General features: G+C 56.2%; 2 protein-coding genes across 3 annotated transcripts; both read right to left on the bottom strand.

Annotated features, from left to right (window-relative positions):
- Positions 1-69,673: 69,673 nt before the first annotated feature.
- On the bottom strand, positions 69,674-78,620 carry LOC308339824 (uncharacterized protein C13orf46; the record flags this gene model as incomplete). Its single annotated transcript, XM_080798797.1, has 8 exons — positions 69,674-69,740; positions 71,452-71,519; positions 73,363-73,410; positions 73,652-73,808; positions 74,222-74,352; positions 74,462-74,549; positions 75,178-75,229; positions 78,434-78,620. 8 exons carry the CDS (start codon positions 78,618-78,620, stop codon positions 69,674-69,676), a joined length of 798 nt encoding a protein of 265 aa, XP_080654923.1.
- Positions 78,621-81,442: 2,822 nt separating this feature from the next.
- On the bottom strand, positions 81,443-196,456 carry RASA3 (RAS p21 protein activator 3). 2 transcript variants are annotated; one of them, XM_080799025.1, is made up of 24 exons: positions 196,292-196,456; positions 155,013-155,130; positions 142,877-142,980; positions 127,202-127,296; positions 120,285-120,361; positions 109,815-109,895; positions 109,380-109,452; positions 106,739-106,815; positions 104,972-105,076; positions 103,334-103,490; positions 102,274-102,422; positions 101,362-101,476; positions 99,903-99,977; positions 99,073-99,196; positions 97,919-98,025; positions 97,119-97,196; positions 95,258-95,335; positions 94,144-94,217; positions 93,147-93,253; positions 92,579-92,661; positions 89,271-89,479; positions 87,521-87,624; positions 83,359-83,542; positions 81,443-82,857 (listed from the first exon to the last, which is right to left on the bottom strand). In XM_080799025.1, the coding sequence occupies exons 1-24, from the start codon at positions 196,344-196,346 to the stop codon at positions 82,782-82,784; spliced, it is 2,505 nt and encodes an 834-aa protein (XP_080655151.1). In that variant the 5' UTR covers positions 196,347-196,456; the 3' UTR covers positions 81,443-82,781. The 2 variants fall into 2 exon arrangements, with proteins under 2 accessions (XP_080655151.1, XP_080655150.1); XM_080799024.1 differs by lacking the exons at positions 81,443-82,857; positions 83,359-83,542 and having other exon boundaries at positions 86,900-87,624; positions 196,292-196,440.
- Positions 196,457-229,769: the final 33,313 nt, after the last annotated feature.

Below are 229,769 nucleotides of genomic sequence, written 5' to 3'. Positions count from 1 at the left end.
GGCGTTCCGGGGACAGAGCTGCCCCAGATCGCGGCGCGGGTCGTTGGCTCGGGGCGGGGGGCCGCGGAGCGAAGTGCGGGGGGACCGGCCGCCCTCGCCCCCAGCCCTCGCCGGCGCAGCCCGAATGCGGCGCATCGTTTCCGGGGTCTCGAGACTCAAAACCTCCGAAGAAGAGAGAAGCTGAGGTCACGCCGAGTCCCCGCGAGGTCGGGGCGTAGATGGAAGGAGCCCCTTTGGGATCTGTTTCCCGTAGCGACGACACCGAAAAGCTTGAGGTTCCCCAGCTCAAGCTCGGCCGAAAGCAGCGTCGGGCCGGGACTCGGCAGCGCCAGGGGCGACACACGCGCGCGCCCACGGGTCGGGGGCGCCGTGGGGCCCAGCGCGCAGGGAGCAGAGGCTGGACACCTCGGCTGGACACCGCCCTCCCAGGGCCCCGCTGCGCACCTGCCCCCCCCACCCATGCGGGGTCGTCGTACTTGAGGACTCAACCCTGAGAGTCCAGACCTCAGTTTGTCCTCACCTCCTGTAATGGGGGGACGAAAGGTCATCGCTGTGGAGGCTAGAGGTCAAGGTCTGAAGGTGGGGTTAATGAGCATTAATATGTTAAATTCCGGGAGGTGAACTTTGATGAGAGGCTCTCCAAAGCGCATTAACAATTTAATAGGTAGGTCGTGGGCGCCTGTGATGCGCAGCTACAAAGCTCTGCCTCCCCGGCCGCAGGGGATGAAAGGGTCCAGCGGAGCCGAGAAAGAACGCGCATTAATTTTCCTGCTTGTTGTTCTTAAGGAGAAGCGCTGGTTTCAAGAATCAGGGCGGGGCGGTACTTTCTCCGGGGCGTATTTACGCAGATCTTTGATTAGTTCATTGCAGTTCTGTTATTTCCCAGAGTTTCAGACCCCCGGCCCATGGATAGACTTCAGGAAGTGTGTGCAATTCCTTCTTCCTGGTGTGTGTTTGGTGAAGAGTTTGTAGAGTTTTTGCAATTCTCTGAGTCTGATCCCAATGAGAGTGAATGTCACGGCCTCTCTGTGTCCCTCCGGGAGGGACACTGGGTGTGGACTCACTGCTTCAGGTGACCACGCATCAGCGTGATACCTATGGGAAGGGGCCTTTACCTGTTGGCCTGGACCTCAAGCCCCCCCTGCCCCTTCCCATTCACCCCTTGTACCGAGTTGGTATCTCCAACTCCAACACCTCCCATTACGCAGAGACTTGGTTTAATAAAATGCCTTCACACTCACCCATTTTGGTCACAGCAGAAAGCAAATGCAGGGAACAAGGGAAGAGAGTCTGACCCAAGCTAACCCTGTTACTAATGTAGAAAATTCGCTCTAAGGCAGAAATAGAAAATAGGTAAGAAACAATTCGGATAATGATTTCCCAAACTGGAAGGAGCTGTCAGGCACTCTATCGCATAGCCTGAAATAACAAAGATGACGTGGCCAGCTTGCCTCCACGAGGGGCAGGTGACACACCCGGCAACAGACCTGCCGCATGGACCGTCGGCCTATCTGTGGTCAGAGATGGAAAGCCAGTGGTCCTCTAGCCAGGGATAAAGTGGGGTGAAACTGTGGTGGTGGGGTCAAAGTGGGGGTTTAGGAAACGACGTATTTGTGGGGAAATAAAAGTTCTGCCTTCCCCTTTCCACCATCACATCTGTGGGCGGCGATGACCTCAGGGCACTAAGACGGTTCACTTACGTATCCATCAATAAATTGAGTTGAGTCCTTGCCGTTTTGTCTTAAAAGGCGGCGAGCTGGCTGATGACCAAACCAATCATACTGGGTTTTCTTGGCTTTTAAATCAGCATTATTGAGGCGTACAGAAGTATACTAAGCTGCATAATAAGTTTTGACATCTGTGATGAACGTGCACACCTGTAAAACACCCCCACGACTGAGGTGAGAACAGAGCCATCGACTCAGAACATTTCCTAATTCCTCCGAGCCGAGTGCCAAGGCCGCACCTCAGCCTGTTCTAGGCATAATCACTGACCCCCTTTCTGGCGCTGCAGAGCACTTCACGGTCTCCGGACCCTCGCTCAACAGGAATCCGACAGAACGTGCTTTTTTGTCTCGCACGAGGCGTACTCGCTCGCAGACTCGCCTGCAGCGGCCCGTACCAGTAGTGTACTCTCTCTTTCCTTTCTTTGGTCGGTGGTGTTCCGTGGGACGGGTCGTGTTCCCCCGCTGCTGGCCTTTGGCTCGTTTCCAGTTATTATCGACAGAGCGGCTGCGGGCGGGCGTGCGTGTGTAAGCCGTCGTGGGCACGTACGCTTTAATTTCTCTGGTGGAAATACCGAGCACGGAACATTGGACTGTGCTGTAGGTATTTAACTTTTTAAGAAACTGTCAAACTTTTTCAAAGCGAATTACCATTTTGTGTTTCCACCAGAGTCTCGGGGGGTTTCGGGACGTCACAGCCTCACTTGCCACGGTTGGTCTTTCTAATTTTAGCCGTCCCAGCCGGTCTGCTACGGCATCCCCTCGTGACGTGAATTTGCATTTTTCTAATAACTATTAATGACCAAATTTTAATGTGCTTACTGCCGTCCAAATATATTCTTTGGTGAAATGTCCATTTTTATTCCATGATCTTTTGTCTTTTACTCGGGCTCTTTGCTTTTCCAATCATTGACTTATTTTCTGAGTTTTAAGAGTTCTTTAAATCCTCTGGACACAAGTCCTGGGTCAGGTCGAGGTTTGCAAGTGTTTATTCCAGACTGTGACTTGGTTTTTCATTCTATTAAACAATCAAGCTCTGCGCGTTCTCTCCTTAATTTTGAAGTACAGTTTATTATTATTTTTATTATTTTTAATGAGTTCTGCTCTTCAAATTAGATTTGCCTAACCCCAGGTCACAAATATTTTCTTCTGGAAGTTTTATAGATTTATATTTTACATTTAGAACTATGATCCACTTTGAATTCATTCCCACATATTTCATATCTTACATCCTATTATAAATGGAATTTTACAGTTTCCATTTCTGGTAGTTTAAGTATTTGCTTTTTCAATATTTATCTTTTATCCTACAACTTTGCTTAATTAAATGACTAGTTTCAATGTTTTTTGGTAGGTTCAATAGAATTTTTTACATAGATGATCATGTTGTCTGTAAATATAGCAAATCTACTTTCAAATCTGAGTGCCGTTCACGTCTTTTCTTGTCTTACTGACTGTCTTGCGATGTTGACTAGAAGTGGTGGCAGAGGACGCGGATGCAAACAATTCAGTCTTTCACCGTTGAGTGTGACGTTCGCTGTAGCTTTTTATAGATGCTTTTCGTCAAGATGAGGTTCTATCTGTAATTTTGAGTTTTTTTCATTAGAAATAGATATTGGGTTTTGGCAAATGGTTTTTCTGCATCTGTTGAAAAGATCATATTTTTTTTCTTTTTCCACTCATTAATATGTGAGTCACCTTGATTGATTTTCGAATGTTAAGTGTCATGATGTATTGTTTTGCTAATAGCGGAGCGTTTATGAGCGTATTTTCTCTTCCTGGGTTGTCTTTATCTGGTTTGACACCCGAGAAGTTCTGGCCCCACAGGACAAGTTAAGTGCTTCCTCCTCCTCCATTTAAGGGGAAGAGTTTTGTGGAATTTGTGTTATTTATTCCTTAAATGACTGATGAAATTCATCAGTAATGCCATGCAGACCTGGAACTTTCTTTGTGGGAAGGTACGAATTCAGCTTCTCTCACAGACTAACGGGTGTTTGGGTTACCTGTTTCTTCGCGAAGGGGTTTGTGCAAGCACTTGCTGCTCGCCCAGGTTGTTGACTGCACCGGCATAAAGTTACTCGTGATAGTCCGGCTGTATTTGTAGAGTTGCCGTGATGACACCTCTCTCGTTCTCAATAATGATAATTTGTGTCTTTTCTCTTTTTGTCTGCATCATTCTGGCTAGAGATTCGACAATTGTATTGATCTCAAATAACCAGCTTTTGGTTTAATGTTACTTCTCTATTATTTTTCTGTTTTCTATTTTATCATTATCCAATCTCATTTTTATATTTTTTCTTCTGTTTACACCGCATTTCATTTTCTTTCCTTTATCGAGTTTCTTAAGATAGAAGCTGAGGTCATCGATTTGAAACCCTATCTCTTTTCTAATACAAATCTTCTTCAGTTTACAATGGGGTTATGCCCTGATAAACCCAGCATACACTGGAAATATCATACGTTAAAAATGCTTGTAGTACACCTAAGCTACTGGCCATCATAGCTGAGTCTGGCCCGCCTTCGTCTCCTCGCGATGATCGCCGGAAGACCCGGGGGCGGGGTCTGCGCAGGCCGCTGCTCGGCCCTCTCCTTCTCGGGGGCTGGCCGCTCCACACAGGTGGTCTCCCACGCCCAGCAATCTCGCCTGTCTGTCCGGCCAGTGACCTTGGCAATCCCAGGGCGACCTCATTTACTTCCTGTTCCTCCTTCGTTGTCTTATTTCCCACTGTCCCAGGTGGGGGTCAGTCTAGTCTCTCTGACTCTATCTTGTCCAGGAGCAGAAGTCCCCAGGCATATTTTAATGAAGGGTTTTTTTAAAAATCATGTTTTGCAACCCACTGGTTTAGTGGTCTTTTGTTTTTACAGATGTTATTTATTTATTTATTTATTTATGGAGACAGCAAGGGTCAGGGGAGAGGCGGAGGGAGCGGGACAGAGTGCCCCCGGCAGACTGTCCACTGAGCGTGGAGCCCAGCGTGGGGCTCGGTCCCACGACCCTGAGACCACAACCCAAGCGGAAATACAGAGTTGGATGCCCGGCTGACTCAGCCACCCCTAGTGGCACCCCTGGTGGGTTTTTAACTTAACAGAACTTCGTGTCTTGTTAACCAGTGGTTTTCAATGAGCCGGAAGAGCACAGAGGCGCTCCCAGTGTCACTGGGTGTGAGGTCTTGACCTCTGCAACAGCTGATTTTGTGAGTGTGGACTGGATCACCACGTAAAATGTATTTATTACTGTGGACTGTGGTCAGAACGTTTGGAAAACACTGCTTCCCGAGGCGGATGAAGGTGGGCAGCCCTCATTAAGATGGAGGTCCTTTCGGGGATACGTCACTTGGGGTCTTCCTTGAAGGCGACCCGCTTGTTCTGTTTTTTCAGAGTTGTTCCCAGTTTTAAAATCAAAAGTCCTAGGTCCAGACCCCTCAGCCCGGGGCATCCCAAGGTGGTTACTGCCTCCTTGGGGATCCCTTTGCCGCCTGTGACCCACAAGGGTTTTGTGCCAAACGTTCGCACAGAAGTGGTTTTATGGATGACACAGAAACAGCGTGTGTCCAGGTAAGGTCGCCTGTTCCGGCCCGGTCACTCCTTCATCGGAAACACACAGCGTCGGGCTCGCCTGAGACCCAGGCCTGGTGCTGGTGAGTGTGCAGCTGGCCGGGCCGGGAGGAGGTGCTTGGGGGCAAGAGAGGGACCTTGGGCCCAACAGATACACTTACCTCCTCCACGAAGAGAGATCTTGGACAAGCCGCTTTTCTTCTTCACCCCAAATTTCCTTACCCGGGGCACGCTTGGCCGGCTCAGTCTGTAGAGCACGTGACTCTTGATCTCAGGGTCATGAGTTTGAGCCCCATGTTGGGTGTAGAGACGACTTAAAAAGATTTCCTTATCTACAAAATAGCTTCCTGAGTCTTGGTCCTCCCTGTGACAGTTGAGTGACGGTGGCCGGGGGCTCCCTGTCCGGGCCTCCCTGGCCTAGCTGTGGCCGCGCAGCGCGCACTCCTGACTCCCTGCGGGTCTTAGGAGAGAAGAGCGGAGCGACGGTGTCTCTGCTGGCCTGTCTGACAAAGGAGCAGGGAGCCGGAGGGCTCCCGCTAACCTGTCCCGGGACGCTCCTGCCTTCGGGCCGGCACAGAACTGCCACATTAGCAGCCCGGACGGGGGAGCCTCGTGGAGGCGGAGACCACGGTGAGAGTGTGGGTGCCGCCAGGCAGACAGGGCCGTTGTGCCCGGGACAGTCAGGTGGGGTCACCTCTGGGACCTGCAGGTCCTGAGGAAGCATCACGGGGTGACTGTCTTGCCGCGGTCACCCCGATGCACTGCCCTCTCTTGTCACTGCCCAGAGCTGCCCGGAGACTGTACCTTGCAGGGATGTGTCCCGCCTTACACAGACCCGGCAGGGGCGTGCTCGTGCTGCAGGTGGGGATGTGCTGTTTGGGTCACTGGCCAGCCTGGGCTTGCGCTGACCTCAGGGTTCTGGCTACACCAGGCCCCAGCCTCTCGCCATCCTGCAGGTCACATTGCCTGTGTGAGCGTCAGGGACGGTGCAGCCACCAACGCTGGCAACGTCCTCGCGCCCAGGGGCTCCTCCGGCAGGCCTCGGGCTGCGATGGCGGCTGAGTCCCCACTCCCGGCCCGGCCCCGTGAGCACACACCTTCGGCTGGAACAGTCCTTTAGGGCGGGACAGAGCTCCGAAAGGGAAAGTGCCGGCAACGTGTAGTGGGAGCCCCTTACCTAGAAGAAGAGCCTTCTGTGTTGGAGCTGTACGTAAGTGCACTGTAACACGAAAGTTGGCGTTTTTAGAGCTTCCAGAACAATAACTTTTTCAGAAAAATTTCTCCCCTCTGGTTGATCTAAATATTTTTTGGAAAAGTGCAGAAGTTGGCTTAATGACTGGACATGTGGGCATGATTTTGTGGGGTTTCTGCTGCTCTTTCCGGCAGAGACCGTCGGACGGAATGAGTTTATACAACTTCCTCGCCCGGCTTCAGACCTGCCCCACACAACTACGCGTGTGCTTCCCGTGTTATTATTGTGACAAAGATACACATTTGCAAAGCTCCCTCAAAAATGTTCATCTTTTTATACCCAGTTAGCGTCTGCAATAACTACGTTAGCAAGTAACTTAATACACTTCACGTAGGCCTTACATCGGAGTAACGGTCCCCACTCGGGGGGTCCTTCTCGGTCCAGCTCAGTCCCTGCTGCTGGGGGTGCTTCTCGGTCCAGCTCGGTCCCTGCTGCTGGGGTCCCTTACGGTCTGACTGTAGGAAGGGTCCAGGAAGGATCTGCTCTTGTCTCCTCGGGGATCAAGGCGGCTGGGCCTGTAGGAGAAGAGCAGGGGGGCCGGTGGCAGACCGCAGCGGGGGCCGGTAGGAAAGAAGGGGAGTCCGCATGGGGGCTCTCGGTGGCTGAGAGCCGCTGTTCACTGTGAGTTGGTGCGGGAGAGAGGAGCGAGCAGGGCTGTGGTCCCCGCCCATGGGCAAGTTCGCACACCCGTCTGCACCCGCGCTGGTCTCCCATCCCCTGCTTGTGGCTCCCAGTATTGTAGTGGGATACAACCATCCGTTCTGTTGCTATTTGTTGGAATACTGACGTTTTCAGGACTCTCCAGGCTGCTGGTGTTGGTCCTGCCCCAGGATGTCCGAGACGTGGCTGCTCCCCTCGGCTTCCTGCACTCGGCCCAACCCTCTCGTCGGTCTGGGGCAGATGCTGGGCTGCAGCGTGGGGAGGGGGTCCCCTCAGTCCTGGGAGTGGTTGGGTCCCCAGCAGAGAAGTGATGGCTTACATTTGCTCTGATGTCCACATTCCCCAAGACTGACGTATCCTGCTGTTGGCCGTGGCTCCGTGGACAGGAGGCAGGAAGATGTGGGATTCTCCCAGCGGACAGATGACAGACCCGGGGCGCCGGGGCCACACACACACTCACGGCCCTGTGTCGTTAACACCCTGGGAGCTCTGGAGCAGGCTGCCTTCTTGACCTCCGGCGACCCTGCCCTTTGTGCGGTGACCGGGACAGCTTTCTGCCGTGTGTGTCGTTTTACCTCATGGTCCCGTGACGCACGGCCAGCCTCCTTCTGCCTCGTCAAAGGCCTGTGTGCCGGTGGGCAGGTGGGACCAGCGGTCCTGTGTCTGTGGGACCCGCCTCTCCCCACCTCGGTGCCTCCGTCTGTAGAAGGGGCCAACAGTGCTGTGCTGGGAACGGGAACGGCGAATGCAGACGCAGCCCTTGGCAGAGGGCCCGAGTTCACCATTCACCGCGTTACCCGTTCCGGTGACCACTGTTCTGACCTGCTGGGCAGGCTGGTTAAAAGTGAGAGTTTTGGGGATTCTGGCCACAGTGATCATAAAGTAAGTAACGGGGAAGATAATCCAATGCCAGGTTTCCAGAGTAAACCTCAGTCTCTGGCTCCGAAAGAAAGCCTTTTTGTTTTGTTTTGTTTTGTTCTGTTTTGTTTTGAGAAGAGGAAGGCGAGCTGGGGTGGGGGGCAGGGAGGGAGGGAGGGAATCCCAGGCAGGCTCCTGGCTCAGCGCCCAGGCCCACACAGGGCCGGATCTCACGACCCCGAGATCACCAAGATCACCGCCGCGGCTAAAATCAGGAGTCGGGTGTCTAGGTAACGGAGCCCCCGGGCGCCCAGAACCCTTCCTGCAGCACAGGGTGGGTCCCCCGGGGCAACAGCGCTCTCCTCGCCCCACCCCTCCTGAGCTTGTTCTCTGCAGTGTGGGTGCAGGGATCTTGGCGGGGGGCCTGGGGACCACACGGGGGTGTCTGCAGGGGGCTTTGAGTGTCATGCCTGGGGGATGCTCCTCAAGCCGGAGGGGGGGGCAGGATACACTCCGTACCCTCTAGCCCCCGGGAGGGCCCACCCCAGAGGATGGCCCGGCGCCAGGCGGGGTGTGGGTGGGGGCGAGCGGTCTGGCCCCCAGCTTCTGGAAGAGGCCCCAGTGGCCGGTCCACACAGAGCCACGGAGGCACTCGTTCCTGGGAACTGTGGCCGAGGGGTGTGCCGTATCCTGAGAGGCTGGGACAGGATTCCTCCCTGCAGAGGAGGACGACCCTGTGGGGCAGGGCTTGGACTGTGGCGTCGGGGACCCTGGCTTGGAATCCCAGCCTTGTCTTAGAGGTGAAGGGGCTGCAGCCCCGGGGGGTGGGGGCGCAGGGGACAGGGCCATTTCCCCGTGTCTCTGCGGGTGCGGCACGGCCCCGTTCTGTTTTAATTTCTACCTTAGTTTCAGTGCGTGTCCGTGACGGTCTCTGCTTGCCCGTCGTGCGGGGTCTCCCCACGAGGGACTGGCTGGCGTCCTCTGTGCTGACGTCCGTCAGGAGTGCATCCCCCCACCTGCCTTTTCCCAGTCCGCAGCGGGAGTCCGTTCCTCTCCCTGCGCCGCACCCTGGCACGGACGGCCCGCGCTTCACCGGGCAAGGATGTGTCCGCTCCAACAAGGCAGGTGCGACACAGCAGGAGGGGCTCCGGGGCCAAGAGGACTCTGTGGGGCCACCCGAGGCCTCCCCACCACAGATGGGGTGCACTGGCTGCCTGCCTGCCTTGTTTCTCCCGGGCCAGCAGCCCGCCGGGGCCGTCCCGAGACCGGGGATGCGTCCTGGCTGGGCTCACGGCTGGGATGTGGGAGCCGCGGAACGTCGGAGAATCAGGTGTCAGGACAGGAAGCCCAGAGCGCTGCCAGCCGCACCCCCGGGTGACCCGGAGGACTCGGAGCCTGTGCTCGTGGGTGGGCTCAGGACGGTTTTGCCCGAGTCCTCCTGGCCTGAGGTGCTGGGAGGAGGACAGTGCTTGTCCCCCTAAGAGGCCACACGCCCTCATTCTGGGTGTAGACAGCACACAGGGGCTTCCTGATAATGTCCTGAGGACCAGATGCCCCACTCCTGTGGATCCTGGAGACGACGACCTCGGGATGCCCCAGACGAAAGTCGGATCACTGCTCACCCGAGTCTGTAGCCCCAGGGGATGGACTCTGAGTCCGTGCTCCTGGCTGTCCGTTAGTGTTTGGGCACGTGGCCTGCGACCCAGGCTGGGCAGACCGGAACACACACACACACACACACACACAAACGGGAGCTGGATTCGTCTTAAGCTGAGGTTTGCAGGACCTGCTGCCCCCAACCCCTGAAGCCCCCTCTTCCCTGCCCCTTTGACTGCCCGCCCTCCCTCCCCAGGTCCCCCTCCCCGTTCCACACAGTTTTCCTCTGGGGGTCGGGGCAAGACTGGGAAGAGAAGAGAGGAAGGGCATGTGTGCGGGCAGAGTCCTTGTGGAGACACCCAGAGGGGACCCCAGAGGCGTCACTTCCCTGTGGCTGCGATTCGATACTCGGAGGACAGAGGCAGGGCACCGGACACCCCGCCTGACACGGACAAGCCCACTCACAAGCCACGGAGGGCAGCCGTGTGCGTCTGCGGCTGAACTCCGACGAGGAGAAGCAGGGACGGAACGCCGAGGGGTCATGTTCCCAGTGGGGGTGTTTGGGCCTTTTGGGGGGCATGTGGGGCCCCAGCCCACCGTGGGGACCGGAAGCACCGTGGGGACCATTTTGGTTCGGACGGAAGATCCTTCCAGCCCCAGCCCCACTGGGACAGAGTTCTCCACGTGCAAAACACAGGTGTCGTCCCCGTAGGAATTTACCGGTCATGTTTCTTTGAGGCGCCACGAGGAAGGAGACAGAACTCCTCCCCGCCCAGGTGGACGGCCTGTGGGAACCAGCCCGAGGGGGCAGTGAAGGCTGGTGCAGTCCGCCAAGATGGGCCAGGGCAGGACGTGCCTGGGCTCCTGTGGGGACTCGGGCTCGCAGGCCTGAGAGAGACGCTGTATTGCAGGGAGAGACCCTCCTGGCAGCCGGCCCTGAGCAGGGAGTCCGGACTGTGGCCTCAGAACGCAGGGCCTGGGCAGAGCAGTAAGAGCCGGAGTCTGAGTCTCGGGACGCACACGTGAGCCCCGAGCGCGGGGACCGTGGTCCCCGGGGCCCGCTCGCAGGCTGCAGCCAGGCATGGGACGGGCAGCCGTGCCTGCACCTGCTACGGTGTGTGGAACGCGCACGTCACGGCCGTCGCGAGCACGGCGCGCGAGTGTCAGCCGGCCCTCCGAGGGTGAGCGCGGGCCGCGGCACGAACAGGGACGTCGGCAGACGTGGGCAGGGCACAGCCGTGAGGAGGCCCTGTCCCCTGAGCGCTGCGGTGGCTCCATGGAGCGTCTGCCCTGGGCGGTCCCTCCCGAGGTCCCTGGAAGGGAGGCTGTGTGCCCGTCCCGTGTGCGGCGCAGGTGACGTGGTGGGCGTCTCTGTCTCGAAAGGCCTAATCGCAAAGGTGATCAGGAATGGTTTCTTCGCCGGGAGAGTCACCGAGGCCTGTTCTGGTCGCCGCATCCTCGGCCGTCAGGAGCGCTGGAAGTCACGTGACTCACTTTGCTCCTCTAGAAAGTCCTGCCGGTAAGCAGCCAGCCTCGAAAGACACGGACCGCTCATTTACTTTCACAGCATCTGGCCGATTTCGGATTTTTCTGCAGAAAGCGCTGCAGCGAGTTCTGAGGCCAACCCGGGAGGCGGCCCGGGCGGCTGGGGCGCTGTCACCCTCCAGCATCTCTGGGAGAGTGGGCTCGCGGAGAGGGGCCGGCTGCTCCCCCTGGGAGAGTTAGGGGCCGCGAAACGCTCTCTCCCCGTTTCCCCAGTAGAAATGAGGGAGAGCAGCGACCACCAGAGACTTACCAAGTCCCCGATACTCTCAAAGCCGTCTTCTTCCTCCTCTTCTTTTTTCAAAGATTTTACTTATGTATTTGACAGAGAGAGAGACGGAGCGTGCGTGAGCATAAGCTAGGGAGAGGGGCGGAGGGAAAGGGAGAAGCAGGCTCTCCACTGAGCAGGGAGCTGACACGGGACTCGATCCCAGGACCTGGAGATCATGACCTGAGCTGAAGGCAGATGCTTCCCCGACGGAGCCCCCCAGGCACCCCTAAAGCTTTCTTTCTTTGATGAGGGAGGGGAATCGAGTAGGTGGGCCTGTGGCGGGATGGGGTCAGGGCCCATCTGGGAAGGAGGGGCAGGTGTCCGGTGGACTGAAATCAGCTTGGGCCTCCCTCCTGCCCATCCCTCCGGCCCGTCCTTCCGGGGGGAAGAGCCTGGCACAGCTCTGCAGGGGCAGCAGCCGTCCCCCCGCGGCTTCAGACCAGCACACAGCGGTGTGCACACTGCCCGGGAGGGTCAGAGCAGTGCCATGACCTCAGATTTGAGGACGCTTGGGACAGAAGCTGGTCACTTCGCTTCAGCGGAGACGGAGCAAACCGAGGTACGTGTCCCCACAGGGGCTGACACTCCAGAGCCCGATGAGCTTGGCTTTAATTTAAAAACTCCTCTGACTTCGGGCTTGAAAAGATCTCAAAGTATCCCTTTAGAGAGCACCCAAACACGCCGAGCAGCCGTAGGAGGCGTCACCGTGGACCGGCTGTCCCCGCTCCGTCTCTGAGGCCGGCCACCTAGCGGGGACATTCCAGGCTGCTCGGGGACCTGCACCCCTCTCCACGCGGCCAGCCGGGTCTGGAGGGTCGTGCACGCTGACCTGCCAGCACCTCGGGGCCGCCGCAGCCCAGGACCAGAGGCGGGGGCGGGAGGCGGGGTCCTAAAATGGTGGGACTGTGTGCGCTCCTGGTTCTGGAGGCCACCAGTCCAGAATCAAGGGGTTGCAGGGCCGTCTTCCCCCCGGAGGCTCGGGGGGCCCTTCCTGGCTCTTACGGCTTGCTGGAGCCCTTGGCTTGGAGGCATGTAACTTCAGTCTCCCTCCGATGTTTCTTCCTTCCTGCCGGACTCCCATCCTGTGGGATCAGAGCCCGCCCGCTCCCTGCTCCGGCGAGCAGGTCCCCTCATCCCCAAGCTTCGGGCGGACAGGACTGCAACAAGTCACATGGGGGCACTTGCAGCCAATGCCAGGGGTGGGTGGGACACAGAGCAGGGAGAGTTCATGCCTTTCCCGGGGACAGCGGAGCACGAGTGGACCCCTCTCTGGACACTGCTGCCCCAAGCTGCCTTTGGGTCATGGTCTGTCTGTCTCTCGGGTCTAGGACAAAATATCGCCCTCCATGTGTCCAAACCTGACGGTCCCACAAATGCGGAATGAAAAGTGCCAAAGATCTATTAACTCATTACTGTGGGCATCGGGAAGTCGGTCCAGCTCGTTCGAATGTGAGCTGGAGAGGCCCAGGGAGCCCTCATTTCCACAGAGGGTCTGTTTACTTGAGGCTTAACCGAAGAAAACAAGGGGATTCTTGACATCGCCCTGTGGCAGCCGAGAACAGACACGGGACTGCGGTGTCTGGGAAACAGCACCAGATGCGACCAAAGAGTCTGGTCCAGTTCTTAGAATTTACCGTGAGAGCCGTCCCTGTGACCCATGACCTTGTCATGGATGAAGGGGACACGGCCAGGGAGTCAGGGTCGGGCAGAGCTGCCGAGCCCTGAGTGGCCAGAGGACAGAGCTGGGGGGCCCTGGGGGCCTGCACCGGCGAGTCAGCGAACGACGTCCGGGGACTTCGGGCGCCGAGTGCCAGGCCGATTTGTGACCTGTGAGCTGCTCGGTGCGTGTGAGGACAGCAGAGGCCGGAGCCCAGGAGCAAACGCCAGCCTCCCCTCCTCCGGGCGCGGCCAGCTGCCCTCCCGCAGCCTCAGGGGTCCCCGGACCCGGACGCCCCTCAGGGTTGCAGGTTGACCGAGGCCGCGGGGATGCGGACGGGGGTCCTTCGAGACGCGCGCTTCGTGCCGCTGCGTCTTCCACGTGCCCCCACGTGCTCGTGTTCGTGTCTTGTTTTCAGTCCATGGTTAATTTTTTTCCAGAAGCCCATTTTGAAAATATTATGGATTTCCACTCCATTAAATCTGATAAAGTTAATCGATAATAAATTTCCTTTTTGGTATAAATAAAATATTTAAACTTAACCTCCTTTTAAGTCATTCAGTATCTTCTCAAATAATTCAGTGTCCCAGAAAAATGATTAAAAAGGTACATCACAGTGTCCATACGGGGTGCACGCTCTTCCTTTGTCTCAGGTCCCAGCATGGCCTGGCCGGCACTGGTCAGGGCGGGTGTCAGGGCCCAGGGTGGGGGCTGTCCGGTGGACCCCCCCTACAGTGAAAAGTCACCACCATCGTAGCGATGGTTGTGATCATATCGTCTGCTAAGGACGGCGGATGTTTTCTCAGCGCTCCGTAAGGAATCGGTGATGGACAGTCCTAAGGACCCTTTGCTCCTGTATTTATCTGACCGGGATGGAGCAGACGGCGTGCGAATCTCCAGACTGACCGCACACAGCTGCTGCCCTCCCCTGCGTCCTCCCTCCCTCCCAGGTGCTCAGGACTCTGTCGTCTGGGGTGGGGGACGTGGGGGCTCTTGACTCATCCTGGGTCCCGGGCCCTGAGCAGCCGCAGGGAGGAGGGACAGGGGGCGGGACCCCGGGGTTCTGACCGTCTCCAGACTTGACCCTAAGCCCACCCAGTGGTGGGGGAGGTGGGGCATCTTTGACGGCAAGGCACAGGGTCCCTCCTCTGGGCCGTGGGGACCCCCGGGCAGCCCCCAGGCCTCTCCCTTAGGCTTGTGGCCTCTGCCCAGGTCCACAGTCCAGAGGCCTCGCCAGGGAAGCTGCTGTCGGGTCACTTGAGGTCAGGCCTGCCCACCTTTGCTGCGAACTCTGGGCCACATCCTGGGCGAGACTGTTTCTGAGGCTTCCCTGGCCTGGTCCTGAGATCGGGTCCAAACGCAACAGAAGGCGGTGAATAGGGGACCCACTGCCTGGCTGACACTCGCAGGGTGCCCGGGACGAAGGCCATACCCCTGTTCTAAAGTGGGGCCTCCAGGTGCTGCCTGGAGTCTGTCTGCTGTCCCGGGTCGCCCAGGCCAAGCCTCACAGGGGGATTGCTGGCGAAGGAAAGCTTCTGTCCAGCCTCGCTTATCTGATCTCAGCAGCGGGTCCCATGATAGCAAGTCGCTTCCTCTGTCAAACAAGGCAGGGGTGTTTGCAAACACGGTGGGGGCTCCTTCCCCGGGGGTCTGCGGAAGAGGACCCTCTCTGCTCGGGAGAGGACTCTGCCGGCCGGCGGGCACCGGATCCTGTGTCGTTCTGGGGACCTGTGATTCTCTCTGGCCTTTCCCTCAAGGTCGTCTGAAGTGCACGGTGTCCTCGTGCGCTCCCTCCGGAGCTGGCCCCCGTGACGGCAGCCGGAAGAGCGACCGGCCTCCAGCACAGCGGGGAGGAGAGTCACACAGAGCGGTGGACACCGTCGAACGCTCGCGTCCCCCGAAGGCCTGCAGTCTAGACCGTGGCAGTCGCTTCTGTGACCTCCCTCCTCTCCCTGGGAGTGGAGGCTGGGCCCGGACGCCCTGCTCAGCAGTGGCCCCCGAGAGACCTCCGCAGGGAACTCACGGAGCGCCCCGGGATCCCCACGTCTGCGAGGTTCTCACGGAACCTTCAAGTCTGCAGGAAGCGGCGAGGCCGGTATAGCGGGTCCTGTCGTCCCGGGGCCCTGGCGGTGATGCCAGCCTGCACCGGCCGGGTTCGTCTACACCCCACCCATTTCCTCACTGCGTTATTTTAAGCCAGTCCCAGACGTGATATTGTTTTATCCTGAACACTTCAGAAAGTATTTATAAAAGGTAAGAGCGCAGCAGGACTCCGTATTTGCGCCGAGAGGAACTGTCAGTGACCCCTCGAGGTCACGCTCCATTTGTAAGTAGCTGGGTTTCCACGAGGGCCTCCAAGTCTGTTTTAATCTTTCCGTCTCCCTTCCCCACCCATTCTTTGTGATTTATTTGTCTGCGGTGGGAGGGGTCGGGCGGTGAGCCGGCCCCCCCTCTGCTCGGCACTCCCTCCCCCCTGGACCCAGGCTGCAGGCCTCTCCTCGCCCTCCCCCTGCGTGGCACTCCGCCCCCGCCCCCGCCCCGGATCTGGGGTTCCGGCCTCTCCGGCTGCCGGCCTGGGGCCCCCTGATCTCGCTGGAGGGGCTGTACGGGACGTCCTGAATCTCCTTCCTCCGCGTCTCATCATTACCTACTACCTCTCTGAGCACAGAGGCCCCTCCTCTGCTGTGTGGCCCCAGAGGGCAGCCCATCGGCCCGTCAGTCCGTCGGGAAGCGCGGAGACAGCTCCCTCCTTCCCCGTGCTGTCGTGCTGTACCGACTTCCAGAAGGGCTGCTGAGTGTCTTGGCATCTGCCAAGGGGACTTGGGTGGTTATTTTGAGCTTCACTGGGATCCGGGTTTACCACCGGGACGTGCTTCTGCCCGTCGCACAGGCCGGAACAGACCACGGGTGGGGCTCCCGTGCGAGCGTCCACCGCGCCCCCTGTGTCCCTCCGGGCCCAGCCTCCCTCCTCGTCTGTCCTCCATGGCATTGCTTTGATGGGCGGCTTGTCAGGTTTAGTGACTCGTCCTGGTTGGGATTTTAATGGGAGAAACGGAGTGAGCAAACGGTATTACCCGGAAAGGGCTCCTCTTCCTGCCTTAAATCCACTCCTCAAAAACGTTACTCTGAGAGCAGAGCAGAGTGCTCTGCTCTCGTGCCCACCGCCCGACCGTGGTTTCCTCTCACGGGGAAGTGTCCTTCTGCAACTCAACACACTTGCTCAGAGCAGAGGGAGCAGGGACAGAGGCTGGGCGCGTCAGCTCGGGCCCCTCCTTGCGAAGCCTCAAACGCCCGCCCCCCGGGTGCGGGCCCGGGTGGTCAGGCCTGCCCTGCCCCTGCTCTCCCGCCGTGGCTGCACCCTGGGGCCTCCCGTGCCCCAGCGTGGGCACCCAGCCCCACCCGTGCCCTACAGGCCGCCTCACAGCTGCCCTGCCGGTGAGCGTGGGACCAGGGTGGGACCAGGATGCGACGGGCAGGCCCCCGAGGCGGGCCTGCGGCTGTGGGCAGGGAGCCCGGGGTCCTCAGCAGGAGCTGTGGGAGGGTCAGAGGTGGAGCTGTTCTCCGCTCAGGACCTGTGGCACCGGGCGGGAGCTCTTGGCAGGTGGGGCGCCTGCGACGTCGTCTTCCTCTGCCGTCGCAGACCGTCGCCTTCCACCTGGGGAAGAGGCCCTCCGAGCTGTGCTCCCCAAGGCAGAGGAAGGCCCATCCCTGGGCCCCTCCCTGGGCCCTCCTGTCCTGCCCAGAGTGGCCTGGGCATAGCGAGGCAGCGGCCGGAGAGGGCTCCCCGGCCCCGTGGGACATGGGCAGGAGGGCAGGAGGGGCCCCCAGAGCCCACCGGCCGGTCCCCCGAGGGAGGTGCATGGGACAAAGAAAGGGGGAACGAGAGGGAAAGGAAAGCGCCCCCCCCCCCGGCCCGGGGAATGTGTGCAGAGGAGCGAGGCGGCCGCGTGCACCGTGCAGAGTCTGGAGACGCCCCGTGGGGCCACCGGACGCCGCTACCTGGAAGGTTTCTTCCCAAGGTCTGCGTGTTCCTGCCTCTGGCCTCGACGGCCACACCTGCTGCCTCCACCCAGTCCCCCACGGAACCCCGAGACCACACGGCTAGCTTGGAATTGAGTCCAGGACAGGGTGTCCTGTCCCCACTGAAAGGGGTCTGCCTGTGACCCACCTTCCGGGTGCAGGGACCTCTCCGGTGATGCTCACGTCTCTGGCGCGGGCTCGGCGCACCGCGGACATCCAGTCAGTGCTCCTGAAGGCGCGAACAACACAAACGCGTCATCTCGTGGTTCTGGAGGCCAGGAGGTTGAAAGAAAGTGTCAGGTGGCTGCCTCCTTCTGGGGGCTCTGGGGAGACCCGGTCCCTGCCTTTCCAGCCTGGGGGCCCCTGTGTCCCTCAGCCTCAGCCCCTTCCCTCACTCCCAGCCAGCGGCCTCTCTGACCCTCTCGCCCCCCCCCCCCGCCCCTGCCCCACAAGGACCCGGTCAGACACCCAGGAGCGTCGCCTGTCTTAGAGTCCTCAGCTCCGTCTTGCGGGAGGGCGCCGCGGTGGGGACGGGCGTGGAGGTTTCGGGGGCGTGGAGGTCTCGGGGGTGTGGCTCTGCCGACCACACAAGCCACGCAGAGGCCATCGCGTGTGTTCGCACTCTCTGCCCCTCCGAGTCCCTTTCCGGACGGAGCCCGCGTGGACCTTCGATGCAGGCCCAGAAAGTGCACGACGGTAACCGGACGGGTCTGTGCGAGAACACGGCCGTCCGGGGCGCCGGGCTGTTTCTGGCGTCCGTGGTCTGTCTGCTCAGGGCGGCGCCAGCCGGGAGCAGCCTTGCCTCAGTTCCCAGGTTCTCAGGGCCAGTCTGCTGGGGCTCCAGGCTGGGGTGGGAGGTGGAATCCGGGGTCCGGGGGTCCCAAGGAGGCTGCATCGCCTCTCCCTGAGTGTGGGGAGCACGGTCCCCGGAGAACTGGGGGCTGCCCGGCCTTGTTCCGCACACAGCCCTCAAGCCGGGACCACCAGCTCGCCGGACCCCTGAGACTGGAGGCCGCACGACCCCCCTTCCCCGCGCCCCGGACTCCCTCCACGCAGGACCAGGCAGACCCTGCCCTCAGCCTGAAATCCTTGCGGGTTCTCTGGGTCATCCGTCTGCTCAGTGAGGATCCTGAGGGAGCCGAGGACGAAGGTCAGGGTCACGGTCCCTCTGGGCTCACCCAGGTCGCGTCCCGCAGCCGTGGGGCCCTCTCTCACCAGATCCGGGACCCGGAGCCACTGTCAGTAGTTTCGGATTTTCCATCTGCCCAATCACGTCATCTGCAAACAGAGATGGTCTCACTTCTTCCTTCCCAATTTGTATAATTTTTTACTTACTTTCCTTGTCTTAATTGCAACGCCTAGGACCTCCAGTGCCACGTTAACTAGGAGTGGGGCCGGGACCTCCTTGCCTCGTTCCTGACCTTAGGACCGAAGCTCTAGTTTCCCAGCATGAAGCGTGATGTTAGCTAAAGGTTTCTGTAGGTGGCCTTCATCAAGGTGAAGAGTTCTCTTCTGGGGACACCTGGGTGGCTCAGTCGTTAAACGTCTGCCTCTGGCTCAGGTCGTGATCCTGGGGTCCTGGGATCGAGCCCCGCATCGGGCTCCCTGCTCAGCGGGAGGCCTGCTTCTCCCTCGCCCACTCCCCCTGCTTATGTTCCCTCTCTCCCCGTGTCTCTGTCAAATAAATAAATAAAATCTTTTTAAAAAAATTTCTCTTCTATTCTTAGTTTGCGGAGGCTTTTTCTCATAACTGAGAGTTGGATTTTTGTGAAACGCCTTATGTCCCTATGGTTATGATCGTATGATTTTTTTCCTGCTCAGCACACGTTGGGTAAATCCCACTTGGTCCTGGTGCGTATTCCGTGTGTGCATTGTTGAATTCAATTTGCTAATATTTTCTTGGGGATTTTTGCACCTACGTTCGTGAGAGATGGTGGTGTGTACCTTTCCCTTTCTTACGTTTGTATCAGGGTAAAGTTTGCCTGATAATCGAATGAGTTCGAATGTGCTCTGCTCCTAGTTTCTGGGATTGCAAAGTATCGGTATCATTTCTTCCTTAAACGTTTGGCACAATTTGCCAATGGACCCACCTGGGTCTGGTGTTATGCTTGAAGATTGTTAATTACTGATTCAGTTTCTCTAGTGTATACATGCACATATGCCCATCGAATCACCCGATTCTCTGCGTTCTCCGCGGGGCTGTGTTTTCCACAGAACCGGCCCGTTTCAGGTGGGCAGGCTCAGACGCGCTCGTCGTGTCCCTTCACGTGTCCTTGCTCTGGAGTTGGTGCTCATGGCCCCTGTTTCTTTTCTGGGTTAGTAATTTGTGCCCCCACCCCCCACCTTGGTCTTGCTGGAGATTTATCGATCTTACTAATCTTTCCAAAGAACCAGCTTTGGGCGTTGTTGATTTTCTCTGCTGTTTTTCTGTTTTCAATCCTTTGATTTATTATTTCCTTTTTCTTCTTACTTTGAGAGTGACTTGTTCATCCCTCTCCAGTTTCACAACGGGGGAATCGAGATCACGCCCTCGAGACCTTTCTTCTGGAACCGTTTTCAAGTCCCCCAGGCATCACCGCTGCGCTCCCCACACATGGGGTGTGATAAGGGGCATTTTCTTTTCACTTAATCAAGACAATTCCTCATTCCTCTGGAGGCTCCTTCTTGGACCCATTTGTCCAAATGTTCGGGGCCCCGCCGATCCTTCCCTCGTCGCCAGACCGAGGCCGCCTGGGCGCGCCCGATTTCCACGACCCCTCGCGTCTTCTCTTGCTTTTCTTTTCTGTTCTTTCTTGGAGTTTCCATTTCTCTGTTTACACTATTCATTTATTGTTGCGTGTTGTTGACGTTGTCCGTGAGAGCCCCTGGCCCGTTAATGTAGCGATTCTAAATGACTGGTCCGATCACTCCAGAGTCCCCACTGGGCCGGCGCAGGCTGGGGCACGTGTCGAGCTGCCTGTGGCCGCCTCGTGACTTTTCGTTGGAAGCTGGACGTGACAGATGAGGCAAAGGGAGCCGAGACACCGCGTCCCTCAGGCTTTGGTGGGAGGTTCTTGCTTATCTGATGTTCTTTCTGGCCGGGTTTCTCTGACTATTACCTCCAGCACATGCTGGAAATAGTTGCAGCCGTAATTCTCCGGTTGTTTCTTATCTCAGCTGGACGCTGGTGTCCCGCTGCTACCATCGCGCGGGCTGTGTGCTCTGAGTGACCTTTGCCAGACTGAGGCCATTCCCGCGCGTTGCCGTTCTCGTCTGGTTCTTCGAGTGGGCTGGCTTTTTAAATTATGAATATTTGCTGAATTTTGTCAACTGCTTTCTGTACATCTGTTGAGACGATCGTATGAATCCTTTATTCTGTAATCCTGTAAATTACAAAAACTGATTTTTAAAATTAATTCTTTTTTTATTTTGAGATCATTGAAGATTCACACTCAAATCAGACAGATTTCATGGGCCCTTTCCCAGTGTCCCTGCCGTGGAAACAGTTTGCAAAACCGTGAAACGGTGTCACGAGTAGGGGGCCGACGTCGCTGGGCCAAAGCACGGACGGCTGCCGCGCGGGGACCTTTGTCAGTCACACTCCTCCAGGCAGCGGGTTTCCACTCTGTCCGGAACGCGTGGCTGCTATCTGTGGGCAGGCTGGCTCGGGGGCCCTCTGCGTCCTCTCCACGTGATGAAAGCTGCCCATTTGCCGTGTGCACAGAAAGCTCCCCAGCTTCTCCTTCATGATCACGTTTACTTCCGTGAACAGTTTCGAGTGTATCAGACGCGCTTCCATCAGCCTTTCTCCCAGCGCCCCCGGATTTTGTATCCGGAAGGTCCAGATCCCCCGGCGCTGCCCTCTTCGTTCTGAGATCACAGAAGTATGTGCCTGCCTGCTTTCTTCCCGGTCCTGTCGCACGTAAGTCCTTGATCCATCTGAAATGTATTTTCTACATCTACATTCCTACTACATGGAATGGAGAGTAAGGAGAAGGAATATTATTTTACCCCAACGGACAACCGGTTGCCTTAATATCATTTCCTGGGTAATTTATCACTCGCACATTTTATTTTGAGTCTTTGGTGTTCACCCTTCAACACAAGTATTTCTGTCTTTAGTTCACAGACCAGATTGTTGAAATCAAGTTATGCAAGTGATTCCAGGTCACACAGCGAAAAACTCTGAAAAGCCGGAATCCAATCAGCGTTGCAGAGCCCGCGGCCCAGGCTCTTCCGTCCCAGTTGTAAACGCCCTTGTCTAACCTCAGGGCACCTGGGGCCGTGGGGGCCTGTCTTCGGGAAGCCCGTGTCTGGACGAGTTGCCCAGCAGCACAGTCTGTGGTTTGGGGCTAGCGACGCTTTGTAGGAACTGTTGTCTAGGGATGTCTGATCCGGGACCCTCCGTCTACACCGCATTGGCCACCGTCTACACGGCACCAAGAGTCTCCTGTTAGTCGCAGAGTCACTGCTGCTCTAGATGCACGAGCCAGACTCAGATGGAGACGCTGAAGGGGAAGATTCTGCTCCGGAGAAAGTCGGCCGGCGGCGGGTCCGTGTCCCCCCCGCATCCCTCACTTTTGTGGTGGGAAGAAGCTTTGCCGAGAGGTGAGCAGGAGGGAAAGCCCTTGGCCGGGGAAGCAGGAGAGACTCTTCCTGAGTCTCTCGCCTCATTGCCTGTCACGTTCCACAGAGGGACATCAGCAGGGGAACAGTGACATCGTGTCCACGTCTGCGAGCCGCTGAATGGTTCCACGGCCTCTGACCTGGGTGGACACGGGCACAGGTTGTCCTAATGCGGAGCCCGGGCTCCCAGGGTCACCACCACGTCACCCGTCCCTGGAGCCCCCCAGAGCCGTGCACACAAACACATATGTGAACACCTACGAGGTGCCAGAGGCCGCAGCGGGTCCTTGTCTCAGAAGTGTACACTAGTGGGGTTAAGGATGGAACACAGCCGGGGCGCGTGGGGGGCACACCGAGCTGTGGGGTCCCTGTGGTGTGGCGTTAGGAGGTCGTGCAGCATTGGCCGGGGCTTGAGGTCTCACTGAGCCGGGTTGGCCTGCACAGAGGCTGCCGGGAGCCTGTGACTGGGAGGGGGCCCTGCGCGGCCAGGCAGGGAGGTTAGTAAGCAGCAGGGGACATGTCTGGCGAGCTGAGAGGAAGCCGCAGGAGGCTAAGCGGAAACCAGCTGTCACCCAGGGTGACTGTGACCAACGAAGTGCTTGCAGACAGAGGAGAAGGCAGGATGCTGGCCGCAGGCCCCGACAGAGCTTCCCCATGGCTCCCATGGCCCTCGGGGTGGTGGGCTGGGGCCCCTCGTGTGGCCCAGGGAGGCCCCTGGCCAGCATTCCCGGCACGCGGCCGAGGAGCGCAAGGGCATGGGAGGACCAGTCGTGCTGGAGCCCTGGGGTCAGCTGGGAGAAGTTGCCCATTTGGATGGTACTAAAGCTTCTCCTTGGCTGAAGACCCCTTCCCAGGATAAACGTAAATGAAAGAAAGTATTTGCAAATCATAGTTCTAACACAGGACTTGAATCCAAAATATACTCTAAATTCAGCTGCCAGAAACAACCAAGCCAATTAGAAAATGAGCAAAAGGTCTGAACCGATGCTTCACCACCATCATTCGCCACGAGGGAAACGTCGATCAAAGCCACACGGACAGCAGGGCACACCTGTCAGAACGGTGACGAGGCCACATGCCGGCGGAGAGAGCGGGAAGCTGGTCTCCCACCGGCTGTGGGAGGGAGGTCAGGGTGCGCAGGCCACTGGACCACAGCCCCGCGGCCCCTTCTAGAGTGGAGCGCGCCCGTTGGTGTTTACCGGGGAAACGAGATCGTCCACACAAAAGCTGTAGTGGTGGCGGCTTTACTTGGTGTAACCGTGAGCCTGGAGAAGGCTCAGTATGGCCCGGAGTTTGAGCAGGGGTTCCCACTCTGGCCTGGCATGACGGCCGAGCTGGACTTCATTCTTTATGACTTCGTGGGGTGGCAGGCTTGTGGGAAACGCGAGTTCCTTGGTTGGCCCATGTAGCTCAAAGCCTGGGGACAGCGCTGGCAGGTGCCTGGACGTGGGCCTCTCCGCTCAGACCCCTCCGACCAGGTGGGCCCCCGAAAGGAAACCAGGAGCTGCCTCCCAGAGGAGGCGGTCCGTGCAGGAGCGCGGGGCGCGGGCCATACACACCCCAGTCCCGCCCGTGGCCCGCAGTCCCGTCTGCAGAGCCGGCTTCTAGAACGACACCCGACACGAGGTGAGCTCGAGAGGGGGCAGAGGTGTTGGCTCTGGGCCTTCAGGGAAGGGCCCACGGAGAGCACAGCCGCGGGGCCATGTGCACGGTGGAGCCGGGCTCTGCCGGGAGTCCGTGCAGACCCGGCCCGGCCCGGCCGCCCCACACGCTCGCTCTCCCGGCCGCGCCCTGCTTGCTCGCCGGCGGCGGAGGCGGGAGGGTCCGGCTCCACCGGCTGCGGAGGCTGTCACGCGTCTCCACTGCTAAAAGCTTGGGCCTAAGTAAATAGAGCAAAGCTGAGAAAGGGAGGTGTTTGGCGGGAGATTGTTTCCAAGGAATTCTGACGGTTTGGAGCGTTCAGCAGAATTTAGTTTTGGTTGAGAGAAGCCAACCAGGAGGAAAGCATCCCAGAAATTCTTCGCGGGCTCTGAGTCTGGGCATGTCACTTGGGCGCGGTCACAACGCGCTCTCCTGGGCTGTTCGTCCTGGAGGGCGTGGGGCTTTGCAGGTGAACGTGCACGCGGTATGACTGTGACGGACTGACCATCCCGTGGGACCCCACCTGGATGAGACACAGGGGCTCTCCATCTTGCCGAAGGTCCCCTCCTCCCTGCAGGGCCTCCGCTCCCACCAGAGGCAGCCGCGGCGCTCTCGGCTCCGTCACTGTCACCGATCGGCTTGTCCTCTTTGAGCTCCGTGCGGACGGATGCCTGCCGTTTGCCCTCCGCGTCGGCGTCTGTCCCTCAGCGGGCCGGAGCGTCACCCGCCCTGTTCTGCCCCACACCGTGGCTCTCTCCGGATGGCGCATCATCTCCTCCCCGGAAAGACAGGCTGCCCCATAGCTGTTTGGCAAAACGTAGACGAGTCCCCTCTTCCGTGGGGAGGGGGCTTGTGTCCGGGGTGAGGGGCCCCAATTTCCTGACCGCTTCTAGATGGAGAGTGTCTGCCCCCTCCTGCCCGTGACCCTGTCTGTGGCCCTGGGGTGGCCTGCGCCGAAGGCCCCACCCGGGGGGACGGGAGTCACAGACAGAGGGGGCCTGAGGGAAGAGCGGAGTCCAGGAACCTGGGGTCGCAGGGGTTTTTCCCGACGTTCCGAAGGCCCCGCCTGTAGCGGGTGCCGACCAGGGGGCGAGGTCGGTGAGCTTCTCCCCCGCGGGCCGGGGACGCGGGACCGCAGGCGGAGGGCCGGCAGGCGGGCTCCGCAGGGGCAGCTCCACCACCGAACGGCGGCGTGTGTGGCCGGCACTGGGCGCTTGCGGCTGAGGGTTAGTTTTCCCTCACGGGGAAGCAGGAATTGGGAGGCTCTGAACCGCCAACAAACTGAAGGTTGTGGCCTCGGGGCGGGGGAGGGGCTCGGGGTTCTTATTCCAAACTTCAAAGGCCTGAAATCAGACGAGATGATCACGGGTTGGACCTCCGACTCCAAGCTGGTGAAGCCCGGCTTGATCGTGGCCACCCAGGGCTGCGGCAGTGAAAGCCGGTCCTCCGGCCCGAGGGACCACAGGCCGAGTTGCCCGGGGGCGCGGCCAGCCGGACGCCGGCCCTGCAGATCACAGGGTCTCAATCTGGGGGAGCGGCGAGGTCCCACTCCGCTCCCGCCCACCTCTGCAGCCCCAGCAACCCCCTCCCTCGTCCCACTCCCTGGAGCCTGTGGGGTCGGTTCGGGAAACAGATACACGAAGCCGTCCAACCTAGAAGGAATGAAAAATGGAAGATCAGAGCCAATCATCCGGGAAAAAGATAAGGAATGTGGTCATGCCTCTGGAGAGTCCCGTTTTCCGCGCAGCATGGAGAGGGACGGAGAGAAACCTCGGTGGGCTTTCGAGGCCTTCTCGGCTGTTCTGCTGCCGAGCAGCAGACACGCTTCGAGCCTTTCCTGCCTCGGGACCCCGGGCTTGCCCATGCGTCCCACCCCGCCCCAGGCCAGCTCTGTGTGACCCGTCAGGTGGGGGCTCGGCAGCGGGGGGGTCTCCTCCAGAATGGAGCACCAGCCTTGCCACCACGGGGCCGGAACTTCCCGGAGGGCCCCGTGCCGCCCGGAGACTCGGACCCGTTCTTTCCTCACGCCGTTCCCTGAGCTGTGCTTCGGGTGCGGACAGGAGGTGCCCCTGGGTCCCGGGAGAAACGACCCTCACGGCACAGCCCTCGTGAGCACCGAGCGCGGCGCCCTTTGGCACCATTTGCGCAGCTCCTCGGAGCGCAGAGCAGACGCCTTCCCGCCGCTCTGCAACAGAGGCCGGGGGTTCTGGTGTTGGACGTGTTTTATGTAACTGAAAGCACTTGGCATGAGCTCGGCAGGTAACGTGTATCAAGAGCCTTAAAGACTTCCATATCCTGTGCCAATATCGTACTCCTGGGAAAGGAATTCCAAGGAAAAAATTCAAAAAATGGAAAAAATCAACATACCCCAAATATGCACCTTGGCTAGCCTTGTCTGTTTATTTATTTATCTAGAACAGCCTTATCTGTAAGAGCGAAAAATACCAACACCCGCGTGCCCAAGAGGGAGGCTGTCCGTGGGCCGCGGCCAGCCCTCAGGCCTCCGGTCAGGAGCCGACAGAGGCGCTGGCCTACCCAGGAGCCGCCGTCTCTGCTCCGGAGCCAGGAAGATCGCGGGCGCGCGCACACGGGTGTTTTCCTTGTGCTGCCAAGATGCTCACCGCGGTTTTCTCCGGGTAACGAGACCGAGTGATTTCTTCTCTTTTTTCCACTTGTTTTTTATTTCCCTGATTTCCGGTAACGAGACCGAGTGATTTCTTCTCTTTTTTCCACTTGTTTTTTATTTCCCTGATTTCCTGTAACGAGCATGTCATCATGGAAATTTCCCAATACGCTGCTGGCCTCCTGTGTTCGTAGCTTCTGCCCGTGTGCGTGTCGACCACCTCCCGTGTGCGTGAGTTCCTCCCACGCGGCAAATGGCTGCACAGACCAGTGAGGATCTGGGGTCCCCGGCGGGGCACAGGGCTCTGCGCGCTGTCACCTCCCCTTCCTGTCTTCAGAGCAGGACGGATGACTTACCTGAGTACTTCCCCTCTGCACAATTACACAGAAAATTATGTCAAGTTGCCAAAGTACACGGTGCGGGGGGCTGGGTCCCCCCCACATCCCACGGATGAACTTTGGCAGGGGAATTAATGTTTGGTCTGTTAATATCACTCCTGGATGGGATGCAAACCATTTCCAACACCTCCATTGTTCCTGTGCATACTTTCCCTATGAGGTCACCTGTGGTGGCCAAGGGATTTGCACGCTAACGACAGAGTCCTCCTGAATTTCCAAACAATAGTCTCTGGTGTCTGTCTCTCTGGCCGAAGGACAGACATTGCAGTTTTGGACTCCCTTTCTCCTAACACACGTACTCTTAAAGACGACAGGGCCTGTGAGTCCTCAACAGTCAGGATCTTACTGGATGGGTCCCTTTGGTAGCATCGAAGAAAAGCAGACTTTCCGGAAGATGGGCAGAAGGACGGCTTTCCTTGGGCTCAGTACTCAGGCAAAGCGAGAGTAACACCCTGAATAAAGGACAGCCAATAAAGTGCAGCGAGGGACTCTCTAAAAATAACAGGGAGATTCAGAGGAGAAAGACCGTCTCTGGTCCACTTACCCATACTTGCTCCGTGGGGAGGTGGGGAAGGGAGAGGGAGAGGACCGCGGGGCCGGGATTGGAGCACCAACTAAAAACTGTTGCCCGAGTGCGTCTGGATTGACACAAACTGTTTTAAAAAGAGCAAAAAATGTAAATGCCTGTAAAGGCAAGACAGGTCACTGGTATTCGAATACCGAGCTTGTCGTCGTACTAGGTATTCTAGAAGTTCAAGTGAAGACGCTGTGTGGATCGCAGTGCAAAAGCGAGACAGAAGCCAGAGAGGACGAGAACGCCGAAGGAGCCGGAGACTTGGGGAAAAGGGATCGCAGAGGTTCCCTTGCCGACTCAAGCCCGGGGGCCCGCAGCGACACCGATCGCGGGGGAATAACCCCGTTCGTGGTGCGTGTGCAGACATTGTCCCGTGGAATGTCACCAAGCCCAGAGAGGCAGGCGACGTGTGCCAAGTGCACAAGGAGGGAAACAGGCTTGCAGAGACGCAGTGTTCGCACAAGATCACACCATAGGCAAGCAGGGCCACGTCGCAACCCAGATGGAACTTTCGAACCCTTACAGCAATGTGGAGATGAATAATTCAAAAGCAAATTCCAGAAACTCTCCAGACCAAGAGTGAACCTTGGCGCCGATGCTGTGCAGTGAGCCTTTTGCCCAAGAGCAATTTTATTTATTTATTTATTTAATTTTTTTTTTAAGATTTTATTTATTTATTTGACAGACAGAGATCACAAGTAGGCAGAGAGGCAGAGAGAGAGAGAGGAGGAAACAGGCTCCCCACTGAGCAGAGAACCTGATGTGGGGCTCGATCCCAGGACCCTGAGATCGTGACCTGAGCTGAAGGCAGAGGCTTAACCCACCGAGCCACCCAGGTGCCCCGAAATCGTAATGTATTTTATTTTAAAAATTCCGTTGTACTTTTTACAGGAATCAAAAAAATCCTTTATTAATACTAAAACTATTTTCAAAACATATTTGCGGTCTGAAGGTTATGTGCGCTGAAGAATTCCAATGATTCTCCTTAGAAAAATTTGACAGGAACAGTTCAGAGCCACCAAATGTGACTTCATTTTCAAAGGTACGAAGATGTACTTTTTTTTCCTGCTAAAGATTTTTTTATTAACATGTAATGTATCATCAGCCCCAGGGGTACAGGTCTGTGAATCGTCAGGCTCACACCCTTCACAGCACTCACCGTAGCACACGCCCTCCCCAGTGTCCGTCCATCACGCAGCCGCGCCATCCCTCCCACCTGCCTCCATTCCAGCTTCCCTGTTTTTTTCCTAAGATGAAGAGTCTGTTATGGCTTCTCCCTCTCTGGTCACGTCTTGTTTCATTTTTCCCCTGTGATATTCCCGTTTCTTAGACTGCTCTTATCGGGGGTCACACGATAGTTGTCTTTCTCCGGTTGACTTACTGCACTCAGCATCATGCCCTCCAGTTCCATCCACGTCACTGCAAATGGCAAGATTTCATTTCTTTTGATGGCTGCGTGGTATTCCATTGTGTATATGAACCACCTCTTCTTTATCCATTCATCTGTGGATGGACATCTGGGCTCTTTCCATAGTTTGGCTATTGTAGACATTGCTGCTATGAACATTCGGGTGCACGTGCCCCTTCGGATCACTACATTTGTATCTTTGGGGTAAATACCCAGTAGTGCGACTGCTGGGTCACAGGGTAGCTCTATTTTCAACTTTCTGAGGAACCTCCATGCTGTTTTCCAGAGGGGCTGCACCAGCTTGCATCCCCACCAACAGCGTAGGAGGTTCCCCTTTCTCCGCATCCTCACCAACATCTGTCGTTTCCTGACTGGTTAATTTTAGCCATTCTGACCGGCGTGAGGTGGGATCCCATAGTGGTTTGGATTTGTATTTCCCCTGATGACGAGTGATGGGGAGCACTTTCTCATGAGTCTGTTGGCCATCTGGATGTCTTCTTTGCAGAAATGTCTGTTCATGTCTTCTTCCCATTTCTTGATTGGATTATTTGTTCTTTGGGTGTTGAGTTTGATAAGTTCTTTATAGATGTTGGATACTAGCCCTTTATCTGATATGTCATTTGCAAATATCTTCTCCCATTCTGTCAATTGTTTTTTGGTTTTGTTGACTGTTTCCTTGGCTGTGCAGAAGCTTTTGATCTTGATGAAGTCCCAATAGTTCATTTTTGCCCTTGCTTCCCTTCCTTTGGTGATGCTTCTAGGAAGAAATGGCTGTGGCTGAGGTCGAAGAGGTTGCTGCCCGTGTTCTCCTCAAGGATTTGGATGGATTCCTGTCTCACGTTGAGGTCCTTCATCCATTTTGAGTCTATCTTTGTGTGTGGTGTAAGGAAATGGTCCAGTTTCATTTTTCTGCACGTGGCTGTCCAATTTTCCCAACACCATTTGTTGAAGAGGCTGTCTTTTTTCCATTGGACATTCTTTCCTGCTTTGTCAAAGATAAGTTGACCATAGAGTTGAGGGTCCATTTCTGGGCTCTCTATTCTGTTCCATTGATCTGTGTGTCTGTTTTTGTGCTGGTACCATACTGTCTTGATGATGACAGCTTTGTAATAGAGCTTGAATTCTGCAATTGTGATGCTGCCAACTTTGGCTTTCTTTTTCAACATTCCTCTGGCTATTCGTGGTCTTTTCTGGTTCCATATAAATTTTAGGATTATTTGTATCATTTATTTGAAAAAAATTGATGGAATTTTGATAGGGGTTGCATTAAATGTGTAGAATGCTCTAGGTAGCATAGACACTTTCACAATATTTGTTCTTCCAATCCATGAGCATGGAACATTTTTCCATTTCTTTGTTTCCTCCTTGATTTCTTTCATGAGTACTTTATAGTTTTCTGAGTATAGATTCTTTGCCTCTTTGTTTAGGTTTATTCCTAGGTATCTTATGGTTTTGGGTGCAATTGTAAATGGGACCGACTCCTTAATTTCCCTTTCTTCTGTCTTGTTGTTGGTGTAAAGAAATGCAACTGATTTCTGTGCATTGATTTTATATCCTGACACTTTACTGAATTCCTGTACAAGTTCTAGCAGTTTTGGAGTGGAGTCTTTTGGGTTTTCCACATAAAGTATCATATCATCTGCAAAAAGTGATAGTTTGACTTCTTTGCCGATTTGGATGCCCTTAATTTCTTTTTGTTGTCTGATTGCTGAGGCTAGGACTTCTAGTACTATGTTGAATAGCAGTGGTGATAGTGGACATCCCTGCCGTGTTCCTGACCTTAGCGGAAAAGGTCTCAGTTTTTCTCCATTGAGAATGATATTTGCAGTGGGTTTTTCATAGATGGCTTTGATAATATTGAGGTATGTGCCCTCTATCCCTACACTGTGAAGAGTTTTGATCAGGAAGGGATGCTGTACTTTGTCAAATGCTTTTTCAGCATCTATTGAGAGTATCATATGGTTCTTGTTCTTTCTTTTTTTAATGTATTGTATCACATTGATTTGTGGATGTTAAACCAACCTTGCAGCCCTGGAATAAATCCCACTTGGTCGTGGTGAATAATCTTTTTAATGTACTGTTGGATCATATCAGCTAATTTTTTAAAAAAGATTTTATTTATTTACTTGACAGGCAGAGATCACAAGTAGGCAGAGAGAAGCCAGAGAGAGAGAGGAGGAAGCAGGCTCCCTGCTGAGCAGAGAGCCCGATGCGGGGCTCGATCCCAGGACCCTGGGATCATGACCTGAGCCGAAGGCAGAGGCTTTAACCAACTGAGCCACCCAGGCACCCCTGGCTAATGTTTTGATGAGAGTTTTTGCATCCGTGTTCATCAAGGATATTAGTTTGTAATTCTTTTTGGTGGAGTCTTTGGTTTTGGGATCGAGGTAATGCTGGCCTCAAAAAGTGAGTTTGGAAGTTTTCCTTCCATGTCTGTTTTTTGGAACAGTTTCAGGTGAATAGTTTTAATTTTTCTTTAAATGTTTGATAGAATTCCCCTGGGAAGCTGTCTGGCCCTGGGCTCTTGTTTGTTGGGAGATTTTTGATGATGCTTCAGTCTCCTTACTGGTTATGGGTCTGTTCAGGTTTTCTATGTCTTCCTGGCTCAATTAGTGTGGCTACTTTAAATGGATCACCTATCCTCATCTCTGCTGCCGACTGGTTATTGCTAGCATCTGGAAGCACCTCTGGCTTCTTGTATTAATTTTATTATATGTCATTGTAACTTCCTCTCCTAGTTTTACTAATTTGAGTCCATTCTTTGGGTGTTTTAGGTAAGTATTGTGTCTCCAGTCTCTGATTCTGAAGTCGGCCAGACCTGTGCTTGCATTCTCGATCCACCATTTGCTAGATCTGGGTCTTGGACAAGTCATTATATTCTCTTTTTCTCGGTTGTATTGAGATATAATTGACAACACTGTGTAAGTCTAAGGTGTACGACTTGATGATTGTATATATATATTGTGAAATGGCTGCATTAAGGTTAGTCAGCACATTTATCATCTCACAGAGCTACCGTGTGCGTGTGTATGTGTGTGTGTGTGTGTGATGAGAACATTTAAGATCTACTCTCAGCAAATTTTAAGTATGTAATATAGTGTCATGAACCAGTCACCATGCTATGTGTTAGATCCCTAGACCTTAGTCATCTAATAACTAGAAATTTACATTGTTTGATAAGCATCTCCCCATTCCTCCCAAGCCCCGGCCCCTGGCACCCACCAATCTACGGTCTGTCCCAGTGAGCTGGACTTGTTTAGACTCCACGTACATGTGAGATCATGAAGTATGTGTCTTTCTCTGGCTTACTTCACTTAGCATAATCTCCTCGAGGTTCATCCATGTTGTCACAAATGCAGGATTTCCTTCTGTTTTTTATGGCTGGATAGTTATCCATTATATATGTATATGTGTATATCCATTACATGTATGGACGTGTATATATCCATTATGTATTTGTACATGCATACACATACATTATGTATTGTATGTTGTACGTATATGTCCATTATGTATATACTTACATATATGTAACTCCTTTGGGGTTAATTTTGGTGAGTGGTGTAAGATAGGGGTCCAAATTCATTCCTTTGCATGGACATTCAGTTTTTCCAATGCCAGTCACTGTCTTCTAGAGGTCTCAGGTTTCATTTTTATAAAATGTACATGTGCATTTTGTAAAATGTGCAATGAGGTGCACTACCTCATTGAAATGGTGTCAGTGAAATGAGATAATGTGTTTGAGAATGTAGTATATACGCACATATATGTATGTATTACATATGTAAATATGTATTCCCAGACATGTCATGTGCAAATAGTGGTAGTTTTGTTTTTGGATGTTGTATCTTTTTTTCTTTTTTTGGTCTTACTACTTTAGGTAGATCTTCTGGAATGCTGAGTAGCAGGAGAGACAGAGGGTCTCCTGCTCTCACCCAGTGATGCTGGGAAACCTCAATGCTTTACCACCAAGGGCACCGGCACCTGCTCCTAGTTCGTGGTCCTTGTCAGGAGCTCTGCCAAGTACCAAATTCATGGCTGCCTCCTCTTCCAGATTTTGGGAGCCTGAAGTGCTTCCATGACCAGCGTGGTCTGGGGGCACTCTGAAGGCAAAGTCAGGGCGTCTTTCAATGTTGCCTGGTTCAGATGTTCACTTTTAAGCACCTTAGAGTGATCTTGCTTGGCAGAAGTCCAGGGTGGTCTCCAGACCGGCTGGGCCCAGACTCCCGTCTGGTTCTAACAGTGCAGTCTGCCCCTGCTGGTGCTCTCCGCTCGCGGGTGCTCGCCCTCCCTCCCCATCCTCCCAGGAGGAGGGTCTGTTCTGGACAGTTGGCCTAATAACAGTATGAGTTACCTCCTCCTCTCCCACCGTTTCCCCTCACTTATCTCAGAGTCTGAAGAGGTGTTGAAATGTGTTGAGCAAACACATCTGGGCGGCTTCCAGGTAGAGGCATCCTGTCTTCATGAGGAGGATTTATGACTTTAGATGTACAGCCAGGAAAGGAGAATAAACACTGGCGTGTAGAACATATTCAAAAGTTCCCACCAACTTAGAAAAGCAAAAACATGAAGGATGTTTCCTTCTTTTTCTGTTTATCAATACTTACTTTTAAAAACCCTATTTGCTTTTTTCAGAGAGGGAAGGAGAGAGAGAGCACGAACAGCAGAGGCAGACGGAGAAGCAGGGAGCCCAATGCGGGACTCGATCCCATGACCCCGAGATCACAACCTGAGCCAAAGGCAGTGGTTCAACTGACTGAACCAGCCAGGGTGTCCCTATTTATCAATATTTTTATTGGATAAGTTTGCTAAATTATATCAGTGCGTTTTCAGCATAGGTGAAAAAATAAAGAATTGTCCTTTTTTTTTTTTTTGGATCTACTTCTTTTTTGTTTTCTTGATGGTGTCTTTCCAAAAAAGTACAATTTATTAAGTTTTCCTTTTATGGGTCATGCCTTTTGTGTCCTATCTAAGAAATATTTGCCCACTCCTAAGCTTCAAAGGTTTTTCTCCCATAAGTTCTGTAATTATAATTTTACTTTTAGGGCTATAATCTATTTTGAGTTAATTTTTGTGTATAGTGTGAATTAAAGGTCAATGTTGCATTCCCCCCCTCCCCCATATGAATATCTAGTTGTCTTAGCACCATTTGTTGAAAAGACATTCTTTTCTTCATTGAGTTGTCTTAGCACCTCTGTTGAAAATGAATCGGCCACATCTATGTAGGTGTGTTTCTACTGATAAGATGCAGTTATCTTTTTTATTTTATGCTTGAATCCTGCAACACGGCCAAATTCATGTATACTTCAGTTGTCTGATCAAGCATGAATAGGTGTTGATTTCAAATTTTTTTCTTCTCAATTGATATGATCATGTGATTTTTCTTCTTTGGTCCATTAATATGATGGATTACACTGTATGATTTTCAGATATTGAAACCGTCTTGCATCCCTGGAATAAACCCCATTTATTCATTGCATAGAATTCTTTTTTATGTATTGCTGAATTCTATGTATTAATGTTTTGTTAAGGATTTGTGCATCTAGATTCGTGAGAAACACTGATCTGCAGTTTTCTTTTTTGTACAATCTGTCTGGTGTTGATGTAGGGTTAATATGAGCTTCATAAAATGAGTTGGCTAGTTTTTCCTTCTCTTCTATTTTTCAGAAGACATTGTGTAAACCTGGTGTTAATTCTTTAAACATTTGGTACATGTCTCCAGTGAAACCATCTGGGTCTGGAGATTTATCTTTTGGCAGTTTTTAAGTTACAAATTCAATTTCCTTAATGGTTCGTTGTAAAGGTATTTCGGTTATCTGATTTCATATTGGGTGAGTCGTGGCGTGTGTGTGTGTGTGTGTGTGTGTGCACGCACACGTGTTTATGAATTGGTTCATTTCATCCAAGTGGTCGTATTGATGAAGAGTCGCCTGCCCTCATCTAGTTTCTTGCTGCTTCCTGCAGCGTCTGTGAAGGCCGCCCCTGTTACTTTTGATTTTGGTAATCTGTGTCTCTCTCTTCTCTTTGTCAGTCTTGCTAGAGATTTGTCTACTTGTTTTTTTATCTTTTCAGAGAACTAGTTCTGTTTCGTTGCTTTTCTCTCATTTTCCTGTCTTTAATTTCATTAATTTCTGCTCTTACCTCTGCTATTCCTTTCCTTCTGCTTCTTTGGGTTTATTTTGCTCTTCCCTTTCTGGGTCCTTTGGGTAGGAGTTTCAACTATTGTTATGAGACACTTCCTCTTTCCTAATGGATGTAGTTAGTACTAATTTCTCTCAACATTTCTTTAACTGTATTCCTCAAATTTTGACATGTTGTCATTCAATGTGATGTATTTATAAAATTTCTCTTGAGACTTTGTGACCCTGGGATAATCTAGAAATTCAATGTTTAGTTCTCAAGTGTTTAGAGGTTTTCCTGTTATCTTTCTATTATTGATTTCTGTTAAGGATTCCATTTGGTCAGAGAACACATTCTGTATAATTTCGATTTTTAAAAATTTGTTGGGATTTGTTTTATGGCCCAGGATGTGGCCTACCTTGATATATTCCCAAGAGCACTTGGAAAGAAAGTGTATTTGGTGTTGTTGGCAGGATGTTTAATAAATGTTAATTCTGTTTGTTGATAATGTTGTTGAGTTCTGTGTTCTTGTGATTTTCTGTCTAGTTGTTTCATCAGTTGCTGAAAGAGGCATGTTGAAGTCTCCAACTGGAATTCTGGATTTTGCCTGTGTTCCCTTTATTCCATCAGTTTTAGCTTCACTTATTGTGTAGTTCTGTTGTTTTATGCACACACACGTAGGATTCCTGTGACTTTTTGGTGGATTGAGATTTTTATCATTATATAATATCTCTTTTCCCAGCAATTTCCTTGCTCTGAAGTCTATTTTATCTGATATAATATAGTTACTTCTGTTTTCTCTTGGATAGTATTTGTATGATAAATCTTATTCCACTTCTAACTTTCAACCTGCCAATAGTGTTATGTTTGAAGTGAGGCTTTTGTTGGATGGCAAATAGGTCCCAGTTCTTAATCCATCCTGTCAGTCCTTCAGTGTATTTCCTTCCTTAGGCCATTTACATTTAGTGTAATTATTGATATGTTAGTGCTCCCGTCTGATATTTTATTTTATTTTTATTTTTTTTTAAATGTTTTATTTATTTATTTGACAGAGAGAGATCACAAGCAGGCAGAGAGGCAGGCAGAGAGAGAGGGAAGCAGGCTCCCCGATGAGCAGAGAGCCCGATGCAGGGCTCGATCCCAGGACCCCGGGATCATGACCTGAGCCAAAGGCAGAGGCCCTAACCCATTGAGCCACCCAGGCGCCCCTGATATTTTATTTTATTTTATGTTTGTTTGTTCTATTTTTCACTTCTGTTTTCTTTTTTCTGCCTGTGGATTACTTGAACAATTTCTAGAATTCTACTTTGATTTATCTGTACTTTTTAAAAGCATATTTCTTTGTATAGCTATTTTAGTGGTCCCTCTAGATGCTAATTTATACATGATTAGCTTATCACAGCATATTAATGTCACCATTTTACCAGTTCAGGTGAAGCCTAGAAACCTTACCTCCCTCTATGTCTTTTTACCTCTTTGGTCTACAGTGTCATTGTCTTATTTCCTCCACATCAGACAGTGATATAATTTTTGTCTCACTTGTCAAACACAATATAGAAAACACAAAAGGACAAGGAAGGCCCATTGTATTCACACATATTGTTGTTTGCCATGTTCTTTCTTCCTCCTTGATGTTCAAGTTTCCTCCTTGGAGCATTTCCTTTTGGTCTAGGGAAATGAAACATTCTTTTAGGGTAAGTAAGTGACAAATTTTCTTAGTTTTTCTTCAGAGGAGAATGACTTGCTTTTCCCCGTCAAGCCTGAAGGTTATTTTTGCTGGATACAGGCTTCTAGGTTGACAGTTCTTTGGGTGTTTGAAAAATACTGGGCTACTTCCTTCTTTTCACTATGCTTTCTGATGAGAAAGATCACTATGCTGTAATTTGAATTGTTTTTCCTCTATGGGTAAAATATTCATTTATTTTGTATTTAGTTTTCAGAAGTTTGACAATGCTGATTTTTTGGTGTGGATTTCTTAGTGTTTATCCCATTTGGGAGTTTCTTCAGCTTCTTAATTTTGTAGGTTTAGGTCATTTGCAAATTTGGGGGGTTTTAATCCATTATATATTTATTTACTTGTATTTTTTTCAGCCCCGTCCTGTCTCTCCTCTTCTTCCAGGACTCTGATGTCATGAATGTTGGATCTTTTGTTAGAGTCCCATAGGTCTCTGACTTTTTTAAAAGTCTGTTTTCTCTCTGTTGTTCAGATGGAATGATTTTGTTTTCCTTTAGTTCAATGATTCTTTCCTCTGTCCCCTCCCTTCCTTTTCTCTGTTGAGCCAAACCGTTAAGGTTCTTTATTTCCACTCCTCTTCTCAGTAGAGCTATCTGCCTGGCTGGTCGTACGGCCTGCTGAGTGTCACCTGTCTGGGCACAATCTGGAGCTCAGCTTATGCAGCTGGAACAGGTCACGGGAACCAGGTTCTGTGGTGCCAGAAGGGCAGGACTAGGTTCTGGCTGGATCAGTGCGGGCTGGAGTCTGGCAAGTCTATCTTCAGCTCTAGAACTAACTAAATGTTCAGACAGAACTGGAGAAATGCAAACTCGAATAGCATTCTGGATGTCCCTTCTTTTTTCGGGTCCTTGATTACCGCTGGTGGCTGCAGCTTCCCATATAGACCTCTGACATGGGCTGCCCCAGGAACCCCCCCACTTGCCCCACCCTCCTGCCCAAGGGGCTACTTCCTAACGTGTGGACGAGCCACCTGGGCTAGGGTTGCATGTTGTTGTTGGGCTGTCTGATCTCAGATATCTCATAGGCTCACAAGAACAGTTTCTATGTTCCGTTTTTGGATAAAGGATCTTCTTTGTGTCCTGGTCATAACACGCACAATGGCGGTGACTGCAACTTTGTATTCTGCCGACACAGTTCCTGTATTTTAGAGGCATCAACTCAAGTGCCCTGTGCTCAAGTGCCCTGTGCTCAAGTGCCCTGTGAAGTTGTTTCCACAGATGGTAAGGTCAGGTGCCTCACCTGAAGTGCTGTGTGGGTATGAGGTGCAGGATCCTCACCGAGCCAGTCTAATGCCAGCCTCAGGCTTGCAGCCACGTGATCTGTGCTGACCAGTCCAACACCTCGAAGGCACTCAGGTGCGGGACCTACACACGGCACCGGCCTCGGCAGGATGGCCAGTCCCTGCCGGAGTGAAGGCCTTTGGGCTGCCGTGTACCCACCAGCAGCTTGTGAGCAATGGTTTCCCCTCCTCCTGCCAAGCATTTGTACTCTTGGCACATCAAAGGGTTAAAGGTGTCTGCTTTTGGATCCACAAAATAAACATAGCATATTTTCCTAATCCCTTTCTCCATGTCTGTACATGGCATTTATGTGCTAATTGTGTTTAATGGAAGCAGAACTCATGCTTGGTTCAAACAAATCCTTAAGTTGGAAAGAATGTTCTCTCCTGTGGTGGATAAGAATGCAGAGTGAGTGCCTGGGGAGTCGGGCAGCCCGGGTGGGAGGATGAACAGGCTGGCACACCACCAGTGTCGACCAGCACAGACTTGCTGTTTGGGTGTTCAGCAGCCCTCGCAGCATCTGGTGAGCCTTCTACAGACACACCATCAAGGGCATTTACTTCCTGGCCAAACATAAACCAGTTAGTTTTTGTGTTCGCAGTTAAAGAACCACCCAAGCGTTCCTCCTTGGTCACAGCCTCTCCTCCCTTGAGAGCACAATTCCGAACATTTCCAGCTCGCAGGGCAGCAAGCATGTCCTGATACACTTTCCATCAAGATGTCTTTCCTGGCGTCACGACAGCCAGTGCTGGTGGCTCAGAGGAATCAGAACGGAGCCCCTCCCTGACTGTCCTTCCCAGACTGTCTGAACGGCTGCTGAGGTTTTGGCCCGTGACAGGCTTGCAGAAAACTACAAGAGGACTTTGGAAGCCCACCATGTCCTTGACTAACAAGTTAGATAATCCTGCTCTGTTTCCGTGACTTTCTTCTTTGCACTTGTGGTTTCAAACTGTAGAGCAGTTTCCTAGGAAACAAAGAGCAAGGAGGAGAAAGAACACGGGGGCCCATCAGCGGGTTGATCCGGGGTGGACGGCCCCACCGGGCAGGTTCGCCGTACATTCTGAGGTCCGAAGCATGGCGTTAAGCCGTCTTCACTGATGTGAAGTTCCTGGAGCAGCTGCAACGGCAACAGGCCCTCGGAGATGCCACTCTTTCAACATCTTATTTATCGTGTGGAGAAAGTGCTCGTAAAATCTGGAAACTCCGAAGTCTTGGTAATACTCAGAAGTCTCTGCTGAGCAAAGCCCAGGCTCGCAGCAGGGCCCATCACCCAGTGGAGGGTTTCGGGACGGTTACACTGGGGGGACAACGGAGCTTTGTGAATGATGTCTTATATCCCGTCTCTGCTTCTCTCTTTCTCTGGATCCAGCGGTTGAAAACGGTTTCAACCAGCCCTTGTGTTTACACAACGGCCCGAGGACCCTGTCATTTCTGAGAGGGGTTACAAAAGCGCCTACTAGCCTCCACTGTAGGAAAAGAGAGGAAACGCCTGACTTTGGCTATTTCTTGACGGGTCAGGGCCCAGGGGATTGCTATGTTTTCAGTTTCTGCTCCACATGGTGAAAAGAAACCTCGCGCTGTGGGTTTGAAGTGTGGGAATGAAGAGAAAAGGAAAGAAAAGCAGGCCCCGCAGAGCCTAGAGGCAGAAGGGACACAATCCCCAGGTTCAGGGCTCCTGTGTGGCCAGGCCCCCACCCGCCACCCGGGGGAGGGGAGCGGCGTCTGCAGCCGGGCCCAGGGGTCCCCCCTGCCTGGGAGGAGGCAGCTGCCAGCCTTCGCAGCAGAGCCCACCTTGGAGGGCACTCCAGAATGGAATGCCCTCACTACCCTGAGGTCTGGATGGAGCTGGGGTGGGGGCCCTTTGGAGTAGTTCAAGCGGAGAGCGGGCTCTGTGGAGGCAGAAGTTCCGAAGCCACAGTGGTAAGAAGCTGGTGTCTGGAAGGAATGGCTTGGCCACGCTGCGCCCGCAGTGACAATGTCTGACAGGAAGCGCTGGGTGAGGGTCCAGGCTGCCCTCCAGTAAATACAGCCTCAGGGTCCCCAGCAACCACCGGCTCCCAGGCCAGCTCGTTCCCACCGCCTGGGGACAGCTACCCACAGAGCTGCACACACAGGGGCTGGTCGGTCTGTCCTTCCAAGGACTTACCACGTCTCCCTGCCGCTGCGCTCAGGCTGGTTTGGCCGCGGGACTGGTTTAAGCGGATGAAAGGAGCCGCATCTGAGCAGGTTCCTTGTGGCCAGCGTGTGCCCCGCTAGGGGCCCTTCCTTTCCGCTGGGACCCCCCCTTTCCCTGCAGCCGAGGCCCCTTCAGTCTGAGTGTCAGAAAGCAAGCAGGTGGGGACAGAGCCCATCTGACCCCAGCACACTGTCCATCACCAAGCACAAGCCCGCTCGGGCAGCTTTGACTCGGGGCCTGAGTCCAAGGCGGCCGCCGCAGCCCGGGAGAGGCACCCTGGGCCCCACAGCGTGCGGAGGGAAGCGTGGCCGCCGGCCTCTGACCAAAGGAAGCCACGCATTAGGGCAGCGACCGCCTGCTTTGGCGTCACTCGGCCCAGGGCTGCACCGGGGAGCCCGCCCCGGACCCCACCACACCCCACCGCACTCCAACCCCAGGGCTGCACCGGGGACACCCTCTCCCGGTTTACCAGAGGCGGCCATCTGCTGGGCCGTCCGCCCCGCGTCCGCCCGTCTTCTGCAGCGGAGCCCCGCCCCGGAGAGGAGCCCTTTGAAGGACTGGAGCGGCCCGGCCCCTCCGGTCCGTCTTTGGCGCTGAGGTGGGCACGTGGCCCAGCCCTGGCCATCAGGGAGCCCCTTTCCGTGGTCCCAGAGACTGGTGGGCGGGCAGGGCCAATCGGAGCGTGGGGGGCTTGGCTCTGTGGGCTCCCGGCGAGCGGAGGGTGCCAGCGACCCGGGGGTGAGCTTGATCCTGCCGCGCCTGCAGCCGCAGGTGTACGCCGTAGTGGTGGACAGGTCTGCTGCTTCTCGGTGGGGGTGTAGTGGGCTGGTCCCCGTCTCGGCCGCGGAGGGTCCCGAGACGCCGTCAGCCGCTGAGTCGTCTCACCTGTGAGGCCCAGGCCGGCCGTGGGGGAAGCCGGTGCAAGGGCGTGGGGCCGGGTCCGTGCCAGGAGCGGTGCCGCAGCCCGGCCTGCTGCAGAGGGACGCGGGTGGCCCCCGGGGCCCAGCTCCAGGCTGCTGGTGCTCCTCCGGTGCTCGCTGGGGTCAAGGAGCCGGGTTCCCAAGCGCCCTCGGGGCCCTGCCTGGGCGGGTCTCCGTCCCTCCGGGTATGCGGCGTAAGGGCCCTAAGGGTCATGGCCCCAGAGGCCACCTTGGTCAGCATCCCCACCGTTCCCAGCCGCGCCAGCCCGGGTCACGGACCCTCCCGTTCATTCCTCCTCCAGCGCTACCCCAGGGCCGCTGGGCAGGCTGTAAAGGGGGGGTCCCAGCGAGGGGCGCTGGGGCTCTTACCTCTCATTGCCACGGTCTTCGCGGGCCGGAGGACGGGACAGCTTCCTGCGGGTGGCCGGGGCAGCTCAGCCTCGTGGTGGAGGGGCCTAAGGGAGAGAACTTGTGGAAAGTGCTTGTGTAGTTCCTGGGTCATGGCAAATGCTCAGTAAATGCCGAAGATCACCCCGTGCTTCTACCGCTGCGGAGGCTCAGCGTTTACAAGTGTGTCTGGTTCCTCTTGGGGCACCTCCAGCACATGGCACCCTCCGGACTGGGTTTTAAACTGACCTGGGACCCACTGAGGGCTCTTCTGCGGGACATGGCGAGGCCGTCGGGGGGGGGGGGCTTTGGGATATTCTGGTCAGTTTCTGGGGCCCGGCCAGGAGCCCTACACCCCGTGTCCCTAGGGCCAGCCGCCCAAAGTGGTGGGTGGGTGCCCAGACAGAAGCCGCAGTGCTAGCGAATGTCGACATCCCAGACTCTGCACTGAGGTGATCCTGGTGCCAAGAAGCAGGCATGACTGTTCGTATGCCAGGAAAACCCGTTTTAAACACAGCGTGTCGCAATACGCCTCTCTCACCGCTGCCTCCCCCCAAGTAATCGTCATATGCCCCAGGACAGAGGCTTCTGGCTCTGCTCACTGTGAAATGTGACCTCCTGGTAGAGCCCCACGCGCTCTATCCCTCTTCTTCGTCAGAACCCCCAGTTCTCCAGGGCCTGCCGTGCCTCAGTGCCTCACCCCAATCCCCAAGAGGGCAAACTACCCAGTAGGGCCGCTTAGGAAGAGGCTATATCTAATTAAACTTTAAAATGCATACATGGGGGGCGCCTGGGTGGCTCGGTGGGTTAAAGCCTCTGCCTTCAGCTCAGGTCATGATCCCGGGGTCCTGGGATCGAGCCCCGCATCGGGCTCTCTGCTCAGCGAGGACCATGCTTCCTCCCTCTCTCTCTGCCTGCCTCTCTGCCTGCTAGTGATTTCTGCCTGTTAAGCAAATTTTTTAAAAAAAGCATACGTGAGAGGTTTCGTCCTTTAGTTTTTACTGCTTTGTAGAAAACACACATCATTTCCTAAATGGAATGTGAGTGCCTCTCCATCACCTCCTCCAGGAAGCCCGCCACTCCCTCTTCTGCAGCCCTGCCCTGGATAGCCTGCCGCTCAGGCCCCCACTGTTAAGGTCCCCGTGTGGCCACCTTTATGTCCCTGTCACCGGCCCAGGGCCCGCCCATCAGCTGGCCTGCAGGAGGAGTCCACCGTGAGAGGGTGGGCTTAGGGCAGAAAATCCACCTGAGGTTTTGCTGGTGTCTTTGTTCCTGGGTGGCCGTGGGATTGAACTTGACGGACATTTACTAACTGACGACTAGACCCCGTAGGAAGGCTCTGGGGTTCGTCCTTCTGCAAGGGAGATACAGGGAGCTGCAGGGATGAGGCCCCACGGACGCAGAGGAAGCAGCAACCTTCCCGGCTGCAGCTGGCAGCCTCGTCCACCCTGTTCGCCCCAGTCCCCCTAACTGTCCAGCATCGTCCACCCCATCCACCCCTTCCATCCCTTGTGACCCCGCCACAGAGCGCGGGCAGGGGCAGGGGCGCCAGTGGTGAGAAGAGTCCCCAGGCTCGGGCTGAGCGGGGCCCTGCCTCACCACAGCCCAGGTTATCCTGGCCTGCCCCCCCCCGAGGGGGCTCCCTCACAAGCAGGGTGGGTGGCGGGGGCGAAGGAGGGCGAGTGAGGGGGCATAAAACTCCGGAGGCAGAGACTTCGTCTTACAAAGGCTGAGGCCTCGCCCTTCGTGGTGACGTGGACGCACATCCACCGAGGTGAGTCACACCGAGGCAGACGCCGCGGGCTCTCATGTGGGACGGAGATATGTCTACAGGCAAAACCCAAGCTCAGAGGGACAGAGAGAGGCAGGTGTTGGGGGGAGGAGCGTGCCAACTGTTTGTGCTCAGATAAATCGAATAAAAAACAGGACATCTCGGGCACCTGGGGGGCTCACCAGGTGAAGCCTCTGCCTTCAGCTCGGGTCATGATCCTGGGGTCCTGGGATCGAGCCCCGCGTCGGGCACCCTGCTCGGTGGAGAACCTGTTCTCCCTCTGCCCCTGCCGCTCCTCTTCCTCGTGCTCTCTTGCTTGAACTCTCTCTCAAATAAATAAATCTTAAAAAATAAAAACCAGGGCATCTGGAGATGGTTGTAATTTTCTGTGCTTGGTGAGTTGGACAGGGGTAGAATTACAACTTTGAATTTTTACTCCAGTTAATTCCGTTGTGGTCATACGTTGCCTCTTCTAACGCATGGAGTTACTATGTGATATGTCGGCTTTAACATTTATAGTTCAATGGACAGGACAATTTTTTAAAAGATTTTATTTATTAATTTGACACAGAGAGAGAGATCACAAGCAGGCGGAGAGGCAGGCAGAGAGAGAGGGGCAAGTAGGCTCCATCCCAGGACCCTGATATCATGACCTGAGCTGAAGGCGAGCCTTAACCCCCTGAGCCACCCAGGCGTCCCAGGACGATTTCATTTTACTCTTAAAATATTGGAAACATGGGGTGCCTGGGTTGGCTCAGTCGGTGGGACATCCAACTCTTGGGTTTGGATCAGGTCATGATCTCGGGGTTGTGGGATTGAGCTCCAGGCCTGGATCTGTGCTCACTGGGGGGTCTGCTTGAGATTCTCTTTCCCTATGCCCCTCCCCCACTCTCTGTCTCTCTGTAAAACAAAACAAAACAAAAGAAAACAAAACAGTGTTCTGGTTTTTTTCAGATAAGACATTTTTATTTGCATCCCGGAGTCATGCCTTCTGCATCTCCCCTTACTGTGACCGCCTGGCCCCGAGCGCACAGTAGCAGTGCCGCGGGAAAATGGAGCAGGATAGGCTTTATTTGCATTTCCTCAGTTATTAAGGATAGGCTCTGTCCCCCGTGGGGCGTGTTTACCAGACCTCTGCTCCCCACTTAGGTGGCCCCTATTTGGGTGTGATTCTTTGCATTCAAAACCCTCGCTCAGTGACTTTGGACGTGAACACCTGGACAGGTGTGAAATCTGTAACTACCAGCTTTTGTGTCATATTCACTGCAAATATCTTCTCTGTTCTGCGCTCTGCTTTTGTGTTGTGATTTGGGGATAACCCCATGTTCGGGCTCATGCACCGTGGCAGTGAGAGCGACTCTGCCACTTGCCACGGACCAGACGCTCCCAGCCTCTCGCCCCCTACCCATTCTCCTGCTGGAACTGGATGCTTCATTTTATTGTGAATACTTTATCTTATCATACTATTTTAATTAATGTAACTGCATATATGTAACACAAATCACACTGTAAAATAAAACAGGGTCAAAGAGTGCGTGTGGAACTGACAATCAGGCGTTTCCCTCCTAGTCACGTCCTAGTTCTCCTAGTGCAACACAGCTCCGCGCTTTTAGGGAGTTTCCTCTGGAATTACTTATATACCAGTGAGCCCTAGCCTTCTGTTTCTATTTCTTGATCGAGTTCAGACAATGCCTGCTTATGCCCTGCCATGACAGAGGTTTTAGCTCCATCGTGCTCTCTCCCGTGTCCCCACCGCCACTACAATAGCACGATCTTTAGTTAAGTCCGTGAGGAGTGTTACATTTCCACAAGACGCCGTTCCCCGCTGAGCCAGGGAAGCACTGGGCTTATTTTTCCATCTGTGAACACAGTCCCCCTGCTTCGTCCCTCTGACAGTTTTAAATTTTCTCTTGATATGTTCTCATATTTGTTTGTGTGTCCTTAACACAGCCTCCGTTCTCCTTCCCCACTCTGTTGGGCAGCCCACTGACCGGTTTTCCATGAGAACAAGCCCTTCCTGGCGTCCTGTCCCTCTCCCATCAGTACCACTGCTCCAGACCCAGGGCGCTTCCTGCCACAGTTTTTCTGAGTTGGGTTCACTATTTGGAACCCAGTCTTCCTCTTTCTTTATTTTCTCCTTCATTTATCTGGAGCATATCCTCCAGTAACTTTCTTTAGAAAGTGTGTCTCAGAACACATAGTTTTATCATCACTTCTGACCCATCATTTTTTTGGAATCAACTTCAAAGTTGAAAATAACTCCTCAAGAGTTGTGACTTGAACCCAGTCTGCCTGACAGAAAACGGAGAGTCCTTTCTGGTGGTGTAGTCTCTGGCTCAGAAAGCAAGCCCAAAGCATGACTGTCACCAGCAATTGACTTGACAGGAATCCTTTGAAATGTAGTCTCTGATTCACCGTCAAAATCGTGTTTTCTTTTTCTTTCTTCCTCCTCCTCCTCCTCCTCCTCTTCTTCTTCTTCTTTTAGCAAATAGCTTCCTCTTATGATGATCTAAATCTCCCTTTGTGAAACGGAGCCCCTCTTTCCTCTTTCAACCGCTTGCTTTGCCTCTGCTCTGTCCTTTGAGGAGAGCTACAAGGGCCACGTGGCTGAGGGTCTCCAGCGGGGGATGGCAGGGTCCTCACTGACACCCTGTTCTGGATCACCAAAATGCCACACTCTGGGCCTTAAACTCTAGGGATTTATTTCTCAGGGTCCTGGAGGCTGGAAGTCCAAGATCACGGTGATGTGAAGGACAAAGGCAAGAGAAACATAGGAAAAAAATGTAAACTTCCTTATAACTTATAGCCTATTGACAAGTACTTGGGACAGGCAGAGTGACATTCCTCTGGGATCTCAACTGCCTCAACGTTATTACTTTGCTAAAAGCCAGGCAACCTTAGCTTGACATTAGCCTGACCGGCCAGATCCCGTGAATCTTCTTTAATATTCAGAAATTCTCTTGGAAACTTCCTTTACCTCTACCTCCACAAGATGTATGTCAGCAATCACCCTGTGGCCCACTGATGGACACCTGAAGGGTCTCGTGACTACGGGTTTGCTAAACAGTAGTAAATGGCCTTTCCCAACAATAGCGAGCCCCCTCGGGGTCCTGGAAACTTTGCTTCCAAAATTCCGCAGAGACTTATGCTCTCCTGAACCCCCTCCCAACTTGCGAGGATATAATGGGCCGCTCCTTGTGACCCCGGTACAGCCCTTTCTGCCCACGGGTCTTGTCCCTGCGCTTTCTTTCATAAGACCACCTTTTTGCACCAAAGACGTCTCAAGAATTCTTTCTTGACTGTTTGCTCCCAGACCCCACATTTCACATCAAAGGGGCTGGCAGATTTGCTCCCACCAGGGAAGCCTGTGTCCTAGTGGGACAGTGAGTGAGCTCTGGTCTCCCCACTTCCTGTAAGGACACTGGTCCCCCCTGGGGCTCCATGCCCTTGGCCTCATCTCATGCTGTCCTTGAGGCCCCGCGGCCCAGCAGCAGCAGGTGCGTGAGGACTCTAGCGTATGAATTCGGAGAACACAGTTCAGTCCCCAACAGCAGGCTCTCAAAAGTGGGGCTGGTGTCTCATTGACTCCTCGTCAAGGGTCTGGGTCCGTGTGACAGCTGACAGTGCTCACACTGTCTGGTGTCTGCCAGCGACTGGCATAGCTCTGGGCTGGGGCCAGATAATGACAAGAATGGACCAGGCACTCACAGAGCTCACGCTGAGCCCTGAGCCCCCAGGCCCTGGGGCCCTGGGGAGATTCTGCCTCACATGCCCGCACCTGGTCCTGCTGTGCAGACACGAGGTCCGGCACGTGTCCTTCTAACAGCAGAAGACTTCAAATGGGCTCAGGGGTTTTTCTTAAGGCTCTTCACAAAGTGCGTATGTAACTTCAGCCTACATTCTGCAGTCAAGTTCAGAGCATGCCATTGAACTTGGTCCCATGGTCAGTGACAGAGTTCTCCAAGACAAGCTATTACTTGCTGAGAAACAAATGCATCCTTTCATGGCCTCCCAGCATTCACTCCTTCCTGCGGTGAAAGGACTAATCTCCTGGCAGCTAACTCACCTGAGTCCCCGCAGACACTGCGTCCTTTGTTGATGTGACTGTGTCCCGCACTAGTACACACCCACCCTGGCTCTAGACAGCTCTGTGGTGAAAACCTGCCTCTCGGTTGGCTGGTCTCACATCTCCAGGCTCTCTCAAGTAGCTCAAATAGACGGAAGTTCTCTCCACGAAGCTTGCTTGCACTGTGCCCACCGAGCACAAAGGCATTAAAACTGATTTTTCCCAAACTCTTCCCAAAAATGGAAGAGGGGATACTTCTTAATACATTTCATGAGGCCAATATTACCGTTATGAATATAGAGGTAAAACTCCTCAACAAAATATTAGCAAACCAAATCCAACAGCATGTACAAAGGATTAAACTCCATGACCAAGTGGAATTGATCAGGAACATATGGGAAGTGCAACGTAAGAAAACCCATCATTGCAAAACACCACGTTAGTAGAATCAGGGGGAAAGACCCCAGTGTCTCCATACAGAAAAGGCATTTGACAAATTCAACACTCTTTCATAATTCTTAAAAAAGCAACACCACTCAAGTTAAAAATAGAAGGCGGGATAAAGGGTACTTACCAAAAAACCCCACAGCTAACATCGTATTCAGTGGGAAAAGATTGAAAGTTTTCCCCCAAAGATCGGGAACAAGACAAGGATGGCCACTTCCACCACGGCTAAATGGAAGTACGAGACGGCCCAGCCAGAGCGCCAAGCTAGAGAAAGAGAAAGTCGTCAAAATTAGGAAGGAAGAAGTAAAACCATTTCTATTTTCAGATGACATGATTCCATATGTGGAAATTTTCAAATAATCCACAAAAAGCTACTAGAGCTAGTGAACAGATTCAGCAAACTTTTAGGGTATAGGACCCACTAAAAAACGAGTTGGGTCTCCATATACCATCAATGAATAACCCAAAAAGAGAATTAAGAAAATGATACCCCTTGTTGTACCACCCGAAGAATAAAATACCCAGGAAGAAATCTGACCCAGGAAATGAGAGATTTGCAGGCTGAGTACAGAAACGTGTTGCCGAAGGGATTAAAGAGGACGTCATGTCAGCGAAGAAACACTGTAGAGAAGGAATACGTCCCAGCGGTTTACAGGCTCAAGACAACCCCACGACACACACAGATTACAAGCATTTCAATGTCCTTTTCTGCAGAAGAGGAAAAATCCTCAAATCCATGTGGAATAGTGAGGGATCCCAGATATCCCACACAGTATTGAGAAAGAAGCACAATGTTGGGGCACTTACGCTTCCCAACATCAAAACTGAGACAAACTACAGTCGTTCAAACAGCGTCGTACCAGCGTAAGAGCAGACTTATGGCCCAAGGGAGTAGAACCGAGAGCCCAGAAAGAAGCCTGAACGCTGAGGACTGAGTGATGGACAGGGAGGGTGCGGAGACCATCCAGCTGGGGTTAAATGGGCTCTTCGAGCAGTGGTGCTGGGAGAACTGGGTAGTCACACGCCAAAGAATGAGTCCGGCCCCTGTCTGACTCTCTCTAAAAAAGTAACTTGAAGTGAATCGATGACTTAAATGTAAGAGCTAAAACTTACCAAACTACTAGAAAGAAACAGGAATCAATCTTCATAACCTCCAGTTTGTCTGTGGATTCTTATATTTTATAGGAAAGCAGAGGCAACAAAAAGAAAAATAGATACGCACCCCTCCCGAAAATTAACACCGCTCGTGCGTCACCATGGACGGGACCGGAGGAGGTGATGCTGAGTGAAACAAGTCAAGCAGAGAGAGTCAATTGTCATCTGGTTTCCCTCACTTGTGGAGCGTAAGGAATAACACGGAGGACATGGGGAGATGGAGAGGAGAAGGGACTTGGGGGAAACCGGAGGGGGAGACGAACCATGAGAGACTGTGGACTCTGAGGAACAAACTGAGGGTTTTGGAGGGGAGGGGGTGGGGGTGGGTGAGCCTGGTGGTGGGTACTAAGGAGGGCACGGACTGCAGGGAGCACTGGGTGTGAGGCATAAACAATGAATTCTGGAACACTGAAAAGAAATAAAATAAAATTGAAAAAAGAAGAGGCATCATTAAGAAAGTAGAAAGACAACTTATAGAAGAGTGGAAAATGTCTGCAAATTGTGGATTTGGTCACGGTCTCGTGTCCAGAGTATAAAGAGCTCTGACGACGCATCAGCAAACAATTTGATTTTTAAAACAGGCAGAGGACGTGAACAGACTTTCTCCAAAGAAGATACGTAAAAGGCCAACGAGCACACAAGGAATTTAACATCGTTAGTCATTAAGGAGAAAGAACCGAAACCACAACGAGATGCTGCTTCACACCCTTGAGGACCGCGGTCGCTCTTTTCCGAGGGAAGAGCGTCCACGTGCCACAGTCCTCGCGGGAACCGCTGCGGCCAGCGGTTCGTGCTCCTCGGAGAAGCCGGGCACGGAGTTCACGGGCCCCAGCGGCTCGGGTCCTCGGGGTGTGTCCAGGGCAGACAGGCCCACAGTGTCCACGCAGAGACCCGTGCGGGCACCGCTCACAGTGGCCAAAGGTGGGGGCCGCCCGAGTGGCCGCGCGGCTGGGAGGCGGCAGGGAGCCCCCGCAATCGGCGAGTGCGAACCTGGAAGACAGGCCGGGCGGGAGGAGCCCGCAGGCAGGCCAGACCCACGAGGACCGCGCGGACCCGCGGGCGGAGCCGGCCAGAGCCGCTAGGAGGTCTTGAGAATATTCTAGAAGCAGGGAAAGCTGCTGGAGCCCAGGCGGTGAAGGCGTCCATGCCGCGCTAACAGGTGGCAGGCCCGGAGGCCCCTCGGTGAGCCCCTGTCCCCGCGAGGGCCGTGCTGAGTCACTGACGTCGTCCCAGCGAACCGCTCACACCTGCTTCCCCACCTGCCCCTTCTGCTTCTGCTGCCGCGGGGGGCCCTGGGGACAGGGTCGGCTCCGGAGGCTGAAGCTTGTGGAAGAGAGTGTCCTTCCGCGCTTGCCGCAGGACCTCTGAGCAGCCCCGACCCCCTGTGCCCGGGGCCGTCTCTGCGCCTTCAGCCTCGGGGCGAGGTGGGGGCTGGGACCGGGCCGCAGGCTGGCCCTGCTGGCTGCTGGAGGCCGGCAGGGTCCCGTGTGGCAGGACACCTCGTCACACCTCCCAGGCATCGCCGGGAGGGCGTCGCTGCTCTGACCAGAGCCCACGGAGGCGGCTTCGGGCTGCCTGCGGTCACCCCCGGGGGCTTGGAGGGCTTCTGGCCAAGGAAACCCCGTAGCAAAGGCTAACGGCGTGGGCAAGCTGCTGGCCTGTCGGAGCAGACCCGCGAGGCCCCTGGGGCGGGAGCGGATCACGGTCGGCTCGCCTGGGCTCCTCCCACGCGGCCTCCCCTGCCGGCCACTGGGTCTCGGCCCCGAAGCACAAGGACTGGGCCTTCTCTCCCTTTCCGTCCCGCCTCCTCGTGTCCCGCCCAAGGCCTCAAGACCCGCACCCCACCCTCGCCCCCACAGGCCACCCCTCTGCGGCAGGACGGCCCCCACCCCCTGGTGGGGAGCAGCAGTGCTTCCTGCACCAGGGGACCCAGGCCATGGGCGGTGACGACTCAGCCAGTGGACTCGGTCACGCCTGAGTTTGCCGGAGCGTCCCGTTCCCGAGGCCGAGGGCAGCAGCACACACCGGCGTCAGCCGAACGGGCCCCGGGGGCGCCTGGCCTCCAGGCCCATGTTCCACGGCAGGCCCCATCCGCCTTGGATGGCCGCCGCTCTCTGTATCCAGCTCCGTCAGCGTCCCGGGACGGTCCTCCGGCCAGTCTCTGGGAAACGCAAGCACGTGGCCCTCGGAGAAGGGCCATCAGAGCTACGGTCCCCTGGGGTCTGTCTCCTGATAAAAGCTCGTGGGCCGCGGCGCAGTGACCCGCGGAAACTCTGAGGCTCTGGGAAGCGGCCGAGTTCCTCTGGTCGTTCTGAAACGTGGGCTCTAAACGTGTCCCAGAGTAGTTCAAAGGGGAGGGGACTCGTGTTTATTCTCTGGAGCGACGGCTGCTTGTCACGTCTTCCCAGCCACAAGCACACTCAGAGCCGTCCCAGTGCCCGTGAAGCTCGAGGGCTTCTGGCCCGGACCCACCAGAGGCTGAGGGTTTGCCGTGGGCCTGGTGGTCAGGTTCCCGGCCTGCGAGGCTGGGGTTGTTGTCCTCAGGCCTCGTTAAAGGGGCTGAGCTGCGGATGCAGTGACCAGTGGGGACGCTCGTCAGCCTCATGGGGTCCCGCTCAGGGGCCCAGCTCTCTGCACCTGAGGGCCATGTGGGCCCCCAGGCACCTGTAGGCTCCAGTCCCTCATCAGTGCAGTGGACACGGGATGCCCACCGGCCCCAGGGGACACTGAGTGTGGCAGCACATTCCTGCCACAGACAGCATCCCGACGTGGGACGGCACCACTCTCAAGGGAGCCCACGCCCTCGGCCTCCCCCACCCTGTCGTGTGCCTTTGCCCTGAGCGGCCTGTGAGCTGACGCTGAGTGCCATGTTCTCCGGGTCACCATGCCCGGCTGCTCTGTCTGGGATGGGAAAGGGCCGGTGCCAACGAGAAAGCCAGCATTTGGTCAAGGAGAGGTCTGGGGCCGTCCCTTCAGAGAAGTAGAACCGAGAGCCCAGAAGGGAGCCCAAACACTGAGGGTGAAGTGACTTACAGGGAGGATGTGAAGACCATTCAGGGAAGCTCGCCAAGGGCCCGGGCGCCACAGGCAGGGCGGGGCTGCCGGGGGAGCCCACGGCCCTCCTCCCGAGGCCCGCGGAGAGCAGGGCTTGAGTCTCCTGGCGATCCTGGGCACCTGTCGTGGCTTTTCCCGGTTGCACAGAAGGAAAGACGGCTCCTGTCCAGCCAGATTCATTGACGAATCAGGTGGTTTCTCATTCACCAGACCACGTAAGCCACGAAGGCTGTATGTCTCTTCCCAAACGTTGGTCATTTCCTCGTGCCCTTGAGGAGCACTCCACGTGTGCTGGACACGACGGCTGTGCCACACGCACCTATCTCTTTCTGGAGATGCTCTGCTGGGTCCCTGTGGTACCTGAGGACCAAGGGACTCCATGGTCTCCTGGGGTTGGGGTCCCAGGGCTCCCTGAACCCCAAACACAGCAGCCTCCATTCTTGGACTGGATGACCGTGTCTCTCTCCAGGGTAAGTCCCCCCAGTTCCTTGTTACCAGGGGAGCCTGAGCCCCAGAGCCCCAGCCCAGGGTGAGGACTCCTGAACTGCAGCCCAGTGCCAAGGAGAGGAAGATGCTGGCCGGGCTTTACCTGGGATGATCCTGGGGAGGCGAAACCCAGGTGGGCCTTGAGGGCTGGCAAGTGGCCAGAGATAGCCGATGCCCAGATGCACCGACCAGGCCGGGAGGTCCCCACACACTGGCTGAGGGCCCATGAGTGCCTCTGGGACACACTGGGCGATCGTGCGCTGTGGGTGGGACCCAAGAAGCTGTCTGGGGAGGGACAGACTCAGACATGTGTGTTGTGCGCAGATGGACTACACGTGTCTGTTGAAACACATGGCGTGCGTGTCTGCAAGGCCCTGGAGAGTCACCCCAAGGCCACTCTTGGCAAGTTTCCTTTCAGCTGTCCTGAGCCTTCGCGCAGACTACCCAGCCATGCTCTCCTTGGGTCTGACCTCTCCCGTCCTTTACCGCTCCCCGTGTGATGCACATTGGCCTGTCTTACTGGATGGAGTCCTGCTGGGAAGGGGTGACGGACTTGGAGCATCCTGTCCCAGGTTGGGGACTCTCGGAACGGTCCAGGAGTGAGAAGGTGGGACCTTACCTGTGCAAGAGACAATGGAGACGAGACGGGAGATGCTTCCCCTTTTGTGGGGAATCCCTGAGCTGGTGGGCGAGCGCGTCTGTCCCGAGAGACCTACGAGCCCAACCTTCCTACTGACACTGCCTCCCAGCAGCGACGTAAAGTGACTCTGGGTCCCTGGCACAGTCAGTGTCCTCTCACCCTTGTTCAGTCGCACAGAATAGAGCTAAACTGGTGAGTCGACATCGGTCCCCAGGGATGAAATCTTCCCTTAAGGAAATCATTCTCCGGCCCTGAGTTCCCCTTACTACAGCTGAGTAGGATTTGCAGTAGATGTTGTAGGTTTTTAAAATCCATTTTCCAGCTTTATTGAGATGTAGCTGACCAACAAGAAAATGCATAGTTAAGATGTGCAGTTGGTAATTTCTGACATGCCCACGTGCCCACAAAATCACTACTGTAATCAAATCGTCACGAACCTGTCCGCCACCCCCCAGACGTCCGTCCGCCCCATCCTTGCTCGTCTGGCCCAGGGTCCCCGATGGTTCTGCTGCTAGAGACGAGTTTGTATGTTCTGGAAGTTTCTGTAAGTGGAATAACACAGGCACGCCCGGCGCCTCACCTTGTTTGTGCCGCACGACCGTTTTCAGAGGATCCCACGGTTCCTCTCCTCTTAGTGCCCAGTAGAGCTCTGCCGCATGAACATGTCATCCTTTGTTTTCTGCTCACCTGCTGGTGGGTAATGGGGTTGCTTCTAGAATTCGGCTCTTAAAAGTGAGGCGGTTGCAAGCGTTCATGTACCAGGAATGTCCAGATCACACGCTCGTAGGTTTAATTCTTACCCAAGTATTTTCCAGAGTGGCTTCGCTATTTTGAGGTCCTGCTAGGAGCCTGCTGGAGATGCAGGTGCTCCGAGCGCTTGCCAGCCCCGGGCCGGCCTGTTCCATTCCAGCCGCTCCCGCGGTTGGGCTCAGTGTCCCGTTGTGGGTGTGTTTTGCATTGCGTTCTCCACGTATCTGCTTTGATGAAGTATCCGTTCAAATCATCTGCCTGTTTTTTTTTTTATTTTTTTGAAAATATTTTATTTTTTTGAGAGAGAGAGAGAGAGAGATCACAAGTAGGCAGAGAGTCAGGCGGGGGGTGGGGAGGAAGCAGGCTCCCCGCGGAGCAGAGAGCCCGATGCGGGGCTCGATCCCAGGACCCTGAGACCATGACCTGAGCCGAAGGCAGAGGCTCAACCCACTGAGCCACCCAGGCGCCCCTCATCTGCCTGTTTTTAAATTGAATTGTTTTCTGGTTGTTGAGTTGTAAGAATTCTTCATCAATTCTAAGCAAAAGCTTTGTGTCGGATGTAAGTTTGCAAATATTTCCTCCCACTCTCTTGCTCACCCTTTCATTTTCTTTGGTGTCTTCTGCATGGCAAAAGCTTCAGATCAAAGAAACTCGATTTGTTGATGGTTATCACATAGCTTGAACTTTCACATTGTATTTAAGAAATCTTTCCCAAACTAAAGATAACTATGCTTTTGTCTTATATTTCTACTATGAGTTTATCGTTACAGTTCATATGGGTTATGGGGTTAGGGTTATGATCTGTTATGATTTAGGGTTATGATCTGTTTCAAGTTAATTTTTCTATTTGGTATGAGGCAAGACTTTTGGGGATTTCTCTTTGTTTTGGTTCGTTGCATAGGAGTGTCTGAGTGACACAGCATCATTCGTTGAAAGGCTGTCCTTTCCCGTGAATTGCCTTCGCACCTTTTTCAAGAATCAGCTGACCCTAACTGAGCAGGTCTGCTCTGGGATCTCTGTTCTGTGCCACTGACCTGCTTGCCCGTTACAGTGAGGGCCTCACAGCCCACTGCCTTACTAATAAGCCTGGAAATCAACCTGTATAAATTCTCTGGCTTTGTTCTTCTTCATGTTTGGTTGGGTAACTTTGAATCCTTTACATTTCTGCATAAACCTTAGAATTAGTTTGTCAATTTCTGCTAAAAACCTGCAAGGGTTCTGATAGGGATTGTGTCGATTCCAGAGATTAATCTGGGGAGACTGGAATTTTAACAATTTTAACAGTATTGAATCTTTCCTGCCATGATTCATGATGCCATGATTCCTCATGATTTCCTGCCATGGTTCCTCATGAGATAGGTCTCCTTAACTTCTCTCAGCAGCGCTCTTAAATCTCAGCATATAGGTTTTGTGTCTCTCTTTTGTTGAACCTGTTTGTGAGTATCTGTATTTTTAATTCTGAATTTTGAATGAATTATAACTTCACAAGAAGTTACAAAACACTACAGAATGTGTCCACATAACCTGCTCCGGAGGAAACTTGCATGAGAGGAGCGTGAATTATGAGCGATGAGAGCGAATTATCAGGCCAGTGACTCGACGTAGGTATAACACAGTTAACGAGCCGGCGGCGTTGCATGATTTTGGACGTACACGTTTCTTTGGTTATGTAGCTGTGTGTGACTCTGTGATGTGCAGATTCCTGAAACCACAGCCACGCTCAGGACACAAAACCGCCCCGTCCTGCGAAGGACTCTGGCATGCTGCCCCTTCGTGACCCCCGGCACCCCCGGTGTCTGCTGCCTCGCTGGGACTTGCCCTTTCAGGAACACCGTGTGCGGGAAATACAACCATCTTTGAGGTCAGACCGTCCAGCTAGCGCGAGGCCCTTGGGATACGTGCAGCCTGCAAGCACCGGGGTCAGTCCCTTCATATCTCGGAGCGACGTTCCCCTCTCCGGGAGGCAGCGGTCTGCGCAGTCACTGCAGGACGCCTGGGACGTTTCCGCGATTTTGCTGCACGAATAAAGCTGCTCGGTGTGCGGTGTCCGGTGAGTAGGGGCTTTCGTTTCTCTAGGGTAAGTGCCCAGGAGCGCAGTCGCTGGGTCATCCTGTGGGCACACATCTCACTTTTTAGGACACTTGAAGGAAGCAGTGTGGCTGACTAAGCCGTGGAGGAGGGAGGCGCAGAGGGGAACCTGGACAAAGAGTGGAAGCAGAATTCTGTAATTTTCAGTTGAAAAATCACTCTTGAAAAAAGAGGCAGACCTACGTAACCATGGTAAGTTAATTTTCAATATTGATGTCCAAACAACTCTGTCCAAATAACTCTGTCGGAAAAACAGTTTTGTCCCCAAGGTGTTGGACCCTCCGGGTATCTCGGTGGGGAGGCAGGCTGGTCCCACGCGACACAGGCGCACAATTAGCGGAACAGGGATCACAGTCCACGTAAATTCCAAAACTATGAAACTCCTGCGAGGAAACAGGCATTGTCTTGTGCTCGGGGTAGGCAACAATTTCTTAGAACACAAAAAGCATGAAACAAACATGCAAATGGCTAAATTTGCCTTGACTGAAGTTAAAAAGATGCTCTTCGAAAAACAGAAAGAAAGGGACGGCCGAGCACATACACGTACACCACGGTGCAATCCAACCATTCCACGGGGAGACCTTTACCCAGAAGAAACAGAGAGGAAGTCAGCGCCTGGGCGTGTGCAGGAAACCACGGCCGCGCCCGCGCCCACCGCCCGGCAAACCCGCTGTACGGCGGAGTCAACTCTGAGACAAAAAGGAAAACGTGTAATTGCTCAGGTGAATCTCAAACGTGAGTCCATACCGTACAATCCCGATCACATAAGCCTCGTAGCGTCCGAACTAATCTCCGGTGGCCAGGGCAGATGACTGGCTTCTGGGGACAGCTGGAGACGGATGAGTGGCGCCAGAACTTGGGGTGATGTGAATGTTCATCGCGGGATGACGTTTTCCTGGGCCTACGCACTTGTCCAAAAACAACCGGATTACATACCCTAGGTTGGCGCAGCCTCTTGTACTTTAATACAATAAAGTTATGCCGAAGGAAAACGTCGTTTAAACACCGTGACTGGAGGGCCCAGGGTCACCTCCTCCCAGCCATTCCTCGGATCCCCCGTGCTCCACGCGGGAAGGCCAGCGTCCCTCCTGGAGCTGCTCAGCGCTAGGTGTCCTGTGGGTTCTGCCCACAGGTTCCTTCACGGCACCACCTTCCGCCCAAACCCTCCCTGCTGCCGGCTCAGGGTAGAGCCCGCTGTGTGGCCCTCCAGGCCCTCGGCCGCCTGGTGCTCATCTGATGTTTCCCCCGAATCTCTGTGTTCCCTGGCTGGCCCCAGGTGCAGCCGGTGCGACCTTGGGGGCCACTGACCTGCCCCCTCCGGCTGCAGGGTACCTGTCTGAACCCCACCTTCCTTCACGCCGCGTGGACTCGGCCTTCCAGGAAGCCCTCACGTGGGTGCCCCGCTCTGCACGGCACCCCTACCTCAGGTGACCACCTCGGGCCCCAAGGTCCCGGCAGAGTCACGCATGAACTAACTCCGAGCTCACTGATCGGGCCCGTGGAGGAGCTCTCCGGAACTAGCTGGGAGGGGCTGTCATAGGAAGAGGGCTCCCGTCCTAGCACGGCACCTGAGCCTCCGCGGCCCTCCAGAGGGACGATGGGGCATGGCCCCGGGGGGATCGTCGTTGAGTGAGCTGGTTTCCAGCTCTTCCTTCCTCTCCAGGCCGAGGGACCAGGCCCTCCTCCCCGCTGCCAGAGCCCTTCGAGGCTGACCTCACAAGAGACCTTCCAGCCCTCCTCCCAGCCACACCCGAGGTCCTGGCTCTGCGGTCTCTCCGCCCATCGGGCCTGGTCCTCCCTCCCGAGCCCCGGGGGCCATCAGCCACTTCGCCAGAAACAGGAAAATGGCCCCGAAAGTCTCCCTCGGCCCGGGGCCCACTTGGCCACAGTGTGCGTTTAAGCGGCAGCCCTTTGGCTGGGGTCTGCCTGCTGGGATGGGGCCCCGGCCGGCCCAGAAGGAGCAGCGCCCGGGCCTGGCCGGCCTCCCAGGCGAGCCGCCTCCCCGATCCCACCAGGCCTTGCTTTTGTTGGATTTCAGACCGTCCTCTAAGTGCCTCTCAGGAAGTGAAGCTCCTCCTCTTCCGTGAGGAAGTCCTGGCGGAGAGGGTCCCCCGACAGCCCCCTCCCCTCGCCGAGAGCCGCTTCCAGCCGTCCTGTTCCCGCGGCAACCACTGTTTGGGGGTAAACTGTACGTGCCCTCCGGGGTTCCTGGTCAGCTGCCGCGGCCGGGAGTGCTGGCTCATCCGGCCTCCTCCCTCTCGGCCCGGGGCCGGCAGAGCCTGGCAGAGCGCCTGGCAGTGAGCGGGGGCCGCACCGCCGCCGAGCCGGGCCATAACCCGCGGCGCCTCCCTGCCCGGCACTGGGCCGCGTGTCCGGGAAGAGCACCCCCTTCCCAAGCCGCGCTCACAGCCAGACAAGCCTTGTGCGTGTGACACCCACACAAACCAAACGCTGTTAACTTGGGGCCGTCCTGCGGGCCGGCTGCCCGGGAAAGACAGGGTCCCCGAGTTCGTGGCTGCTGCCGGCTGGACTCTAATGCGTCTCAAGTTTAAAGCCTTTTCCAAAAGCTCCGAGTCAGGAAAGGCAGGCACACACTTAGGAGCCGAGAAATGGAAGTCACTGGGGGACCGGCCTGCGTGGGCGCCCCTGGTTCCCAGGCTGGGACTTGGCAGGGTGCACGCATGGACCCTGAGCCCAGACTCCCGGACCCCTGCTCACGCCCACGCAGTAGCTGCAGGACAGGAACAGGCCCACGTCACGGCCACAGGGCTGGTGGGCTCCCTTGTGGTGGGGCTGGTGTGTGCCTGAGGCCTGGCTGCTGCTGGAGGCCCAGACTCACTGTCCACGGGCTCACCCGGGGGCTTCTCCTCGGTCGGGAGTGGGGGACTGCCCACAGCTGCTCTGAGCCATCGCATGGATGTAGACGTGGCAGCCCCGGGCCTCTGTCGTCCAATCGGTCTGGAGGGCAGAGCCGGTGAGCTCGCCGGGCCCCACAGTCCAGCTCCTAGAAGCCCCTCACTGACTCGTGGAGGCCCCACCCTACCTCGCAGTCTACAGGTGGCACCTTCTGTCTCCCTCTGCCTCTTCCCACCCTGCCCCGGTCACAAGGCCCCCGGGGTCACCATCCAGGGCAATCTTCCACCTGAAATTCCTACCCGAACCCCCAGCCCCTCCAAGCCCTTTTACCGGGGAAGAGACATGTCCACAGGTCCCCGGACTGGACGTGGGTGTCTTGGGGGAGAGGTGAGCACGTGGCAGGCGACACTGGGCTCACGGTCGTCCATGTCCCCCGCTTGGACGACATCTGCCGGGAACCACAAAGCCTCTTGCCTTACATCTGGGTCCAAACATCCCCGCTGCCCAGCACCCCTCCCCGGCTGACCCTGCGCCCTCGGAATCTTGGCTTCCCTTATAGCCAGGGAGCCTTCCTGAACCTGCCTGGTGTGCCGGTGCCACGATGGGGTCATCTTTTAGAACAGGGGGCGTTGGGGTTCACCACCCAGAACGGGGGAGGGGGCAGGCCCAAGGGAATCCTGGGCCTGAAGCCTTGTCGGCCTTGATTCCATTTTCACCTGTGAAGTGCCCACAAACACACGTCTGAGCCCCGGAGAGAGGGGCGTGACCAGGCCCTGATCTCGTGGCCCTGGGCCCCAGGCTCCCTCTATGTGCCACGTGTCTCAGGCCGGGTACCAGGCTCTCCATGGCCTAGCAAAACAGAGCTGATGGCAACACCTGTTTCTGAGGGTTGGCACAGGACCAGGTGGGTCACAGACGGAACCCTGTAGGTGTCAAAAGTGGTTCACTGTGAGAGGGCTGGGCCACAGCCCTACGGAGCCTGGCGCTGGGCAGAGGGGCCTGGGGGCAGGGCACGCAGACCCCGTGAGCGAGCGGACAATGCGGTCGTGGTTCTGATGCTGCGGGGACCAGGCTCCAGCTGGGGCTCTTGCCCAGGTCCCCGGGGCCGCCTGCACGCTGAGTGGGATCCACAGCCCTGGAGACACGGCGGCTTCCACGAGTCACCCCTCCCGGGCCCAGCTGTGACTGACGAGGACTCAAGAGTGGGGGGGACGGGCGGGGTCTGCGGCGAACCTGAGTGGAACCCGGAGAGGGGGGAAGCAAGACGGGCCGACTGGCCAGTCCGGGGATCGCTGCTCCCCAGAAACAAAGTGTGGAGCCGGCAGCAGGGCCCCCCACCCCCCCACCCCAGGTAAGCGACCCTGAAGCAGAAGTCCCTCCTGTTCTCAGCCCCCCCTCCCCCCGAAGATGCTGGCCGGGACTATGGCGGTCGCGCATTTCCTTAAGAAGGTTTTCTGGGGCACCAGACGGAAGGACGGCCTCTGCCAAGAGGGAGAGTGTCCGTGCGTCCCGGTCTGGAAGTGTGCCAGGGCCTGGCCTCCATGGTCCCCTGTCAGCTGGGAAGGGCAGCTTGCGCCTCGCAGAGGGGGACCTTGAGAGCATGTGCGGCCGGTACCGTCTGCAGTGAAGGGCCTGGCCGCGTTCCTTCCAACCGTCTCCCGGCCGCGAGCTTGGTGTCGGGGCCCCTGCGCGGCGGCGGCCCGGGCCTGCGGAGAGGGGTTTGCCCTCCAGTCCTCACCAACATTCCTCTCGGGATGTCCTCTCCTGCTGTCTCCGCCTCCTCTTGGGGCTTTGACGTGTGACTGGGACCCAGGTCCTTGGAGAACGGGCGGCTCACCTGTGGCTGGTGCAGGGAGATTGCATGACGAGCTTGGAATGTCCTTGGGGACGAAAGCCAGGAAATGCTCCCGAATGTAATTAATCAGAAAAGTCAGAGCTTGTCGAAGGACACAGGGCACAGCCTGAAGGCGCTGCGGTGGCTGCGGGAGGGACCCTGTGAGCAGCCCGCCGTGCGGTGACGGCTCCGGATTCTAGCCCACGGGGTCAAACCCAAGTGCTCGCGTTCGTGCCGAGGTGACCAGTGAAGACATCAGTGGACACCTCTTCATTCAGAAGGACGTCCGTCAGCCAATAGTTGTGGGCGTGGAGACAGCAAGCCGGCAAAGCCACAGCAGCCACGACCACCGTGGGACACTAATCCCCAGGGGACAGTGTGTGGAGACTCCGGGTTTGTGCCCCAAGAGGACCGCTGGCTTCAGCGTGAGACGTGGCAGCCCGTCACACGGACCTGAGGCTGACCCCCTGGGGCCTCTCTCCCTGGCTCTCCAGCGGTCCGGTCACGATGACAGGCATGACCCCACGGGTGCTAGGACACACGCTGAATGGGTGTCACAGCAAGGGGTGGGGCAGGCCACACGCATGTGGGTCAAGGCACACGCAGCCCACTGGAGCCATGTGATCTGGGCGGCTCCTCAGGTTTACACGGGATCTGGGAGCCCTCACGTCCATGGTGTGGCCGGACCCTTCTCTGAGGGGGGGCGGCCTGAGCACTGTGGGTACTGAGCAACACAGCACCCCAGGTGACACACAGCACCCTCTCCCAGAGAGCCCCTCCTTTTAAGGGACAGGTCAGGTGGTCAGCAGGATTCAGGAGTCCGCCGGGTGGGTAGTCGGCCGGGTTAGGTCGTCCGCCGGGTGGGTAGTCGGCCGGGTTAGGTCGTCCGCCGGGTGGGTAGTCGGCTGGGTTGGATGATCTGCCGGGTGGGTAGTCGGCCGGGTTAGGTGGTCCGCCGGGTGGGTAGTCGGCCGGGTTAGGTGGTCCGCCGGGTGGGTAGTCAGCTGGGTTAGATGCTAAACGAGTACTTGGGCCAGGCCAGTCTGTGTCTGGGGTTGTTCAGCTGCACCCTGTCTGGGAAGAGGTGGAAACCAGAGCACGGTTGCTACAGAAATTCCCAGGCCCAGTGGCCACTCTGGAACGAAGGCCGCTGGGAAGGGAAGCCTGTGCTGAGAAAGCGTCCGGCAGCTGGGCCGGGCAGGGCGCGGAGTGACCCGGACGGCACCACGGCTGCCGCCGCCGCAACCCTAACCCTAACCCTCTCCAATCCTGTCCAACAGGGGACCCGCTGTCGTGGCCCTGCACTGCAGGTCAGGCCAGGGCAAAAGCGGGATGGCGGGTAGGCAGGGGCCTCCGAGGCCGGGCAGACACAGACGCGGTCCACGCGTGCCTCATCTGTGCGCTGCGGCGGGTTCTCTGGAGGAGCACCAGAGCGTGGCCCAGAGGCTGGGTCATCCGAACAGGTGAGGAGGCCACTGGGCATGACGGCCAGACGCGGTGCTCAGAGGAGGGTACAGGGAAAACCACGCGCACCCCTCACTCTGCAGCCCGGGGCAAACAGGAGGCAAGAGGGCTTACAGAGCTGGAGCCGATGACCTGGGGGCACCCCCCAGGGCTCAAACAGGGGCTCCTGCATGGGCAGGTCGGGAGGGGGCAGCCCCTGGGGCCCTGGGAAGCCCAAACCCCCAGCCAGCCGGGGCGAACCCTGCTGCCGCCGGTTGCCCTCCCCAGGAGCAAGAGCGAGGGTGGCAGGGGTTCTTTTCCTGCCTCGTGTGGTCACCAGGGCTGAGGCAGGTGACTCCCCGCGAAGCAGGGCGCTCAGAGTCTAATAGGCCTGTTCATTCATCCAAGGCGATGGGACCCAGGACCCGTGAGAGCTTGCCCAGATTCGAGAAGTAGCTGCCTGGGGGGCCGAGAGGGTCTGGCAGAGCACGTGTGCAGGGGGACCAGGGGCCAGGACAGGGGGAGACTTGGCGAACAGGCCAGGCGTCCCCGGCAGGCGCCCCGGCACACTTGTTGGGCTCCCCGGCTGGCTGTGGCCCTGGGCACGCCCGGTTGAGTCTCAAACTTGCACTGCGTGGGCCTGCCGCGGCTCTCTCGCTGGCGGGGCGGATCCCGGGACACATCGTCACGTGTGTGCGCCGGCGGGGGGAGGGGTAGCGGGGTACAAGAAGCCCAGAGCAAGGCCACTTTTGGCGCCCTCGGCCGAGCTCAGCTTGGGGAGGATCCCGAGTCCGTCCTCCCCCAGCAGGAGGCCCCTCCTCTCCAAGCCTGTGCAGGACCCAAGGGTTGCGGTATGATTTGTGCCTTCCTGCCCCATAATTCTGGACTGTCAGCCCAGACGCTCGCCCTGCCTTTTCCAGGGTCACGCGTCAAGCCGCGGTGTGCCAGCACCCAGAGAACCAGAGCAGCCACGGGGCAAGGCTCGGGCCGGCTCCAGACGTCCCGCCGTGGAAGCTAGGGCGTCTCTCATCGCTCCTAGGAGCCGGTGTGAGGTTCTCAAGAGCCCGTCCAAGTTCACATCCGTAGCCGGAGCACCACACAGTGACCTAGAGGGACCCCTGCCCGATGGACAGCCCAGACACCACGTGGCTGAAAACGCTCCCCGCTTTTCCAGAGAACGGGCAGCGCCTGCAGGGGCAGCGGGGCGCCTGCTGCAGGGGAGCGGCCCTGGGACAGTGAGGGTGAGGACAAGGACGAGGAAGAACCGAGAAGGTACGGTTTGGGGCGTCACAAACGGTCAGATACTGAGGGATGAACGTGATGCCGGCACGAGACGCGCACACAGCGAACCGGACCACTGCTGAGGGACTTGGGGGAGCCAGGCACGCGGAGGGCTTTGTCCAGACCCGGGCACGGAGCTCGAGGACCCGCGCAGGTTCCCGAGGGAGAGGAGCATCATCGGCTGTTCCCAAGGACCCCTCTCTACCACGCTCGGACTCCTGGCTCCCAGCCCGCTGAGTGTGACCCCTGGCCTCTGACCTCTGGGGAGCCAATCAGCAATGGCCAGTGACTGGGTCCATTGTCCCCACACAACGGAGATAAAAACGTTTGGACAGTGAGTTTCACCGACTCTGCTTTGTGTGAGCAAAGACCCTGGGGCCCCCCCTGCAGCCGGCTCTGGGCAGGGCGGGTGCCTGGGGGACGGAGCACCCGGACTCCAGGCGTTAGGGCCAGAGTGGGGTTGTTGGACCGCCGGTGGGTGCCAGAGAGTCGGCGAGTGCTGCTGGCCCTGTCTGTCCCAGCCCCCGCCCCCGACCTTGGGCAGGGGTGTGTGGGAAGGAGAGATCTCCACAACGGGAAGGGGTGCCCTGTCCCGACCTCCGACCGGCAGAGCCCATCCGTTGTGCAGAGGCCAGACGTGAGCCATGCTGGGCCTGAGCCCCCCCGACTCCTGCTCCAGCAGACGGCTCGGGCTGGGTGAGGGGGCGGCCCTTCAGGCTCCTGGGTCCCGGGGAGGTCGTCACAGTCCCAGGCTGGCTGGTGACCCTGCTCACCCCACAGACACCCGCCTTGATCTGCCTTCCTCCCGCAGGGAACATCTGCGCCTCTGGGCTGCGCCTCAGCCCCCACCCCCAGCCCTCACCGCCCGCTAACGGACCCGTAGGCAGGGTCGGGGGTAAGGCCCTCACTGGGGTGGGGGGGCGAGCGGCCCCTGACCCCACCTTGTGTCTCCAAGCTGGATGTCGGTTTGCAGCTGGCAATTTTGTTCAGTTGCTGCAACAGACCCGGGTGTACCAGACGGGGCAGGGAAATCACATGTCCCTGCTGTTTGTTTAGAAAACCCTGCCAGAGGGGCTCCTGGGGGGCTCAGTCAGTGCGGCCTCCGCCTTCGGCTGGGGTTGTGGTCCCCGGGTCCTGGGATCGAGCCCCATATCGGGCTTCCTGCTCAGCGTGGAGCCTGCTTCCCGCTCCCTCCGCCCCAGCCTCTGCTCATGCTCGCTCGCTCTCATGAATAAATAAAATCGAAAGGAAGGAAGGAGGGAAGGAAGGGAGAGAGAAAGAAAAGAAAACCGTGCCAGAGCCTGGAGCCCGGACTGTGTTGGAGGCATCAGGGCTGAGAGGCAGGCCCAGCAGCTGGGAGACTGAGACCCTCAGCCCAGGGTCGAGCTTGCAGGCTGCAAAGAACAGAGCGGGCCGGGACGTCTGAGCCTCTCCCTCAAGCCTGTTTGCAGGCACCCCCACTCCGCATCAGGAAGGGGACGGCAGCAGGGCAGCGTGTAGATGTCCCCATACCAGTGCTCCAAAGCCCAAAGGGAGGGGACAGCCCCAGTCATCAGGAGCCGCCGCGCTCTGACCGCCTGCAGGCTTGGCGGCTGGGCCCAGGAGGTTCTGGAAGGGCTCCTCCAAGGGCCTTGTGTGGGGCTGGCTCGAGCAGCACCCCCAGATATCCGTGGGGGAGGGGGGTCCTCCTGGCTGGAATTCTGCTCTCAGCCTGCCCAGACTCTTGGGGCAGTGATTGGGAAACATGCTTTTCAAGGTCACGGTTTGGGGTGTGACTCGAGGCAGGAATGCACACGCCTCCCTCCCTCCCTCCCAAGACTCTGCCCCCAGCGGGCCCGTGGGGGGACCCAGGGGTGGCTCCCGGGCTTCGGAGCCACTTGCTGAAGACAGGAAACTGTCTCCTGGTGGCCGACGGTGAGGTCGTCTGGAAGCGAGTGAGACGGTGAGCGGAGCGCGCCCAGGAGTGTGTTCGGACAGAGCGAGAGGGGCAGGAGGCAGCCAGCAGCCGGCACGAACAGCTCCCCCAGGGGACGAATCTGGAAGCAGGGTGCACGCCCTCCAGGGAGGGACAACGCCGGCTCCCCGGGGACCCACCAGCTGCGGGTCAGGGGGTGCAGCTGGGGTGTCGGGGTGTCTGAAGGACCCCGTGAGCGCCTTGTTCGGAGCCTGCCTGGGCCAGGTCTCCGATGGGACGCTGGGTGACACGGGCCAGGGTTCCCGGCTGTGGGGGCACCGAGGGCTGAGAACCTGTGCACCTTCGTTCTATCATCTGTCGAACGGGATCGCTCACCCCCTCCTGGTCTCAGGGCCCACTCCCCCGCTCCCCGCAGAGGCTGTGCTGGTCAGAACCAGTAACGGCTTTCCCACAGACTGCCCTGCTGCGGCCAGGGCCTGGGCCGGTTAAGCACAGTGTGACCCAGAAGGAGTCGCCAGACCGAACCTCCTGCTTTGTGCACATTGTACTCCCCGGATACCCTGTCCCCCGAAAATAAGCAGAGGGGGTCGTCTAGCCGGCCCTGATTAGCCACCCCCAGCCCCTAGCACAGGATTCTCCCTGTCTCTCCTGACCCCCAGGGCTGCCCTCCCCCTCGCCCTTGTCCTGGGGCACCTGGGGGGGATTCTCAGGCAGGCTGCGTTTTGGGGCACCGGACAGGGCTGTGGGAAGAGCGCCTTTCCCTCTGCCCAGGCTTGGGCGGCTCCCAGACAACCCTCACGGCTCCGTGCACTGGTGGTCCTCTATCCCTGGCAAGCTTCTCACCTCCTGAGGCCTCAGCAGCCCCCAGCCGCCTGTGCAGTGGCCAGCCATCCTGACTCAGCTCCTGTCCTCCCAGGCAGGCCCTCCGCACCCCACATCACTGGAGACCAGGGCACCCGGAGACCAGGGCACCCGGTGACTGCAGAGGACTGCAGTTTTGCCCTCTGTTTTGTGGAGGTCATAGTGGGAAGGATCTATTTGGGGTAAGTTTCCACACGAACCAAGAATTGTCCAGCCCTGGGAGGCACCCGAGATGCTCTAAATGGAAGTGCCAAGGGGGTCTGTCTGCCGGCCTGTCCTACAGAGCTTGTGGGGTCATGGGTCATGGGGTCAGAGGGCAAGGAGCGCCAGCGCCCGGGAACCTGACCTCTGGGCTGCGGGTGTAAGTCCCCAGCCCTAAACGGGAGGAGCGGAGATGCACAGTGCACGGGGTCTGGGTCAAGGCCCCGTCCTGCCCACGAGCTGAAGGATGCATTCGCATTCCAGCCCCCCTTAGGAATAACCAGACTTTAAAATCTCGGGTACTAACGAAGCGACTCGCCATCGCCTCCTCTTGGACGGTGGTGGTGACCTCCCCGCTGGAGAACCGGGGGATGCGCCGCAGCAGGGCCGCCACCAGGAGGCGCACCGGACGCGCGTCTCTGCGCGCTCGGGGCGCACCTGCCGGGGTCCAGGGCCGGCTGCGGGAGACGCATCCACGATGAGGGGCGTGGAGGCCCGGAGAAGGGCCAGAAGCCAAATGCCCAGCGGCAACAGCATATTTAGGTCAGGGCTTGGGCACGGTGATCTCTGAGGGCAGCGGCCGGTGAGAGGCGTCACCGAGGGTCCCTCACGCACGCACCCTCAGCTACACAGTGGGGCTGGGACTAGTTGTGGGATTAATGGCTTCAAATTTGCAAAACGCTCTGGACAGCTTCCTGTGCCTGGCACAGAGCCAACACCTGCTGCCCGCCGTCGCCGCCGCTGTCCCGGGACTCTCGGGGGGCCCGGAACGCTATCCCCGCGGTGCCCTGAGCCGTGGGGTGCAGCCGCCGGACGTCGCTTCTCAAGGCGATGAAGTTCGTCTCTACGGAACGCCGTGCTCCGCGGACGCCCGCTCTCTGCGCCCCACGGGGAGGAAGCTCTGAGAGCAGCGGCGCTGGTCGCGGTCACCGGCGTGGCCCACGGCAGGTGCTCAGCACACACTGACGGGTGACGTTGGGGAAAGCGCATGTGACAGTGAAAACCTGTAAACAAAGAAACGGGCGCGGCGCGAGGCCCATCTTGTAAAAAAGCTGTATATATCCCTCTCTCTCCACACACAGCTCCATTTTTATTATATATATATTTTATTATATATTACATAGAGAGAAGTATACGAAAATTCTAGCACGGAAAATAGGAAAGAAGACAAATTAAACGGTTTTTGTTAGCTCCCGTATTACCCCCAAGGAAGACGCATGTGGGATTTGGGTGGGGGGAATAACATTATTGGAAAGAAAAGGCTGGAGGCCTTGCCGGGGGCTGGGGGTATTGGGGGCACAGGAGCCCGTAACTGGGGTCGCTCCATGAGCCGTGTGTGGGCCGGACGCTGCCTGCCCTGTCCCTGCCCCAGGAGGGCTCCGGTGGCCTCTCTCACTTACTGGTGTCTGAGGAGGTGGGGGTCCCGCAGGGCCAAGTGGGGAACCAGGCCTGGGACCGGGGATGACGGGGCCACCACCTGGGACCACGGGCCAAGCCTGTGTGTGACAGAAAATGCCACCAGTGAGCTTCCTCAGGGCCCTTGACAGGTGGGGGGGGGGACCCGAGGACGGGGGTGCCTCTGGGCGGGGGAGGCCGGCGGAGGTCGGAAGGCACCCCGGCAGCAGGGCGGCCAGGGGCTCAGGATGAACACGGTGGCTCCCGCCTGCTGTCCAGCCCGCTGTGTTGCCAGCTGCCGGCGAGCGGGCCCACTGCTCCGCGTGAACCCGCCTCCTCTAGGCGGCCCGCTCGGTGTCCCCCCCTCGGGGCTGGTGCACTTTCCAGGCGGGACGGACGGGCAGTGCCTGCCCCGTGGAAGCCTCAGCAGAGCGAGGTCCAGCCAGGCAGGGCTGGCAACCCTTGACATGCCCAGGATGGGGGCTTGGCACTTTCCTCGCGTGTCCCCTCCCGCAAGAGCCCCTGGCTTCCAGGGCCTCCCCTGCCCGCCGCTCAGGGACGTGGCCTGGACTAGGAGGCTGGACAAAGCCTCCCCACCTGCAAGCCGAGCTCCTCCAGCTCCCCCCAGGCCCACCCTGGCCCAGGCCCCCGGGCAGATGCCCCCAGACGACCCCGGCCAGCTTCCCGGAGGACACCCCCAGACCTTGAGGTTCACAGGCCCAGTGAGAAGTCAGACATGATCGGATTTGGGAGTTTGTCCCCTAACCTGGTGAAAGGCTCAAGCAAGCTAGCCACGCTGTGTGCACTGCGGCCTCCCCGCTTTCCAGCCCCGAGAAGCCGGCAGCCACACACCTTGACGAGGGATGGACAATGGACAGTGAGAGGAATGGACGCCAAAGGGCCAGCCAGGCCCAGTCACCCTCCTGTCCTGTGGCTGAGCCTGGGCACAAAGGAACCTGCAAAGCCACTGCGGTCAGTGCTGCCCTGTGGAGAGGGCCCTGGGACTCGAGCATGGAGGTCTGCTCCTCCCGTCCCGGCCACGGGGCAGACCAGCTGTGTCTCCAGACGCTTCCTGGGGGCCTCCGTAGTAGGTGGTGTCAGGTAGGAGCCGGGCAGGGACAGGGGCTGCCTGTCTGGGGGCTGGGTCAGGGTCCGAGCAGCGGCCCGGCTTCCGTGCACAGCACCTCGGAGCCCACAGAGTGCTGGGAGCACTCGGCAAGTGGCCCGCTCTGGGATCTGGTCATGTGACAGCTTGGCCCCGTGCCTGGCCAGGGGTGCCGGTTCCCGCAGCGGATCTCAGCAGTTTCCAGCTGCTTCTGAGCCTCTGCTCTCAGACGGACAGCGTAGCCACGGGGGACGGCGGGCATTTGAGGGTTTCACCGGTTTGACTCCTCCGAGCTCTGAGCCGATACGCCTCACCCCGAGATGGCGCTTCTCATGGGCCCACGTGCGCCTGAGCACTTGTGTGTGCTGTATGTGCGTGTGTGCGTGAGGGTATGATTGCCCACATGTGTGCTCTGTGTGCAAGCACATGCGTGCACACGTGTGTGCGTGTGTGAGTGTGCGTGTGCACACGCTCGTGGGGTGACAGCGCGCGTGCTGCATTCTCCATCTTCGGTTGGACGCTGGTTGGCCTGTGGCAGTTGGCGGAGACTCAACTGTGAACAAAGACACTGCGAACCCGCGTCATGCCTCCCTTTGTGTGGCCCTCTGCTCCCGCCCCGTCATCCTGGGAGCACCCTCTCCCAGAGCCTCGATGTGTGACGCAGTGTCCCCGGGAGGCCCTGGCCCTGACAGCTCCCGCACACGGCTGTAGGGCTGGCGACTCCCGGGCAGGCTTGCCTCCCAGGGCCTCAGGGAACACGGCTGCCCTCCCTCAGGGGTCCTCTCCCTGGGGCTGGGACCCCCCCGCCCCAGGTGCACTGGGGCCAAGTTCATGGGCCATCGCTGAGAGTAGAACCCTCTCCAGGACCCCAGGGGGATCTGACTTTGTTTCTTGGTCTGAAGGGCAGGGCTAGGTGGTCACGGCCACCGTCCTGCACACGTGACCTGGGAGGCTCCACCTTCTATCCCTGAGCTCCCCTCCCTTCCCCCAGTCACACTTTAGGGAACGAGGTGCACAGAAGGAAGAGACGGGGACCCCTCGAGGGGGACCAGAGAGGGAGAACAACTTCCGTTCACACTTTATTGTGTAAGATGGCCTCGTCGCCTAGTCCGCGGACCAGTGGGTCACACCTGGGTGGTCCTCGGTGCCCTGAAATGGTGTCGGTGTCATTTCTCAGGGCTGCTTGTCTGCAGCCCTGTCCCTCCCCGCCAGGTCACCGCAGGGCTGAGGCGGTGGCAGGTCAGGAGAGCAGCTTTCCGTCCCCTCCAGATGCCCCCTTGGCCTCCAGCCCCGTCCCTATGCCAACTACCTCATCCGCGGCGGCTACGCACTCTCCTTCGCCTTCCTTCTGGTGGGGTATGGGATGCAGCACACCCAGCTGGTCCTGGTCCTAGAGCCGGGAGAGACAGGCACGCCCGCCCGAGCTCAGGGCCCAGGGCCGCAGGCAGCACCCCTCCGCCCCAGCAGCCTGCCCCCTCATCAAGCCCGGGGGCCAGGGCTTGCCAGTCAGAGGGTGACAGGGCTCTGCACACATGATCGGGCTCCGGTGCAGGGCTGGGCTTGCCCTCCCCACAGCGGCCCGAGCTTTCTCCTGCCCACCCCGTGCTGTTGTCCTCTGCGCTGAGAGGCCGAACCAGAAGGGGCCGTTGATCCTAAGAGACCTCCCAGGCTAGCTGAACAAACCGCTCCTCTTGGCCCCAAAGCCAAGCCGGCTCCAGCCGGCCCCACACCCAGCCCTGCCCATTTCCTGAACACCGCGGCCCGTGCTGTTCCCCGGTCGCTGGTCTCTGGGGTCTCCACTTCCTACCAAAGCTGTCTCTGGGACAAGTCAGCCGTACCCCTTCCCTTTGCAGGGACCCCACAGCTCAGTGTCAAAGCATCCCCTGGACAGCAAGCAGCAGCTAGCCCGTGGGAGCCCAAGCCCACCGTCCGAATGGGCCCGGGGGGTGCCTGCATGGAGAAGCCTCAGCTCGGAGAACGGAGACGGCAGGTGAGCAGGGCCGTGGGACAGACGGGTGACCCTGAAACTGCCCAGCAGGTGTGAGGGCCAGGCCTGCGCGGAGAGCCTTCCGGAGTGCCCCTTCCCACTGGCCGAGCGGCTTCCAGCAGCCTGGGCTTGGATCTGTGTGCGGGTCCCGGCTGGCTGGTTTGTCGGGGGCGGCACAGTCATCGGGCCGGGGGCCGAGACCATGAGGCCAAGTGGGCGGATGGGGGACGGGCCGGCCCTTGGGGCAGAAAACAAAGCCGCCAAGCTGTGTCCATTGGAGCCCACGAGCCAGCGCCGTCCTCGCTGTTGCCGGGAGGGGCCTGGGTGACTTAGACGCTTTTGTGTTTCCTTATTTAAAAGGACCATGTGTCGGTTTTACAAAGGAATTTACTTTGTATCTAAATATCTCTATTAGAGCTATTTTTCTTTTAACAAGTGTTTGAGCAAATAAGCCACTGTGCTGACACAGTGCGTCCTGGGGCTGGGTGAGCCGCTACTTTCTTCCTAGCGCTTCTCTGTACTTGAAATAAAAACAGATCCGCGGCCTTGGGTGGTACAGCGGCCTGCTTCCAGCGCCCTTTAGGGCCTCAGGACTTCGTGGGACTTGGCTGGCCCTAGCCGGTGCCCACCCTAGGAGGGTGTGGGTGGTCAGAACAAACGTGCCTCCCACCCCCGTGCAGGGGCCTGGCCCACTTCACAGAGTCTCGGACCGGTGATGGGTGCTCCCTCCCGGCAAAACCTCAAACCGAGAAGCTGGAATCATCCCCACGGACACACGGACACACGGACACACGGACACACTTCCCTCTCACCTTCTCTGCCTCCTGCCACCTCTCCCACCTCGTAGTCTGGCCAATGCATTGGCTGATGGGATGGGGAGAAAGGGTCTGGCTGTCGGGTGAAGGGGACCCAAGCCAAGGGCTGTCCCTGAGTCCCACTGCTGGCCTCTCAGCCCCTCCAGGCTCATCAACGCTTGGGTCTCTGCGGACCCGGAAGAGGAAGACAGGCGAGCAGTGGGGTCCTGCCCGTCCCACGGGAGGCACCGTGGCCCACCAGACGCCGTGGTAGAGGAGAACCCCACGTCTCTGTGGATAACGCCACAGGCATCACTCACTCATCTTCTGACAAATCCCCCATGTCCATCTGGGACCGCTTCTCTTCTCTCATGGCACCTGTGACCACCTGTGGGAAGTGACAGCAGCACTTTAGGGAACAGGTGGAGAGAGTCAGCCCATCAACCACAGCCACCAAGGCCAGATCTGCTAGACCGGCCCAAGGGCCAGACGGGGCCATAGGGACTGTGCTGGCACTGAGCCTCTTCCCATGAGTTGGGACAGTGTCAAGTGAAAATTTCCAAAAAGTGGGGGGCACCTGGGTGGCTCTGTCAGTCGAGTGTCTGACTCCTGATTTCAGCCTGTGTTGGGCTCACGTGCTGAGAGCAGAGCCTGCTTCAGATTCTCTCCCTGCCCCTCTGCCTGCCCCACACTCTCTCTCATTCCACGTGTCCCTCTCTAAAAGAAAGAAGGGGAGGGAGGGAGGGAGGGAGGGGAGGAAACTTCCAACTAGGGCACCCTGACCAAGGGACTCCGCCCTTGAAGGGGGCCACTGTGACCTCTGGACTGTGATCCCAACTCTGCCACTGGATGACCCTCCTTGAGTCCTTAAACCCTGTGCTGCCCGTGAGACAGCCTTGTGAGGGGTGATAGCCCGCACCCTTCACTGTACCACACGCTCTGCGGGTGAAGAGGTAGGAGGTGCAATCTGGAAAAGGAAGGAGCTCAAAGTTAAAACACTTGCAGAGAGGGCTGCCCACTACGGCTGAGAAATGGAGGACATCCCAGGACATTTGTGCTGGATGGTCCAGACAGACCATTGGTCAACACCTTCATTTTGCAGAAAATGATGATGCAGTATGATGATGGTGATGATGATGATGATGGTGGTGGTGGTGGTGGTGGTGATGGTGATGACGATGACAATGGTGTTGAGGTGATGGTGATGGCTAATGGTGATAGTGATGATGGTGATAGTGATGGCAATGATGGTGATATGACGGTGGTGATGGTGGTGGTGGTGACTGGAATGGTGGTAGTTATGGTGATGGTGGTGATGTGATGATGGTGGTGGTGATGGTGATGGTGGTGAGGTGGTGATGTGATGATGGTGATGGTGGTGATTGTGGTGATGATGGTGATAGTGATGGTGGTGACGGTGGTGGTGATGGTGATAGCGATGGTGGTGACGGTGGTGGTGATGGTAATGGTGGTGATGGTGATGATGGTGGTGTTGGTGATGGTGGTGATGGTGTTGGTGGTGATAGTGGTGATCATGGTGATGGTGGTGGTGGTGGTTGTGGTGGTGATGGTGGTGTTGATGGTGATGGTGGTGGTCATGGTGCTGGTGATGGTGGTGATGGTGATGGTGTTGGTGGTGATAGTGATGATCACGGTGATGGTGGTGGTTGTGGTGGTGATGGTGGTGGTGTTGATGGTGATGGTGGTGGTCAAGGTGCTGGTGATGGTGGTGATGGTGATGGCGGTGGTGGTGGTGATCATACCCAGTACTGAGGCTCTCTGGGTACAGGCACCATCCTGAGTGCTTTACAGAACAACCTGGAATGTAGGTACTACTACGATCCCCATTGTATGGATGAAATAACAGAGGCACTGAGAGACATGGTGACTTGCGTATCTCTTGGCAGAGCCAGATGTGGGGAGCTGGTCTCCAATTCCCAAGCCTATGCCATTTGTACCATCCCAGTAGGCTCCCAGATGGGTTGACCCTGGCCTGAGAGTCTCGGACGAAGCCAGAACACATGCAAGGTGGAGGATAAGGAGGAGCCAAGGGTGGCTTTCAGATTCCCAGGCTAGATTCCCAGCATCCAGAGTCCTCCTGGCACTCTGGCCCGCCTCTGCCTCAGCCTGCAGTACATTCTTGTGGGACGGGCTCCCCGGGCAGGCCGTGTGGGCCCTGAGCACCAGCTTTCCTGGCAGATGGTCTGGCTCTGTCGTCTGAGGGCTTTTACCTCCTCGGCATGGTCTCCCAGATCAATCTCCACAAACACAGATGGGTTCTGTGAATGGAAACCAAGGAGGTGTGGATGGGGTGAGCTGCAGAGGAGAGGCGGCTTCCTGGGAGGGGCTCTCAGCCCTGGGGCGGCCGGGTCTGCACCACCACTGGGACCACCAGACAGTGGCTGTGCTCCGCGGGGGCTCCTGAGGAGCTGGGCAGAGAGCTTCCGGCAGTGTGGATGGCAGGAGTCCACGGCCGGCTCCGCAGAGAGGAGGACAGCCCTTCCTCTTCTCCCTACGCACCCTGACAGGTCCCTGAGACCCCAGGGTCTCCCCGGGCTTCACCCTCTGAGAACGGGGGCTGCGGGTCACAAGCTGATGCCCAGAGCTGGCCCACAGCAGCACGTTGCCCACCAGCCTCCTGGGACCCGCTTTGCCGCCGCACTGGTGCGGACTCACACTGAGGCATGAGCGTCTCAGGCAGTTGCAGGGGCTGCTGCCCACCGGGGCTGGCTAGAACACCCGCCTGGGGCGAACCCCTGGACCCCCAGCAGGGACTATTTGTTGTAGGTCCTGCTAAAACGGGTCCAGCTCCTTCTCTGTTCCCTCCCACGATCAGGAAGAAAATGAGAGCCTCCTTCCCTCGGAAAGTGCCCAGTGGGAAGTCCTACCACACCTCTGATGGGTCTCTGGCCCGTGCTCCGGGGCACCTCCTGTCAGGTCCCATGTGCCTTTGGCAACTGCACTGTTTGGGAAGCTGGGGCGAGGATGCCCAGTGTCAGCAGGGAGCCCAGGGCTTGACCGAAAGGATCGTGGGTTGAGGCAGCCCTGGCTCCAGCCTGCGGCACGGCCCTGCCAGGACGACTCCAGGACCGTGTGTCCACAGCCTGCTTGTGGTCCTGCAGGACTGTGCCTGTCACGAAATAGGCACATTTTACGAAAGTCAAGGCTCTTGCCTCTTTTCCGGGAGGATCATCCACCTTGATGGACTCCGGTTCCTGTTCCTGGAGAAGACACCGGCAGGTGGGCACCGGCAGGACCCGAGGGTGGCGGGTGCGCGTGCCTGGCCAGCCCTCCTGCCCTTGCCCTCGCCTCCAGGCGGCGCCTCCTCACCTCTGGCTCTGTCCTTCCACTGTCTGGGTCCAACTTTCCCCGGGCGTCCTGGTGCTTTTCCTGCGTGTCTTCCTCTGGGTCCGCCTGACTGTGGGGGGAGCAGGGCGATGGATGGGGCTGGTGCTGTGGGGATGTGGCTTCGGGCTGGCCCTTTCTCCCCTCGGGCGTTGGGAAAGTTCTGGGATGTGCCCCCAGCAGAGCAGGGCGGGACAGGGTGTAGAGGCCCTGCCTCCTGCCTGGTGGTGGGAGGGTGGGGGGCTGGAGGACGGGGCAGAGGTGTTCAGCCCCAGGCATCGAGGACTGGGTCGCGCTCCTCGAGCATGGTTCTGTGGCGGTGACGGGGATGCAGGGAGCCCGTCGGCCTACCGAGCTGCACACCCAGACCTTCCGGAGAGACGAGACCTCCGGCATGCCCGGCAGCCTGGAGAGTCGAGTGCAAACGTTTGCCACGACAGGAGCTGCCTAGGGCCCGGGGTCACGGCTGGCTCCAGGGACCGCCCGGGGAAGCAGGAGCAGGGGGCAGGGCAGGGGCGGCTCGCATCCCTGAGAAACCTCCCATCTGAGCCCTCGGGGTCGTCTCCGGGCACCCCTTCCTCCCAGGGTTCCTTCGGGATCCTGGGTGTCGACCTTGGGGCCGGCCCTGCTCCCCACCCCACTGTCTCCTGCGTCACCCTCCTGTCTCTGCAAACCACCTCTGCTGGACAAAGACCTCTTACCAGCCGGCATCTTCAGTGTCACTCCGCGGGTCCTTTCCCTGGTCCTCGGACTCTGGGGAGGACGGAGAAGCCTTTGTCATCAGCACGCCCTGGGCCCATGGCCTGGCCCCGCGAGGGCAGAGAGGAGCCCAGCCCAGCCCCTCAGGGAGTGATGGGCCCGTGGCCTGGCCCATGAGGACGGGCAGGCCCTCCCACAGGTGCCGAGTCTGAGAGGACGGTCCAGGTCCCACTTCTCCGTGGCCACATTTGGGCCCAGGATGGCAGAGGCGGCTGGTTCGCCGCAGCTGCTCCCCTCCCTGCCGCCCGCTCGCCCCCGTCCCCCACCCCAGCACACTTGGGGCCCGAGACGCAAATGCAGCACGGCCTGGTGAGAAGTGACAAAACCTTCAATCCTGCCCCTGACAGGAGGCCTGGGGAGGCGCCCCTGAGCACCCCGATTCTGGGGAAAGGCTCCCCTCACCGACGGCGCTCGCATGTCTCAGGCTGGGGGCCCCTGCAGGCCCGGGAGGGGGCAGCCGGGCTCCGGGGGGCGGCCTGCACACCGGTCCTGCTTCTCTGCAAGTCCCGCGGCCCGGGTGGCCCTTGAGCTTCCCCCGCCATCCCTGCCCGGGGCCTGCCCTCGCGGGAGGCCCTGCCCCGTGTCAGGCGGTCGGCCTCGGTGGGAGACGCATCCCAGCCAGGCCTCCCGGTGCTCCGTGCGCGCGGCCTCGGCCGTGTCGTGCGGACCCCTCTCTGTGACTCATCGGAGTCCCCTGCGGGTGGGAACAAGGGGTTCTCCATCCTGCTCTCGTCAGCCGCACCCACCCAGGCTCAGGGGTGCCGAGGCAGAGGCTGGCCACCCCAGAGACAAGGCTCTAAAGGCCACGGGCAGGGGTCTGAGGGAGCAGGGTGCAGGGTAGGGTGGGGGCGGCCCTCGGGCCTCCGGATGGTATCCGGACTTGGCGGCTCTGGAGACATCGCAGGGAGGAAAGGCAACCCCAGCCTCCAACTCAGCGAGCAGGACCTGAGTGACTCAGAAGCAGTTTTCCAGCCGGAATCTTAAAATGGAAAATCTTCTGGACAATCTCCAGCAGGCCCTACCCGTGGGCACGCGTGTGCGTGTGTGTGTACGTGCGTGTTCTGAAGACCCGGGGCTGATCTCTAAACCTGCTTCTTTCTGCGATATGTGTCCGGCAAGAAGGAAGGATCCGTAAAAGAGACACGATTCCTTTTCTCCGAAGTAGACGCCCCGTGCGTCCTCTGACATAAAGGCAGGACAGTAATACTAAGTGTCCGCAGGCCTCGCCCCTTCCTTTCTCCAAGACAGCGTCTGTGTGTATCGGGACTCTGAGCACATGCGGGCAGCGGGCGGCCCCTCAGTGCGGACGGCTCGGCCAGCCAGCGAGCGGCGGGGGGAGGGCCGAGTGAGGCCTGAGGACAACGTGGCGGGTCTCTGGAGGGCTCCCCCTGCTGCCTCCTCTCCCTCAGCCGACGCGTGGGTCTCTCCAAACTGCTTACAGACTACTTCTTGGCTGTGAGACAGCCCTGGGCCCCGCGGGTGGCAGCGGGTCTGCAGGCGGAGACTGGGGGTCAGGCCGTGGCCGCATCCTCTGGACAGTCAGTCCAGCATCGCAAATCATGGAAACGGTGGTGCGGAGCTGGCCGGGGGTGGGTAGTGACGGTCATCAAGACCTTCTTCGTAACTGGCCTTGATTCTGTGGTGGGGGTGCTCCTTGCCCCTCGGCAGCACGGCTGAAGACCTCAGCGGTCCCCACACGCCTCGGAGGAAGGCCCTCTCCTCCTCTCTGGACCCCCCCACCCAGCATGCACAAGTGTCGGGCGGAGAGCCGGGTGCCGCTCGAGGGTGGCCTGGCGCGGGACGGGTGGCATGGCGGGCCTGTGTGCCGGGGTCCGGGGCGGGGGGTCGCGGACACAGCTGCGTGAGCCTGGGCTGGTCCCGTGGGGGGCCCTGTGCAGGCCAGGGTGGGGAGCGGGGCTCCGTGCGTGGCCACCCACAGTTGCAGCACACGGACCACGGGTTCCCGCTATTTCCTCTGACGCCGGGCTCCCCCTGAGGTCCACGTGGACCGCCAGCTGCAGGTGTGCTCTGGCCGCCCCTTGTCCCGCCCATCGGGTTCGCCAGCCCAGCTCCTGTGTCCTCACTGCCCCTGTTCCCAGCAGGTGTGCGCCGGCGGGGCCCCCTCCTCTGGACCTACTTTACCACGTGGACAGTGGGGCTGGCAGGTGAGCCTGCTGCTCCCCGCCGGCGCACTCTGGGGAGGCAGCAACCCTCCGCTGCGTCCCGCGCGGGCTGCCAGGGCCAGTGCGGCAGGCGGGGCGCCACGGGGATGTGTCTGCCACTCACCCGGTTTGGGGAGATTCCACGGTGCTGCTGGGAGTATCCGGCTGTGGGACCGGCACCGTCCTCCCTCGTGGCCGGCCTCGTGGCCGCGTTACCAGACCCCTCCCACCTCACTGTGCAAAACTGCCTGCGTGGACTTAGGTGGGTTCTTCTTTGGGAAAAGCTGCTCCTCTTTCATGAGCCTGTGGAAGGCGCGCCCTGCTCCGCGGCTTCAGGGGACGGAGGTGGCCCTGCGCCCAGCCGGCCAGCAGCTCCTCTTCTCCCCGCCCCCCAAGAGATGTTTACCCTGAGAGAGCCAGTCTTCGTCCCTCGGGCCTGAACTACAGACCGTATTTCCCGCTGACCGCGTCTCATTTCCACGGCGTCCCGACACCCTCGTAAAGGGCCCCTTGCTGGGTGACCTTCCCGGGAGAACCAGGACCGCGGAAGGCCTGGCAAATGACCGAACCAGTCACCAGCAACCCTCGGTCACCTCGGGGTCCAGCCCCTCCGGGGAGAGGACCCTGAGATGGCTGCTGTTGGGGAGCCTGGGGGGGCGAAACTCAAGGTTCACACAAGGACAGAGTGTCCCAGCCCCGCCCCTGGGGCAGCGCGTTTAGGAAGAGCCTGGGGGGCAGCCCAGCCCCGTGTGCGTTCTTCGGCCCGTACCCCACGTCCACGGCCCCCTGGGGCTCGCTGGTGGCCCTCCCTGCACGTCTCCCGAGCGGACCGCCTGGAGACGTTCTACGCGGCCACGGCCCTCGGGAGGCACAGCTGGCCTCGCGCCGCTCCCGACCGCGGCCCTGCTTCCCGTGGCCCGCTCCGAGGGGCCCATCTGGCCACCGGCAGACCCTGGGTCTAGCTCTGCCAGGCCTCTCAGATTCTCGGCGGGGCGATGGGGCCGGGCGGGCGGGAGGGACGCTGCTGGGGACCCACCCGGCTCCCTGGACAGCTTCTTGATGTCGCTCGGAGGGTCCCCCTTCTGGTGCAGGCCGCCCAGGCTCCTGCTCCGCTGGAGCTCGGCCATCTCGCTGGCTGCTTTGAGGTGTCCAGGGGCCACCCCTGAAGCAGGGACCCCGGGGCCTGGCCGGTGCCTCCTGTGTGCGGCCGCGTCCTTCTCCATCCTCCTCCCCCGTTAGGTTTTCGGAAAGAAGAGGGACGCGGGCTCCCCAGCACACCGTCAGATGGAGAGCATGGCTTCCGACCTCCGTCTGATGAGCTGCCCGGTGTGGCCAGGGGGCCCCCGTTGCCAAGGGGCCCCTGTGACATCACCGCACTGTCAGAGGTCAGAGGTCAGCCCAGCGCAGCCCTTCCCGCGGGAGCCCTCCCTCCGGGCCTGCAGCAGCCCTCCCCAACGTGGACGCGCCGCACAGCCGGGGTGGGGTCTGCCTCAGGCCTGCGGACGATCTCCTCAGGGTGAGATTCCGTCGCTTCCTCTTCGGACAACGTCCCCATGCACCGAACTCAGGCAAAGGGACCCAGGGTCGGACGCGGCCATGGTGGCGCCCCAGGCCTTCATTCGTGGCCAGGAGGCCCGAGGGGAGGAGGCTCCGGGTGGCGTCAGGTGTGGCCCTGTGGGCAGGAGCTACACTGATGGAACTGGGCGCTGGTTTGCCGGCACAACTAGGACCCGGTTCCCACGGTCGGCTCCCACGCGGGCACCCACGGTCGGCAGGTGGAAAGGCCCAGGTGCGGGTGCTGCCAGGGCTGGGCTCCCCACAGCCACTCAGCCAGCGCGAGCCTTGACCCCGTGTCCTCCCAGGGTTGTGTCGTGTTGGCGCTCAACAGTGCAGTGGCTTCGGGGGGACATCGCAGCGTCCACACTGCTCTCCCCGGGCAACTGCAGAGCCGCCCTCTGCCCTCAGGCCACATGCTCCCCGACCGCCCCACCCCGGGCCGCCCTGTGACCGAGACCCCCTCCCGGAGGCCCCCACCCCGCCCCACGGAGTCTCTGTATCTGTGGCTCTGGTTCTGGTTCTTGTTCACTCGCTGGGCTTGTCGTCGTCGTCTCGGGCCCACTTCTCCGTGGACTCACGCGGTCGTTTGTCTTCACTCGTCTGATTTCGTTCAGAAATCAGAGGGCCTCTGGGTCCAGTCATGTCACAAGTGGCACGATCTCCTCTTTCTGATGGCTGCGTCGTGGTCCGTTGTGTGTGCGCCCCCCGGCCCGTATCCTCTTTCTCCGTCCATCCCCGCCGGACGCTCGGCGGCTTCCGCATCGTGGCTATTGTAGAGAAGGCCGCTGGCAGCGTAGGGGCCTGGGGCCCGTTGCACCCGTGTTTTTGCGTCCTCTGAGTTCATACCCAGTAGTGCAGTTGCTGGGTCGTAGGGAAGCTCTGGTTTTGGCTGTTTGAGGAGCCTCCGTGCCGTTGCCCAGAGCGGCCGCGCCAGCCTGCGTCCCCACCCACGCACGGGGCTCCCCTCTCTCCGCGTCCCGCTGACACCTGTGGTTCCCGTGTTGTCGGTTTCTCCGTTCTGCCGTTCTGGCAGGTGTGAAGTGACACCTCACTGTGGTTTGGGCTCGTCCTTTCCTGACAATGACTGACGTTGAGCATCATCTCCTGTGTCCACCGCTGCGTCCTTATCTTAGAAGGACTCCGGTCATACGGGATTAGGGCGTGCCCTAATGACTTCGGGTGACCTTAATTACCTCTTTAAAGATCCTCTCTCCAAATACTGTCACAGTCTGAGGTGCTGGGGTCAGGACTTTGCCATGAGGTTTTGGGGGACACATAATACAACTTAACAGAAATTGTCTGATGTCATCCCAGCAGACATTTTCTTTAATCTCCAAGCACCCAAGGCCGCAGGACATCACACTCAGGGTCCTCCCCGAGCAGCCGGCCGATCGTACAGATTCAGAACGAAACAAAAGGGACCCGATTCCACACGCACGTCCCTCCCTCCGACGCCTCACAGCACGTCCACGGGCGGGCTCCGCACCCAGCGGGGGGCTGGCACCGCTGCTGACGTGCAGGTACCCGCGTGCTGAGCTGCTGGTCGGGGAGAGGCCGAGGGGCTGCGGCCAGGGCAGGGGGTGCTTAGGCTGTCTGGAGGAAGAGCACATGGGCACACAGAGGCCCGCGAGACACTGTGACCTGTCAGGAGTCCCAGGAGGGGGGCTTCTGGGTCCCACGTTCCCTGAGGCTTTCTCCCTTCTGTCCTTCCACGGGGGCAGAACCTCCCTGGGTCCTGCACGTGTCTGAGTTGGCCAGCACCCCGGGGCCCTGCTGTGGACGCTCTTGTCCCGGCTGACTGATGCTGGTGGCCTCTGACCTGGAGGCCTCATGGGCAGATGTGCCCCCTCCGTACCCATGAGCCACCCCCCCGGCCCTGGGGCCATCCCGCTGCTGGGAGGGGCCAGAGGAAAGCAGCGATGCCGCTCCCCCCCGCCCAAGTCCATGCCCCAGAGAGGGGCTGACTGCCCCCGCTCCCCCCACCCCCGCAAGTCTAACCTGATGTCCCAGAGTCAGCTCACCTGATTCTTTCCTAACAGCGGACTCGGGCTGGGATTAAAACAGCAGCGGAGTGAAAACCACACAGAAGGAAGGAAGAGGGAAACGACGCGTCCCTGCTCTGGACTCGGGTCTCCTCCAGGCCCCCTCCGTGCATGCAGCCCCCTCCCTCCGCCCGACCAGGTGGGGCAGGGCCCTGCGCACCTCCGGCCTCCCCGTGGCCTCTCGGAGACAGCAGCACGTGCGGGAGCCCGTCCTGCCCTCCTGGGCTGACGCCCGTCTCCACCCCCACCAGAGCTTCTGCCAGACACGCTCGGACGCGCTCAGAGGGCCCAACCCCACACTTCCCATCCCACAGAGCACTGGGGTTTCCGCTTGACCCAAAGGCTCGCAGCTGAGCCACTCCTGCCACGTGGCCTGTCGCCTCCCACGGGCCCCTCCGCCATGCACCCCATCGCCCACGTGCGCCGTTAATCAAACCGTCCTCAGAAAGAATAAAACGTCTGTTTTAATTGGCCAGTAAAATACATTGCAGATCATTAGTATCTTATAAACAGAGACATCAAGTTACAAATCCGAGTTAAAAACTGCAGTCTGGTGCGGCCTGCTAGCTGTGCGTCCCTAAGGGTATTTTCTGCAACATCTTCTTCCACCACTTTTGTGACAAGTCCTATCCGCCATGGTTCAGAGTCTGGACAGTATTTGCAAATAAAAGCAGAGACAGGCACAAGGTCTGAGCATCTGAACAGTGTTCTCCAAAGCTCGAAGGCCGGCTGCCCCACGTCGGGACGCCCCACCCCCCAGAAAAGCACCCCCGCTGCCTGGTAGCTTCTAGGGGCCCCACAGAGACCCAGCGAAGCCCTGTTCCCAGGGGCTGGGGATCTGCACAGCTCAGGATGTTGCGTCCCCTGGGGCGCTCTGGAGGGCCGTCCACCGGCTTCCCAGAGAAGCGGCTCGTGCCCGTGTGCCTGCCGTGCACCCTGCCCTTTGCGACAGGCCTAGATGCTCTGAGGTACTTCATCAAACAGCTCGTTAGAAACGGTCCTCTAAAAACATTAAGAAAAACAGCTTGAAAATAATGCACATTTCTATTTTAAAAACCTTCCCCAAACTCCCAGAGGGGGCAGCTAGGGTGGACCCTGCTCTCAGTCCCACCGACAGCAAACAACACTTCTGCTCGAAGGGGCGCGGGCCGGACACCCTGCACGGCGCGTCGCCCGCTCTGGCAGTACCGGCGGCGGTGGGACCCAGCGTCGGCAGGAGCGGACGGGAAGCCCCGGCACTCTGGGCAGAAGGGCCCCGCGCCTCCGAGTCGTCAAGGCAGCCGCTCGCGGGGGCGTTCGTGCGCTGACGCACGAGGAAGCGAAACGGACCTTCGGCAGGAGTAACGGCAGGGCTGGAAGTGGAGGGCCGGGGCCGCGGCCGCCGGCAGGCGACAGGACACGAAGCGCCCGGCGTGCTGGTCCCGCGGAAGCAGGGCGTGTGGGAGGGGAGAGCCGGGGGCTCCACCGCACAGGCCGCCCAGAGTCCAGCAGAGGCCCAAGGGTCCAGGACAGGAAGCACGAGTTCTGCAGCAGGCACGGCGGCCCCGGCCCCTCCTTCCAGAAGGGCCAGCCCAGGCCGCCCGCCACCCGTGCGACGACAGGGCCCCGGCAACCACAGACGAGCTCCGGGAGGGTCTCAGCTGCCCAGGGAGCCCGGCGCTGGTCACAGGGGAGCGGCGAAGTGAAGGCCCCGTGCCCTATTGTCCTTTCTCTGTTCCCTCAACCCGAAGACTGGGGCTTTCCCGCCGCAGCCCAGGGCACGATCCTGGGACGGGACATTCTGCTTCAAATGGAATGCGTGGAGGTCTCCGACTGCTGCCTGATATAGCTCTGGAAACTCTTGTCTCCGATGGGGTGCTCCCTGCAGAGGGGAGACGGGGGAGCAGAGACAGTGAGGCCGAGTCCCCGACCGCCAGCGCCCATCCGCACGTTTCCGTATCTTTTTTTCCGTCTTTAAACGTGATACATGTTCATCAGAATAAGTGTGAAAAATACAGACAAAGGAAAAAAAGACTTAGGCAGAAGTCACCTATAGAGGCGTCCTTGTGGCCTAGAGAGAGGCAAAGGGTGTGGAACTTCTGGCCCCTTGAAGCCCAATTTTGCAAGCAATGGGTCTGGAGGTGGAAGGGTCCGGAGGAAGGAGGGACCGGGAGGCGGGCAGTTAGGGCGGTGCTGTCCACGGGGCCCTGCCCGACAGCTGGGGAGTACAGGAAGGCTGCTCTGAGGAGACGGGGCAGCTGCCCAAGCCTCACGGGTGCGTGCGGGTGGCTTTAGGGTGGGGCTCTGCCCCAGGAAGCTCCTTGCAGTCCCTTCCCCGTTACCTCTGCCAAGGGCTCCCCTACGATGCAGATGCCGTACTCACTGGCTCCCATACTTGGTCTTCTTGAACTTGTCCCTCTTGTACTGGGCATGCTCCCGCTCCAGGGCGCCAACCCCAGCGATGACCTGCTTCAGTGTCTTGTAGGTCTCCTGGGGGTCGTCGATGATGAACGTCGAGTACTCCTCCTGCTCGGGCCCGTCGTACACAGATCTGCTGCCACAGGCCTCTGCGGTGTCGGGAGGGGCCGGAGGTCAGGGCAGCCTCCTCAGGGAAGGGCTGACCGCTCCCACGCAAATGCACAGAGAAGCAGAAGCCATTCCCAAGAGCTGGACCAAAGCTGAGCCCCGGAGAAGCCAGGGTCTGACGCCTCGTCTGACCAGCTTGTCTCCTGCGCACCCGCGTCTGTCCACACCCCACTGCTCGCTGTACCAGAGCTGGCAGATGTCGCTTCCTGGACATAGGACCAGGGCGTTCAAGGGCCTGCGGGGTCACCCAGGGTCAGTCTGGGGAGATGACCGCAAGGAAAGCCCCATCTTAGAAAGAGGGGCCAGGGCGTCACTGACCTGGCGTTTACGTACACACCCTGTGGCGGGGACACCGGGGCACCAGGGGCAGAGGACACTGTCCTCAAGGGTGTCACCTCTTGGCTGGGCTGCACGAGCGGCTTCCTAGGACCTCTGTCACCCCCACCTGCTGGACGCATGACTTTTTCATTGGACCACCTCACTCCTGCTGAAGACCACGCCGTGGCCTCCAGGCACCCACGAGAAGCACCCAGACACCGCAGCGGGGCCTGGGCCTCCCAACCTGTTCCCCAAATACCTAGGCTGGGGCCAGGTCTACCCACTGGTCCCCAAACACCTGAGCTAGCCCTCCCCCCGACCTGTCCTCAAGCGCCCGAGCTGGACCCTCCGCTCCAGGGCCGCAGAGGGTCTGTGTGGGAAGACAGGCCATTTGGACGGCCCTGGGCTGAGGGGAGCCCAACCTAGGGAGCTCCTCGCCCCACCTGCCCTGCTGTTTCGTTATCACAGAAGTTGTAGTGTCCGTCCCACTGTCTTTATCTCCAACCCAGGAGAACCCTAATTCTTACTGAAAAATCACAAGTCTGTACAAGGGAAGACTAGGAAGATTTAATTAAAGATTCAAAAAAGAGAGACTCTGACGTGAAAAAGACAAGCAGCGTAAACGTGAGGGACGAACGGACAGAGGAGGAAAAGGAGGGAGGAGGCCGGTGCGCAGCTGGTCTGAGTTCAGCCTTTCTCTCTCCACGTCCCACGCAGGGTCAGGGTCTCGGGAGCCAGACTGCCTGGACCCCCTCCCCAAAGTCCCCACTTACGGGGACTACTGGGCCTGGAGCAGGTTACTTACGTCCGAGCCTCGACGAGCCCTTCGGGAAGTGGGGGCACCGGTCTCCCCGAGAGACTCCTGCCCGGGGGCCTGGCAGGACCTGGGAGCTGTACTGTCACAGCCAGTGTGGACAGGTCAAGAGGCACGACCCCGGAACTAGCACCTGTCTGTGACCCTCGCTAACAGCGACCAGCACGAAGACTCACGGCTGGCGGAGCACGGCTGGCGGAGAAGGGACAGATGCGGAGGCCTGCGGAGGCCTGCGGATCCCGAGCAGGGGAGGGGGAGGTGCGGGGAGGTCGCTCGGATATGCAGCCGGGCGGCCTGCCTTACGGGCACCGTGTGGCTGGATCCTGGGCCAACCCAGGCGGTCAGCCCGTGTCACGGAAGAGGACATGAGGGGCTACCCGGTGGTCTCACGGCAGACGCCAAAGCTGTCTCTGGATTGAGGCCTGGGACTCGCAGACTCATCCCACGTGGGGCGCTGAGGAGCGCGGCCAGAGCGGGTGAGTGCTGGGAGGGACCCGAGAGGCGCAGGCCGGGGAAGAGGCCCGAGGCCAGACCGTGGGTCCACGGTTGTGCGGGAGACACGGCTCGGTGCTCCGTGTGATTCCTCTCTCTAACCTTCCCAGTGCCCTGAGAAGTGGCCACTCGTGCCTGTTCTGCAGAGGGGAAAGCGAGTTGCGGTCCCGGGGCTCATCACAGAGCGGGGACCCTGCTGCCACCCGGAAAGGCACCCGTGAGCTACTCTCAGCCCCGTGGCCCCCGTCCCCGCCAAGCCCGGGGCTAACCCTTCCCTGCCTCAAGTCCCGGGTTCCACTGTCCGCAGACTTGAGGGGGCAGGGGGAAAGAGCCAGGGTGGGCCCAAGTGAGAATGGCCAGGCGAGTCCGTGCCCCATGCGGGAGGTGGAGGGGACCCAGTCTCTCCTCTCGCACACGCAGCCCGAGCACGGCCGCCTCCGAGCGCCAAAAGGAAAGGACCGACCACGTCGGGGGGAAACAAGCTCTGTGTCCCGGCGCTCGAGAGAACAGCCGCAGGAATATAAAGGGGCGTCTCAAGGCCACCGGATGCTCCGAGGACAAGCTCTTGGCCTCAGAGAAGCACCGAGGCTCCAGGCAGAGGCCTGAAGACAGTCAGCGCGGCGGTGGCCAAGCGAGGGGCACTGTAAGATCTCCAGTCCTGCTGACAGTGGGGACACTCGCCCAGATGATTCCTACCCTGGGAGGGAGGCTCGCTCATCCAAGCACCCTCCGTCTGTCTCTCCACCCATCATCCATCCACCCACCCATCACCCGTACACCCATCACCACCCACCCATCACCCACGCACCACCCACCCACCCATCACCCGCACACCCATCACCCACCCACCCATCACCACCCACCCATCACCCACCCACCACCCACCCACCATCTCTCCATCCACCATCCGTCCATCACCCATCATCCACCCCTCTGCCGTCCACTGCCCGTCCATCCATCATCCAGAAAACAGTATCATTCCTCCTTCATGTCAGGCACTGGGGCCAACAAGACCTACTTCTGCTCTCAAAGGGTCAAGTCCACTGAACGTAAACACATCAGAGATGGTCCTCATGGCAATGATAGAGATACACACAGGGTTAGAAAAAGCTCCCAGAGAAGGACGCTCACAAGACAAACAGGTATCAGCCAGACGAAAGGGGCAGAGAGTGGCTCTGAGGGACAGAGGCATGGGGGCCTGTGGTGGTGGGGTGACCCCAGGCTGGAAGAAAGAGGGAGACGGTGCGTAGAGAGAGGCCACTGGGAAGTGGCTGACCACGCAAGGCTCAGCCAGCCTCCTTCATGAATCTGGACCTCACAGGGTGGCTTCACCCTAAGTCTCCTGACCATCCTCTGTCCTGGTTACCCCTCTCAGTGCTCTGGGGAGGGGCTGTCACCCTGAGGCGGGCTGTAACCCCAGGACCACTCCCGCGCCGACTCCGAGGACACCTCAGGGCCAAGTGCCGGGTGTGCACACTTGCTGGGGGAGGACCCACTGGGGCAGGGGTGGGTGTGCGCATGTGCACGGTCGTGTGCAGGTCTGCACGGGAGCATTTGCTCACGCATGTGCACCCATGTGGGACAGTGCATGGGCCTGGAGCCTGGGCGTGTGCCCAGAGGCGGCCCCCAAGGCTGCCGGAAGGGACCCGAGGCAGGTGCGGCTGAGCTCCCGACAGACAGCTCGCAGGGCGGGACTGAGTCCGTGCCCGGCTGAGGCCCGCCCCTGAGCCTGCTGGGTTAGGTCAGAACAGGAAGGTGTATCTCCAGGCCCACTCAGCGTCCTTTTGCGTTCCGGGGGGGCTTGCGGGCCCTCGTCCGCGTCCCGATCGCCTCTCCTGAATCTCAACCCAGTCCCTCCCACGTCACCCACCGTCCGCAGAACACAAAGGCAACGAAAGGCCCAGGATGACGTGTGCCCACGCTGCGCCTGCCGCTTCCGGGCGGGAACACGGTCCCACGGTCCCACGGTCCCACGGTCCCACGGTCCCACGTGCACACTCGCCCACGTGCCCACGCGTCCCCCCCCCGCCCCCTGGCAGGCAGAAGAACGAGGTTGTTAAACACAAGATCTTCTCCAGGACTTGGTGGCTCGGAGGTCGTGGCCAAATTCCCTCGTAAGATAATGCACAGAACCTGTTCCTACAGTCGATGCCCCACGCCTGCTGGCCTGCGGGAAGCGCTTCCCTTTCAGCCCCCGCGTGGGAACACGCACAGACCGCGGGGGCTCCGAGGGCCAGGGGCCTCTGCAGGAAGCTCCAGTGCCCCTGGGACCCCGGCAGGCGTCTCCGCGGCCACCTGCCGCCTGCCGCGAGGGCGCGACAGCCGCCGGGCCTACCTTGCATCTTCTCTAATTTGCTCATATACGAGTGGAAGAGGGAGTAGATGCGCTCCGCCTCGCGGTCCCCATCGATGTCCAGCTGGATGTTCGCCGGGAGGCCGCTGCCCAAGCACCGCGACACGACGACAGAAAGAACGATGATGTCAGTCATTCCCTGTTTTGGAAGCTCACGGGACCACGGAGTGATCTTATCCCTGAGGAACTTATCCCCGACGGGGCCGGGGCCCACGGAGTGATCTTATCCCCGGGGAACTTATCCCCGATGGGGCCGGGGCCCAGCTCACGAGCACTGAGGGGGCCTGTGCACAGGCTCGGAGGACCGGAGGTCCACAGCCCTGCTGAGACAGCGGCCGACAGGCCAGGCTCGCTCTGCTGTGACAAGAAACAGAAAGAGCCGCTCCTGGTGCACGTGGGCCACGGGCCCGGCGGGGTCGGCCTGCCGCCCCAGGTGAGGATGGCCAGGTGCCGCCTCTTCCCGCAGCGTGCGGGGGCTCCGGCCCTGGCCCGAGGGTGTGGCAGGGTCCCAGCCCCCGCACACAGTACTCAGCCTCTCCTGGGTGGGACCCGGCGGGGACATGCCCGAGTCCCGGCCTTTTCAGCTATGAAGGCGACCCTCTGCTCCCACCTCGTGAGCTTCGGGGCGTCTCTCACCCTTGCACCAGACGGCATTCGTCACTGTCCTCACAGGTCACAGGGGCACCCTGAACGCACCCAGGCCTGCTTCCGGGAGCGGCCGAGGGAGCCCCTCATGACCCCCAGGAGGCCCAGCTCACGGTGGGGCAGGGAGGGAAGGGAGAGGGAGTCAGATGACAGGTGCGGACACTGAAGGGGGTGTGGGCAGGATAGTGGAGGCCTCCGGGCTCTTCTGGAAGAAACACGACAGCACCCCACCCCTGGGAGTCCTCCCTCAGCACGGAGCACCCTCCCCACTGCCGTCCACCCCGAAGGACCACTAGGGCCCTGGGGAGACAGAGCACCCATGACGGCTCACAGCCCCTGCCAGTCTCAGGGCCTTTGCAAGGAGGCATGGAGGCACCTCAAGAATTGTGAGCACAGCCCCAGCGCAGCCCCTCGGCCAAACCTCTCTGTACAGTGCACAAACCGGACAACTGTGCTTGGCCACACGGGGTGCATGTGAGACAAGGACTGAAGGGACCCCATGAAAAAAAAAAGAACAAAAATTTTTTTTTATTTTTTGTTTCTTTTCCAGCTTCTGTTCTCGCTAGGCCTGCACCCACGCCCCACTCCACGCATGCTTGTAATGCACGCAGCCTGTGTCCTCCTTGCAATGGACAAATGCGTGAGGGTATCTTTGGAGTTTTCCAGCACAACAGAAAAGAGGAGTGAGCAGGCAGGGTTGTCAGAAATGCTAAGACCCCTCATTCCAAACACCTTGAGGCCAAGACCCCTGGCTTGAGGGAATGAGTAACTTACAAAGGACACCTGGACCCTGTCTTTGCGCCGACCAGTTCCTGGACGCCTAAGGGGACACGTGCCCCAGACCACAATCCCCATGAAAAACCCAGACCCCGAGCAAAGAGGAGACTCCCGCTGTTTTCTCTTCTGTGTTTGCTGGATGCTCTGTCCCCGTGTCCCCCCCCCGCCCCCCACTGTCTATATTCAATACACTCTGCTCTCCCTCCCTGTTAGCTCAGGGCTGATTTCCGTCCACTTGGCCGGTCCCGTGGGACCCCCTCTCCGCCTGCATTGGCTGGGAGGGCCTCGGGGGAGGGGAGCACAGACCTACCCGGTGCAGGGGGAGCAACCCGGGGCCGTGTCCGAGGAGGCCCTACAGCACAGCCAGTGGCCGTTGAGGTGCGCGGACGGGTGGTAGACGGCGAGGCGCTTCTTGTTGCTCTGGCTGACTTTGGTCAGGATGTCGATCCAGGCCTTGGCCTCCACACAGTTGTTGGCCTGGATATACAGCGCTCGCTCGGGCTGGATCACCTGAAACATCTGGGGAGACCGCAGTCAGGGTCAGAAAGGCCACCGGGCGAGGTGTCCTGCCTGGGCCACGAGGGTTCTCCGTGTGGATGCAGACAGGCCCGGGAGGGACCGGACAGGCCCGGGGGCCACGGAGGGAGGGACCGGACAGGCCTGGGTGGCTGTCGAGCACACAAAGGGCTTTCTGCTGTTGCTGAGACCGAGAGAGCCATAGCCTTCCCCCTAGGGGATTTGGGACTAACACGACTCAGCTGGGTCACCCCTGGCCAGCCTGGCCACGGCACTCTGTCTCCTGGGGTCTCAGGGAGCTCCATTCAAAAAGCAAAGAAGTAGCACTGTTCATCCCCCTCCTGTAGTCACTGTGGTCAGGACATAAATGTTTCCTTGAGTCTCCTGGTTTTTTTAAGCTGGGGCGGTCTTCTGTGCAAGGTACATGAGAGCTTATTGTGCCCATGTTCCTGTCCTCATCCCACACTGACCTCAGGACCTTTGTATGTGCTGTTGTGTCCATCAGAAAATCCCCACCCACCCCACCTGACCAGGAGGCTCTTCCTCCTCCTTCCAGGTTAGTGTGACTTGCTCTGAGGCTTCTCAGAGCCTCCGCCGTGTCTCTCTTATTGCTCATTCAACCACCATTCCTGAATACCAGGCACTGCCCTAGGCTCTGGGGACAGAGTGTGGCCCAAACAGAGTCTCTCTCACCATGAACTTCCAGCCAGCAAGAAGGATAAAGACCAACACAAAGCGTAAGGTCTGTGTACGTTGGAGGAAGAGTCAGGCAAGAACCTTTTAAATCCATGACCCAGCTGAAGTCAGAAAGATGACTAAAACATCAGTAATCTGAGTGGGAAAAGCAGAAGACGGAGAGTCCCAGCCAGAAGCACCAATAGGTACAGAGGTCCTGGGGCAGCGGGGATGAGAGGTGCGGGGGTCCTGGGGCAGTGGAGGTCCTGGGACGGGCATAGCAGGTGCAAAGGCCCTGAGCCCAGGGAGGGCTGGGTGCCCCAGGCCCCCACCCTAGAGAGGGCTGAATCCCAGGCCTGGGAACAGACACCCCACGCTACAGCCTCCACACAGGAGACGGCATTCCTCCTGGGGCAGGCACAATAGGCGAACGTCCCTCGGGCTCGGGGAAAACACCGTCTGCTGTGGGGCCATCTGCCTGCCCCAGAAACCCCCTCCAGTAGTCCAGGTGAAGGGACAGTGAAGGCTGAGTGGGAACGGCTGTGTGCGAGCTGGGCCGTCCAGCCAGGGGCAGCCTTCCCCATCTACCCAGCCAGGGCCACCCACACGGGCCACGGGGTCCATCTTTGACCCAGACAGAGACGCGAGCTCATCGGTCCTCCTCCTCAGCGACCCCGGGCCAGAAGCAGCCCCGTCATAGCTGAAGCAGACCCACTGCGCCCCCCACCACACAGCATGGCGCAGGCACCTACTGGGTACTAGACGACTGAGCTGTGCCGAGACAGACTGACGCAGGAGGTGGAAGACAGAGCCCTTGTAAGCTCCTGGGAGGCGGACCCGATCGGGGACCTTCCTCTAAACCCTACACGCAGCATCTGTAGGAGAGCCCGCGGGGTGAGACGCTGTACAAGGACCGTCGTCCTAGAGCGGTGCTTACTGTGGATGGTTCCCAGCACCTGAAGAAGGTTCTTAGGGAATGCAGGGCTGCTCCAACATCTGAGCTCCCTGAAGCCCGTGGTGTTGGGGGCGGTTGGCAACACTTGGGAAGACACGACCAGTGAAGCAAACGACCAGCGACACGGGGAAGGGGGGCTGAGCTCCTGCCCCACACGAGACGCACGAGCTCCTTCCACCTCCGTGAGCCCATTTGTGCCTCTGGAGACTGGGCCAGAGTTGTAACCCTCTCCCAGGCCACGACAGCCACGGCGGCCGTAGCAGTGGGCAGGGGCACTTCCTCCCCCACCAAGCTCCAAGGTGTGCAGTGACAAGGAGACCGGGACATGCCTTTGCCTGTGCCACACAGATGGTCCCCGGAGGTCTGTGCTTTTTGAAAAGCGTCAAACAGTAAGCAGACCCGATGTGCGGGCTCCCCCACAGGACCCTCCGTGGGGACACAGGAAGTCTCCCCATCCGAGCCTCGCCGCAAATCAGACCCGGTGATGTCACCGGCGGCTCCCTCAGAAACCCCGTGCGCGCTCGGCCGTGCGTGCTGGTGACGGGCATTTTGACGATGCGGGCAAGAGCGCTGTCACGTCCCACACCCACTGGGCAGCGAGGGACGCCGGCCTTGAAGAAGACGTGGCCCTGACAGACAAGGGAAGAAACCGTGGAACAGAGCTCTCCACGGCAGAAAGCCAGGAAGTACTGAACGGACGAGGGAGGCCAGGGGCCAGTGGTGGACACAGCTCACCGTGTGTCCCACGGTCACCGTGAGCCGTCCTGACAAGACACACCCAGGGGATGCGGTCATCTCCGTGGGATCCCGGGCAGGAGCGGGCACCCGAACCTGCCACCCAACCTGAGGGACACCCGCCACACCTAGCCTCTGGGCTTCGGGAACACTGAGAAGGGCTGAGGAAGGTTCCAGGTCCAAGAAAGGATGGAGAATGCACCATGTGGTGGGCGGCGGGGGACACTCAGCAGCTACGAAGACGGCCAGGAGCTCAGCTGGCGGAGTCCCAACACGGGCGGGGGTCAGAGGGGACGCTACACCAGTGCTGGGGTCCTGCCTCTGGACCTGGGGGTCTGCCTCCACACCACAACGTCCTTGTTTGCAGGGAACACACTTGAGTGTGTACGTGGCTCAGAGAAACGCGTGTGTACGGAGAGAGACGAGGAGGCGGGATGTACGTGATCAGCAGACAGACAAAGGCAAACCACATGCAATTCTGTTGGGGGCACGGGGGTCCTGCTCTATGCTCGCCGCTTCCCTGTAAGTTCAAAGCCAGATCAAAATTTGCCTCAAAGAAGCCCAGCGGTCCCGGAGCTGCCAGGACAGCGCCTTCCAGCAGGCTCTTTGCCTCTGGCCGGTGCGCGAGCACCCCGGTGACGGGGCTGCGGGAGGAGGCCAGCGGCAGGGGGTGCCGGCGGGGCGACGCGCGCAGAGGAGGGAGAAACCCCCAGAGCCCGCGGTGGCGCCGCACTCACGTTCTTCATCTTGAAGGACTCCTCCTCCAGTCTCTCCACGGCCAGAATGTTCTCGATGGGAATGCTGCACAGAGGCTGGTCTCCTGCCACAGAACGGGGTTCGTGACAGGGCGGGCGAGAGGCTCCCCGCCTTAAGGGGTCGCAGGGGACACCGCAGAACAGCGGGCCTCACGCAGCAGGACCTGGCGCTGCCTCCCGGGGACCCTGGCCTTCCGGCCGTGTGCCTTCTCGAGGAGCCCTGTCCCCACATTTTACTTCCCAGTGCCGTGTCACCGCGACCTATGCCCCCTCAGACCCAGAGGACACGGCCCACGCGGGACCCCGACTCCCACACCGGGAGCCCAGGGGCACAGGCCCACCTGCTCCCCACCCCCACCCGGGCCACCTGGCAGGCGGACGTCTCCCACGCGCTCCTGTGACCAGAAACTGCTCACGCCCCAGGACACCTACTCTACGTGCTTCGTTTCAGCCAGGAAAGCAGGCAGGAACCCCATCGGGCCCCAGTCCAGGCTCTGGCCCCTCCGAATAAACTGTGGGAATCCAGTAAAAAGCCAGTTTCTCTCGTTACCTTTGCTTCTCTGGTACGTAAACTCGTGGTTGGTCAGGCGGAACCATCTTTTCTTAAAATTCTTCATCCCGAAGCGTTTTCGCCCTTGTGCCCTCTTGATCATGAACCTGTGTGAACAGGGCACGTCTGTGGGTGAGTGTTGGGGCTCGGGGCACAGCCAGCAGCTCTCCACACCACATCTCACTGTATTTCCAAGTGATACGGTAAAACACCAAAAGGCAAAGGTCTCTACTTTTGCAAAGTTTAACTTTTTAAAAAAGATTTTATTTATTTGACAGAGCTCACAAGCAGGCAGAGAGGCAGGCAGAGAGAGAGGGAGAAGCAGGTTCCCCGCTGAGCAGAGAGTCCGATGCGGGGCTCGATCCCAGGACCCTGAGATCATGACCTGAGCCGAAGGCAGAGGCTTAACCCCCTGAGCCACCCAGGTGCCCCAGAAAACTTTAAGTCACAAGTCGGCAAGGACAGCAGGTTCATCAGACCTCCAAGAAAGCAGCCGCCCCCTCCCCATCTCCCACACTGGGAATACCAACGAGGGACGCCTGTATGAAGGTGGGCAGGCCTGCGGACCCGGGGTGGAGGTGCTCCAGAAAACAGACTAGTGGGAACCAGAGATGTTTTGGGGGGGGGGTCTGGTGGAGGGGAACAGGGTCTTGAACTCAGGTGGGAGCCGGCCCACACGCAAGGCTGGGTCAGCCTCCCACTCCCTCTCCCCCACGGACAGGTGTTTCTCCACTCACACAACCCGCAGGGCAGAGGCACGGAGGAGGCGAGCCAACACCACGTCTCAGACTCGCCCTGTGAGCAGTCTTACTGGATCGGAGATGTGGACAAAGGCCATGATGTCCCAGGCCAGGACAGCCCCTGAAGGGTCTGGCTGCCTCTGAGTTGGGAGGGCACCAGCCACGTGGGCAGAGATGCCCCAACTCACGGCGGGGACGGCCAGGAGCGCCGCCCCGTGTCCCGCCCCCGCCGGCCCGGCAGCAGACGCGGGCCTTACCCTTCTTTAAGCAGGATGGGCTGCTCCACACTCTTGGGGTCTCTTCTCCCAGAAGATGAGATCAGATCTAAAAACTAAGGTGGGAAAGACAGCAGACAGTTAAGGGGGAGACGGCACGCTTGGCTACGTTCCTTCTCACAGACAGCAGAACACTACGTTTCTTCCTGACGCCAGGAGAGAGAGGGATCTGGGTCCCTCTGCAAGAGTCAGGGGTCCTAAGCGCGTCCCTACTGTGGCCAGGAGGGAAGCGTCCAACCCTGAGCCCGGCCTCCCAGCAGCCCCCCCCGAGGAGGTCCCCTGCACCCCCAGCCACCGCTCCACCTGGCCGCCAGGCTTCTGGTGACCCTGGGAGGCCCACCTGCACGTCAACAGGTGACCCAAGCACGCATCTCTGCAGAAAAGGGGGGCAGCAGGGGCTCTCCTCCCGGGACGACCTCCCCTCCTGATCCGACTGCCACGACCCGTCTGGATTCCCTCCCCCAACCGTCGTGCGCCCCAGCACCCTCCCTTCCTCCACTTCTGGATCCTGGTTTTTACGATTTCTGAGAGGTAAGTATGTGTGACTGCTTCTACACACAACAGAAAAGGTAAAGCTTTAGGATCCAGAAAAGATTCTCTCCCTGAGACACGTCCCCGATTCCGGGTGTCCTGGCTGCATGACTCAGGCATCTGTGGGGGCCCCAGGAGTAGACGGCCAAAAGCACGAGGAAAGGGATTTGCAAGAAACACAGGGCGGTCTTTGAGAGAAGTACAGCGCCCACCACTGAGGGAGAACTCGTCGTGACGGTTCCAGAGAGGAGAGTCTGGAAGGGGTCCGCGGTCCCCGGGGAGTAGGGAGTCTGGGGACCGTAGGGGATGGTCAGAACAGGAGGGAGTGCAAGGGGTTCACAGGGTCCGGGGTGCAGAGAGTCCTGGGATCGTGGGGGGTTGGGGGTGCAGAGTTCGGGGACAGTGGGGGGGTGTCACGGACTACGAAGGGAATGATGCTCTGAACTCCGGACAGTGGGTAACGGCCAGTTCTACATTCTGTGAATTTTAACTCCATTTTCTGGAACTACAGTAGCGTGTCAGGACAGGGGGCAGCCCGTCCATGTTAACTGATATCCATACTCACATTTTTTACTGCGTCAGCATATTTTTGCTCGTTGAAGAATTCATAAAATGCAGCCATGTAGGATTCCTTGAAACTCGCCTAAAATGAGACAGGTCACTGAACAAAGGCCTACAGGTCTTGGGGCACACGGCTCCAAGGGGAACAATCTGGAGCATGCGTCACGACCGGCTCTGGCGACGGTCACTCAGCAAGCGGAGATGCCAGTGAAACTGTGGCCCCAGGGTCAGCCCGGGCACGGCCCACGGAAGCCACAAAAGCAGGCACAGCCACGCAGACGAAACTCCGGAAGCCGGGGTCTGAACCCTGACAATGGGTCGGGGTCCCTCAGCGAGCGTGGAGGCTGACACCTGGGTTCCAGGTCTCTGCTGCTGACACAGGTCACGACGAGGCCGCTGCACGGGAGCCTCTCCTGGGACCGGGGGCTGGCGAGGGCCCGGACAGGTGGACGTCGGAGCGCCCCTCAGGGACACACGGAGGGCAGCCCTCCCGACGTCGTGCCTGCAGCGAGCACCGTGTCGCGGAGGGTCGCCCTGCAGTTCCCGGACGCACAGAGGTGGGTCCGCACAGAACTCACCCCCAGCCCAGACCCGTTCACCCAGGCTCCGGCCGACGGACCGTGGAGTGGCCGCCTGCCGCGGGACGCCACACACGCGTGGCTCCGCCGCAGTCTACACGCAGCCCAGCGTCTCCCACACGGGGGCTGCTTGTCGGCAGCGATGGGACCCCCCAGACAACAGAAGAGGGGGCTGGGCCGGGCTGGGGGTTCCTGCCGGTCCAGGCACAGAGAGGCCGCTGTCTGCCAGACCAGCCCCGTCCCTGTGCAGCCGGCCCCGGCCTTCAGTCCCCAGGGCACGTGCCCAGCCGTCCGCATGTTGACGTCGCTACACATAGTCCCCAATGTCCTCAAACCTGCGTGTCATGACCCGCATTCTGGGGGCTGCGAGGCCCGGGGCAGACCCTGGGGACCCAAGCAGGACATGGCATGTGGCAGGCGGCCCCCCGGAGGAGCCCCTGGCCTGCCCTGGGCATTAAATCTGCCTCAAGCACAGACGACCTCAGAGGCTCGCAGCTGAGGCCCCCACAGCCCCTAGACCCCCACTTGGGAGCCGGTAACGCACCACGTGCTCCTGTGACTCCCTCTGCCATAGCTCAGTCTGACGGGGTTTCAAACCCACTTGTTCACGAAAAAATGAAGTGAGTTGTGAGGGGAGCACAGCCCCAACCCCATGCCGCCGAGGAGCCCTGTGGCCGAGGGCCCTGCCCTGCTGGGCGGCTTGGCCCAAACACAGGAGCTCTGGTCTGGCCAGGGGACTGCTGGGCCCTGGGAGGGGCGACTCCGCCGTACCCCAGGTCACCCTCTCGCCCAGCAAGACCTTGGCGTTCCCTACCAACAGGGACTTTGACTTTTGGCGGGGCCGATGTCATCGCTACCCCTTCTCTCCAGGGAAGACTCGGGGTTTGAACTCTTCCCCCCGGCCCTGCCTGCAGCATAGCGGGGTGAACCCACCACCGGTCTGGGGGATGTCGTGTCTTTACTGCTTGTTAAGAGACATCATCCCGCACGGTGCTGGCTTGTGGAGATTGTTGTACGCGGTCATCCCCACAGCGGACCTGAGCGGAGTACAGGCTCAGAAAGCAAGCCCAGTCTCTAAGGGTAGTTTACCCCCAAACAAAACAGTCTCGAAACGCAATGTTTCACAGCTCAGGAAGGCAGAGAGGAGCCTGCAAGCCGCTGGAATGTTCTCTCTGCTCAGACGGTGGGTGGGGGGCCGTGTGGGTTTTATTGCTTCTTATCCTATCCCTGTGTTGAGCCCACACTCTCTGCTGGGATAAGCAGACACGATTAAAGTAAGCGACTTACGGATTTTGACTTGGACAAGCTGCCAAGAGTCTGAATGGTCTTGGAGATAAGTGTCAGCGTCCTCGACGTCTGCGGGTCCTGTCAAAAAGGAGAAAGGCAAGTCTCGTTTCGGTTCCACAGAAACGTTGTGATTAAACCCAGAATCGCACGGCCGACAAAATGGTGACAGCACGTAAAAGCCCCCCCAGCCCCCGCGTGCTGCCTGCAAGCAATGGGAGGCCGGCGAGCGCGGGACGCGAGACGTCCCTCCAGGCCCCCCCGTGGCGCTCTCGGCCCCGTGGGCTGGACCCCAGCGCTTCCCCGGGGCGTTGGCCGGCGCGCAGGGCAGGGCGAGGAGAGCAGGTGCCAACGGCAGGCACAAGGGCACCTTTAAAGGAGCAGCCTCCCCGCCCTGCCCGGGGTGCCCATGGCGGGGCTTGCTGGCCCTTCCTATGGCCTGGAGGGTTCCTCTGAAACAAAGCCGGGAATGGGCCCCTTGAGTCCCCTGGCCCCGGGCTTCCTGCGGAGGTCAGTCACTGCCAGGTGCGCTCCGCTGGTGCGTCACTCGGAGCCTGACCCGAGGGGCTTGGGCCGCACGTGCTGACCGCGCGCGCGCCTGAACGCACGGCAGACCGTAAGCGCTCACCGTCCCTAAGGTGGGAGTAAGGGTCCTGGTCACGGCAGCCAACGGTGCTCGACAGACGCGGCTTGGCCAAGGTGCCCCCCTTCTCGTGCATAAAGGGGTTCCCAGCCCCCCCACCCCCCAGCAAGGGGGACACCAGGAGGGCGGGTCGGCCAGTCCACGGGACGGACGCGCCTACCGTGTGGTGAGGCGTGAGCTGGAAGAGGTTGGGGGACAGGATGGCCGGAGCGAAGAACCTCAGGAAGATGAAGCTGCTCACGGCCGCGTACCGCACGTCCGGGTCACCTGCGGCCAGGACGGGGCGTCCGGTGAGGGCGCGGGGTCCCGGCCTGGCCCGAGCCAGCGCGCCTGCCGCCTCACTCTCCCCTTCGGCACCACGAATGGCTCAGCGCCTCCTGGGGATGGGGCTGTGACAGGCAGGCCCAGGCTCGCCGACCCCGAGTGACCCCGGGTGTCTGAGGGCCGGGGCGCCCTGAGCTCGAGGCCCATGAGCTTGAAGGCAGCAGGGCCTGTCCACAGAGCTGGATGTGAGGCCCAGCCTCCACGGTGAGACAGGCTGAGAGGTGTCCCCACCGGCGGGCAGGAGGGGGCTCCTGGCAGGGTCCAGGGACTGCTCAGGGGCTCTGCGTTCCTGGAGGCAGCAGGACACATCTGGGCTGACCCACGGGCTCCTCAGGAAAGGGTGCAGCAGGGCCATGGTCGGGGCCTGCTGGACGGCGCGGGGACCCAGACACCGCACCACCCCCTCCTCAGCCTGGACCCCAGGCCTCAGTCAACCTGACACTTGCCGCCCGAGCAGGCCACCTTTGTTCCACCCGTGGGCATGTCTGCACAAGATGAATCCCCAAGCAACGGGCACGACTGAAAAGGCAATTCATCCCCGGGACCCCTCCTGCCCCACGTCCACAAAGGGGTCATCCTGTCTCTCCCGAAGGTGCAGAAGAGAGACGCGCGCGACGTGGGGTGCTGAGTGCTGCCTCGACCTTCCAGCCAGAACCGCGAAGAACCGGGAGGGCGGCTTCCCCGACCGGACAGGCCCAAACGCACAGCAGTTACCACCGCGTCCTAAACTAACCACTGTGACAAAATCCGGCCAGCCGGCCCTCCCACCCGGGGCCTGGGCCGGGCTCCCCTGGGGGCCGCGGCAGGCGGGACCTGGAGCCCGGCCGGGCAGGAAAGGGATGCCGTGTGCGCACGGGCGCCGACCCCACGGCCCCAGCCGGAACCACGTCTGCGTGGACGCCGCGACGTCTCTTCTTGGCTTCGAGGAGCCTGGCGGTGGGGAAAGGGACCCCCCGTAAGGAGCCGCGGACGTTTTCCACACCAACTCACCCTGGAAGCGTTTGGCAGCCGCCTCTCGGAGAGAGAAGAAAATGTCACACATGACGGTGGGGCAGCTCACCCCCGACTTGGTGATGACGCTGAAGATGCGGTCCACGTACTGCCGCAGGTTCTCCTGCAACGGGGTGCAGCCCGGTCACCCCGAGGGCCCTGGTGGCCCAGGCCACCCTGCCGGCCCCCACAGCAGTCGAGCACACCAGGGAGGGAGCAGCCGTGGACAGCCGTGGCAGCCACAGACGCACGTCCCCTCAGCGGGCGCACGGGGCCATCGCGGTCAGCAGTCGGCGGGGCGAGCACCTCTGCGGGGGGCCAGGCCTCGCGGCTCCCTCCCCCATGCTGATCTCACTAACTGGGACAGGGACGAAATCCCCCGGAATGCACCTTCCCGACGGAGAGCCCCGTCTCTCTTCCTCACAGGCATGAAAAAGACTTAACCTGAGGAAACCCTATGGACGATGACAGCTCCCTGTCCCATCAGAGAGTCCGGCTGTTCTAAAGACAGACCCCCCTCAGGAGAGCACAGGGGGACACGGCCAGGGTTGGGGACCCATGTCTGCTGCCGCAGGAGGACGGACCAGGCTGGGAAGAAGCCGGGCCACGGGCCAGCCCGGCGGGGAGGCTCCAGTCACCCCAGGAGGAGGGATGGCACGGGAGTCAGCAGCCAAAGGGCCGGTCTCCCTGACACAGGCCCCAGAGGACATGCCGAGAGCGCGTCCCGGTAGGGTCTCCACCCCAAATCCTAGAGAGATGCGGAGCCCCCAAGGTGGCCTGCGGCCGGGCGGCCAGCTTCGGAGAGTGCTGAGCGGATGAGAACGTCTCACCATGTTGTTCTCCAGGCTCTCCCCGTCCTTCAGCTTCACAGGGTCAATCTCACAGGGTTTGTGGCCCTGGCATATCTGGAAAGTGCATTGACAAGGAGTGAGTGACCACTGTTCCAGGATCCCAGGGGGGTGGAGGTCAGGGGCCTCGGGCTTGAGAGCGACCTCAGGAGCCACAGCCAGGCCCTCCGTGGCAGGGGGAGGAGGGCCTTCAGGGTGGCCACGGGCGCCGCCACGGCCTGCGAGGAACTTCCGGACCTTCTCGAAGACCGTTTCCCGTCCGTGCACGTGACCAGGTTTCATGAGGGTTAAAAACGTGGTTCCTCCCAAGTGCTGGCAGGTCTGCGCCCACGGATCAAACCAGAACGCGAGTCTAAACTTCCTCACGTTCCCGCACTTGACGAAGCTGTTCTGGGGGAAAAGCTCCCTGCTCAGGGATCCCACAGAGGTCAGGCAAGGCGCTCAGGGCCACGGGGGGAGGAAGCATGTGGAGCCCTTGGCTGCGCCTGTCCCCGCATGAGGAGTACCAGAAGGCCACACACAGCCGAGGGGACCCTAGAGAGAGCGCTGCACGCGGGTTCCGGGGACCCACAGCTGGAAGAAGAGGCTGTTCTCCTTCGAGACCATGAGAAAGATCCCGGAGCACACGGGGCAGGTCCCTGCGGTGAAGCTGGGACGGAGGTGGCATGGGCCCCCCAGTCAGGGGCTCCTGCGTGCCACCTGTTCTGCACGGCTGCCTGCCGCCCGTGTGCAGTGTCATGGGGGCGTCACGGCTGCCTGCCGTCCACGTGCAGTGTCATGGGGGGGTCGGCTGCCTGCCGTCCGTGTGCAGTGTCGTGGGGGCGTCACGGCTGCCTGCCGTCCACGTGCAGTGTCGTGGGGGGGTCGGCTGCCTGCCGCCCGTGTGCAGTGTCGTGGGGGCGTCACGGCTGCCTGCCGTCCACGTGCAGTGTCGTGGGGGGGTCGGCTGCCTGCCGCCCGTGTGCAGTGTCGTGGGGGCGTCACGGCTGCCTGCCGTCCACGTGCAGTGTCGTGGGGGGGTCGGCTGCCTGCCGCCCGTGTGCAGTGTCGTGGGGGCGTCACGGCTGCCTGCCGTCCACGTGCAGTGTCGTGGGGGGGTCGGCTGCCTGCCGTCCGTGTGCAGTGTCGTGGGGGCGTCACGGCTGCCTGCCGTCCACGTGCAGTGTCGTGGGGGGGTCGGCTGCCTGCCGTCCGTGTGCAGTGTCGTGGGGGCGTCACGGCTGCCTGCCGTCCACGCGCAGTGTCGTGGGGGGAGGGGGTCTCAGTTGCCTGCTGTCCGCGTGCAATGTCTTGGGGAGCAGGGGTCAGAGCTGCCTGCCATCCGCGTGCAGTGTCATGGGGGGGCGAGCGTCCCTCACGCCCCTACCCAGCAGCACTGGGCCTGCTGGAGATCCTGACGTGCCCAGTCCTTGGGGGCCGCAGGGTGGGACCCCCCACTCACCTCCTCTATGGCGGGCTTCAGGGTCACGTGCAGGTAGTGCATCCCGGCCAGCTTCATCGTCTCGTCAATGCACTTGGAGGTCAACGAGTTTCCTCGGAAAATGGTGTTGGGGTCCCTGTAAAATAGCGTTGGAGGCAAGTCTGTCTCGGAGAGCAAGAGGATGACGGACACCGAGCGTGTCCCTGGGCACACGCCTAACGGATGCAGAGACAGACCTGGCTCACCCTGCTCAGTCTGCTTCCAGATGTTCTGGGAGGAAAACGAGACCCAGCCAGATGTTCCGCATGGGGCATCCTGAGCCCCCCAGGCGGGCGTGTGTGACACACCTACTGTACACGGCCGTTCGCCGTTCAGCACGACCTCCCCACACCCACAGCCCCGCCCCTTTGTGAGGCCCGTTTCACACCAAGTTATTGCCTCTAAGGACCAGACCCAAGGTCATCCCGGGAAGTCCTGCAGGAGCGAATGTAACAGGACGTGCTTCACGCCATCTCTCCACTCGGGGGCATCTGGATCTTTCTGAACCCAGAGCTCCAGGGACAGACTCTTCTTAGCAGACCCATCCCCGCAGAGTGGGCACAAGTCCTGGGGCGGCCGTGACCCAGTCCTCTGCTGTGGGCCTAGTACTGAAGCTGCCACGCTCTGATCACCCCCAAGGCAACCTGCACCCTTGTTCACCTCCTTCCTGCACTCACACCTTGGGATTTCCCAGAAAAGGTGCATTTTTAAGAAACAGCGTGTCTTGGACAGAAAACCTGAGCCGGTACGGGTCCCTTCTGCTGTCCCAGCTCTGCACTCTCTTCAGCGCTGAGGGTACCGCCCCAGGCCGGGCCCTCACCACCGGGTGGTCACTGACTCAGGCCGCAGCCTTCGGGGAGGTGAGGTCACGGGCAGAGCCCGCGGCTCACTCACTGGGTCCTCTGGACCTCGGCGCTGGCGATGGCGCTGATGAAGGGCACCACTCGGCCGTAGTGCAGGAAGAACCTCACGAGGGGGACAGCCGCCTCCTGCTTCTCCCTGCAGACCTCGCCCAGGACGTGCGCGGCGGACGCGGACACTGGCTGTGGGACGGGAGGTACCACGGAAGCCCAGCGTGAGCCCCCCAGCCCCGGGGGCTGGCTGCAGACCCCCACCCCCCACCGGGCACGGTCAGTGAGTAGGTGGTTCAGGGTCCCCACGCCGGGGGCCCGGCCCCCAGCCCTGTCCAGTAGTGCCTCTCCCACTAAGCTAAGCAAAGAACCACGTCTTTTCTAAAGCCCACGTCAAACCCTCCGATTGTACACATGCTCCGGGTCCGTTCCTGGGGTCCCTCCACCCGGATCCACCTCTAGAACTAGGGCCGGTGACCTCAGGGCCTCATACAAATCCGAAACCATGCGCCTTGCTGGCCCACGCAGGGTTCTAACTGCAGGTGGGGTGTGGGGCAGGAGCCTCCGTCCCTCCGGCAAGGGGAGATGCAGGTATTTCTGGACACAGAGCAGACTTGGGGGACAGTAAGCAGGAAACAGTCACCCACCAGGAGCTGGCTGCCCAGACGCAGGGCCAGAGTGGGCTCCGTGCCTTGCTGGGGGTGGAGGTGGGCGGGGACAGCTGGGAAGGGGCTACGGGGTGGAGCCAAACAAGGGTGAGGGAGCTGAGGGCTGAAGCTGGGGTCTGAGCCGGGGTGGGGGGTGGAGCCAGACCGAGGCAGGGGACTCAGAGGTCAGGGGCAGGGTTGGGGTGGGGGTCTGGAGCCAGATGGGACTGGGGGACCAGGGTCCGGAGCTGGGGTCAGGAACTGAGAGGTGGGCCGGGGGCCAGGAACTGGAGCCGGGGTCAGGAGCCGGGAGATGTGTGGGGGGCCGGAGGAGAGGAGCTGGCGTCAGGAGCCGGCCGTGGAGGGCCATGGGGGTCTGGAGGGCCGCAGGGTCTGGCTCCCGGGCGGGGGATGCAGGCGGCCCAGGACACAGCAGGAACCCGCGCACTCACGCACCTCCACGTCCGCAGACCTCAGCAGCAGGTCCCGCAGCGGGCGGTAGTAGTTGGATGAGAAGACGTGGTCCTCAGTGTACACCACATTCAGCCGCAGGGACCCCAAGTCCCCCGGCTTCAGGCTCTTACTGCCGTTGTCTCGGGGCTGAAGGAAGTACCTGGACGCGGGACACAAGGGGAGGGCGGCGTGAGGCGGCAGCACCCCCCAGGGCCCGGTTCCCTCCAGGATGCACGGGCCGCCCATCATGGGCCGTGTCGGGGTCTGAGGCAGGAGGGGCTCCGGGGAAGTTCTGCCGGACACCTCTCTGCCCCTGCGCTGGGGCCACTCCCCTGTTGACCCCCCGGCAGGGTGTTTCTTGTGGGAGCCCCCTGCCCCCGCAGGGTCCGAGTGTGGGGGCAAGCTCAGTCATTCCCCACGGCGCCCCCACAACACACAGGGTCCAGGTGCCAGAGCCCTTCTCAGCGAGAGACCCCTGCGGGGTGCATGTCGTGGGGCGCCTCCCACCTTATCTTCCCTCTGGGGGCTGATTATACAGGAAGGACGGAAGGAGTAGGAGTTCGAGAAGAGGGAAATGAGAAAGGAGGTAAGGGAACTCCGTCTGTGGAGATGGGCCCTGGACAACGGAGGGCACCGAGAGCAGAGCTGACGTTACTCTGGCAAACGTGCGCTGGAGCTCCCGGTCGCATAGGGGATGCTGACGGCGCTGGGAAGCAGGCCGGCCACCGGAGCACGGGGTCCCATCTTCGGGGTTTTCTCACTGGACACTCCTGTCTTTGGTCCCACCCCGCGAGGCCGTGCGGGAACCCTGTCTGCTCTGAGCTGACAGGCCGCGCAGCCTGCAACGGGACGTGGGCACCCTGCATCGGTCAGGGGCACCTGGCCACCTGAGGTCCTGGGTGGACGTCCACTGGGCTGCCAGGTGACTGTCCCTTCTTGGTGACAGGACTAGGAGTGCTCCCAGCAGGAACAGAACCCACTGTCCTCATGGAATTGAAAACAAACTCCCGTGTCCCGGTGACTGTAAAGTGCCGTGAGGAACACCACACAGAAGCCCGCCCACGTGGTGGGTCTGTAGACGTGCAGGATCTGGCCTGCGGCATATGGCCTGTGACCACGCCACGTCCCCATCATGGGTGTCTGCGGTCACAGTGATGACAGTCGCTGCTGATTTACGAACGATCGGGAAATAAAACAAAGGCGCTGGGTGAGCTTGGAGGCAGAGCGCGGGGAGGTCGGCCTGGAACAACGCCTTTGCCTGGCTCCTCGGCAGGTGACTCCTGGGAGGACGGGCCACGGGGAAGGCCTGGTGCGGCGGGCCCTCAGGAGCGCGAGGCCTGCCCTCCCTGCTCGGGCCTGTCCTCAAAGCTGCAAGGCTCTCGTGGCCCTGCCTCTGTGTCTGTCGAGGGCCTCAGCCACCATTCTCGTGTCGTTCTCCCCCGCCCCCGCCTGCCAAACTGGCAGCCGTGCGTCGCCTGTTTCTCACCGGCAACCCGTCACCTCGCCGGAGCGAATAGGGACCACGTGCAGAGCCACAGCGTCTGGCCAGTGGGAGCCGAGCTGCGCCACCACACTCTGGCTGCTCACGGCAGCGCCGTCTGTCCACCCACCAGGACGGCGTGGGCCACGCAGACGCCTTACCAGGCCTCGTAGCAGCTGGACTGGCGGAGCACGTTCAGTGGAACCCTCAGCTCTCCCAGAAACTCATCTCCAAATTTCAAGTTGCTGGCATTCCAGAGGTCAACTCTGAAAAACAGCCAACGGTACACAGATCTCCGTATGGGGTGACCTCGGGAGGGCAGGGGACAGCAGCACTCCTCAGCATCCCCAGGGGCGTCTGGGCAGATCAGAGCCCCCGGTCCCACGGCCCCGTCTCTGTGAGGAGCGAGGCCGACCGAGGATGTCTGAAATGTGAGGTCAGCGCAGGAGGTGCCTGGCACGGAGACGGGGGTCTTCCTGGGCCCTGGGGGCAGGGAGAGGAGCTGGGGGCCTGCTGTCGGGGTGAGGGGCCTTCTGTCTTCTCAACAGCACGGGAAGACGGCGCCCCGGGGCGGGACTCTCGGTGTTCCCTCTCGTGTGGGGCCACGGCGACTGTGTGTATGTGAGGACGGGAGCACGGAGGGAGGAGCGGCGTCCCCGGCGCGAGGCGGCAAACGTCCGCGCACCCCACGGTAAACACCTGCACCAGATTACTCCAGGAGCGGACAGTCCGAGACCAGCCCTCTCTCACCACCCTCGGCAGTCACGGGGAAAGTTCTAGAAGGCCGCGTCAGCCCTCTGCGGCCCCTGAGGTCCAGGTGGGAGCCACAGGTGTCTGGAAGGTACAGGGTTTACTAGAGGAACACGTATACGTCAGGGACACGGGGAGGAACGGTGGCCCCGTGGCACTTTCGGAATAAGGAAAGCAGAGCCTTTAATTCGCCAAGTGACCCCGTAGCAGCCGCCAGGCTGCCTTTGCTTCTCTTCGATAAGGGCAATATTTAAGAACATTTTTGGTTCGTCTGCTTAAAATGCAACAGCTAGGACTCCACTCTCAAATTTAAAGCCCAATCTTGTACGAACACTTCTGTTTCTGAACAAGAGAGAGACTTGTGTGTCCGAGGGCGGCTGGGGCGTGGCCAACCTCTCGCACGGCCGCGGACCGCCACCGGCACTTTCAGACATGCAGCCGGGGCCCCCCGGCCGCGGGTTCTCTGTAATGGAAGACTTAAAGCAGAAACACCTCTGACCCGTGTGTGGAGACCGGCCTCCCTCAGCGCTCAAAGCCACAAAGGAACAAAGAGCGAGCCCGAGGGTCCCACACTGGGTGGGGGGAAGGGCCTCCGGAGCCCCATGTTCCCAGTGGGAAGCCTGGGAGCCTCACGGGCCTCAGGAAGCCTGGAACCCACAGGAAACCAGACTGTAAGCCAGCTCAGATCTGCAGGGTCCCTCAGGGTCGGCCCCGGCCCAGAGCCACGGGAAAAGAGGCCCGGCCAGGGTCTCTGAGGGCACCGGGCGCTGGGCGTGAGGTGAGACCCCGAGGCTCCCAGGACCGACGTGGCTGGACCTGTGGTGGGCTCTGCTGCAGACCATACACACTCAGGCCTGGATCGCGAGGACCCCTGGGCAGCAGGGCCAGGTGCGGGGGGGCAGCACGAGGCCGTTGGCCTCCCCTCTCGGAAGGTACGGCACCAAAACCGCACGGTCCCTTGCCTGAGTCTGTGTCGTCTCAGCCACCCCACGAGCCCCTGGCAAGTTCCTGGCTCTTCCTTCAATCCAACTCCCCATGTCCTAGTATTGAAATTACCAGAAAACTGAAAACTCCTTTCTTCGCACTCCCTTACTTTTAGAAGCACAGAACACAAACAGACGAGGAGAGTCCAGACTGCAGCCGCCAACCAGCGCCCAGAAACCCCGCTTCTCGCTCACCGGATCTCAAGTTTGTCCACGTCCTCCTCCTCGAAGTCGAAGTGGGACTTCCGGCTGTAGCTGCAGGGTCTGGTCACCTGGAGGGGCGGAGGGGAGGGAGCACGTGTGTGCCACACCCTGCCTGCAGGGCACCCCCGTGTCCTGGCCGCCCCAGGCCTGGGGAAAGGCTGTGGGTCCCCCACCCAGAGCAGAGGTGGAGTCAGCCTGCAGGCAAGGCTGGAGCCTCTTCTCCAGGGGGCATGGGCGGGGCTCTGCCTCCTCACCCTCCTAACACCTCCGCCTCCCCGCTGCAGGCACCAGGCCGGCTCCCTCCCTCCTTAGCCCCACAGCTCCGGGGCCTCCCCTCCCACCCTCCCACTGTGTCCCGAAGTCGCTCCTCCCCCACCTTCCCATCTTCCCATCTCAGCACCTCACCCTTACTGCTTGGTGGCCACCGGGGGTGCTAACCCTAACCCTAACCGAGCTGCCGGGGGTGCTAACACCTCGCAAGCAGGGGACCCGTCCAGCCGCCAACCAGCTCGGGCCTCATCCACTGCCAGCTGAGGCTTCTGAAAGCCCCGTGGAGCCCCCACTAGTCCCCTCACCCAGCACACAGCAGTCTTGCTACAGCCTGCACCCCTGCCCAGTTCACCACCGCCTCTTCCTTGCTCAGGCCCGTGCTGGGAAGCCTGAAGGTGACTCTGAAATGCCACCTCCTCCGGGAAGCCCCCCAGAGCCTCCACCGCCTGACACAGCTCACGGTCTGGCTTCTAGTGTGGCGGTCACAGGGCTTCTGCACGGGTACCTAACGCATCTAGTGAGGGAACGAAGACGGCTTCCGTAGAACCTCAAATAACTTCGTTCAGATACTGAAGAGTTTTTAAGGAAGCCTAGGCATTACCCTGGAAGAAAATGGTTTGGACACTACTTCCTTTTGAAACCCCTATACGAGGCTGTCTATGACCCCAAAGCCAACCACTGGGACTCAGGCTAAGTCAAACTGTGGGGTTGTTGGCAAGAGAAGAAGAAAGCAGATGCAGAGAATCCAAAGGGGGATTTAGGTGTTAAGCAGGGCTCAGACCTTTGAGTCTCAGACCATAAACTCCAGAGAGAAGCACATTCCAAGGTCCTGTGGTCTGAGGCTGTGAGAGAGGCAGGTGTCAGGTAGGCCCTAGCCACAGCACCGAGGGCCCTGGTCTGGACCATCCCCGGGACCCTGCAGGATGCAGGTCTGCGCTCAGCGGCATATGGGGCTGGCGAGATTCATCTAGCAAGTGGAGACCCACGCTTTTGCAGAGTGAAATAGAAGAATATGACACAGAAAGTGGGTGTCACTGTCCAGGAGGCCCACACGTCAGCGAAAAGCCCGGGCCTTACTGTGCGCCACGCAAGCTTGGGAGGAGCTGACCTCAGCCATTCCAGGCTGCGGGGATGAGGCAGGCCGGTGCGGCTCTAGTACAGAATCCAGACCGACAGCTGTCCTTTCTCTCCGTCCCAGAGCCAGAGCCCTCCCTGACGCTGGAGCCCCGCCATGACCCCCCTCCCCATAGATAAGGCTGACCGCGTCAGCTTCCTGACCAACCCTGAGTCTTTTAACCACTTTCTGCACCGGGCGACGGAATAAGCCTGTCCTCCTGGGACAGAGAATGGCCCTCGGCCCTGTGCCCTCGGCGCTCCAACGCACGCCCCTCGCCGCGGCCCGAGAAGCCTGACCGCAGCCTCTAGCATTTTAGAAACCTGTGGGCTTCTGGACCCGTCAGAACATGTCCAGGTTCTCTGCACGTGAGCTCCTTGGTTCTGAGCCGACTCCCCAACTTCCAAGACTCCCCCTCTCACACCAGCCTCACCCAGTGTTTACAGACGCACTTCCCAGCAGCCTCATGATGCCCCCCCCAGACCGCACCCAAGGGTCGCCGTTCCCGGAAGACTCTTTCTAGGCAGGACTGGGGGCTGTTCGCGTGTGGCTCCCCAGGGCCACTGACGTAACAGTCCCTTTACCACGTGCACAACCCGCCCTGTGCACGCTTCCCTGCTTGGGGCAAACACGGGGAGACAGGGTAGAGGCTCATGCACCCTCAGCCGCCAGGACCTGGTCCACAGGAGACCCTCGCGAAACCCTCGCGTGTGGAAACATCACCCCGAATACACCGCCTCTGGGCCAGGGTCACACGAGAGCAGCTGCGTCTGCTACTGTCCTGTTGCCGGCCTCCGGCCCGCAGGCTTCCCGTCTCACTAACCTCAGCGGTTCCCAGTCCTGTGAGGACACCAGGGGATCTCTGTGTTCAAACGTACTGGCTCTTCTGTTTCAAAACCCCTCACCATTTCTGGGGAGACAAGCCTCCCTCCATTGCTCAGGAAAGACCGGGTGAAGCAAGCAAAAACCAAAAACCCCAAACAAGCAAACGGTGAAAAACACACCGACCGTGAAAACTTGGGAAGTACAACTCGTCAGGATTCGACTCAAAACCAAGGAAGCAACAAATGGCCTTTCTCCCCAGGGGCCAGAGGGGAGTTCCTGGGAGCCCGGCTGACGCCGCAGGCTGGGAGGGAGGCATCGTGCCAGGGTCATTCCAGAACTTGCAGGAGGAAGCCGGGGCCCAGGGCCGGGAACACACCTTCCCCAAGGGTCTCCATGTGACATTCACGGGGCTCAAATACCAACCTCAAAATAAAACACCTCATCAAACTGGGGGTTGTTGGTTTTCTTTTTCACTTTTGTCTTCTTTGCTTCTGATCTGTAACCAAGGAGGAAGGGTTAAGGTTAAAACCAACGCTGTTGACACCGAGTCTTTGCACCTTCAGACTGAGGGATCAAATGTACCAGTAACCTCCTCCTGCTACTTATAAATATTTCTGTTTGTCTCCAACCCACACAGCATGCAAATCAGGAAGCTTTACTGAGCCAAAGGCACCCGACGTGGAGAAGAGAGGGGCTGTTTCCAGAAAGCAATCTCGGGGCCACAGAGGACACCAGAGTAAGTCAGAACGCCACGTCCCAGCACACAGCCTCTCCCACATTTTTGTGGAAGCTCCAGCATCGTCACAGCTGGCGACTTAACCCACCCGCCCCATGCGCGGGTGCACGCAGAGTACTTGCCTGCAGGGTCCTGCCAGTGTCACAGTCGCGTAAGGATCACACTGCCCGTTCACGATGGGGAGGCCTTGGCACTCGAGGATGCTGAGGAGAGAGACCGGGGCGTCAGGAGCGGGGTGGGAGGGGCCCACAGGCAACTTCCCCAGGCAGCTCTGAGGCCGTGGCAGGTGGCTGTCCACAGCCAGGGCCAAGGGCCATGAGCCCTGGGTGGCTTCGGTCACCCGTGGCCCAGACGCTCCTAATAAACATGGACGGGTGCACCGATGTGCAGCCAGAAGACACGTGCGGCGGGAGAGCGTGAGCGCTGCACTCAGGACACGGCTGTCTTATCTGAGGGGCACAGGCTGCTGGGGCCTCCCAGGGGCGAGGCCACTGCCTTCACGTCCTGAGAGTTCAGCTCCCCTGCGAGCTGATGGACTAGGCGCTGCGACGAGGCCACGTTACAGGTGGGAAAACGGGGGCCCCAACAACGGAGGGGCCTGCAGACCCAGCCCGTGCATGAGCTCCGTGCCACGCACGCCGCTCACAGCAGACACCGTGAGCTCCGTGCCACACACGCCGCTCAGCAGAAGACTCCCCGATGCCTCCCACAGGTCCCGGCACGACTGCCCCGCTCCCCAGTTCGCTTCAACTTCTGGAGCCCAGCTGGTCACACAAGCTCCAGGACCACCATTTCCCCTCATCCTGTCACCCCTGCCATCCGGCTGTGCTTCTCCCGACTGTCCCTTCTCCAGGCTGTGGGTCCCACCGTCCTGTTCCTGGCACGCCGACTGGGAGCACCGGCTGGACGGTAGGAATTTCAGGCTGCTGGTGTCCAGATGCCGTTGCTTTCCGAAGGACAGAGCTGACTGGAGGCTGAGGTCTCTGGGTGCAGACTGATCACAGCAATTCTTGTTTGAAGCTCTGTCAGGGGAGGCGCCGGCCACCTCTGTCCAGGAACTGTTTGTCCCACCACATAGGTGCGGCCCTCCGAGTCCACATGGAGCCCCCGGTGGGAACAAGGATCTCCACCGGCTTGGCAGGGGTTCAAACGCCTCCCAGCCCCACACGAGCCCCTTCAGCTCCGCCTGAACCCAGGGCGCTACCCCTCTCTATTCGCACGGCTTGTGGGAGTGCTGGCAAGTCCCTTCCTCTCCAGAACCCACCAGCAGCGGCCTCAGACTCCCAACAGCAGTCTCTGTCTCCCCTCCCACCTCCAGGCCCCACTCGGGAGCCCTCCTGCCCCGAGCCACCCACACACCCGCAGGACAAAATCAGGACCACTGCAGCTCCTGGGTCCGCTTCCCTTACTTGGGGTCCCAGAGCGAAAATGCCAACTGCCCAAGGTCCAAACTGTCCCACTCGCCCAGCATCCAGCTCCTTAGCTGTCTGTGGTGGGAGAGGAGTCCGGGTCCCAGGACTGCACCGTGGCAGCACAGTTGTCCCCCCAAAGAGGAACGTCCGTTCGGCTTCACGCGCGTCGGTCACTTTCCCTCCAAGAGCTGAGAGCTCCAGCTTTTCCTCGGCATCGGGAAGTCAGGAAACAACCGGGCTCTCGCGCTCCTCCACAAGCCAAGCGATCTTGTGTCCCTCTTGGGAAGGAGTTCGTGTCTAGCGTTTCACCAGAATATTTCCTTCTGGTTGCAGGGTTTCGTTTCCTTCATTTCTCCTTCATGATGCTCACAGCCCTTCAAGCTGCGTCCACGCCAGTCCCACGACGTGAGCCTTCCCTAATTTTTCCAACCCTTTCCTCCTACTCTACTTTACGAAGTATTTCTGGGTTTCTTTCCTAGAACACTGACTTGGCCTTCGGTTACCTTCCGCTCTTCACTAACTCATCATTAAAGAAATGTTTCTACATGCATTAAATCATCGGGAAAGAATTATTGGTTGCGATCTTATCCGCGGCGAGCACGTTTCCAGGAATGGGTGCCGTGGGGCAGCTCGCACGCACTCGGCTGCGGCTGCAGACGGAAGGAAAGGCAAGACAGGTGGGGGAGGAGAGGACCCGACCGGACAGCAGCGGTGAGACGTGGGCAAACGGCTTGCTCGGGGGACGTGAGGGAGGCTCCCGCGCTGACCCGCAGCAAATGACCCAGCTGAATGCAAACACGCTTCTTCTACATTCACTTGTTCATCAGGAAGGTTTGGACGGCAAGTGCGTCCACATTTCAGAGCCTCAGAGATCATGGGTCTCCACGGCCAGAAACTCGATGGCATCCCTAAGCACCAAACTGAAATTGAGTTTCCCCACATCTGATGCCCTAGAGAAGCAGCTGCCTCCAGCGCCCGGATGTCCCCGTCTCGCCTTCCTCTGAAGACTGACATGAGAAACACTCTATTCTCTGACTCAAAGACTAGGCACTGACTGCACCTGCACAAAGACATCTGGGAGGAAAAAAGAACCCTCCCGCCCGGCAGGCCCAACACGCACACCGGAGTACATGCGCCAGACCCCCTCCCGCTCCAGCCCTGCGCAGTTCCGGCGGGCCACAGCCCAGCGCACGGCCGGTGGGCGCTCTCGGGGGCTGCCCGGGGCACACAGAGACAAGCCCCCCCGTACATCCCACAAAACGCATCTCTCCAGGCTTACTGTCTTCGGAACAACTTCTAGTGACTCTTTGGAATGTTCTAGATAAACAGCAGAGAGAAGTAGAGTATTTACTCTGCTGGGCATTCCTACCTCCAAGAGAGGACACTGTGACATACAGAGTGACCCAGTCAACTAATCTGGAACCCGAGGCTCCGCACACAGTCTAACCCTGCGGCACTTTGTATTCGAACTGACCCGTAAAACGTGGTTACGCCTCCCAGCTGGAGTAATGGTCTGCAGCTCCCGAACCTCGTTTCATCCCCTCCCCCCCAGCCCCCAGTGTGGCCACAGGCTAGGGCTTCCACTTCCCGCCCCCACGAGCAGGACACAGCCTGCCTGCGGGACCACCGGCTGCAGACGACCCGGCCGTGCGGTGACAAAGCTCCACCGCGGCCACCAGCCACCGGCCGGCCAGCGGTTCCACCCCCACTCATGCTTGGTCCAACCTCGGACAGAGCCAGGGTCGGTAGCCTGTTGTAATTCCCTGATAATAGAAAACAAGATCTTTATTGGATTTGAGATGCTGATGGGAGTCCGGAAATAGATAACCCCTCACTTGGATGCACCTCAAGGTGGAGGTACAGGTGGCCGGTGCCTGCTTCCCGGCTGACTGCCCTGCAGCCTGGGTCTGGGTCCGGGGGACTCCCCAGCAGGCGCCTGCAGGACCCCCAGCACCACATCCCCGGCCCCCAGCAGCCTGGCCCCCGTCCCGGTCAGGGAGGCTCCCCGGCGGGTGCCTGTGGGACCTCGATAGGGCTCTTGTGTGATGGGGAGACGGTGGAGCCTAGAGGTGGCGAGGTGCAGGAACCCTAACTTTCAGACGCAGCAGGTGGCCACAGGACACGCAAAAGAGACTGCCCGCAGCACCAGGAAAGGCGGCGAGCCCAGCAGAGCCCAGAGCTGTGCCGGCCCGTGCCGGGCGGGCTGCTCTTAGCCGTCAGGCTCTTCCGACACTCGGCTCGAGCGAATGAAATCTGGAGATGCTCACAGGCAAACATGTCTCCCCGCGAAGGTGGAGGCCACAGGAGGCCCCGCAGTCTTTGGCATGGAGCAGGAGCTCAGGACAGACCTGAATGAACGATTAAAAGGTTTATTCACCCTTGTTGGGGATGAAAGAAAAGCACAAGGTAGTCCAGCCCGAGGTCTGGTTGGAAAGACGAGCCACTCCCCCGGGAGCAGGCACCTGTCGGAGGTGGGGACTGGTAGACGCCCTGCATCCCGACAAGAACAGCAGGGTGGTGGGTCCCCGGACCACCTGAGGCTCACGCAGGTGTCCCCGCAGCAGACGTGGACATACGAGTGAACAGACAGAAAAGCAGGCTTATAGTCGGAAAGGCCACCTGCAGAAGGAACGGGGAGGCTTCTGCGAGCCCGTCTGCGAGCCCATCGCGCAGACCCCCTGTCCGCACATCCACAAGAGCGCTCGGCCGACAGCACCGTCCTCCCCGGCTTTTACTCATCACCCAGGCCGGGAAGGGAGAGATGCTGTCCTGCCCGCCTCGCAGCCGGGAACGCCCACAGGAAGCGCTCCCTGGTGCATAAGGGCAGTGAGGGAATTTGCAGGGAATGGACACTCCCCGGGAAAGAACCACAACTTCACAGAGGGCGACCTGCTGTTTGGGGAAGGTAGACGAGGCCCGCCTCGCTCTTCGGACGGCGGGGACGGGCGCACCCGGCAGCAGAGAGCAGTAAGCTGAAGCGGGGAGAGGGAAGGTCCAGAGAGCCAGCCCGGCCGGAACACCCCCGCCACCCCACAAAAGACGGCCAGGCCGGGTGAGAGGTGAAGAGAGCCCGGAAGGACCTGAGAGTGCACGCAGGTCCTGCAGCCTTTGGGGGGAGGACGGTCAGCCAGTAGGAGTCACCTGCTATGAGGGGCTGAGTGGTGGGTCCCCAAGGAGATGTGACCTGGCTTGAAAACAGGTTTCTGCAGACGTAGTCAAGCTAAGGCTCTCGAGATGATGAGCTTATTCTGGATTCGGGATGGCCCTAAACCCAATGACTAGTGTCCTTGCAGGAGGGAGATCGCTCAGACGCGGGGTGGGGGTGGGGGGTATCGTGAAGAGGGACTGCCCGGGCGAGGAGGAGGGGACCATCCCCTGAAGCCTCCAGACAGAGTGTGGCGTGGCCAGATCTCAGATCCAGCCCTCGGAACTCAGACAGAATCAGGTCCTGTTGTTTTAAGGCACGTGAGACTGTGGTGTTTGGCCGGAGCAGCCCTCAGAAAGTCACGCCCCCGCGATGAGGGGAGGACGTGTGTCCGGGGTGCTGAGAGCAGGTCCTGGCGACAGGTGCAGGCCGAGCCTGGCCCCGGTGCGTCCGGCGAGGGGAGTGGGAGTACGTCATGGTGCTGCTGGGCAGGAGCGAGGGCTGAGGCGATCCTCGGGCGAGCAGGGAACCCTACTGGAATGAATCTGCTTTTGCGCAACGGACTTCTCAACGGCCTCGGCCCAGCTCTTAACTTCTGCCGAGCCCATGACACACCTCGAGGTTGGCCCAAGCCCGTGTAACCTCTGAGATGCGAGGGCCTGAGGCAAAGACACAGGCAGATGACCACGTGTGATTCTGAACAAGTGCCGGAGAGACGCCGAGACCGCAGGCTGGTACAAGGAGACGACGTGCGCAGCAAGTCAGGGTTTGCGGCCTGCCGCGGGTCTGGGAGACGTCTGCCCGCTCTGATGCCGGGATTTCAGGTCCAGAGCCTTTCGTATCACAGGTGGGGTAGCCATTGTCTCCTGCTCTGTCCCCAAAGTCCCCGATGCACACAACTGACTGGGCACTGAGGAAGAAAGTCGTAAAATACAAACACGACTGCAACATCAGAGGAAAACTTGTAGCTATAAATGTCTACGTTAAAAAGAAATGAAGATCACAAATTAATAACCAACACTTCCACCTTAAGAAACCAGAAAAAGAAAAGCGAAAAGCCTACACAGGCAGAAAGAAGGAAATCACACCGATGACAAAGGAGAGAAGAAACGAGAGGGGGCAGTGGGACCCTTGAGAAGAACCACCAACTCAACACGCCTGCAGCGAGACTGACAAAAAAGAAGACTCAAGTCATTCAAATCAGTACTGACAGAGGCACATTTCTAAGATCTTATAGAGACAAAGCGACTCTTTAAGGAGATTACAGAAGAGCTGACCATAAGGACAGACTGTTTCAGGGGCCGGCAGGGCTCAAATTGCTAATTCCCCGCACGGATCTACAGATTCAGTACACTTGCTACCAAAACGCCAGCTGCTACTCTTGCAGAAAACCACACGTTGATCCTGAAACTCATATGGAAATGAATGAGCTCAGGAGGGCCAGGGAGTCACGAGAAAGGGACCGAGATGGAAGACGCACACTCCCCGACTTCCGAACCTGCTGCGTGCTACAGCACGGGGACGGGACAGGCACACGGGTCAGTGGAGGAGAACAGGGTCCACGAGTGAGTCCAACCATTTACTGTGACCCAGCGGCAGCTGGCTGGGACAGAACGGACCTTCCCACGAGTGGTGCTGAGACAACTGCATCTTCGAAAGAAAAGGAACCAACGCTGAGCCCAACTGGACGCCGCACGTAAGACATTAACTCCACACATACTGAGGACCAAAAGGGGAGAACGAAACCCTAGAAATGTTGGAAGGAAAACGCAGCTGTCAATCTTCACGATCTCAGATTGGGACAAGATCTCTTAGAAATCTACCTAAAACACGGGAAACACCAGATGCGGCCGATGGAGATTTAAGATTATTGCATCACTAAGGACCTTATTAAGAAAGTGAAGACGGACAACAGAATGACAGAAAACATCTTCAAGTTATATATGTGACAACAGTCTAGTACCCAGAATATATGGAAAATTCCTACAACTTAATAATAAAATACTAATAACCCAATTAAAAATCGTAAAGGACTTGAAGAGACACTTCTTCGGAGAAGATCCAGAGCCGGCCAACAAGGACAGGAAAGGACAGTCAATGTCGTCCAGGGAAACACGAGTCAATGCCGCTTCACACCACGGGGAGGAAGCAAGCAGGGCGGCTTGCGAGAGAGTCTGGGCTGAGCGAGGACACAGAGCAGCTGGAGCCCTCACACGCTGTGGGCCCTGGGAATGCAGCAGCCTCTGTGAGAAGCAGCCTGGCATTTTCTCAGAAACTTAAACACAGTTAAGATACTACACACCAATTCTACCCTACATTATGTACCCAAGCGAAATGAAAACTAGTCTCCTACTCACACGAGAATGTCCCAGGAGCGGTGTTTGCAACAGCCAAAAGGTGGAACCCACCCAAACGGGATCCGTGGGTGATGGACCAGAAAATGTGGTGTACCCACACGGTGGACAGTGTTCAGCCTTTAATAGGGTGGGAGCGGTGACACCCGCGACAGCGGGGATGACCCCTAAAGACCTCCCGCTCGCTGAGGGAAGCCAGTCCCTGAGAACCAGAGCATGTGATTCCATTTACATAAAACATCCAGGATGGGCAAATCCGTAGAAGCAGACCAGTGGTTGTCAGGGGCTGGGGACGGGATTTCACTTTCAGGATGATGAAATGTTCTGGAACTGGACAGTGCTTAGGGGTAACCGTTGCACACACTTGTGAATGTACACAAAGTGTACCCTTTAAAACGCTGAATTTTATGGTATGTGAAGGGTGCTTTTTAGTGAAAGAAAAATCGACGGACGGAGACGGGATGAAGAGAAGCCAGTGGTCTCACAGTCACTGCTGACCCCTGACTGGAGGACCGGAGCGGCTATGTGACTGTGGCACCCCCCCTTTCCTCCTCACTGCATCTCTGTGGGGGACCCCTCTGCCCTGGGATTCTGAACAAAGTGTACTCGTGTGTGTGATAGTATGTACCAGTGGATGTGCCAGTGTGCACCAGTGTGTGTACTAGCATGTGTACTAGCACCGTGCTGGCATATGCACTAGTGTGTGTCAGTGTGCACCGTCATGTGCACTAGTGTGTACTAATGTGTGTTCATGTGCACTAGGCGTGTTTGTGTGTGCTAGTACAGGTACTAGTGTATGCTGGTGTGTACTAGCAAGTGTACTAGGTGTGCTAGTATATCAGTGTTCTGTACCAGCATATACTAGTATGTATATTAGTGTGTATCATGTGTGCTAGCATGTACTAATGTGTGTGCTAGCATTATGTTAGCATGAGTACTAGTGTGTGTTAACGTGTGCTAGTGTATATGCTAGCATGTATACTAGTGTGTGTACTGCTGTGCAAGTGTGAGTGTACAAGCATACATGCTAGTGTGTGTACTAGCATGCATGCTAGCACGTGTGCTAATGTGTGCACTAGTGTGTTAATGTGTTCTAGTGTGTTAGTGTGTCTACTAGCATGAGTAGTAGCATGTGTAGTAGCGTGTGTGCTAGCATATTCCATGCATAGTAGTGTGAGCGCTAGTGTGTATACTAGGTGTGTGCTAACATGCATGCTAATGTGTGTACTAGTATGGTGCTAGTGTGTGTACCCTGGTGTGTCCTAGCGTGTGTGATGTGGGTACTAGTGTGTTAGTGTGTTCCAGTGTGTGTGCTAGTGTGTTAGTGTGTGTGCTAGGGTGTCCTAGCATCCGTAGTAGTGTGTGTACTAGTGTGCATGTTAGTGCATGTGTACTAGCGTGTGTACTAGCATGTGTACTAGTGTGTGTTCTAGTGTGTGTGCTGGTGTGCACAGTAGCATGTACTAATGTGTGTGCTAGCGTGTGTACTAGCGTGTGTGCTAGTGTGTGTGCTGGTGTGTGCACTAGCGTGTGTACTAGTGTGTGTGCTGGTGCACACAGTAACATGTACTAATGTGTGTGCTAGCATGTGTACTAGCGTGCATACTAGCATGTGTACTAGTGTGCATGCTAGCGTGTGCACTAGTGTGTGTGCTAGCGTGTGTACTAGCGTGCATGCTAGCGTGTGTTCTAGTGTGTGTGCTGGTGTGCACAGTAGCATGTACTAATGTGCGTGCTAGCGTGTGTTCTAGTGTGTGTGCTGGTGTGCACAGTAGCATGTACAGGTGTGTGTACTAGCGTGTGTACTAGTGTGCACTAGGAAGAAGCAAGAGGAACTGCACCACAAAGATGCAGGAACCAAGCAAATCCCTGGTGCTTTAACTAAGATGACTCCACAGGGACATGTCTGAGGTGCTTCTGTGGTTTGCGGGGACGGCATGGGCAGGGGACTCTGGGGGTGGGCGGGGACAGGTAGGGACAGCTTGGACGGCGCGGACTCTAAGGGTGGGTGGGGAGAGCGTGGACGGCGGGGACTCTGGGGGTAGGAGGTGACGGCGTGGACAGCGTGGATGGTGGCTGGGGACAGGTGGGGATGGCAGAGTGTGTAGCTGTGATGTATGACTTAGTCTCGTGCTCTGGGTGCCACACCTGTGGTTCTCTGATCAGGACCACTGCTACTCCTGGCCAAATGGTTCACACCCGCCCTCCGTCAGGCAGATGGGTGGCTGGATGGGGCAGCCCTCAGGACAGGGATCCTGGCCCCCCTCTCCCGCATTCACCCGCCTCAGCTCTGTCCAGACTGGTCCGTTCTGTCCCCGCGCCACTAGAGCACATTCCTTATTCCACGTAAGGCTGCTTTTAAAAACCCTTAAGTTGTTTTGGGAGAAGGGACAGACCAGTAAGTAGACGAGAAAGCCGACAACTCTCCGCTCACTGCTACAGGGTCTGAGGGCACCTACGTTAAGCACAGTGGAAGCACCGAAGGGGGAAGGCCAAAGCTCGCCGTGTCCCACACGGCACCCCACGCTACACGGCGTCCCGTACACATTCCCACGTATGTCCTCCTGCCTGTCCCATGGTGACAGCCCCGTAGCCTCAACGGACCAGAGGCCACCCTCAGCCAACAGATGGTGAATCTGAACAGCGCGGTGGGCGGCAGGGCAGGGCTCTCTGGGGGCGGCAGACAACAGCGGAAACTCCTCGCACCCCCACCCTATGCGACGGGACGGAGGGAGCACAATGCTAGAGCAGAGCCTGCACTCTGACCCCAAGAAAGGGCGTCATCTGATCTCACCGAAGCCCTTGCTTGCCAGACACGGCGAAGACGGCAATTCGGGAAAGCGTCTGTCGAAAGACAGAGAAAGCTGGAGCATCTAGTGTCTCATGGGTCCTTAACACCAGAGGACTGGTTTCTGCGCACCTTCACGTCCTCTTCTCAGGAGTCCCTCCCAAATGCCCAAGATTTCCGACACCCCTGGCAGCCGCCCGCGGGATCCCCAGCAGCCGCAGGTACTGCTGGCAAAGGCACACGTGGGGCCCGCAGGGCAGGCAGTGTGGGAGCGGGAGCCCGGCGGGGTGTGCACCCTCCGAGGCCTCGCTGGGCTCAGAGGGCAAGGACCCTGCACACGTGTGTGAGCTCACGCACGTGTGCACCACCCGAGAGTCCTCAGCCTCCTCCAGATGATCTACGGGACCGTGGACTGAAATGTCAGCATACCACACGGTTTGGAGACAACGTGTAGACCACGTGTAGACACGGGCACAGCCATAAGGTTCGGAGATGACGCGTAGACACGGGCACAGCCGCTCACACTCAGCAAGCATGACCGGGGAGGAGCTCTGGATTCTGGGAGGGGGTCCTGAGTTCAGGCTGCAGGGCTGCTGACCGGCCTTGCACACGCCACCCGACAGTCCCCTCATTGGGATCGCCCGGGCACACACAGCACCTGTATCTAAACGTCTCCCTGACCGCGGCTGCTGCAGACGCCAGCTGCGTCACCTCCGGGACGCACGTCTGCTCGAAGGAGGGTGTGAAGAAGACGCGCCAGCCCCTCCAGAGAAGCGTCTTCGTGGGGCATCAGCGACTCCAGAATTCTGAGTCGTGTGTTTGAAGAACGACAGCCCGCCCGCTGCCTGGGCTCAGAGCCACTGGTCCCGAGAAGACCGCCGTCCGTGTCTTACCGCGTGGCCAGCTTGTGGCAAACGGCGCCCGTGTCGGTGATGACCTCGCTCAGCCTCAGGTCCAGGTGGACCTTGCCCTGGAAGACACAAGAACAGAGGGTCACGAGGGGATGGCCACGCGCAGGGGGGCGCTCTCAGCGTCTCCGCTCACAAGCGTGAAGCCGCCTGACCCCACGCGGCAACCCCAGCACCACCCCACCCCCACTCAGATCCCAGGGCCGGCCTAGGGCGCGGCTCCCCCAGAGCGCTGCTTCGGGAGCCAGAGGCCAGACAGTGCGAGGAAAGGTCCGGCAGGACGCCGCCTCCCAAACACATGCGCTTGCTTGCTTCACGTTTGGTCCCTTCCTCTGACGCCGAGCCCGCGTGCAGGTGTACACAGCTCTGGACCATCTCATCCTTCTGTCTGTGTGTGAGGCCCGGACCCTAGCCAGGGGGTCTCAGTCCTGTGCCCCAGACAGGAAGTTAATGCTCATGGATGCTTCTAAGGAGACGGGAGCAGAGGGGGCTGGAATTTCGAGAACAAGACCAGTGCTGTGTTTCTGCCCGCGTCTGCGTCTGTGCAAAGGGCAGATCAGCTGCAGGACCCAGTCAGGTCACCGTCAGGGGTCAGGGGTCGGGGGGAGGGGGAAGGGGCTTCAAAGAAGAGGAACCTGCTCCCTCAGAAACATCCGACAGCAGCAGGTGTGACACACTGATGATTCATAGAACGCACTACAACGTGAACATCAGCACTTCTCTTAAGTAGGCTCAGGCAGCGTGGAGCCCGGTGTGGGGCTGGAACTCAGCCCCGAGATCAAGACCTGAGCTGCAATCAGGTCAGATGCTCAACTGACTGAGCCGCCTCGGAGCCCGAAACTAATTGTCTTTTTCACTGGACAAGAAGGCCGAATGGGAGCACCTCCGAGGTCCCTTCCGACTAAACCCTCGTGACTCTGCAGCCTGGGGAGGAAAACTGCTTGTCCTAGAAGAATCCAGGCCCAAGATGGTGGGCCAGGTGGATGGGCCACAGGAGTGCGGGCAGGACCCCTCGGCGGGGCCCCCTGGCCTCCTGAGTGCGGGCAGGACCCCTCGGTGGGCCCCCCTGGCCTCCTGAGTTTGCTCCTCTGAGCGTGGCGGCCACGGCACTGCTCCTCCCGCAGGTTCTGGACCCCTGGACCTCTGGCTCGCCCAGGACAGAAACGGGAGACCTGACGCACGTAGGCGAGACAGGCACTGAGGCCCCGGGGAGCCCACCTCTCCCCTGCTGCGGGCAAGGCTGGGTGCGGCCCTTTCTGGCCCTTCGTTCCACAGCAGGACCAGTGGCCTCGGAGGGTGCGGCAACATCTCCTGGATGGTAGGACTGGACCAGCGTCACACCTGTGTGACCCCGGGCAATACCCCGTGTCCAGAGCACAGACTGAGGATCCGCCAAGGGCTCTAGGGGGTTCCCACCCCACGAGCAGGGCTGCCTTCAGAGGGATGCACTGGCCAGGAGCAGCCAGTGGCCCCAGGGAACCAGGGGCTCCCGGGAACCAGGGGCCCGTCGCACACAGCCCAGGGAGCCAATGCTCCCGGAAGGCCCCGGAAGGCCCCGGAAGGCCCCTCATGGAATGGGGGTGCCAACGGCAGGCCCCCTGGTGCAGCACGACCCTCTGGGCCCGCCCAGCCCATGCGAGGGGCCCTCAGCGCCCGCCAGCCCTGCTGCGGGAGCGCACACAGCCCCGCGGCCCACAGCACCCCCTTACGCGGCCGAGCCAGGCTCCGGGCTTCCCGAAGCATCGCACGGGGCAGGACGCTGCAGCTGGGCGGCAGATGGCCTGCCCTCTACAACCCGGTGCCAGTGAAGGCTGCACATCAAGGAGCAGAGCAAAGGCCTGTCCTCACGGGCTCCTGGAAAGCCTGTGTCCTCCAGTGCTGTCCTCCCGCGCGCTGGGCCCGGCTCTCTTCTGTCTTCATTTTCAGGCTGGCCACAGCCATTGCAGGGACAGGGCCCTGTCTATTTTCGACGAGAAGCGAGAAGCGAGAGAGTGTCTGGGCCGGATGGACCCCCACCGTGGACGACCCGCGGCGCATTTCCTGTCCCCCACCAGGAGCAGAAGGCGCCCGCAGCAGCGGACCCCATGGCTGCTGTTTCCTCCCGAGGGCGAGCCCTTCCCGGCGGAGGGGCAGACGCTCTGCACGCAGGCCCGGGGCCACTACTTTCCGCAGATTTGGGAGAGGAGGGTGGGCAGCGACCCTAACCACCCAGACGCCGCCTGGCACGGCGAGGACGCCCCCGCCCCCACAGGTGCCCCAATACGGCTGCGGCTCAGAAGTTCCCACGAGTCGCTGCGCAGCGGACGGAGGGTCTGGGCGTGCCCCGTGCCCTGTGGGTGACACGCCAGCTTGCTCACAAACAAGCCAGCCACAAACGCCGACACCCGGGGTGGGGGGTTGCTGGGGCCGGGGCCACACCCGCCACCGCAGGGCGGCAGGAAATGCGGGTTTTCCAGCTCGGCCTCTGCACAGCTTCGGACACCCACTGAACTGCACTCTGCCCTCGAAGGCTCTGGCCCCGCGGTCCCAGCCCCCACGTGCTAAGCTGGGACGGGGGAGGGGGGGTGCTGGGCGGGGCGGCACCCAGAGCCCAGGCACCGCACCGACACTCAGCTTCTCTGAGGAGAAAACAGTCTTGGGCTGGTGCATTGAAAAAGGCTGATTTGGTAGCTTTTCCCATTTTTACTTAAGGTGAATGACAAGCGACTGGGAGGTGAGCCCCGGCCCGCCCCCCGCTCCAGCGGCCGCCTGGGGGCTCCCCGTCTCGCGGCACGGACGGCGGCCCGCACCGGGAGGCGCATCGCACAGCGTCCGCTCTCGGGGGGACGGAGAGGAAGCTGGAAGTCGGGGCAGAAAGACAGCTTCCTCGCCCCAAGTGCCCGAAGGTGAGCCGGCATGCTTCCAAAACGACCAAACCCAAAAACGTCTCAAGAGCAACCGAGAGATATTTTTAGCTCATTTCTTTTCGTAAGTGAAAATGAAACTAAAACTCATCCCAGCACGTGGGCCACCGCGACAGCAGTGCTTACAGGGACTTTACAGCAGTGGCCGCGCAGGTCGGAGGAGAGATCGACCCTCACGAATGTAAGGGATCTCAGGGCGCCGGGGGGCTCTGTCGGGGAAGGGTCTGCCTTCAGCTCAGGTCATGATCCCGGGGTCCTGGGACGGAGTCCCGTGTGGGGCTCCCTGCCCGGCGGGGAGCCTGCTTCTCCCTCTGCCCCTCACCCCATCTGTACATTCTCTCTCGCTCTACCGAATAAATACGTAAATTCTCTAAAGAAAATAACATAAGGAGTCTAGAAGGAGACCAGACTAAAGGCAAAGTAAGCAGAAAAAAGACAACAGAATCATAAAATCGATTAACCTTCTAGACAAGCTAACCAGGAAACAAATTAACAGAACGAGAGAGGGGCCATTTCTGGTGACGCCACGGGGCCAGAGTCCTGCAGGCGGGACCCCACCCTCTGCCCGACCCAGAGGGCGCACAGCCTCTGACCCGCCTCCGCTCACAGCTGTAGCAAATGCACCACGGGACGTCAGCCACAGGGGCCAGGTGGGGCAAGGACATGGGAGTTCCTTCCATTTTCTACTCAATTTTCTGCAAACATAAAATTGCTTGAAAAATAGGTTTAGTAACTTAACAAGAAAAAAGCACCAGTCGTGCTCGCTTCGGCAGCACGCATACAAAAAAAGCAACGGTGGCTCCCATACATTTTTCTCAGGGAAGCTTCAGATCCTGGCCTGCAGAGAGGGTCTGTGGTCACAGGAGCAGGGCCCACCCTCCCTGGCTCATCAAGCCCTGGTCTGCACGGGCCTCAGGGCCGGGGTGGGGGTCAGCGCACAGGGACCCAGACCGCTGAGCACTTGGACCTTGGCGCCGAGAGCAGCAAGACGACCGTGAACGCAGAAGACGAGAGAATAGGTCAGAAATGATGCGTGGAGGAGGACAGAGGTCCAGCCGGCCCTTGCCTCCCTCGCTCCCCTAAACCCGCAGAAAGAGTCAGAGCCGGGTCCTTGTATACCAGACAACCACAGATGTAGCCTGTGGGGAAAGACAGGAGGACCGTCAGACGCAGGACAGACGCGGCTCCCAGAGCTCCCCGTCCCGCTACAGAAGGTTTGCGGTCAGAGCCCAGGGCCCTTCCTGGCAGGTCTACTAAAGCAGAAGAGCTCAAAGCGGAGCTCAGCCGGGCGTCCTCGGAGGAGCTGGGGAAGGACCCCCAGGCCTGCTCAGTGTGCGTGGGGGGCCGTCACCTCCCCGTTTCGATACCAAGGAGGACCTCCCTGTAAACCTCCTTGTTCTCTTACTACCCACCCAGGGTCAGGGATAGAACACAGCAACCAATTCTTTTTAATAAAGTGATTTTCCAGAGACCTTTAAAAATATCGATCACAGAAGGAAGAAGTTCTGTAACCGACATTTCCCACCACGGTGACTCCACCTCTCACTGGCCCGTCCTGTGACACTTTCTCTCTGACACGTGCCCTTCACTGCCAATGACAGAACAGACTCATGAACCCATACGCCACCCCTGCCCCTCCGAAACCGTACGTGTGACATCTCAGGGTGAAAAGACGGCTGTAGGGAAAGACTGTCATGCACTGTTCGAGGCAGTCTGAACCCAGGGCAGTTCTGCTCCTCTGCAGGACGGCCCCTTCCTCAGCCGGCACTCTGAGAAGGAGCCACCCGCTCAGGGCCCAGAACTCGGCAGGCCACCCGAGGCCACACTGTCCCTCCTCCTGTCTTCAGAGTCCTGGCAACACCCACTCTCTGTTCACGACTCGGGATTCGTATTCCTAGGAAACCGACCCGGCTGGGAACAGCAGCCCATCTCAAAGATGGTAGGAATCGGGCTCAGAAGGACAAGGACCTTGGCCACAGGCCCACGAAACACATCAGGTGGACGCAGCCCAAAACAGTGACCGTACACTGTTGGTCACACGGTGTACGACCAACACATGCCCCGTTCATAAGTTTTGTGGTGACAGAGTGGTTCTGCATCTTGACTGCGGCGGCGGTTACACAGACCTACACACGTGACAGAACGCACAGGACATGCATGTATGGTACACGTGCACAGGTGCACACACATAGTACACATGCGGGAACACGTGTGCACACACGTGACAGGCCTGCCCAGGTGCATGCACAATGCACGTGTGGTGTGCCTGCGCAGGTGTGCATGCGTGTGGTACACAGGTGCACGTGCATGACGCGTGTCTGACACCGGCACACACGTGGAATACACATGCACTGGTGCACAGCTGTGCACGCTCGCACACTGGCACGTGTGCAAACATGTAAAACTGGAGACCTTCGTGAGGTCCGTGGATCACAGGAATGTCCGTGCCCGGCTGTGGTGCGAGCCGGACGCTGGCACGGGAACAGGTAGAGGAACGCGGCCTTTCCTCACTGTGCTCTCTTGAGGTATAAACAGGAGAGCACGCGATTTGCTCATCGCTCTTCCCGGTGCACTATGTTTTGCTACTTCCCATGAAACTGAAGCCGTTTCAGAATTCCAAGTTAAGTTTACAAACAAGGCGAGAAGACAGACAAGCCACACGTGATGTGACATCTGACCTTGATCAGAGGGGACAGTGTGGCGAGCGTGGTGAGGACACTGGGGCGGGCTGCCGGAAGGCACACCCACACGCTCATCACAGCGCTGGGGCTGTCCCCCTGCAGAACCAAAGGGACGGGAATGGCACCAGAACAAAAGGCAGGAATGCCTCCTGTCACGGCGCTCATGACCCCGGCGCCCTCCTCCTGCAGACCGAGCAGGCGCGGCCCGCTGTGCCGTCATCGCTGCGGCAACTGCTCCTGTCCGGGCACAGATGCCGATCCCGTGGGAACTGTCACGTCCGCTCATTTCTGCAGCACACGTGGGCCCCACGGCCAGAACTCCGTGTGCGGCACGCGACGACATCTCTGGCTGGCTCGGCTCCTCAACCCTTCCCTCCCACTGCTTCTTTCTCCGAGTGTGTGGCTTGATCCCAGGAGCCCCACGTGCTCGGCCCTCCCCACCCAGAGCTCTGCTGAACCCGAGGGTCTCCCAGGAAGCGGAGGGCAAGCAGCTAGACGGGTGCCTGGGGGCAGGTGCAGCAGGAGGGGCGGAGGCAGGCCTCATGGGCCACTGACGTCGCGGCTTCTGCTGCATCGAGCACCATCTGGTACTCACAGAGGAGGAAAAGGGCTTGCTGGGGACCACTGCTGGCGCTCTGAGCCTGGCCTGCCAGTGCCAGGCCCTGGGCTGGGTCTCACATCCTGCCCATGCCCTGGCAACTCACGGGACCACAGGGGAACATGCTCGTGTGACATCGGGGCACTGTGCTGTGGGTCAGGGCTCCCGTCGTGGGCTCTAGACACCAGCAGGGGCTGAGGAGCTCGGCTGGAGCCACACAACCAGGCTCGCCCTCCCAAGAGGTGTTGTCCCAGATGCTGGGCATGGGCAGTGCCCCCAACATGGGGAAGGGAAGGTGGGAACTGGGGTCCTCCAGTCTCCTCTGCCGGGGGAAGCCCGCTCCGCTGGATTGGGGGGGGGGGTCAGTCCCAGGTGATACACAGCCCACGCGAGCCCCGGGGACGCTTCAGATGATGGGAAGCTCAGGGACTGGTCACTTCTCTTCACTGCAAACGCTCATCCGCTGCGTGTAGGGGCTGGACGTGTGGGCAGGCCCCTCTGGCTCCCGCATCGCTCCCGGCCCAAGCCTCACTTCAATTATGGGTAATTATTGTCCTTGTTGTATACTTTTAAAGCTGTTTCCATCACGCGTGACAAAGTGTGACAATAACCAAGAGAACACACAAAGCCAACAGGCGTGTGTCGGTGTCAGAGGACTTGCCAAGTGCCATCCCGTGAGGACCGAAGTCCCTCCACCCCATGGGGCCCCGCGGGGATCACCTGCACTTCCGAGTCGGCGTCCACGTGCTGCAGCTGGAACCAAGTGTCCCTGTTATGGTACTTCGGCAAGTCTTCCTTCTGGATGGCCACCTTCCCTGCAACACAGACGCAGAAGACCAGCGGTCACGAGACGGAAGGGATCCCCCAGAACACGCGGGACTCTCTCCGCGACCGGTGCCCGTGGTTTCCGACGGTAGAATCCGGAACGGGTAAGCGGGCAAGCTGCTAACACCACTGTCTTCCTTCCAGGAAGACTGACAGCGGCAACGTTTCATCCGGAAGACCTCTCGCGGGACCCGGCTGGGGCCGCAGCCCATTCTGCTCCGTATGAGGTTTGAGGAGAAAAGGCTGCCATTCTGTTGGGTCCTTGGGAGCTCAGCACAGGACACCCCAAAATAGGCCACTTTGAGCTGGAGGCAAATGAGAAGCAGCAGGTGCAAAAGAGGCCCTCCCAGAGCTGCCCCCACATGGGATTGGTGAGGATTGAGAGCCGCCGTGGACCCTCTCCCGGGGGGTATTCCGTGAAGAAGTCAGCTGCCCAAGATGGTCCTGCATGGACGAACCTGACCGCACTCACCCCCTGGGCTCGTTCCCCACAGCCTGCTGCCCTGGGAAGCCTAAAACCTCTCCCCTCGTTGGGTCGCTTCTCTGGGTATGGACTGCTCCTCTGCCTGAGTCCAGCCAGCTCTTTGAGGTCCTAGTCAGGGAGATGTCTCCCGCCTGCCATGACCTGTGGACGTGAAGAAACTGTTCCCTCCTCCCGATGTTACAGGCCCTGCCGGAGAACCTCGGTGGGTGGAGAGCAAGGTTACCTCCCTGATGGGTTTCCATCTTGTTCCAAGAACTCAGCCGGACGACCTCCGCCCTCCAGGCCCCAGGAGACCTACCCATGAGGCACAGATGGGCTTCGGATGGCAACATGCGTACAGAAAAGCCATTCCATGGGCAGAGGGCCGGGCCTGGGGCGTTGGGCCGACGGACTGACTCCCACCGTCACTGCCGTCAGCCCCCTTCTCCCTGCGGGTGGAGCCGCCATTTCCATCCCTCATGTTCTCCAACGGAAGGAACCGCACACTTCCCAGCCACCAAACAGCTTTGGGAAGGACCCCGGGATCACCCCACCAGGGCTCGTCGGTAAGGTGAGTACTTGTGTCCCCCCCGGGGTGGATACGGCACGTCAGCAGCCCCAGCGTCCATACCGCTGCCCATGTGGACGTACCGCTTTGGCTCTCACCTCCAGGAGCCATCTGGAACCAGAGTCTCTGATGCCACAGACTGCAAGATGCGTTAAAGCCACTCTCGCGGCTGGCAGGTGGGCATGAAGGGAGGAGGCAGAGGGCAAGAGAGGCAGGTACAGACAACGTGGCAGGCAGAGTCCGCGGAGGACACTCCACAGACATGCACAGAGAAGCCCGGCCTACAGGCCACGTGGGATTTCCTCCAGCAGAGCCACGTCACAGGGCCGATGGCTCCCGCAGGACCCCTGCTTCCGCCGGGCCTCAGTCCTCCCCGCCCCCAGCCCCGGCCTCCCCACCGCTTCTCACCATCCCCCAGCACACCCCCGGCAGAGGGAAGACTGTCCTTCCTCTCTTGGCAGCTCCTGTAACCTCCACCCTTTTGCCCCCAGTGGGAATGTGGTTTTTAAGTCTCAAGGGAATAAAGCCACATGAAAAAGGTCCTGGAATTGAGTTGGGCAACATATTTCACTGAAAAAGATAAAGAAATCTTTAGGCTGTGATTCGTCCGGCTGGATATGAGGGTTACAGTGGAGACTAGAAATGTTAAGTCACCGAACTGTTTTTACAAGCTTCAGCTGAAACAGGGAGGAACTGCATGTTTAATGCTTATATGAATCCCACAACTTACATATCATGACTTAGTATACAAATGTGTACTTTTTAAACACGTATGTTAGTGTTTCTAAATGTTGTTCGGAGAGAACATCTGACCTATGAACTATAATATCTACTTAAATGTGTCCCAGTCTATCCGAGTGACACCCAAAGGTCACCAAACCACTCTGGGCCTCACTGTCTCACTTGGACAGAGGTGGTGCTGCCTGCCTTCACACAGGAAAACCCCACTCTTTCAAGGTCAGCTCAGAAGAGAGACTGTGCCAAGGAGCACACCAGAGGCAGGTGACATGGGGACCAGCCCCAGGGGACTGGGGTTAAAGCTTCAGGAAGGCTGGCTAAGGTCAGACTCAATGAGAGATGGACAGATGTCTCCTGAGACAAGCACGGGTAGAGACACCTGAAGAACGGGCTCCAGTTCCAGCTGGTGTCCTGCGAGGGCCTGGCCACAAGGAAAAGAAGGGCACACACACTGGAAAGGAAGAAATGAAGTCTTATGCACAGAATCTACAGGAAAACCTACAAGAAAACTAGAACAGGTGTGTTCAGCAGGACTACAAATTACAAAGCCCACACATGAAATCAGTCATTAATTGTGCATATGAGCAATGAGAGTAAGGACTGAAATTAAAACAACAACAACAACAACAACAGAAGCTCCACAAAAGGATGCTTGGATGGCTTGTGCCTCTGGTGTGCTAACTTAAGAAATGTTCATCTACCCCATGGAAAACATAACATACATAGGAAAAATGTAAATTACATATGCCAGATGCGTATGCTGAAAACATCACAAACACTGATGAGAGAGATTTAGGAAGACCAAGCACGTGCCCCATTGGAGGGTCTGAAGACTCCATTTTGTTAAGATGTTAATTCTCCCTCGAATTAATCTATATACCTGTGTAATCTCAGTGGTTTTGGAAATTGAGAAGCTGATTAAAAAATATAAGTAAAAACTGAAAGGACCTAGAAGAGCAAAACAAGCTTGGAAAAGAACAGAGTTGGCTCACACCACTGACTAGAGCCCGGCAAAGGCCACAAATGCTGAGGCCATGGGTATCAGAGCAAGGAAAGGGGTACAGGTTGGTGTGACAGGCTAGGGAAGCCAGAGAGGGCCCAGACGCATAAAGTTGGGTGATTTTCAAGAAGGCACCAAGGTAATTCAATGGAGAAAGGATAATTTTGCATAAACAACGCTGGTACAACTGACATTTATAAGGAGAAAAATGAACTCTGTGTCAGACGTACAATTCACCTGACAGAGATCTAAATGTAGGAGACAAAACTATAAGCTTTCCTTAAAAAAAAAAAAAAAAAGAGAAGAAGATAGAAGAAAACTCTATAACCTTGGAGTAGGCAAAGATTTCTTAGCTATGACACCAAAAATACAAGCTATAAAAGAATTCTGACACGCTGGACTTCATCAAAATTGAAGACTTCCGGGCTTTGAGAAACACTGGTAAGAAAATGAAAATAACAAAGAGGAAGAACGTATTTGTAAAACCAGCATCTCATGGAGCACTTGTATCCAGAATACACAAAAAACTTTTAAAACTCCATAATAAAACAATTAAAAGGGCAAAATATTTGGACAGTTAACCAAAGAACAGGTACAGACAATTAACAAATGAAAACATGCCCAGACTCATTCTTCACCAGAAAATGCAATAAAAGAGTCAAGATGGCGGAGGAGTAGCAGACCGAGACGACATCAGCTCGCAGGCGATCAGCTGGACGGTTATCAGACCATCCCGAACACCGACACACTCAACAGGAGACCGAAGAGAAGAAGAGCAGCGATTCTAGGAACAGAAAATTGACCACTTCCTGGAAGGTAGGACGTGCGGAGAAGTGAGTCCAAAGCGATGGGAAGATAGACTGTGGGGGAGGGGCCAGCTCCTGGCAAGCGGCGGAGCAGTGGAGCACAAAATCCGAACTTTCAGAAGTCAGTTCCACTGAGGGACGTTGCTCCAGAGGCTAAGTAGGGGGTGGAGCTGTCGCGGGGACAGTGTGGTCTCAGGTCCCACGGGGTCACACAAAGACCCGGGGTGTCTGAGTTTGGCAGACCTTGCAGGTGTCAGAGCAGGGAAGCCAGCTGCAGAGACGGAGCCAAGGAGTGATACCTTAAACTGTGACCCGTGGCACAGTCAGGCCACTGCTTTTTAAGCAGGGACTCCACAAGTGGCAGAGCTGGGGAGATGCCCCTGGAAGAGTGGCAGGGATCTGCTGGGTTTGGAAACCAAATTCCAAACGGGGCTGTGTGCCAGAGACAGAGACACTTGGTCACCGGCTGGATCAGCTCCGAGCGCAGCCAGAGACCAGGGAGATGGGAGGGACTGACTGCTTCTCTCTGAGGGTACACTGAAGGGGGGGGAGCCCGAGCTCTTGGCTCCTCTTGCCAGAGAGTGGAAGGCCACCATCTTCATTCCCGTCCTCCAAAGCGGAACAGAAAGCATTCAGGGAGCAAAAGCTCCAAGAGCGAACCCAAGCAGATTACTTAGCCCGGCCCCTGGCAAGGGCAGTCCTGTTCCGCCTCGGGCAAAGACATTTGAGAGTCAGGCAACAGGTCCCTCCCCCAGAAGATCAGCAAGAACATCCAGCCGAGACCAAGCTCAACAACCAAGGAGAACAGCAGAATTCCAGAGGAGGGGAAAGCAACACATAGAATTCATGGCTTTCTCCCCAGGATTCCTTAGTATTGCAAAGGTAATTAAACTTTTTTCATTTTATTTTTTCTTATTTAATTTTTTTAACCTTTCCTCTTTCCTCTTTTGACATATTTAAACTAGTTTATCTTAACAATACCTTTCTAAAAAAATGTTTTTAAACCTTCATTATTGTGGTCATATTTTATCCTTCATTTTAACTAGCTTTATTTTTTGTATACACATAGGGTTTTTTTCTTCTAAAAAATTTGGGATACAGTGTCTTCTAACAGATCAAAATATACCCTAATCTAGCACATGGCTTTTGTTCTAGTCTCCAGCCTGAGCAAATTCTCTCCACTTTCTTTTTGCAACCAACTTATCTTATCAATTCCTTTTTTTAGAATTTGTTTTTAAATTTTCATCTTTACTGTCATATTCTAACCCTTCATCGTGTTTACCCTTATTTTTGTATAAGTTTTTCTTTCTTTAAAATTTTGGGAGGTAGTTTCTTCTAAGAGACCAAAATATACCCAAAATCAAGTGGGTGGCTCTGTTCTATTCACCAGTCTAATAAATATATATATATATATATATATATATATATATTTCTTAATTTTTAATTTTTTAATTTTTATTTCCTTTTTTCTCCCTTTCTTCTCCCCCCGATTTGCTGTCTCCTCTGATTTGGTTAGCGTACATTTTTCTGGGGTCTTTGCCACCCTTTAAGTATTTTATTCTCTCGTTCACATACTCTTATCTGGATGAAATGGCAAGATGGAAAAACTCACCACAAAAAGACCAAGAGGCAGTACCGATGGCTGGGGACCTCATCAATATGGACATTAGTGATATCTCAGGCCTAGAGTTCAGAATGACGATTCTCAAGATGCTCGCTGGGCACAAAAAAGGCATGGAAGATACTAGAGAAACCCTGTCTGGAGAAATAAAAGCCTTTTCTGGAGAAATAAAAGAACCAAAATCTAAAGAAGCTGAAATCAAAAAAGCTATTAATGAGATGCAATTAAGAATGGAGGCTCTTACTGCTAGGATGAATGAGGCAGAAGAGAGAATTGGTGATACAGAAGACCAAATGACGGAGAATAAAGAAGCTGAGCAAAAGACAGACAAACAACTAGTGTACCACAAGGGGAGCATTCGAGAGATAAGTGATACCATAAGATGAAACAACATTAGAATAATTGGGATTCCAGAAGAAGAAGTAAGAGAGAGGGGGGCAAAAGGTATATTGGTGCGAATTATAGTAGAGAATTTCCCTAATATAGCAAAGGGAACAAGCATCAAAATCCAGGAGGCAGAGACAACCCCCCTCAAAATAAGTAAGAATAGGTCCACACCCTGTCATCTAATAGTAAAACTTACAAGTCTTAGTGACAAAGAGAAAATCCTGAAAGTAGCTCAGAACAAGAAGACTGTAACATACAATGGTAGAAATATTAGATTGGCAGCAGACTTATCCACAGGGACCTGGCAGGCCAGAAAGAACTGACATGGTATATTCAGAGCACTAAATGAGAAAAACATGCAGCCAAGAACACTATATCCAGCTAGGCTATCATTGAAAATAGAAGGAGAGATAAAAAGCTTCCAGGACAAACAAAAACTAAAAGAATTTGCAAACACCAAACCAGCCCTACAGAAAATATTGAAAGGGTCTTCTAAGCAAAGAGAGAGCCTAAAACTAGTAGATGAGAAAGGAATAGAGACAATATACAGTAACAGTCACCTTAAAGGCAACACAATGGCACTAAATTCATATCTCTCAATAGTTATCCTGAATGTAAATGGGTTAAACACCCCAATCAAAAGACACAGGGTATCAGAATGGATAAAAAACAAACCCAAACCCATCAATATGCTGTCTATAAGAAACTCATTTTATATCCAAAGACACCTCCAGATTTAAAGTGAGGGGGTGGAAAACAATTTACCATGCTAATGGACATCAGAAGAAAGCTGGGATGGCAATCCTTATATCAGATAAATTAGATTTTAAGCCAAAGACTATAATAAGAGATGAGGAAGGACACTATATCATACTTAAAGGATCTGTCCAACAAGAAGATCTAACAATTTTAAATATCTATGCTCCTAACATGGGAACAGCCAACTATATAAACCAATTAATAACAAAATCAAAGAAATACATCAACAGTAATACAATAATAGTAGGGGAATTTAACACCCCCCTCACTGAAATGGACAGATCATTCAAGCAAAAGATCAACAAGGAAATAAAGGCCTTAAATGACACACTGGACCAGATGGACATCACAGATATATTCAGAACATTCCATATCAAAGCAACAGAATACACATTCTTCTCTAGTGCTCATGGAACATTCTCCAGAATGGATCACATCCTGGGTCATAAATCAGGTCTCAACTGGTATCAAAAGATTGGGATCATTCCCTGCATATTTTCAGACCACAATGCTCTGAAGCTAGAACTCAATTTCTTTCTTTAGAGGAAACTTTAAAGGAAAGGAACTTTAGAGGAAAGTTGGAAAGAACTCAAATACATGGTGCTAAAGAGCATCCTACTAAAGAATGAATGGGTCAACAAGGAAATTAAAGAAGAATTTTAAAAATTCATGGAAACAAATGATAATGAAAACACAACTGTCCAAATCTGTGGGACACAGCAAAGGCAGTCCTGAGAGGAAAGTATATAGTGATACAAGCCTTTTTCAACAAACAATAAAGGTCTCAAGTACACAACCTAACCCTACAACTAAAGGAGCTGGAGAAAGAACAGCAAGAAAGCCTAAACCTGGCAGGAGAAGAGAAATAATGACGATCAGAGCAGAAATCAATGAAATAGAAACCAAACCAAACCAAACAGTAGAACAAGTCAACAAAACAAGGAGCTGGTTCTTTGAAAGAATTAATAAGATTGATAAACCCCTGGCCAGACTTATCAAAACAAAAAGAGAAAGGACCCAAATAAATAAAATCATGAATGAAAGAGGAGAGATCACAACCAACACCAAAGAAATACAAACAATTATAAGAACATATTATAAACAACTATACACCAGCAAATTTGACAATCTGGAAGAAATGGATGTGTTCCTAGAGATGTATAAACTACCAAAACTGAACCAGGAAGAAAGAGAAAATCTGAACAGACCCACAGCCAGTAAGGAGATTGAAGCAGTCATCAAAAAACTCCTACCCAAAAACAGCCCAGGGTCAGACGGCTTCCCAGGGGAATTCTACCAAACATTTAAAGAAGAATTAACAACCAATCTCCTGAAACTGTTCCAAAAAATGGAAATGGAAGGAAAACTTCCAAACTCATTTGATGAGGCCAGCATTACCTCGATCCCAAAACCAGACAAAGACCCCATCAAAAAGGAGAATTACAGACCAATATCCCTGATGAACACAGATGCAAAAATTCTCACCAAAATACTAGCCAATAGGACCCAACAGTACATTAAAGGGATTATTCGCCATGCCCGAGTGGGATTTATTCCAGGGCTTCAAGGTTGGTTCAATAACCAGAAATCAATCACTGTGATACAATACATTTATAAAAGAAAAAACAAGAACCACATGACACTCTCAATAGATGATTAAAAAGCATCTGACAAAGTACAGCATTCTTTCCTGATCAAAACTCTTCACAGTGTAGGGGTAGAGGATACATACCTCAGTATCATCAAAGCCATCTATGAAAAACCCACAGCGAATATCATTCTCAATGGGAAAAAACTGAGAGCTTTTCTGCTAACGTCAGGAACACAGCAGGGATGTCCACTATCACCACTGCTATTCAACACTGTACTAGAAGTCCTGGCCTCAGCAACCAGACAACAAAAAGAAATTAAAGGCATCCAAATCAGCAAAGAAGAAGGCAAACTCTCCCTCTTTGCAGATGATATGATACTTTATGTGGAAAACCCAAAAGACTCCACTCCAAATCCGCTAGAACTTGTACAGGAATTCAGTAAAGTGTCAGGACATAAAATCCATGCACAGAAATCAGTTGCATTTCTATACACCAACAACAAGACAGAAGAAAGGGAAATTAAGGAGTCGGTCCCATTTACAATTGCACCCAAAACCATAAGATACCTAGGAATAAACCTAACCAAAGAGGCAAAGAATCTGTACTCAGGAAACTATGAAGTACTCATGAAAGAAACTGGGGAAGACACAAAGAAATGGAAAAACATTCCATGCTCATGGATTGAAGAACAAATATTGTGAAAATGTCTATGCTACCTAAAGCAATCTACACATTTCATGCAATCCCTATCAAAATCCCATCCATTTTTTTCAAAGAAATGGAACAAATAATCCTAAGATTTATATGGAACCAGAAAAGATCTCGAATAGCCAGAGGAATGTTGAAAAAGAAAGCCAAAGTTGGTGGCATCACAATTGCAGACTTCAAGCTCTATGACAAAGCTGTCATCATCAAGACAGCATGGTACTGACACAAAAACAGACACATAGATCAATGGAACAGAATAGAGAACCCAGAAATGGACCCGCAACTCTAGGGTCAACTAATCTTTGACAAAGCAGGAAAGAATGTCCAATGGAAAAAAAGACAGCCTCTTCATCAAACAGTGTTGGGAAAATTGGACAGCTACGTGCAGAAGAATGAAACTGGACCATTTCCTTACACCACACACAAAAATAGACTCAAAATGGATGAAGGACCTCAACATGAGACAGGAATCCATCCAAATCCTTGAGGAGAAACCAGTCAGCAACTTCTTCGACCTCAGCCGCAGCCACTTCTTCCTAGAAACATCACCAAAGGAAGGGAAGCAAGGGCAAAAATGAACTATTGGGACTTCATCAGGTTCAAAAGCTTCTGCACAGCAAAGGAAACAGTCAACAAAACCAAAAGACAACTGACAGAATGGGAGAAGATATTCACAAATAACACATCAGATAAAGTGTTAGTATCCAAAATAGTTATCAAACTCAACACCGGAAGAGCAAATAATCCAATCAAGAAACGGGCAGAGGACATGAACAGACATTTCTGCAAAGAAGACATCCAGATGGCCAACAGACACATGAGAAAGTGCTCCCCATCACTCGGCATCAGGGGAATACAAATCAAAACCACAGTGAGACCCCACCTCACACCGGTCAGAATGGCTAAAATTAACCAGTCAGCAAATGACAGATGCTGGCGAGGATGCAGAGAGAGGGGAACCCTCCTACACTGCTGGTGGGAACGCAAGCTGGTGCAGCCCCTCTGGAAAACAGCATGGAGGTTCCTCAAAAAGTGGAAAATAGAGCTACCCTACGACCCAGCAATCGCACTACTGGGTATTTACCCCAAAGATACAAATGTAGTGATCTGAAGGGGCACGTGCACCCGAATGTTCATAGCAGCAACGTCCACAATAGCCAAACTATGGAAAGAACCCAGATGTCCATCTACAGATGAGTGGATAAAGAAGATGTGGTGTGTATATACAATGGAATATTATACAGCCATCAAAAGAAATGAAATCTTGCCATTTGCAACGACGATGGAACTGGAGGGTATTATGCTTAGTGAAATAAGTCAATCAGAGAAAGACAATTATCATATGATCTCCCTGATATGAGGAAGTTGAGAAGCAATGTGGGGGGTTTGGGGGGTAGGGAAGGAAAAAATGAAACAAGATGCGGTTGGGAGGGAGACAAACAATAAGAGACTCTTAATTTCACAAAACAGAGGGTTGCCTGTGGGTGGGGGTGGGGATAGGGTGGTGGGTGATGGACATTGGGGACACTGGGGAGGGCGTGTGCTACAGTGAGTGCTGTGAAATGTGTAAGCCTGATGGTTCACAGACCTGTACTCCTGGGGCTAATAATACATTATATGTTAATTTAAAAAAAAAAGAATCACAGGGCATAGGGTTGGAGCAGTATATACAGAAGCCTGGGCCACTATAATTAGCTTGCAATGGAAGAAGAGAAAAAGAACATTTTGGAACGAAGCTGAGTATTTAGGCTCCATACCCAGCATGGAGCCCAATGCAGGGCTTGAACTCATGACCCTGGGATCAAAACCTAAGCTGAGATCAAGAATCTGATGCTTGACCAACTGAGCCACCGAGGCACCCCTAGAAAGAGTATTTTATACAGCATCAGAAGCTTAATACCAAAATTAACAGTACCATACAGAACTATAGTCCAAATTTTCTTTAGGCTTGATTTTTTGGGGCACCTGGGTGGCTCGGTGGGTTAAGCTTCTGCCTTCAGCTCAGGTCATGATCCCAGGGTCCTGGGATCGAGCCCCACGTCGGGCTCTCTGCTCAACGGGGAGCAAGATTCTCTCTTGCCCCCTCCCTCGGCCCCTCCCCACCCCATCTGAAATAAATAAATTTTTAAAAAATCAAGTATTTTTCAAGATTTTATTTATTTATTTCACAGAGAGAGAGATCACAAGTAGGCACAGAGGCAGGCGGAGAGAGAGGGAAAAGCAGGCTCCCTGCTGAGCCGAGAGCCCGATGCGGGGCTCGATCCCAGGACCCTGAGGTCACGACTGGAATTGAAATCAAGAGTCGGACATTTAACTGAGCCTCAGGCACCCCTTAAGATTTTATTTTTAAGTAATCTCTACACCCAACTTGGGGCTCGAACCTATGACCCCGAGATCATGCTCGCCTGAGCCAGCCAGTCACCCCCGTAGTCCAAACTGAAGGATGTTTCCTATTTTGCCAAACAACCAACAAAAGAGATTGGACAGTGGTAGATAACTTTTACTGTGATTTCAAATTTCACTGGAGGTGGGGTTGTTGACATTGTGAAGCAAGGAGGCTTGTATAAAGAAAATGACCTCGTTCAACTTGGGAGGAAGCATTTCTCGAGGTATGATGAGAGCTATCGGCAACAGCAGATGCCCCCTTGCTCTGCCGACTGGCAGTGCTGTTTGATCGTCGAGGACTACTGAAGGGAGGGAACGCAGGAGTAATTGTTGAGTCTTGTAGGGCTGAAGCAGTATAGTGGGATAATTCTTCCAGGATATTTGTTAGATTACACAGGATAGTTTCATGATAAGCAAATTCTTCCCAGGGGGCCAACATGCCTATGGCCAATTCTAGCAGTTATCATACCTAAAGCCCTTTGGTTCTACGAGGGACTGTGGGGTGTGTGGGCAAGAAGATAGACAGATGGGTTTTTACGAACCCTAGCATGCACCGTCTACGGACCCAGGCATTGTTGATGCATTTGAAGGGTAGGGTTTGGCTAGTTATTTTTCCATAGGGGTTTGCCAATATGGGAAGGTAATTAAGGGGCTGTCGTGGGAGCACAGCAAGACTGACTGGCTCCTGCTTTATCGTCCAGAGTGGGGCTACCGGTGACCGGGAAGAAGAGTTGGCACAGAAGGAAGACAGGGGTCCTGCAATGTAAGGGTTATCGAGGTCACAGGGAGGCTAGGACCTAGCCCTGGTTTGATTAGAGCAGAAGCTCTTCCAAGAATTCCAATGACAAGGCTTTTTATGAATCATTCCCCTGGAGATTAGGGAACCCAAGCATTGATAGTAAGTTTCATGGTTCATCTTCGGCTCTGGGATGACCTGGCAGAGGGCGGTAGCATTAGGGAAGGTGCACGAGATGTAGCTGCAGCTTGACAGACTGTAGCAAAAGGTGAAATGTACATCTGTAGGGACCACACTAGGTCCCAGGTGGGCATATCCTACACAATAAATGAAATTATGGGCCTGAGGAATGTCAAAACAGGGAGAGGAGGTTAAAGCAAACGGGGTTAGGGTACTTCTGGCGTGGGGGAGCAACGGTGTTGGATTCGAGGCAGCACACGCGATTAGTCTGCGGGGCGATGTTACTGTGCGGAGAGGAGTGAAGAGGGAGCATTTTGTATTTGGTTGGAGTGTGTGTCGTGACACGCCCAGCAATTCTTAAGGGGGTCGTCCTGGGCTATGGCTTGGGAGAGCTTAACAACGGAGCTGGTATTCCAATCAGAGGGGGCTCCCTCTTTGATGAAACATAGTAGTAGAATATTATTAACTGGTTTTTCATCTTGAATGTGCATAGGAACTGAGAACAAAGGGTAGAGACTCGGGGAACCTGGGTGGCTCAGTCAGTTAAGTGTCTGCTTTTGGCTCAGGTCGTGATCTCAGGGTCCTGGGATCAGGCCCAGTGTCAGGCTCCCTGCTCAGCAGGAGCCTGCTTCCCCCTCTCCCTGCACTGTTCCCCCTGCTTGTGCTCTCCCTCTCTCTCTCTCTCTCAAGTAAAAGAAAAAGAAAAAAAAGAAAATGCAATAAAAACCACAATGAGATACTACACACATCAAAACGGCACAAATGGATTAAAAACAAAAACTGACAATCTGAGCGCTGTGTGGCTCCCAGGACTCTCACGCGCCCGGGGAAGCTCAGGGTGGCGTGTCACTCGGGAGAAGGCTTGTTAGTCCCTAACAAAAGTCAACACGCACAGCAGCGGAGGGAAAACCTTCTCCCTCCCACATTCTAGGTTCTCTCAGACTCTGCAACGGAAGACTGACAAGAGAACAAGGGAAGTTTATTAACACGTCTCAAATGTACGCAGGGGCGGGGAACGCAGCAGTGAGCCAGAACTTGGACTTCCGTAGCCTCTTAACCTGAAACAACAAAAATTTTCAGAGACGAGACAGACCAAGGAAAGGCCATTGGGCTTCCAGGACACAAACTGCAGGAAGGGGCCAGTGGCAGACAGAGGTGGGTCGCGCAGACCCCTCCAGTGTCACCGCCAGCCTAACAGGGCTCCAGGGTGGTCCCGGTGGTTAACTTCTACACAAACTCATGTCCTGCTTTTCGGCAGGCTGGAGACCTTCTCTTGGGTCTGCTTATTCTCAACTGCCTTCAGCTCCAATTAAACCCTGTGCCAAAGGGTGGCAGATCCTGCCATCTTCCCACACCCTGCAGATACCCCAGCAGTCTGCCTCCCAGGTGTCCTCTAAGAGGAATGAAAACACGTGTCAATGTAAAGATGCAGAAGAGCGTTGCCGGAAGCCTTACTCACAATCTCTAAAAACCGGAAACGCCCAAACCTCCACCCAGGGATGAAGGAGTCATGAGCAGCACACCCATCGTCGCTGCGCTAGGAGTGCAGGCGTGGGGCCGGCATGCTCGGGGAAGCTCCCACCAAAGGAGACACAAGGGAAGAGGAGCTTCTGGAGCAACAGGAAGAACGCTCCCTCCCAACCAGCAGGTGCAGAGAAAGGGCCTCCCCGGCCTAGGCTGGTGTCTGCTGCCCTACTGTCCAGCACTGTGCAGAGCGACCCTCTTCCGGTGGAAGAAAATCCAGTCACGTGCTTCCAGTCCCCAGGAAATGCGCAGTGTGTGCCCGGGGCTAGGACAGATCTGAATGAGTGCAGCTTTATGGGTTTACCAAGTGGGTTTTGGGTGGTGGGACAAATTGGGGGCTGGAAGTGGTGGACAGTAGTGGTGGAAGGTGGTAAACATACTTGGTGGGTGAAGGGACAGGACGAGGCTGGAGAACGGTAAGTGTCACGTGACAGTGCAGGATGTGGAGAACATGTGAAGGATGATGGACAGTAGGTAATGGTGGAGCAGGTGGTGATGGTGGAGGAGGGTGGATGGTGGTAGTCTGATGGTGGAGGAGGGGATGGTGGTAGTCTGATGGTGGAGGAGGGGATGGTGGTAGTCTGATGGTGGAGGAGGGGATGGTGGTAGTCTGATGGTGGAGGAGGGGATGGTGGTAGTCTGATGGTGGAGGAGGGGATGGTGGTAGTCTGATGGTGGAGGAGGGTGGACAGTGGGTGGCAATGGTGCAGGACGATGGATGGCTGGTGGTGCAGGATGGGTGGTGGGTGGTCCATGGTGATGATGGGTTTCTGCTCTTGGTAGGAGACGGTACCTCATCCTGGCATGAGCAACTCATTCTTCACCATGTCATCCCCATCTCCCCCCACCTCACCCTCCACGAGGACCACCCCCACCGTTTTCTAGTCCTGCGTATGTCCCAGCACCCATCATCCACCTGGTGGTGCAGACCCATAACGAGGAGTCATCCTGGACTTCTCCCTTCCCATCAGCCTCCACATTCAACCGACAACGCCCACCAACGACACCTCTAAGTGAAGTCTGCAGTGCGTGATCTAAAGCGAGGTGAAGACCTGAGACCCTGGATGGCTGCAGGTGTGAGCGCCAGGCGAGCCCTAACAACTGTCTGGCTGGTCTGCACCAGTTCGTTCAGCTGAAGACACACACCTGCAGGACAGGACGGTAACATAGTCCCAGAGGACCCAGAGAACAGGCTCCCGCACCTGTTAAATGCACTCAGACATGTTTTCTTCTGACTGAGAATCAGCCGAGGAACCCCACAAAACTGTGGAGCTCCAGGTTCAGCCCCGAGACTGTGGGTCCACCAGCACGGACAGGGGCTGGGTCCTCCGCAACAGAGGACAGAGGCTGAGCCCGAGCTCATCGCTGCGGGAGCAGTCCCAAGTCAGAAGGCAGAGGCACGCTTAAAAGCCTCCTGGTGTTGGGAGTGCGCTATCGGAGCCCCGTGCAGGTGGTGGTATATGTGGGTGCCCAGCGGGGCCCACACCCAGGCACCTTCTTGTCTGCAGGCTCTGCTGTCCCACCTCGCTTTTCCCTCTCTAGGAGCACTCCACTGACACGCTCACACCTCTCCCCTCAATCTGTCCCAATCCCCATGGAGGGCTGTCAAGAGTCAGGGACAGGTACAGTCTGGGGATTTCGAGGGGGGTGTCCTCTGCACACTGACCCCTCAGAGAAGTCACCCGGGAACAGGTCTGGTGGTCACTGTAACCTCACTTTGAAGGAGAACTCTAAAGCCCTTCTTCCACGTGAGCTCGTGGTGTGACGTTCTCGACACGTTGACCGGGCTGGGGGGCACTCAGGCAGCTCATTCCCACTATGGGGTGCTCAGGAGGCCCGTCCAGGACACAGGGGGTTCAGGAGGCCCGTCCAGGGCATGGGGCTTTTGGGAGGCCCATTCAGGGCGTGGGGGACACCGCTGCCAGGCCAGCCAGGTACCCACTGCCGCCTCCCAGAGCTGCTCAGCGCAGCCAAAAAAGCCGGGCTAAGAATGCTTTTGGGCTCAGGGCAGAGAGCTGGGAGGAGGTGCCACACGCCCGACAGAATGAGGCCCCGCCCAAAAGAGGCAGAGAGAACAAAGACAAGACCCGTCTCGGTACCCACCTATGATGGAGTCCCTGCGGAAAACATCTCTGTCGAAGACGTAAAAGGACAGGTGCCGAAAGCTCCGAGGGATCTCGCAGTAGAAGTCTTCTCCGTAGAAGGGGCTGAGAAGCAGAACAGACTCCGTTAGGTGAGCTGGCCGGTGTGGGGCGGCCCACTGAGCACCAGCCTTGGGCGCGCACACAGAATCACGCTCTCACATGTGTCAACCACATGCCACGCCGGGTCTTACGTGTGCGATGCGGAACCGTGGTTTGCTTGCTGGGGTGCAAATGTGTCCCCACTGTCGGCCCCAAGGCCCATCACCCGGAGTGATCAGCTGCGGGCAGAGAGCTCCGCGCAGGGAGCATGAGTCCACTGTGTGTGTCCAGGCTGGACCCAACGCTCTAGGACCACGAGGGCACGTGGGACATGTGAGCGGGCCTCACGTCACGCGCGTCTGTCAAACTTGGCTGGCCAGGTGCACACCCTGCTGCTCTCCTTCCCCAGAGGTCGGGCTGAAATCTGCACCTGTCACTGGGGAGAGGACCCCTGGCCGCGGGTTGGCTCTCCACACAGACCCCGCACCAGCGTCCCCGTGCACAGAGACCCAACGTGAACCACAAACCCCAGTCAAGGTCAATAAACAGGCCCCCAGCTGCTCGGCTGGGCCAGGCTGAGTCCGCACGTGAGGTGAGCAGAGAGCAGACCTGCTGGAGAGGGCAGGACCCCCGACCGGCTGCAGCTGGTTACAGGATGGCCCGCCACTCTGAGCGGCACCCACGGACCCTACCCGTTCCCACACACGCCATGGCCAAGGTCCGAAGTCGGGAAAGCTAACGGGGTATGCTATGCTGGTTAGGAGAGGAAGGACGCGCAGTCTTGGCCAGGCTGGAGTAACAGCGGAGAAGGGGACAGTGTGGTGCCCGGCCATGGCACCCCCCTGCGAGGGACACGGATGGCGGGGAGCTCCAGCCCGTGTCTGGTCAGTCCTGAGACGACTCTCCCCACTATGACTGAGCATCTCTGAGATCAGAGGGCACACCGCGGTCGGCGTCAGGCCCCAGGGCGACGGGGCCTCTCTGTCCTACCAGTGCCACGGCCCCACAGAACAGTGTTCTCGGTGCCATGACATGGGGTCGCCCATGTGTCTGCCTCCCACCACCTGCCTCGGCAGCAAATAGTCCGCTCCCTTCAGACACAGGCCCGTGATCTGTCAAAATCACCAGCTGGAGACGCACTCGCGTCTCGACTCTGTCCCTCAGGGTCAGCTCAGCAAGACCCGGTGAGCCCAGAAAGGACAGCACGTGGACCCTCCTGGGGCCCAAGGGAGGCACCACCCGTGAGGAAAACAGACGCAGGACACGGGCAGGCCTTCCAGAAAGGACAGCACGTGGACCCCTCCTGGGGCCCAAGGGAGGCACCACCCGTGAGGAAAACAGACGCAGGACACGGGCAGGCCTTCCAGAAAGGACAGCACGTGGACCCCTCCTGGGGCCCAAGGGAGGCACCACCCGTGAGGAAAACAGACGCAGGACACGGGCAGGCCTCCGCCCGCCCTCCACGGCCCGGCCGGGCTGCTGGAGTCCCAGCCCGGGCTCGTGCGGCCAGGCAGGGAGAGGGAGCCGAGCGGAGGGGCTGGGTGCAGCCCACACCAGGCAGTGGCTGAGGAGGGTGGCCTGGCCTTTTAAATACAGAAAAGGCAGAGCAGTCGGCTCCCCATCAAGAGGCAATGTGTCCACAGTCCATGGCCGTGCAGGCTGACCTGCGGACAGATGGGGGCACAGAGGTGCCGGGGTCACCCTGTTTCTTCTGGCCAGTAGCTGAGGGCCGGCCTGGGCGGGTGGGGACAGAGGATGTAAACTGTCACAGAGGAGACCCGCCTGAGCCCACCTGTCCAGACACAGCGCCCAGCACCTGCAGTGTGCAGAGCGGACCTGCCGGGTGGGAAGGAGAGTCGACGGTGGCCCCTGAGGGCCCGGGGCGGTTGGGGCGCCAGAGGGAATAATCCAGAAGCACGTGAGGCAGGCAGGGGCCTGGGGTCCTGAAGGACCAGGCCACAGTGAGTCAGACAACAGCCAAGAAAGCAGCCGCAAAGGGGAAGGCATTTGAGCCACTAGGGAGCTGCCGTGCAGCAAAGCAGAGCACGTTGGACCCGGGACTGCGTCTGGAAACACCGGACGGCTGCGTGTGTCCCGCTCACTCACTGAGCAAGACTAGACCCGGGGTGGGGTGGGGGGACCCTGCTGTCCTGAGGGTCGGAGGGTGCAGAGTGCGCCATGCCACCAAGCCGTCATCACGCAGACGTCACCACTGCCCTCGCAGGCCTCACACGGAGGCCCCACACCCACACGCGGCCGTCTGTCCGGGCACAGGCATCTCTAGGGAAAGCCACGTGTGAATCTGTCTGAGCTCTCTCCTCTCACCTCCCGGGACCCTGTCCGGGCGCGTGGGGCTCTACTCGTCCACCCTCCACGCGGCGCCAACCGTAATCCGCTCGGGCCGCAAAGCAAAGCCACCGGGACAGGGTTTTAGACAACACGGGTCCCCGGGCCTCACCCCAGACAACCCTCTCCGGGGTTTAATTCCTTTAGTTCTACAGCCACAGGGCCAACACGAGCTGCGAGGTCATCGCAGTCTCCGGATCATCCTGTGTTACACATGGGCCTCACACGGATTATCTTCAGAGACAGAACCCCAATCCATACCCCCATACTCGGGGCAAGGCTGCCCCAGAGGCCATAGGACACAAAGGTGGCACCTGAGCCCAGAGGAGAGAGCCAGACCACAGGGAGTCACGTGCCATGCGAGTCGTGGCAGCAGGACGCCCAGCCTTGGTGGCAAGCACATGCCCTGAGGGGCCGACAGAGTCCCAGACACAGCACGGGCCTGACCTCGCAGGCTGCGTCTGCGGACGCCCGCTCCCCACGGACCACACCTCGTCCCTGCCCCCCTCAGCAAGGTGCCCCAGGAAGACATTGCTTCCCTGGGTGCCCTGACTCATAATCACACTCACGGGCATGTTCCTAGAACCTCCCTATGCTGCGTAACTCCTTCATGATCTCAACTGTTTGCATAAGAAAAGGAACATGCACGAATAAGAAAGTTTCCTATAACGTGTAACTAGAAATAAGGGTGACAAGTGTGAGATGTGGCCAAGTCGGAGCCTGCAGGACGCACACCGGTGCGGCCACTTGGCAACAGCAGCGCTTCCCTGAAACGGCCGGAGCAGGGGGGACGCACGTCCGCACAGACACTGCGGGCTGCGAGCTGGCGGCCGTGCTCACAGCAGCCGAGAAGCGGCAGCAACCCCCGTGTCCGTCGGCAGAGCCGGCGCGGATGAACACAGTGGGGTCTGTCGACCCGGACAGCGTGGAGCTCAGACGCCTGCTGTCACGGACGAACACTGAAACCACAGTGCTCAGTGAGACAGGCCACAAAAGGCCACACACAGTGCGACTCCACGTTCCCCCGAAAAGGCAAGTACGTAGAGAGAAAGTGGGCTGGAGCCGCAGGAAACGGGTAGTGAAGGGTCATGAAAATACTCCAGAACTGATGGCTACAGCTCCAAATGTACTGAAAGCCACAGAATTACACATCTGCCATAGTTACTTACAGGGTATGTGAATCAGATCTCAATAAAGCTATTTTTTTAAAACCAAAATTTTAAAAAATACATAAGGATGTCAGAAAGTGAAAACCAGAATTAACATTACAGGGTATATGCTAGATTTTTTTTCTCTGAAGATCTATGAATATAGAACACAAGTAGATACAGATGGAAACACATATTTTTACAACAAAAGTAGGATCCCGGGGCGCCTGGGTGGCTCCGTGGGTTAAGCCTCTGCCTTCGGCTCAGGTCATGGTCCCAGGGTCCTGGGATCGAGCCCCACATCGGGCTCTCTGCTCGGCGGGGAGCCTGCTTCCCCCTCTCTCCCTGCCTGCCTCTCTGCCTTATTGTGATCTCTGTCTGTCAAATCAATAAAATCTTTAAAAAAAATAAAAGTAGGATTCCATTACATAACCCCATATACGTTCACTTTTTCCTTTAATATCATGTCATAGACCACTTTCCAAATGCGTATGTAAAACGTCAGTTGCCAACAGGCCTGAGATCTGAGCGGGCGCGTCTGCAGGACTCTCCTGTCCCAACCCTGACGGTGCCTGGAGCGGAGCGGCCAGTGCCCAGCCGCCCGCCTGTCCCAGAGCAGCGCCCACAGGCACGTGCTTGGCTCAAGGCTGCTCGTCGCCGGAAGGCTCCGGTGTGGGACTCGGTGCGACCGTCCGGAACGTGAGGACAGATTCGGCCCACACGCCCACCAACACACGGTCTCACCGGCATCTACAAACTTGGCTCACGTGACGGCAAAACAACCTCCTGCTTCGTTGGCAACGTTTAAGTCGTCGGCGCAGCTCAGGGTCAGGCACGTGTGTGCGCTTTCGCTGCAGCGCGCTGGCCCCTGTTCTAGGCAGGCCCCCCCTCTTGTGTTCAGGGTAGCGATCCACTGAGAACTCCCGAGTTGGTGTTACAGACTAGATGACGGATAACTGATACAGCAGATAAGAGACACCTTTTCAACTGGAAACACCACGAAACTGCTAGTGCCATCTGTCATCAATGGGCAAGGACTGGCGTGCGGTCCTGCCTTCTCCAAAATGTGTCCCAGCGCAGAGCAGCCGTGTCCCTGCACTTGGGAGCTGAGGCTGCCCAGGGAGGCGGTGACATCCGTCTGGGGCAGGAGGGTGGACGTGGGGTGTCCGCGCAGCGGGCATCCCTCTGCTGAGGGCCCCCGCCCCAGGGCACACCGACACAGTCATCCGGACAGCCCCACCCCCGTCCCGGGTCAACAGGAAAGTCCGTGCTTGTCTCTTTGCGGCTGTGGAGTCGGAAGCGTGTCCCCAGAGAGGAGGGAAACCAAGGCAGTCTCCCACCCCCGCCCCTCTCCGTGCGCTGGGCCACACAATGCCCCCTTTCTGGGGAACTCGGAGGGGGCCCAGTCACTGCCTCCCCTTCCTTCCCATTAGCGCCATAACCTGGGGTCTCTCTCCACACAGGCCCCGCTTTGTCCCCAGCCGAGGTCAGCATCCGTCAGACGCATGACTCATGCCCCCCTCGCAGCCTTAGGGCTCCAGAACCCTCCTTCCAAATAAAGAAAAAAGCAGCCCACGGGACTTGGCTTGCCTTAAACACTGCTGTGTGACAGAAGAAGATTAATGCGCGCGGTAGCATCCGCTCGGAGGCCGTCGGAGGGCGGCCAGAGTGACAGGCTCTTTCCCTCGGTAATTGCTGGGAGGAGCTCAAGAGAACTCTCGCAGAGAGAGAAGAAAACCGCCTCCTGCTGAAAATGGAGCTGATCTATCTATAAGCTCCGAAAGGCCACCCTACCGCCTTCCTCCCACTCCTCCCAGAGCCCAGATGTGCCGCCCGGGGCTCAGACAGGGCCTCCTCTGGGACCCGCACAGAAACCGCCGAGTCTCCATGAGTCATTTCCCAGCATCGGCTGAGGCGGGCGGTGCCCCACCCCCACCGGGGCGGCCGGCCCTGCGGCCACACTGTCTGCTCGGGAGGAAACAGCTGCACGCCTGGTCTTCTCTGGGCTCAGGCTCTGTTGCAAATGCCGGAGTCCATTTCCCAACATCTGGGCAGGGAGCGAAGGGGGCGGGGCTGCCTGGGGGGCTCCCGATTTGGGGTAGATGGAAAGGCAGCGCACCCAAGAATAAGGAACCCCACTCCGAGTCTCTCTGTGAGAGGGCCGTTCCGACAAAGGCCGATGCCACAGAGAAGGCCACCCTGGGGGCCGAGCGTCCAGGCTCCCAGAGGGAGCTCAGGGCCGACGCCACAGCCCGACAGGGCCTGGAAGCCTGGCCGGCAGGGCGGGTCTTCTAAAAAGGGCAACAGCCCATCTCCAAGCAGCTCAGAGCTCAGCTAATGAAATGTGCCTTGTACGCTGCGAACCAAAAGCTGGATTAAACTTTCATTAAACCAAATACTGTTCAACCGTCCACAGAAGAATGAGAAAAGCCAAGGAAGTCAAGTGCTGGCAGGGCCCCCGGGGGCCGCTGAGCTGGAAGCGTCCGCGCCTCCCTCTGCAGCAGGCCTGGGCAGCAGGGAGGCCTGGGGTATGCAGAGCCAGAAAGGAGCCTCGGAGGCAGGAGCCTCGGAGGCACAAGCCTCCGCTGCCAGTCATCCCCACAGGCCCTCAGGCAGCGGGAAACCTCTGGGTTTCTTCTCACTTCCTCCAGACCCCCTTTAAATCCCTGCGTGGCCTGGCTCCCTGGCACCTGCGAGCCTTCCCCTCAGAGCTCTCCCTTCCGATCAGACGCTGCGTCTCCTTGGGAGGAAGGATGCTCAGCCTCTGTGGGAGGCCCACCCCCGACTCACGCCACCCCGGGGACGGGCAGCTCCTGGACAGAAAGCTGCTCTGATCCCACAAAGGACACGTGTCGTGTCGTGTGGCACTCTGCACATTTGCAGCAGGGACGGGAGGGATGCCTCCGCCAGGAAGGAGAGAGTCTGAGGTCAGATCCCAGTGTCTGTCCCAGAGCCGGGCAGAAGAGTCCCCGGGCCAGTCACTGCCTGCACTCCGGGGGCTCCGGACAGAGGTGTGGGCATAAACCACCAAGGGTCAGTGGTGGCTGCTGCACATCACAGAGAGACAGAGGGCATTCGAGGGGGTGGCCCGGCAGGCAGGGCAAGAAGGCCCCAGGTTAGCATCAGGCAGGCACTGGACCAAGCAGGAAATGTTCTTTTTTTTTTCTTTTTTTAAAGATTTTATTTACTTATTTGACAGACAGAGATCACAAGTAGGCAGAGAGGCAGGCAGAGAGAGAGGAGGAAGCAGGCTCCCCACCGAGCGGAGAGCCCGATGCGGGGCTCGATCCCAGGACCCCGAGATCATGACCTGAGCCGAAGGCAGAGGCTTTGCCCACTGAGCCCCCCAGGCGCCCCCAGGCAGGAAATGTTCTTAGAGGGGCTCACACTCTTCCCCAAGCACCAGGACCCAAACTGGGGATTCCTCCTGGAGCACCCCAGAACAGTGGGGGCACGAATTTACCTACTCCAGCTGACAAGGACTCTCTGAGCCAAAAGCTTGAATTTATGTCCCAAAGACTTTTTTTAAACTGGAGAAATTAGAGATAAAAGTAAGTATTAGGAGAAACTGTTAGGCGTACAGCCTCATAAACCAAAATCGGCATTTGCTCATCCACAACTTGGGTTTTACTGAAAACCTCCAAGAAGATGGGGTCTGTCCTCCCGAGCCACAGACTCCTCGCCGTCCCTTTTGGAGTCTAACCCAGACAGCGTGTCCCCCCAGGACCGGAGCTGCAGGCCCCCCGGCAGGAGTCGGGTCTGGCACACAGCAGCACTGGGTTCGGACTGACGGGCATTTTTCAGGAGCAGAAGGGGGCCGACTCGTCACAGACCCACACGCTCTTTAACTCCAGTTTGGAAGCGTACACCCATCCTGCCTGGGGACGACCTCTCCTCTGGGAACGTTCCCAGCAGGAATGACAGGATGTGAGGGGCTGTAATTACGCCCGTGTAGACAAACACGGCGATGGGCGAGCTCCTCCTCACTTTGCTCCAGAAAGTGGTTATTTTACTGTCTAACTTCTAATCTTATGTAAAAAAGCAAAAACAAAAACATCCCCCATAATCCCACTACCCCCCTGGAAATAACCACATTGACTTGTATGTCCACATACTCCAGACCATTCTGGAACAATCCCAGTTTTCAGAGCAAGAGGGAATCTTACTGCGAACACAACTTTGTGACCCTCCGTTAACAGTCCTCAGACACCAGCACACTCTGGGCCGAGCGAGCACCGTTCCCACCGGAAGGTGAGAAGCCTCTGTGGGAAGACAGGCCAGTGCCAGGGGGTGGCCCCTTCCCCACAACAGAAACCAGGTGAGAGGAAGCCGATGGAGACTGCCTGTGGGCGGGGGTCTCGGAGTGGCCCTGGGGAGAGGCTCAGCACCGCAACCCCGTCTCAGTGGCCACTGGGGAAGGTGCGGGTCAGATCAGGAAGCTTGGGGCAGCTCCTCTTCAGGCCAGGAGCTGTTCCCACACTTTGTAGGCATTTTGTGGGAAAAGGGAGGCAAAGTCATCCTTGAAATAATCACACATGTTGACAAAAGGAAATGAATATAGAGTGCTTTGGGGAATATTCTTGCAAATGAGCGGCCCAGCATTGAAGAGGTCTTGCTTTTAACTTCTTTTGTTCACGTAACAAGAATATGCTTCTTTTACTGGAGAAAGTGGTGATTTCCTCCGTGATGTGACCTTCCCCAGCCTGTCTGGGAAGTGGGAGGCGGACTCTCCGGGTGGGTCATCAGGTGCTCTCCGCATGTGTGCCGTGCTGTCTGGGACGGCAGCTGCCTGTGAGCCCCGATGTGACAGTCCAACATCCCGGAGCCTGAGTTTAAGCCAACAGACAATGAGCTGCCATTTAAGTGATACCACGATTATAGCCATAGAAGTTACATGTGAACAAAGCTCACGCTCAACGTCAGGAAAGTATTTTCCTAGTAAGACAGAAACTTTGCCCCAAATCACTTTTCTGGAGAATGGACAAGGCCAGGAGGAAAGGACTGGTGCTCCCCAGTGCCAGACCCCACGAGCCCTTCCAAGGAGGTCTAAAGCTGAGCCTCCCCCAGCACCCTCTCCCACAGCCGAAGGAAAGCAAAGAACAAACTCGGGCCTTTCCCGAAGTTACCCGCTGAGGAGTTACTCGTGAGGGGCAGCCTCATGCGAGTGCTGGGCACACCTGAGCAGCATGGTCCCATCCCAGGGGCCCCGGGATGGCCCTCCGCTGAGAAGGGACGGAGACGCGCGTCCCCGTCTCTCCGACACATTCCGTCTGTACTTCTGAGTCCCAAGACGGTACTGGGCAGCAGCTGAGTTCAGGACTGACCCTCCCCCGAGGCCCGGAGGGGCCACCAAGCCCTCTGGCTCTCTTGAGTTCAGAGACCAGAAGGAGGCCCTTATTTCCCACAGTGACTTTGCCAAGTGGAGTGGCCGATCTGAGAGGAAACGCTGAGGCCCATAGACGCGTGCTGGAGAGAGGGAAGACTCCGCAGGGATGACACGGGCGGGCAGGGCGCTCCTCGGAGGTGATGACCGAGTGCTGCCCGCACTGGGGGACGCTGGCAGTGTGCCCACTTCCTTCTTGCCGGCGGCTGCCGTCGGAGCCTCGGCCCTCCTCCCCCGCCTCAAAGCCGGCAGAGCCTGCGGATGGGTCTTCTGCTTCCGGCCTCCAGCCAAGGCTACTCGAACCAGAATCGTCACGCGTCGCCTCCCTCCAGCGACCCTCGTGTACGGGCTTCTGCCCTCTCGCCTCCGAGTCCCCGTGAGACACGTCTGGACGTTCTTCGGCTCTGTCCCTAACGCCCTCGTCCTTCCCACGTCCTTGTGTGTCTGGGTGTGTCTGGAGCCTGCCCTCCCGCCCACTGCTTCTCCCATCCAGCCGTTTACTCACCCGGGGACGTTTCCACTCAAGGTCTCACGTCCTTCGTTTCCGGGAATTCTATGTGGTTCTTTCGGAAACTGGGTTCATCGTTCTTTATCATTCCTCATCCCACTCATGTTTTCAACCTTGTCTCTCATTCCTTCAACGTCATTAACCCTTGTCGGCGGACCTTCTGCAAACCCTTCGGGTCTGATCTTGTTGTTTTTCTTGGCAAATGCACCCGACACTTGACCTCCTTGGGTTCGCCTGTATTTTCTCCTCAGAGATCACAGAGGAAGATTCTCCGAGGCCTGGACTGAAGGGTACGTCTGGATTTGCTGAGACCAGCCTTTCGTCACCTCTGAGGACGTTACAGCTATCCGGGACTACGGCAATGCCGGTGCTTGGACCGAGGCTTCTGGATTCAGGCGTGCAAACTCACAAGAGAGCTAATTTTTGGTTTCAAGTATCTGGCACCAAGTGGAGGCAGCACCTTTCTGCGCTAACTTCCTTTACAGGGTGAGTTCCTTTGCCTTTTTGGCCTGACGCTGTGCAGCAGAGCTCTGGGGCTACCCGCCCACAAGGTCCACCGGTGTGAATACAGTTTTTGCCTCAATACTAAATGGTGAAATGCACCCATATTTTTTAAGTTCCTGGAATTATTTTGTGTTAGTGTCTTTCTTTGCTGTCACTTTTAACTTTCTGTTTAGAGCACCCTCGCCTTGTCAGTATATTAGAGAAACACTCAATACATTTTCACCGAGGGGCACGTGGTGGCTCAGTCAGTGAACACCCGACTCTTGGTCTCAGCTGAGGTCATGATCTCCGCGTCCCGGAATCACATCAGGCTCACGCTCAGCAGGGTCCCTGCTCCAGAGTCTCTCCCTCTGCCCCTCTCTCACTCACGCGCACGTATGCCTGCTCGCTCTCTCTGTCTCTCAAATGAATAAATAAATCTTTAATACATAAATAAATATTCATTGAGCTAATAAGTAAATAAACAAAAATAGCCAAGCTCATTAAAACTGTCCATAAGGAGAGCATGAATTTTCCAAGTCAGACCATTACCTCAGGGCACTGACTACAGGTAACTGGCTCCTTGTGACAGCATTCTGGGGGCTCCCACCTGATTCTGGCTGTTTCTCAGACGGCTGATTTTCTGAAAGGACAGTATGACTACATCGTTACCCTTATTTAGCTCTGAGCTTCCCTTTCCTGCTCCAGAAGCACATTTTCTAGTATCACCAAATCCAGGAACCACAATTTCCACTTCTAAGCTCGTCTAAAATGTTTTGAAGATCATGACCCCCCCCCCCAGCCTTGCCTAAAACAGAGGTTCCCAAGCAGACTCTCTTCCTAGCGGTCTGGGCTCAGCAGGTCTGGGGAGGGCCCAGCTTCCCTGAGACCACAGTGACTTTCCAGCTATAGGACCTCCGGGCATCAGTGCCAACCGGGCAAACACAGAAAGGGTTCACCCGGCATCAGGACCGTGGAGGTAACCCAGAAGGTTACAGTGACGTCATGAGCCCTGGCCTCACCTCCATCACCAGCCCCAAAGCCAGGCGCGACTCCTGACAGACGACTCAGGAGTTCTGTTTTCCTACAACAAATGATTCCAGACACTCTGGAGCATGCCCGGCCCACACACTGTGGCCACTTGGCCTCAGGGGCGCCTCCCAGCGCTGGGGGGCCCTGTGCAGACGGAGAATGGAAGGAGCAGGAAATCCCTAACAGGTCTGTAAAAACGAAGTTCGGTCAGAATGTGCGGCTTGTTCCCTCTCAGAGAGAACAGTATGAAGGATACACTTGTTCTGCGAAAACTGCTCTCAAACCGAAAACAGCTGTGTGCGTGGGTCCACCCACACTTGTAAACACGGGCTTCCTGGAGGACCCTGCTCCTCTCCACCAGCCACTTGGTAATAAATGACTTGCTCAGGACCCCCACTAGCTGTGTTGGCTTCGCCCGGCTGCAAACCACGAGGCCCGCCCCTGCTAACACTCGCGTTTCTGGGTTCTCTCTCCCCACCCTCCACGGAAGCTGCTGCGACTTTTAGGGAGCCCTCCTGTCCCCGGGGTGTGGTCCAGGGGCAGCATCACGGGGAGACGGTCAGAAACGTCTGGGCAGACGGTTGTCTCGACAAGCCCTCCAGTGGTGAGTGGCCCTTAACAGCTGACCCTCCGAGGTGCTGATGTGTGCATCGTGTGGCAAACTCCCCAAGGACCTGAGGCCCTATTAGGTGCTGCTCCTTCCAGCCGACCTTCTCTAGCGCTCTCAGTGAGTGCTGTCCGGGCCCCCTTTCCTCAGTGAGCATCACTTCTACGCCCATCTCAGATTTGTCTCTCTAGGAAAGTTTAAAGGAAGGTGGTTAAAAAAATGATAATAAGCTTTCCAAGTGTTCACCTGTCAAAATGCCTGACTGCTGCTATGTCCGGTGCACACTGTGACCTTCAGCTCATCTCTGACCGGAAGGTGCCCACACACGCCCCTGCAGTGGGCGACCGCTCCCCCTGCACCTGCAGGCTGCTCAGCCTGGGCCAGCATGAGCATCTGGGGACCGCCACCAAGACGGCAGCCCAACGGCCCTGGCAGACGGGAGCTCACAGAACATTCCAGTGCCTCACACACGCCGAGCAGCGCGGACAGCGTTCCGGGCATCTGCCACACAGAGGAAGTGGACGGAGGAAAGCAAACAGCGGACATTACCAGAGCGACTTCTCCACAATCTTGGTCCTGAAAACCTCCTCCCGGTCCAGGTTCACCGTGCAGTAGCAATCCCGCATCTTGTTTGGCCCCGGGTAAGTGGGAAGATTTTTGGCTTCACCTAAAAAGCAAATGTAAATATATCATCGACTTAGCGTACAGTTACCGTGTTCCCAATCACAGGCACTTTTCCAAGTAACGCACTTATTTCACAGCAATGCACCTGCTGTCCCTTTTGCAAACCCAGTAGCTCTTTATATGTCTTTCTTGCTGCCACAATCAAAATATCAGAGAGCAAGCGACGAGTTAGAGTGCAAGGTGACACCCACACAACCTCCAGAACAAAGTGGCCCAAGCAGGGATCCACTGGCCTACGAATCAGGACTTTACTCAGACCAGCCCCTTTGATTTTTTTTAATGTGTAAATTATGGTAAGATACATATAACTTAAAATGTATCATCTTAACCACTTTGAGTATAAAGTATATTTACACTATTGGGCAACCAATCTCTAACTTTTTCTTCTTGCAAAACTGAAACTCTGCACCCACTCAACACAACCCCAACCCCTCCCCCAGCACCTACCCTCCCACTTTGCGTCTGAAGCCGGCTACTCGAGGTAACTCACAGAAGTGATCAGTATTTGTCCTTCTGTGACTGCCTCCTTTCACTCAGCAAAATGCCCTCAAGGTTCATGCGCGTTGTAGCAAGTGTCAGGATTTCCTTCCTCGGCAAGGCTAAATATTTCATTGTACGGATGGACCACATTTTGCTTATCCATTCATCTCCCGGCTCGCTTTGTTATTCTGAATTTGATTTGTCAGTACTAGGTCAAAGCTGGGGCAATAATTAAGGAGAAAGACCCTTTTTAAAGAAAAAAAAAAAAACATGGACTACAGCTGTTTATTTTTTAAAAGATTTTATTTCTTTATTTGAGACAGAGAGAGTGAGTGAGCACACAAGCAGGGGTGGGGCAGGGGGAGGGGAGAAGCAGGCTCCCCGCTGAGCAGGGAGCCCGACGCAGGGGCTCGATCCCAGGACCCTGAGATCATGCCCCAAGCCCAAGGCAGATGCTTCACTGACGGCGCCACTCGGCGCCCCTCCGGCTGTTTAAAGCACAGACCGACTCGCCAGTTAGAGGTAAGTCCCGCGGGGAGACCTGCTGTTGGCCCAGTGTCCCCCTCCCACGGCCCCCACTCCACACGGAAGGAGAGAGCCTCAGGCAGCAGCACGCCCAGAGGGCCCCGCAGAAAACAGCCCGGATCCCCGGCTCCTTGTGGGCCCCGGGGTCTGTCCACGATCGCCGACAGCACCGCAGTCTGCGTCCTCTCCTGGAGACTCACAAGTGCGAACAGGGTCGACAGCTCTGTCCACGGGCAGCCTGTGACGTGGACACCCAGGCGGCGACGAGGTCTCCTCTGCGGAGGAAAAGCCTCGGGCCACCCCTCGCCTCTCAGAGGCCTCCGCTGCGTCCCGTCTCCCGGGGCGCCCGCAGGCCCCCGACCCCGCCTCGGACGGCAGGGCAGCTCTGAGCGCCCAGGCACAGCCAGAACACCGGCGGCTCCGCAAAGGGCCAAACTGCCTCACTCCTGCCGAAACTGAAGAAAGCAACAGACGCCGACCCGGACCAGAGCACCAGCTCCTCAGAACTCAGCACCAAAGCCCCCCGGGCGCAGCCTCGCCCGCACAACTCCCAACGGAACAGACATTCCGACTCCCTTGGGGGGACCCAGCGCGTTTAAAAGATGCCAGTTTGCAAACGGGCCCGCCAGAGCCTCCGGGAGGGCTGAGACGAGCTCAGCTTGTTGGACGCTTCTTGACTTTTCAGTTAATGTCACTACAGACACCCGCACAGCGGGGTGGGGTTTCCGGGCCGTGCGCCTTATTTCTAACCAGCATGTTCCTCCAGGGTTCCAAAGAGCAGTGGTGGAGTCGGCGCACATGGTCCTTTCCTGCACACAGCGGGACAGGAGACCCGATTCTCCGGGCCTCAGTTTCCCCCCGGGAGGAGCACGAGAACACACGAGCTCTCCACGGCTCCTCCAGGTCCAAGAAGCTTTTACTTCGAAAGAGTCCAGAGATTTTCCTTTTGGGAATCACCAATGGCTCTTGGCGGGTGAAGAAACAGAAAAAGAACGAGTGGTCTCCGGTAGAGCCGCCGAGTTACCACGCTCCAAAACACACCACGTGCGCGCGAGCCAGGCCCATGGAGACACGGCCAAGCTGGTGAGAGGCATGTGAATCTGAGCCAAGCCCAGCACATGGGAAAGGTCCTGTGCACATGCATGCAGGGGTGCGACCGCATTCCACAGGGGCCAAAGAGTACGCGGCCCATGGGCCTCTCCGGAGCGAGGGGCAAGGGCAGCAGACCCGGGCCGCCCCTGCTGCGCTGCCCGACGAGGCCGTCCCCTCACACACGCCAGGCCCCAAACAGATGCTTTCTGTCTTCCGGTTCTGGTTTGGGAGATCACTTGTGCAGCGTTCACAAACCTTGAAACTTAAAACCAGCCCGACGTTGAGAACTTCCCGGCTGACATCTCGATGGTGAGAATCAGGACTCACCATGCTTCCCCTTGGAATTTGTTTTGGTTTTGTTGTTGTTGTTTTACAGCAAATGAGATATTTAGCTGCAAGTTCCTGTGTTTCTTAAAAGGAGAAAAGAAACCTATTCGAAAGTCTCATGGGAGATGATCGCTGGGGGAAAATACAGAACTGGGATTTGCTCCTGTTTATTCTCCAAAGAACCTCAGAACCAAGCAACAGTCGCTGACATTCCACCAGGTGGGTCCCGTGAAGAGAGAAGGGAAAGATGTGCCTGAACCAGAGACACCCGGGGGCACCTGGGTGGCTCAGGCGGTTAACCGGCTGCCTTGGGCTCAGGTCACAATCTCTGGGTCCTGGGATCGAGCCCCCTGCTCGATCAGGCTCTCTGCTCAGCACAGAGCCTGCTTCCTCTCTGCTCTCTGCTTCCTCCTCTCTCTCTGCCTGTCTGCCTACTTGTGATTTCTGTCAAATAAATAAATAAAACCTTTAAAAAAAAGGGAGAGAGAGAGAGAGAGAGGCACCTGACACCATGGAAATGCCGGTGTGAGCACAGACGGAGCCGCATTCCGCCGTCTCGGGGCCCCAGGCGGGGGGCTGTGAGGACAGTGCCACAGAGAGCAGCAGGCCGACCGGAACCGACGCCCAGGAGGGCTGGGAGAGCGGGCAGCACCCCCAGCCACGTCCTGCCCCAGGTCCTTACTGTTGGGGACCTCTCTGGGCCGAACAGGCTGAGAATGAGGCGTTTCCCCGAGTCTGCTTGGAGCCCCGCCGCAGATTGGGGGTGGGCGTCTCAGCTCGCCTGTGTCCCACCCCGACCACCTTCAGAACAGATGACCACTCCTTCCACGCTGACTGTTTAGCCCAAAGGCTGGTGGCCATCTCCCTGCCTGGCTGCATATAATGGTGCCTTTCTGTCCCTGACGAGAAACACGTCCCTCTTCCCAGCGCATGGAGACGTTCTCGTAGGAAAGCAAGGCTGTTCCGGTATACAGCACGTGCTGATTTATCTGCTCAGTGAATGGATGAATAAGTGACCACCACGTCAAAGAAAAGTAAACCTTGGTTTCATTCTAAGAACCCAACCAGGGTCATTTTCCATGACTCTTTCTCCTACTGCCCATGAACGTACGCTGTGTGCCAACCAGATTCGATGGAGACCGCACATCTGGAACCTGGTTCCACCTCCCAACAGCCAACCTACTAACACAAGCAGAAGGCAGCGCTGGACAGCAGTAAAGTAAAGACGCTGAATGAGCAGACTCTGGCTCCTATATCCAGGAAGCAGGCCCTGGGTAAGGGGGACAGAGGTTGCGATCTGAAAGTGTCATCGTTCCCGAGCCACCACACTTTCTTGTGCCAGGAAAACCAAACCCTCGTGCCCGGGGCCTCCTGCTCCACCGGAGGGAGGGAAGACCCTGTGTGGACGCCCACACCTCGCTGCCAGGCTGGGGGCGGGGGGCCAGCCTGATAAAGAAGCCTCTGTCCCGTCTGGAGGGCCTCGAGGGGGCCAAGGAAGAAGGCCGTCCACACCTGGAAGGGGGTGCTGGAGGTCACAGAGACCAGCACCCGAGGAGAGACGCTGGTGACCGCGCTCAGCTGTGTCACCCCCGAGGGGTCGGAGGTGGCTGGCTACCCTCCGGCACCCAGCACAGAGGCGGCTCTGCCCTCAGCATCCCCGGCAAGAGCAGGATGGAGGAGGGAGGGAAAGAGCATCGGAGGGAAGCGCGCGGACTGCCGGCTCTCCCGACAGAGCCCCTTCCTTCCGGCCGTGAGCCTCGGGGGCTCCCCTCCACGAGCTCGGACCGACCCCACCCACACGGCGCCAGTGGGCCCTCCCCAGCCCGGTGGCCTCCGCTCTGGAAGGGGACGCTGTGGGCGAACGCAGGCAGGCCTTCGGTCACTCTGGCTCAGGATATGTCAGTGCGCCCACAGGCTCTGGGGCCGGGTGGCTCATTGCAACAACAGAAGAGTCTACGTCCCCCGAAAGATCGACTCCAGGACTAAATATTCTATCTCCTTGAACGTACCTTTTTGAGTACATTTTTTAATACCTTGCTATTTTATCACTTCATAGTGAAGAGACTAAAACTCCACAAAAACAGATGAAACTGGGTTTCTAAATCGAGTTACGAGCAGCCGCCTCTACTGCGCACTGATTCGGCCCGAGAACCCCACCCTGAGCTGCCCGGACGCTCCAGCACTGCACGACCGCTCCCTCTGCCTCCGGGGGATCACGACCGGGAAGGGCTGCTCCGTACACAGGCCGATTTCCGCCCAGAGGTCGTCGGGGCAGGTCAAAGACAAGCATAAAATAAGGCTGTTCTCACGGCACCTGCGTGGCTCGGTCGGTTAAGTGCCTGACTCTTGGTTTCGGTTCAGGTCATGAACTCAGGGTCATGGGATCCAGCCCCGGGTCGAGCTCCGTGCTCAGCCGGGAGCCTGCCGGAGGGTTCTCTCTCTCCGTTGCCTCTTGCACACAACACCCCCCCAAAATAATAAAATCTTAAGAAAGATAAGGCTGTTCACATGGAAATTAGAAGTTCAAAATACAATGAAAAGAAAGAAAATTATACCTATCCAGCCCCAACACGTGCGACTCCGTGATCCGTTGAGCTCAGAGTTCCCCGGGAGCTAAGGCAGGAACGGAAATACGGCAACGGACACGCTTCTCGGAGTTTACTTGCCGGGGAGGGGGGACACCGTTCTGGAGCAGCCCTCCGCTCGCCTCACACGGGAGACAGGAAAAGAGAGGTTGGGCACACGTCCGTGTTGGCTCTGTAAGACGGGGCAACGCCCCGTGCGGTGACCACAAGCAGCAGGGCACAATTTCAGACCCTGGGAAGAGTCTCAGCACGGGGGGCTCCACCTCGGTGCCCCCCACCCCGGTCCCAGGCTAGAGCCCCGCCTACCGTGGACTCGGACCAGCATCGCCACCCCCAACCCCCTCCCACGGCTCCCGGAGACCCCGGACGGCCCACGTCCACGGAAGAAGCCTGTCAAGACCCCCAAGGACGACAGCAGAGCCAGTCCCCAGTCCTGGGACTGGGACACCGCGGAGATCCTCAGCCAGGCCTCCGCCCTCAGACCCACAGCCTCCAGCCACACGGCCTGCTCGCTCGTCTCCTCCTTCCTCCCCACGCGACCCACGACAATACTGGGTCTCCTCTCTTTCTTTGCCTCCAGCATGTGAAACAAGGCAAGTCTGGCAAGTCGTGAGCACCCGATAAATGTTCGTTCAACTTAACAGACCAGTACATACAACAATCAAGTGACCAGCTGGGTAGGGGTCTCGGAGCGCTGATTATGCATTTCAGCTTTCAAAGACCCGCCAAAACCCAAAGAGAGACTCCACCCTCCTGCCCCTGAGATATGAGCCCAGGGAGCCCCCCACCCCCGGGGTCTGGGCTCTCCAGCCGTGACTGGGCAAGGACAGAGCCTTGTGGAGTCCACTCGGTCCCTGGAATAAGAACTTGTCCTGAGCCAAGAAGTCAGAGCCCCAAGGCCACTGCTGGAGGGACAGCACGAAGGTGCAGGGCAGGGCAGGGGGCTGTCAGAGCATAAATGACCTCCCAGTACCTTTGTGGACCTATAACCCATGAGGCACATTTCAGGGACCTGCAGCCCAGCCCATCAGCCGGCAGACTGCGACAGCCCGATCTAGGCCTCGGTGTAAGGAAGACTCATGCGGCCAAATCCAGCCCGTCCTGCAGGCCCCAAATGCCCAGCCCCAAAGCTGTGACACAAGTTGTTGTTTCCAAGCCTTAACGGTGAGGAAAACTATACCAGGAAACACACACATGTCCTCAGGTTCAGGAGCTCCCACGAGAACTCCCAGGACACACACACACAATGTCCTTAGGTTCGGGAGCCCCTACAGGACCCCCCAGGACACACACACACGTCCTCAGGTTCAGGAGCTCATACATCAGTGGGGAAAGCATCTTCTTCCTTCCGTCCAGGTGCACTGGTGATAATCTGAATCATGGGATTAGTCCGGTGACAGAGCGTCTGACACCATGCAGCCATCACACTACCAACTCTGTCACAGGCCTGAGGGCCTAGGGGGCCGTGTGCCATGGGCACCATGCGACAGCTACAGGAGCTACTCGGCTGTACCCACCAGGTCCGTTCCGATTCGGATTCGACAGGCGTGTATGCCAGACCGGAAAGGAGTAAATAAATGGGTTAGACAAGCTCACAGGGCAGGCCAGATGAAGGGACAGCCGGGTCTGCAGGGACCTGTGCGGGTGGGCCCGCCCGAGCCACCAGGTTGTGACCAATCCCTTCCTGAGCGGTCAGTGCAGCGGGAAAGGAGAGCAGAGAGGGTCCACCGTGACGCACTGTGCCGGCTGGTGCGACGTCCCGGTGCACCGTTATTTTTGAACCTTCCTGACCAGACCAGCAGACTCGAACAAAGACAGGTAACGCCCCGGGGGAGCGTTCAGGGCTCCCTGCGTTGCTGCCGGGGCCACATCAGAGAAGGACTGTACTCTCACCCGGTCTGCACCCCGATCCCGGGCAGGGGCGCCCTTGCTGGTCCTGCAGGTACCCTGCATTTACCCACGAGAGAAAGGCGCCCCTGCCCTGCCCTTCATGTCCGTTGTGTCAGGAAGCCGGAAGACCCTGAGCCTGCGAGGGGAAGACACTTTCCCACCGTCAGCCGACACTGCCATACAAATATGCAGACCCGGGCGCCCGGGTGGCTCGGTTGCTTGAGCAACTGCCTTCAGCTCAGATCATGAAGCCAGAGTCCCGGGATCAAGTCCCTCATCAGGCTCCCTGCTGCGGGCGGCTCTGCTTCTCCCTCTGACCTTACCCTCTCATGCCTGTTCTCGCGCTCTCTCTCTCAAATAAATAAATAAAATCTTAAAAAAAAATACACAGTCGACAGCCCCTCAGGGGCTGGGACCTCAGCCTGTGGCCCTGCTGGGACCGGGAGAACGTCCTCTACGGGGCGCTACCCTCCAGTCTCAGCCTGGGGCCCTCGGTCGAAGGGGACACTGAGACACGGACTTCTCCCCCCATACAGTTCTAAGTTTTGAGCTAGTGGATGCCATTTAAAAGTAAACTGGTTTCCCATTTCTTTCCAATCCTTTTGAGAACTCTGAGGATGCAGCCACGCTGGCTCCTTCCCCTTGTTGAGAGGGTTGTGGGTCTGGGTGGGGGGGCCGCCCCACTCAGGGGGCACCTGCCTGGCCTTGTGCCTTTGGGACCCTCTGGCCCCAGGCGTGGGTGTGCCCTTCCAGACCCCTCATGCGGTCCACCAGGGCCCCACTCTTAAGGACACCAGGCTGTCATCAAGGGGCACCTGCCCTGGAGTTCGCCACCACTCCCACAGCAGGAGCAGCATCTGGGGTCCCCTTGAATCATGGGAATTTCTGGCCGGAAGACCACCTGTGGCAGGTAAATAATGAAACTATAGGGTCTGAGCTTCCTCCACACCCTCCAGCACGGCTCCACTCCCCAAAGTCTTTTGTTCTCCTAGACTTTGTTTCTACTAGTTGCATCAGGAATCTCTGACAAGTTACAGTAAAGGGACAAGGGTGAGGAGGTAGCTGAGGAGGGTGAAGAACATAACAGAACACAGATGGCAGAAGTATGCTGAGATTTTTTTTAATGCAGGAAACTAAAGTGAGGTACCATGGAAACTTCTGGAAGAACAAGGGCCCCTGGACATTGGTGAAGACAAGGATCCAAGCTGTCCCCATGCTGGGCCTGGGCCCTCCTAGAACATTATTCCTGTGCATTTGCACAGTAAACAGTACGTACCAACAAGTAGGGGCCACACAAAAGAGACGCCACAGGAAACCTCAGCCAGGGAACGGTTTTCACCTGGCCCTCCCACCTCCAGAAGAGTTAGCAAGTGACCCAAATAAGAATCAAGAAGAGGGCAAAACACCTGGGAGAACACCAGGAAGATCACCTGAGAGATCTCATGAGAGAACACCCAGATCACCTGAGAGGACACCCGGGAGGTCACCTGAGAGGACACCCGGGAGATGAGCTGAGAGAACACCCGGGAGATGAGCTGAGAGGACACCCGGGAGATGAGCTGAGCGGACCCCTGGGAGATCACCTGAGAGGACACCCGGGAGATCACCTGAGAGGACACCCAGGAGATGAGCTGAGAGAACACCCGGGAGATGAGCTGAGAGGACCCCTGGGAGATCACCTGAGAGAACACCTGGGAGATGAGCTAAGAGAACACCCGGGAGATCACCTGAGAGGACCCCTGGGAGATCACCTGAGAGGACACCCGGGAGATCACCTGAGAGGACACCCGGGAGATCACCTGAGAGGACACCCGGGAGATCACCTGAGAGGATACCCGTGAGATCACCTGAGAGGACCCCCGGGAGATCACCTGAGAGGACACCCGGGAGATCACCTGCGAGGACACCCGGGAGATCACCTGCGAGGACACCCGGGAGATGAGCTGAGAGAACACCCGGGAGATCACCTGAGAGGACCCCCGGGAGATCACCTGAGAGGACCCCCGGGAGATCACCTGAGAGGACACCCGGGAGATCACCTGAGAGGACACCCGGGAGATTACCTGAGAGGACACCCGGGAGATCACCTGAGAGGATACCCGGGAGATGAGCTGAGAGAACACCCGGGAGATCACCTGAGAGGACACCCGGGAGATGAGCTGAGAGAACACCCGGGAGATCACCTGAGAGGACCCCCGGGAGATCACCTGAGAGGACACCCGGGAGATGAGCTGAGAGAACACCCGGGAGATCACCTGAGAGGACACCCGGGAGATCACCTGAGAGGACACCCGGGAGGTCACCTGAGAGGACACCTGGGAGGTCACCTGAGAGGACACCCGGGAGGTCACCTGAGAGGACACCCGGGAGGTCACCTGAGAGGACACCCGGGAGGTCACCTGAGAGGACACCCGGGAGATCACCTGAGAGGTCACCCGGGAGATCACCTGAGAGGACACCCGTGAGATCACCTGAGAGGACACCCGGGAGATCACCTGAGAGGATACCCGTGAGATCACCTGAGAGGACCCCCGGGAGATCACCTGAGAGGACCCCTGGGAGATCAGCTGAGAGGACACCCGGGAGATCACCTGCGAGGACACCCGGGAGATCACCTGAGAGGACACCCGGGAGATGAGCTGAGAGAACACCCGGGAGATCACCTGAGAGGACACCCGGGAGATCACCTGAGAGGACACCCGGGAGGTCACCTGAGAGGACCCCCGGGAGATCACCTGAGAGGACACCCGGGAGGTCACCTGAGAGGACCCCCGGGAGATCACCTGAGAGGACACCCGGGAGGTCACCTGAGAGGACACCCGGGAGATCACCTGAGAGGATACCCGTGAGATCACCTGAGAGGACCCCCGGGAGATCACCTGAGAGGACACCCGGGAGGTCACCTGAGAGGACACCCGGGAGATCACCTGGGTGAACATCTGGCGAATGCCTGGCACTGGACACCGGGGCCACAGGGCCATGCCCCAGACCTGCCCTTTCCTCCGCTGAGGTGTTCATACACCTGTTGTTCTACGACGGCACGGTGGGGGGCAAGGGGGTCACGGTGGCGACAGGTCGCGAGCACAGTAAGTGATGCGGACGCAGATTTTGACCCTCCCCCCCGGGCCCGGGGTGCGCCGCTTCGGCTCCGCGTAGGGTCCGGCCCGCACCCCCGCGCCGGCGACTCCGGGCGTCGGGGCGCCGCTGCGGGGACGCCAGGGGCCAGGCCGCTCGCCCGAGGGCCGCCGGGGCCACGCGCCCGGGGAGACCCCGTGTCCTCCCGGGCGGGCGTCGGGCTCCGGAGGCTCCAGAGGCCGCGCTCCCGGCCTGGGCGGCAGAGCGGACGGCGGGTGCGCACCGGCCTCGGTTCACACGCGGCGCCTGGGGGGCCCGGGTCACGGTCTCAGGGTCCTGGGATGGAGGCCCGCGTCGCGCCCTCTGCTCCGCGGGGAGCCGCTAGCCCCCCCCCCCCATCTCCGTCTGTCAAACAAATCTTCTTTGAAAGTGTTCTGTTGGCTGATACGCTGTTTGCCACGGTGGCCGCGAAGCACCGGTTACACGGCCGTGGGGACCCGGGGCTGCCCACGACCGTCGCCCCACAGCGCCAGGCCCAGCCACGGGCCCGGGCTCCAGACACCCCCACGCTCGCAACCTCCGCTCCCGGCTCTGGCGCAAACGCCATCCGCGGAAGAGAGCGCGTCACCCACGCCCCTCGGGGACCGCCGACTCCCCGCCCGGAAGGGCGCGCGCCGCAGGGTCACCCGGACCTGTCAGCGGTCCCGATCTGTGCCTGCCAGCGTCCAAGCCACTGTTCCGTCAGTTGGCCCTGGACACACCAACCCTGCGAGACGTCGTTTCCGTCGTGACCACGCAGCTGTGCGCTGTGACCAGACGCTGCGACCCCCTCCGTGTTGCGCCTCGCCCGGCGCCTTCCCACCTGCCCGAGTACCTCCTCCAGGCTCTGCTCCGGGCTTCAGGAGGACACATCGGCCTGTCCAGGGGTCCTCATCATTTGACGAAATACAAATCCGGCGCTCAGGTCAGCTTGCCCTGTTTAAGACACTGCCCCATTTCCAAATTAAACGGCCCAAATTTCCATTCCAACCTGCAACCTCTTCCATAGGCAGCAGTTCCTTGATACGTAAAAGAAGACCCCGACTTGGCCCAAGACGGGCCCCCCAGCCCACCCTGGAAAGAGAGTCTTCTGCAACACTAGGTTTATTTTTCGGAAGCGACCAACACAGGATTTCAGGCTGCTGTTTTCTCCCTTTGCCTTCCTTCCTTTTCCCCACACCACTCTCTGAAAGAGTCCTGGCCTAAGCTTGAGAAAGAAAATTTCTTAGATATTAACAAAAGATTAGAAAAACCATATTCTTCCTTATAAAATTAGACCCTGCCATTCATACCTCCAGTGCAAAACACAAAGTTCTGGAAAGAGGTTTTTTTTTTTTTTTTTTTTTTTAAGATTTTATTTGTTTATTTGACAGAGAGTGAGTGCACAAGCAGGGGGAGCAGCAGAGGGAAAGGGAGAAGCAGACCTCCTGCAGAGCGGGGAGCCTAATGCAGGCCTTGATCCCAGGACCCTCGGATCCTGAGCTGAGCTGAAGGCCGATGCTCAACGACTGAGCCACCCGGGGGCCATTCTGGAAAGACTTTTAAATGAAGGTGTTCCTTTGTTCACTCACATTTGGCTGAAGGGAAATGGCCCGGGTCTGGCCAGACACACGGTGGAAATTCCAGGTCCGTGGCGAAAGTGAGAGAGCATATGTTATTCTGGGGTATTCTGACGAAAGCTTGGCCTTCTTCTAGGTAACTTATTATCTCTTCGGTGGGCTAAGAACACCCCAGGCTATTTCTCAAGCAGTTTGCATTTTGTGGTCAGGGTGGTCTTTGCGGCTGACAGGCTCCCCAAGAGTGAAGGCAATTATAGCAGCTTAGCATGGCCTGACTTCACACACGGGTAGCATCCATGTTAGTGCGTGTAATGGCAACAGTGCTGGGTCACGCCTGTGAGGTGCATGTGTGGGAAACACCTGTTTCTGCACCTTGGTAAGGAAAGCAGCATTACTGAAACCCCAGCAGGGCTAACCTCCATGTGCACAGGGCATAGGGGCTGGTCCTCCCAACAAATTCATAAATCCCTTCTTCTTTTCCTTGGTCAGGAGCCAGAAGTGAGGGCACAGAGAAGACAGACGGTGGCAACAGAAGGCCGCTGATGGTAAGAGGAACCGGTCACCAGGAGCCAACACCCCAGCAGGGGTGAGGTGGGGGCACTCTGGGTTGGAAGAACCCCTGAGCAAGGTGCCATGGCCACCATGCTGACTGACCCCTTTCCTCCAGCTGTGACATAAAGAGAAACCAGGTGATGCATCTCAAGGCCTTGAGAACAAAGACTGGTGGCAATGCAGACTGTGGGAGACAGTTACCAACAAAGTGGGAGAAGATTCCAGCAAGTCACATATCCGATGAGTATTCTGAGATCCAAAATATATAAAATGCTCCTGCAACCCAAAAACTGAAGACAAACGACCCACTTAAAAGTGGGCAAAGAACCTGGAAGACATTTTTTCAAAGGTCCAAACTGTCCACATGGACACGAGAAGACGCTGGGCAGCACGTTTCATTACGGAAACGCAAGTCAAACCCATAGCGAGATACTGCTGCCACGAGATGGCCAGAATTTCTGTCAAAGGAAAGTAACACATGTTGGTAAGGATGTGGAGAAAGTGGGGTCCTCATACGCGGCTGGGGGAGCGTGCAGTGGAGCAGCTGTGTGGGAAACAGCTGGGACGTGTGCCTGCAACCCCTCCGCAGGCCACACGCTCCCAAGAACCCAACACAGGAACGTGCACATGAACATCCGCAGCAGCCGGCCAGTGGAGACAACATGGTCACACACTTACGTGCAGGCGGGGGCAGGAGGACGGGGTGTCCCCGCTGCCCTGGGGGGGTTACCTGAAGATCACCCGGGGTCCCTCCAGGCAGTCACAAACGGTGAAACCAGAGGTGGTGATAAGTGCTGTAAGTGCCACTGAAGCGTACGCTAAAAACGGCTACACGTCCGGGACCTGCCCTCCACACAGCCATTCCCATGCTGGACAAAAGAACACCCTTGCCCCTAAGTGGGAACCACCCAGAGGGCAAAAGTCCTGGGCCTGCCAAGATGACCTCAGATGTATCACCTGTGGAATGTTCTGGAAGACAGACTTCTTCATGACAAGCCTGTAAGGACAGAGGCGGCTGGAAGGTGCATGGGATGGGGAGGCGGGACTTATGCAGGGATTTAAAGAAAGAGGTAATAAATTATTTCTAAAGGCCACAGGCTGTTGTGTTCACTGATTTGGGCACAGGAGAGGGCAGAGCTCCACCAGGCCTCCAGCCGCGAGAAACGGCTGCGGGGTCCCAGATGCGCCCAGCTTTTGCGGACTGCTGTCCCGACCTAAGCCTCTCCCCAGACACATCCCAGGCCGTGGGGCCCGCCCACCCTGGGGCCAGAGCAAGGCTGCTTCAGGCCCAGCGGGCTGCGGCACCCAAGACAACCCAGAGATCTCTGCCGAGCTCAAGTCGTTCCAACTCCCAAGTCCTCTCTAACACTGGTTAGAGAGGTCTGAGCAGGCAGCAAACCCGCCAGCTCGCAAGCCGGCTGCCCCGGGAGCACCGCGAGGAGCCAGACCAGACTGACATACACAGGATGCATTCCGAACTTTATCGAAATAGTGAATGAAAGAACTTTCGGGAGAGAGACCCGACTCTGACTTCACCTCCCCATTCAGATCACCCAAGCCCCTCCCTGGTGTGGGATTTCTGAACAGCCCCCCCCATCCTCAGAATCGGGAGTGAAGGGTGGGTCGCACGGGTCACAAGGCCCCCCACAGACCTGAGCAGCCCGGGGCACCACGTTCGGTGCACGATGCCGGCTCCGAGTGGAACGGGGGCCCAGAGCCACGGGGGGCAAGCCGGCAGGTCGGTGGCCCTCAAACTTGCTGTCCTCGGAGCACCGAGCAGAGCACTGACTTCTTCCTTTCGGGGCTTGACACTCGGACCCTCTCCCCTTCCAGGGTCTAGTAGGTGTGCAAGAAACAAACAGCAAAGGCCACATCTGAGGACCGGCTTCCAGTGGAAGGGGTGTGTTGCTCTGGGTCCTCAAGAAATCACCAGTCCAGCCCCGAGCAGGAGGCCAGAGTCAGAGCCCAGACTGCGGCCCCCAGGTCCTCAGCGCCCTCACTCGCCACAGCAAGGGCAAGGCCGTGTCCCCCCAGGACGAGCGCACCCGGCACAGGGAGTGACCAATGGTTCTGCCTGCTGCCAACGTCACGCGTGCACCTGGCAAAATGAGAGACGGTCCACCAGCTCAGGACTTAGGGTCCCCTGGGCTTCCTCGTGGGACAGGGGCCTGATGGCCTGGTGACTACCGGACTTGGGGTCTAAGTGAGTGCTCCAGAGCAGCTCTGGTCGGTCCAGGGGTGTCCTGGGAGAACCCAGCCTCCTCTTCTGTGGTGGTTCCTGTCTGACCAAAGCACAGGGATCTAAAAGGCCCGAAGGCACCACCATATGCACTGGGAACCCCAGAAGCACATTATGTCTACTCCAGAGACAGCCGTCCGCCAAAGGGGGCCGCAGGGACCCGAGCCCCGGAGAGAGCTTAGGCCGAGAGGTAGGGCCACAACCCGGCCGACTGCCGGACGCAGCCTAACCTTACAAAGGGCCCACGGTGCCCACTCCACGAGGGGAGAGCTGCCACCAGCGTCACAGCCCGTGATCCCCGGGGTCCCAGCCGATGGCCCTGCGTCCAACGCCAATAGGGCGAGTGTCTGCCTATGCCAGTCACCAGCCACAAGATGCCACTGTCCCTGTGGAGACCCACAAACCAAACGTGAGCGCTGGGAGCTGGCTTTGAGTCTTAATGGCAATTTTAGAATAGAAAGAAACTGAAAGCATAAAACTTCGGTTTTCCCTTCCTTATTTATCAGCGTGAGAGGCCGCCTGGGAGAGACGGACGGAGAGACACGCCACAAAACGCCGGCCAACCAGTAGCTCACACAGAAACGCATCCCGGTCGTGGCACCATCTCGAGCTTGGAGCCACTGCACCGACAAGCTCCGGCCCTTCGCTGCAGCCCAACCCGGAGGACGCCACGCAGAGAGCTTTCCACCCCGCCCAAGGCAGGCCTTCCCAGCCCGCAGATGAACAAGAGGCCCTAATTCCCTGAAGGGAAAGACAACCAGCCCCGCCTGGTGGAGGTGGCAGGGGAACAGCCCCTCCCCCAGCTGTTCCTGGCCCTGTCCCCAGCGGGCCGCCAACCAGCTGACACACCTGGGCCTCCTGCCTGCGTCCCGACACCCTGGGCAGCTGAGGCTGTGCGGAGCAAGCGGGAGACAGGTTTCTTTCCAACAGCAGCTGAGCGGTGCCTGGTGGCTCAGTCAGGTAAGCGTCTGACTTGGGGTGTGAGATCGAGCCCCATGTTGGGCTCTGCATGAGGTGTAGAGCCTGCTTGAGATTCTCCCTCTCCTTCTGTCTCCCTCTCCCCCTCCCCCTTCACATGCATGCACTTTCTTAAAAAAGAAAGAAAAAGTTGAAAAACCATGAATAAATCAGTATCTGGGTCTCCTAAGAAAACACAGCTGAACGCTAAACGACAGGTGGCTGCAGCAACAACACCCTGCACAAGACAGCCACGTGCTGGCTCTGATTCCCCCAAAACTTACCTACTCTCCCATACTATTTCAAAAGATAGAAAACAAGGAAAACTTTCAATCTCATTCTATGAAGCCAGCATGACCCTGATGCCAAAACCAGAGAAAAACTCCACAAAAAAGAAAACTACAGGCCAATATCCCTCATGAACATAGATGCAAAATCCTCTACAAAGTGCCAGCAGACCAAACCCAGCATTAAAAGAACCGTTCACCGTGACCAAGTGGGATCTAGCCAGGAATTCCACATTCGCAAATCAATCAACGAGACACATCACATCAGTAAGAGAAAAGATGGGGCGCCTGGGGGCTCAGTCGGTGAAGCGCCTGCCTTGGGTTCAGGTCATGATCCCAGGGTCCTGGGATCGAGCCCCACATTGGGCTCCCTGCTCAGTGGGGAGCCTGCTTCTCCCTCTCCTCCCTGCTTATGCCCTCTCTTGCTATCTTTGTCTCTCTCTCTCTAATAAATAATCTTTTTTAAAAAAATGAAAGAAAGGATAAAAACCATCTGATCACCTCAATAGATGCAGAAAAAGCATTTGACAAAATACAACATCCATTCATGATAAAAAAAAAAAAAATCTCAACAAAGCATGTCTAGAAGGAACACACCTCAGCATAATAAAGGCCATACACAAAAAACCCACAGCTAACACCATCCTCAGTGGGTAAAAACTGAGAGCTTTTCTCCTAAGGTCAGGAACAAGACCGGGATGTCCACTCTCAACACTTTTATCCAACATAGGACTAGAAGTCCTAGACACAGCAATCAGACAAGAAAAAGAAATGAAAGGCATCCAAATGTAAGGAAAAAGTAAAACTTTCAATATTTGCAGATTGAAAGACTCCACCAAAAATCTATTAGAACTAACAAATGATAATGAACATAATAAAAAAACTAATAAATTCAGTAAAGTTGCAAGATACAAAGTTAATATACAGAAATCTGCTTCATTCCTTTACAGTAATAATGGAATGGCAAAGAAAGAAATGAAGACAACAATCCCATTTCCAACTGCACCAAAAATAATAAAATACCTATAAATAAACTTATTTAAGGAGGTGAACAACCTGTACTTCAAAAACTATGAAACATTCATGAAAGAAATTGCAGATGACATGAAGAAACGGACATTTCATGCTCATGGGTCAGAAGAACGAATGTTGTTCCAAACGTCCATTCTACCAAAAGCAATCTGCAGCTTTAATGCAATCAGTATCAAAATGCCAACAGCATTTTTCAAGAACTAGAACACATAAAATTTATATCCACAAAAGACCCCAAATAGCCAAAGCAATCTTGAGAGAGAAGAACAAAGCTGGAGGCATCACAGTCTCAGATTTCAAGATACACTACAAAGCGGGAATAAAACAGTATGGGACTAGCACAGATCAGCAGAACAGAGCAGAGTAGTAACCCCACAACACATTTTCAATGAATCTGTAACAAAGGAGGCAAATACACGGGAAAAGACAGTCACCTCAATTAATGGTGCTGGGAAAACTGGACAGCACCACGCAGAGGTATGAAACTGAACCATTTTCTTACATCACACACAAACATAAACTCAAAATGGATTAAGGACCTAAATGTGAGACCTGAAAACATACAATTCTTAAAAGAAAACATGGGCAGTAATCTCATGGACATTGGCTTTAGCAACATATTTATGCCTCCTTGGGCAAGGGACAAAAACAAAATTAAACTATTGGTGCGACACCAAAACACAGAGTTTCTGCACAGCAAAGGACACCTCCGACAGAATCAGAAGGCAACGTACTGAATGGGAGCAGATACTTGTAAAGGAACTGAAGAAGGATTAATATCCAAAGTATTTGTAAAACTGAACACCAAAGAAACAAATAATCCAATTAAATAATGGGCAGAGGACATGAACAGACATTTCTCTGAAGAAGACATCCAGATGGCCAACAGACACAGGAAAAGAGGCTCAACATTCCCCACATCAGGGAAATACAAATCAAAACCACAATGAGATATCCCACCTCACACGTGCCAGCGTGGCTAGAATAAAAAATACAAGGAACGACAGGTGTCGGTGAGGGTGTGGAGAAAGGGGAGCCTCGCACACGGCTGGTGGGATGCGAGCCGGTGCGGCCAGTGTGGAAAAGCGTATGGAGGGTCCTCAAGAGGTTAAATGCAGAATTACCACAAGATCCACTAATGCCACTACTGGGTATTTATCCAAAGAAAATAAAAACACTAATTTGAAAAGATATATGCACCCTAATGTTTACTATGATACTGTATTACTTTTATCATCATTTTATAATTACATATAATGTTTATATTATTATATAATTATATTACATTACTTATTTTATCATCATATATACTACTCGGCCACACAAAAGAAAGAGATCTTGCCATTTGTGACAACGTGGATGGACCCGGAGGGCACAGTGCTAAGTGAGATATGTCAGAGAACGATAAGTAGCATACAATTTCACTTATATGTGGAGTCCTAAAATCAAAGCAAACAAGCAGAAAACACGCTCATAAATACAGAGAACAGGGGCGTCTGGGTAGCTCCGTCGTTAAGCATCTGCCCTCAGCTCAGGTCACGATCCCAGCATCCTGGGATCGAGCCCCGCATCGGGCTCCCTGCTCAGCTGGAAGCCTGCTTCTCCCTCAAGCCTGCTTCTCCCTCTCCCACTTCCCTGCTTGTCTTCCCTCTCGCTGTGTCTCTCTCTGACAAATAAATACACAAAATCTTAAAAAAATAAATAAATACAGAGAACAGACTGGTGGCTGCCGGAGGGGAGAGGGGTGGGGGACGGTGAAAGAGGTGAAGGGCATTAAGGGCCACAAAATTCCACATATAAAACAAGTAAGCCGGGAGACGGAAATGACGGCACAGGGAATGCCGTCGATGATATTGCCATAACCTTGCACGGTGACAGACGGCGGCTACACTTCTGGAGCTGAGCACGGAGCGATGCAGAGAGTTACGGAACCGCGGTGCTGTGCGCTTGCGACAACACAGGATTATATGTTAATTATACTTTGACTTAAAAAAAGAAAACAATTAATAGTCTACTGTTGACCAGGAGCCTCACCAGTAACGGAGATAGTTGACTGATGCATACTTTGTGTGCATTTGTATTATAAACTGTGTTCTTACAATAACGTAAGCTGGAGAAAAGAAAATGTTATTAAGAGAATCCGAAGGGAAGAGGAAAAAGAAGAATCATAAGGGAGAGAAAATACATCTACACTACTGCGCTGTGTTTATTGAAAAAAATCAACACGTAAGTGGACCCGTGCAGTTCAAACCTACGTTGTTTAAGGGTCAACTATAGTCCATAAAACAAAGATTTATAAATGATCAATGTTTATTATAACAATATTTATGTGGACAAGAAAACAAGGAGATGCTTAAACATTCAAAACTGGAGAGTCCACAAAGTGCCTTTGACCTCACCGGGCCCGGACGCAAGGCTGTGGGGGGCAGGTCAGACCACCGCCCCCAGAGCTGCCTGTCCACGGGGGAGGCCGGCGGGAAGCCACACGGGTCCTGAGCGGCACGGAGGGCTGGGGCGAGGCGTGCATAAGGCTGAGCAGAAGGCCACGTGGCAGTCGGAGCGATTTTCATGAAGAACTTCCAGAAATACATGGAAATGTTCGGAGTGAAACTTTTAAAGGGTATATGAAATATATACGTGTACACATGTGTATTTAACATCTAATAAGTACACACACACGAGACATCTCCGTAGGAAAAATAAACATAGAGAAGAAATGGTTGAACAGAAGAACCAGAATGTTACCCAGATGCCGACCGTACCAAGCCTCTTGCTGGGGGAATGAGTCACTTTTTTCTTATTCTTGAAAATTTAGAACTAGGTTTTTCAAAATCTCTATAGAGCATGTGCGCTCCCCTGGGACAAACCAGCCGCCAGACGCACAAGGTCCATGAGGCGGGAGCGCGGCCCCACGTCCGGGGCCTGTGCAGGGACCCGTGTGCAGGTGCGTGCCAGCCGCGCGCTGCGGGCCCTCACCTCTGGGGGCGGCCCTGCTCTCCCCCCACCGGAGAGGCGGAAGCCGGAGCCTGGTGCGCTGTGGGCCCCCAGGCCACCCGGCTGACCCCAGGCTGTCTCCCGACAGCAGGTGGGTAGACCTGTCCTCTCGGTGCCCCCTGTGGACACGGCGTCATTCCCGAAAAGGACGGAGGCAAATCCACAGGTGGTGCCAGATTTATCACAGGACGAAGAGAACGAGCTCGGTGCTTCCGCCAACAGCTCAGAACCGCCCTCCCGTGCACACACCCCTCGCACGACTGGGAGATCGCAGAGAAGGCTCTGGAAGCCGTTGAACCAAACGGTCAGCTCAGCACGTGAAGGGAAGAAAAGACGACTTACGGTTTCTCTGTATGCTTTTGTCTTGTGGTTACACTGGATATTTCCTTTGTAATTAGAAATGTTTAAGGACAGAAAAAGAATAGTTTCGGGGTGCCTGAGTGGCTCTGTCATTGAGCATCTGCCTTCAGCTCGGGTCAGGATCCCGGGGTCCTGGGACCGAGCCCCGCATCGGGCTCCCTGCTCAGTAAGGAGCCTGCTTCCCGCTACCCCCCACTCCCCCCCCCGGCTCTGCCTGCTTGTGATCTTTCTCCGTCTCTCTGTCAAATGAATAAATGAATAAATAAATAAATAAATCTTTAAAAAGTCTGCTAGAAATCAAAGATGACACTCGCAGCAAACACCGCGGCTGGGAATCCCAGCACTTTTGCCAGTCTCCCAGTTGTTTCTTTAAAGACAGAGAGAGAGAGAGACAGTCTGTGTGTGTGTGAGATTTCTTAGACCGGGGGGGGGGGGGGGGGGGGGAGGGGGGAGCAGAGGGCGAGGGAGAGTTTTAAGCACTCTCCCCGCTGAGCACGGAGCCCAATACGGGGCTCGATCTCACCACCCCGAGATCATGAACTGAGCCACAACTGAGAGATGCTTAACCCCCGGTGGGCATCTCCTGTGAGCCCCCCGGGTGCCCCAGGTCTCCGAGCTGGGATCACATTTCCACACGCTGACTTACATACAAAGCACGCATCTTGCCCTCTGACTTGAACGATTTTTCTGGTCTGAAGTCTGGCTTCACTAGTAATAAACCAGCGCTGAAGTGTTCACATTTAGTCTTTAATCTATTGTAATTTAAACTTCAACTATCCCCTCTTAACACACATGGTTACTTGATTCAAACTCCTGACTGCAGAGAACGCTCTCTGGCCAAAGCCGGGCCTGGCCCACATGCTCCCCAGCTGCCTGAAGCGTGGGCTCGGCGGTCACCATGAGTGCCAGCTCGCCGCTCCCATTCTGAGTCTCTACCCTCTGCCAGCCTGCCCTTTACCCACCACTCTATTTTTAGCTCCTAGAATCTGAGGCTTTGGCTGGCCTAGGCAGTCTGCGTATTATTCAACGAAGGGCCAATTCACAATTTTCCATGAATCAAAATAAGTTGAATTCCTACAAAACCCCCCAATCTTAATATCTCCCATTGTGTCTAAGAAATGAAAAGTACTTTGAGCCACCAAGACCTTCTGTGGGCCTGACCCTGGCAGAACACTGAGGAAGGAGGCAGGCCCCGGGAGGCCAGGGTGGGGGGCCTGGGGGGGAGGGAAGAGCGAAGAGGCAGAGGTCAGGCCTGGAGGGGGAACAGGACAAAGGCCATGAGGTCAGAAGGCAGAGAGCCCAGTCAGGGCAGGCGGAGGCACAAGGGCAGAGGGCAGCCTGAATCAGGAACACAGGAGGCCACGAGCCATGTGTTAAAACAGAAAACGGCCCAGGACACCAGAGTCACAGGGGAAGGAGGCCGTGCCACACAGCCCCTCGGGCCCCACGTGTTTCGAGTCTTCTCACACCGGCAGTCACACATGTGACATCTTGTGTCCCGCCTTTTTGTGCTGTAATTCCATAGGGTTCACTTTCCACCCTCGTCAACTGCTCTAGGAATGAGCAAGTGTCCCCACGGGGCTGGGCCACCCCCGACCTGGACACCTCCTGTGGCTGGGCAGGGGCCTGGAGCCTGTCCAGGAGGTTCCTGCGGCAGCAGCTGCCCTCGAGGATCCACTCCCATTAGAGGACATCCTGCCCCCCCACCCACCCACACGCCAACCCACCTGAGGAGCTCCAAGCCCCCAGGATGAGAGGAGGGAGGGCTCTGGAGGGCACATGAACCTCAACACCTCCAGAAGGGCTCGCGCCACCAGTGCTCTTCCCAGAGCAAGGCCGAGCACAAACCTCCCGGAAACAGAGACTTAGAGTGAGGGCCCCGCGCCCGGCCAAACTGTCCTCCTCCCTGCTGTCACCTCAGACTGGACAGGAGCCTCTTGCTAACCCTCAGTTTCCCCATCAACGACAGTGCCTGAGCATGTGCGGCATGGTTCCTGGCCTCCCCACAGAGTAAGGACCTGTGCTGACCGTTCTGAAGCTTTTCATCTCGCCACACCCAACATGAGGGTTTCAGCGGTTAACATCTGACCGGGGGCCGGTCACCGTCCCCACGGCAGGGCCTTCTGGGAGCCACAGCAACATCTGACCAGGGGCCGGTCACCGTCCCCACGGCAGGGCCTTCTGGTGCACCGGCTGAGGGCACAGTCAGAGGAGCCCAGGGACGCGGGTCTGTCCGGACGCAGTCGCACTCGGGGGCTGCACTCCACAGAGGGGCATCAGTTCCCCCAACAACGACACTCCCTGCCCTTGAGGGTTATTACTGTCCCCCCGGGTCCCCACAGTAAATCATGACCTTCCCTGGAGAACCTGGTTCCCCGAATCACTGCGGCATCTGCACGGTTTACCACAGGGACGCGCTGTGGGGTGGCACACAGCAGCACACGAGACACCCCGATTCCAGCAGCAGCGAGGACAGGAGGCCACGGGGCTGCAGGCGGCGCACGACAGCGTGAAGACGGGGCACGGCCAGCTCCATGTGCTGACAACTTCCAAGGAGATCAAAATCCAAGTTTCCCGAGGGAAACTTCTGAGAAACCACCGATTCGTCCAGTCAGACAAGAGGCAACCTAGAGCCGGGCGGACAGGCGGGTTCCTGCAGCTTCGTCTCGGCCGCGGGACACTGGCGAACCCCTCAGACCTCTGGCCCCGCAGCCCCATCTGCGGAAAGCGGCTGTGCACACCGCAGCGGCTCTGAGCCCTGGGCACCTTCTTCCGGCACGTCATGGCCCCAGCTCCGTCGAGTGCTCGGCTCGGGTCTTCCCCCTCGACAGCAGAACAGCACCCCAGCACCGGGAGCCCTGCTCTCAGCCTCCTCTCGCCTCCGGCGTGGGCTACACCCCATGCAGGTTCACATAACCCGAACCGACGACAGCCCCAGAAGACGACGATAAACCCAACTGACGTTTCCGTCAACCTCCTCCCAGGCCACGTGATTTTTAAATTGTCCTCGTAACGCTGCACTGAGGTGTTGTATACCCACCTGTAAAACTAAAGCCGGGCCCTCCACTCTGAACACTGTGGACAGTCCCTTTCCAGCTTCTACAGCGGAGACTGGGGTGGCCCCACACACCTGCTTTAGGCCACATGGGCTGTCGGCCCCGGGACCACCCAGCAACAGGTGCCCCATAAATATACCCGTGTCTTAGCCACTCACACACCATAGTGCCAGGGCAGTCTCGCCCCAGAAAGGAAGCATCTGGGTGTTACCCACAAAAAGGCACCTGATGTAGCATTACAACTTTTCATATTCTAACTTTGCTTTTCTACATCCCCCAAATCTTCTCCAGTGAAAATGTTTACTTCTGTAAACACAAACAAGACAGCCGAAGGACACAGGGTGAGCAGCTGCTGGAAACCCTAGGAGACCAGAGACCCTGGGAGCAGACGCGGAAAGGTGGGCACCATCCTCCAGTGTCGGGTACCATGGCACGCCCTGTACAGCCCATGGCAAGATTCCCACACCAGGAAGGTGTGTCACACAGAAGGCTGGCAGCATGTCCATGGGTGACACGTCCCTGGGCCACAGCGCCCAGCAGGCAGCCTCATGGCACAAGGACACGCTCCACTGAGAGCTGACAAGCTGGACCCTGGCTCCTGCTTGTGTGGGGACTGGGAATCACCCTGAAAGGCCGACTGGCCAGTGGGACTGACCCTGGACGTAGGCTGCACCAACACGCTCCCACCGTGAGGCCCCAGCAAAGCGGCTGGCCCAGCCCCATCATCACTCAGGGCGGCCCGAGGAAAACATTCAAACTGTAGTTCAGATTGGCAAATTGTTGATGCCTCAAGTGAGCTGTGACTTCGGGGGAGAAAGCATCGCGTCCCACCCCCACACAAAGGGCCGCCACCCAGCAACTCCCGTGGAGAGGCCCAGTATGTTCGATGACGTTCCTGACAACCTTCCTTTCCAGAATAGCCTCCAACCACACAAGTTGTTCAAAAACCCTCAAACATGACCCCTCTCCACGGTCAGTAATTAGGGCTCTCCCCGGTTGTCATTTGAGCAAGACCAGTCCTGCTCGGGGCGCAGCAGACCCCGGCTGTGGCTGCGGGAGCGGCGGCAGGAATTCAGAATAGAACACGACCAGCTTCAGAGACCTTCTATTCGTGCTGTGGTGGGAGGCGCACATGTCCCCCCACCCCGCAATTCCAGAGAATGGGACGCAGGTGTTAGTGGAAGAAACAGAAGCAAAAATCAAAGAAGCCCCTTCGTGGGACCGGTGCATGGCACGGCCCTAACCTCTTCCCTCAGCCCTGGCCACACGCACCCCACAAGCCCCCCGTCTGGGCACACTGTGCGGTCTGCACCGGACAGGACACAGCGTCATCGATCTGGCAACGGCCAGTGCAAACACGAGAATCAAATAGTCCGTCTATGAGAATGAGTGTTCCCATAGCTCAGCACCCGGACGGGCTCCCGCAGAGCTCCTTCCCCGAGCTGCTGCCAGGGCCCCGAGCGGTCAGAACATGGTCCTGGCAGGCCCTCCACCAGGGAAAGTCAGGGCTTCTCCCCCAGGGCCCGAGCACCTTCCACACGTGGCCATTCGGGAGGCGTCGCTGGGTTCTCAGCTCAGCTGCAAGGACCAGGGGCCCCGAAACTCGGGCTGTGCGGGAACCCCTGCAAACAAGGGTCTCCAGGCCCCGCCCAGAGTCCCCAGTTCGTAGGTCTGGGGTGGGACCCAAACAGCTGCACAGCAAACCAGTCCCAGGTGTGCTGCTGGCATGAGGACCCACTGGGAGCGCCCTGGTGAAAAGCTGGAGGAGGCCGTGATCGGCGCGCCCCCTCTTCTCCCATTTCCAGGGGGGCCAGCAGCCCCCTCTTCCTGCAAGGCAGCAGGGCTGAACCAGCTCAGCCACAGACTCCGCAATCAGTGCGAAGTATTTCAAAAAGAAACCTCAGTGGGAAGGAGACGGTATCGGGGCGGGGGGCGGGGGGTGATGGGACATGCAAAGGGCCAGGGCAGGGGGGCTGGGAGGACAGGGGGCAGGGAGTACAAGGAGTGGGGGACTTGGCAGGGAGGCCTGGGGGCTGGGAGGGCCCATGAAGACAACAAGATGGAGAGAGCCAGGATCCCCGGGGCCAGGTTGAGGGAGGGGGGACCAGGGACTCAGGGGAGGGTCCTGGGACATCCCTGATGAGCAGGTGAGCAATGCTAGCCCCAAAGACGTCTGCTTTTCCTGCTGTGCTGTCCTGGGCAGCTCAAGGAGGGGCTCACGGGCGGCACTTGGGGCTCAGAGGTCCCCCTTGGCAGGGGCCCACCCCGGCACGCCAGACATCCTAAACAGGTGTGGCCCAGAACCCCCCATGGCCCCCCACACTCTCCGGGCAGGTCACGAGGTCACTCAGCACATGGCTCGTGGCTGCAGAATGGTGACACCTGAACACAAAGGGGTCCGGGCTAAGCCCACCCCAGGGAGCCCAGCTGCCTTAGAGAGGTGGCTGACGAAAACAAGCACTAGCAAGGAAACCGGACTAGGGAATGTGTCACCTGCATCTCAAGACTGTGGAAGTTTCTATCAGAGGTTTGCACAATGTACTCCACAAACCGTTATCAGGCGTGCGCAGAGCGGGTGTGTGCGGGAGCCCGATGGGCACCATCAGAAGGCCACATGGCAAGCTCGTCTGTGCGGGTGAAAACGGATTTCCTCCCATCACTGTGCGAGCTCCCTATTCTGTATTTCCGGGGGTTTCCTTTCTTAGACTCAAGTCCAACCCAGCCAGTGAAGGACACCGGGTCATCTGGGCCTTGCCCACGGCTGGGTGAGCAGGGGGGAGGGCAGACTATCGCCCGGGGACTCATCACAGAGGGCCCCGGGGGGCTATGTGGTGCAAATGGGCCAGGACCCTTGTTCCACGTTTGACAAAATGACCCCTTATTTCGGCTGGTCTTTCAACTGCACAAGCCGGAACGAGTGCAACATTGTCGTGCATTTAATTTTACTTATAAAAGCAACTTGTTTTTCTTCATTCTTCACTGAGCTTTGTTTACTCTTCTCCGTTAATAAAATGTGGGCAGGTTTTTAGTATAAACCTAAGAGTATGTAAACACTCCCTCCAAAACTTGTTTGGCGTTGACCCCCAGCAGCCCCATTTCCATACACGGGGAGAAGCCAGACTCTATAAATCGCCAGTGAAGTTATCCAGAAGTCCCAGTGAGTCCCGCCTCGGGGGGTGGGCTCCTCCCGCTTAGCCACCCGGTCCCACACCCAGAGGCCATGCCTCCCCACCTGAAAACACCTCCAGCCCACGAGGGCCTCCCTTGCCAGTGGGTCACCTGCACCTGCGTCCCACGACCCAGCATTTGTACCTCGTCGACTGCAAGAGAAGTCACAGTTGTCCTGGGCGTCTATCCTGGGCGAGGTCAGCACGTGAGTGTGAGGCCTCAGTGACAAGCACCCACGTCAGGAGAATGACAGCAGGCGCCGTCAGGCCCCACCAGGATCCCGGGAGGCTGCTCGGCACACAAAACTGCTTGTTTTTCTGGGGCGGGGAGTGGGGGGTCGCCTGCAGGCCCTAAGTGCAGGCTCATCACACGATAACTTCCTGCAGTTTCCAAAAAAGTTAACTGATTCATTAATATACTTCCCACCATCAGGCCTGAGCCACAGAGATAAAACCGTGAAGCTGCAGAAAGAAGCCACAGCATTCACAACAACGTGCAGAAACCTCGAATGCCCCCAGAGCATCTCGTGCGCCAGCGCGGCCCGCTGTTTTCACGGCGTCTTCACTAACACACACAGCCTTGGAGGAATTTTTTTAACTGCACCAAACCCTTTATAACTAACCGAGAATCAGAAACACCTCCTGCGTCCTACTTGTACCACATCCCAAGGGAACACACAGCCTCCAACTCCACTGCTCCAGGGACAGCTGTCCCGGCAAACTACATTTATGTGTGAGACTGTGCTTCTTGGTTAATGTTTTGCTTTTAAGTCCTAGGCAGCGTGCTTAAGGAAGAAACACAGACACGCTCTGTGAAGAGAACAGACAGGCTCAGAAGTAGTCTGCCATGGGGCTGGAGACATCCCTGGGGCTCCCCAGCCTGATGGGATGAGTGGGGCCCAAGGCCTGGGACACAGGTCAATGCAGGTGAGCCCACCCCACCAGGAGCATGGGGGCCAGACCCCCAGACCCCGGTGCCCGCCACTAAACCCTCCCAGCCTGGCTCTTGCACACGGCCACGTCCCCTCAAGGAATCCAGCCGGCAGTACTGCTTTCAACGGCTCATGAAAGTGCCGGCGGTTGCCCATCCCAGCCCCGTGAGACCTCGGGCTCCTCCTCACAGCGAGGAAGAGCTGGATGACACAGGGACAGGCTTGCGCAGGTGAGGAGCAGGCAGGCCCCATATCACCACTGTGCCGCTCAACCCCCTTAAGAACCCTACGAAGCCTACTGTTATCCTCACTTTACAGACACAGAGGGGTTAAGTGACTTGGCCAAAGTTCACACAGCAGGGAAGGTGCAGCGCCAGGAATGTCACCAGCTCGGCCCCAGGGCACTGCCCTTGTTGCCTACATTCTAGACCCTCGGGCTGTATTAGTTTGGTCCACACTGTGGTGGGGGGCGGGGGTCTTTCCATGCGGCGAGCATGAGACGCCTACTCCCTGCCCTCAAATGTGTCTCCCAGTCCTTCAAGGCCACACTGCGGAGAGAAGCATAGAGAGCTAGTCACACACACCCTCCTTGGTGTTCAAGGTGCCCTAAGCTCTCCCACCCCGTGTGGACATTCTCCAAGTGGGTTCCCTGGGCTGTCAGGTGCTGAGCGGGGGGCCACCCTTCCCCTCCCAGCTGTGACAAACAAAAACATCTCCAAATATGGCCAAATGTCCCCTGAATAAAACCACGGTGTTAAAGAAACGTTGTGTATCAGGACACATTCACTCCCAGGCGACCAGCACGGGCTGGGACCAGACGTACGTGAGCCTAGGACGGGTCCCACAGAGTGAGGTGTGAAGACGGTGGTGTGCCCGTCCACGGGGCCAGTCCTGCTCCCTCACGGAAGGAACAAGGTTCACGAGCCACCCAAGAATATTGTGAGGAAAACCCACAGGGCCCCTCTCTCCTCCGGTTTTCCCTCCCTCCACAGGATCGAGGACTTGAGTAGTGCTGAGCAATAACCCAGGAAGCTGGGGGGCCGCGGTGCCAGGGAGACAGCGCTAGGCCTCCCCACTATGCCGTCACTCACGGCCAAGGGGCCAAGATTCTTGGGAAACCCCAGGGCCAGGAGGACCTCCCGGAGGGGGCGAGCCTCGCCATTCCCCCACTTCCCAAGCCGGGAGCCTCGTTTCTGAAGCACCCGGAACGTCTCACTCTCCCTCCCTCGCCCTCCCACTGAGGGCCCTGCAAACCACAGCCGACTCTGGAGAGGAAAAAGGCGCAGGGGACCAAAATCCGTGTCTGGGCACCGCCTGTCGCCCGTGGGTCTCAGCTGTGCCGTGCCACCCTCCCCGGTCCTGCAGGCCCTACTGTAGCCAAAGATGGTCTGCAAGTCCGAAAGCACGTACGTAAATATGAACGTACAAAACAGTGTCCGGTCCGGCCTCCCAGTCAATCTCTGACCCGGTCCCTCGCCCTCCCTGCTCCCAGTGTCCCCGAGAGACCCTCGCCATCTCCAGGAGCCTGAGAAGCTGCTGATGTGAGATAGACCGCTGTCACCTGCTGCCGAGGAAGGGGAAGCAAATCTCCAGAGCTGGTAACTGTGGGGGAAATTGCACTTTCGAACAGATAAGATCTCAGAATAGGTAAAACATGGAGTTGATTTTTAATTTATTTTTAAAGATGAAAGTAAGTGCTCGTCTCATACACGGGGACCGCTGTGCACAGTTACAACCGACCTCCACTGGTTTGGGCGTCCCACGAGGGCGTCCACTCCCCAGAGGGCAGGAGGAGCTGCTCAGACCCGTCCTGGTCTCCTCGGCACAAAGGAAATCGCGCCTCCCCAAAACCGAAACGGTCCCGGTATCACTACGGCACTATGTCTTACCCTTCAGGCCGTACAAACCCAGAAAGCGAGGCCCGTGTTTTCTCCATGTGCCGAGACAGACCCTGAGTACCGGCCCCACAGCCCCATACGAAGCATCTGATGGTGGCATCCGGTGGGCGAGAAGCCATCAGAAACACCAGACCCCGTGTGCTGACTTGGCTCAACCGCTGACCCGTGTGACTCAGAATCGCCACCCAAGCCACCCGCGAGCGCTGTACAGCAGGAGAAAATCTTCTGAAAACTAGCTTTTTCCCAACTAGCATTTGTGATCAACACACCAAGTCAAAGTTCCTCCATCGCCCGTGGTGACCCGAAAAGCCTTCGGTCTCACACCCACTTGTGGACGCCACCCCTCGTGGCCTGCCCCCGCCCGACACGGAGACTTGGCACGCACTGCCACGCCCCGCGGCAGCGCCCACACCGGGGCACAGGAGACTTCCCAAGGACTCCTGAACTACTTTATCTGAAGATGCCATCACCGCTTTGAGGCCACGGCAAGAGGGAATTCCGCGCCAGCTCCCAGAGCGAGGCCGAGCTGCGGAAACCCCGCGGCTGAAGGCCAACAGGCACCTCGTGCTTACGCCGGCGCCCCTCGGGTCGCAGCACCCGTGGTCCTCCTGCGGGTGCCCACGGGGAAGCCGACGCAGGCTGGGGAACGAGCGCGGCAGCGGCACGTCCCAAAAGGAGAGACGCCGAATTTAAGTGCTCCTAATTGGAGTGAACGATGGCCGGGTGAACGGGCAGGAAGCGTCCAGCTCCCGGGACCACTGTGCCTGCCCCCCCGGCTTCCTCCTGACCAGCCCCTCCGCTCCTGTGACTCAAGGCTCTGCCGGTCCAGGAGGACAGGAAAGGGGTTCCCTGAAGGGAATCACTGGAAAACACTTTATGAAACAATAACAAAAAGAAAATCAAGATACTGAGCAAAAACATAACAACAAGTGTTTTTTTCTTTCCACGTGACCCTTTATTTCCAGTCAGGACGCGCAGAAACACACTCTCGGGTCCAAATGCTGAGAAACTCTTTCTCCAAATACGTGTCGCAAGCTGTGCCGAGCAGGAAGTGATGAAGAGAGAAAGGAATGCTGCAGATCCCAGATGGACGGAGCCAGCTGGGGGCTCGGGAAGCCAAGCAAGGTCTCCTGACCATCCCCTCCCGCGACCGCTCAAGGAGTCACAGTCCGCAGCAGACCCAGCTCGGAGGGAAACGCGAAATCGTCACCCTGGCAAGGCTTCGCCTCTTCCAGACGTGTGTGCACTGGCCGGGGCGAGGGGAGGCTCTCCCAGCAGCCTGGCTCCAGGTTCGCCCCCACAAACCCGGGGGGGCACAAGAGCCCGTGCGTGCACCTGCCCCAGGTGGACACACGGAAGGAACTTCTCATCCAAACCTACAGAACTGCCCAAGGACCGCCTTCTCCTCGGTGCCACCAGACGCCCCGTGGGGCGCAGCTCACCGTCTGCAGCCCCAGTACCAACGCCAGCAGCGGCCCCCTTCTGTCTCCCAGAGTGACATCCGTCCTGCTCATTCCGCTGTTCCCTCCCGAGTGGCTCTGCCCAGCCAGAGTCCCCGGAGCCCATCAGACGGGGAGGCCCGAGGGCAGCCAGCTGATAAACAGGCCCAGCTTGTGGGCCCGAGAAGCGAGAGCCTTCTGATTCAAATACAAAAAATTAAAGACTCAAAAGCAACTGCAGAAAAACTCTCAAGTCATAGAAAGTGGAAAGGTAGGGGTCCAAACACAGAGACCCCGGGTGCCCCCAGAACTCACCCATGGTCCCCTGGGAGCAGCTCACGGGGCCATGGGACTTGCTGCAGGGCATCTGTGGCCTCTACCATGTCAAACAGAAGAAAAAAGACGGGGCTGCTCGAGAGACAGGAGCTCCTCTTAAACGCAGCCCACCACGCCCTGTGTGGCCAGGCCCCGGTGCCACAGATCTCAGCAGGGGACGGAGCCATCGCAAGGGCTGTGAGCCTCCCTTATGCCCCCAGCCTCCCTCCACACCAGGCACACGGCGTCGGGCACCTCTACCCCGAGACAGGCCACAGGGTCCCGTGTGTGTGTGAGTGGTATGTGCCCATGTGTATATGTGTGTGTGTGTGTGGTGTGCCATCTGTGTACATCGGTGCATCTGTGTGTGCACCTCTGAGTGTGTTCTGTGTGTATGCATGTGTATAGAGTGTGTCCATGTATGCACACGTGTGCACCTGTGTTCTGTGCATGTATGTGAGTATAGTGTGCCCACGTGTACACATGTGTCACCTGTGTGTGTATTCTGTGCATGTGTGTATAGTGTGCCATGTACACATGTGTGCACCTGTGTGTGCTCTGTTCATGTATGCGTATGCAGTGTGCCCATGTGTATGTATGTGCATGTATGTATGGTGTGCCCATGTGTATACATGTGTGCATACGTGTGTGTGTTCTGTGCACTTGTGTGTGCACACACAAAACCATGTTCCAACAAGAGGCGGCCTCATAGCTAAGTACAGATGGATGACTGCCTCCCTCAGTTAAACCCTCCTCCCCATGGGATGTAGCCGTGAGGGAAGTTCCAGAACACCTGTGTAAGTCTGACCAACTCCTGGACATACTGCGTGTTAGTGCTAAGGATCTCCCATGTAAACATCATACAGGCAGAGTTAACTGCCCTTGAAACTCACCCCTGTAAAGTAATAAAACAGCCAATTATTGTTCCTAAGTTAAAAAGTACTCGTGGGGGGACACATGGGTGGCTCAGTCATGAAGCATCAGCCTTTGGTTCAGGTCCTGAGCCCAGGGTCCTGGGATCGAGCCCCGCATGGGGCCCCCTTTCAGAGGGGAGCCTGCTTCTCCCTCTCCCTCTGCCTGCCACTCCTCTTGCTTGTGCTTTTTCTCTCTCTCTGTCAAATAAATCAGTAAAATCTTAAAAAAAAACAAAACAAAAAACAACTATGGCTGGCAGTCAGCCCCAGGACAGACCGGCAGGGCCTCATGAGTAAACAGGGCTTGCCAGCCTCAGCCCCGCGTGGTCTGGAATTCCCCAGCGGGACCCTCACCCCAAAGACCATGGGAAAACCAGCCGGGTCACAGCACGCACCCCAGACCTCAAAGCAAGTAGAGGGCTTGGCCAAGTCCCCTAGGGTCTTTACACTGATGCGTTTTCCAGAACCAACTCATATTCCTGGATCTCTGTCTGACCCCAGGCTTGGAAAGCCCCAGTTTAGCTGGGCCAAAGTAAGCAGGTGCCCCGACGCTTAGGGTCCTGGCGCTGACCTACCCTCTGAAGCGTCCGAGTTTAACGGCCCCACGCGGCCCCTCTTCCACCGGCCACGAAGCCACGCCTTCTCTGCCTGCCTCGCCCAGAGAGCTTTCCCCGCACTAGGTAAGTCGGCACCTGGGAGGGAAGAGTGGGAGCACCCGACCAGGAGGAGGGGATGATCAGACAGAAGCCTGAGGGCGGGAGTCAGGGCGAAGCAGGGCTGCCCGTGGGGGCACCTTCCTCTGAAGCAGGTCTCAGGTGCTCCAGGCCGCGCAAGACCCGACTCAGCAGGGAAGTGGTCAGCAGGCTCTGAGACCCCGGCTAGCCACGCGTTCATGCGACGGGCTCACTCCGCCGAGTAAGTCCCCTCGGTGCTCGCTTAAGGGTTCACTAAGGAGGAAGGCGTGGGTGGGCAGCTGTCTCCTGTGTGAGGAAGTAATTTGGTGACACACCCAAGAAGGTAGTTCCACCCGAACCACAAAAGTGGTCTTGGACGTGGCAAGTCCATCACGAGCCAACTGGGCAGCCACAGGCTCTCTCGCTAGTGTGCTTTTGGAAAAGTCACCAGCTTCTCCGAGCCCCCGAGGTGGGAGCCGGTTAGAGTATCTATCCTGTGCACTGCACAGAGTCGTTAGAAGATCGGACAGTGTGTTTGCAGCTCCCTAACCAGTGACCAACCTGGTGGAGTGAAAACGGACAAAATCAAACAGACCTTCTGCTCTTGTACCTCCCAGAAGTGGATTCAGGACTGAAAACAGAAACCATAAGAGCTAAAAAAGGAAAATGAATCTTTTTCCTCAGGCTAAAGGAAACACACAACAAAGCCACAGAGATCTCAAGGCACACGTCACAGTCCTCACCCACAGGGTGCACTTTTGTTAGGACGGACAGGGTGAGAAAGGAGTAATCAGCCCTGACCCAGCCAGCGCACGAGACAACTGGCCCACATGGAGGGCACACCTGACTGGGCCCACACTGTAACTCAGAAAATCGTGGAGTCCCAGAAACAAAGCTCCAGAAAGAAATACACAGATGATGAGCACTCTCAACTCTGTTAAATGTCCCGAAGACTCCAGAGGCCAGACCTCCATCCCAGGAGGCTGCCCACCCTAGAGACTGAGAAAGGGGGAAGATGGTTCTCAAGAAAAGCCTGGTGACTGGGTTGGGCTCCTGGCGCTAAGGGAGCCCCGGAGGCAACTGCAGCTGCAGAGGACAGGGGGGCTGGCCGGCCTGAGGGGAGAGCAGCGCCAGCCACGGTCTCCAGACCGAGTTACCCCTGATTCTAAGAAAGATCTGGCCACTTCGCTTACCTTTGGGTTTTATCCCACTGGCAACTGGGGGCCGACACAGAATAACGCTTCATATTTTGGATAACAGGAACAGAAACAATGTGAAGAAGAAAAAACAGCCACGAGAGTCATTCCTTGACAGACTAAGGAGCAAAGGGTATTGTTCTGTTTCTAGAAAAAGTTCTGTTTTACTGCGTAACTTGAGCACAGCCTCCAGCCTCCTTCAGAGGAGTGTGCTGCCCCTCACCATGTGGTTCAGATGAGAGATGCACCACATGTGGCTTGTGTGTGAGATGCACCATGTGTGGCTCGTGTGTGAGATGCACCACGGGTGGTTCAGATGTGTGAGATGCACCACGTGTGGCTCATATGTGAGATGTACCGTGTGGTTCGTGTGTGAGATGCACCACATGTGGTTCAGATGTGACATGCTGAATAATTGACCAGCTGTACCGGGATGCAGCAGTCCCCAGAGAGGGGTTAAGCTCACTGGAAAACTGAAACCAGGGGCACCTTGGTGTCTCAGTCAGTTAAGCATCTGACTCTTGATTTCGGCTCCGGTCACGATCTCAGGGTTGTGAGATCAAATCCCGGGTCAGGCTCCGCACTGGGCATGGAGTCTGCTTCTCCCCCTGTCTCTCGCTCTGCCCCTCCCGCCCACAAGTGCTGGTGCGCACACTCATGTGCTCTTTCTCTTTCTAAAAAAAAGAAAACTGAAGCCAGCAATGCTAAATTTCAGAACGGACAGACCTACAGCCCCGGGGAGTCCAGCCCTGAGCAGAAACGCACCTCGTCAAACAAGGAATCACTGTCTCTGATCCCACAGTCAGCTCGATGACCACCACTTCCAGCAAAGACAAAACACGCTCCAACCAAAAGCTTTCCAGACGCTGAGGCCCAGGTGGGCCCGAGGGTTGACCTGACGACCCTTGCGTGAGGCCGCAGAGCAGGCCGGGCAGCCGGGAATCGGGGACACTCCTCTCCTGATTTCTAAGGGTGGTAAGGGGACCCGGACTATGCGGGAGTCTGAACGCCTTAACCGTTCGTTCCGAACGCCGCCTCACGCTTGGGGAACAGGGCCGGGCCACCTGTCGTGGAGGACGTCCCTTGAAACTCCCTTCCGTCCGCGTCCGTCCGTCCTCACGTCGGAGCTGACCGGACGACGCTCACAGTCCGGCGCCCCCCTCAGCGCGCCCGTCGCTCCTGCGCTCGGTTCGCCGTTTCCAGATGCCGACGGCGGCCCCGCTCCCGGCTCTCCCACACCTGTCGGCAATCGAGGCCAATTATTTTACCTTTCTGGGCCTTTCCTCTCCAAAACGTTATTCTTTCATTTTTAAAGCTGTGATTTTTAAACTCTTCATCTGCCCGTCCGTGTAGGTAATTCTACGTGTGCCTCACGGTAACGCCCTCGAGCTTCCGCAACGGCTCCCCTCCGCTTCGCCGGCCTCCTCTTCCACGCTCCCCGCCACGGCGGGTCCGGCTGACAGGCCGTGTGCGCCTGTGTCCACAGCCGCGCGTGTGCGTCTCCGGTTGACTATTCTTCAAGGGGTGACCGTAGGTAGATTTTTCTGCGTTTTGTTTTTCTTTCTAGGCCTACCCCTCGGAGCTTCCTGCGTGTCCCCCAGCCCGGCCTGGCTCTAACTCTTCCCTCTGACGCTGCACGGACTCCCACCCTCGGGAAGCCCCACGGTACAATCCCCCTTTCAGTCGGCATTGACTTTGTCCACTCTTCACCAGTGTCCATTTGCTAGCAGATCACTTCGTGTGCCAGATCATTCCTACACACGACTACCCGCTGGTTAGTGCACATCGGCCCGTCGTGGTGTACACCCCCACCCACCCCACGCAGACACGGACCCCCTCTCCACCATCAGGGTGCGGAAGGCCAGACCACCAGTGAAGACCCCTGCTCAAGCATCGCGGTCCCCCTCTGTTCTCGAGCCTCAGACCTCGCAGGAGCAGCCACCACTGCGAGGCAGGACACCGAGTCCCCACAAGGCTCACCCGGAGACCGGAGGACCAGCCACACACAGCGCCGGCCACGCCAGTCGCGCCGGCCGCCACAGTTCCCCCCGGTGGCATCTGTGCAGATCTGCACCACAGCTGGCTCCCCGCTTCTCAAAAACTCAAGGCCGGCTCACAGCCACTTTCTCCCAACGCCTTTCCTGACCTCACCCGCGTGCAAACACCCACCCGAAGTCCGGCTCTCTCTTAACTGCTGCGCCCAGCGACAGTGAGAATGCCACTTTGTCCCACGACTAACAGAACAGCCACAGACTGGCCTGGAAGTCACCCCTTCCTGCCTAGAGAAATGCAGCGGGCAAGTGCCCTTGCTCACACGGGCTTACTAACGCCCCCCAAAGGCCTTACTCTCCACTTGGACAAAGAAACTGAGGCAGACAGGGTTTAGAAGATTTGCTTCAAGTTGTGGAATTAGTGAGAAAGAGTCTTAGGTCCGGGCCCCCGGGTGCTGTCAGTCACACCCGCCTCTCCTCGCAGGCTCCCGGGGGCTCCTGTCCCTCCCAGGGCCTGCCTGTGCCTCCGACAGCAGGAATCCACCTCCAGGGCCACTAGGAAGGGGGCGGTGCGCCTGCAGCCTCACTTTCAAGGGCAACTTGCAAACCTCAACTCTCAGGTGTTCGCAGCTACTGCTGCTGTTTGCTTCCAGCGAATACACCCGTCTCCTCTCCAAACGTGACGAAAACATGACAAGCCGATGCTCTGACTCCCCGATGCCTGCAGGGAGGTGTGACTGCCCCTATGCTCGGAGGCCTCGCTAGTTTCAGAGAAGCAAATCTGAACGCTCCTTCCAAATGCTACACCCCGGCCACGGGAGTCCACCCAGGGACCACGCCCTGCTCACCGGCCCGACGCCTCTTCCCAAAGCGGAAGTGTTGCCAGTGGCCCTGCTTAACAAACCATCCCTGGATTTCTGTTCAAGACCCCATCTCCACCATTCCTCGCCTCTCCGACATCCACCCCGGAAGCCCCAGGCAGTGACTACAAGGCTCAGGACAGCAAGGGCAGCGCCCTGGGCCTCCACCCCCAAGAGACAGTGGTCCCGTTACCTCCTGGCCCCAGAAATCCCCACTTCTGTCTTTCCTAGCCCTTCACTGTACCCCACCATTCAAATCCAGGGTCACACAGAAAGCCAGACCAGGATAAATGGCGAGAGCAAGACCAACTGCATCAGCGTAAACCCCAGCTCCGCCCGTACAGGCTCAGTGACTCTGGGCAGGGAAACGAAGTCATGTGGGTCTCCCTTCCTCAACTTCAACGTCACAGACTTGTGAGAATGAGCACAAAAATGACAGAACGCCTGCAAACCAGATCCCGAGAGTCTGCAACTCTGCCCACACCACACACGGGCACAGCAAGCCCAGCCCTTCCCACATAAAACCCGGAGACACGAACTAAAATCACTCTTGGCCCCTGAGCCCGGCTGCTCCCCAGACATACCCCAGATCTGCACACTAGTCCTTGGGGGTTAAAAATAGCACAGGCAGCTAGCTGAGCTCGGTTAATAGAATATCCAGGTTAATTTTAGCATCAGAGTGCTCAAGAGAATACAGAATCCCTGATGCCAAGAGCCGTGTGTGGCCTGCCCCTTCTCCCACTGTCAAACACACACACAATGAAAAAGTCAACATCTCTGATGTCACTGCCTTATATTCACAAAATGTTTTCTCTAATCGGGAAAACCACATTTTCTTAGCTCCGTGAAGACCCTACTACCAACAATAACTATTCTAACTTAGCAAGCGGGCCGCCACCTCATCTGACCCTTACAGGACCCTGTGAGGAGCACAGTACTGCTTCCCATGTAGGAAATCTGGTTAAAGATCCCACTTTTAACAGAACCCCTGTGGTCTGGGCCATCTCCACCACACCCCTCCAAAGCAGCCCTCCGGCCAAGGGAGGTGCCGGCCAGAGACCCTCAGCCACCATTTCCTGCTCTCACCTCCCTCAGTTCCCTGCCGAGGGACCTCCTGTTCTGGTGGGATCGTGTTTGTGCCTGGCTGGAGGGAAGGCACAAGGCTGGGGCAGGCTCGCCTGGGCCCACAGCACCGACACCCTGCAGGGCCATGTTTTCCTGAACGGGAGGAGCTGTCAGTTCTGATGTGCCATCGATCTTCTCGGCCGGACAAGTTGTAATCTTACAGAGCAGGAACACAGAGAGCATGCTCTGAGCCCAGCGGAGCCTGAGAGGCTCCATAGAGATGGAGGGGAGAAACAGGGAAGAGAGGGCGTCCTGTGGCAAGGAATCAGGCAGAGTGGCCTCATACGGCACATACACGCCAACACACCAAGCAGATCCAAACTGGGCCTCAAGCCTGATGATGACAACCATTAACAGGGCAGGAGGGCTTTTCTCACTCTTGAGTTCAAGGGTAGGATTTATTTTTATTTTTATTTTTATTTTTACTTTTTAGCTTGAGAGAAAAACCTCTGTATATTGCTCTTAATTGAACGCTTTATAAGGATAAGATGATACTTTTAAAAACCAGAGGTAACTATTAAGGGAAAAGAACATACCCCTGGGAAGCAAGGCTATACCACACTGCGTCGTGTCTAAAATAACCCAGAAGAGCTCTGGCTGTGGTCCCCGGCACACTCCGCACACTCCCTACCCATAGTCGTCAAGCTGCTTCCCCTCCGGCACCAAGGCCCTGACTCATGGAAAGTCAGAGAAGCAACTTCCTCAAAGTTACCACCTCAGAGGAAGTGCATTTGGCCTTAGCCCACAAGAGATACTAGTACAAAAACAGTAGCAACTGTTCCCAAAGGTAGACAATGTTTCAGATTTTTAAGTGTGCGGAAGAACTACCCAAGACACCTGCAAGATTTCAGTGGAGAAAGCAAGAGCTTCTTCAAGACAAGGACTCAAAACGGTTACAATAAAAATGCCTCAGTCTGATTTGGCTTCTGCGAAAGGTGGAAGGAAGGGCAGAGAAAGGGGAGAACAAGGAACAGATTCTTCCCGTCGTCCCCGGCCTCCGCCTGTCCACGAGACAAGGACCACCACACAATCCAAAACTATTTCAGAATTAAAGGCCAAGGCCCCGACACCTAAAACACTCTTCATCCCCCCAAAAATGTGCTGCCTTTTTTCTGAGCAACAGGAGTGGTGACATTGCTTACTGGTCTAACTGCAGGGAGAATTTTTCTTTCTCTGTGTTCTGACAGCGAGGGGTGTGTATTAATGCAAGCCAGAACAATCCCGTCTTGTACGCCCCCACCGGATGCAGCAGACAATTACTGCCTGCATTTTGCAAATGGAAAAATGAGGCTATGGACGGGGAGGCCACTTGCTCTGGGTCAGCCAGCCAGCCAAGACACACGGGCATGTGGCCAGCTAGCCCGGAGACAAGGTTCAGAGATGAATGGACGGCCTGGCCAGTGTGTCCCCGAACGAGGAGAGGCCAGTGTGCATGTGACCATGTGTGTGTATGACTCATGCGTGTCTGCTCCTCTCCCAGATCAACTCTGGCGTTTCTCGTCATCTTGTGCCTTTAAGACCAGGGCATTCAGGCAAGTCAGAGGCAACACTGGCCACAAGAGACAACCAAGGAGAGAAATCAAGAGTTCAGCACACCACCTTCCATGCCCAGAACCATCCTGATCCCATTCTACTAACAGGCTCTCCCTGGAGTCAGATGAGACTAAACCCCAACCCAGTGCACCCAGTTCACCCTCGGGGCTGCAGCCCAGCCTCAAACTCAGAAGCCCAGCCGAGACCACCCAAACACAGAAGGATGCCCTGCCGTGCTGTGTGTAGCCCCTTGCTCTCTGACCGCCCCCCGATAAAAAGGGGAGACACTGTATCTCCCTCTTACAGCCCAGCATTGTGCACTGTGATGAGGACCCTCAGAGGAGAGAGAGACAAGAGCTTCTTGGAGATGGAACAACACCCAGGGAGTTGGACGCTGGTGCTGTCCTCACTGCTACAGCCCTCAGACCTGGGGAAGGGGCTCCAAAGCTCCCAACAGCACCTTTTCCCCTTGGGGTTAGAGATGGCAGATGTTTCCATCGCTGCTGCACTACTCCACCACTCCACTACTCCACTACTGCTGGGTGGTTCTCTCCCTCGTTGAAAGTGGAACACAAAACACAGAAAGCCTAACCAAGCGATGTCTCCAAACCCTCTTCCTTCCACACGAGGCCCCTCTCTTTCAGATCCAGAACCCACCCACAGACAAGGCCAGTGGGGCTGCTCTCCCACATCTCCGGGGGTCTCCTCACTCCCCTGCTTCGTGTACTGTACCATTCTGGAAAGAAATCAACACCACTGTTCCAGAACTCTCCTGGAATTGAGTGTCAGAATGGCAGTGCCTGGCCTGATCCACAAGGTCCTCAGACCCACTCCCGTCTGCTGTATGCAGAAAGCCTGGCACACTCCTCCACAACCAGGCCCCCACCCCAAGGTCCCCCTCCTGCTCCCTTGATCCAGGAAGCATCTGGGACCCTCTGGGGTGATGTCCCTCAGACACCCGGGCGCTGCGGGAGGGCTCTGGGCCGGGGCAGTGTCCCTGCCTCCGCTTCAGCGGCTCGCACCAGTGGAATCTCTCAGGATGGAAGGGACAGCAGACTTCACCCAAGTAAACAAGAGAAATCGGCTGCAGGCAGACTCGAGCCCGAAGATCTGCTACATCCAATCCCCGGGGCTTCTCTGCCAAGTATCCACAGTGTCTGAGCGATGATCCATAAACCAAAATAAAGCGGACAGGAAACGACACGAGGATTGGGGCGGCTGGAATTCCTCCGGCAGCATCAAATGTCATCAACAACGGACACTCCCCGGGGGCCTGGCCCTGTTCCCAGCGGCCCCTTTCCACGTGGGGAGAGCAGGGACCGCGGACGCGAGAGGACCCCGAGGACGGGCAACACTGCGGGTCCGCGGAAGGCTGTTCTCTCCCCGGGACATTCACGGCGTCGCTGTGTGACAGTCACTCCGGACAAGGATCTTGTTTTTAGGAGGCAAAGCACTTGCCCACCGCCCTCCGGAGACAAAACGGCGGCGGGCAGAAGCGGGCCTCTCCGGACAGCCCCGGCCAGTGCGCACGGAGCCTCCGGCCCGCCCCGGAATCCGCATTTCACGCCCTCCCCAGGCCCGGACGGCGACGCGGCCTGCACGGCGGGCGCCGGTGGCCCTGAGCCCCTCCGGCCGGTTCTCCGCGGAGGGGGCCGGCGGCGCTCCCCGCCTCCCCGCGCGAGGAGCTGGGGCCGGGCGCGCAGCGCACACCCGCCGCGGGCCGCGCACGCACAGCCGCGAAGGCGCACAGCCGCCCCCACGGCCGCGCGCCCCGCACAGCCCGCAGCCGGAGCCGGGCCCACGCCCCCGGGGCACGCGTGGAGGGAAGGGTCCGGGGGCAGCCGCGGAGCGGAGACGCGGACCCCGCGGTCCGCCCGGCCGCCCGCGGACACGCACGCCGCAGGCTCCCGCCCCCGCGTCCGCGCTGCCCGGCCCGCACCGCCCGCACCGCCCGCACCGCGTCCGCGCTGCCCGGCCCGCGCCGCCCGCACCGCCCGCACCGCGTCCGCGCTGCCCGGCCCGCCGCCGGGGAGGGGGCGCGCGGCGCTCACCGATCTTGATCTTCACGCTCTGGAAGACCCGCAGCCCCTCCTCCTCCACCGCCATGCTCGTCGCCGCCCGGGAGCCCGCGGGCCTCGCCCGGATCCGCGCAACGAGCCCCGCGGAGCCGCCGCAGCCCGAGCGCCGCGCAGTCCCAGCGCTCTGCGCCAGACCCCGCGCGCGCCGGGCCCGCGGCGCCCCGCCGCCCCGCCCCGCCCCGCCCCCCGGCCCGCCCCGCCCCGCCCCCCGGCCCGGCCCGGCTCCCCACTGGCCGCGGCTCCAGAGAGGCGGGGCGCGACGGTTCCGCCCGCAGCGCGGCCGCAGCTGCCCATTGGCTGAGGCCTAGGAGGCGGGAGCGAGACGGCTCCGCCCTCGGAGCGGCGCCAGCTCCACATTGGCCGAGGCTCGGGGAGGGGCGGAGTCGGTCTCGGGAGGGCTCGGAAGGGCCCGGGCGGCGGGGGGACGCGGAATGGGGAAGGACGGCGCGGGGAGGCGAGAGGAGGGACGGAGACCCGGGTGTGGGGGAGGCCGGAGGAGACGGGAGGGGGAACCGGCAGAGGGCATGGTGGGGACCTGGCTGGGGGTGGGGGTCGGGGGTGGGGAGAGCCAGGAGAGGGGAGGGGGAAACCGGGCGGGGAGGGGCTAGGGATGGGGAGACCCCGGTGGGGGGGGGCGGGGAGGCCGAGGAACCAGAAGGGGGATGGAGGCAATGAGGGGGGAGGGGAGCGAGGATTGGGGAACCCCGTGGGGCGAGGTGGGGCGAGGGGCCCAGGATAGAAGGAAGCCGGATGGGAGGGGCTGGGGGGAGGCCAGGCAGCGGAATGCGGTGGGACGGGGCAGGGGCACGGGGTGGGGGGGGGGGAGGGAGACCCCGAGGCTTGGAAGAGCGTCGTCTAGATTAATGTACTCAAATTCTGAACCCCAGATGTCCCTAAATCTTCTGGACCTGAGAGGTGTCCCACCTCTCCCTGTTACAGACAAATGCTCTCTCTGTGTTTGCTGGTGACTGCAGAGACCTGTGCAGGACGGGGGTCCACCGGGGCCTCCAGCTCCACCCTCCACCATGTCTCCGTCTCCCCACTGGAGACGGGCCGGATCAGACAAAGGAAGAAGGTCTCGTCTGCAAAGGAGCCTCACAGCCAAGGGAACGTGTGCGCAAAGGGCCGGAGGAAATAAACCCAAAACCAGATCCAGAGAACGTTGGATTTGGGCAGGAGAACAAAAAGGTAGGTCAGGTTAGAGTATACTGATACGGGGTCATTCAATTATGGGAGAGGATTTGGCACTCTGGCAAGTACCCCACGCCTCTGGCATGGCCTTTGGAAGCTCCAAACAAGTGATATCCCGCACTAAGTGGGAATGCCATGGTCGTGGCAGACGGCAGGGAAAAGCACCACAACGCTCAGAGAAGCGGCACGGGAGAGTAAATATACTCCTATGACTGGGAAGGCTAGTTGCAAACTAGGTTTCCTGGAAAGCCTGGAGGACACTTCATGGCAAAAGTGGTGAGGACTGTACAGGTGAGAGTCTCTGCAGGAAGTGGCCACTGTAGGACTGACCTGAGGGTACAGATGCTGGTATAGACAGCACTGGGCTTGCTGGTAGCAGTGCTGATGATCAGATAGTGACATACTAGAGGCCAAGCGGTGATGTTTCACCATCAGAAACAAGCCAGGTGCTATCATATAGGACTGGAGTGGCAGCCGGGGCACTGCGAACTGCAAGGGCCGCCGAGACGGTCAGCCAAACACGCTGTCAGGAGCAAGGCAGTTGCCAGCCGATAAGAGGGTGGTTCCATGCATACAGCCAAAAGCAATCAAAGGCAGGTATCAGTAGCTGAAGAAATGTGCCCAATAAAACATCACAGTCCCTTGCCCAGTTTTCAGATGTGAGCCTGTTCTCACCCCCAGAGCCCACCAAGTGGGGGAGAGGAGCTGGCAACACATAATGCATGGTAAGGGTTCCCCTAGGACACCTCCCGCCAGCAAAGGCACCTGTGGCCATTTACCTAGACATTTCAAACACTACTGGGCTTCAAGTCACGAGACGCAGGGACCCAATGTGTAGAAAAAGATTTGTGAGGTTCAGGGAATGAGTGGAGCCCTGGCCCCAGCAGGACTCACAGTGAAACCCCCCCCCCCCGTTACCCCTGGTTTCCTCTGGCACTGAAGGTAAAATTGACACAGACATATGTGACAGTTGTCAGAAAGCCCACGTTGGTTCCTTGGTGTGGGGGTGAAGAGTCATCCCAGGAGGGAAAGCCGAGTGGGCACCAGGATGAAAAATAAAACCAATAACTCATCCTGGGGAAACTGACCAAGACTGCCCTTAAAGACCCCACAGGTTATTTAATTGGCCAGTTCCCCCTCTGATACCAGATATGTTCTGGGTGGTGACAGTAGACCAGCTCAGCCACATAGCAGCCCCAGCCGTAGCTGCTGTGCCACCTCAGCCTCTGGCCAGGGTGTGTGGCCATGGAGCCAAGATGTCCACGCTTCACCACCCTCAAGAAGGAGAATCCGAAGCAATTTACATCACATGCTGTAGACTAACACATAACCTGCCCCACTGGGAGGCTTTCCTGCCCTCTGTTACAGTATAGTCCAAGGAGACCTGGACCATCCGAACAGGCTTCAGAATGTTAACTTGGGGGTCACCTGGGAGGCTCAGTCGATTAACTGTCTGCTCTCAGCTCTGGTCATGATCTCGGAGTCCTGGGATCGAGCTCCACGTCGGGCTCTCTGCTCCACGGGGAGTCTGCTTCTCCCTCTGCCTCTGCCTGCCTCTCTGCCTGCTTGTCTCCCCCCCCCCCATCAAATAAGTAAATAAATAAAATATTTTTTTAAAAATTGGGTGCTCCTGGGTGGCTCAGTTAAGTATCTGCCTTTGGTTCAGGTCGTGATCCCAGGGTCCTGGGATCGAGCCCCGTGCTGGGCTCCCTGCTCTGTGGAGAGCCTGTTTCTCCCACTCCCACTCCCCCTGCTTGTGTTTCCTCTCTCTCTCTCTCTCTCTCTGTCAATAAATAAATAAAGTCTTTTTAAAAATTAAAAAAGAATGTTGATTTGGTTCACTATGTTGATGACGTCATTTTAGTCTCACCAGATGAGCAAGAAGCTGGCGGTTCATCGGAGGCTTTGGTGAGACATAAGCACTCTAAGACACATGTGCTCAGAGGATGTGAAATGACTTTGTGGAGATTCAGGGGTTCCGCACATCAGTGAGGCATCCTGTCCCTGAGTATGTACTTTTCTTTCCCTCTCAACACAGAGATCCACACAGCATACTTCTAGAATTCCTCCCTCAACAAAACTCAACCTCCAAAGAAATGTGCAGTACCATGTCTTCTCAAAAATGTTCTGCACAAAGGAAGTGATCATTAATTTTCTAAATTAAAATCTGTTCTTTTAGAGTTTTGATGGAAAGGAACAGGAAGACGGGGGCACCTGGCTGGCTTAGTCGGTGGTGTGTGAGACTCTTGATCTTGGGGTTGTGAATTTGGGCCCCACATTGGCTGTGGAGCCTGCTTGAAAAAAAGAAAGAAAGAAACAGGAAAACATTGGGGGATGAAAGGAAAAGATGAGGGCTTTGTTGAAAGTATCTATAATCTCCTTTGTTTATAACTCACAGTTACACCTTCTCTCTTTGACAGAATCTTCTGCACTCCCCCAAAAATATTTCTTGAAAAGTATCAATCTATCAATAAGTAGATATTTATGAATTGCTAAGACATCGTAATTACATCATCTATTATTCATATTTGACCAAAATACTTTCAAAGGATTTGAAGTGGCATAAAATAAATGACCAGTATATAACAGAATGATTTTTAAAGGGTCAAAGAAAGCGTTGAAGGAAGAAGCTGTTGTGTCAAACGTCGACCGTGGAAACGGCCACAGCCACAAGTGTAAAGCTCTGCTCCCAGTTTCCTGGTAGTCGAGGTAAAAAAGAAAATATGGAAATATGGTATTTCATATCAGTTATATTATCTTATAAATGGAACTATATTCATTTTTCGGGAAAAACATAGCCAACTAAGCAATATGAAATTGTTTTTCCTAGGGATAGTCAGCATGTTAGGGAAGGAGGTTTCCAATCTCAGGGACTGACCTTCGTGGACATGGTCACGGCCGCGGCGGGCGGACGGCAGAAGCTCTGCTAACACTTGTGGACTAGATGGACTGGCTTCTCCCGCTGCCTCATGGAGAACTCAGGGACATGCTGTTAAGCCATAACTCTCGGGTAAGGTCTGCTCAGGCTCTCGGGAGTCACGGAGTGCAGCTCTCGTGGCCTGAGCGTCCAGGAGAGAAGGCTTTCCGGGGGTCTAGACGGACGAGCTCTGACACACCTTTGAAGAGCATTTCTCAATATTAGTTGCTTGGGCCACACAGAGGACAGAAGCCGGACAGGGGACACATCTACACTAAGGTTCCTTCTGGATGCTTAGAGCCCAGACGGCGCGTGGCTAGCAGAAAGCAGGCCTAGTGCTCCGAGAGCAAGTGGGCCGAGCGTGGACACTCGGCCTGGCCACCTTGAGGAGGCACCGGTAGGCCGTGCTGCACACACCACCAGCCCTTGGGGAGCACGAAGGCCACCCCACCTGCCCCCATCACAGCGAGGCGAGGAACTGTGCGCCTGCAAACGGGAAGGGAGGGACATCCGATCGGGCTGGCAGCTGAGAAAAGCAAGTGGGATGTTTTCCAGTCTCTCCTCCTGCTGCGGCCGTTGAAGACGCCTTTTGAAACCCAAAGATAGGAGGGAAGTGGCCGGGATCCCTGAGTCGCGCCGGAGGGCCGCCGGCACCTGCAGCCGTGAAAGCAGAAGACACGGAAGTGAGAAATGAACCTCCTTGGGGCACCTGGTGGCTCAGTGGGTTAAGCCGCTGCCTTTGGCTCGGGTCATGATCCCAGGGTCTTGGGATCCAGTCCCGCATCTGGCTCTCTGCTCAGCGGGGAGCCTGCTTCCCCCTCTCTCCCTCTCTCTCTCTCTGCTTACTTGTGATCTCTCTCTGTCAAATAAATAAAATCTTAAAAAAAAAAAAAAAAAAAAAAATGAACCTCCTGCTTCTTACTGGGTGGAGCCAGGCCGACTGAGGAGTCCACGTAGCCCAGGCCCGTGTCCTGACTGATAAAGTCCTCAGTGAAGTGTACGTGGTAAAATCGACAACACAAGAAACAGCAGGAGTTGTCAAGGGTGTGGAGAAAGAGAACGGGAGTCACTCGGTGCAGCCACGGTGGAGAACGATGGAGAACGTTCGGAGAGTCCTCAAGAAGGTGCAGCTAGAACTACCCTAGGGTCCAGCAATTGCACTACTGGATGTTTATCAGAGAATACTGAATTCTCCTTCAAGGGGACTCACGCACCCCAATGTTTATAGCAGCATTATTTTAAAGTAATTTTTTAAAAGATTTTATTCATTTATTTGACAGAGAGACACAGTGAGAGAGGGAGCGCAAGCAGCAGGAGCAGTAGAGGGAGAAGCAGGCTCCCCGCAGAGCAGGACCCTGGGATCTTGACCTGAGCCGAAGGCAGACGCTTAACGACTGAGCCGCCCAGGAGCCTCATAGCAGCACTATTTACCTTAGCCAAGATATAGAAAGAGCCCAAGTGTCCATTGATAAATGAGTGGATAAAGAAGACGTGGTGTACATATATAATGGAATATTATTTACCTATCAAAAATAATGAAGCCATGCCATTTGCAACAACATGGATGGAGGTAGACTGTAACATGCTTAGCAAAATAAGTCAAGCAGAGAAACATACATACCATATAATTTCACTCATGTATGGAATATAAGACACAAAACAAAGGGGAAAAAAGAGAGAGAGACAAACCAAGAAACAGACTCTTAACTACAGAGAACACACTGATGGTCCCCAGAGGGGAGGTGGTGAGGGGTGGGGGAGATGGGATGGGATGAAGGAGAGCACCAGCCAGGATGAGCCCGGGGGACCCATGGAAGCATTCCATCACTGCACTGTAGCCCTGTATGTTCATTAAGTGGAATTAAATAAGCCTTAAAAAATAAACTTCACATGGGATGCTATTTGATTAATGTCAATGCAATATTAATCATCGTTAATATCAGTCATCTGTCAATTTGAGTAATAGTAAAATACAACCGCAAATGTCTAACAGATTTACTCTTTGAAGAGATTTGTGTAATGTTTTGATTACTTATGAAGAATATTTGCTCAAAATAATTGTTTTTTAACGTAATAAGTTCTAACTTACTATTTTGACCAGAATTGGCCAAGTATCAGGGTACTTTTTGAAGAGATCCCTGAAGTTAGCAATTAATTAGACTCCAAATTTTGTCTTCTTAGCTTTGGTGGGAATATATGTATTTTTTTCCTTTTAAAATCTCCATCAAGGGGCACCTGGGTGGCTTAGTCGGTGCAGCGTCCAACTCTTGATTTCGACTCAGGTCATGATCTCAGGGTTGTGAGATCAAGCCCTGACTTGGGCTCTGCACCAGGTGTGGAACCTGCTCAAGATTCTCTCTCTCCCTCTCCTTCTGCCTCTCTCTCTCTCTGTAAGGAAAAAAAAAAAAAAAAAAAACTCCATCAGTCCCAAACCCCAACCCTAACCCAACCCTGTCCCAGAAAAAGCTCAAAGGAAAAGGGTTCCTGATTTACACCATTTGGGATGGGGATTTGCTGTCAAGACTGTTCTGACTCTCAATACTCAGCAGGATCAAGGCACAAACTCCAAAGGAGAAAAATCCCAAGGCTCTGGAAAATTCATCTGACCCACAGACATGTCCTCCAGGGAACCAGCACTGGAGACCCAGAGCAAGGGTAGCAGCAAGTCTCAACCTTTTGCCCACATGGTCCCGTCAGGCAAATTGATGGTGTCAGGGCCCAGGAAGATCTGGTCCTTTTGTAAGACATTAGATTCAGAGACCCAGCATAATAGGAAAGACTTTAAAGGGGCCCAAATGGGGGCACCGGGGTGGCTTAGTCAGTTGGGCATCCGCCTCTGGGTTTCAGCCTGGGTTGTGATCATGTGCTGGTGAGGACGAGCCCCACATTGGGCTTGGTGCTCGGTGAGGAGTCTGCTTCAGAGTCGCTCTAAAATAAATAAATAAATTGATTGATTGATTAGTTAATTAAATCTTTAAAAAATAAAAGGGCAAAAATATACATGTGTGCCCATCATTATAACACAAGCATTTTTATTCCTCTGCTCCCATCAAGGTTTTATTAGTATTTACATACAATCCCACACAGTGGCCCTAGAATTTGAATAACTCTGTTTAGCAACTCGTTTATTCAGCCTTTAGTGAGCGCCCAGCGGGTCTCTGGAAGCTACTGGGCGCTGTGGGAATATGGGAGAAACACGGCCCACCCCCCACCCCAGGGCCTTGAGTCACCCACACAGTTTCCGTGCCTGCGCTCGGCTCAGTGCGGACCCGCACACCAGAGAAACAGAAGAGAAGGTCCGGGGAGCAGCGCCTCTCCTCAGCGGGGAGCCCGGAAGGCCCTCCTGGGATGTCAGGCCGCACTCCCCGCGGCCTCAGGGTGTGGGCGGCACCAGGGGCAGTGGATGGTGGCGGCCACCGAGAAGGCAATCTGCCAGAGTGCGTGCTACCGTGTTACCGGGGCCAGTGACCACAGAGAGGAAGAAAGACAAAGCTGGGGGCTCGGGAGCAGACACAGGACGCGTGGGTGTTGGTACATCTCATGTACCTTCGAGCATGAAAAGTGAGGGACTGACACAGCTCGACCCCACGGGTGGGCTGTGACGTTCCACTCATTTTCAACTCTTCCAAACACTCTGATGTGAACATAACGGTTGCCCCAGGTTATTTCTAAGTGTCTTTGTAAAGTGGGGACGGGTGGCGCCTGGGACCAGCGATCAGACCAGACTCCGCCAGCCCCCCTCCCCCCACCCTAGTGGCTTTTTCATCTCCTCCCTCCTCCCCACCCTCGTAAGGGTGGGGCTCCTTCCTCTCCAGCTGGAGGATGCTGCGAAGGCGCTGAGCCCCAGGTGATGCGAGCTCCCGTCCCCCTCAGCCCTTCGCTTGCTCGCTGCCACAGGCCCCCACCCCTCTGTCCTCCCAGCTGTGCTTGGAGCCAGTGCTGAGTGTGGCCTCTGGTGCCCCAAGGTGACTGTGGGCCCACGTTCCTCTGCAAAGACAAAGCCACCAGTGCTCCCTGAGCCTGCGAGAGATCTGCACAACCCAGAAACAGCCTCCAAACTGTCCTTCCACAGCCGGGGGGTCCAAACTCCACTCAACAACAAAGAGGAAAAAGCTGCTCACGCGAATGAGGACAGCCTGTCACACGGGCCCCACGACTCCTTTTATACAGCATTGTGGAATGACACTCTGTGGAGGGGGAGAGCGGACAGGGGCTGTCAGGGGCCAGGGAAGCAGGTAGAGGGACCCTGTGGATGGAAATGGTCTGTGTCTTGGCAGCGCTGGTGGCCCCGGGAATCCAGGGGTAACAGACTCGCACAGATCTGAGCACACACACGAGTGCACGCAGAACACGCCGTCTGCGTCGGTGGGATCGGCTGGAGGCTGCCTTGGCTGGGATCTTGGATACGGGCAGCACAGTCCCCCAAGATGTGGCCAGTGGAGGGAACGGTGACCAGCACCAGGGATCTTCGTGTTACTCCTCACAGTGCTTGTGAATCTGCAGTCCTCTCGAAATGAGAAGAAAACCCTGAAGGGAGGACAATATGGCAGGAGGTAGCAACTCAGTGACTGTCTCTCCTGCCGCAGCCCCACGTGGGCCGACATCCTCTCCTGTGGGGGGGCTGGTTTCTGGCTCCCCACAGGAAGGGCGTGACCTCTTGTTTATCAGCCGCACCTGAGGAAACGGTGCCCTCTGCCCTCCGTGTCCTCGCTCGCAAACACTGCCAGGGGGTTTGACCGCAGCCGACCCAGTGCACCAGGGAAGGGTCCCTCCCTTCCCCCCCCCCCCCGCCCCACGCGGAGCCTCCCCTGGAGGGCACGCAGACAGTGCCGAGCTCCTGGCCCCGGGGCACCACTCTCCTAAGTGAGATTACAGCCTGACCGATGGGTGGGGCGGCGCGTCCCCCTGAAACCCACGGTGCACAGAAACGCAGCTGGTGGTCCCGACTCCAAGAACTGCTCAGACTTCTTAGTAAAGACCCACAGACGTAAATACGTTTCAGGTCATGACCTGATAGACTCTCACAAATTTTATGAGATAATACCTATCCTGACCAGATATAACGTGTCCTAAAATTTTATATTCTATTCTAGCTTCGCTTAAACTCCCCTCGTTTGTTTGATTTTGAATTGATTTCAGGATCCTCAATCAGGTAGTGAGCCGCTGGAGTGCGGGAGGGGACCAGCTCACAGGATCCAACCAGTACATTTTCAGGAGTTTTGCTAGCTGATTATTAAACAAAACCATTATTAAAAATGGAATTATACAGGCTTACGAAGCATACAAAACCACGTACGCCCACGCTCTTGATGGTCATTATGTGGTGGAAACGCTACATGAGACGGTCCCTTGCTTCTCTTCCCGCCTTGCAGAGTTCACACCGTGGAAATCGACGAGCTCCACACACCACCGCCCTTCGTTTCCGGTCAGCTCTCCAGCACTTCTCAGCAGGGGCCAGCTGGGAGGCTCCGTCTGAGAGATGCCCTCCACTACACAGTCCCTTCCCCTGTCCCATCCCACCTTTGTGCTTGATTGTGAAGACGGGAGAGGAGGGTCGTTGGAGAGTCCAGGGCCCAGGACCAGCTGGTGTCCGAGTGGGAGTGTGCCCTCTCTTCCTATTCTAGGTCCTGTGCTGTCACCCAGAAGTCCTGCCTCTCACCCCACACCGCAGGTCAGGGCTGTCCCCATGTAGGCAGACGGTGAGACTCTGGGGCTGGAAGCAGAGCCCTCTCCCATCCAGGCCTCATCATCCTTTCTGCGAGGCAGACGTGTGGGTGGGGAGCGGGTTGCAGGACCCGCATCAGCCGGACGCTGGTCTTCTTGGCCAGGCAGCTGCTGCCCGGGGACGGTCACGGAGACCCCGCACCCAGCTCTGGGGAGGTGCGGGCTGTTTGCTTTCAGCCTGGCCTGCTGGTGTGGATGTCTCCTCGGCGTGCTTCTTCATTGGCGCTCACAAACTTGTCCCAGACGTGTTATTAGGAGGTGGGGAACATAGAGCTCTTACAACTTGTCCTCCAAGGCTGCCCCTAAAGAGAGAGAAAATCTGACGGGAAATACACACACGAGACGCTGGACGCCATCCGTCCCTACCTTACAAACTACGCTTCATTGCGTTAGTCCAGTGTTTTTCACCCATCGCTGGTTTTTATCACTAAGGGAAATTTAAAGGACGGTGACCCCAGTCCCACTCCTCTTTCCTGAAAGCCTCTTTCCTCCACTCGTGTCTCCGAGCAAGTACTCCCACCCAGTCAGAACCAAGAGCGGCGAGAGCACTTTGCCACCCCTGTGGAAGCTACTAAGAATCCCGTGCGTTTCCTAACCGGGTGGGCACTGAGGCTCTGCTCCTCTCCTGTGCGCACGTGGAGGGGCGAGGTTGGTGAAGGCGCCTTCCCACCGCCTGGCACCACTCCCTGCCTGCATGTCGCATGTGTAAATAAGAGCAGACACAATTAGCAAGGCCTCTGGGGGGCAGAGATCTGTGTGCTGGAGGGAGACCACCGGCTTGAAGCCCCTTGCCCGCCTTCACTGTTCCGCCTCTCCGACCCCCGTGGACTGCGAGGGCCAGCAGCCTCTCAGAGCCCGGGCCACAGGGAGGAAAGGGAGCTGCCAGGCCCCACAGGACAGACCAGCCTCCTGGGTTGGAATGCCACGTGAGGTGGCCGAAGCCGTAGGGTCCCAGCGGGATATCTTCCATAAGCCAAGCTAAACTCCAGACCCCCCTTGAGCGGATGCAGAGCGGACATGTATGGTGATGAATTCACTAACGCTGGGTGCTCCCTGACCCTGCTGCCTTCTAGAGTTACCCTTGCAGTGAAGACGAAGCATCATAGGGGAGGTCTGGGGCTCATTGAGGTCCCTTGTTTAAAACACCATTTTTGTTCACCAGGCGAGAAATTGGGGATGAATTAGATCATGGTCACCATGACCCACCCCGCTCAGGAACAAACATCTATTTTCCACTTGACAGTGTGAGCCGTCCTCTGGAAACTCAGCTCACGCTGGGTCACTCCTCTGCCCACACCCTGGCCTAGCCTCCTGTCCAAAATCTCAATCCCTACATACAAACAAGGCCTGTGTGCCCTGTTCTGCCATCCTCTGGCCTCACCTCCTGGCATGCCATGTGCTATTTCTCAGGGCTCCAGGTCCATGGCCTCTGTGCTTTCCCCCAAGCACTTGCCAGCCTCAGGACCTTTGCACTTGCTGTTCTGTCTGCTGGAGTGTTGCTCCATAGACACATGCCGCTCTCTCTTCTCTCTCTGAGATTTTGCTCAAATGATCCCCGAGAGGTTTCTCTGCTTCACATCACATAACTGCCTCCCTGCCCCCTTCGTTCTCATCTTTTCCACTCACTGTATTTTATTGGTGACACTCTGAGTGCACCCACTCAGCTGTGTGTCTTAGCCACATTCGTCCTGAGGTAGGACTCACGGTTTCCACTGTGGCTTCTGCAGGCTGCTGTGACTGACCAAATCTTCTTCTTCTGCTCTGCTGCCCACAGCTGGGTTCATGCCCAGAGGCCCTGTCACCACAGTCCTCAACCCCTTTGCAAAAGGTACTGAGACCCAAAACTACGATCACACACAGAGGTCATAGAAGCTCGATATCACATGGGGCAATTTCTCAGGTAACAGGAAATAACCTATACTATGTGCATTTTATGTCAAGACACCTGCGAACTAATGGGGATATAACAAAATTTATAGGGCCAGAGTCTTTACTTTGTTTTAAATTTTCTCCTTAAGAAATAAAAGCATCTGACTCTGGCTCAGGACACGATCTCAGGGTCCTGGGATCGAGTCCCACATCAGGCTCCTTGCTCTGCAGGGAACCTGCTTCCTCCCTCTCCTTCTGGCTGCTACTCCCCAGCTTGTGGACTCGCGCTCTCTCTCAAATAAACAAAAACTTTTAAAAAAGGAAATAAAACATCCTAAGGGAGGTACAAATCAAAACCACAATGATACATCACATTGCACCTGTTCGGTGGCTAATGTCAAAAAGACAAGAAATAACAAGTGTTGTCAAAGGGGAATCAGTCAGATGGAGACCGGTAGCCTATGACCTCACCTATATGTGGGGTCTGAGAAACCAAACAGAATAGAAACAGACTCATAAATACAGAGAACAAGGCTGCAGTTGCCAGAGAGGAGAGGGGTGGGGGATGGGCGAAACAGCGGAAAGGCATGAAGGGGCACAAACTTCCAGGTATAAGTAGGTCGGGGAGATGGACATGACAGCACGGAGAACGCAGCCGATAATAGTGTCGTAACCTTGTGTGGCGACCACGCTTACCATGGTATCGTGTAATGTACAATTGTTGAATCAATATGCTGTACACCTGAAGTTAATATGACATTGTATGGCAACTGTACCTCAATTGAAAAAAGGAGAGAGATTGCATTTTTGGTCACATGCACATCCCCAAACACCTTATTTTCTTCTCTGTCCCGCTCAAGGCATTTCAGAGAATTGTTACCAACTGGGCAGCATCCGTGTATCACCCACAAGTAAATCTGAAAATGTGATTGAGCAAACAGGTGCTGAACATCAGAATATCCTCCTATTTTTTTTCTCAAAAAAAAAAAAAAATCTGTGATTACCAGTGTCAGTGTGACTGCAGCCAGAGAGTATTTTTAATTACACAACCCTGCACTCCAGTCCCAGTGATGGCCACTACAGGCTTGTCTCCATCACTGCTGGTGGCCGAATCTGACCATTGTATTACACGTGGGCGCCGGGCCACTGGGGAAGGCCCATTAGCCTGTGCCACCTGCTGGGGATAATGACAATGTCCCCGAGCGAGCAGAGAAGCTGTGAAGGTGGCCCCAGAGCAGCTCAGGCAAAACCGGCCTCCTGAGTCTTGGCAGATCCCAGCCGAGCCCCAGCATGGACCACTCCCTTCGGCCTGGGGTCGGGGGGACGGGGCGGGGGGCGGACCAGCTGCTGAGGGCAGCCTACCGCATTTTCTCCAGCAGCTGGGTTACAGAAGTGGCCCCTCCCCAGACGAGCCTGGACCCCGGAGCCTCCTGGAGTAGCTTCTCTACGCCACTGCACTGCCACATCCTGAAGGGCCGGATGAAAGCAGCCAGCGGGGCCCAGCCCTGAGGTTCTGAGCCCGCAGGTGCACGGAGGCCTGGAGTTTGGATTTCTGTCGCCTTCCAGGAGTGGGTGACCACCAGCCCCAGTCTGCCAGGGACTAAGGACTCTCAGGACGTGGGACTTCGGTTTTAAAACTGGAGCATTCCTGGGGGCAAACCAGGACAAAGCGCTCTCCCAGGACCGCATTTTGGGAGCGCCCACCTGCAGTGTGTACCTGTGAGGGGCTGAACCTTCTGATACTCATCGTCATCGCAGACGTCCTCCTTCGAGATGTAAGGGCCCCAGGAAGATAGCAGGGTGGATTGTGTCGTCCATCACAATCTCTTTCTTCCAACAAAAACTTCTTTGAATTGTCTTCAAACGTGACTTGTGAGACCTTCCGCTCTCTCCTGCTGAGCTCCGGGGTCTTGGACGCTGGAGAGTCAGTCCAGCCCTGGGCCGGCCCTCGCAGGCCCTGGTTGAGAAGGATGAGTGGGGCCGTCGTCTCTTCTTCCTCAGGCCGAGGCGGGGAAGCCCCGACAGGGCGAAGCGGGCCGCCGGGGGCACCACCGCGGAGGCCGCGGGGGAGCCGGGCGCGTCTGAGCCCGGCCCGCGCGGGGAGCTGGCGCCTGTCCTCGAGAAGCCGGTGCAGGAAGGGAATCCGGGGCTCGAGGGTGAAGCCCCGCTGCAGCCCCGCCCGAAGGCCTTACAGCAGCCCGAACCCCAGGCAGCCTGCAGGGCCAGCGTCCGGGCCCCCAGCCTGCCGCGGCTCCCGCTCCTAGGTCCCCTTCTCCCCGGAGCCCCGCCGGGTCGCCGTGCCCCCTGCTTCGGCCGGTCCTCCTCGCCTTCACGAGGCACCCAGAATCGGTCGTTCTTCATAACCGACTGTAAATCAATAAATAGCTTGGGACAAGTAGGGAAGGCTTGCCGGCGGAGCCCTCCCCAAGGCCACGCCGGCCTTCCCGGCCGCCAGGTGGTCGGGCTCGGCCGGCGGCGCTGCCCGCGTCTGCTCCGCGCTCGGACGGAGGACACCCCGCAGGCCCGGGCAGACCGAGACAGCTGGCCGCCCTCTGATCCCCTCGCGGGACTCAAACGATCTTCGGCCCATTTTACAGATGCCCTTGTAAGCGAGCAGCGGGGCGGATGCCCGGGCGCGACCTCTGAGGCGCAACGGCCCGGGGCTCCCACCGCTGAGGCGGCGCGGCAGGTCGGGGGAGCGCGACCACCGCCCTGGGCTCATCGTTCGCTCCGTCTAAAATAATCCAAATTACTTCGGTTGTGTTGAAACATAAAATGCAAATTTACCTGAACGACAACGACTTGCTGTATTTAAGGACTTTCCCAAGAACGCGTCACCGTTCTCAAGAGCGGCAGAATCAGGTGTCCTCCACCTCGGTGCGGGGTCGCGGCGGTCGCGTCGCAGCCGGCGGGCAGGGCAGCCGCGCAGCTGAGCCTGCGCTGACCGTGCGTGCGGGCTCCGTGCGGGTCTGCGCGGGGCCAGACCTCGGGGTTCTCCGTGCGCGCGGGCCCCGTGAGACCATCGGTTTTCGGTGCGTGCGGGTCTCTGCGGGGCGCGACCGCCTGGCTGTCCATGAGCAGGTCTCCGCAGGCGAGGCCATGAGGTCTCCCGACCAGGAGACGGACATTGCCGCCGGCCCCTGACCACGGCTCTGCAGCCAGGAAGCGGCAGAACCGTGCTGGGCATCTTCCCCCAGGCCCAAGCCCGTGCTCCATCCCAGCACTCAGGGGCCCCTCTTCTTAGGCACGAAGTTCCGGAGTCGGTCCCAGGTCCCAAAGCGCGAGGTCTTTCCACTACACTACTTGGAAGAACCAACCTCGTTTGGCTGAGTAAGTTGTCAGTGTTTGGTTCAGAATCAGGTGAGCCACCAGGTCCCACAGAGTCTTCCGTCGGCGGAGATAGGACAGTTCAATGGAACACGGGCAGGGCCCTTCGGCCTCGGGACAGGTGTGAGGGCCTGGGCCGTGCTCTGAGCCGCTCTGCGGCAAAAGCGCCAAGCCGGTGAGAGCTCGTCCTTCCTCGAGGCGGTCTGACGCCTTCCGGAAGCAAACGAGTATGTTGCGGTGTGCCCTGCAAGGATTTGGAAAAATTGTTCTATGGGTCGAAATATACGCGCTTATTTAAAGAAAATCAGGCAGTGCCTAGGACCTCTCACAGGAATCCATGGTGCCTGCCGCCCCTTCCGCGGCCCCCGGCCCGGTGCAGGGCACACGCCGCCTCTCCAGCTGGCCGAGGTTTCCCACGACCCAGCGCTAGCCTGGTACCCGCTGTTCACACCACTCGCCTTAGATGGTGGGGGAAGAGTCCAGCCTAGATCTCTCACCGTAACCAGTGAGAATTCAACCACCTTTCCCTAAACTTTCTGAGTCTGCGGCTCTCTCAAGATCTTTGACTTTATTATTCTTTATCTGTGCACTTGACCTAGACCCTAGGTCAGCGCCAGGGCGCCCTTCCAGAGTCAGACTGGACCTTCTCCTCTTCCTGCTGGGGCTGCTGCCGGCATCACCTTTGTCCTCCAGGTGCCGCCGGGCCCCTCCCGCTGGAGGAGCGCCGTTCACAGGGACGGGCGCTTATCCGTGCTGTCAGCTCTTTTATTCAAAAGAGTGTCGCCCTCGGCTTTGGGAAATATTCTTGTTGTTTCTTGGGTAACTTCCTTTGTGTGATTTTTATCTGATTCTTTTCCCTCAAGACTTATTAGTGGAGAGGTGGGACACTTTGCCCGATCTTTTCTGTCTTCTTTTATCTGAGAATTTTTATCTTTCATTTTTTAAAAAAAATCTTTCATTCTTTTCACTTTGCAATTTCTTCAGTTTTATGTCCCAGCCTCTGTTGAACTTTTAACCTGACTTTCAGAAAGGTCTTTTTTGTTCTACAAGAGCATCCTGGTCTTGAAGATACTGATGGGAGGTTTGGAGGGTTTCTGTTTTGTTTTGTTTTCATGATTTCTTGTGTTCCTGAACAATCTCTCTTTCTTCAGGGTCTTCCCTTGGAGGTCCGGTGGGCCATGGGAGTGTGCACACTCCCTGACTCCCTCCTCGCCCTGTGCCCCTGCCCCCATAGGCCTCCATCTTCAAGCAAGTGCCACAGCCTCTTGTCTCCTGATCCATTCGTGGCCCTCGTTTGACACATATCTAGTTCCCCTGCAGCATTGTAAGAGGGTCTCAGCAAAAGAAAAGACAGAGAGGGTGTTGTTTTTTGTTTGTAAGAATTACTTGCTTTGCTTTTTCCATAGAGGTCACTCATGTGCCTGGTACCAAGTTCAACAGTGATGACAAGCAGACCCTTTGCTCACCCTGTGCCCCAGCTGGAGAGCACCTTCCAGGACCAACGGAGCAGTCTGTGCACGTGTGAATGGAGACATGTATCTGGTACCCTTTCCATCTGTAAAGAGTGTGCCGCTCGGTGACCCCCATGCCACTTTCTTCCTATAGCATGTGCTTTCATCTTTCTGAGTCACCAAAGATACAGCTACCGCCCCCCCCTCAAGAAGTGTCTGCATCGTTTTCCATTGTAGGAATGTATCAGGATGTGTCGGGGGCCTGGCGTTCTCTCCTCCTGCAAACACCATCTCGTGTACCTTATTTCTTTCTCTTTCGAGCAGGGCTTGTGTTCACACTGGTTAGCAGCTCTGCTCCATGTGGTCACTCAAGCACCTGTGTCTTCTGAGCCTATCTGTCTGTGTGGTCACAGCTGTGTCACCAGCCCTGGCCCCACCCCAGAAAAGGGCAGAGGAGGCACCACAGTGATCTGAAGGCCTGATCTTGGAAACAGCGCGTGTCTCCTGCACTCGATGGGGCCACTGCCCACTTCAAAGGGACCCACAGATGACTTTGAACCTGGGTTCACAGAGGAGGGAGGGTGGTTCTATACGAGTCTCAGACCCCATTGCTGTCCTCATCAGCTTGCATTTCCTGCTGTCATGAGCACTTTCGCAACTTTAAGGTCCATGTATGTATTTGTTTTGCTGTGAAATGTCTACTCAACTTATTGCTCAGTTTCCTGTTGGCTCTGTGGTCTTCTGTGTGATTTGCTGGTACCCAACCTTTGTCTGTGATTAGAGGCTATAAACACCCAGATTGTTATTTTGTCATTGGATTGTGTTTATGCTGTTTTTTAGATTGAAGATATATTCTACATTTAAGTAAACAAATTAATTAATCTTTTATCTTTTGGAGTTTTGTCTCATATTTAGAAAGAACTTCTCTTGGTTTTTTTAATCACTCATATTATCATTTACTAACTTCATGTTTTTATTCTCTCCAATTAAATTTTGATTTATCTAGAATTTATTGCAGTGTGAGTTGACAAGCAGGGTGAACCTAGTTTTTCTGACAGCTGTTTAGTTGTCATAAGACCCTTGTGTACTCACCCTTTACCTCATGATTTGAAAAGTCATAGTTATCATATTTATACTATATACTAACATATCATAGTTATGCCTGGATAGTTAGTATATATCAGAGCTTTCTTTGATTCACTGATTTGTCATTCATATGACAACATAACTCTACTAACATGAGCCTTCTTCTCTGGCTATTTTAATTATTTACCTCTCCAATTAAAAAAAAATAAATTCCAAGGGAGGAGCAAGATGGCAGAGGAGTAGCAGACCGAGATGACATCAGCTCGCAGGCGATCAGCTGGACGGTTATCAGACCATTCTGAACACTGACACACTCAACAGGAGATCGAAGAGAGGAAGAGTGGTGATTCTAGGATCAGAAAATCGACCACTTTCTGGAAGGTAGGACGTGCGGAGCAGTGACTCCAGGATGATGGGAAGATAGGCCGCAGGGGGAGGGGAGGCTCCTGGCAAGTGGCGGAGCAGCGGAGCACAAAATCCGAACTGCTAGAAGTCGGCTCCACGGAGGGACATCGTTCCAGAGGCTAAGTGGGGGTGGATCCATCGCGGGGACAGTGTGGTCTCAGGTCCTGCAGGGTCACCAAAGGGTCGGGGGTGTCTGAGTGTGGCAGAGCTCGCAGGTATTGCAGCCAGAAAGCCGGCTGCAGAGACGGAGCCAAGGAGTCGGTTCTCCGATCGGGGTTACCTTAAACCATGATCCGATGCACAGTCAGGCCACTGCCCTTAGAGCAGGGACCCCGCAAGTGGCAGATCTGTGGAGACTCGTCTTCCTCCTCCGGGAAGAGTGACTCAGGAGCCTGCGGCAGGAATGTGCTGGGTTTGGAGACTCCAAACGGGGCCGCGCCAGAGATAGACATGCTCGGTCACAGGTTGGGTGAACTTGGAGTGCGGCCAGAGACCAGGGAGATGGGAGGGACTCACTGTTTCTCTCTGCGGGCGCATTAAGGAGGGGTCCCCAAGCTCTTGACTCCTCCAGGCTGGGGATCAGGAGGCCGCCATTTTCATTCCCGTCCTCCAAAGCGGAACAGAAAGCGTTCAGGGAACAAAAGCTCCCAAGAGCAACCCCGAGCAGATCGCAGATTGCTTAGCCCAGTCCCTGGCAAGGCAGTACCATTCTGCCTTGGGCAAAGAAATTTGAGAATCACTGCAACAGGCCCCTCCCCACCAGAAGATCAGCAGGAACATCCAGCCAAGACCAAGTTTGCTGATCAATGAGAGCAGTGGAACTCCAGAGCCAGGGGAAAGCAAGACATGGAATTCATGGCTCCCCCCACCCCGCCATGATTCTTTATTCTTTCAAAGGTAATTTTTTTATTTTATTTTTTTCTTATACTATTTTTAAAAAATTTTCCTCTTTCCTATTTTAACCTTTTAAACTATTTTATCTTATCAATACCTTTTAAAAAGTCTTTTTAAATTTTCATTGTTATAGTCATATTCTAACTCCTTGTTGTATTTAACCTTACTTTTTGTATACATATAAGTTTTTCTTTCTTTAAAATTTTGAGACACAGTTCTTTCTAATGGATCAAAATATACCCTAAATCTAGTGTATGGCTTTGTTCTAGTTTCCAGCCTGGTCACATTCTCTCCTTTTTTCTTTTTTCTTCTTTAAAACAGCTTCTTATCTTATCAATTCCTTTTTTTAGAATCTTTTTTGATTTTCATCTTTACAGTCAAATTCCATCCCTTTATCGTGTTTACTCTTATTTTTATATAATAAGTTTTTCTTTCTTTAAAATTTTGGGAGACAGTTTCTTCTAACAGACCAAAATTCAACAAAAACCAAGTGTGCCACTCCGTTCTCTGTTCTATTCACCAACTAACTGTGTGTGTGTGTATGTATGTGTGTGGATATATATATATATATATATATATATATATCCAAAACAAAGCATATATATACATATATATGTATATGTGTGTGTGTATATATATATACACATATGTATATGTGTATATATATACATATACATATACATATATATGTATATATATGCTTTGTTTTGGTTTTGTCCCCTCCCCCCACTTTCAGGTCTCTTCTGATTTGGTTAGTGTATATTTTTCTGGGGTCATTGCTACCCTTTTAGTATTTTGTTTCCTCATTCATCTATTCTTATCTGGATAAAATGACAAGGTGGAAAAACTCACCTCAAAAAAAAAAAAAAAAAAGAACTAGAGCCAGTACCAACAGCTAGGGACCTAATCAATATGGACATTAGTAAGATGTCAGAACCAAACTTCAGAATGATGATTATCAAGATGTTAGGGGGGCTTCTAAAAAGCATAGAGGATACTAGAGAATCCCTTTCTGGAGAAATAAAATCCCTTTTTGGAGAAATAAAAGGACTAAAATCTAATCAAGTTGAAATTTTTAAAAAAGATATTAATGAGGTGCAATCAAAAATAGAAGGTTTTACTGCTAGGAAAAATGAGGCAGAAGAGAGAATTGGTGATCTAGAAGACCAAATGATGGAGAATAAAGAAGCTGAGCAAAAGAAAGACAATTGGGATCCCAGAAGAAGAAGAAAGGGGGAGGGGGCAGAAGGTATATTGGAGCGAATTATAGCAGAGATCTTCCCTAATTTGGGGAAGAGAACAAGCATCAAAATCCTGGAGACACAGATAACCCCCCTCAAAATCAATATAACTAAGTCAACACTCCATCATCTAATAGTAAATTTTACAAGTCTCAGTGACAAAGAGAAAACCCTGAAAGCAGCTTGGGACCAGAGGTTTGTAACATACAATGGTAGAAATAGTAGATTGGCAGCAGACCTAGCCACAGAGACCTGGCAGGCCAGAAGCGACTGCCATGACATATTCAGAGCACTCAACAAGAAAAATATGCAGCGAGGAATACTATATCCAGCTAGGCTGTCATTGAAAATACAAGGAGAGACGGAAAGCTTCCAGGAAAAACAAAAACTGAAAGAATTTGCAAACCCCAAACCAACCCTACAGAAAATATTGAAAGGGGTCCTCTAAGCAAAGAGAAAGCCTAAAAATAATAAACCAGAAAGGAAGAGAGACTATATACGGTAACAGTCACCTGACAGGCAATACAGTGGCACTAAATTCATATCTTTCAATAGTTACCCTGAATGTAATGGACTCAATGCCCCAATCAAAAGACACAGGGTATCAGAATGGATTAAAAAAAAAAAAAAAAAAAAAAAAAAAAAAAAAAAAACAAGAATCACTGATACACTGTCTACAGGAAACTCATTTTAGACCCAAAGACACCTCCAGATTTAAAGTGAGGTGGAAAACAATTTATTATGCTAATGGACATCAAAAGAAAGTGGTGTTGGCAATCCTTACATCTGATAAGTTAGATTTTAAGCCAAAGACTATAATAAGAGATGAGGAAGGACACTCTACCATAATTAAAACTTTGTCCAATGAGAGGATCTAACAATTTTAATCTATGCCCCTAACATGGAAGCAGCCAATTATATAAATTATATAATATAATTATATAATTATATAAAATTATATAATATAATTATATAATTATATAAAATTATATTTTATATATTATTATATATACAAATTATATAATTATATAATTATATAAATCAATTAATAACAAAATCAAAGAAACACATCAGCAAAATCACCCCCCCCCCACTGAAATAGATCATCTAAGCAAAAGATCAACAAGGAAATAAAGGCCTTAAGTGACACACTGGACCAGATGGACATCACAGATATATTCAGAACATTCCATCTGAAAGCAAGAATACATATTCTTCTCTAGTGCACATGGAACATTCTCCAGAATAGATCACATCCTGGATCACAAATCAGGTCTCATCTGGTACCAAAAGATTGGGATCATTCCCTGCATATTTTCAGATCACAATGCTTTGAAACTGGAGCTCAACCACATGAAGCAAGTTGGAAAGAACTCAAATATGTGGAGGCTACGGAGCATCCTAATAAAGAATGAATGGGTCAACCAGGAAATTAAAGAATTTAAAAATTTCATGGAAACAAATGATAATGAAAACACAGCTGTTAAAAATCTTTGGGATACAGCAACAGTTGTCCTGAGAGGAGAGTATATAGTAATACAAGACTTTCTCAAGAAACAAGAAAGATCTCAAATACACAACCCTACACCTAAGGGAGCCAGAGAAGGAACAGCAAAGAAAGCATAAACCCAGGAGGAGAAGATAAATAATAAAGATCGGATCAGAAATCAATGAACTAGAAACCAAAAGAACAGTGGAACAGATCAATGAAACTAGGAGTTGGTTCTTTAAAAGAACTAATAAGATTGATAAGCCCCTGGCCAGACTTATCAAAACAAAAAGAGAAAGGACCCAAATAAATAAAATCATGAATGGAAGAGGAGAGATCATAACCAACACCAAAGAAATACAAACAATTATAAGAACATATTATGAGCAACTATACGCCAGCAAATTTGACAATCTGAAAGAAATGGATGCGGTCCTAGAGACATATAAACTACCAAAACTGAACCAGGAAGAAATAGAAAACCTGAACAGACCCATAACCAGTAAGGAGATTGAAGCAGTCACCAAAAATTTCCCAACAAACAAGAGCCCAGGGTCAGATGGCTTCCCAGGGGAATTCTACCAAACATTTAAAGAAGAATTAACAACTGTTCTCCTGAAACTGTTCCAAAAAATGGAAATGGAAGGGAAACTTCCAAACTCATTTGATGAGGCCAGCATTACCTTGATCCCAAAACCAGACAAAGACCCCATCAAAAAGGAGAATTAGAGACCAATATCCCTGATGAACACAGATTGAAAAATTCTCACCAAAATACTAGTCAATAGGATCCAATAGTACATTAAAAGGATTATTCACCATGCCCAAGTGGGATTTATTTCTGGGCTGCAAGGTTGCTTCAACATCCACAAATCAATCAATGTGATATAATACATTAATAAAGGAAAGGACAAGAACCATATAATACTCTCAATAGATGCTGAAAAAGGATTTAACAAAGTACAGCATCCTTTCTTGATCAAAACTCTTCAAAATGTAGGGATAGAAAGTACATACCTCAATATCATCAAAGCCATCTATGAAAAACCCACAGCGAATATCACGCTCAATGGAGAAAAACCGAGATCTTTTCCCCTAAGGTCAGGAACATGACAGGGATGTCCACTATCACCACTGCTATTTAACATAGTACTAGAAGTCCTAGCCTCAGCAATCAGACAACAGAAAGAAATAAAAGGCATCTGAACCGGCAAAGAAGAAGTCAAACTCTCACTCTTTGCAGATGATATAATACTTTATGTGGAAAACCCAAAAGACTCCACTCCAAAACTGCTACAACCCATACAGGAATTTAGTAGAAGAATTTAGAATTTAGAAGTGTCAGGATGGAAAATCAATGCACAGAAATCAGTTGCATTTCTATACACCGACAACAAGGCAGAAGAAAGAGAAATTAAGGAGTCGGTCCCATTTACAATTGCACCCAGAACCATAAGATATCTAGGAATAAACCTAACCAAAGAGGCCAAGAATCTGTACTCAGAAAACTATAAAGTACTCATGAAAGAAATTGAGGAGGACCCAAAGAAATGGAAAAACGTTCCATGCTCATGGATTGGAAGAACAAATATTGTGAAAATATCTGTCACCTAAAGCAATCTGTACATTTCATGCAATTGCTATCAAAATACCATTAACTGTTTTCAAAGAAATGGAACCAATAACCCTAAAATTTATATGGAACCAGAAAAGACCCCCAATAGCTAGAGGAATGTTGAAAAAGAAAACTGAACCTGACAGCATAATTCCAGACTTCAAGCTCTATTACAAAGCTATAATCCTCAAAACAGTATGGTACTGGCACAAAAACAGACACATAGATCAATGGAACAGAATAGAGAGCCCAGAAATGGACCCTCAACTCTATGGTCAACTAGTATTTGACAAAGCAGGAAACAATGTCCAATGTTTAAAAAAAAAACACTCTTCTACAAATAGTGTTGGGAAAATTGGACAGCCGCATGTGGAAGAATGAAACTAGATCATTTCCTTACACCACACACAAAAATAGACTCAAAATGGATGAAAGACCTCAACGTGAGACAGGAATCCATCCAAATCCTTAAGGAGAACACAGGCAGCAACCTCTTCGACCTCAGCCACAGCAACTTCTTCCTAGAAACATTGCCAAAGGCAAGGGAAGCAAGGGTAAAAATGACCTATTGGGACTTCATCAAGATCAAAAGCTTCTGCACAGCAAAGGAAACAGTCAACAAAGCCAAAAGACAACTGACAGAATGAGAAAAGATATTTGCAAATGACTTATCAGATAAAGGGCTAGTTTATAAAATCTATAAGGAATTTATCAAACTCAACACCCAAAGAACAAATAATCCAATCAAGAAGTGGGCAGAAGACATGAACAGACATTTCTGCAAAGAAGACATCCAGATGGCCAACAGACACATGAAAAAGTGCTCCCCATCACTCGGCATCAGGGAAACACAAATCAAAACCACAATGAGATCCCACTTCACACCAGTCAGAATGGCTAAAATTAACAAGTCAGGAAATGACAGATGCTGGCGAGGATGTGGAGAAAGGGGAACCTCCTACACTGTTGGTGGGAACGCAAGCTGGTGCAGCCACTCTGGAAAACAGCATGGAGGTTCCTCAAAAAGTGGAACATAGAGCTACCGTATGACCCAGCAATCACATTACTGGGTGTTTACCCCAAAGATACAAATGTAGTGATCCAAAGGGATTCGTGCACCCCAATGTTCATAGCAGCAATGTCCACAATAGGTAAACTATGGAAAGAACCTAGATGTCCATCAACAGATGAATGGATAAAGAAGATGTGGTGTGTGTGTGTGTGTGTGTGTGTGTGTGTGTGTGTCATGGAATATTATGCAGCCATCAAAAGAAATCTTGCCATTTGCAACGATGTGGATGGAACTAGAGGGTATTATGCTGAGTGAAATGAGTCAATCAGAGAAAGACAATTATCATATGATCTCCCTGATATGAGGAATTTGAGTGGCAGGGAGGGGTGTCATGGGGGGAAGGGAGGGAAAAATGAAACAAGATGGGACCAGGGATTGAGACAAACCACAAGAGACTCTTAACTCTAGGGAACACACTGAGGGTTGCTGGAGGTGGGGGTAGGGACAGGGTGGCTGGGTGATGGACATTGGGTAGGGTATGCACTATGGTGAGTGCTGTGAATTGTGATAAGACTGATGATTCACAGACCTGAGCCCCTGAAACAAATAATACATTATATGTTAATAAAAAAATGCTACATGGTAACTCTTTTTCAGGCTCTGGCGTTGCTGTGCCCATCTTTTCATTGCACACCCTCTATGACCCTGTGCGTCAGCCCTGTTCCCGCAGACTCTCTGTTCCCTCTGTGTCAGCCCTGTTCCCGCACATTCTGAATCTCTCTCATTCTGGCCTGTTCCTGCACACACGGAATGCTGGGTTTTCCTCTGTGATTCAGCCTGACAGCCTATTTATTTTAATACCCAAGTTGAGTTCATTTCAGGGCATTACTGAGTGTCAGAAAGTGCACGTTAGACTTTGCTTTGGGAATGTATTTCACATTATAGTCTAGTCATCTTGATTTTCCTTTAAAAATATCTGGTTTGCTGTGTGTGTCTCTCTGAGGTTGGAAGGGCAGAGTTTCTGTCCCAGCATATGTCTTTGGTCCGTTTTCACTCCCTTTATGGCCACACTCCTGTGCTGCTATCGGTCTTACTTTCTCCTTTCCTTTTATTTTATATATTTTTTTCTTGCTTTATTTTTGTGTGCATCTGTGCTGGTTTCTTTCTGATTATGACTCATCTTCGAGTATAGTGCGTCCTCCCTGGGTCAGCTTTTTATAGGAAATTCAGTCTGGAGACCAGCTTGGGTGTGAGGATGGACCCAAGTGCAGCACGCAGGCAGGCATGGGGACACTCACAGTGTCCCCTTCCCCCTCCCTCCAAGGACACCATTCCTGGTGGCTTGAACCCTGCTTCTTTTTTGTGCCCAGTGAGGCCGGACCTGAACCCTTTCCCTCAGGATGTGGCACTGACTGTAACGTGCTGTGACCCACAGCCTGCCGGGGTCTCCCTGCTCCCATCTGGCGTGGTTTTGACTGAGGGCTCTGTTTGGCTTTGGTGGAGCTGAAATGTGTTCCTGTTTCTCCTTTTCTTTGTTTTTGTTCTCGGAGGAGAGGGGCAGCTTGCCATTTTACTGCATGACAGCTCGTTTGTCTTCCAGCTGTGGGTCTGAAGCCAGTGTGGTTCCAGATCCTCACATGTGATCTCGTCTCTTCTTCACCAGGCTTTCCAATGGGTTCCTCTTCCAAGTGTCCCTGGACTCCCACTGGCCAGGCCTGCATGTGGCTGGTCACAGCCCGACTTCTTCAGCCTGGAGTGGGGGCAGCCTCATGACTCACATCTTCTTTCTGCTCTGGGAAATTTTCCTGGTATGTCTTAATGATTAGTCACCCTTCTTTGTTTTTCCTGAAGCCCTGAGTACTCAGACTGTACTCCTCAGAGGCGTGTTTATGACTGTCTCTCTTGCTTATTTCTCATCTTTCTGTTTTGTGATACATATTCTGGAAGACTCCTTTGATCTTAGCCTCGAACTTCGCCATGACATTAAGTTTAACACTCAGACTTTACATTTCTTTCCTGTTCTCTACCTGCTCATAAATACCATCCTGTTCTTAGATTATGGACATGCAATATTTTCTTGACTCTTTCTGAGACGATATTTAATTTTCTGTTGTTTTGTGCATGGCTGTTTTCCCTAAGATGAGCTGCTTTTGTGGAACTCCATCGCTGTGTTCTATGTTGCTGATTTTCTTCCGAAAGTCTGGAGATACTTGGATGCTCGCATATATTAAGAATCAGTGGCTTGTTCTGATGAGCTGCTGTGGGCGCTCCACAGACTTCTCTGAATGGAAAGGCAAGCTGGGGATTCTGTGCCCACAGATGGGGTTGTTGCTGTGCTTCATTCAGGGAAGATGAGTGAGGCGCCTGGCAGTGGGCTAGCAATTCCCTCTCCTTCCCACCCTCTGAGCTACCCCAACCCAAGCCAGAGTGAGGAAGATTTTACTGAGCAGCCCCAGACCCACACCAGAAGCTGGAACCCAAAGATTGCTCATCCACGGTCTTTGAAGCAGACCTCTTTGGTGTCTGCAGGCTGGAAACCCGCCTCAGCGGCTGAGGGGAAGGACGGCGGGCGGAGCGGACTGTAGGTGCAGGAAGCTTGTTCATGCACAGTTTCGGCCTCTCGGAGCCGCTCTGGCGGCGCTTCAGGAGGATGATACCCCCCACTGCTTAAGGGTGAGACAGATGCTCTCTCTAGTCCACAGTGCCCAAAACTTGGGGACATTCAACCTCTTAAAACACCCCCTTACATAGTGTTTCTAGGATCCTTCTTAAAACACGGAAATGAAAATTAGGTCTGCGACTCTTCTGAGAGCTTGGACGATGCTGAGCGTAGAGGGCGAATTACTGTCTTGGGTCACGCTCTGCTGTGGGGCGCTCTGTGGCAGGTTGTCTCTAAAACCACGTCTATCCTTTTAAAAATTTTTATTTATTTATTTATTTTTGCGAGAGAGAGAGAGAGAGAGAGAGAGAGAACTCGGTGGGAGAGGATCAGAGAGAGAAGTAGACTCCCCGCTGAGCAGGGAGCCCAATGTGGGACTCAATCCCAGGACTCTGAGATCATGATCTGAGCTGATGGCAGAGGCCTGACCAACTGAGCCACACAGGCACCCAAACCTTATCTATTCTATTGCTGACTTTTCAGCGCATCATTTTTTTTGTGACCCCCCCCCCCACCGTCTGTCCCTTGTCCTCTTGTTTGTTCGTATCAGCTTGCGCTGAGAAGCTCGGGCGTGTGCGTCCTCCATCTGCTTCTGTCATTACTGAATGTGGGCCCTGGGGAGGAAGTGGGTGTCTAGCTGACGGTCAGTCTCAGAAAGGTAGGGCTAACCTCAAGTAGTACACACTGAAGGCATCTGGTATAGTTTCGTCTTGATTGCCTGTGTGTGTCGAGCTCGTAGGAGACCTCCGACTGCGTGTGCGGGTCCACCACTCTGCTCTTGGGTGCTCTGGGGGACACAGCATGTTCTCATTGACCACCACCACTCTTTCTTCTTTCTTTCTTTTCTTCTTCTTTTTTTTTTTTTTGATGATATTTCTTTCTTTTAAATTCCAATATGGTTAACCTACATAGAGTGATTTTTTGGGGGTACATACAGTGATTCGACACTTCCGTACATCACTCAGTGCTCATCAGGACAAATGCCCTCCCTAATCCCCATCCCCTGTTTCCCCCATCCCGCCCACCCGCCTCCCCTCTGGTGACCATCAGTGTGTTCTCTGTAGTTGAATCTGTTTTTCGGTTTGTCTCTTTTCCCTCCTTTTTTTTTTTAATTGCGCATACAAGTGAGATCATATGGCATTTGTCTTTCTCTGACTTGTTTCACTTAGCATGATGCTCTCTAGCTCCGTCTGTGTCATGGCAAATGGCAAGATATCATTCTTTTCATGGCTGAGTGATATTCCATTGTGTGTACATACCACACCTTCTTATCCACCCATCCGTCAGCACACATCTGGGCTGCTCCCGTAACTTGGTTATTGTGGATGATGCAACAAGAAACGCAGGGTGTGTGCACCCTCTGAATTTGTGTTTTCAGTTCGTTGGGGTAAGTAACACGCAGCATGGTTGCAGCATATTCCCTCCGACCACACTCTTTGTGTTTTATCTTCGCGTGTGCCATCTCACCTCTAGCTAGAAGAATGCGTTGTGGTGGGAGTCAAACCTCTGGCTTCACTACCTGCCGAATCTCTATGCTCACAAGGTGAAGAAAAGAAAAACCTGTTGCTCTGACCATACACTCCTAGCTGTGTGTTTCACCCAGTGGGAAGAATTGTGCTGATTCGTTGTCCAGTTCATTGGTATTTTTTAAAGTTAGATCCTATAGCAAATCATTATTCCATGCTCGTGAGCAAAATCATATACGTTAGCAAGTTATTAACATTAATATTCAAGATACCTCCATGGACTACTTGGAACTCCGGTTTTCATAATTTCTGTGAGTTCCAGGACATTGTCTTCAAGAAAAGGAAGCACCACACCAACATGCCAACATCTGGTAGTCGAGAGGAGCTGCTGGGGCTGCTTGCGGGAGGCTCGCAGGCCGCACGGTCTGGCTCCTGAACCTCCCTCGGGGCCGCAACGGCAGAGAGAACCGGGAAAGAATCCAGAGCTCGTTGCATACGCGCGTGTGAGGACACGTCACCCACTCCGAGGCAATAACAATCCGGGGAGTCTGAAGCCTTTTCCAGGTCTGGTGGGGGCTGAAGCTGATACAGTTTGGTCATGTTGGGATGGGGTTGGGGTTAGGGTTAGGGTTAGGGTGGTTAGGGTTAGGGTTAGGGTGGTTAGGGTTAGGGTGGTTAGGGTTAGGGTTAGGGTTAGGGTGGTTAGGGTTAGGGTGGTTAGGGTTAGGGTTAGATGGCAAAGATGGAAAAGAAAGAAACTGCAACGACGGAGAGGAAGGGAGCCGGTCTCCCTGTGGGCGCCTGTGCTGGGGTCTGACTTCGTCTACGCGAGGTGTGGGGTAAATCCGTGTTTTCCCGCCGAGGAGTCGGGGCAGCCCAGTGGTGCGGGCGCGGGTCGGGGAACCTGCGGGGGTCGGGGCAGGATGGGAGCCGGAGCCCCGGGTTCGGCGGGGTCCAAGTCCGCTCGGAAGTCGGGTTCGTCTCCGGAAGGTCCGTCGGCCCGGAGCCGCCTGGAAAGGGTCCGGTGGCCACTGGCGTCGGGAAACTCGCGCCGCGGAGGGTGCAGCTCGCGGTAGCCGCCCACCCGGACCAAGGCCCGGAGGCCGCGGTCGCCCCGACCAGCTCGTCCCCGTTCCTCGCTTTCCCCGGGCCCTGCGCCCGCGTCTCATCACCTCGAGGCGAACAACCGTTGGTCTCAATACCCGCCTGGGCGATCTCCCGCCGAAGCAGAGGACCGGCGGGTCCAGGACGGGGCCGTGCGCCCGGCAGGCCGCGAGCCGAGCCGAGCCCGAGCCGAGCCGAGCCGAGCCCGAACCTCTCCCCGGCGCGGGACCCTGAGTCCGCGCGCCCGGAGCCTCTGTCCGAGCTCGCGAGGCGGCCCGACAGCCCGGTCGTCCCGCGCAGGACACGATTGGCCTCCGGCCCTCCTTGCTGGACGCTTTCTCCGTCCTGTCCTCCCGCCGGCCAAAGCTTTCTACTTTCGCAGCATCTTGGAAATCCTTTCCATTGGCCCGCTGGGGCCCCGCCCGATCCAGGACCCAAAAGCCCATTAGATCCTGACATTTTTCCGGCGGGTTTTGTTGTTGAACCGATTTTCGGCGGAGGTGGGGTCGGCCGCGGACTTCCGGCCGCGCGCGGGGGCGGGACACGGGGACGGGACACGGGGACGGAACCGAGCTCTTCTTGGGTTCTCTGGCCCTCCTGCCATTTCCAAGGGCTGCGGGTCAGCTCTCCTCAGTTCTCAGCTCCGCCGTCTTTGCAGAGAACTGCTGACCTAGTGGGGTTTTCAGCCCACAATTCCCAATTGGTGGAAACGCCCAGCTCTTGATTCTTTCCCAAGACCCACCTGAGACCGGAGAGTGGCGCGTTGCGGCTCCCTGTTTATGTGCAGTTTTCCCATCGACAAGCCCCGTGGGTTGAGGTTTGCTGGTTCAGACCTTCGCCAGCTTAAGCCTCCACAGGAACCCACGGAGGGCCTTCCTCTGGCCAGGACACGGTAACATCTCTTAGTTAATGACCCTACGTTAAGGTGTGCATATTTGCTTTTCTTGTTTTTGTAGCTAAAAGCTATTGCGAACAGGGATCTTGGAGACCAAAAGACAAAAAAATTTGTGCGCCAACTGAAAGACTCCCATGTTAGGTTAAGCTGGTCATGGAATGGGCTAGATTGACACTAGGTCACTTGCCAACCTCAAGAAATGTCCATGCAGCAAGGTACACTAAGATACTACCCAACCCAGTGACACACCGCGTTTATGTGTTTGCTGGCTGCAAGAGGCCCAAGGGCTTAGCTGAAAGAAATAGGATCTTTCAACTCTAAAAGAGGTAAGTGTGCTTTCCGGCAGACTTATTTTATATCTAAAAACTGTGGTCCTGGAAGCTATAAATATCTACAAAAAAAGCAAAATCTTACCAACAACAACCTAGAATTACAATGGCCATTATGAGGAGTTTTCTGATTAGATAAGATCAATTAAAAAGTGCACTTGAAAGTAAAGATTCCCGTATTAAACAAACAGAATGGGATATCTATTTCAGAAGTTTCCAACAAGGCTTTAAGTTTCCAAAATAGCTTTATTGAAAGTGTCATTACAAGAGGCTAGTGAAAAATAAAAGACACAAAAGTGCCTTAAACAGCAACAGGACTTCCCCATTATACCCTCCTGGGGGTCATCATTAAAACTGGCGCAGAGATTGACACCACATTTGCAATCAACTGGAACACAAGAAAAGAGGTTGTCTTCAAAGGTTTTGTGTAGACCCTTCAGCCCCACACAGATGCCTTCACACCTAGGTTCAAAGGAAGCTGCCCTGTGGGTTCCACCCAGAACTGACAGACCTCTCTGGGATTGCCTGGCAAACTGCTACATTATTCTCTTAAACAACCAAGGGAAAGTAAAGATTAAAATTAATGAAAAACCTTGCCAAATTCTGGTTGATACTGGAGTCTACAGAGGGGACCCTGGAAAAACAGAATCTGGCAATGGGGAACATTCTCATGACAGTCAGCTCTCCCAAATGTCTGTCTGGAGTGCTCAGTTGAGAGAGGGAAGTAAAATTTCGAGTTCTCCCTTCCTTACCAACTTCAAGTCGCTGGTTATTGATCCTTCTTCTGTCAGGGAGAGCTACTCCCTCTTGCTTGTCCTGTTCTGTGTCTTAAGAACTTGGCCGGCTTTCTGTCCATCTGGGATGTGCAGGCTGTCAGTTCTTCCTTTTGTCATCTTCAGGAGTGACTCGGAGTCTTGGGAAGGTGTTGACTTTTGCATCCTCTTTGAGGACACCTCCCAGTCCCATGGGTTGTTTAATATGACCAGAAATATTTGCTGTTAGTCCCCACTTGAAACCTGACAAGATATTTTAAAGAATTTAATAACTCTCTGATCAGAAGTTTGGCCAAATTGGAAGCTGATTCTTAGAGCCTGGTAGGAATTTTTTAAGGCTTCTAAGCTAAATGTACCTGGAAGGAAAGAAAAACAATTCTGCCATAAGTGGATGGGTGTGTCAGACTTGACATTATGCAGGGGGTGGCCCAAAACCCAGCTGTCCTTGTTTTACAAATCTAGGCTTTACAGGACCAAAGGTGTGGCTCCAAAATGATTTAAAGTCCACCAACCCTTCTTACCAATCCCCAAAACCTCCCCTACTTATCTCAAAGGGCTTATTAGGTATTGTAAAATTTCTGGCCTTAAGAGCACAAAAGTCCTCCTTGAAGGATCTTGCATTCTTTCCCCATGCCTTTGAGATGTCAGTGTTCTACCTGGCTTCACCGGGACCACTTACAGTCCCATCTAGGTCAAGTCTTTAAAATATCAACCTCAGGGAGGTAATTCTCATCAGAAGAAAAACAAAAGGGGACAAGGACATTTGAAACTTTGATTCATGGCAGTAATTTGAGAGCAAGAAGAAGGAGGTCTCTGCGTCTGTCCATGTGCTCGTGCGCATCTGTATGCTTGTGTGGTGGGTGTGCGGTGTTTTCTGTCTCTGGATGGTATTGCCAAAACTAATTTGTAAATGAGCTCTATTTAAGTGGCTTAAAGAAAATGAAATATTTATATAAATTAAATTCTCAGAAATGTAATAGAAACTATCCCACATGAATTTCAAGGAAAATATTCAGTATTAAAGCTATTATGTAGAAGAGCTAAGGGTTTTTGTTTTGTTTTGTTTTGTTTTGTTTCCCCTAAACTCCACCCACCTCCCAAAGAGCTAAGTTTTTTTTGAACAGTTGTTTAACTTTCTGTATTTGTCTGTGAAGTCTTTAATTGTCATTTTGGTTAAATGAATAACTAAATATGACCTATGATCCTACTTGACCAAGTGTTTTAAAATCTTTTGATATTTTGGGGGGCACCTGGGTGGCTCAGTCATTAAGCATCTGCCTTTGGCTCAGGTCATGATCCTGCAGTCCTAGGATTGAGTCCCGCATCGGGCTCCCTGCTCCACGGGAATTCTGCTTCTCCCGCTCCCCCTACCTGTGTCCCTCTCTCGTTGCGTCTCTCTCTATCAAATAAATAAAATTAAATTAAAAAAAAATCTTTTGATATTTTTGACAAATTTCCCTAAATCAAATTCTAAATAGTCTTTTTGACCTTAAACTATCTTTGGGTTTTCCAAAGGGTCCCTGAAACATCTCAAAAGATTTGCTTTCCTCTTATAACAAGAGAGATTTTGAACAAACTAGGCTTATTTAATATGTTAAGTTACATGGGAAACATTGTCAAATAAGTAATAATAACCCTTCTTTATGTAGTATTTGTGTAGCTATACAAGTATTCCAGAAATTATGTGACATTCCTAGAAATGTGATATGTCTTGATATAATGTTACCGGTCATTATTCTGTTACTATCTTCAAATGTTGTGTGGCACAGAAATAACAAAATTTTCTTGTTAATTCCATTATAATGAATCCTCATCAGATCTTTCATAATGGGCATTTTTGAGTCTTTGGTCATTTACAGAGAGTTATTGTTTTACTCTGATGTTTTGCAAGGGTGTCCCTGCAAAACGACCTCATCTTCAAGGAGATTAACGGAAAGGACTTTGACAGGCACAGGCTTCTGACAAAAGTTTCAGCTCATAAAACTGAACTGGGTAAGAATTTCC

Source organism: Martes martes, assembly GCF_963455335.1.
Source record: "Martes martes genome assembly, chromosome: 3".
In the NCBI taxonomy this organism is placed as follows: Eukaryota; Metazoa; Chordata; class Mammalia; order Carnivora; family Mustelidae; genus Martes; species Martes martes.
Note: the sequence above shows the minus strand (reverse complement) of the source record. Positions and strands in the feature narration are given on the sequence as shown.

Coding starts and splice junctions, on each gene's coding strand:
- RASA3 (XM_080799024.1), bottom strand. CDS start 196,346: ATGGCGGTGGAGGAGGAGGGGCTGCGGGTCTTCCAGAGCGTGAAGATC. Junction 106,816..109,379: donor ATGAGGTGTTTTATTTTGAG/GTTGGTATTTGA, acceptor CCGCCCCTCCAG/GTGACCAGACCCTGCAGCTA. Junction 99,197..99,902: donor AGAGCCTGGAGAACAACATG/GTGAGACGTTCT, acceptor ACCCCGTTGCAG/GAGAACCTGCGGCAGTACGT.